Genomic DNA, 288,358 nt, shown 5'->3' on the forward strand with positions numbered 1-288,358 from the left:
ACTATACCCTAATGGAACAATTGTTAAGTGATGATCAACATTGATGGTTACGGGGTGCACTATTCACAGAATGAAGCATTTAGCATATAAAGATATATTTAATAGATCAATTAAAATGCTTCCATGCTTTAAGGGCAAACTTTATTTACCCAGACAGCCTCATTACCCAACAGGATTATGCAAATAAGGTATTTACAAATAATGTCATGAACTTGGCATTAAATGAAGTTTATCATTTTTTTTCATACTTTACTGTGCAGAGAAAACATACTGCATGGCAATAAGAATGTGTTAATGGGCATGTTTAAAGTTATTGTTGGCCATAATAGTGTGTGTGTTTTGTTTTACTTGTCAGCTTTCCAAGCCTAGAACTTGGACTTAAGAACAAATGTTACTAGAGCAGATTTTCAATCAGTTTAGTAATGTCATTTGCCATCATTATAATGAATTTGTTCGAAGGAGGAAAATGATCATACAGACAGTTCTAAAAGGCAATAATCAGAAAACATTTTATATTTGTTTTAAGAATATGTGTCTGTGTGCATATCTGTATCTGATATTCTTGGTATTCCCAGCATTTCAAACAAATAATAATAAAGGAATGTTGTGAAGGTCTGACTTTGAAAGGTTATAAAGCTTCTAGCTTCCCCTTCTGGACCTCGGTAAAACTAAGAATTAAGAAAATTTAATTCCATTCCATCCAACAGGATATTTTATACGTTGTATTGATTAGTGATTGTAAGTAACAGAAAGCATCTTCAGCCATATTCAACCCCAAATAGGGAATCTGCCATATAGATAAGAGAGCAAGAAGGCATCTGGGTATCAGGGAGAAGGAATAACCAAGAACTAGAAAGCTACCAGAACTTTCTCTGACTTTCTGTGCATGACTGCTGCATTCACTTGCATCTGTTTATTCTGAAGGACTTTCTCTACTTCTCTAAACTATGGACAGAAGTTTACATGTTATACATCTGCATGGATAGATTTGTCATCTTCGAATCGCAATTCCAAATTTCCAGGTTAGGGAAACATATTAGCCCAGTCTGTCTCAGGTTTCTACTCCTAATTCCATCAGCTGTGATGTGGTAAGATCATATATATAGAAGTGACTGAAGGGAAATACCCCTAAAGATGGAGAGATAGTTGCCAGAGAAAGGAGATTATTTAGAAGAGAGCAGGTAATCTCTAAATTTTCCTTATTCTTTATGTATTTAGCCCAAAAGAAGAATTTGTTGAGAACAAAAGAGATGCTTATATTTCCTGTCTTTATGAAGGTCATGAACTCATAAATGTGCATATACACACTAAGGGGTAAAATTCAGTAATAAAATCAAGCCCTGAAGCAATGGCTTTGATCAAAAGGGAGCTAGATATAGTGAAAGTGTGATGGGACTTACAGTGAAAGATGGTTCAGATCTTGGCTCTGGCACTCACTCCTTATATATCCTGAAACGGATCACAGATTCTTCATTTGTGGGTCTTTATCTTATCTATAAAATGTGGATGATTATAGCTAACTTAAAGGCCTTTTGTGATCATTAAATGCAGCACCTACCAAAAACACCCTCTACACAGCGGAATCCGGATCACTACAGTTCTGTTCAACGAGCGTGTGTCGAACACACAGCCTTGGTGGAGCACCTGCCTAGCTGGCAGTGGGGTTCATCCTCAGGTGTTGGTCGTCCTGGGGGAAAGTGCAGTCTGTTGGGGTGGGGGTGGGGGTGGTAAGGAGACAGATGAACAGATTATTTCTATAAACATAGTACATTGGTTGGCTATGATTTTGGTGCATGGATCTGAGAAGGTGTCAAGGAGGTGTTGGCACACAGCTAAGCCTTAGGTGGGTAGGTAGAATTTGAACAGCAACATGCCATACCAAACTGGAGTAGAACCTTGAGCTGAGCTGACTTGGCTCTGCCAGGTTTGTAGCTCACATTTTCTGCAGCAAGGAAGCTAGATTAGTAATTAAAAAGACGTTTTCCAAACACTGCTGTGCTTAAATAAAGGGTTCTAAGGGAGATACCCATACAGTTTTGAAGTAGGTTTTTACATGGTAAAGGGAACTAAAGAGTTCACTGTAGATCATCTACATTTAGGTGAGTGAGAACATATTTTCTGTGCTCAGTGCACATGAAAATACTCAAGAAAAGAAATGTACATTTGACTTAATAGTGCAGGTTCAGAAAATTTATGCCACAAACTAATACTAGATAAGTTTCAAAAGCACTCTATGCTAGATTTAACTGGAAAAAAAAACCAAGAAAGAAATGATACCAGATTTGACTACTTCTTTAAGTTGCTGCTTGGATATACTAGTGAAAGCCTGCCAGGGTGATTTACCATCTCAGAACAATTTGTCCATTTCACTTAGAAATCAGAAGTGTGTTTGGCCAATAAACCTAAATTTATTTTGTAGTAGTCATTTTTCTTAATGGAAGTGTTTTCCAGATGTTGCCTAAGTCTAGTCATCTGGGCCTTCTTCCAATAAATGAGGAAAGTTTGATTTCATAGGTTGTCACTGTTGATTTTGTCTGACCTTTGGACTAATTGCATCCCCAAATATTTGTACTCATATATAAGACTCCCAGGACATTGGAGAAATTCATCTATCCTTTCACTGGGTAAGTGTCAAAGTTAACTTGCTTCATGGAATTAAATGAGTTTTCAGTTAATAGGGATATGATTTATTAAAGGTTTTTGAAAGAGATTTATAAGGATAGTAGGGAGTTTTGAAAAGGTTCACATTATGCAATACACCTGCTGCTGGAAGCTGAGAAATTTTTATCAAGAGTTAAGGGAAAGTTGGGACAACTCTTCTGTTTGTTAAATTAAATTTTACTGAGGCTGGTTATTTTTGTTTCCCGAAGACAGGATTTAAACTTTGCACTGTGAGTACATGCTATAATTTGAATAGAATTTTAAGATAAGTCTGCTTTCTATTTTGGGGAATTCTGAAGTATTAAGATGGTCAGTAACATGGCTGAGATGGTTATTTGATGGCTGCCTCTTCATAAGATTAGATTTAATGGTCAAATATATACTATAGAATTAAGGCTGATTGCCTTTAAAAGTCTTATTTCAAAAATATGGATGGTTTATAACTAAATCTCATTTTTAAAGTAACATTGTTATGTGACACAGGTATAAATCAGTGATGAGATTAAAGAATAGTTTTCTGATGCTTTTCTTTTCTTTCCAGCAAAGGGCTCCATACCTGAAAACAATCATGGAGTGGAAAATACTTCCCATTCACTTGCTGTTTCTTTCTGTTTCCTTGATTCAGCAAGTTTCTACTCAAGGTATCTTAACCACCAAAAGTACTTTTATTTAAGAATTATTGCTAATCATTCCGTTCTAACTTTTATGACAACAAAGTAAATAGATTTCTATAAACATATATTTGAATTTAATGCATAGCAAAACCTTTAATTTATGTAAAGCAAAGGTAGCATATTTATAAGCATTTTAGGATTCACACTTTTTTCTCATGCATTATGAAATCTTTCAAGAAGTTTTGGGTGTTTCTACAGAATAAGCTTTGTACTTATTGTTCTAATGGTTTTTCCAAAAGTTTAAAAAAATACAGAGGTTTACATGATAAAACTTTGCTAGGGCAATACAATATCATGAGATGAACTAAAGAAAACCATTTTTAAACAGCATGTAATTTTTGCTAGTTTTTTACACTGCATTAATTATTGATAAATAGCTTATTTTGGCATCATATAAATATAGATATCATATTACAATGAACATGTATACTGTTTCAAATGGCATTATATTAATCTTGAAAGTGTTCTCTTACAAGAACTATTCATTCAGATACAGACTTATACAGACATGAATGTCATTTTATATTATAATATTGAACTATTCATAGTCCTTCAAAAACAGAGTCAGTCCTGGATGAACAGTTCTTGCTATAATTTTTAGAGAATTAAGGTACATTAAATGTAATCACCTTATCAAAAGTCTCTAGCATGTGATCAAAGTTGACTAGTGACAATATTACTAGGCTTTAGGTTTTCATTTCTTTCTTTTATTTTCTTTGATAAGCAAAATCTGAGAGGTGAAAAATCAAGGTGTGTGATTGTTATGGTGAAATTACACTGATAAAATAGAAATGTCCAGTCAAATAACTGAAATTCTTAGGAACCTGAGCATGAGAGGTAACTGCCTGCCCTGGACATAGTTTCAGAATCACTTAGATAAGAAAAGATGGAAAATACATGAAAGCAAATTTAAATATTTAATAAAAATAAAAAAATCTACATCCAGACCCTTCTGCTTTCTCCTCATAGTATTACAAGATTCACATTGGGTACATTTCCTAATCTACCTTCCTATGTAATAGAATCAATTGTTCACTAAAAGAGTTTTACTTTCCTTTAAATAAATCAATTTAAAATTAGTTGTTAAAATTAATAGCAATAAATGTAGGATGGTCATTTAATCTATGAAAATAAACTTTTCCTACAAAAATAATTGATTTCCTGTTTCAGAAATCTGGTAACTGTAAAAGAATGACCTTTTGATGTTGTCTGGTCTGCTTTCCTTGCCTTCTCTACTGCTTCCCATTCTCTTTTTTCTTTATATATAATATATGTATTTATATACATACACTATATATGCATTTTTGTATGTATTGTGCACATATGTATAGAAAAAATTCTGAAAGTCATCCTAATATTTACTGTTATCTTTACATATTAAGAGTTTAGCTTTCCTGGATTCACTATGTTGAGATTTTTTTTTTCAGTGTTTCAACATCCCTCTATGGATTTAGGACATTGCATCTGCCAATTTCTATTCCAGAGATGGATTTAATTGTTAATGTTTCTGTGGTTATTGCTCAGGGAGTTTCTCAAGGTGTTTTCCAAATGATTTAAAAAATATATTTCAGGGTAATTATGTTTCGTTCTTGTTTTTGTTTTGTTTTGCCCATAGTAACTCTGTTCATGACCTTTATATTGATGCACAGATGCTATTTCAAGAGTTATCTATTTTGTACTCTAGCTGTAGATGTAAGCATGTGAATTCCCCAATATTTAAAGAGCCCAGTTATCCCCACCAATAAAAGGGGGAGGAATTCTAGGAAAGTTTGTGCTGGATGAGAGGCAGTGTGATAGGGTAGGAAAAGTTTGGGCTTTGTAATCAGATATATCAGATTTCAAATTCTAGGTGGATCTTTACTTAAGATGACCATATACATTATTATCTAAATCAGGACACTTCCAAGAGTGAAAGAGGTCAATACAAATACTTAATAGGCATTCATTGACCTGTAATACATACACAATGGAATTATTAACTAGCTGGGTGCACTGGAGAGGGTTATTGGAATTTCCGTGTCTCCACTTCCTTATCTCTAAAGAGGGGTTACTAATATTCTCCTGGCAACATTTTCGTAAGCACTGGAGATAATGGATGACTCAGTGCCCAGCACAGAGATGCTCAAAAAAAGGCAACTAGTTATCATCAGAGCAGCAGCACGAGTAGACCTCACCTCCAGGAATATCACCTCTTTACGCAAAATCATTACTTTGCCCGGTTATCAAAAGTGTATTTACCTCCTTGGTCTAGTAAAGAATAAAGTGGCATCTTCAAGGTCACACAAAACATCAGGCAAACATAGCTGGATCCATTGTTAACCATCATTCCCCACCTTTTCCAATTGATAAATTTTTCCCCAGCCCAGGTGTCTTTGTCCTTTTTTGATCTTTTCATTTCTGTAAAGTAGTTTGGCCATGTTTACGCTAGTATTGTATAATTTTAGATGTATCAAGCTGTGCAGGGAGATGTGGGGAAGGGTATTCTAGAGATGCCTCCTGCAACTGTGATTATAACTGTCAACACTACATGGAGTGCTGCCCTGATTTCAAGAGAGTCTGCACTGTGGGTAAGTCCTGAGAGCTGATGTCCCAGTCAAGCCACTCCATTCTGTGACAGTCCCCTTGCACCCCTTGCAGGTTGTTTTCACACTATTTCATTTCTGTTTGCTTATGTGCCTCTTCTGTCACTCGCATAAGTGTTGCAGCGTGCCGTAAACCTGGTGTTAGAGCTGGTGACCAAAGGCAGAGGGGTGGTGAGGGGAGTCTGGAAATCTCTCCCTGGACATGTTATTGACTAGTGCCAAGTGAAACTTTTGTTCTAAATAGAGAATACTGGTGAGTCAGGAGTTATTAAGCAAACAGCAACAAGGAATTATTTACTACTATTCAGAGATGTAATTGCTTAGTCGTGGGCCCTTTGATAATTTCATAAAAAAGAATCCACGGACATAGAGAAATCTCCACTGTTTGACTTTTTGATAGTAAGACATTTCTAAATTACCTGAAAAAGATGCTTTAAAGAGGAAGCATTAATGTTTGATGATGAATTTCAGTTAAAATCCTAACGTTCTGCATTTTAAATTATGAGTGGTATTGCACTTGAACTACTTTGGACCACATTGTTGTTAAAACAAATTATATGAGGATTTATGAAAATTACCAATAAAGTTTATTTTAATGGTATGAAATTTATAAGGAGATTATGATTTTCATTCATGATATTTATGAAAATTACAATTAAAAGTGGTTCAAAGTTATCTTTGCTTTAGAGTTTGCATGTGAAATTGATAAATATATTGCTGCAAAATTTATGTGTTGTATAAGGTGATAATTTGAAATAGGCCTTGGGAAGTCATTGTACCTCTCTAACCAAGGCTTTTTTGGAAATGAACAGGCCTCTCTTACATAGTCCATGCCATGGGACTAGGCTGAAATCTTTTAACTCTATACCTTGTCCAATTTGTCATAATAAAAGTCTCTGCATTATAAGTGATTTTTGAGTCTCAACAGTGACCCATTTATATTCAGCCAGCTCTTTGGAATATGTTATTGTAGGATCTGAATATTCAATTGACAAAAATCTACTACAAAGCAGTGGTATGAGGAGATGTTAGAGGGATTTCATATGGAGGAGAGGATGGATGGGTACTTTACTGAGAAAATATAGAAAAAGTTAAAATGCAGTGCATTGGCAAAATGTAGACATTTCCCAACTTTCCATTGTCCATACATGAAATGACAGACAGCCCTGAGGTATCTCTGGAAGCTTGGACGGGAAAGAAAGGTTTCCCTAAGTCACCATAGTTCTTTCTTGACTTGGGTTGTCTCCATTTGAGAAACCATCTTTTTTCCAAGTTCCAATTAAAGACTTGGAAATACATTTTTGGAACTCTTGTCAGCTATAAGGTGGGAAATGGCTATCCATACATGCGTGTGGCTGCATAATCAACAATCTGTAATGTTCTGTCTTGCTCTGGATAGAGCTTTCCTGTAAAGGCCGCTGCTTCGAGTCCTTTGCAAGAGGGAGGGAGTGTGACTGTGACTCCGAATGTAAGAAGTACGGCAAATGCTGTTCCGATTATGAGAGTTTTTGTGAAGAAGGTAAGCCTCATGGTACCAATCCGAGCTTCCGTGCAACCAGATGTGCACACCTAGCTTAGCTTCCCTGGAATGCCTAACACGCCATCCTTCTAAGGACGTGGTTTTACTAACATATAAGCTATCTACACATTAATTTTGGTTGAACAAGATGAATTAAAGAAGGAAAGCCCCTTCCAGCGGCACTCCCAGGCTCAGCCCGGCTCCAGGAGCCCAAGAGATCGCCGTTAAGTAGCAGAAAGGATAGCAACCGAGTGTACCTTTTTTCTTCAGGCGTGGTTCGATTTCAGGTTAAACCCGCAGTAACCAACGCATCTGATGGTTTCTTGCCTCATCCTTTTGGTGCTGATCCCACAAAATCAACTGTCCTTTGAGCTACCCGTGCTTTTGGATTCAATGTTTTTAAGCGCATATTTGAAGATGGAATGACACTTTGGTTTCTCTAACTAGTAAATTTATGAGTTAGTTTAAAGCATTGAATTTACAGACCAACTTAACAAGAAGTTGTTACCTGCCCCTTTCACGTCCTTCCCACGTCCCAGTCCCCCAGTAGTCTCCATCGAAATGCCTGTGTGTGACAGTTAATAAAAAGGGATGGAGTGCCATTTAAAAGTCTTCTTTTCTGGTCCTGAAGGAGTACCCTGGGAGTAGAAAAAACACTTTCTCCAGAGTAAAGAAAAAAAAAGATTTAAAAAATATACTTAAAAAACAGACTCCTTTATTTTACCAGTGTTTGCTTTTAAAGTCTACTTTGTTAAAACCAGACTATGTGTGGAGGTAAGAGTGGAAATAAGCATTGCTTGCATAATCTTACCATTTTATTTAAACAAACCACCTCTTGCTTCTTTCGAGCAGTGGAGAAATAGGGTGGAAAACTCTTCATCAGCGAGGCTGAGGGGCACTTAACTGTTCAATATTTTCGCTGGAAAGCATTTCAAAAACAACGGAGCCAGCACCCTGGTCATCAGAGACTCAGACAGGAGGGTTTCTGCAGCTTTCAGAAGGGCTCAGGATGAATGATACATATTTACTCATTGACCTGCTAATTGTTTGGCTGTGAGACAAAAGCCTAAGAATTTATTCTGGGCAGAGGATGGGTAGGGAGGGAGGGTGGTTAGAGAGCGAGGAAGCACTGGAGAGAACCTGTTAATGAAGACGATGCTTTAATGCTACCAAGTAGAGGGTCAGATTACCTGAGGTTTAGGCAGAACTCATTGATAAAGATTGATGAATGTATACTTCATTCACAGAATTCACTGCGACAGTCAGGGTCCCACATGAAAATAAAGAAACCACTCTGAATTTCACTATTTCATTTAAAAAAATAACAACCAAAGTATCTTGCAACCGACCGAAAGCTTAGCTTTTTCCAAATTTGCTTAGATACTGCTTGTTGGCGTCTATTTATCTTGAAATCCTTAACATTTCAAGAATGGAGAACTCAAAGCAGTCAAGTGCCTCTGAATGTGGGTGAGAACAGAGTCCAGATGGAGATCACTAGCTTGTACATGGAAGCACTGTGTCTCAAATGGAGGTACTTGGTGTTGGGGGGAGGAGAGAGAGGGAGAGGTGTGGTGGGCAGTTTCTGGAGACTTCAGCAACAGAGGTCTGAGGACACGTTCGGTTAAGAACAGCAGGATCAATCACAAATCTCCTCTACCTAGAGCATCCCCACTGTTCTCTGCTTTCTCATCTTCCAGAAGTCCCTCTCCTTTCCTTCTGCTTCCTAGTGACCAAAACAGGTCCCATGTCTTCTCTTTTGGACATGAAAAAGGGTGGCAGGAGGGACGATGAAAGGTTTTAAAGACATGCATCAAACCATTATCAATTGTTTAACTTGGGGAAGGAAAACAAGTTTTGATACAAGCATAATGTGAAGGAGTGACATGTCTACACAATAGCCATGAAGAACTTTTGTATTTAAGAAAATAAAAGATACATGGCATTCTTTGATTTAAATGAATATGAAAATAGGAAAAATGTAATTATTATCTTTCTCTTCTTGAGCGTTGTAATACCTGTCATCCACATGCAGTAATTATTTTTATTGTCACAGAAGATAGGCGCCAAACAGTCAAATACTTTTTAGGCAGGGAAACACCTTCAGGAATCATCTAGAATGAACATCTCAATTTGCAGACAAGAAAAGCAAAGTTCAAGAGGGGTTAGCCCATTTGCCCAAGGTCACAGTGGCAGAGCCTTACACACCTAGGACTAGAATTCAGGTCTTCTGACTCCTGAGCCTTTGTCCACTGTCATAAATTGTAACAATATGAGAACCAATATTTTATATAGCCATGCATCCCCAAATTAATTGGTTTGTAGAAATGAGCATTGGCCTACAGTCTGCCTGCACTGGCTTTCACAAGCATGTACTCTTGAAGCCAGATGAATCAGTACCTTGCATAGTTAGTTAATGATGAATTTGAACAAGATGCTAACCGACCTGTCTTGCTTGGCCTCAGTGCATAATCCCACACCACCACCATCTTCAAAGACGGCACCTCCGCCTCCAAGAGCATCTCAAACCAGGAAAGCAACAACCAAACGTTCTCCCAAATCAAAAAAGAAGACTAAGAAAGTTATAGAATCAGAGGAAATAACAGAAGGTAGGAAGATGATAGAGGTAATAAGAGGAAGTTTCTGAGATGAAATAACTGCAGGAAGACTACTTTTATAAGCCTCCTCCAAGAAGAGGGTAATGATATGAGTCACGGAAGTGTCAATACACTTTTTGTTTATTTGCTTTAAGTCAAAGTTTAAGCTAATTATCAACCTTAGTTTTTCATTTTTCTTATTTACTGAACCTAGTGTGGGTGTAGGTTAAAATAATAGGAAAGAGATGTCTCTGTTAAAAAAAGCCCACGATTTTATTTGTAGAACTAGATTTTGTGAGATATGAAAAAGTTATATGGTTGTTTTATTAGTATCTCTGATAAATTCAGGTGCCTTGCTTTTAATTTTAACAAATTAAAAGGGTAGTTAATCATATTGCTGATATAATAAAGGCAGAACACAGACTTTCGTAGGTCAGTAAACAGCGTTTCTTGTATTTGGACTGGCAGTTTTTTTTTTTTTTTTACCTTAAATCAGTTGGTGTGATCAACCTTTTTATTTGATTTATAGAACATTCTGTTTCTGAAAATCAAGAGTCTTCCTCCTCCTCTTCCTCTTCCTCAACTATTCGGAAAGTCACGTCTTCCAAAAATTCAGCTGCTAATAAAGAATTAAAGAAGAAACCCAAAGGTTTGAGCATTGATAAAGATCACAGACTATATCAATGCCAAGTTAATAATGATTATCTACAAGTAATGTGTGTTGGTAAATGGATTTGAGGATTTCAGTATCTGGGGGGCATGTAACTTTATGAACATTATTTTAGGAGATACCACTGAAAAGTTTTCATAGGAAATTAGTGCCAAGCAGCTAAGAAACCGTTTAAAGTTGAAGGATGTGAAGATGCTATAGCGGCAACTATGGAACCATGCCAAGGGCACCAGAGGTCATTCATGGCTGCTTCTTTCAATTCCTGTACACCTGAGATCACTTTTCTTTCTTTTTCTTTCTCTATCTTCCTTGTGTTTTCATTTTTCTTCCCCAGATTTATTTTATTTAACACTTATATACTGCTTTAAGTGTTTTAAAATGTTCATCCACATACACCTCTTTGGGAAAGGCAATTAATAACCACATTTTACAGATCCTCTTTGTTCCTTCCCTAAAAATGTCTTATCTGGCTGATTTCTTTTTGTAGTAGAGAATGTACTACAGAGTAGGTTATCTCCCAAAAAGACTCCCTTTGTTCTCAGCATTTTATTATTTTCTGAAATTCTTAAATACATCTTTCTCCAGGAAATACTGAATTTTGGTCACTGAGATTTTTGAAGAACTGTGTCCTGGGTGGTTGGAATTTCCCCTTAAGCATTCTCTCCAGCTGAATAGCCAAATATTTCATGTTTGAGTTACCCAGAGAGTCTTGTACAGGATAGAAAAGCAGTATGTTTGCTATGGGGAACTCATCTCAGTGACATGTTCCTTGAACTCTGGAGCTCACCGATGGGGTGGCTGCTGTAGGAAATCCTGTTTCCATAGAGCCTTTTTGCTGCCATGGCATCCTAATCTCCTCTCTGTATGCCCTGGGACTACTGAATTTAGGTAGACAGAGGAAAGAGAGCAGATAACAGCCATGTGTATAGAAACAGGGCTCAGCAGGGAAAAGGGGGTGGTGACTGTAACAGATTCCTTGGATGGAGTTGCAGAGGACTCTGAAATAAGTAGACTTCCAGGAGGGAGGAAGGGGCACAGAAAAATGAAAGAGGAGAGGGGAAAGTGAGGGTCAAAGAGCATTAATCTAGAGAATGAATTGTTATTGATCATGTTGGTAATTTCAAAGTTGCCACTTATTCCCATGAATTCATTGTATAGAACTTTATTTTCACCCTTTATCTAATCCATTTTCTTAAAATAGCCCAATGAGGTTGAATATTTACCATTTTACAATAAAAATTCATAGACATATTAGCAATTTGCTTAGACACACACAGTTAGTCAATGATAAGGATGGGTCTTTATGTCACTATTAAAGAAAAAAAGTTACTCAAAAATAAAAGACATATTTTTTTCTCTAGTAAAAGATAAGAAGGAAAGAACTCCTAAAAAGAAACCTATCCTAGAACCACCAGTTGTAGATGAAGCCGGAAGCGGACTGGACAATGGAGATATGAAGCTCACCCCAACTCCTAACATTCCTACTCCCCAGCACGGCAAAGTTACTGCATCTCCCAAGATTACAACAGTGAAACCAAAAGATCTTAAACCCAGTCTTCCACCTAATTCTGTTACATCCAAAGAAACATCTTCCACAACCAGTAAGGAGACAACAGTTGAAACTAAAGAGACTTCTGTAACAAACAAACAGACTTCAACTCGTGCAAAAGAGAAGACTACTTCAGCTAAAGAGACACGAAATGCAGAAAAAACATCTGCTGAAGATTTTGCACCTACATCAGCAGTTCCTACTAAACCTACAACGAAAGCCAAAACTACAACCAAATCCCCTACTCCAACCACCCCCAAGGAGCCTGCACCCACCATTGCCGAGGGGCCTGCACCCAGCACCCCCAAGAAGCCTGCTCCCACTATTCCCAAGGAACCTGCACCCAGGACCCCAAAGGATCCTGTACCCAGGACCCCCAAGGAGCCTTCCACCAGCACCCCTAAGAAGCCTGCTCCCAAAACTCCCAAGGAACCTGCACCCAGGACCCCCAAGGATCCTTCTGCCAGCACTACCAAGGAGCCTGCTTCTAGCACCCCCAAGGGGTCTGCACTCAATACCCCCAAGGAGCCTGCTCCCAGCACCCCCAAGGAGCCTGCACCCAGCACCCCCAAGGAGCCTGCTCCTAGCACCCCAAAGGAGCCTGCTCCCAGTACCCCCAAGGAGCCTGCTCTTAGCACCCCAAAGGAGCCTGCTCCCACCACCCCCAAGGAGCCTGCTCCCACCACCCCCAAGGAGCCTGCTCCCAGCACCCCCAAGGAGCCTGCTCCTAGCACCCCAAAGGAGCCTGCTCCCACCACCCCCAAGGAGCCTGCACCCCGCACCCCCAAGGAGCCTGCACTCAGCACCCCCAAGGAGCCTGCTCCTAGCACCCCAAAGGAGCCTGCTCCCAGTACCCCCAAGGAGCCTGCTCTTAGCACCCCCAAAGAGCCTGCTCCCAGGGACCCCAAGGACCCTGCTCCCACCACCCCCAAGGAGCCTGCACCCAGCACCCCCAAGGAGCCTGCTCTTAGCACCCCTAAGGAGCCTGCTCCCAGGGACCCCAAGGACCCTGCTCCCACCACCCCCAAGGAGCCTGCACCCAGCACCCCCAAGGAGCCTCCCCCCAGTACCCCCAAGGAGCCTGCTCCCAGGGACCCCAAGGAGCCTACCCCTAGCACCCCCAAAGAGCCTGTACCCAGCACCCCCAAGGAGCCTGCTCCCAGCACCCCCAAGGAGCCTGCTCTCAGCACCCCTAAGGAGCCTGCCCCCAGTACCCCCAAGGAGCCTGTACCCAGCACCCCCAAGGAGCCTGCTTCCAGGGACCCCAAGGAGCCTGGTCCCAGGGACCCCAAGGAGCCTGCTCCCAGGGACCCCAAGGAGCCTGCTCCCACCACCACCAAGGAGCCTGCTCTCAGCACCCTCAAGGAGCCTGCTCCCACCACCCCTAAGGAACAGGATCCCACCACCCTCAAGGAGCCCTTACCCACTACCACCACCACCAAGGGGCCTGCACCAACCCCCTCTAAGGAACAGAATCCCAGCACCCCCAAGGAGCCTGCTCCCAGCACCCCTAAGGAACAGGATCTCACCACCCTGAAGGAGCTTGTACCCACCACCACTAAGGGGCCCACTCCCACCACTCCCAAGGAGCCCACCTCCACCGCCAAGAGGCCTACTCCCAGTTCTCCTGAGACAGCGGCTTCAACCATGTCAGAGGCCTTTACTCCAACCACCACGGTGGAGCCTCCCACTACTTCCAGGAACCCTGCTGAATCAACTGAGTTTCCTGCAGCATCTACACCAAAGGCCCATGAAAACAGTCCCAAGGAGCCTGCTGTACCTACAACAAAGGCTCCTAAAGTGACCAAACCTGAAATGACCACAGCAGTTAAAGACAAAACAACAGAAAAAGACACACATACTACACCTGGAGTAACAGCCGCTGTACCTAAGACTACAACAGAACACACAGCGAGGCCTACAGAAGGAAAGACTGCTGAATCTCAAACAAGTCCAACCACGCAGGTAACCTCCACCACCAGTGAGGACACTACGTCACTCAGAATCACTCTTAGAGCAACAACTCCTCCACCCGATGTCGCAATGTCTGCAACAAAGATGGCTCCTGCGACAGAAGAGACGGTGAGTGACCCTGAAGGAACAGCTACTCCCAAACGAACAGCTGTTAAATCTCAAGCGACAACTCCTAAGTCCCCAAAGCCAACCAAAGCCCCCAGAAAGCCCACTTCTACCAAAAAGCCCAAAGTAAGAAAACCAAAGACCACATCAGCCCCTCCACAGACAACGGGATCGCCTGGGCCTCAGTCAAACCCTACCCCTTCAGCAGGAGCCAGGATTCAGGCCACCACCAGCCCTAACCTAATGCCTAAGTCAGAAATAGCTGGAGGAAATCCGAAGAATGGAGATGCGGTTGCTGCTGGAGAAACATCTCGCGTGGTTCCCAGGCCTCCCGAGTTAACCCCTATAGTTATTCCAGGCACGGATTTCTTGGTGAGCAGACACAGACAAGGCATTAGCATCGACCCCATGCTTTCAGGTAATAAGAATCAGTCGCTTTCATTTTTAAAATTGGTAGTGTTAACCAAAGTCTATCTGAACCAGAATGCCCTGATTTAGTCTTACTCTATTGATAAAAAGTTACCTAGAACTCTCAAGTTGTTAACTAGCTTTTAGTTTCTCTGTAGGGAAGCAGAGAGTAATCACGAGTTTATTTGATTTTTGGAAAAATAAGAACCTAGTGTAGGAATTCAGTGCATCTGTGTCTGAAAGCAGAGATGCATATAAAATGCCAAAAATATTTAGTTTTGGGGTTAAATATTTAAGGGAAGTCTATCCTTAAAGTATAATGCAAAGCAAAACTGCAATATATTCTTTTCCAAACCAATTGCAAAGAGAATGAAAAATGAAGTTTCATGTTGAAATCAAACATTCAATAACTATCCAATTTATGTGAAGATCAGGTAACATGGCCATTCCAGTGACTCATTTTTATATACTTTCTGAATGTCACTTTTAAAACAACAATTACGAAATATATCACTTCTTTTTTGCCTCCAAAATACATGCAACTGGCTTAAGGTTGGAACAGAGGAAGCAGAATCTTGAGGGAGGATTTGAAAAGAACATAAACACTTTTTTCATTTCATGTTGGCTTACTTTTTTGTTTTAGATGAGACTAATTTATGCAATGGTGTGCCAGTAGATGGACTGACTACTTTGCACAATGGGACATTAGTTGCATTTCGAGGTGAGTTAAACACACATTTCTTTTTCTGCCCGTCATTTTGGCATTTACAAGAATCAAAGCAATGTAAGTAAAAGTTTAGGTTGAGCTTTCTGGAGAATATGATTGATGAACTTACCTCACATAGTAACTTGAGTAGTTACCAATATATTGGATTAACAAAACCAGACAAAGTAACAAAATAGAGTTTGAACTGATGATACTACTAAGGCTTTTCCTACCATTAGGAATTAAAATAAAATGAAATGACATCACAATTTGTACTCCTGCTCTATTTATTTGAAAATAACATCTTGATTGCAATGTGTTCAAGAGTGTTAACACTCTGTGGGAGAGTAACAGGTTTTAGAACAGCAGTTACTTCCTGTTAATTCTCTGCTGTACCATCTGCTAGTCCACCCAGTCTTCTTATATTTAGATTCAATCTGAGAGGAAACAATCATAGAACCCCACAGTAGAGGCTAAAGAGATTTTAATAGCCAATTAATTGTAACTCATTAATTCTAAAAGATAAAGAAATAGAGAGATTAAGTAACTTTGTGTGTCACAAAGCCAGAACTCCTTCTAGAGAAACTGGAAAACTGAATTTTTCAAAGTTTATGCTTAATTTCAGACTTGAGAAACATCTACTCAGAAATGTTCAAATACTACCTTCTGTACTAGTACTCTCAGTAGCAGTTTCGTACTGACTAAATTTCTAGTTATACAATGCTTGTTAACATACTCTGTCTTTTTTTTAGGGAAAACTAGAAATTTTCAGTTTGGTTTCTTTGGGATAGGTTTTTAGTATCATTCTGTTTATAGGCTGACCTATCACTTTCAATTTCAGGTCATTATTTCTGGATGCTAAGTCCACTCAGTCCACCATCTCCACCTCGTAGAATTACTGAAGTTTGGGGTATTCCCTCCCCCATTGATACTGTTTTTACTAGATGCAACTGTGAAGGAAAAACTTTCTTCTTTAAGGTAAGAAAAACATCTATGTGAGGGAATCAGTGAATAGTTATTCCTCTTTCTTATGACAGCATACATCAGCTTAACCCCATTCAGAAGAGTCACCATATTTAAATGAACTATTGTATCATCAAAATTTAATAAAAAAATCAACACTTAATTTGGTAATATTAATGGTCAACTTATTCAAACTTAAGTTACAACTTTCTTCTTATGCTTAAATCTAAGAATGAGTTCCTATACTATTTTTCCCCAAAGCTACTAACATCATTTCCTTTTTTAAATGATCAGGGTTCTCAGTACTGGCGTTTCACCAATGACATAAGAGATGCAGGGTATCCCAAACAAATTGTAAAAGGATTTAGAGGACTAAACGGAAAAATAGTGGCAGCTCTCTCAATAGCTAAATACAAGACGAGACCTGAATCTGTATATTTTTTCAAGACAGGTATGTGCTATATAATTTACAAAATTATGAACTTTTAAGAACTGACATTCCAGGGAAATTTATTCAGTATTTTCATTTATTATTTGGTTTACTGTCAAAAGTTGTCTTCAGTGACTGGAGTCAAATGTTTTCATGGAAAAATTAAAATTGGGCAGTAAGAAATATTCAGATCTTGACATGCCAATCAGTTTCATTAGAGTTTTCAGGTCAATGAAATAAATGTCATCATTTACTTTCAAAGTTAAACATATAACTATGCAATTTGTTGGCTTTATTTATTCAACAAGTGTTTTAGGATTTAATAATTACTTTGATGACAACTTGGACTAATACCCATTATTAACATCTAGACGTGTTATGAAAAAGGTTCCTCCATGTTGTAAAATTTCTTTTCCATTTTTCAGTGAGATTAAAATTAATTTTCACATATGATTTTTCTAATGCATAACAGGTGGCAGTGTTCAGCAGTACATTTATAAACAGGAACCCATCAAAAAGTGCACTGGAAGAAGGCCTGCTATAAATTATCCAGTGTATGGAGAAATGACACAGGTTAGGAGACGTCGCTTTGAACGTGCGATAGGACCTTCTCAAACACACACCATCAGAATTCACTATTCACCCATCAGAGTCACTTATCAAGACAAAGGTAACATTTGTTACTGTGTTAAAAATTCTTACAAATGAAATAGATGTAATACAATTTCTTACAGAGTAAGTTTTATTAAATCCTGACCAAAGAGCCTTGATACTTTAAGTTTACTGATGCAAAACATCAATTTGCCTCAGTGAATGACTGAAGTGCAGTATTTTCTTTTTCTTTGTGGGTAAGGAATGCAGTTTATTCAGGTTAATTACACTAAATACCATTTATCATGTATGTCTTACCAAGGACATTATATACAACTCTGTAACCTTCAAAATAGTTCTAAAAGTAGGTATTTGCATTATGTCAAAGAGGGTAAAAACTGAGGCACCGATGTTAAATAACTCATGTTAAATGACTCACCCAAGTTGGCAGAGCTACGAAAGTGACCAAATTGGGACTGAAACCCAGGGCTGCTGACTCTAATAGCTGTTCTTTCCTATAATATATTGCCTTTCAATCTGACACCTTTAAAGTATCATCAACAGATTTCCTTCATGATGAAGTTAGAGTGAGTTCACTGTGGAGAGGATTTCCAAATGTGGTTACTTCAGCAATAGCACTGCCCAATGTCAGAAAACCTGATGGCTTTGATTACTATGCATTTTCTAAGGGTAAGTTACTAAGTAAAATCTTAATAGCTTTCTCAAAAATGAGAACTAATCTCTGAAATATGAGTATAATCAAAGTACTTCAATTTTCACAAAGTGTTCAATGGTGACTGGGTAGGAAGTTAAAATTATCATACTTAATTCTAGTTGTTCTGAAAAGAGTTCAGATTTTTGCTTCATTTTTGATTAAATTAAATGGGTTGCAATTCATTTCTGCCCCATCCTTCATGAGAGTAAAGCCTACTATGATATAACATCCAATTATATGAGTAAAAACTGACACTGAAAATAGTACCTTACTTTTATCAACTGTGGCATTTAACAGAGGCCTTGTTTGCCACAGTTATCCTGATTTGCATCGTATCACAGTCCATAAGATCAGAAAGAAGTTTCTGAGAAATGTTATTAAATTATATTACCTAGAACACTTTTCTTTGAAAAATAATGAAACCTAAGTTATTCTAACTATATAAATGATATCAGATTTTTCCAAGTGAATTATTATCTTGACCTAATTCCTTTTCCTCAAACTCTTACCTTGAAAAGGGAGTTGAACCCAATTTTACTGACAGATGGTGAATGGTCAATCCATCAAGGCAACTATTTTTCTTTTGTTAGAAAGTTCAAATTAATTAATATAACATTTCTCATATTAAATAATGATCACTGTCTCTGAGTATAATAATTAACGTAAACTAAGTTCAAGAGTTTTGTTTTCTTTTTAATTAAAAAATATGACTTCTCTTCTATTTAGATCAATACTATAACATTGATGTACCTACGAGAACAGCAAGAGCCATCACTACTCGTCCTGGGCAGACCTTATCTAATGTCTGGTACAAGTGTCCTTAGACTGATGGGCAAAGGAAGGGCCAATTAATTAAAATGAAGAAAAGAACGTCAAATTGTGACACTGAAATACATTTTATTAATAAAGGATATTGAGATAAGCATACCATTTTAAATACAAAAATGTTTTTAAACACAATAGTCATTACACTAAAACAGATTTGACAACCTTATTCACAGTTACGACAGCATAAGAACACTTAATTAATATTTCCTCTATTTATTCCTCCTCTGCCTCCCATTGCATGGCTCACACCTGTAAGAGAAAAAAATAATCAAACTAAATCCATCTTTAAAATTAGTTCAAAGCTATTCACTTATCCTAGTTCATTATAAAAAATGTTTTCAATATCAAATATTTAGGCATATAGATATAAAACTGTTAGATGATTCACATCTTCAATGGAAATCATTACAACACTTTGATCAACATTTTTATGACATGAATGCAATCTCATAGAAAAAATGGAGATATTAAAATCTTACTTTAAACAGTCAGAAAGCTTTATTTATTGTTTTATTAAAAGGACAGTAACAATAGGCAGAGATGTAACAGACTATACAGACTGTCTAACTATGACTATATAGAGCTGTCTACACTAACTTTTCTAAATTTTAATTTGAATTCAAAGAAAAAATGAATAAATATAAAATATAGGCATATATTCATTATGTATCTATGGTATCAAATCTGTCTGCAAGATGTTTAGAGATTAGAAAACATCACATGTTCGATACATTATTGTTTAATCAATCCTTGGAACATTAAAAAAAACCATTTGGAAGCTTAAGGATTAGAAAACTTGTTCCATTATTTGCCATTCTACATCCTATTTTGTATTCAGTATGTTAGAAATTTACCTCTCTGCCTGTTGAATTGACGACCACGGACACCTTGTCTCAATGTTGTCTGAAGTCTTACTCGTCTGAAAGGCTTTGGTTGACTACTGCTAGTATCTGAAGAAAAACATTAAAATGCAAGAAAGCAAGCTAAAAAAAGGGAAAACAATTAAAATGGCAAAAGCTAATTACTAAATGAACGCACAGAGGAAGGGAAAAAGTATGGTGGACTAGGAAGGCAAGGTGGAAACCTCCTTTCTGCCCTGCACACCGCCCCCCCCCCCCACCACGCAGGGAGGCTACTTCAGCAAATACAACCCTGAAAACAACCTAAGACTGCAGAACAGCCTATCTAAACCTGGTGAAAGACCACACAGAGAAGGGTAAAGGGGCAGAGTGGCCATCAAGTGGGACCCAAGCCCTCCCTACACCTCACCCACAAGCAGGAGGGAGAGGAATGAAGCAGAAGGGATAAGGGTGCAGCAACTCAGCACAGCTGGCCCCAGAGATGCGTTCTAGGAACACGAGTCCACATGGCACTGGGCTTTGGTGGTTAATGGGGCTGGACACCAGGGAGAGCTGGAGCACTCTGGGAGGCTGAGACTCCAGCTGCTTGTGGAGGACAGGCACACTTCTTCAGTCCCACTGAGACCCAGCGGCAATTTCAAAGATTTATCAGTAATTGGAAGGGCACTGGAAGGATGAGTGTTGGGCGGAGCTGCCTCTGCAGGAGAAAGAGCAGGTGGATGACACTTCCCAAGCCCTCCCTCAATCCAACTAGTTGGGTGCTCGCAGAACCCTCACACTCTCCACTGCCTTTGTTGGTGGCTCAGCCCCAAGGCGCTTCCCTATACACCTGCCCACCGGCTGCTTAGCCCAGAAGAGATCAGACTTTGCTCTCTGGCAGGCTGACAGAGACTTTGCTGCAAGGCAGGCAGAGGGAGGCTTTCCCAGTTTTCTCAGCCCTCTCTTAGGCCAACTGCAGACTTGTCTGTGGGAGCCGGCTCTGAGCGCTCCTTCCTCCTCACTGGTGATCCAGTCCTGCCCACCCTGTCTTCCCAGTAGCGACGACACTGCTACAGGACAGGCAGAGGGTGGCCCCATCCAACAGGATCCCAGCAGAACCCCAACAAACAGCTCACAAAGGGCAGGCTGAGGTGAGCTGCCCGATGCAGTAGAATGAGATAGATCTCTGACTATAGGCAGAAGGTGGCCCTGCCCATAGCCCACCAACAGCAAGTGGGGCTCTACCGCAAAGGAGAATGAGGCATGGGTGAGTGAAGTCTTGAGCTTCTGGGAACCACAGCATGCCTTCCTCATAAAGCCATTACTCTTGATACCAGAACATATGAGATCTATCTAATCCAAAGGAAGAAACACAGAAACTCAGACAAAATGAGGAGGCAGAGGCATATGTTACAAACAAAAGTACAGGATACAACACCAGAAGGAGGACTAAGTGCAATGGAGATCAGCAATCTTCTTGATAAAGATTCCAAATAACAGTCATAAACATGCTCCTGATCTGTGGAAAAGTACTGAGGATCTCAGGAAAGACACCAACAGAGAGATTTGAAAAAGAGCCACTCAGAACTCAAGAATATAGTAGCTGAAATGAAAAACACAATGGAGAGAATGAATAATAGACTGCTACAAGTAGAGAGGACAATCAATGAAATGTAAATCAGAGAACAGGAAAACAGCGAAACTGAGCAACAGAGAGAAAAACAATCTCTAGAAATGAGAGGATGCTAAGAGAACTGTTTGACAACTACAAACAAAATGATATTTGCATAATAGGGGTACCAGAAGGAGAAGAGATACAAAGAAGTAGAATATCTCTGAAGAAATGCTGAAAACGTCTCCAGTCTGGGGAAGGAGACACCCAGGTCCTGGAGTACAGAAAGCCCCTAACAGAAGGAACTCCAAAGACAGCACCAAGACATAAAAAAGTTAAAATGACAGAGGATAAAGACGAGGTCCTGAAAGCAGCTAGAGAAAGGCAAAAAATTACTTCTAAGGGCAACCCCATCAGGCTATCAGCAGACTTCTCAGCAGAAACTTTACAGGCCAGAAGGGAGGGGCATGAAATATTTCATGTTGAAACAGAAGGACCTTCAACCAAGAATCTTCTACCCAGCAAGGTTATTATTCAAAAATGAAGGAGAGATTAAAAGCTTCCCAAATAAATGAAAGTTAAAGGATTATACTGCCATTAAACTGGCCTTATGGGATATATTACCTTTAACATATCCTTCTGTATATGGAACATAACTTCTATAGATGGGAATGTTATGCCTAAATATTTTTCATGAGTGCAAATAAACCTGCAATAAAGGCTGTAGACCAAATACTCAGCAAGTATGAAGTTTAAAAACACAAAAGTGGTATAATCAACAATATACAAACTCAGTCAAGGGATACACAAAAAATGACATCTAATACACAAGTGTGAAGGAGGGAGAACAAATAACAAGTACTTTCAGACTGTGTTATAAACAGAGCAATCAAATAAGTCTGTGATACTTTAGGAATCTATATATGAACCTTATGGTAACCAAAAGCCTAAAGCCTCCTATAGTCACACAAAAAATTTAAAAAAAGAAATTCAATCACAACACTAAAGAAAACCATCATATAACAAGAGTATAAGAGAAGAAGAAAGGATCCGAGAGGAGCTATAAAAACAACCAGGATACAATTGATAAAACAGCAGTAAGTACACACCTATCAATAACTACCTTAAATGTAAGGGTACTGAATGCAGCAATCAAAAGACATACAGGGTGGCAGAATGGATAAAGAAACGAGACCCATATATATGCTGCCTACAAGAGATTCATTTCAGACCTAAAGACATACACAGACTCCAAGTGAAGGGATGGAAAAGGTGTTTTATGCAAGTAACAGGGAGAAAAAAGCATGAGTTAGCAGTATTTGTATCAGACAGAAAAGACTTTAAAACAAAGAAAGTAGCAAAAGACAAAGGACATTACATAATGATACAGGGGTCAGTCCAACAAGAGGATAGAAGCACTACAAATATCTATGCATCCACCATAGGAGCACCTAAATAGTAAAACAAATACTAACAGAACTAGGGTGACAGACAGGCTGCAACTCAATCATATTAGGGAACTTTACACCACACTTAGATCAATGGACAGATCATTCCGACAGAAAATAAATAAGAAAACAGAGGCACTGAACAAAACATTGGGTCAGATGGACTTAACAGATATATATAGGACAATCCACCCAAAAGCAGCAGGATACACATTTTTCTCCTCATGCATGTATAGAATGGTCTCCAGAATAGATCACATATTAGGACACAGAAGGAGCCTCAATAAATTCAAAAAGACCGCAACTGTATCAAGCAACTTCTCAGACCACAATGGTGTGAAACTAGAAATAAATTACACAAACAAAAAACCCCACCAACACAGAAACTAAACATGCTACTAAATAATCAACGGATCAGGAAGGAATCAAAGTAGAAATCAAGCAATATACATGAAGACTGATGAAAACAAAAATACAACAGTTCAAAATTTGTGAGATGATGCAAAAGCAGTTCTAAGAGGGGAGTACATAGCAGTACAGGCCTACCTCATGAAACAAGAACAGTCCCAAATAAACACTCTGAGCTCACAATTAAAGAAATAAGAAAAAAGAACAAATTAAACCCAAGGGACATAATAAAGCTCAGAGCAGCAAGAAATAAAATAGAAGAATATAACAATAGAAAATATCAATGAAACCAAGAGCTGGTTGAGATTAAAGAAAATAGACAAACTTACCCAGATTTATCCAAACTTAGCCAGATTTATCAAGAAAAAAAGTGGATACAAATAAACAAAATCAGAAATAAAAAAGGAATAGTTACAACAGACACTACAGAAAAACAAAAATTATTAGAGAATTCTATGCAAAATTATATGCCAATAAATGGGACAACCTAGAAGAAAGGGACAAAATCCGAAAAAAGTACAACCTTCCAACACTGACCTAGGAAGAAGCAGAAAATATAAATAGACAAATTGTCAATAATGAAAAGTGAACTGATAATCCAAAAACTCCTAACGAAAGTCCAGGACCTGATGGCTTTACAGCTGAATTCCTTCAAACATTTAAGAAGAGCCACTACCAATCCTTAAAGTATTCCAAAGGCAGAAGAGGGGGGAATACTTCCACATTCATCTAAGAGGCCAGCATCCCTGTAACACCAAAACCAGACAAAGATAGATACAAAAATAAAAAATTATAGATCAATATGCCTGATAAACATAAATGAAAAAATCCTCAACAATACAATAGCAAACTAAATTCAAAACTACATCAAAAAGATCATCCATCACGACCAAGTGGGATTTAAGGCAGGGATACAAGGATGGTACAATATTTGTAAATGAATCAGTGTAAAACACCACATTAACAAAAAGAAGTTTAAAAACCTAAACAGATCACATAAACAGATGCCAAAAAAGCATTTGACAAAATTCAACATCCTTTCTTGATAAAAACTCTCAATAAAATGAGTATAGAGGGAACATACCTCATAATAATAATAATAAAGGCTATATATGACAAACCCACAGCTAACAATACTCAATGGCAAAAAAGCTGAAAGCTTTTCCTCTAAGATCAGGAACAAGACAAGGATGCCTAGTCTTACCATTTTTATTCAACATAGTACTGGAGGCACTAGCCACAGCAATCAGACAAGATACAGAGATAAAAGGCATCCAAATTAGTAAGGAAGAAGTTAAACTGTTATTATTTGCAGATGACATGACACTTACATGGAAAACCCTAAAGACTACACCAAAAAACTAATGGAACTAGTAACTAGATTTGGCATGATTGCAGGATAGAAAATTAATACACATAAATCTGCTGTATTCCTATATACTAATAATGAACTAGCAGAAAGAGAAATCAGGAAAACAACTCCATTTACAATTGCATCAAAAAGAGTAAAATATCTAAGAATAAACCTAACCAAGAAGGTGAAAGACCTGTTCTGAAAACTAACAGACACTTATGAGAGAGAGATTAAAGAAGACACAAAGTAATGGAAACCTACTCTATGCTCATGGATAGGAAGAATTATTATTGTCAAAATGGCCATCCTTGCTAAAGCAATTTACAGATTCAATGCAAACCCTATCAAAATACCAGGAGAATATGTCAGTGAACTAGAACAAATAGCTCTAAAATTCATATGGAACCATGAAAGACCTTGAATAGTCAAAGCAATCTTGAGAAGGAAGAACAAAGCTGGGGGGATTATTTTGATTTCAAGCTATAGTACAAAGCCACAGTAATTAAAACAGTATGGTCTGGCACAAGAAGAGATCCACAGATCAATGGAATGGAATAGACAGCCCAGATATAAACCCATGCATATATGGTCAATTATATATGATAAAGGAGCCATTAATACACAATAGGGAAAAGACAGCCTTTTGAATAACTGGTGAAGGGAAAACTGGACAGCTACACGTAAGAGAAAGAAACTGATTATCTAATTCTGTATCCAAAAGTCAACTTGAAATGGATTAAATAACTAAATGTAGAACATGAAAGCATAAAACTATTAGAAGAAAACATAGGCAAAATCTCTTGAATATAAGCATGAGTAATTTTTCTGGACACATTTCCTTGGTCAAGGGAAACAAAATAAAAATGAACAAGTAGGACTACATTAAACTAAAAAGCTTCAGTGCAGCAAAGGACACCAACAGAACAAAAAGTAAACTTACAATGTGGAAGAATTTATTAGTAAATGATTTATCTGATGAGGGGTTAACATCCAAAACATATAAAGAATGGGCAGAGGACCTGAACAGACATTTTTCCAAAGAAGAAATACAGATGGCCAACAGGCACATGAAACGATGCTCCACATCACTAATCATCAGGGAAATGCAAATCAAAACCACCATGAGCTATCACTTCACACCAGTCATAATGGACACTATCCAAAAGACAAGAAATAGCAAGTGTTGACAAGGACATGGAGAAATGAGAACCCTCCTACACTGTGGGAAAGTAAATCGGTGCAGCTACTATGGAAACCAGTGTGGAGGTTCCTCCAAAAACACAAATAGAAATACTATGTGACCCAGTAATTCCACTTCTAGGAATTTACCTGATGAAAACAAAATCCCTGATTCAAAAAAATATATGCACTCCTATGTTTATTGCTGCATTATTTATAATAACCAAGATATGGGAGCAACCAAAGTGTTTATCAACCAATGCATGGATAAAGATGTAGTACATACACACACAGAATATTATTCAGCCATAAAAAAGAAAGAAATCCTGCCATTGTGACATGCATGTACCTAGAGGGTATTATGCTAAGTAAAATAAACCAGGTGGAGAAAAGCTAATATCGTATGATTTGACTTATTTGTGGAATCTAAAAACAAAACAAAACAAAATGAACAAAATAGCAGTGGATTCACAGATACTGAGAAGTGACTGGTGGTTACCATGGGGGAGGGGTTGGGATAGGTGGGTGAGGGGGATAAAGGGGAACAAATAGTCTCAATCACAATATAAGCTGGTCTTGGGGAAGGTAGTACAGCATGAAGAATATAGCCAATGGTCCTGTAACATCTTTCTATGTTGACAGATTGCAACCACACTAGTGGGGCTGAGGATATAATAATGTGGGTAAATGATGAAATCCTGTTTTATGCTTGAAACCAACATAAGATTGTCTATCAACTACCCTTTTATAATGTATAAATAAATAAATAAATGGATAAAATGCAGAGGTGTTCATTTGTTTTCAGTATTAAAAGTTTTGCTTTTTTACATGGGATATTACATTTACACAAAAAAAGGATACAAGTAAAAAATAATGTCTTCATTTGAAAAAATAAAGTGCTTACGTTTTTCATTCATTTACTCACTCAACTATTTCAATATTTACTTGGTGACAATCCATGTATCAGACCTGTGCGAGGGGTTGGGGATTACCAAGGGAAACAAATTATCACATCCCTCAGGAAACAACAGACCATTACAATGCGACAAGAGTCACATCTAACTCTCCTCTTTTCTGGACACCCCAAATCCAATCATTAGCAAATCTGGCCAGCTCCAATTTAAATATATATCCCAAATTTGACCTGTTTTCACCATCTTTACCATCCTATCTGAAACATCACCTTTACCTTTAATTACTGCAATATCTTTCAAACTTTCTCCTTATTTCTGCTCATTACTCATTTTTAGTTTCTCCTCTTTACACAGCCAAACTGATACCATTAAGTCTTTAAGATAATGTCGCTACTCTGTTTGAAGCCTTCCAAAAGCTTTCCGTGTCCCTGAAGCCAAAACAACTACAATGATCTATTATATCTATCCTCCATCACCCCTCCCCTCTCTCCTGCTAGTCTCTGTCTTACTGTACTCTAGCCATACTGACCTCCTTGCTCAGGGTGAACACATCATACTGCTGCCCTATGAACTTTGTGTCTGCTATTTCTCTTGTCCAGGAACACTCTTCCCTAAATAACTGCACAGCTTTGCTCCCTTACCTCTTTCAAGTCTTCAGTTAAGTATCACTTTCCTAGGAATACTTTCTGTGAAATTGCCTGGCACATAACATGATAGGTACTCAAATATTTTTGACCAAATGAGCGACTCCTCAAATGGGGAGGTTTAGTGTTTCATATTATCAAATACATTTAAAGATATCCTTATTTCACATTATACTGTAAAAGGGAACAAGAGCCATATATTCTTATGCAAGCTCTGATAAGACTGTAACTAGTGTCCATTCTCTTGCTGAGGTAAGACAATTCTCATGGGACATAGTAATATAATTGGTAGCACAGAACTTCAGTAATTATATTATTTATAAGGACGATAGCTAGAATTTTTGAGCCTTCCTGTGAAAGCACCGAGTTATATAACTTAGATACATTATTTCTAATCTTAACTGTAAGATTAGTTATTAGTGTCCATTATTTCACAGTGAAATGACAGAGATTCAAATGTACTAGCTATTAAAGGGTGGCTATGAGATCTGAACCCCGGGATACTGGCTAATAGGTTGATGTGTCACCGAAAAGCAGTTCAGAGGGAGGAGATTCTGAGATTAACAAAGTTCCAGGATTGAAAAAAAGTAAATAACTGAGTATGTCTGTCATAAAATATGAAAGTTCTATGGCAGAATTTGAGAATTACTGTCATAAAGAATTCAAAATGAAAATAATCTGTGGATGACTGAGTACTGTATTTCTTCAATAATAAAAATAACTCCCTACCTAAAAATGTTGAGATTGATAAGCCAGAACAGTGTATTATTTAAGAGTAGAGTCTCTGGAGCCAAATTTCTTGAGTTTACATCTGGTAGCCCATTATTCACTGGCTCTTTGACTTTGGGGAAGTTAGTCAACCTTTCTGTGCTTCAGTTTCCGTATCTATACACACAGGTAAGTGATCACCATGTTTAGGCAGTGTGTAATTTAAATGAATGAATATACATAAAGGATTTAGAATACTGCCTGATACACAGTAAGTGCTAAATCAATGCTGATTACTTTTTTTACTACAGAAGTAAATTTATTGTAAGAAAGATAACCTTATTAAATTTAACTTCAAAAAGCTGAACAGCCAAACTCTGAAACTGTTCACACATCAGTAAATTTCAAACACTTTTTCAAAACAATAGACGTCCCACCCCTTGACTTTCCAGGTAAAATCTCATGTAAAACCTTAATACGTAGGACAAAAAATAAAAATGGAGCTGCTCTGGTTTAAACAGAGGCAGAAAGCATGGAAGACTACTCCTTGGCTCTCCTTCTAGCAGCCCATTTACCACAGCCCCTAAGCACCTCTAACATAATCAGTCCCTTTAATATAAACCAAGTTCTTAAAAAAATAAAAATTACCCTTCTAAATAAAGTATTTAAAATTTCAGGGGGAAAAAAGGATTATCAAATTGTTACTAATAGTGTCTTTTGCAAACAAGTTTGATATAAAACTTAAGCTGTAGTCAAGAGCAGGGACTTACCTATGGAAGAGCTGGAAGGAGGATCCTGGCTGGTGGAAGGGAGATCTGACTCATCGGATGCCTGAGCAGGCTCCTCCTCCTGTTGGCTATCAATTTCTAGGCCTGCTTCTGAACTAATACTGGAAAAGGGAAACAAAAACTGGTGAGAAAATACAAAGCTGATCCTATAATGTATCTAAGTCATTCCCAAACTCTCGATACAGTTCATCACTTAGATGACCTAGAGGCCTCGCCAACTCCACTTGGTAGCCGCGCGGCCTTTACAGGGGCAGGGGCGAGGGAGCTCAACTTGCTTTTTCCTCATTCCTCTTCTCACTAGGGCATGTTCCAATTGGAGTTTTTGTATCTCCTTTTTTTCCTTTTTGACAAAGGATGTTCACATTGTTCTCGACAATCACAGGAGATAATATTATCCAGACTCTGGTAAATCTCAAAATAACTTTCTAGGAAAGCTAAGTCTAAAATAATTTATAATAGTCACAACTATTAATATTATACCACTAACTCACTATGGGCTATAGACTATGAGATAGGCTGTGGGTACCTGAATTCCTGGCTCAGTAGCTATAACTTTCTCTCTCTCTCTCTCTCTTATTCAAAAAAGCACATCAAAAAGCAAGCAAGGGAGATAAGAGTAAAACTGGAATCTGCTCCAATTTTTATCATCTGCAAACTTCAGTCCAGTTATTGGTAACAAGGTACCTGGGAAGATATCTTTCTCTAAACTATGTGCTACAGCTGAGAAGTGCTGGTGGAGTGTAAAGTGTGTGGGATTGTAGTGGTCAAATCCAGTCTGGGTCAGTGGTCAGTGGTTTGACCTAAGCCAAGTGATTTTAATATGCTCTGTGTCTGAGCTTTCTCACTTATAAAATGGGAGATAATACATTGCAGAGATATTGTGTGAGCCTGAAATGATATATATAAAGTGACTTGCATGCATGGTATAAAATTGACGGCAGCTAGTATTCTCAGCAGGTCTGTAACCTCCCCAAAATTACATAGCACTTTGTTAAAACAATAATAAACCTACTTTCCCCCTCATATACTAGAGTTGGTTTATAATTATGTTAAGAAAATATTGCTAAATAAAACAAAATCCTTGAAATCTAACTAGGACATCTGGGTTCTATTTCTAGCTATGCTTCTGACTATGAATAGTCTAACTTTTAAATTTTATATGGAATTAGGTTCCACCTTGAAGGCTAAACTTGTCCAAGACCATTGTACAATGGTTCTTGTCATTAAATTATTCCACTTCCTTTGACTTAAAAAAAATCCAAAGATTTGTCATGAAATAATTCTTTTGTTAAACCTTGTTTATAACTGATGTGCCAAAATGTAGTCTGGTCTTGAAAACTACCAGAAAGTTTCTAATTTTTAAGAAGCCAGTTATTTTAGATATTAACTTCTAAATGCACGTAAATAAAGAGTGAGGTCCACTTGAGCCCACTATTAAACGGGAAGTGAGTCATTTTCTAACTTTCACAGAAAGATTTCTTTCTTGGGGAAAAGTTCAAGCAGCTACATTAACAGAAGGGTACTAGTGATTTTAAAATAATACTTTGTTCTAGAATATATATGTAATTTTCAGAGGTACATATTAAAAATAGTCTTTTGTAATAATCTCCAAGTCCTAAAATATATTACTAAGCAAAAATTAGTCTTACAAAATATGTGGCTTGGTTTATTTTTGTAACAGGATGTTAGTGAAAATACTGGTCATCAGACTGTTTCCTGGCTAAAGAAAACAAATGTAAAAGTCTGGCAAGTCTAAGGCAAGCAAAAACTACAAAGTATTTACCCTTCAGATTCTGCCTCCACAAATACTTCATCCCCATCATCACCTGCTGCCGTGTCATTTGTTGTACATAACGTGCCAGTGGATGTTGTCACCATTGGAACAGACTGAGAGGCATGCTCCGAAGCATCTGAGGTGGTACTCTCAGTAAATACGGTCACTTCAAAATAAAAAAGACCAGAAGAGCAACGACAACTTTCACTTTGTGATTTACCTAATATTAAGCCAGAAGATGTCTCACAGGTTTCTATTTTACCAATAAAACATATAATCTACTCATCTGCCTTTGACACCTACCTGGGGCTGCTACCTGTAGAGGAGTAGTGGGAACGCTTCGGCCACCTGACTCTTCTTCATGAGCTAGGAAGAGAGGTGTTTCATACATTCCTAAACCTAAAAGACAATTCTGAGTATTAATGAATGATTGGAAGAACATAAAATTGTCAATATGGTAGGTATTCGAAAGAAAAAAAAAAACTAATCACCACAGACATACAATTTTGAAGCCCATTAAGCAAAAATCAAACTCTCAAAAATGTAAATACAATTAAAATGCATCCTTTAAGTTCTCTAACACCAATTTAAGTAAGCACCCTTTAAAAAAATACCTGAAATACCTCTCTTAGAATTTTATACAAGCTAACCTTTTTGTGTGCCCAACTGTGAATGAGCTATTATGTTACAATTTACTCACCACCAGAACTGCAAATATTTATTATTCCCTGTTTTGTTTAAGAAACTGAATTTCAAGGAAATTAACTTTTCCAATGATACCAGGCTAGTAAGTAGTGGCATTCTAATTTAAGCCTACGTCTGACTCCCATGTCTAGAAATTGTCCTACAATACAAAGCCATATAAAATTTTTGAATTTGTATTAACTTACAATTTCATATCAGTGAGGCATGTGGTAAGAACTAACATCTTAAACCACTAGGGACTAAGATACATTATACAGTTATTTGAGGGCTGCAGATTAATCTTTTGTTTTGGGCTTATTATTAAAGTAGTATGCATTCCTTTTTCACTTATAAAATGCCATACAGCTTTCCAGAAATAGTTTATTTGTATTATATGGATGCCAAATGAGGATTAAAAGGTAATTAATTACACAAACAGTAAAACTCATGTCCAGTAACTACCCACTATTACTTAACTAAGGGTTCATTTTATTCCACATAGTTTTAACATTTCATTTTTCCTATTTTTAACATTAATGGAAAATACCTAACTAGCTTCATACATTTAAACTAGGAATATTAAATTTCAAACTAAATAAAATATGCTGCATTGCTTCCAAAACTTTAAATGGTTGATAGTACTTATGTATATTTGTTGGTTCAACAAATATTCCTGAACACTTAGTCCATGTATGATACTATACTAGAATCCAGAAGAGATACAAATGTAAAAGCTAGTTCTTATTCTAAAAGAACTCAGAACTTTGTTGGAAAAATAAGATCTATTGTTAAAGCAATAGTTAATAAAATGGTAAATATACTATAGTTTTTCCCATAAATTAGCATAGGGATTATTTATCAACTTTCCATATTTATATTTGCTAACTTAAAAAAAAAAATCACATCAGAGTAACTTATTACCGAATACATCCAAATCCAGGAAGTCTAAGCATTTATTTAGTTATTTACCTCCTTGAGAAGCAAGCTGGCCAAGATCAGAGTGACTAGAACTTGTTTGTGGCATATCTTCGGGTGGCCCAAACCGGAATCTAGGAACACCAGCAACCTGTGGGGAACTAAAGAGACAAAAATGAATTTACAGTGAAATTTGAAGTTATTCTGTTTATACCACAATGATGGAAAGAATATAGGAAGATGGAAGAATGATCATAAACAAAGCGGGAAAGAAACAGATTGAAAATAATTAGTTGATAAAGGAATTCTTATTTATAAAAATGTTTTTGAAATATCAGTTTTCAGTATTCCATTGTAATACAAATCATTGTTTCATATTACATGAAGTTTATATATATATGTGATTTATGTACAAATAACTCTGAGCTCTCCTGAACTGTGTACTGTGTATCTTATATTTGAGTCTCCCTGTTGATGTACTGAAAACAACACAAACTCAGTATGAGACAAAAATTAAAAAAATTAAAAAAAAACGTTCCACCGATGTCATGAGAGAAAGTTTGTCCTAGTTTCCACTGCTCATAGACAAATCAGGCCACCTCTCTAATCTATTTCTTATCTGAAAGTTCAGTAGATGGTTCCCAAGATCTAGAAAATCAGATGGCTAGAAACTTATTTTCCCCCTTGTTCTAATAACACTATTCTCTGCTTCCTGCCCCTCTTTGCCCACGTCTTACCCTCTCCTTCCTTGGCTAGCTGGTTACTAATGTTTATGGATTATACCCATGTAGTAACTCTTGAATCTATTTTCTTTTAGAATCTGTTTTCTTTTCCATTTCAACACTACTGCTTTAGTAAACACATTCTCTTTCAGGCTGATTTTACGACCTGTCTCTATAAAGTTACTCTTCTATGGAAGAACACTGAGTTTTTCTGAGCTATGTGAGAATGCTGAAGACTGGCTGGTACTCAGAAGCTGTTCCCTGGAGTGAGTGTTTCTGACTGGCTGACTTTTGGAAGGGAGGGATGACACTGACTGGTTGGCTTATAAGATTTTGTTACCTGAGGTGAGTTGTAGTTAACTGAGCAAGTCTGAAACAGGTTCTGATGGCCATAATGTGATCATGTGCTACAGACCAATCAATCCGTTTCCAAGCTTGTGGAAAGTTTTAAATTCTGATCTTCAAGCTCATCCTGATAATTTAACAAATACTTCAGCTACAATTAAACAAGTATACTTTCACAAGGATAAAAAGCCTTTTTATCTTGTGAGAAAAGTGGTATAGCACAACAGTTAAAATAGGTTCTAGAGATAGACTAACTGCTTTGAAACTGAAAACTGTTACTTCCTGACAGTGTAACCTCTGGCAAATTCACTAACATCTCTGTTCTTCCCTTATATGTAAAAGGGCAACAATAATAGTGTCTACCCTTATAGTTATGAAGATTAATAAAATTCGTTCATGGAAATGCTCAATAAATGTTAAGTACTCTTCCAGGGCTCAATTCGATCTCATCCCCATTAAATCCTCTCAGGTTCTTTTCCCCTAATTTCTGGAATAAAGCAGTTCTTCATTTATAATAACAAAGCCTATAGCTTAAGTCTCTATTCTCCTCCTAGATCGTGTAGGCTAGTTATCTATTCGTATGTTTGGCTTTTATGATAACACTATTCACCTTCATTCTCCATGATCTACAAGGCATTTACTATGTGCCAGGTAATATGTTACCATGAGCATATTAAACACATTAAACATAAATTAATTCACTTGGTTCTCACAACTTACAAGGTAGGAATTACTGTATTTTTATTCCCATTAGCAAAATGAGGATACTCAAGAACAGAGAGCCTAAGTAACTTATCACAGCTAGGACAACAGTGGAGAGAGATTTCAAATCCAGGTATTCTGACTTTAGTCTATGCTCTTAATTTCTGTTATACTGACATTAAATTTCTAGTACCTGATGGAAGCAACTGTGTTTCGTTTACTTTTATGTAATTTTCCCCAACACTACATCCTCAACCCTCCTACCCCAAGTGCTCAGTATACAATAGAGAAGGACTTAATAAATAATCAGTCAGATGTAAACAGATTAACAGGGAAGCAGTAAGAATCCATCAGCCACAAAGTATGTTTCTTTTTCATTAACTTACTGAATTGCTTCAGCAAACCCATCAGTACGATGTGGCACCACAAGAGTTGGAGTACTTGGAACTGTTCTGTCTTCATCATCAAAAAAATGCTGCTGCTAAAATTAAGAGAGAAAATAGGAACTAAGCAGGCAAGATAGGAACACACATATGGGTTATACAAGTATTTGCTGAACAAATGAATCACTTTTACATGATGGGTAGATAGTTACCATGCCACCTATTCCTGGAGTCAGTTGAAGCCCACGTCCTACAGACTGCCGCCGAGTCATCTGAATTCTCTGTGTCAAGAAAAGAAATACATTTGTTTTAAGGAATTACCCAATGACACAAAAACCACATACATATCAGTAGTCATAGCTTATTCTGCTGATAATAAAAGAACTGAAATATTAGCAAATAATGTAATCATCATGATATTTTTCTCAGGAAAAACTGCTACTAATCTTATAGTCAAATCATTTTTTTTAAAGTGACAAATTTTTAATGATAATGACTATCAAATATTAACCAAAGGACAAAATCCTTTATTAACCCAGCAAAATATTAACCAATATGTAAAACCAATCTTTGATCCTATCTTATTGGTATGGAACTGAGTTCCTATCTCCTTAGTTTAAAATGTTAGTAAGTATGCCTTTGGATCTTAAGGCTTAATTACCTTTTAGAGTTCAAATAGCAGTATGACTTCACATAAATTGTTTCCCAATTTAGACAATTCTAAATAGACAGATTTGGTATATTTTGCAGGATCTACACATGATCCTTTAAGGCTTTATACAGTATATTTCCACCTACAAAGGTCAACATCACCTGTGGTTATTTCAGTAGAATCTATACTGACAGTGTTCAGTCTTTACAGAATAAGACTTAAGTTAGATACAGAACCTTTGTATTTTTCCTACTATTTCTACAAGAGCTTCTTATCAAGAGATGTCCAGCCCTACTACATACAAAGAGTGCCATGTGTTAAGGGTCATGCACACTATAATTTTAAAAGTAAAAATATGTATGTTTGATGGGAAAAAAATGAGAGAAAAGTGTTCTGTTAAACAGAACACATGCATCTTAGAGAAAGGAAACTTCAAAACAGGTTGTGGGTAGCTGCTAAAATACAGCTAGCTAAAATTAAATTTACTTTAATTAAAATCCAAGATAACATTTTCCTTTTTTAACTTGCAGAAACAGTGACTAGACTTTTGCTGTAACTATAATCATTTCAACTTATACAACTATTAGTAAGCCTTGTCTTTCCAAATTTTACTTTCACTTCCATTTATGAAGTAAATTACTACCATATTTCAAAGGAAAAGAAATGACATTAGTTTCAATTCAAAAAATTTTATACATGTCAATGTATTACAAAGTTAATTTAATTTCTTGGGAAGGTTGAGGTGGGAGGGGGAAAGAAGTGGAATGGAAAGTAAAGGAGATAATGCTAAAATTCCTTAAAGTTCATTTTTCAGAATAACCAGCACTTTCAATACCTGAACCGGTGGTCCCAACTCCTGAGGTGAAGCGTGAATGGTCAGTCGTGGGGGAAGTGGGTGTGGGGGGCGCCGTGGTGACTGAGGTGCTCGAGGGGTTTGTCTTTCAGAGGCTGATGATGGCTGCTGTTCTCTAGAAATATCTTGGGAAAAAGACGACTCTGCAGTACCTGTATTTCCTTCACCTACAGGAAAAGAAAGCTTATTCTAACTACTGAACTTCCCACAAAATAACTTGGACACTTTATAGAAATATAAATCTCAGCACTAGGAGAGTTCACCTCACTAACATGTTCAGAAGAAAAGCAGTGAGGTGTGGTGGACCCAGAGAGAATGGGTACCCACTACGGCAGCTGTGTGGCCTCGGCAAGTCCCTTACCCTCTTTGAGTCTATCTCTGTTTGCTTAATTGAACAAAGGTAATCTACAAGAAAGGTTTTTCTAAAGATTTCAAATAATGAAATTTGCTTACTATATGATAAAATAACCATTTAATGAATTTTGGCTCATATTACTAAAATGGGCAAATTACCTAAAGGAAAGTCAGATCACTCTATTATAACACTCAGAGTGAAGGAAATTGGGAAGAAGGTTTAAAGTGACACTTTCATGTTTTGGTTTTCCTAGATTATTAGAATATTTAAAGAATATCAGCAGTTTTTTAGATGTCTGGGTTTTCCATATACACGGCAGAAACAACAGAAGCTGTCTCTCATTCTGAAACGTTGAATAGGCTTTCACGGAATTTAGTAGTTTGAAAGTGTGAGGTCTAAAGTCAGATTCTAACTCTAGTACTTAATAGCTCTAAAACCTTCATTAAATCACTTTGCTTGTTTCTCAGATTCTTTACTGGTACCTAAACTTGATCAACTATAAAACTTAAATAACTCAATACAAGTATAGCTGCTCAGAAAAAGCATTTTATGTGAAGTACTGGCAATGTGCCAAATCCATGTACTGCCTTAATTTTAGCCAGACCACTAGGTATTCAATGAGCGTCTATTATATGATTTGCATCTTGAACACTAGCCCTCACAAGACAACTTCTAGTGAAAATACCCAGAGGCAAAAAAAAAAAGTCCCTCTACATCTCAACTATGTAATACATAAAATTCCTTAAGTCTACAAAATGTTTTATAAAATGTAAATCATTATACAAAGTATCATTAATCTCTCTCCTTTCCTCTATCTTCCTTCAAAAACAATCCTATTTTTCAGTGTATGGTTTATTATTCATTTATTTATTTTTCTCTTAAAAAATTTAAAAGTTGCAAGTTGCCTGCCCTTGCTTTACACCTTAACTCAAATGAGCATATACTTGCACTTTTAAATACACAGGCCTATATGGAAACCGATATACCATTTTCCTATACGTCAAAATACTTAAGGTTTTAGTATATTACTATTAATGATTTTGGCTCACTATAATCTGTAAAGCCAGGATCTTAGGCCAAATCATCAATAATTCTTTAAGATACATTTTAAAACAATTCCAAATTAATTTTCTGATTTCTGCATCCCTCTCTGCCTATAACATTTCAGTGGACCTCCAAAACTCATCTTCAAAGATTTAAGTAAAGCCATGCTATATTGATCAAAAAATCTTTTATTCACTGGAAAACAAGATAATATTGCAAAGCTCCAGTACCCAATAAATCTTTAAACACATTGCTTGATTAGACTGACCTCTTCTGGTTGTGAACTGCTGTTATTGCTGTTGGAAGTCCCTGATTTAATTTTTTCACTTAATAAGAACAGCAGCAACTATGGCATTTATATTATATCACAGATTTCAAAATGTCTACATCTTACAGCAGTCTCAAAAGGAAGAAAAGAGAATAACAGCTGCACTTTACAGTCATAAATATAGTAGATTTTATGAGACTGATAATGACAAAGTTAGAACAAGAGCTAATTTACTAATAGCCATGTTGTATTACCTACATGAATTCTTGTTTAGAAAATATTACCAGAAATAGTCAATGAAAAAGAGAAAAAAAAAAAAAATCTCACCACTGTTTTGAGAGTCAGCAGCTCTCTGATTGCTATCACCTCCACCCATACTTTCCTCTGTTTCTGTACCTGGATCAGTCCCATCACCACCCTAAAAGCAAATAAACCAAATAATTACCTCAAAAAATAATGAACCAAACTAACCACAGTAAAAAGAAAGAAACAAATAAACCTCACATCCTGAGCATACAGTCCTTTGTATATTCTTAGAAAACAAAAGTTTTCTAAGCAAGTGCTTAAAGAAAACAGATGGTAAAAATTCTAGCTAGTCACCTCAGCATCGTCAGCTTCATATCCATCATTGCCGTCTGCACTACCAGTGCCCTCATTGCTATCATCACCCTCGTCTCCCATCCCTGTGTCATCTTCATCATCATCATCATCATCTTCGTCTTCTTCATAATCCTAATGGAAAAATTCCCAAGTACAAAGATCTAAGATATTGCACAAACATTCTGCACATCTTGATACCATACGCTTAGAAATTTAAGCAAACACATCATTAATCAAGATACAGTAGTTATCCTTAAAGTTCTACAAGATCAGCAGTGGCAGGAAATATCACAATTGTGAAGCTTACTGGACTTAGTACAATAATAATTGATTCTGAATTCTGTTTGTATGAGATCAGCTGAAAAAATCTAACATAAATACTCACAAAAGTGGTTCGCTTTTAAATTTAAAAGTGATGCTGAAGAAGAAAATGGTGAAATTATGCTGTACTATGAGCTATTAAGAAACATTAATGAAAAATTCTAAAATGAGAAGCTATCAATATAGGATTAACTCTCAAAATAAAATACAAACTTTCACTTAAAATATGCTGCAATTAGCATGATACCTCAATTATGTTTGAAAAATATTATGGGGCTCCATGAGAAAAAACTATCCTACTTGTTTTTATCTTTAGAAACCAGAGGCTACAATAAAATCCACAGGCGCTTATCAATACAATTAGAGATTAAATTTAATTAATCTAACAAATTTAACAAATCCCAATGGGCTTACAAGCATTAAAAGAAACACACAAAAATCCCTGAGATTTTCTATCATTTGTTCAGTTCTCAATGTCATTATAAAACATTAATCTCAGAACTCATCATAACAGGATAAAAGAAAAGCAAAATAACCTATTTAAACTAAAAGAATTAAAATTTGATGCATTAGTAATCCCAAGGATTTGAGCATTCCATCCAGCATTTTACAAACCCCGGATGATTGGCCAGCCTTGAGATTGAGAAAAAGATGACAGAGTAGGAAGGCAAAGCAGAAATCTCCCACAACACACCACAGAAACAACTACAGCAACTACAAATAACCATGCAAATGACCTGAAGACTGCAGGACAGACCACCTACACCTAGTAGAGAAGACCACATAGAGAAGGGTAAAGTGGCAGAGCTGCCATCAAGCGGGACCCAAGCCCTTCCCTCAGCCCATCTACAAGCAGAAGATTGGGGAACTGAGCACAGAGGAGAGAAGTATGCAAGAACTCTGCACAAGTGGCCCCGGAGATCTGCTCTGGGAACACTAGCCCACACTGCACTGGGCTTTGGTGATTAAAGAGGCTGGACACCAGAGAGAGCTACAGCACTCTGGAAGGCTGACACTCCAGCTGCTTGTGGAGGACAGGCACACTCCTTCAGTCCCGCTGAGACCCAACACAGAGTTAGCAGTTTGAAAGGTTCATCAGAAGCAGTAAGGGTCCCAGAGGTGCAGGGGTTGGACAGAGATATCTCTGGAGGAGAAAGGGCAGGTGGACATTTCCTCAGCTCAGCTGTTTGGGTGCTTGCAAGAGCCATTCCACAACAGTCCAATCCAGAAGGAATGGCATGAAATATTTTATATATTAAAATAGAAGGACCTTCAATCAAGAATCTTCTACCCAGCAGAGTTATCATACAAAATTGAAGGAGAGATTAAGTTTCTCAGATAAATGGAAGTTAACTCATTACACTGCCACTAAACCAGCCTTATGGGATATGTTAAAGGGACTTCTGTAGATGGAAATATTAAGCCTAAATATCATAAGTGCAAATAAGCCCACAATAAAGGCTGTAGACCAAATACTTAATTAGCAAGCATGAAGTTAAAAAACAGAAAAGTAGTATAATCAACAATACACAAAAGCAGTCATGGGATACACAAAAAATGCAATTTTAACACTTAATATAAAAACGTGAAGGAAGAATAAATAACAAGTACCTTTAGACTGTGTTCAAAACAGAGTGACCCAATAGACTGTGATACTTTAAGAATCTATGAACCATGTGGTAATCAAAAGCCTAAGGCCTATAATAGATACACAAAAAATTAAAAAAAAAAATCCAGTCACACTAAAGAAAACCATCAATAACAAGAGTCTAAGAGATGAAAAAAGTATCAGAGAGGAACTACAAAACAACCAGGATACAAGAAATAAAACAGCAATCAGTACACACCTATCAATAACTACCTTAAATATAAATGGACTGAGAGCAATCAAAAGACATACAGGGTGGCAGAATGGATAAAGAAATGAGGCCCATTTATATGTTGACTATAAGAGACTCATTTCAGACCTAAAGACACACAGATTCCAAGTGGAGGGATGGAAAAGGTATTTCATGCAAGTAATAGGGAGAAAAAAGTATGAGTAGCAGTACTTGTATCAGACAAAATAGACTTTAAAACAAAGAAAGTAGCTTGAGACAAAGAGGGTCATTACATAATGGTAAAGGGGTCAGTCCAACAAGAGGATAGAAGCACTACAAATATCTATGCATCCAACATAGGAGCAACTAAACAGTGTAACAAAAACTAACAGAACTAAGGGGACAGACAGGTTGCAACTCAAATCATATTAGGGGACTTTTACACCCCACTTACATCAATGGCAAATCATCCAGACAGAAAATAAATAAGGAAACAAAGGTACTGAACACATTAGGTCAGATGGACTTAACAGATATATACAGGACAATCCACCCAAAAGCAGCAGGACACACATTTTTCTCAAGTCTGTATGAAACGTTCCCTAGATTAGTCACATATTAGGACACAAAAAGAGCCTCAATAAATTAAAAAAGATTGTATCAAGCAACTTCTCAGACCACAATGGTATGAAAGTAGAAATAAATTATGCAAACAAAAAAACCCACCAACACATAGAAACATGCTTCTAAATAATCAGTGGATCAATGAACTATTCAAAGTAGAAATCAAGCAATGCATGGAGATTAATGAAAATAAAAATAGAACAGTTCAAAAACTTGTGGGATGCTCAAAAGCAGTTCTAGAGGGAAGTGCATAGCAATACAGGCTACTTTAGAAACAAGAACAATCTCAAATAAACACTCTAAACTCACAATTAAAGAAACCTGAAAAAGAACAAATTAACCCAAAGTTAGTAGGAAGGACATAATAAAGATCATAGAAGAAATTAAATAGAAAAGAATAAAACATCAATGAAACCAAGAGCCGGTTCTTTGATAAGATAAACAGAGTAGGCAAACCCCTAGCCAGACTTACCAAGAAAAAAAAGAGGACACAAATAAAAATGAGAAATGAAAAAGGATTAGTTAAACTAATGCCACAGAAATACAAAGACTTATTAGATAATTCTATGAAAAATGTATGTGAATAAATGGGACAGTCTAGAAGAAATGGTCAACTTCCTAGAAAAATACAACCTTCCAAGACTGGCGCAGAAGCAGCAGAAAATCTCAAAACAGACCAACTACCAGTAAGGGAACTGACTTGGTAATCCAAAAACTCCGAACAAACAAATATCTGGGACCAGATGGCTTCCCAGCTGAATTCTACTCATCTTTTCAAGAACAGCTAACACCCATCGTTCTTAAAGTATTCCAAGAGGCAGAAGAGGAGGGAGTATTTCCACACTCATTGACGAGGCCAAAATCCCTCTAATACCAAAACTGGAAAAAGACACTACAAAAAAAAAAATTATAGACCTGTACCTGTGACAAACATAAACACAAAAATCCAATCAAACATTAGCAAACTAAATTCAAAATTACATCAAAAGGATCATCCATCATGACCAAGTGGGATTTATTGCAGGGATGCAAGGATGGTACAATATTTGTAAAACAATCAATGTGACATACCATATTAACAAATTAAAGGATAAAAGCCATATGATCACCTAAATAGATGCTGAGAAAGCACTTGAAATTCAACATACATCCATGATAAAAATTCTTAACAAAACAGGCATAGAGTGAATATACCTCAACATAATAAAGGCCATATATAACAAACCCACAGCTATCATCATACTCAATGGAGAAAAGCTGAAACCTTGTCCTCTAAGAGCAGCAACAAGAGAGGCAGCGGTTCCCTCTCCCCACTTTGATATGACACAGCGCTGGAGGATCCAGTCACAGCATTCAGACAACACAAAGAGATAAAAGGCATCCAAACTGGTAAAGAAGAAGTTAAACTGTCACCACTTGCAGATGACATGACACTATATATATAAAAAACCCTAGAGTCCACAAAAGCTATTAGAACTAATAACTGGATTGAGAAAAGTTGCAGGACACATGATTAATATAGAGAAATCTGTTGCACTACTATATACTAACAATAAACTACCAGAAGAAGCAATCAGGAAAACAATGCCACTTATAATTGCATGAAAGAGAACAAAATACCTAGGAATAAACCTAAGTAACGAGGTGAATGACCTATACTCTGAAAACTGTAATATAACTCATGAGAGAAATTAAAGATGACACAAATAAATGGAAATCTATCCTGTGCTTATGGATAGGAAGAATTAATATTGTCAAAATGGCCATCCTGCTCAAAGCAACTTACAGATTCAATGCAATTGCTATAATACCAATGTCATTTTCAGTGAATTGGAACAAATAATCCTAAAATTCATATTGAAACATGAAAGACACTGAATAGTCAAAGCAATCTTGAGAAGAAAAACCATGCTCCCTGACTTCAAGCTATACTACAAAGCTACAGTAATCAAAACTGTACGATTCTGGCACAAGAACAGACCCATAGATCAATGGAATCGAATAGCAAGCCCAGATATAAACCCAACCATATATGTGTCAATTAATATACAATAAAGGAGCCATGAATATATACAATGTGGAAAAGACAGCCTTTTTAATAACTGGTGTTGGGGAAACTGGACGGCTACATGTAAGAGAATGAAACTGGATTACTGTCTAACTCCATACACAAAAGGCAACTCAAAATGGATCAAAGATCTAAATATAAGCCATGAAACCACAAAACTCTTAGAAGAAAACATAGGCAGAAATCTTTTGAACATAAGTATGAGCAACTTTTTCTCCTAGACACATCTCCTCAAGCAAGGGAAATAAAAAATGAAGAAGTGGGACCACATCAAACTAAAAAGCTCTGTACAGCAAAGGACACCATCAACACAACAAAAAGGCAACCTACACTATGGGAGAGTATATTCATAAATGATTTAACCAATAAAGGGTTAAAATCCAAAATACATAAAGAACTCATATGTCTCAACACCAAAAAAACCAAATAACCAGATTAAGAAAATGGGTGGAGGACCTCACATTTTTTCCAAAGAAGAAATACAGATGGCCAAGAGGAACATGGAACATTACGAATCATCAGGGAACTGCAAATCAAAACCACAATGAGATATCACCTCACACCAGTCAGAGTGGCCATCATCCAAAAGACAAAAAATTACAAGTGTCTAAGAGGATGTGAGGAAAAGGGAACCCTCCTACACTGTTGGTAAAAAGTAAATTGGTGCACCAAATGTGGAAAGAAGTATGGAAGTTCCTCAAAAAACTAAAAGTAGAAATACAATATCACCCAATAATTCTACTTCTAGGAATTTACTCAAGGACAAGAAAATCTCTGATTCAAAAAGATACATGCATCCCTATGTTTCTGGCCACACTATTTGTAATAGTTAAGATATGGAAGCAACCAAAGTATCCATAAATAGATGAATGGATAAAGAGTGGTATATATATACAATGGAATACTGTTCAGTCATTAAAAAAGAAAGAAATCCTGACATTTGGGACAACATGGGTGACCCTCAAAGGTATTAAGCTAAGTGAAATAAGCCAGGCGGAAAAAGACAAAAATCATATGATTTCACTTATTTATGGAATGTAAAAACAAAACAAAATGAACAAAATAGTAGACTCATAGACACTGAGAAGTGATTTGTGGTTACCATGGGGGAGGGGTTGGGGTAGGTGGGTGAGGGGATAAAGGGGAACAAGTTCTCAATCATAATGTAGGTTGGTTATGAGGAAAGTACTACAGCATGGAGAATATTGCCAATGATCCTGCAGTGTCTTCCTGTGTTGACAGATAGTAACCGCACTAGTGGGGCTGAGGATTTAATAACATGGGTTAACTATTGAACCACTGTGTTGTATACTTGAAATTAATATTGGTAAGATTGTCAACTGTACATCAATTGAATAAAAATGACAAAAGCCAAAAACCACTGGATGATTTCAAGCCAAATTTTACCTCCTGTTCTCCATCATTTTCATCATCATCATCTTCTTCATCATCACTGTCAATTACAATGACATCATCTCCTTTGCCTTGGCCGTCTTGGGATGAAGTTGTTTGCTGATCTGACTGAAGGGGTCCAAGATCTATTTGTAGAGATTGAGATGTTTCTTCACTGTCTTCCATTGGAGTATAATCTCCCTGGGTGACTCCCTTTAAAATTTTTTTTAAAAAGATAAAAAATTAAAACGTTTTTCAGTCAAGTATACCCAAAATTATCAGTGAACTATTGCAGATCTAAGTAAAAACCAAAAAATACCTATGGACTAGTAACATTTTATGTTAAAAATATGGTTTTCATAACCAGCTACACGCTAAAGAAGATAAATCTGTCTAATTCAAAGATCTAAATATAAGACATGAAACCACAAAACTCTTAGAAGAAAACATAGGCAAAAATCTCTTGAATATAAGCATGAGCAACTTTTTAAAAATTTCTTTTTAAATTAAAAAAATTTCTTTTTAAAACTTTATATTTCTTTACTGTCTCCCTATACACAAACTGTTTCAAATGTCACTGGGTAATTCTCCAATAAAAAAGGGAAAAAGTATATACAGATATATGTGTTCAAAACTACCAGTGTGGTATACTGTAGACTAGTGTTGGTCTGACAGAAACATAATGTAATACACAATGTGATTCACATATGCCATTTAAATTTTCTAGTACTCACTTAAAATCAAAAAAGAAAAGGAAACAGGTGAAATCAATGAATCATAATACATTCAAAATATCATGTCAATATATAACCAATGTAAAATTATTAACCAGATATTCTACATTGTAGAATTTGTAATAACCTTTCAAAATCCAATGTATGTGTTACACTCAGAGCATATTTCAATTTGGACTAGCCATACTTCAAGTGCTTAACAGCCAATGTGGTTAGCTGATAGCACAAGTATAGACCAAAGACAGAAAAAGAATATCCATGGAATATCCTGCAAAATATTATTAAATTTTTTTCTCCAAACCAGAAATAGTCTAGAAAACACACTAAATAAACTATTTATCATTGCACCTCCAAAAAAAACACTCTATCCTAAGCCTTCAAACCACATTAAGGATAACAAATATAAAAATAATTCTTTGCTCAATCTAACCTCGCAATGCCATTTTGGTAGCCACTGAAATGAACTGTAATTTTAACTTTATTTTGATTTTTTGTTGTAAAAAAATTAAGTGTCTACTTTTTGGTTAAGCATTCACAAAATCTATTCTTTATACAAGCAAGAAACAATCTCTTGTGAATTAAGTCATTCATAAGGATTATGTTCACTGTAGCAGAAAAAAATGAGTCATGGAATAATTAAAAATGTGACTCAAAGTGATATGCTTATTTCAAGAAAATCAAACTTAAAAGGAACATCTGCTTCACTGCCAAAAAACTAGAAAAATGAAGTGTTACATATCCAGTAGATAGTGCTGGAAGTGGAATGGAAAGCTAAAGGGCATTTGAGTCACAGACAACTTTGCCATTTTCAAGAAAAAGATTTACAGAGAATATTTAGTGTACTTTATCCAAGTCTGGCAATAATATAGAAATCCACAAATTATTTCAAAATTATGATGTTCCTCAAATATGACACTTTCTTAAAGATACATGAACTATGTCATTTAAAATACTCTGAATTCATTTTGAAGGTTTAGTTTTGTTTTTAGCCAAGCAAAACAGGAAAAATAACAAAGTTAATGCATTTTAAGAACCTAAAATTTACTTGCAATCTATGGTTATTTATGATTAGTTTGAGACATTCCTTAACTCTACAGAAATGATTTTAGAATAAAATGATCTTGACATTTTATACAGACAGAAGGCACTGTTTCAAGCTTAAGAGAACAACTGGAAACCAGACAACCTGAGTTCAAATCCCAGCTCTAATGCTATAAGAACCTGGTTATATTACTTATCAGAGCATCAGTTCCTTCACATAAAAAATAGGGCTGATGTGATTAGTTGATAAATGCAAATTTCTTAGAATAACATTTGACATATAGTAATAAGTTCTGTATTAACCATTAATAGCTAAACTATTAATATTACTATGAGTTCTCAATCTGTGGAGCAGAGAGATGGAAAATAAATAATATATTGAGTGCCGACCATGTGGCAGGTACTAATTTAGGAACAGTATTAAAAAGTATTATTCCAACAGATGGGAAGATTGAGGTTTAGAGAGAACTGATTAATGGCTTGCTTGTAAATCACACAGCTTCTAAGTGGTAGAGTCAGGAATGGAACCTAAAGTTTCGTAGCTTCAGCATTTATGCATTTCCATTAGCGAGGCTGCCGCTGGAGAAACCTCAATGAGGGTTCAAAAAGAAAGATGGGTACAAATTCCATTCCTTTCACAGCTTACTTTAATTCAGTAAGGGAAGGAGGGATTGAACAGAACAAGAGGATCACTGAATGGGGCAGTAGTGGATTAACTCAAGACTCAACCAGCACTTGTCCTTCTTAATAATTAAGAGTGGATGATCTTTACTTGTGATAACTCTTAGCTTGGAGAAATCTGTCCCAAGTATGAGCAAAAACATGTCTTTAATCAAGTTTATGAGGCAGATACTAATTAGGAGTAAAACAAAGCAGAAATTGCACTGGTAATTCTAGTATTTCATTAAATAGAAAAGCATCATGTTAAAAAAAAAGTCCAAATAATATTTCACTTCATCGAAGTTAATTCTATTCATTAAAAGCCACAATTAGTTACTTTAAGTATGTTTTACTTACTTCTCCAATGGAATCTTGAGAATCTTGGTTGTATGCCTGAGTCTCTGCCTCTCCATCTGTACTTTCTTCTGCCATAACTTCTTCCTGAATCATAATAAAATTGTTTTAACCATATCAGTTCACTAGATGATGGGTCACCTGCTCAGCTAGTTCTCCCTATGAAACTGTATATCAGATTTGCTAATTTATATTTAACTTAGTATAATCAATCATACTCTTCTTTAGTATATACAAAATAAGGTTTATGAACATTAATTAAATATATACTAATAAAATTAATGTTTGATAGTAAAGCTTAGTTCATTACTACTTAGCCTTGACAAAAGAAGATAAAGGATGATAGTTTTGGTTCATCTGAGAAAAAGATGACAGATAAAAGTTTAAAATGTCCATGAAAAATAAACTTCCTTATTATTCAAATTAAAAAAAAATTGGAATGGAATTCAACTTCTGTTTTTATAGCTCTGCTTTTTAAGTTGAAATGGGAACTAATTCAATTAAAGATATGTGAAGAATATGAACATTGTTGGCAACAGCAACAATAACTGGCTGTCAGCACAGAAACTCTGTAGTAAGTACAACCACCGAGTTTTCTAGATAATGGATTTTAGCCCTAAAAGGTCCATTCACCTAATAATGCTGTAACTGAAAGAATATCTTAGCTCTACCGGAAGAAGTAAAAATAAACAGAAAGACCTCAGTTCCTACTGGTGTAACACTTTTCAACTTTTTTGGAAGAGGCATTTCCACTGTATCATCGGAGACTTGGTCTGATGCTTCTACGGTGCTATCCTCCTCCTCTTCTCGTGTACGCTTTGGCAAAGAAGAACTTGGGGTAGCTGAAACTTTGAAATTACATAGTTTAAACCTTGAATTACAGCCAAGATAATTAGACCAAGTTACATTTTAAAACATTTTGATCATTTAACTAAAGAAAGACAGTAAACACTTACCTGGACAGATCAACATAATTTGTTTCTGCTAATCTATGTGTGAGCAAAGAGCAATTTAAACTCTGAATCGATGGTCTTATACTATCAACCTAATCTTCAGTTAAAACAGCTGATCAACTTTTATAGGAATAGACCTGATTCACTCTAACTATACTGATAATTGCTAATGATGAAGTTTACACAGGGTCTTCTATAGTTTGTAAAACACAAGATTCCTTGGATAAAAAAATTTATACTCTATGTTTAGATTTGAAAATCCTTATATGGTCTTCTCTTAGATGTCTTTTAGTTCTCAGGACCTGTTTTAAGTTACATGTAGCATGTTGTTATTAAAATAAGTCAAAAGTACCTGCAGGGGAAGGAAGAGCTTAATGACAAAAACAAATGAACCTAAAATAGAATTCACTCAGTAAACATGAAGTGTCAGGAATATATTCATCCATTCTAATGCTATAAAACAAGTATGTTCAAAAAACAGTCAAGATACATACTATATCCAAGGCTATAAATGGACACGTCTACCCTAACTTCAACTTCATTTTAAAATTAACCTTACCAGTGCCAAACACTGCTGTGGAAGTAGAAGGCCGCTCAACCGGTGAGCTCTGAACAACCTCTACTATGTTTGGGGATAGCTCCTGATTTGCAGGCTCAATTTGAGGATGGCTCTGTTGGGTGGGTTGCACAAAAGCCGTAGCCTGTGTTTGTTGCTGAACAGTTAAAATGGGTTGAGGGATAGAAGGCTGGACATTAGGACTAGTGGAACGAACAGAACCACTTGTGCTTCCAAAAACTGGAACATGTTCCACAGGTCCTTCTGACTGCATAGCTGAAAAATAATTATGACAATATTAAATACATTAAGTCCTCTATTCTTACTAAAGCTGTAATTATCTTTCCCTACTCAGTGTCATAGGTGACATTTTGCATAGTTATTTGTGTACTTATCTGAACATTCCTTATGCAAAAACACTGTGGGTAAATACAAGGTAATTATGTGTTTTTCTATTGCCTATGTGACTGATATGGTTGTGTGCAGTAAATTGTTGGGTGAATTAAATAAATATATATCTGAAACTGTTTTTGGGTTTTTCAGTTTAAATTATAACTAAGTAAATGAAACTGAGAAGCTCAAAGATAAATTATAAATTTTTATTAAGCATCATGTTTTTACTTGATATAAAATGAACATTAAGTTTAATTGGTAATATATCTGATCATTTTATTGAACATAACTGAAATGAAATATTCTGTACTTTCATAGCATATACGCATACTACATATTTCTGAACACTTGAATAATATACTGAATGCCAGTATTTAAGAAAACAATCTAAAGAAACTGCATTTAATAAAGTTTTACTGGACACCTACCTTAGGACTGAGTAAAGGGATTAAACAATGAAAAGCACTATTCTTACTCCTTAAGGAGCTCAATGTAGTGGAATAAAAAGCCATGCATTCAACTGAATAAAATGTAGTTTGTAATTGCTGTTAATGGGTAAGAAAGTACCATGAGAACAAAGTGGAGAAAGTAAATAAATTGTCAGGTTCAGTGAAAAAGTGATTATTAGGTTGAACTAGTGATTTACTATAGTTTACCCAGAATGGGTTTCATATCTTTCTTAGCCATTAGAAATGAAAACTTGGGCCTCGGAAAACATACCACATATTTATAAGGGTGTATTCCCCCTTGGTTAGCTTAAAAAAAAAAGCAGAAAGGAAGGGAGGGAGGGAGTAGATCTGATGCATTAACAAGTACCTTGGGAGATATACTCTTGAAAATATGATGTACCCACTTGCACTATTTGACTTCAGCTTTAGTAGAAGCCTCAATTATACTTCTCAATAAATCTAAATAAGTAGTCAATCCAATTAGATCTGCATTATTTAACTTACCTTCTTGTGATTCCACTTGTGTAGTGGGCATCACTGTAGCTGTTGGAGTAGTAGTAGGATTTGTAACAGTTGCAGGTGTAACCATTGGGCGGATACTAGCCCTAGGTGTTGACTTATTTCCAGCCATAGCAGCAGCTGTGACTTTACTTGGAGTAGATACAACAGGAGTTGGCTTGATATTGGCTGTTGGTGGGTCTGATGTGCTAGCACTTACAGAAGGGAAAACGCAAGAAAAATGATTCATGAAAAATTACTATAAATATTCCTTATCAAGTACATACACTTCACCAAAAGTAAAGCACATATACTTCCTGAAAGGAGTGTTCAGAAAGTATGACTTTAATATGAGTTCAGACCTTGTTAATTCTGTTTTCCTAACACTGCTTTCGGTAGACTTTTTGACAAATAAACGGAAGAAAAATTAGACAGTATGTTTAGATTTGAAAATCCTTTGTTTATTCACTACATATTTACCACTGTTTTATTCACTACATATTTCAAGACTCTTTTTGAAGAGGTTTTGAATATAACCACTAAAAATTGTTCAGGAAAATGCTCTGCAGTGGTGTATCCTGATGATGTAGGATGTATTCAAGTATAAATCACTGAACCCAAGTCTCAGCCTGGCCTCTTATTATATTTGCTATCATATAACATCACAGGAAAAACGAGTAGCCTATCTCAGAAGTCAAACACAAACTAAAAGAGAAAAGATGTTTTCTTTGCCACAAAGTTCTGCCTGATAGGAACAAAATTATGCTGAAAACAAGAATTATCGAAAAAAAAGAAAATTGGCAATTACATGATGCCATTTTGCATGGAAAAACTATGTATTTTTATAATAGGTACAGATGTGTTTTCTCCCCAAAGATTACTCTCTTGTTAGAAATTTAGAAGAAAACAGGTAACAGACGGTAGAAGAATTAAAACTTACATTCCTCTTTCACCAGAAGCTGGAGTTGTCTTCAATGTGATCTGTCTCTGCTGTTCTGGGACCTATATATAAAAAGAAAAGTAGGTATTATTTTGCTTACCCAAGATTCCGCTAAATAATGCCATCAAAACATTTTACTTTTGTTAACTCTCTGTATATTCTGTTTAGTTGAAATTCATTCTGACAGAAACCCAGAGATCTCAGACACCTTCAAAGATAAAATGATTTTTCATTTGAACAGAATTAGTTAATTACCTTATTAGTAGGTTCTTGAGGTTCATCTCTCTGCTCAAGGTGTCTCTCTTGATGCTCCCTGAGTTCTCTCTCCAAGCGACTAATTCGACCTTCATACTGGGACTTAAGGGCAGTCATACGAACATCCAATTCATCTTTCTGCTGATCTAAAGCTCCATTCCTTTGTTTAAGCTCCTCATTTTCTTTAGTTAGCTGATCTTTCACACCTAAGTAAGCATGTGATTCTCTTAAAATTATATAATCCAAACATTGGAAACAAAGAATTTTTATGTGCCTGATAGGTACCCAAAAGTCATTATCAGATTACATTCCTGAGTTTTAACATCTACAGTTTTGATACACTATGTATCTCAATAAGCAAGGTCCTAGAATATTCATATTGATTAGTCCAATATAAAACATACTCCAACATAAAATATAAATGTATTATTAAATATAAGGATATCCTGAATTGTAAAATTTTCACTTCAAATAATCTATAGCATATACTCAAAACAATTTAGTAACGATTATTTTACAAATCAATTTGCTGGGACACTATCTCACCGATTAAAAAAATGCTCATAATAAAAACCAACTGATTTAGAATTTTACCTATTAAGCAGATGAGCAAAAAAGGTGCAGTAAGGCCCAGAGTGCAGCAACACAGGGTTCCGCATAAATCTGACATGATATTCCACAGAAGGGCTAGAGGACCCCTCAGTGGAGTGAGGCATAAAAAAAGTCACTGGGTTGATAAGATCCATTGCTGTTTAGGAATTTACAGAAGACCTCTGTATAATACACTGTGTACCCAAAAGATCTCCATCAGAAGACAGTAACAATTCCACCATAAAGCAGAAGCATCTATTAACAATTAACAATTAAGAAAGATTTCACAAATCAATCAAGGCCATCCTAATCACATGAAAATTAAGACTGCTCTAATTTTATGTCTAATTAAATGAACCTAATATTTAAAGCACACAAATAGAAATCGGTTTTTAATGAACTTTTTCCCTTTCTCGTTTAAGCCCATTTTATTAAATAAGCAACTTTCATTATGAAGTTCAAACCTTAACACATAACAAAATTTACCAGCTAAATGTGCAATTTTTGATTTTGCTGCTACAATGGCCTTTCTTGTTTTCTCCTCCTTTTCAGTTATCTGCTGTCGGAGCTGTTCCTCCTGAGCGGTTCTGTCTTGAAGGTCCTGACGAAGCCGTGTAAGTTCAGATTGAAGCTGAACAGTCTGTTCCTGAAGATTTCTTGCTTCTGTCTCTTTGTCAGATAATGTCTTTTAAAGGAAAGCAAAGTATTCACCATTGCAATTCAATTAAATCAGTATAAACTGAATGCCCTACAGAGTTACAAGGTAAAAGTCATTAATTTCCTTATTTAGATTAAATGGAATTATAAACATAATATGGTGGTCAAGACATTTTAATAGACACTTGAAGATAATTAGATACTATTTACATACATGATTCATTCAAAATAAAAATAAAAGATATACATTTCCATATGTAAGGGAAAGTAGTTAAGTGTTTGGCACATATTTCTTTAGGTATTCAACAAAGAAAGAATTAGGGACATACACTTTCACTGCTCATACCTTCTGCAGATTCTCTACTTGACTCTCCAGTGACTTTGCCTTTGTCTCAGCTTGGCTGAGGGTTTCTTTGAGCTCCTGCATTTCCTGGACCGAGACATGCTGCTCCTGATGCTCTCCAGAGGACTGAGCTGAAGCCTCCATGACCTAAGGTGACAAACAGCAACACACTTCCACATTTGTATCCAATAATTTCACTTCTCAAAGTTCACCTAAGGAAATAATCATGACTATGCAAACATACATATCTTTAAGGAGATTCATAAATAATTTTCTATAGGACAACTTTAATGTCTGAAAGTAAGGTATTCATTAAGTTAGGGCTTTCCATACAACTGGGTATTAAATAGCTAATCAAAAAATCAAAATGATGCTGCATTATAGACGAATGTTTGACACAGAAATATATTTTCACAATAATGAATAAAGTGAAAAGCAAGCTATACATGGTCTTATTTCTTGGAAAAACACATTACACATATGTAAAGAAAAGCATACTAAAGTGCTAACAGTGGTTAACACTGAGGAGGTAAGAATTTCCCATTTTTTTGTTTATATATTTTGTCACCTAATGTGCTAAATATGCAATTAAGTCAATATACAAGGTCTTAATCTTTGAAAATTAACTCAAGATTCAAAATATAATAAGGATTTTACAATTCTCTTTGCTAGATGGTTAACATTAAGTTACTTATTTAAAACTATAACAAAACCTACTTAATTATAAAGAGCTACCATTTTTTGAGTATGCAATTTTATCAGCATGAGTTACAAGAACATAGTTTTGAAAAGGCACAATATTTGAAATTGGAAAACTGAACTAAAATACCTAGTATTTACTAAAATTTCTTTATGAATTGACAATGTTCTTCAGGACACCGTAAAAAGCTAATTTTAAGCCAAATAGATATCATACATAAGTTTACATTCATGTTTAGAGTCTAAAAACCACTAATCAAAATGATTAAGACTTCTGTGAGTCATTTTAATATATACTACATACATACTATTATACGTATATTTTTATATATGTAAGTTTATGTATATTTCTACATACATAAAACCATAAACTGTGTATAAAAATATATAATATACATATATTAAAAAATCATTTCAAAATACCTTATCTTGTTGTGCTTTAAGTTCTTCATACTGAGTTTTGTACCTACGTCCAATTTTCTTGACTTGAGTAATAGTTTTGACTTTTTCTTGGATATCAATTACTTTGGCATCTAAGTCCTTCTGGATGGTCTCCTTTTCAGCTCTTACTTTATTTAAATCTTCCTTTAGACTCTGGATTAAATTCTGGTTGTTAGTCAAAGATGCATTTGATCTAACAAGAAAAAGGGAGAAGAAGAAACAAATACAAGAGAATTTTTTCAAATTCTAAAATCCTTTAGTTTACATTTTTATTGTATTCACTTTTGTTATATTTTTTATTTTAAAATCCTAAAACACACACTACTGAGCAACAACTGATTATACAGCATACAGTTTCAGAGTAATCAAGTTAGAGTACACAGATTTTAATCCACATCTGCTTGGTAGCAAAATCTGTAATCTTTTCCCTATATTGGTGTTGAGATTTGTAATATGTTAAGATTTGTAAGCCACATACAATCTTTGTTATATGTTCTTCTGTTTTAACAATGTTTTAAAAATGTAAAAACAAAAATCATTCTTGGCTTATATGCTGCACAAAAACAGGCCTGAGGGTAGTTTGTTAACCCCTTTACTTTTTTTTTGGTATTAATCTACAATTACATGAAGAACATTCTGTTTACTAGGCTCCCCCCTTCACCAAGTCCCCCCCACAAACCACACTAGTCACTGTCCATCAGCGTAGTAAGATGCTGCTGAATCCCTACTTATCTTCTCTGTGCTGCACAGCCCTCCACATGCCCCCCTCATTACACATGCTAATCGTAATGCCCTCTTTCTTTTTGCTGCCCTTATCCTTCCCTTCCCACCCATCCTCCTCAGTCCCTTTCCCTTTGGTAACTGTTAGTCCATTCTTGGGTTCTGTGTTGTGCTGCTGTTTTGTTCCTTCAGTTTTTCTTTGTTCTTATACTCCACATATGAGTGAAATCATTTGGTACTTGTCTCTCTGCCTGGCTTATTTCACTGAGCATTACACCCTCTAGCTCCACCCATCTTACTGCAAATGGTAGGATTTGTTTTCTTCTTATGGCTGAATAATATTCCATTGTGTATATGTACCACATCTTTATCCATTCATCTACTGATGGACACTTAGGTTGTTTCCATTTCTTGGCTATTGTAAATAGTGCTGGATAAACATAGGGGTGCATCTGTCTTTTTCAAACTGGACTGCTGCATTCTTAGGGTAAATTCCTAGAAGTGGAATTCCTGGGTCAAAAGGTATTTCTATTTTGAGCATTTTGAGGAATCTCCATACTGCTTTCCACAATAGTTGAACTAATTTACATTCCCACCAGCAGTGTAGGAGGGTCCCTGTTTCTCCACAACCTCGCCAACATTTGTTGTTGTTTGTCTTTTGGACGGTGGTGATCCTTACTGGTGTGAGGTAATATCTCTTTGTGGTTTTAATTTGCATTTTTCTGATGATTAGCGATGTGGAGCATCTTTTCATGTGTCTGTTGGCCATCTGAATTTCTTCTTTAGAGAACTGTCTATTCAGCTCCTCTGCCCATTTTTTAATTGGATTATTTGCTTTTTGTATGTTGAGGTGCATGAGCTCTTGATATATTTTGGATGTCAGCCCTTTATTGGATCTGTTATTTATGAATATATTCTCCCATACTGTAGGGTACCTTTTTGTTCTGTTGATGGTGTCCTTTGCTGTACAGAAGCTTTTCAGCTTGATAAAACCCACTTATTCATTTTTGCTTTTGTTTCCCTTGCCTGGGGAGATATGCTCATGAAGAAGTCGCTCATGTTTATGTCCAACAGATTTTTGCCAATGTTTTTTTCTAAGAGTTTTATGGTTTCATGACTTACATTCAGGTCTTTGATCCATTTTGAATTTACTTTTGGTATGGGGTTAGACAGTGATCCAGTTTCATTCTCTTACACGTAACTGTCCAGCTCTGCCAGCACCATCTGTTGAAGAGACTGTCATTTCCCCACTGCATGTCCATGGCTCCTTTATCGAATATTAATTGACCATATATGTTTGGGTTAATGTTTGGAGTCTTTATTCTGTTTCACTGGTCTGTGGTTCTCTTCTTGTGCCAGTACCAAATTGTCTTGATTACTGTGGCTTTGTAGTAGAGCTTGAAATTGGGGAGTGAGATCCCCCCCCACCCACTTTATTCTTCCTTCTCAGTTTTGCTTTGGCTATTCGGGGTCTTTGGTGGTTCCATATGAATTTTAGAACTATTTGTTCCAGTTAGTTGAAGAATGCTGTTGGTAATTTGATAGGGATTGCATTGAATCAGTATATTGCTTTGGGCAGGATAGCCATTTTGACGATATTAATTCTTCCTAGCCAAGTGCATGGGATGTGTTTCCATTTGTTAGTGAGCTCTTTAATTTCTCTTAAGAGTGTCTTGTAGTTTTCAGGGTATAGGTCTTTCATTTCCTTGGTTAGGTTTATTCCTAGGTATTTTATTCTTTTTGATGCTATTGTGAATGGAATTGTTTTCCTGTTCATTGTTATTGTATAGGAAAGGCACAGATTTCTGTGTGTTAATTTTGTATCCTGCAACTTTGCTGAATTTTGGTATTAGTTCTAGTAGTTTTGGATTGGAGTCTTTAGGGTTTTTTATGTACAATATCATGTCATCTGCAAATAGTGACAGTTTAACTTCTTCTTTACCAATCTGGATTCCTTGTATTTCTTTGTTTTGTTTAATTGCCATGGCTAGGACCTCCAGTACTATGTTGAATAACAGTGGCCCTTTACTTTTTATCATGAACTGAACTTGAAATCAGATGAACTGAATTGAGTACGGGTTTAACAACTACTAACTCTGTAACCTTGGGTATCTTTCTGTATCTTAGTTTCTTTATCTTTACAATTAAGTATTATTATTTCTCTTACTTAAAATGCCAGACTATTGTTTGAAAAAAGTAAGAGGTAAGAGACTATATATGACAATAATTTGTAAGCTGTTAAGCTTTCTATAAATAGGGGCTATGGCATGGATAAGTAATACTAAAGCTTAAATATAGTAAACCAGAAATATTAATTTTACTACTAAATTTCTTATCTTTAAAAGGGTAACACTTCACTCTAAGTTCACTAAAAAGATTTTTAATTTAAAGACTTTCTTTATTAAGATATTCTAGGTTCATGAATACCTGCTAACCAAAAGAAAAAGAAAAACCTACTTAACAAAAATTATTTTGACTGCTTAGAAAATACATTTAGCTTTAGACTCACACCAACTGTGTAGTTTAAAAAAATAGTAATATAGATAAGTAATTCATATATGAGGGCATAAAATTACATGCTTTTCTCTGCAAGGTGATAAAGGGAGACACATGTTAAGTACTCTAGCACTTCCCAATCTTTCTAAAATCAGGGAGCATAGAGCAGACCTAATATTTTATGTATTATATACAATTTAAGACTTATTTCCATATACCTTGCGATTTCAGCTTTAAGTCTTCCAATTTCTTCAGTCAACTGCTGAATTCGCTTAATATGAACTTCCTTTTCAGAAAGGAGCTTCCGATATTCTTCTGTATCTGGATCTTTCTGTTGACTTACTAGATGCTAGAACAGCAAAAATGCATAATACGGTTTTGTAGGTTTTATGAAACTAATGTGCTGTAATAAAGTAAGCAGAGTATCTGTGTTAAGATACGAGGTATCTTGCATTCATAGTGATCAAGCACCGAACTACATGATAAAAACTTTGTTTAGCTAAGAAGTCAAACCAAAATGTAAGGGGAAAATAAACATCATTAACTTTTCATTATTTTTTTCATAGTTGCTAACATTTCACAACAGTTACAGTGGAACCAAATAAAGGGATCTGAAGAACCCACAAGCTTTTAACATTAAATACCTAAATACAGTGACATTTACAAGGAAAGAATGGATGCAATGTATTACAATCTAAAATACAAAAATATCTTAAATGAAATTGATTCCATTAACCAGGAAAGAAGGCAGGACAATTCAACATAAATATATCTAGACTTGGGCACATTATTCTCCTTTCTTGATTTTTCAGATTGCTTGTTGAATAAAAACAGGAATAAATGAGCTCTAAAATTCTATAATCCTATTCAGTTAATAATGGTTACCATTCTAGAGCATTTTCTAGATGCTAGGTACTGGTAAATTGATGTATATTTATTATTTTTGTAACATGAAGAGTGGTATTATGTCTTCCTTTGTGAAAATAAGAAAAACTGGCTTAGAAACACCAAGAAACTAAAAAACTGCATAACTAGTCTGATGCAGGGCAGATTTCTGACTTTTTTTGTTTGAGTGTAGAGCTGATGTTTCTACCCATACTATATGCTATGGTTTTGTCTCCCCTGAAAGGTTCCCATGAACAAGTCTTTTTAAAGTGCCTTAATAAACTATATAAATCCATTTTTCAAGTATCTTAAAAACAAGGTGAAATATTTTCAAGTGTTTTAAAGACAAAGTGAAAGCCAAAATTTGGAATTAAAAGAAGTAAAATAGCCATTTAAAAAAAATATAGAAACAGAAAAGTAAAAATTTAAAAATTGAGTTGTAAGTTTTAACATGTCATATATGTACATTTAACATATTAGACTTTCACTGATAAACACAGCGATTTTCACTAGTACTTCACATAATTTTACCCCTTGAATCTTACCCTATTATTAAAATCAACATGTTTCATGTTTTGGAATGGGTTTAATTGCATTTACCTGGTTACGTGCTTTCCAACGTTTGACATCTTCTTCTAATAACTTCTTCTCTGCTTGCAACATACCACTTTTCTCACTCAGCTCAGCATTTGCTTCTTGTAAGGGTAAAATATCTAACTCCAGTTTCCTCACCTGAAAATAGTGCCAGTAAGTATTTTTTTAACAACTGATGTCAAAACTCATATATAATAACATTAAAAATGACATGATTTGTAAGTGACAAACCTTTGCTTGCATCTGCTGTAGGTCCTGTTCTAGCCGCTCCTTTTCTTCTCTTAGCATCTTATTAGTCTCCATAACTACATTCATTGTTTCAGTTTTCTTCATCAGTTCCTCATGCTGGGCCATTGTTTTTGCAGTTACCTAAAGATTTTGAACACGTACATACATCAATATCTGACAATAGGTGAAGACGTATTTTCTTCCTAGCAATTCTTATCTTCCCTACAAAAAGTAAATGGATTTAAATGTTAACTTTTAAAACAAATTTTTGGGAAAGTTTATGTTTATTTTTGTGATACATGCTAATTACACAGTTAACAAATCCAAGACATTACAAAGATTAAAGTAAAAAAATACTACAAATCCTACTAACAAATAATCAGTATTAACATTAGGTAAAAACATTAATCCAGACATCTATTTATCTTTCTTCTTTTTCTTGCTGTACTGAATTTATTAATAGTTCCAAAATGACACTATTTTGGTTTTCAGTTTTTGCCCCCTTGCTTAGAAATTTTTTCATTTCATTCAGTTGTTTCATCACTTTGGTTTTGAGCAATTTTGCTGAATATATGTTCAACTGTGTAACTTGAATAACTTTTCCTGTTCTCAAACTGGGTACAGTATCCATCTTTTGCATACATTACTTTATTCTCTCATTAGTTTAAAATCTGTATCTCACGGGAGCCATGCTACACTGTTCATGTTTGGGTAGTCATTTATTATTTTTGATAAACTGTGTGTTCCTTCTTCAACCTCCTCTGACTATATTTAAGAATTAGCTCTCTCCCCTCCGAGCCTGTTTGTGAGCTGGCATTTTCTAGTATTACATGTCTTTCTATAGCCCAAAGGAATAGCAAAGGAAGCAGAAGAGACAAGAGAGAATATGTAACCTTCATTAGAAACCCTGGTTTTGCCCTTTTTCTTCCAAAGGCAGAATTGAATTGGAGGGTCTGTTATTTCCATGATGAGATAAATTTAAATTTGGATTGTTTCCTCAATAGGATGTAATTCTGGAACTTAAATTTCTGTTGAAAACATAAATCCCATAAATGTAATTATTCACTTTTCCCTGGTTCAACAGTTTCTCTCTAGCAGTCATTCCAACTACATATCAGTTCACAGAAAATAAATGATTCGAAGTCTTAATTTCTTTCCTTTCTGATGTGGGAGTATATTACGGCATCTCTTCAGAATAAAGTCATGCAATAATAAGCTTCTGGATGGTAGTGAGGGATTAGGGAATTGACCCCACTCTGTGCTGCGACCATTCACTCCCTGCACTGCCTTCTTTTCCTTCCTTTGACTGATAGTTTTGACTCCTTTTTGCTCCTTTGCTGAGAGGAAATATTCTGCAGCAGTTTCAATCTACCACTTTATCCTAGAATGACTACCCAGATGTACATATAATGGCAACTACAATAGCAAATTAAGATAACTGAAATTTATGACGCACTTACTATGTGGCAGACATGATTCTCAATGTTTTATGTGCATTAACTAAGTCCTCATTATTGCCATCATCCAACTTTTAAAGATAAGGAAATAGAAGAACAGGGAAGTTAAATAATGTAGGCGATGCTGGTTACAACTTGTGCTTAATAATGGTTAATGCACTTACCAGTTTGGGAAGAGTGCTTACTTCAAATTAAATTTTTATGTTAGCAACTGAAACAAGCTCTTCTCTTGATTTAACAACTGCTTTCTTAAATAAAGCTTAGGATTAGGATACATACCTGGACTTTCTCCCTTTCCGCATTTAGACTGTCTTGCAGTTCCTGTAGGTCTCTTTCTAAAAGTTCAACCCTTTGTCGATAACGCAGACTCTCAACTTGAGCCACCTCAAACCTAGTTTCAGCAATTTCTTTTTCTCGTCGTATAAATCTACAAAAATATGGAAGATTTTACTTGAAAAAAAAAAAGCCAACATTTCAAAGGTAATTTGGATAATTTTCAAGATGACAAAAATCATTCATTTAGTAACTATTTTTAAGGAATATTTTCATTCATAAATAATGGGAGGTATTCTTATTCTGGACAATGGCTTTAGAAATGTGTATCTTTAAAAAAGTTCTGAAAGGCATTTCGCTTTTCAAGGAATCCACTCAAGTTCTTACTACTGGAGTCAATAAAGTTATTTATTCAAACTTGTGTATGTCTAAATGTCAAAACTGACCACTAACTTCGGTGGTAGTGAGTTTGTTGACCAATGAGAAATGGAGTTGAGCTTCATATCTAAATAGTATATAACACTAACTTCTCTAATTTATACATTTCTGGTTTTGTTTGATAGTTGTTTTACCACAGAAATAAAGCATTAAGAATATATTGGATTTACCTGAGGATTTCTAAAATTTGTTCTTGAGATTTTCCTTCTTCACTGAGAGATACATTCAATGGACCTTGTACACCTTCCTTGACAGAAGCAACGACCTTGTCGCTTAATTTTTCAATCTGATCATGAAGTAATCTGTTTTGTTTCTCTAGATCTTCACAGCGAGACACACACTTGGAAGCTTCATCCTGTAAGCCAAAAGTCTAATAAGAACAGATTTTCCAATGTATATAAACCCCTCCCCCAAACCTTTCAATTCTCCAGACAGACCATTCCATCATGATGTACAGCAATACCTTTAACACTCTCTCTCTTTCCTCCCAAGATGCTTTACATTCCAACAACTGTGATTCCGCCTTCTGGGCTGTTTCTTCCAAATGCTGACGGATGGATGCCATTTTGGTAACCTGTTCCTTAGCAGCTTGTAGAGCTTCCACATCAGCAGCATGAAGCATCAATTCTCTCTCATACTTATTCTGAGCTTCTACAGCTATTTTAGCCTGCAAGAAATTATTCCCCCATTGACACAACAGATTAAAAACCCATAAAATCAGTACTTTCTGAAAAGAAAAGATGCACTTTGCACTATTTAAAGAACAAAAGTGAAAACAATCTTAATGTACCAAAATAGAATAATTAAACATTGTGCTTTATTTAATGAAATATTAAACAACTACTCAAAATGAAACTTATGTAGACTATGTAGCAATTTGGAATTGACTTTATGAAATAAAGGCTAAATATAATAAAATCAATTATGTAAAAATACATGGATGCATACACACATACAAATTAAAGCAAACAAAGGGACATGAAAATAACTTATTTGAATTTTGAATTGTAGATACATTCTTTGATTTTGATTTCCAAAAGTATACTGCTTGGCAATATGCAAGGATAATTCATTTTTGTATAATTTATCATTGAAGCATTTTGCCCTGTATATTCCATTTTCAAAGTCATTTTCAGTGTTATGTATATGTAAGCAATAAAGAATAATAATCAAATTAATGGCTATTAATATACTACCCAACCTAAAAAAAAAAAACATTATAAATATCCTTGCATCTAATTCTTTTCCATTCTATCATTTCAATAATCTTTATGCTCTTGTTTTGTTCATAAAAAACTATAAAAAGCTTTATTGTGTGTGTGTGCGTGCGCGCGCATGTGCATGTGTGTGTTTATATACATGTAAACACGTTTTTGTATTCTTAAAGCTTATGGAAGTGGTGTATACAGATCTGGGTCAGATCGTTAATTCATTAAAAATGTTTTCAAGAGGACCCTGCTTTGCTGAGGATATCTCTGAATTTGTAATAGTTTTAACAAGCAGAACTAGTAGTACTGTTGTACTTTCTACAATAATGTTCACAAATGACAGCAAGTACACATTTAATCTCCTACCCCTATTTTTATGGTTTTCCCCAGTTGTCAAGATTGGTTTGTTAATGGATATTGCACTGTTTACTTTTAGCCTTCATCTATACTTTTCAACTTATCTTAGTCCAAGTTCTACAAGAGTAGAAATGACTGCATTTTTTAAGGTTCACCAGTTCCTAAAATGAATTAATATACTCCCAGAACTGTTCCCTATGATCAAAGCTCATTTCTCAGTAACTATGAGAGCAACACTTACTTGTTCCTGACAGTCACGTCTGGCTTGCTGTTCATTACTCAAAGCTGTACTTGCTCTCTGAAGAGCTTCTTGTACTTCATTCTGAACACTATTAAGTGTTTTCTTTAACTCAGATAACTAGATCAGAAGAACAAGATTAAAACCAGTTAATTATATACTTCAAAAATATTGAAGATTGAAAAAATCTATTTAGCTCAAAGGGACTTCTTACTAAATTTAAAACTTATAACCTGATATAATCTACTGCACATATTTTGTAGGTCTACATTCATTCTTTACTATTATTTGCAAGTCAGTTCTCAGACAGAGGCTTCTGAAAAGCAACACTAATACCTACAACTATGAAGCAGTCTAAGATGTGAAAAAGGAAACATACAGATGCACAGAGCAAAGCAAAAGATAAAACTAAAATTGCTGGATATGTGTTCAGTATCTGTTGAGATGAATTAAACGGTAACGAGTTAGTTAAAAGAATTCAGATTCTTTTCACAAGAAAAAAAAGATGGATATGGTTAACAATCCAGTTCACCTGTTGCTCCATGCTCTCTATGGCTTTTCTCTTGTCATCCTGAAGTTCCTGTTTTTCCTTCTCTACTTCCATTAACTTTTTCTCCAATTGTGTCTGAAACTCAGCTGACTCTTTCAAACGAACTTCAATATTCTTATGTACTTCTTCAGTCACCTTCACCATCATCCAAATAGTAAGATAAAAATATAGTACATCTTTAAGATCATACAACTGCTGAATTAAATCTAAATTATTTGCAAAGTACTAAAATTAATGTTTGCCTTGTATTAAAAAAATTTATAAATGCTGATTAAAGAGCTCAAAAATACCATTTAAAACTACAAGCATAATTTACCTCTCAACTTGGCTACTGGTTATTTTTCTCCTGAAGTGAAATTTCCAATTCTCATTTCTCCCTTAATCCTCAAACCCTTTTGCCAAATCTGTCCATTTTATCACTGAAAGGTATTTTTCCCCACATATTTTGATTTCCATGGTTCCAAACACAACAGGATCTTTTGAAACTGTGGCCCTAGGCTACTGCTATAGCCTCCAAAATGAATTTTGTATCCTCCACTCTATTAATCGTTCTAATTAAAACAAATTCTAATTATTACATGTTGGATAAAAAAATCAATGGCTCTTAATAATCTTACAGAATATAATTTAGGAAGACATACAAAACCTTTCACATTTGGTTCTCAACCACATTTTTAATTATCTCCCTCACTTTCTTACTTCACAAACTTAATAGCCAAACTCTTATCATTTAAGCCTTTCTATCTTGACTGAGGGTTCTTACTACACGGAATAATTGTATCTTTAACTCTCCAGATGATACTGGCTTTCAAGGATGTGAACAAATGCTATTTCTTGTGTGAAGGCATGCATACACAGGGGAAAAATATCCTTTTCACCTCACACTGACATCAACATTTGATCTGTACTTTCCCTATGTCAATTACACCCTCCCTTGTTTGATGTATTTTTTGTGTTTTTGTTTTGTTTATCCAGCTTATTAGACCTAAACATTTTCACGAGGTTAAGTACTGTGATGTCAGTCCAACTTATACCTAACCACAGTGCCTTACAAGTAAAAGGCTCTGAACTTTTTAAAAAAGTTAGTACATTCAAACTGAATTCAAACTTGCATATACCTGTTTTTCCTTGTTGAGGGAGTCTTCTAAACTAGTAACCATTGCTCGATACTGTTCCACATTACTTGAACTTGTTTTTAGTCTTTCCTTCAAATCATTCACCTGTTCTTCTGCCTGCCTTAGCTGACTCAGAAGATCATCCACATCTTCTTTGCTGCTAGGCTGACCTAAGATTTAACAGCTTTCTTAAGATTAATACTTTAAGTGATATTAGAGAAACTGCTGTCAATTTGTGAAATTGTGATTATGGCTCAAACACAGAAGTAATTAATTATCTAGAAAGAATATTTCAACCCACACTAAATACTAAAATAAAAACAGGTATTTTTTTAGTGTGTTATGTCTTTAAAAAAAAAGAAACATTTGAATCTGCTATTATGAACATTAAGGAAAGAATATTTAAAAGAGAAGACTACAAATGTTTCTACTAAACTGAGGTAGCTACTTAGAAATGACCAGATTTTAAATTTATTTAAACATCATTTAAAACACTAAATCTTATTAGCCCAATTTTTGTTCTAAAATCCATGTAAAAGAAACAAACTGCAAACTGCAAAGTATGTTTTCTTATGTGTGGTATCAACAAGAAAGGACTGTTAGATAACTATATATCCTATATATATATATTTTTACATAAAAGACACACATGCATATATTTATTTATACACACATACATATACTCGTATTATGTTTTTATTTCTCTTAAGAAGTAAAATCATGTAAAGAGATTATTTGGACACAAAGGCTTTGCATTTGAAATGGTGTACTCACCGAGAGGCAAAATCTAAAGAAACATATCTTTTACTTGAAGCTATTAATGAGCAAAGATTAGGAATACTGTTCTAAGAGATCAAACAAATTATTTCTGTGACCCTTATCAGTATAGATTTAACAGGTAACCTCAGCTCAAAGGAGAGAGTTAAAAATTCAAACATTTACCCTCTTCCAAAGGAACATTTTTAAAGCATTTAATGATTTTTTAAACATTTTTAAAGCAATAAATGATTTTAACAATCAGAAAACCAACAGTCAGGTGCCATGCAGAACTACTCTGAATTGTCCAAGTCTGCAAATTTACTAATTTAAGCCTAATACTATGTATTACTATAAGAAGAGTAAGTTTTTTCCTTTTGCTAGTATTCACAAAAAATAAACTATTTATTTACAGATCATGTTACAAACCTAAGGAAGTATTTCATCATCAGTCTATCTATTTATTTACTCACCTTTACCAGCTCTCTGTGAGGACTGAGAAGCAAGTTGGGCTTCCATATTACTGAGGTGCTGTTTTAACGTAGCAATTTCCTTCTGAGCATTTTTCAAAAGTTCTTTTGTATTTAAATGAAGATTTGTCTCAGTATCCAGCTGTCTCTTTGTATCTAAAAGTTGAACCTATAACAAAAAAATCCATTAACTCTATAAACACTATCTTTAGGTTCTTAAGTAACTAGAGGTTCAAGTTACCTTTTTACAGAACTTTAAACTCTGGTCAAGACAGAGTAATAGAGACTTACCTTCCCATCTGAAACAACTAAAAAAAATAGACAAGGTACATGAAACAACCATGATACCTGCAACAAGAAACAGAAGTGGTGATTCCCCACAATTCTCCTAGCTTATTACAAGTGTTGAGGCTCTGGGACAGGGAAGGAAAATGAGGCAGATTCCCTGAATTGAGAACACAAGAAGACTAAATCAGCTCCAATTCATAAGAAACTACCAGAGAGAAGAGAGCTGCACAGGAAGAGTACCCTCGATATTTGCAGAGGATCCTTCTTGAATATTCAGCAAAACAGTGAGCAGCACATATGCATGTGAAATTATCCCAGACAGGGTAAAGGATCATCCAGAGGCTGGGATAAGGAATGTCTGGTGCTCAAAAATAGTGGGGAATAATGCCTGTTACCAGCAGCCAGACTGAAAAAAACTCCTAATTCATTGGACACTGGGAAGCAGGAAGGTATTGATTCAATAGAGGGTGATAATTAGTTCTAGACTAAGCAATGCTCTGGGCCTAATAAATCATAACAAGCAAAACTCAAGAGAATCAAACTATTTTCAATTAACTTTACTGTATCCCAGAACAAAGCTCAAGATTGATAGGAACACAAAACCATCCAGCACGGAACAGATTAAAACTCAATGTATGGCACCCTCTCAAAAATTACTATCGAAACCATGCTTCAACATGAGATGGCAGCATGCCCATACACCAGTTTAATACTTGAACATAAACAATTTACAGAAATTCAGAACATTGTAAACTTACATCTAGATTTCTAGTAAGTGTATGTCTTTGTTCCACCTCGTTTTCCAACTTCTTCTTTAGATGAGAAATTTCATTTTCCAGTTTTTCTATCTGGCTACTAAGCCTTTGTCTGGTTTCTGTTTCAGATCGCTCTAGTATTCCCTAAGGTAAAAAAAAAGATTTTTAGTTATGCTTAAGTAAAAAATAAAAAACAAAGTAAAACAAACAAAACGAAAGGCTCTACAGGATTACAGGATTATAGCCCATTTCCACATCATAATGAATGACAAAAGTGACCGATACACTATCTAAGAAAAATGAGGATACAATGTTAAATCTACTTTAATTTAAAAATTGTTTTCTACCTTTGTTTATGTGCCTTTTTATTTGGTTACCTGAATTGTTTGCAGATTAGTTAGCAGCAAGTTTTGCCCTCTTTGTTCAGCTAACAAAGACTCTCTTTGCTGAGAAAGACGGACTTCTGACAACTTAAGCATTTCCTTTTCCTTTTTCAAATTTTCTGCTCTTACCTTGAGGCAAATAGAAGTAAAAGAAAGTGTTGAAAAACAATGTATCAAATGTATTATAAAACTAAAATGATCCTTCATTACTACATATTTCTTAATGCTAATTAGAGACTCACTTCATTATGTAAGGAAATATAATTAGTTTCATGCTTTGAAATATGTAGCAAAACTGTGGGAATACAAACACATCAAAGGGAATAATTTACAATTAACACGCTTATGAATCTTTGCTCTAAAAAAACAGACACCAAGAAAGGCAACAAAATAGTCTAAAATGTCAAAAAAACAAAATTGCAAAGTATGTTATAGTCATACTTGCATTCTACTATATTATACAAGTTTTAGAATCCAAGGTTGGTTTCTATTATCTGTTTGAGAATGTTGACTGATCTACTGAAACTTTTTCTCCCCATAAAGAGCTCACTCTGAGGCTCAGGGGATCTGGGAAGGTGTTTTGAAAATCATTATTTTCAAAATATTCATATTTACACAATGAGTCATAAACTTTCAGTGATAAAACTTACTCTACCAGTTTGGAAAAGTGCTGCAGTCTGTTCTCCACAAAGGAGTTGGGAACAAGATAAAAGTGAAACAACACAGTCAACAAAAAAACCTAGGATTAAGTCTTAACCAATCCATCTCTCGGGACTGCCCTCAAGTAGGCAAATTACTCAGTTTCTGAGTTTTGTTTTTCAACAGGCAAAATGGAGGACACTACCACCTACCTCACAAGTAAAGATCAAAAAGTTGAGATAATTCTATATAAAACACTAAAAAAAACTTATCATTAAATAATTCAGTATTAAGCTGAAAGTAGTTAATTTCTGAGACATTTATCTTCATGTTGAAATTCAGAAGTATAATTCAATGCTAATGAAATTTTTATAGTCTTAATTAGAAATGAACAAGAATGGATAAAATATTCATGTCTTGTAACTGAAGAGTAACTTACAAATTTATTTCTAAATGAAAGATTTATAAAACAATCTTAATCCAGAAAAATTTCTTTCCTCTTCAGTTTCAATAGCAACAGTTACCTAACTGATGTACAACTGGATATTTGGAAACTATGTAATAAAGACATGTAATCCACAAACCTCTGAAATACCAATGTCCTATCAACCAGTGAAGTCAAAATAGTAACTAAAAAAACAAATGTAATGTGCAATTTATAATTCAAGTCGAATGAGGGAAATTGGTCTCACTTCTGCAACAGCTAGCTTTTCATTTGCTCCTCTCAAATCTTGTGTCATTGTATTTATGATCTGTTCCTGCTTTTGAGTTGTTGCAGTGAGTTTCTGATTTCTCTCATGTAGGGACGTTATTTCTCGACGATATCCTTCAACGTTATCTTGTAGCATTTCATAACTTGTATTAAAGAAAAATAATTCTATAAGCAACTGAAATACTATATCCTTAGTTCCTTAAACAATTTCACAATAGCTTAATTCTACATGATTAACAATAAGAAAAATGTGGCTTATGTAATGTAAAATATTCATTCTTTTTTCTAATTTGCAAATGTAGCATTTAAATTCATTCTTATAAAGCACAGTATTTCATGCTGAATTAACTATTCAATCTTATTCACTTATAAGATTTTTAACCATATTCAAAATAATGCCAATATAATGTTGGTACACCAGACACACACCACAATGCAGCATGCAAATGAAGATTTTTATACATAGTTAGTGATGGATTTTTTTCCCAAACCTTTCTTCCTCTATAATTCTTCATCCTATGTGCTTGAGCACTTTGAAAATGGCTGGCTAGATCTATCAATGTAGGTTTAAAAAGTTGATTTTATTCAGGATATTAAACTGTTAGAATTATAGAGGTAACTGCCCGCCATATCCTTGCAAAAATAGTTTTATCCTATAGCATACATATAAATATATTTTGTCTTAACTTGCTAAACTAATGTGTTCAATGGATCTAATTACAACAATGGAGTGGAATTTACTATTATTCCTTTTAAGTGACCAAGAAAGTGCCTTTTCTGAAAATTAACTATCTTATGCTTGCTTTTCTGCTACTGAGATAGTAAAGAGTGAATTAAACTGTTCATTTCACATTCCTCTTATCTTCTGGTGCATTTATAAAATGAGTAAGTCCTACAGAAATAGTAGGTCCTTCAATCTCAGGAAGGAAAACTACCAACATTCTTTACGTGAACTTCAACTTATTATACTGTCTGGATTCCTCAACAATGCCCAAGAGAATAATTAACCAATATTAAAAAGTGAATACCCAGTTACTCATTCGGGGTTATGCTCCTCAAAAAATAAAATTATTGCAAATTAATTCTAAAATTTGATGAATAATGCAGTATACCATCATTTAGACTTTAGTAATTTTTAAACAAAAGGAAAATGTACCGTTTAGAAGCAAAATCTAGCTGAGTAGAAATTTTGGTGTGCTGTGATCGCAAATCTGTAACTTGCTCCTGAAGTTTCTCAAGCTGCTCATTTTGTATTTTTTCATTATCTGCCTTTTCTTTTTTGTAGTTCTCAAAAATTTCCTGCAACTAAATATTGGAGAAATTGTAAGATAACACTCTGTGTTCTTGAAAAAAACCTAACACAGGATTAAAGTATAAAGGTGTAATCTTTACCTGTTTAAGGGCAGCTTTGGCTTCTATAGCTTCTGCTGATTCAATCACAGGTACTGGAGCAGGAGTGGAAACAGTCTGTGATGTACTTGAACGTTTTGGAGTTGACACAAGAGAAATATCTTCTACACTTGAAGCTTCAGAAATATAAAAAGAATGATGTAAGATTTTCTGCTAATACATCATTACCAAAATCAATAAATGAGACTTAACCTAAATGAAGCAAGATTACAGAAATTACGAAACAGAATCTACTAAACAACCTATTAAGATTACTTTTGGTTTCTGATTAGACAGTGATAATGCTTGCAGATTAATATTAATTATTAAAACAAACCATAACCAAAAGGTCATGGGGATGTAATGCTAGCATGGGGAATATGGTCAGTGATATTGTGATAACTGTATAGTAACAGAAAGTACCCAGACTATCATGGGGATTATTTCATGTCATGTGGAAATGTTGAATCACTATGATGTACACCTAAAACTAATAGGATATTGTATGTCAATTATACCTCAATAAAAAAATAACCAAAATATCACAATTCATTGATTCTAAGATGCACACTTTTCAATAATGTCTAGCATTTTTTCTTTCACAGTAATGCCCAAAATAATTCTGTTTTGGAATTGATGACTTGTTATTATCAATCTTACATAGTAATGTCAAATTTGAAGTTACCATCGTTAGAGTGGATATTGCTTACATTGCAAAATCCATTCCCTAATGTATGTTTCAGAAATATTTCCCTAAAATGCTTAGAAACTTTCAAGATAATATATAAAAGCTTACCTTGTAAAGGAATGACAACTCCTGTTGTTTGTGACAACAAAATACGATACATATCACGCTGACGAACTATGGAATCAACGAGCTGCATTTGATGTTGTCGTGACTCACGGAGCTGTTCCAGTTCAGTGAGGGCACTCTCAAGCTTAAGCTGAAGTTCAGTGATTCTGTAGGGAAAGAAATCTGTCTATTTCACAGGACTAAAACTGAGAGAAAGTTATAATTTCTTCTGTAAATTGACCAAGCATTTTGCTCTCTATCTTTAAGCATAATAATTCATCCCTCTTATCCTTTCTTCTGCTATTTTAAACTTTTCAAACACTCACTATATAGCACTCAGTCACTGTCACCTGAAAAATCTGTTCGCAAAAATTTTACTCAGTCCAAACTCCAGTCCTCTTGCATTCATAGCCACTTTCCCTCCTCTAGCACAAAAAGCTTTTGAAAAAATTCTTTACTACGCTTAAGTAACTCCTGCATATATTCTCCAATGAAGCTGGTGTTACCTGTAATCTGGACCAAGTCCTCCACCTCTATGCTCCTACAGATAGAGTTTTATCTACTATAGCACTCATCACACTAAACTAAAATTAACTATTTATTTATGTATCTTATTATCTATTGTATTATGATCTCATCCACAAACTGAGGTAGAATTTGTTTTGGTACTGCTGCTCAATTTTTTTCCTCCTAAATCACTATAATCCGAGTATCCAGCACTGTTAGGGGCATGTAAGTTTTCAATAAATGTTTGCTGAACAAAACAAGCTGGTCAATTACTTACTTGGATGAAGTTGTTTCTTGTTCTTCTTTTTCTCTGGTTTCCCCAAGTTCCCTAAGTGCCACTAAGAGACGTTGATTTTGCTGCTGAAGTTCTTCAATATTTCTGTAAGATACTAGATGCTGTGATATTACTTCTGATGAACTACTGATATCAGCAGAGCTTACTTCCTCATCACGAATTACATGGTTACCCCTCGCTTCTTCAAGTTCCATCAAAAGCACTCTAATCTAAAAACAAAAATTTAATTTTATCAAATACTACTGGCTTAGATTATGGAAGTGTTTAGAAGAAAATGGAAATCCTCAAATGAAAGTTGCTTTATGAACACCCTTAACACTTATCTTTAAAAATATCAATCTTGTAAAAAAAACCAAAAAAATATAAAAAGAAAAAAACAATCTTTTGATTGATACAAAAAAAAAGTATCAATCTTTTCATTTTAGTACTAAAACCTAAATAAAGTTTTAATGGAAAAAATTATTTTTCATTCATATAAAAGTATGTAATGAAGACTATAATTGTTTAAAAAGCAACCAAAGTACAATTCCAGAAGACTCCATTTTTATAAAAATGACCAAATAAAACACAGAAATGTGTATCTATTGTGTGCATGTGTGTGCTTGTACTTTCTTATGTATGTATTGTACAGTGGGTAAGAGACCATGGAAAATAGATTTTAATTCCACTCATGGAATTTTTATGTATATGTAATGTGTATGTGTATATACCCATACACAAAAATTAGGGTAAAATATCTGAACAAAATCATCTACATTTTCTGACCTGTCTAGTTAAAAATAAAAAAGGTGGGGCACAGTAATATGCATAGCATGATTTCATTTTAGTAAAAACAAAAAAAAAATATGCTCACACCTTAAGAAGATGTGAAAGATCATGCACCCGTCTTTCAACACTGATTACACACTGGGACTAGGGCACAGGGAGAAAACTTATTTATCTTTGAATTACTTCATTTGGTATAATCAGTACCTACAATTTGAAAATTTACCAAATACTTCAAAGTAAAAAATGGAGGGGCTACGATAAATCAATGAGTAGGTAACAATTATGCCAGAAGAGTTGTCTTAGTTGATGAGAATTTCATATGTGGTCCTTCTATCTTACATACCTGCAAAAAGATCTAACCATTACTGGGCAGTCAGTTTAGGAAAAAAATAGGAAAAGAAACAAAAAATCCTAACCTGTTGTGAAAGATCTTTTATTTGTATTTCCATTCTTTGATTGTCTCTTTCAAGTACAGATGAGTGCTTATTGGCTTTATCAGTGTCCTCCTGCAATCGCTGAATCTCCTATAAAATGTAAAGTCAAGTGAAAATCATTTAAGAAAATCTTCCTTTTAAGATCTATACAAATGAAGTGGTTCTATGAATAACAAAAAAATAGTGTTCAAATACAGTAATCAACTGAAAAGCTAAAAGCATTCTACTTAAAACAGGGGCCTCTAAAGAGAAATTCTTTATACATATGAACCCATATATTCTTTCGTATCTCAAATATTGCTTATCATTATAATGTTTATCACTGAATGCATGAGATGGGGAATTTGCCACTTCATCCGAAATAACTGTCAATTACAATCTTACAGCCACACCAAATTCATAATGTATTATACCAAATGATGTCATAGTAATACTCTCAAAAGCTTTGTTATTAAGACAAAAACAGAAGACTATATTACAATGATAATCCTTATACCAGTTATCTGGAAATAAATATCAGACAGGAATTAATTCTAAAGAAGCAGTAGCCAATGTCACAAAGCTATTAAAAAAAAGAAATAGTGCATGCAGTGCTTTGCAAAGTTTTGCATTATATCACTGGGGACTTAAGGGCACAGTTAGGGACACAATTTTAAGGAGCCTGATAGCACAAAATTTATTTGAAATCTTTTATCTCAAAGTCATACAAATTTTCCTTCTCAATGTGTTCTTTTCACAAAATAATGTTTTAAATACTCTATAAAATGTGAAAGAGGTTCTATTTATTCTGATGTTCAAGTACCTCTGAGCACACTGCCCTACAGGAATGTATAAACTAACTTCAGTAGGAACAGGTATACGACAAAATGAAGCAGGCAAATATTCATGGAAGATGGGAACGATACATACTGAGTTCAAAATGGGATTAAGATGCCAAGGACAGAAGTAATTTGGTTATAAAACTCTTTAATAATCTAATATATGAGCATCAAAGATAAAGCCTAGGGAATATATAGGTTCTAGGTATAAGATTTAGATTCACCTATTAAAGAAGATGACAAATTATCTTTAAATTCTTCATAAATTATGAAAAATGTAAGGGATTTTTATTACTATACCTGAATATTGAGGAGAAGGAACAAACAGGTTTCTTCCACAAAGAACTGGTGCTATTCGCTGATTCTTAAATCCCGCTACCTCACTATCCCCCCCTTTAGACAATAAGCTCCAGGCAAAACAGTCACTCCCAACAATGAGGAACTCTAGAGGTTCTTAATAGATCCAAGAGACCTCTTTTCAATACGCAGGGCTTGTGCCGGGAGGGTGTGTAAAAGCTAACATTTTGTCAAGGCAAGACTGCTAGATGTTCTGACTCAGAAGAAAGAGGCCATTAGATGTAACACACCCTGACTTAAGCCATCTAGACTGTAACAGCAACAAAACCTTAGGTTTGAATCAAGGACCTACCTTCCTTACACTATTCTCCAAAAAGAAAGAAAAAGAAATTTTTCGGTTTAGAACAGCAGATACAACTTAACTGAATTTCCTCAACAAAACTTACTTAAGAAATTCCAAAGATCTCTTGGTAATATTAATAGCTGTGCACTAAAAACAAAACTATCAGAGTATACTTTTTTTATCATCAGCTATTAAAAAGGAATCTTAAGAGGTAAAAGATATTAATGAATTTCCTTGATATTTCTAAATATAGAATAAAACAGTAACAAAATAATATACACAAAGAGGTGCCAAACTGTGAAATGGAATAAAAAACGAGTTCTTCCCTATGGCCAAACAATACATTTCTAAACAAAATATCAACTGTCTGACAAATAATGACTATGCTAAATTTAGGAAGAACTCTATTACAGAGAGAGATTTTTATTTTAATTTCAAGAGTGGCACAGTGAGATTTGGCTTTTTATCATCCATTAGAGAATCCTACAGAAAACATCGCAAATGTCTTTAAAAAAATGTAAAAGGCTCTTGCAATTTTAGCCAAAGATAGAATGATAATTACAGTTATTTAATGTAATAACAAGCTTTAAAATGTTTATCCTATCACGAAAAAGCATATTAGGCCTTTTCTGAGGTATTTTACTCCTAAGAAAGAACTGTGTAGCAAGTAATTCTCATGTGTATTTTTACCACGGCTAGAACATAGGAATGAAACCAACCTTCATAGCTTGTTCAAGCTTAACAGATAAACTTGCCACAGCTTTCTGTGCACGTTCATACTCCTCACGCTGGCGCTTCAAAATTGGTGCTTTGGCTTCAACTTCTTTCACTATTTCATCAAGATACTTATTAATTTTTTTGTTCTCTAGTTTCTCCAAAAGCAACTGATCCTGTGTTTCCACATAAGCATTATATAGCTGAAAGTAGAAGAGGGCTGGTTTTAAATCTAGGCATAACAACCCAAGTATCTCAGCTATCTAGCTTCATAATCAACACTTGTTAGCACTTACACAGGGTAGAAATGTTTACTGACAGACTAGGAACCAAGACAGCCTTGCCTAGAATGATAATTTTAAAAATAATCTTTTTGGATAATGGGGGGAATCTAGCAACCATAATGTTGCTCATGTGATTGTATTTTAATGATACCAAAAAAAAAAAAATCTTTCTGGAGGTTAACTTTCAGACAGATCTGATTACTTGCTGAAGGAAATAAAGATTTAATATCATTCTTACCTCAGTCAATTTCATGCCAGGTTTCACTATCTTAGCTACGGCTGCTGCAGTAGGAGACATGGCTGCAAGCTCTTCTTCAGATAATATAGCTCCTGTGCCAATACATAAAAGTCTAGTATATTTTTGTAAAGTTTCACACTAAAGCCACTAATACTTTTTCAGGGGTAAAATATGAGTTACAACTACAGTACATTATTTATCAATTTCTATGAAGATTTTAAAGCATTGTATCAAATAATCACTTAACACAACCCAAATCTAAATATCATGCAGTAATAAAACTATTCTGGAAACTGACACACAATTATGTGTGATAAAATGGTACTATATCTGACAATACAGTAAAGATACAGATAGAATGTTATTTTCAAACAAAAAATAAATCCTAATGCTGTAACTTGATGGAGTTTCCTACATAATATGACAGAGAAATACCATTAGTGAAATTAAGTGAGAACTATGTAGGGAAGGCCTAGTATTTCAAACCATTAATAAGCATCTATTAATCCATACCTTTGCGTTTTGTGGCAGAAAGCAGGTCATTCGCATTCTCTAATTCCTTCTCTAATTTTCCTATTTTCTCAAGCATTTCTTTCTCTACTTGATCTTTGGACTCCTCCATTTCTAGAAGATGATCTTGTATTGCCTTATTGGCTAAAAATACCCAAACATGTAATTAAAAATCACAGTTCATAAAATGTAACAGAATAGTCACTATTTTTCCATCATCAGACATTAAATTCTAGAGAGGCTGTGATTGACAATTACCCACTGAAAGCTCTTGCTCTACTTTAAATTCCTGAAATGCTCTGGCAAAGTACATCTATTTCTCCTTTTGGTATTTCTTCCCATGGGGAAAATAAGAGAATTCAAATTGTAAAAATGTGTAAGTACTTCTTTGGTTTTAATCTGATCTTTAGTCTAAATATAGGAAATCACTAAAAAAGATCACATATAAATAACCTACACTAAAAGAAAGCAAAAATATAAGAAAATCTAAAACCTTAAAATATATTAACCTTAAAAAGTGAGACTTATTTATGGTTTAAGAGATTGTCTAAACTATAAACTCTTATGTACTCATCAAAGTAAATGTTCCAAAAATGGAAGAAAAATTTCCTACTAGAAATCAGTATATATAAGGTTATTAGGTAAAAGAAACAGAAAAATAATAGCTATCCATGTTTTCAAGTACACTATTCACTGAAAATGTAATTTTAATTTTCTTAATCCACAGATGTCTCTTCTACACCAAATTTTGTCCCTAATGAAGTTCATTTGACTTCTAAACCCAACAATTTACACAAAGGAAAAGAAAAATATATCTTCTACCTAAAAATAAAATAATCCTCTCATAACTGAAAACCCTTACCTTCTCCAGCTTCTTTCAAAAGTTTGTGTAGTTCATCCACTGCTCGGGTCAACTCATTGCTCTTTGCCTCCGAGTCATCAGCAGCACTCTAAAATATAATTTTATAGAGTTACCTAATATCAAAGAATGTACCAATAAGACACTAAAATATGTGGTAGGATATTTACCTTGTATAGGTTAGAGAGTTTTATGTGAGCATTTAATTCATTGTGGAATTTCTCTTCCATACTGGCCTGCTGTTCCTTGGCCTAAAACAAACAAAACAACCAACCCAATTACAGCAGTCTTGTGTGAACTGAATGATAGGGAATGCTTATCAAATGCAAGGTAAAAAAAATCCAGTGAAGAGACAGAGATTAAAACACTAAAATTAAAATGTTTTCATGATAAAGATGAATTACCTTAAGGATAAAATATTAATTATATTTTTAATTGTAAGTGAAAATACTTAAATGATATTAAAATTAACCACATTCATTTTTAGGTGTACTCTGCATACAGCACCATAACTACCATTTCTGACTGTAGCTATTGTAGCCCAGCTACATCACATGGACTCATCCTGGCCATTTTGTAATGACAGGAGCAGTTCAGAACATTAAATCATTCTATAAAACAAACAGCTTAAGTGCTTTAACGTTTTTGTAAAAGAATATTTTTAAGTGGTCATCTACACCTCTTTTAGTTTGGTCAGCAGTTCCTCCACATGCTTTTGAAGATTCTCATTTGATGTTTTTAAGCCATTCATCTGTTCCTCCATTCTAGAAACCTAAAAACAAAAAGTAGAGTTTGGGTAGGGGTTCAATGTTATATGAACTGAAATTGATTTGATATGAAATTCACTTGCCAAGTAAAAGCAAAATAATCCCTCCACGCATATAAAAGCCTTTTACATAAATCTGTATATTTAAGAAAGTGAAAAAAAATAATAGCTCATAGAATAACATGTTTGTATTTAGGTAAAACTTACCACCACTTCCTAAACATGTGTCTTAGGAAAGATATTACCATACGGAAGTACACAGTATCAAAATTCATCAAAGAATTTTTTAAATTCCTTATTTAAATGCAACTGGTTAATTCTTCAGCCAAATGTTTTGAGTTACATTCTCCACATTTAACCCCTAACATTACAAAACATTTAATTTGGTACACCACTGAATAAATTTTTAATAAAGCGGCACACAGAGTAAATTGTAACTGAAGTCAATATACAATTTTACTAACTTACCTCCTCTTTTTTGTTTTCAAGATTACATTTAAGCTCTAGAATCTCATTGCCTTTTTCTCTGCCAAGAGCCAGAAGCTCATCAGTTTTGGTTTTCAACTCTGTATTCAGCCATGTATTCTGATTATGTAACAATTCCTTTTCTTGCTCCAAGCGTTTTTCTTTATACTGAAGAAATCCAAGATAGTAACATTTATGGTTAAAGATAACACATGGTTATTAGAAAGATTGTGTCTGCATCTAAAGGACACAAGTTCAATTTTATAACAGAAATCATTACCTGCATAGGTTCTTAACAGAAAATATAATTGGATTATAAATTATAAGAAACTTACATACATAAATACCAAAGTTCAATTAAAATTGTCTTAATGCTTAATTCCAACACGAAAATAATCACAACAGGATTACTTTATTATAGATAACATGCCTATATTTAAAAATTATTTTAATTAGCTTTAGGCAAAAACTGCATTTTGTGCATTAGGAATTTTTTGTTACTTGCCTTAACAGAAACATCAGAAGCTTGAAGTTCATCCAGTTTTAACTGAAGATCACCCTTTGTTGCATTGCTTTCTTTAAGTTTTTCACTTAGACGTTTAACATCCTCTAGAAAGGACAGGAAAGAATTTTCAAATGACTCACCAAAGCTCAGAGGAACCAAACACCAAAACCCATCTCTAGGAATATAAACATTTAAAATAAAACAAGTGTAAATTACATGCTTGGTTGAGTGCATGAATTTGGCTTCTTTATCATCTATCTGTTAAAATTAAATTTGTAATTAAGTATAGCAGAAACAGAAGAGATGAGAACCACTTAACTTGGTATTAAGCTAAATATACAAAATTACCATTAATTTTCCTGGCATATACCCAAAAGTCTATTAAAATTTCACAAGCTGACAGTTGTTAATTTCAAAAGCAGTAATATATATTAAAACCTTCTACTCAAAACAGCCAGAATATACATGCTTTATTTTTTTTGTATTCTTTCTATCAAGGTGTTTATGAAAAGAATTCTTTAAATTTTACCTACCCACTAGCTGATCAACATCATCAACAAATACTCTGAAGTAATTTTTTTGTGAGACTGGAAAAGTATAGTTACCTAATCGAATATTAATGTATAGAAACATAAGTATTTGAAAATTTTTCTTCTAAAGAAACAAAAATTTTCAAGAAAATCTTATGAAAAGAGACCAAAGGGAATGTGATATATTGAGCTGTTATATTTGACCTGAATATATGAACTGTATTATACACTATGTTCTATGTTCACATACCTTATTTTCCTGCCTCCTACCTCCTTTAGCATATGTTTTTAAATCTGCGCTCTCCTTTCAAGGTTTTTACATTATATGCTTATGGACAGCTTATAGCAATAAAGGTATCTGTAAAGGAATTCTGCTTTTATAACTAATCACTTAAACTGCTTCCAATCTGATATTATACGTAACATTGTAGGAAGTACTTCTGCATGTAAACCTTGTCCAAATTACTACTTCTTAGGTGTTTTTTCATTGTGCACTTGTCTAGACACTTTTTAAAATTCCTGATAACCATCTAAAGATAAATGAGTGGGAGAAACAATAGGACATTACTCTGTTCTGGGCTATGATGATAAAACACCAGCAATGGAAATGGACTGGGGATTAATTCCTTAAACTGTCAGAAAAGAAAGGAAAGGGCAGAGTTAGAGGCTAAAAGAACTTCTTCATACCTGTTAAATATTCAAGTTCTTGAGATAGTCTTTCATTGGTTCTAATTAAGTCTCTCTTTTCAGCTTCTAATTCCTCCTTTGTCCTTGTAAACTGGCTCTGTCATATAGAGAAGTACAATACAGTTAAATGAGAAAAATCAAGTTGATCAATCAATCACTTTAGTTAACAGCTGAGGCTTAAAAATAGTTTTCTTTTTCTTATAACTTACATATCAAAAATTTTAAAACTTACCCATAATCTAGTTGCTTCTATACATATTTTGGATTTTTAAAAATTATTTTTCCCGATCTCATGAAAAAATTTCCCATGTCACTTTTTATCCCTTGGAAAGGTCCTAATTACTTAAACAGACTTCCAATTTTTTGCTGTCATTAAGTAAAATTTCAGTGAATATTTATACCTTGGTTCAAATTATTTCTCAAGAAAGATTCCTAGAAATGAAATTTCTTAAAACCCTTAATATAGTTTGTCAAACTGCATTGCAGCAAGACAATGGCAAATGGCAATGCTTTTCTTCTGAGTCATACTGCCAACCTCAAGCCAGCCAGAACTGAAGATTATGTAAAAAAAAAGAAAGAGAAAGAAATCAACGTTAACACTGAAAGGTGACAAATGATTACTGTTGTTTCATATGCAGTTTTCTGGTTACAAGTGAAGTAGAGCAACATTTCATATTGCCATTGGTCATTTGTACAGTTTCCTGTTTTATTTGGTTTTAAAATTCTTTTGCCCATTTACCCTTTGAATGATTTTCCTTATAATTTGAATGTAGTCATATATTAAGGATATAGTCACTTTTTTCGGAAAAATACTTTCAATGGTTTATTTGCATTTAGTTCTTTTCATGTAGAGAATTTAAAATTTCTATTGGGTTAAGTCTATCACTCTTTCCCATTAAAAGTAGCTTTTATATATCAATTATCTTTTAATCTCAAATCAAATGGAAATTTTAAAAAGGCAATGGCAAGAGTCTATCAAGTTTACCTGGTTGAAGAATCACTGGGTATGACCACTTCATTAAACAAACTGGTCAGCAATCCTCGTGTTTATATTCAATTTGCTTTTCTTTTCACTACTCTAAGGAAATCATTTCTAATGTGGATTTACCCGTATCTCCAACTGTCTCACAATACTTGACATAATAGCTAGGCAATAGTTAAGCATTACATAGGTAATTTTTAAAAGGAAGGAAGGTAGATAGATGAGTGAGTGAGTGGGTAGATGGATAAATGGATCTATGAATGTCTATCCTACTTAGAGTTCTGTGGCACTTTACTTATAATGGGAATTTTTAAAGAAATCACAACTTAAGAACTACAGAGTTAAAAGCAAGTTTTAAAAAAAATCAACTGCCAATATATTCTAATGAGTAAAAGGAATCCCCAATCAGTAAAACATAAAAAGGTCCAATTAAGGAATTTATGTGTGTTTTTCTTAGTAGCTTCTAATATAACATGTTTCATCTTCCTGTTGACTAAATAACTAATAAGCACAATCAGAATAGAAAACTTCCTCAAGTGTCATGTTTACAATTATTTTTATTCATAGGAATAACCTTTACCTGAAGGGCAGCACTGTGATCGCGAGAAACTTCAAGCTCTTTGTTTTTTTCAGTTAGTCCCTTCAGTTGACTGTCTGGATGAAAGGAATTGTATGAACATAGACACATAAGCCTAAGACTTGCAAGGACAATCTTTACCCAACTGCTACCCATACACGTTTTAAAATTGAGAAACTGAGTCTCAGAAAGGCTGAGTTGTACAACACTGCATTCCAAATTCATGAATAATCCAAATGAACTATATTTCTATACCAGATTTTTAAATATACCATCCTGTCTCCAAAATCACATTTGTGATCTTTCTAGCCAACGTTTATATGAAAAAAAAAAAAACACAATGATCATTTTCCTTATTTTCCAATGACATCTTCTAAGTCAACCATTAAAAACAGTGAACAATAATTATAAATAAAAAAAATGAACAGAAAGAGAAAAGATCAAGAGAGTAAATAACAAACTGCATAAAATGTAAACAGAGCAAATAACAATAAAGATTCTTTTGATTTAGGATATCTGTCGCTCTAAAGAGAGCTTTTAACATACAGAAAAAAGTTATGCTTGATATTGAATTATCAATCTCATAATCTCCACTCACAATGGACTATCCCCTTATGCAGCTTCTCTTCTGAACACATGCAGATTAATTAGCAAGAGCATATGCTTTTTGAAACTTTCTTCCACTAAAACACATCTATATTATATCCTAGCAATTTAATGTGCAAATATAGTATACTTCCAATCTTAAATTCATTTAAAACTGGCTCATTAAAAGAAAAAAAACTCTGCTATATTAGTCGAAATTTTCTGTTTTGCTTTAATGTTATGTATTGCATCCCAAACTTACAGATCTGAATGATAAACTAAAAAATACAAGCATAGCTGTATATCCTAGGAAGGCATACCACATGTCTGTCTTAAGTTTATTCCCACCTTCCCCTTCTCTCCCTCCCTTTTTCACATTTTGAAAAAGAAGCTGTAAACAGTCATTTTCCTGAAATTTTTTAGCACCACAGCTCCACAGGCATTTTTACTATGCCAGGCAGAAACCGGACCTAGTTAGTCAGTAAGTATGTGTCCTCGTTACACAGGGATACACACCGTTCCACATAACTGTTTTAATTGTTATGTTATAAAAATAAGGTGTGCCAAAATTTGCTGAAAAAGTTATGACCCAAACAAATAGCTGACGGGCACGGGCCCTGCTAAGAAAGGCTGACGTTTTAACCATTCTCTTAGCTTCCTGTGTTCCCTAACTAAAATCCAGCTATATCTAATAACAAATATCTTGCCCTTGCTCTACAAAGCTCTTTCCTGACATCTGTTTTCTTCTATTACAAACAAAGCATGTAATGTACATCACTCCCCCAAGAAATGTCAGGATGTTTAAAAAAGATCTTGTGTACTTACTTGGACTTGATATAAGAAAATTAACCAAGAAGGAAGTTACTAATCTTTCACAAAAACTAGATAGAAATAAAAATAAAATACAAAGAGGATGTATCATCCTGAGATTCATAAATATTTATAATGAGGCTTAGAACATATATAATGGAAATAATTTTAATTTTTCAACAATACAAAATAGGTCACTCTCTTTAATTTTTCAGTCTCATAAAGATTCAGCCTTTTCAAAATGCTTTCAAACACCTCTTTTGACCCACACAGCTGTATAAGTAGATGGGTATGCAGTTCTAGACTATAAACAACAATCAGATACTGTTATGATTTACATATGGCAAAAGAGCTTTTAAGCAGGCAGAATTACAACCCAGGCTTCCTGATCAATAAACCCCAGGTTCTTATAAGTCTTTACCACTAAGGTAAAAATAAAAATATTACCACAGGAGAAAAATGTTATGTAATCAGTATTTTCATAAGAGTGTCTGAAGATCTTAATACTCCAAGAATATCATAAAGATGTAACTGAACACTTACTGAGCTTCTCTAGCTCAAGCCGTAAGCTTTGGCACTCTCGGGTTTCATTCACAAGTCTCTCCTGACTGTGGGACAGCCTCTTCTCTATCTCGAAGTACTGTTGTTCTAAAGAAGAGCATTGAGGAAAAAAATAAAATCAAACACATATGTACACATATTGTTAACATTGCTACTTCCTAAAAAATTACCTTGATTTAAATACTTAAAACATAGTATTGGAATTGTACTCTAAATATAAGAGAATCTGAGTAAAGATAACTAGAGCAAGCCCTGAAAAAGAGTTTAAAATTTTCAACTGACTTACACGTATCTGACAAAAGAACATAACACCTCAAGGGGTTTTTACAAATTGTCTGTCTATCCCACAAGGTTATCAACTTTTTCAAAGCAGGTGGCATGTCTTATCTTAGTAATTTCTCCACACATCAGGGGCTTCTTACCATAAAGCAGACTAAAAAAAAACCCCTCATGAAATGGAGAAAAAATTTAGATAAAGGACTACTTTGCTTTAAAATGTTTGAGTTAAAATAGCCACAATAGTACCGAAAAGTATAAAGTTCATAAATTTATGTAAGTCAGTGTTAACTTCTCACAGGGACTGTTTGTACTGTTTAGCACAGTATCAGGTACACACAAGACATTCAATATTTATCATGCACACTAATGAACAGAATGAAGTGTGCTGGCTAGGATTAAAGATGGCGGCATGAGAGGCGAGACAGACAACTCCTCCCAAAACCGCATACAACATGAAAATATCGTCAATACAACTAATCCTAAAAGAGCAACAGGAAAGAAGGCTGTGCCAGACTGCATACACCTGGAGCAAAGAGCAGACCTCATGTAACAGGGTAATGTACCAAAGCCTTGATCCGATGGGACCCAAGCCCTTCCCACAGCCCAGCACACCCGCAGGAGAAAGAGAAACAGAGCAGGGAGGGGTGGAAGCCTGCGACTGCTGAACACCCAGGCCGGAGATCTGCTTTGGGAGCACGAACCTACATTGCATGGTGCTCTGGAGATTAGTGGGGTTGGAAAGCTAAGACAGAATACTTGGAGAGAATGAGATTCCAGCCATTTGTAGAAAACAGGGATCCACATGGAGCTGCTCTGGGACAAAGTAAGTCTGAGAGACTTCCTAACAGCAAGAGGGCTACTAAAGGAGCAAGGATTGCACAGAGCTTGCTGCTCAGAAGAAAGGATAGGTGGACAAAATTGTCCGGGCACACTCTGCCCAGCAGGTTGGGAACTTTCAGGAGCTTCTGGCGCTCCATCGCCCTGGCTGGCTATTCAGCTCCAAAGCCTCCCACTGTGGTACACAGCCTGCTGCACCTTCCTCCTGGCCTGCTGGCACTGGCTCACAAAATGGCAGGCCCCGCACTGGTGTCAGGCCAGCCAGAGGGAGGCCCTGCCTATGGCAGCTACAAATGCGAAGCACAGAGGCTTACATCTTTGTGCTAAGCCCACTGGTTCTGACACTGGAGACAGGCACAGCAGCCGAGAAGCAGGAAACAGCTCTTTCCTCTCCTGAGGCACCAGCGCTGCTCCCCTGCGACCCCTGACATCGCTCCAGGGGCTGAGCAGCTCTGGAGAGTAGAGCTTCTGGGCACTAGAGGGCACCACATACAAATACGAAACATCAAAGGAACCTGGTTCAAAACAAAATCTCAACACCAGAGAAAGGACCGAGTGAGACTGAATTAATAAATCTTCCTCAAAGAGATTTCAAGATAAAAATCATAAACATGCTCATGGAGGTACAGAAAAATATTCAAGAACTCAGGAGTGAATTTAGGGTCGAGATCCAATTGTTGAAGAGCACAATAGAGGGCATTAAAAGCAGATTAGATACTATGGAGGAGACAATAAATGAAATAGAGACTAGGGAAGCAGAATACAAAGAAGCTGAGGCACAGAGAAAAAAAAGGATCTCTAGGAATGAAAGAATACTGAGAGAACTGTGTGACCAATCCAAATGGAACAGTATCTTATTATAGGGGTACCAGAAGAAGACAGAGAAAAAGAGAGAGAAAAAGGGAGAGATCTCCCAACACAAGGGACTCAAGGAGGACAACACCAAGACATATAATAATTAAAATGGCAAAGATCAAAGATAAGGACAGACTATTAAAAGCAGCCAGAGAGAGAAATAAGATCACATACAAAGGAAAACCCATCAGGCTATCATCAGACTTCTCAGCAGAAACCTTACAGGACAGAAGGGAGTGGCATGTATATTTAATGCAATGAAGCAGAAGGGCCTCGAACCAAGAATACTCTACGCGGCAAGATTATCATTTAAATTTGAAGGAGGGATTAAACAATTTCCAGATAAGCAAAAGCTGAGAGAATTTACCTCCCACAAACCACCTCTACAGTATTTTGGAGGGACTGCTATAGATGGAACTGTTCCTAAGGTTAAATAGCTGTCACCAGAGGAAATAAAACCACAGTAAAGAAAGTAGATAATTACTAAGCAGACGCTAAATCAAATCAACTAACCCCAAAGTCAGTCAAGGGATAGACAAAGAGTACAGAATATGATACTCAATATATAAAGAATGGAGGAGGAAAAAAAACCCTTTAGGTTGTGTTTGTAATAGCATACTATGTGAGTTAAATTAGACTTACATAGTAAGGGAATTACCCTTGAACCTTTGTAACCACGAATCTAAGCCTGCAATGGCAATAAGTACATACCTATCGATAATCACCCTAAATGTGAATGGTCTGAACGCACCAAACAAAAGACATAGTCACTGAATGAATAAAAAAGCAAGACCCATCTATACGTGGCATACAAGAGACTCACTTGAAACCCAAAGACATAAACTGACCAAAAGTATAGGGATGGAAAAAGATATTTCATGCAACTAATAGGGAAAAAAAGCAGGTGTTGCAGTACTTGTATCAGACGAAATAGACTTCAAAACAAAGAAAGTAACAAGACAAAGAAGAACATTACATAATGATAAAGGGGTCAGTCCAACAAGAGGATATAACCATTATAAATATCTATGCACCCAACACAGGATCACCTACATATTGTGAAACAAATACTAACAGAATTAAAGGGGGAAAAAGAATACAATGCATTCATTTTAGCGGACTTCAACACACCACTCAAAGGACAGTTCAACCATACAGAAAATAAGTAAGGAGACAGAGGCACTGAACAACACATTAGAACAGATGGACCTAACGGACATCTACAGAATATTCCATCCAAAAGCAACAGGATATATATTCTTCTCAAGTGCACATGGAACATTTTCAAGAATAGATTGTATACTAGGCCAAAAATAAGACTCTGTAAATTAAAAAAGATTAAGATTGTTCCAACCAGCTTCTCAGACCCCAAAGGGATGCAATTAGAAATAAATTATGCAAAGATAATGAAAAAGCCCACAAACACATGGAGCCATAACAACATGCTCCTAATAATCAGTGGATCAATGACCTGTCTGTCATTAATAACAGAGATCAAGCAATATATGGGGACAAATGACAACCAATAATTAAACACTGTAAAAATCTGTGGGACACAGCAAAGGCCATGCTAAGAGGGAAGTATATTGCAATCCAGGTCTACCTTAGGAAAGAAGAACAATCCCAAAAGAACAGTCTAAACTCATAATTAACAAAACTAGAAAAAGAACAAATGAGGCCCAATGTCAGTAGAAGGAGGGACATAATAAAGATTAGACCAGAATTATATAAAATCGAGAAGAATAAAACAATAGAAAGAATCAATTAAAGCAGGAGCTGGTCCTTTGAGAAAATAAAATAGATAAATACCTAGTCAGACTGATCAAGAAGACAGTCTACACACATAAACAGAATCAGAAATGAGAAAGGAAAAATCACTACAGATACCACAGAAATACAAAGAATTATGAAAGAATACTATGAAAAATTATATGCTAACAAACTGGATAACCTAGAAGAAATGGACAACTTTCTAGAAAAATACAACCTTCCAAGGCTGACCCAGGAAGAAACAGAAAACCTGAATAGACAAAATTGAACTGGTAATGAAAAGGGTACCTAAGAACAAAATCTCTGGACTAGATGGTTTCACTGCTGAATTTTATCAAACATTTAGTGAAGACCTAATACCCATCTTCAGTAAAGTTTTCCAAAAAGTAGAAGAGGAGGACTCCCAAACTCATTCTACGTGGCCAGCATCACTCTAATACCAGAAACAGGCAGACACCACAAAAAAAGAAAATTACAGACCAATATCCCTCATGAACATAGAACACAGATGCAAAAATACTGAACTAAATATTAGCAAACCAAATTAAAAAATACATCAAAAAGATCATCCATCATGATCAAGAAGGATTTATTCCAGGTATGCAAGGTTGATACAACATACGAAAATCCATCACCATTGTCCACATCAACAAAAAGGACAAAAACCACATGATCATCTCCATAGATGCTGAAAAAGCATTTGATAAAATTCAGCATCCATTCATGATAAAAAATCTCAACAAAACTGGTATAGAGGGCAAGTACCTCAACATAATAAAGGCCATATATGACAAACCCACAGCCAATATCATACTTAACAGCGAGAGGCTGAAAGCTTTTCCTTTAAGATCGGGGACAAGACAAGGTTGCCCACTCTCCCCACTTTTATTCAGCATATTTCTGGAGGTCCTAGCCATGGCAATCAGACAACACAAAGAAATAAAAGGCATCCAGATTGGTGAGGAAGAAGTTAAACTGTCCCTGTTTGCAAATGACATGTCACTGTACATAAAAAACCCTAAAGAATCCACTCCAAAACTACTAGATCTAATATTTGAATTCAGCAAAGTCACAGGATACAAAATTAAAACACAAAAATGTGTTGCATTCCTATACACTAACGACGAGCTAGCAGAAAAGAGAAACCAGGAAAACAATTCCATTCACAATTGCATCAAAAAGAATAAAATACCTAGAAATAAATCTAACAAAGGAAGTGAAAGACCTATACCCTGAAAACTACAAGGCACTCATGAGGGAAATTAAAGAAGATATCAATAAATGGAAACACATCCTGTGCTCATGGACAGGAAGAATTAATATTGTCAAAATGCCGTCGTGCCTAAAGCAATCTACAGATTCAATGCAATCCCTATCAAAATACCAACAGCATTATTCAATGAACTAGAGCAAATAGTTCTAAAATTCATATGCAACAACAAAAGACCCCAAATAGCCAAAGCAATCCTGAGAAGGAAGAATAAAGCTGGGGGGATTATGCTTCCCAACCTCAAGCTCTACTACAAAGCCACAGTAATCGAAACAATTTGGTACTGGCACAAGAACAGACCCATCGACCAGTGGAACAGACAAGAGAGCCCTGATATAAACCCAAGCATAAATGGTCAATTAATATACAATAAAGAAGCCATGTATATACAATGGGGAAATGACAGCCTCTTCAACAACTGGTGTTGGCAAAACCGGACAGCTACATGCAGGAGAATGAAAGTGGATTATTGTCTGACCCCATACACAACAGTAAACTCAAAATGCATCAAAGACCTGAATGTAAGTCACGCAACCATAAAACTCTAAGAAGACAACATAGGCAAACATTTCTTGAATATCAACAAGAGCAACTTTTTCCTGAACACATATCCTCGGGCAAGAGAAACAAAATAAAAAATGAACAAATGGGACTACATCATGCTAAAAAGCTTCTGTACAGCAAAGGACACCATCAGCAGAACAAAAAGGCATCCTACAGTATGGGAGAATATATTTGTAAATGACATATCTGACAAGGGGTTAACATCTAAAATATATAAAGAATTCACATGCCTCAACACCCAATAGGCAAATAACCCAATTAAAAAATGGGCAGAGGATATGAACAGACAATTCTCCAAAGAAGAAATTCAGATGGCCAACAGGCACATGAAAAGATGCTCCACGTTGCTAATTATCAGGGAAATGCAAATTAAAACCACAAGGAGATATCACCTCACACCAGTTAGGATGGCCAGCATGAAAGAGAATAGCAACAACAAACGCTGGCGAGGATATGGAGAAAGCGGAACCGTCTATACTGCTGGTAGGAATGTAAAGTTTAATCATTGTGGAAAGCAATATGGGGTTCCTCAAAAAACTAAAATATCATTTGACCCAGTAATTCCACTCCTAGGAATCTACCCAAAGAAAACAAGTTCTCAGATTCAGAAGGACACATGCACCCCTATGTTTACTGCAGCACTATTTACAGTAGCCAAGATAGGGGAAGCAACCTGAGTGTCCATCAGTAGATGAATGGATAAGGAAGTGGTACATACACACAATGGAATACTATCCAGCCATTAAGAAACAAATTCTACCATTTGCAACAACATGGATGGAGCTAGAGGGTATTATGCTCAGTGAAATAAGTCAGGTGAAGAAAGACAAATACCAAGTGACTTCCCTCATTTGTGGAGTATAACAAGGAAGCAAACCTGAAGGAACCAATCAGCAGGGGACTCACAGACTCCAAGAAGGGACTAGTGGTTATGAAAGGGGATGGGGAGGGGAGGGTAGGTGGGGAGAGGAGAAGGGAATTGTGCATGATTAGTGCACATGGTGTGTGTGGCATCTCAGGGAAGACAGTGTAGCACAGAGAAGACACGTAGGGACTCTGTGGCATCTTAGTACATTGATGGACAGTGACTGCAATGGGGTATGTGTGGGGACTCGACAGTAAAGGTGAATGTAGTAACCACATTGTTTTCCTTGTGAAACCTTCATAAGAGGGTGTATCAATGGTACCTTAATAAAAAATGAAAATAAATTAAAAAAAGAATGAAGTGTACTATTGTTATGGAAAATACTGGAAAACGTGGACTGGATCACTAACGGAAGAACCAAGTGGCACTCGGAGTTCTTGGAGTTTTGAGGTTTATTTTACACTGGCGGGCCCAGAGGGGGGGTAATCTGCCAAGGTCTGAGCCCTGAGTACAAGCAAGGGAAGCAATTTATATTATTTTGATATGTGGCATTTCGGCATGTGCAGGGCAAAAGAGGAACCTGGAGAGGGGAGGGAGCTGGGGGTGCTTTGCCAACTGCAGGAAAAAAGAGGTTTGCTTACCTTGACGGCTGTGTTGAATATTTCCCTTATCACTCCCCCCTCTGATGCCCCTTTAAACACTTCATTTTAGGGGGCATCATCTTTTTGGCTTATGAAAAGGTTATAATGGCTTGCATTTATACTTTTAATTCCTTTGAGCTAGTAGTTTTTTCCTTGTGACTTTTCATTGAAGTCCTGAGTACTTTGTGAAGAATATAAATGATTACGTTTTTATGCATTTGTCTGTATGGGCCTTGTGTGTACAAGTTGAAATGAGTCCTTCAGACTCCTGATAAACCTGTGCTTAACAAAAAATACCCAGTTTTTCTCAATCTTACTTCATTCTTATGCAGCTGAGCATTACACTCAGGCTGGCTTATTTGAGTGTGAGAGGACAGGTGTTAAAGGTGTAGGGCCACTGAGGGCAGCTCCCTTGGGTGATGATCATGCACTTTATAGCTTTGTACAGTTAATTTGATAGAAGTAACATTATAGAGAGGTACTTTGGAAATGCAGGCTGAGACTTGAGTTCAGCTAGGAAAGACAGGTAAGCACAACAACTTAACGATTACCCAATAGACAACAGAAAGGGCAACTTTTTGAGGAACAGTTTAGACAGAGGGGGCAGTAGCAGAGTTTAATGCCCAGGATGAGAGATTCTATTCCGGTGAGGGCCAGGATCCACGGCATGCAGGTGTTCATTAGTCAGAGAGGGTAATCATCAGATGCGGAGGTGGAGAGGATCTGGAGGCCTGGCTAGGCCTTCTACTGATGTATTTCTTTGTCCAGATTATGGGCTCTTTTTACTGTGGAATGATGGACTCATGGAGTGATGCCTGTAACCTTAAGGGCAGTAGGAGTGGTAAGAACAACAATGTGGGGGCCAGTTCACTGAGTTTTGAGGGGGTCCCTTTTTCAATTTTTGACCCAGACTGAGTCCCCAGCCTGGAAGGAATGTACTGGGGTCCCTAAGGAGATCAGGGCTTTCTATGGTATATTCCTGCAGCTTATTTAGGGTGGCTCTTGAGGCTTGGCACAAAGCCTTATTTTCTACCTGGTGTAGGTTCCCTGGGAGGCTTCCTAGACACGGGGGAGGGTGTCTGTACACTAATTCAGAAGGGAAAAAGCCTTGAGTCCCAGGTGTGCAGCGAGCATGCAGGAGAGCCAGGGGCAGTAGGTCTGGCCACAGGAGGCCCGTTTCTTGGCAAAATTTAGCTAGGGTTGTTCTGAGGGTGTGATTCATTCACTCTACTTCCCCTGAACTTTGTGGCCTGTATGCAGTGTGGAGTTTCCAGGTAAGGTTGAGAGATTTAGTTAATCTGCACTGCATTTGCGACAAAGGCAGGTCAGTATTGGTTTTTGAGGAAGGCTTCTAATGCAGTTTTTCTTAGGTGGGTGAGCTGATGGTATTTGCCAACTAGATGCCTTCCGGTTGCAGGTGGGACAAAGATGTATCTATCAGGCAGCATCCATCATTTTTTTTTTTTTTTTGTTAGGGTGGCTCCTTCAGCCATGGTCCAGTCCTACCCTTTTTCAGTGTACTTGGATAAAGGGGCCTCCACTGGGTGCGTCAGGGCCATGGTGAGGTATGGAGGTTTATTTGTTTGTATTGGCTGCTGTTGTAGCTGTCTTATCTGCCAGCTGGTTCCCTTGTGTTATAGGGTTGTCTTCCTTTTGGTGTTCTTTGCAATGCAAAATTGCTACTTCTTTTGGGAGCCAGACAGCCTTGAGTTTTTGTATTGTGCCAGTTGAAGAGTTGGAGAGCAATCGGTGTCTCTGTGTGTTTCAGAGGGACACAACAGTATGGGGGCCCTTGACATTTACTTTTTTGTCCCAGAGTAAGTTTATCTGCTTTTTTAATGAATAGAGCTGTGGTTGACAGTGTCCTGAGGCAGGGTGGCCACCCTGCCTCAATCGGGTTTAGTTTTTTGGTTTTTTTATTCTAACAAGGTATGCAACCGGCCGCTGCCAGGGCCTAACAGTTTATGTGAGAACTTTGGGGGCTACTTTTTTTTCATGTATGAGGAGACTGAAGGGCTTTTCTGTATCTGGCAGGCCTAGGGCTGGTGCCTGTTCTGAAGCAGCCTTTATTTCCAGGAAGATGGCTTTTGCCTCTTTTGTTTAGACGGGGTTCTCGGTATGGCCCCCACTCCCAGGAGGCTGTAGAGGGGTTCTGCCATTGCCGAGAATCTGGGAATCCAGATTTTGCAGAACCTGGCAGCCCTCAGGAACTTTCATATGCTTTTTTTCATCTAGGGCTGGGCTAAGGAGTTAATGACCTTTTTCTTCTCCGGCCCTAGAGCCCTTTCTCCCTGGGTGAGGAGGAAGCTCAAGTACTGGACTTGCTGCTGGAAGATTTGTGTCCTTTTTTTATGAGGCTTGATATCCTGAGTCTGACAGGAGTTGCAGAAGGGCCTTTGTGCCTTTTGCACAATTTTCCTGGGTGTCACTGGCAAGGAGGTCATCTACATATTGCAGGAGGGCACAGTGCGTGGCTTCCCTCAGAAAGCTGGCAAGGTCTGCAGCCAATGCCTCTAGAGTGGGTGAGTTCTCAAACCCTTGTGGAAGCTGCGTACACGTTGATTCCATCTGCCGCCCTGTATGCAGTTCAATCCATTCAAAGGCAAACAAGAGCTGGCTTTGTGGGGCCAGCCAGAGGCAGAAAAAGGCATCTTTAAGTCTAGGCAAGTGAACCATTTGGCAGACTCCGGAATTTGGCTGAGGAGGCTGTACAGGGTTGGGACCACCGGGTGTAAGGAAACAGTCACTTTGTTAATGGCTCGCAGGTCTTGAACAGGCTGGTACCCTCCTCCTGGCTTTTTGACTGGTAGAAGCAGGGTGTTCCAGGGCGACTGACACTCTGTTAGAATGCCTGCCTCTTTGAGACTGATCAGGTGTTCCTGGTTGCCTGCCCTTGCCTCTTGTGAGAGGGGTTACTGCTGCTGTCTTTGTGGTTGGGCCCCCAGAGTCAATTTTATAATGACAGGAGCTCGATTATGAACAAGTCCAGGTGGGTTGTCTTCAGCCCATACCGAGGGGAAGGTGGCTCTGAATTCAGGTGGGCTACTTGAGCAGGTCTGGGCACAGAGTAGCCTCCACTCCTCTTCCCTGGGTGTGGTTATTGCCAGTACACAGGACCCTGGCTCTTCTTGGTCTGGGTTAGTTTGAGGCTGGTGTATCCAGTTGATTCAAAAGTTACTGAGGCTCTGAGCTTTGAGAGCATATCTTGGCTGAGAAGGGGAATGGGACACTCAGGCAGGTAGAGAAACTTACGTTGGGCTTTGTGACTTCCAAGTTCACATTGGCGGGCTTGGCAAAAGTGTTGCTGGACTGCTTATGTTCCAGTGGCTCTGAGAATAGTTGCAGTCTTTTTACTGAAGGGAGTTGCAGGGAGGGTGACCACAGTATTCTGCCCCTGTGTCAGCCATAAAGGTTGTCTGTTGTCCACCCACTTTCATTTGGCTGTGGGCTCATGGGGGCCAAGCGTGAGAGAGCCTGGTCTTTGTTGATCTGAGTCTGTTCCTGCCAGGCCAGTGAGCCTTTGCCTGGGAGGCTCCTCCCAGCAGCGACCAGGCTTCGGGGCTTTTGTTCGTCCAGTGCCCCTTCTCTTCACATTAAGCACACTGGTCCCTAGCTAGGGGCGTCTGAGGCTTCCCCGCTCTTGGTGGCCAACCTTTTTCTGCCTTTTGGTCATCTCTCTTTTCTTTTAGGGCAGCTGGCAGGAAGCTGGCCTTTTTCTTTATTTTTCTTTCAGCCTCTCTGTTGGCTTTTTTCTTCTGTTTAGATATACTTTGTTGGCAATTTTAATCAGTTGAGTGATATTTATCCCGGCAAAGCCTTTAAGTTTTTGGAGCTTTTGTCTGATGTCTGGGGCGGCTTGACCTATGAATGAGGTGTTGACCATTTGTTGACTCCCTGGTAACTCAGGATTGAAGCGGGTGCAGATGTGGTAAGCTTCACAGTCTTTCTTAATAGTGCCCAGGAGCCTCTCCTGGTTGTTGAGTGATCAGGACCTGGCTTTGATCCCCAGGAGGAGGGCATCCTGATATCAGCAGATCTGGTGCTGTTCCTAAGGGGTGATGAAGTCACACTCGGGGTGCTCCTCGGGGACAGCGATTTCAACCCATACACCCCAATCAAGGACCCCAGCTGCCTTCTCTCTTCCATTGTGAACAGGGTGTAGAGAAGCTGTTGGCAGTCTTTCCAGGTCAGCTGATGGGTTTGGAAGAGGGATTTCATAAGATCAACCAGGGCTTGTGGCTTTTCTGACGGGGTATTGTGTTTTTAATTGGGGAGGTTAGTCGGGGAGAAGGGTTGATAGTAAAACTTGGACTGGCCGGGCTGGATGGTCCCATCTTTATTATGCCTTTCAGGCTCCCGTGTCTCTTGCACCAGCATCTAGAGGGTGCCTGCTCCTGGCCGAGGGCACAGTCTGGCTGCTGGTCCAGGGGAGAGTGGGTCCACTGGTTCTGGAGTTGGCAGGGAAGCTGATGGTGGCAGGGTGTCTGGGACCAGGGGGCTGGGTGCTGACGAACTTGGAGGCACATAAGGTGGCTTTTCCTCTGAGTTACCAGCAAGAATTTGTGGAGGCTTAGGCTCCTGCTGATTCTTTGCAGGCTTCTTTGTTGAGGCAACTAACTTATCCTGTCCCCGCCTGTTGCAAGTGAATCGCACCCAAGTGGGGGGAAGAGTCTGGGCAACTCCTAACCAGGAGTCAATGCATGGGAACTGGTTAGGATGACCTGGATCTCTAGGGATGACCCGCCAGGCTCAGCGGATTGTTGGGACATCTAGGGTTCCTTCTGGAAGCCACCCTACACTAAAGGTGGGCAATACAGATTAACACAGCATTTTCAACCTGCCAGGAGTTAAATTTACTCTGTAGTTTTCTGAAAATCCCTTTCTGAAATTCTTGATCATAGGGTCAAGGACTGTGGGTTAACTGTGCCCTGACCCTATGACATGTCCATGGATGGTGCCCTGACAACAGACAAGGGAGGGGTGCCTCTTCTAGAGAGGAGACCAGTCAGATGCCCATCCGTGCTCCTCTTGGAGACTTTGGCCAGCCTTAGCTAAGGTGCACCCATATAAATCCCAGGCCAGGTCACCCGAAGTTGAATCACTGTTATGTCATGACGGCTGACTGTGAATGCAGCAAACAGCCCACTCAGATTCTATAGTGCAGGCTATGGAATCACAGATTCAGTGCAGACTGGATGACTTCAGCCACCTTGCACACTCAGACCAGAGTTCAAACATTCCCCCCGCCCCCGGCCCCAGAATGTCTACCTGTGAGACTTCTAAGAAGTCTCCGGGAGGTGATCAGGCTCCCCTTCCACCCCAACAGGTGGGACTGGCTGAGTCAGGGGCCCCAGGGCCTTACTGGATTTGATGTCCGGAACCAGGTCCTCACCTGCCAAGCCTCCCTGAGTCTGGCGGGAACAGCAGAATGGGGCTGGCCCAGGGCGACTGGGCAGGAGATTGCTGAGAGGTCAGGCAGGGCGCGCCTTCTCAGCTGCAATCTCCTGTTCCATCACCGCCCTGCCGTTGCCCCAAACTGGTGGCAACAACGAGCCAATGCAGTTGGGTTTCCCAGTCAGGGGACCAAATGTTATGGAAAGTACTGAAAAAACCTGGACTGGATCACTGACGGAAGAACCAAGCAGCACTCGGAGGTCTTGGAGGGTTGGAGTTTTATTTTACACCAGCAGGCCCAGAGGGGAGTAATCTGCCAAGGTCTGAGCCCTGAGCACAAGCAAGGGGAGCAATTTATATTATTTTGATATGTGGCATTTCGGCATGTGCAGGAAAAAAGAGGTTTGCTGACCTTGATGGCTGTGTTGAGTATTTTCCTTATCACTACATTCAGTGTTGGAATTCAGAGAATTATTTTCAACATTAATTCTGCTTGGCAATAACGTTTTTTTGCAGTGAACAGTTATTCACAATTTTCAATCAACTTAGCAAAAGCCAGTACCAACCCTTCCTCACCACCCCCCCCCCCCCCACCAAACAACTGGTAAACCAACACATACACTACACAGTTTTGAACTTTACTAATGGTAATTACTACGATCTTCAACTTCACGATGTTCAAGTTACTACCGGCAGTTTAGGTATTTATAAACAGGTCTTAATATTACTTTTTATCAATCTCCAACTATTTTAAAGAGAAATTCGGTATCTTATACTTATTTACTACACGTTCACTTTGTCCAGCGCTGTCTTATGCACCTACTCAATTTTGTGGCCACCTACCTAGTTCAGTTACCGGACCAGACGGACACATACTCAGAACAAGTGCACGCAGTAGTCAATTAGACAAAGGCCTCTGAATGCAGGTGAGTAGAAAATAAGAGCGGAAATTACTAACATTTTACCTGCAACATAAAGACAAGGTATTCTAGGTTTAGGGAGATTAGGGGGTCGCAGACTTTTGCGAGTCCGGTGTAAAATAGACCCAAATCCTCACCATTTGTTTGCTGGACAACGTTGCGTCCCTACATGAGACCATCCTAATTACAAAGAAAATAGAACTAAATGGGTATTCAGATTTCAAAGACAAAGAGAAAGGGTCCTTCGGATCAAACTGGGACAGGGGGAGGTGGGGAAGGCCTGGGGTGCCAGGGAGCCGGGGACGCGAAGCCGTGGTGGAGTGCACGGAGGGCGAGCGTGCAGGGGACCAACCCCGCTCCCGAGTGGGGCCCGGAAGCAACGGCGGGAAAAGCACCGCACTTACCACTCTCCACCTTAAATTTCTCGTGTCGCCCCTTCAGGCCGTCGATCTCGGATTGCTGGTCAGCAAGGAACTTTTCGAGTTTGTTCTGGACGGACTTAGGCAGCTTGTTCAGCTCCGTGCGCTCCAGGACTTGCTGCAACACGGCCGCCATGTCGGTCGGGCCGGGAGCTGCGGCGACAACGGCCAACGGAGCAGAAATGGAGGAGAGAGGCGAAGACCAGCGGGACCCAGAAGCCTGGGCGGCCGCTTCTGCCAGCTCGCTCGGCGGCTCGCGCGTGCTCGCCCGCCGAAGACTCACGCGGCGGGACCCTGGGAAATCGAGTCCCCCGTTGGCGGCTGCCCAGGGCGCGCCAGAGCGCCCGCGCCCAAGGTGCGCGCGCAGCCGCCGGAAGCGGTGCACCCTGGGAAACCGAGTTCCGAGGGGGGCCTCTGACCCTGTTTGCTCACTCCGGCTTCCGGCTCCCCTTCCAAGCCTCCAACGCCTCTGGGAAACGTAGTGTTTTCCTGAATCCCTCCCGAGAGCCCAGTTCCGCACCGCCCATTCGGCTTCCTCCTCTCTCTCCGCCCAGGTGCTCTGTTGCCCGGCCGTGTGACCGCTGTCCGCGAGGTGGCGCCACGGAGCACTCAACCCACGTCCCTCCCTGAAGAGCAGGGCGACCTTACCGTCAAAGTTCCGGGATGCCATGGGTCGTCCTCGGCGGCTTCTAGACACTGAGCCACTAGAGGGCATCGGTCCCGGCAGGGTCAGACGGAGGCGCCGGGCTACCGCCACGCTCTCAATGGCGCCCGGAAGGGGGCGGGGTGGCGACGGCAGTCTCTTTGGCTGAGGCGACGCGGTGAAGGATGGGGGGGGCGAATTGCGTCATCACGCTGCGCCAACGGATCGGAGACCCTGGATTCGGAGTTGGAAGTGAGGTGCGGGAAGTCCGTCGCCTCCTGATGAATTCATTGGCTGTGGAACTGGGCGCGGAGGGGAACGTGGAGGCTGCTTCTTGCATCTAAATACCTGTCTTAGGCGGACTGCCCGTTCCGCAGATTTGCCTGCCACGCGTGCACATCCTGAGTACAGGTGAGGCAGCCTAAGGGTGGCATACTTGTATGCGAGGGTTCTGTGTGCACTTGGGCACAGAGGGCTTCCTTTTCAAGGAAGAAAAGGTCAGAGTGCAGGGGACATACGGACAGACACCTCGGTACTACACGCCCAAGTCCAGGAGTATATAGCCTTTGTTTTTGTGTTTTAAGGGAACAATGAAAAAAATGTTACTTTATATTTATATTTTTAGAATTAATTAACTTGTAACAGAAGTCTTTAAACACCTACTTAAGAACCACATCTCACCTCGACACCATAACAAGTAGTTGTTTCCAGATCGTAATTCCATGACTTAGAAGCTTAATCTGTAGGCAGTTGTTTGGTCCCTCTTCCAAAGAATGTATTAAATTATTTATTCCAAGTAAAGTGTTCCTAATACTGTCCTCCCTGCAGTTCCCACCATAACAGGTCATTTGTGATTATCAGTAAGGAGCTTCAGGTTGACTTTTTATAAAATACGTATTTATACATTTATGAACTATTTCCCCCAAGATGTTTTATATATATACACTTTAATTAAGGTTGCTGGTATACGCAGTACTGTACTAGGTCCTAGGTGCATAGTTTATCATATTGATCTACTATTTGGAAAATGCAGATATTCTGTACTCACAGAATCCTAAAATTAGATAGGTTTTTGGACTTGCCGTCATCCAAATTATTCATTTTGTAACTAGCAAAGCAACATCCAAGGGGGCTGAGTTGTCTTAGTCACAGTGCTTGGACAATTTGCAAAGCCTCTGCTGACACAGCATTTCAGGAGAAACTGAATTATATATGTCAAGGTCTATATTTGTAGTAGTGTCCTTTGTAAAGTAAGATGAGTGACAATTGAAAGTTTGGAAGGATCACTAAAGAAGAATCTGACATTCAACCAGATTTCATAACACTATAGATTTTTCTCTATTACATTCAGTTTTTTACACATTAAAATGGCCAGTGGGTGATACCTTGGACAAAATAAGACTAGAAAGTTATGTTTCAAAGCTTTCATCACGGTCACTGCTATTTCTTGCAAGAATTGAGACTTTGAGGGCAGAAGGAAAAGGCGTAGAATAGCATGATGAAGTAGAGGAAAATTTAGTACACAGAAATGCATACCTTAATGCACCATTCAAGATGGAAAGCCCTTAACTTTATAGAGGCATTAATGATTTAGACAGTTCTAGACTTAGTCTAAAAAAAAAAGAAAAGAAAGGGTGTGCAAACCTGATTTACTTGTATGGTTGTTGGAAAAGAGCTTGGAAGAAATTTAATGTGTTTTGTGACAAAACTGAGCAGGCTCCTTAAAAAAAAACAACCAATAGGCCATTTCAAACTGAAACCAATCCTCCGAACTTTTAACTTTAGATTAATGCAAAATAATTATGTCTGGCAGTTTACTGGTGTCAGATATACCACCCCAGCACATCTATAGTTGGTTTGACTTTTTGTACTGAATAAAATGGAAATTTTTTACAGAACTCAAATGACTATGATCTCCATTTAAAATTCTGCAGCCGTGTTCCCACAGTCACTTTATATCTGTTTCATAGCTTTTTTGAATATCACCTCTCTATATTTGTTTCCCACACTGGGCATGAACTGGAGATTGTTATTCATTATCGCCTAGCTCTTTCATTCATCATCTTTGGTTTTAAGCTACAGAAACTCAAATCAGAGGAGCATAGAACAGTAAAAGGAATATACAGGTTCTCATCCACAAACTGGAGAGAGAGAGAGCAGAGCTAGAGTTAACCACTGGTAAAGGTTCAGTTGCAAGACCCGGTGTGATTCCTCAGTATGAGCCACATCACTTAAGGGCATAAATTCTAAAGCCTGAGTTTAAACCCCACCTTTGCTTCAGCTTTGTCTCTAGGGCAAGTTACGTAACTTTGTTTGAGTTTCTTCATTATAAAACCTGAGGGTTATACTAATGGTACCTACTTCATAGTTTTTTGTGAATATTAAATGTTAAATGTTACTATATATAAAGTACTTAGAATAATGCCTTCTACAAAGTAGAATCTGTAGGACCACTTGTTATTATTGCATTGCTGCTTATCTACTTATATAACTTACTGTACTATGAGATACTGAAGAGCAGAGGTCACATGTTATTCATGCTTGTGCCATCCGCCTGATACAAATTCCCGAACGTGGTAGTTCTTAATAGTATGCTTATTGAGTAAATGAATTAGATTCTCTTTACCTCTCAATGAGCAACTCAGAAATGATCATCTTTCCTGTTTTAGAAATAAGCACACTGAGACTCAGCAATAGATCATCAAAGATGATACAAATGTAGACTAAATCATCAGGTGTGTTGACCACTAGTTCAGTATCTTCTCCCTCCCTGTTCCTGGTAAGGAAATCGTTTTTCTCTTTCATGTCAGCTCTGGTTGATTGGCAGTCATATCCTGTAGCACTGTGCTGGGAATTCTGAAGCTATATTTTAACTTTGCAAGAAAGAATACACTGTAATGACCTCAGAGCATGGGTATACCTGGGTAGTACTTCTCTCTGTGTACTACTCCCGTGAGATAAACATTGCAAATTGTATTTTTACCTAAAAATTCTATTTTTTTCTTATAATTTAGGACATTTAATTAATTCTCAATAATGGGAAGAACCTACATTGTAGAAGAGACTGTTTGCCAGTATTTTTCAAACATTAATCTCCAAGGAAAGGCTTTTGTCTCTGGTCTTTTAGTAGGACAGGTATGTATCTTTTACTGTGTATTTATTGATAAAGCCAATTGCCTGTTTATTTAATGTTAAAATATGCTATTTAACAATAAGCTCAAGGTTAGGGGATGGAGGGATGGAATTTAGAAGAAGTAAATTCAAAATGTATCTTTGAGAAGAAACATGGTAAAGTAGGAGAAACCTAGCCCAGGTTTGCTCAACTCAGTACACATTCCCTTTTGACAATCTAAAAGTGATTTATAATGTAGAAACCCTAAGTTAGAAATTTACTGACCAGATTATTCATATTTTACTGGCTTACCAAGTGTTTTGTACTCCCTTTTAATTTTTATAATTCTTGGTTGTCCAATTCCTTATAAAAGTAGCTTTTGACAGTTTTATTCCCTTTCGACTTTCTCCTACATCAGACTTGTAGCAACAGTGATCATATATTTTATTACATCTTACAGTGCCCATCTTACTGAGTTTTTGTTTTTAATGTTGATTCAATGGAGAGGAAGGGAAAGAGATGAGGGGAAATTTGGAAGGTAGACAAATTCTATTTCTCTCTTAGAGGTAAGCCTTCAAAATGAACAAAAAATGAAACAAATTTGACCAGTTACTTTAAAAAGCAGAAGCCCTCACTGATTTATTGTAATTGAAGGAAGAATGTGATAACTAGCAGGAAGGACTGGTCAGAGTTCTACAAAGAAACAAAAAGAGGCACAGAGATAAGCTGCCTTTACCTGTCCGTTTAGGGTAGACGCACTATGGCCCACGCACTTCGTTTTGAGGCCTAGTAGCAAATAAAGCTCTACTTTGATGGTTTTCTTTCTGGATGTTTTATCATGATGCCTCAGAACCTTCAAATTGCATAATTAACTTTCCTTGTTCCAATTCTACTCACATTCCCTAGCTACTGTCATGATTTGATGCCTCATGTTGTTTCCTTAATGAAGAATGCACTGACCAGATGACTCCTGTTTTCACAGCCCTTCATGGTAGTCTTAGTTTTTAACATCTTTCCAAATGAGCTCAGTTAACATCAGTCTAGCTCAGGGAGACGGGTTCACACTCCGAGTTTTCACAGATCTGATTTCTTAAACTTGTAAGATAGAGGGCAGACCCAGCATTGTTCCCCCAGAGAGTAGCACTGTCAGGCCTCTCTTTAGACTGCCAGGCTGCCTCTCTTGGCAATAGTCTGAACTGATCTTAGCATCTAATATAGGACTCTTTTTGCTAGGAACTTTTTATGTGAGGATTTTTTTTCTTCTTTAAAAATTTAAGGGTAGAGTCAGATGGAGATATGATCAGTAAAAGTCAAAGGTTGGAGAAATACCACCTTCCAAACTTGTCTTACTACGCGTAGGCTGTTTCTAGAGGCTCAACAAAATCACCATCTTAACAAATAAGTCTCCCACAATTGAGGACCTTCCTTCCAGTTTTCCTGTAGCTTTTTCATTCCTTCCAGTGTTCTACATCTTTCTTTTTTCTCTGTAGTCCAGGGTTCTTCACTTTTCTCTCCTTCCCCACAACTGGCCTGTTTTATACTCTCAGGATCAGTTTCTTTTTCTTTTCAAAGTCATAGATTTTATGAAAAGGAAGAGCTTTCTTAACCAGCACCTAGTTTGCCTTGTGCTCATTTGAATGTAACCTGGTGGAAATAACTTGTGTAGGAATAATTTCTCTTCCTTTCTATTCCAGGATGACTCTAATGGTGGGAATTTGAGATCATGTATGAGGATGACACCATGCTAACTTATATTTTTAGCTTTATTTTTACTCTTTAAGAAACTTTCACTGTAATGAGACTAAGCTGTTAAAAGTTCCCTAAATTTATTTTTAGACTTCCCACCTTTGGTTGCAATTTAACTGTTATTAAAACTGAGGAACATAAATCTGACAGCACTTGCATTATGTGTCTCACAGCCCCTTTGTTTTTCTGTGGATCCACATGGGCAAGTTCCCCACCATCATCGTTTCAATGACAGGAAGATGCACACGATCATTTGCTGCTTTATTTTACTGAGTTTTTACATTTACTGAACCCTCCAATCTGTTCAGTTTATTTACAAAATAAATATGACTAGAAAAAATTGACCAAGCATATTATCTTTTAGTTTAAATGCTGTTCATTCAGTCATCCAGTAGGCCATTTTTAAGGACGACTATGTGATTCACATCCAGGATGTCCAAATAATAAGGAGCTGATATTAAGAATATTAAAAGGTAAATAACACGTGAAGGAAGCATTGTAAGGCTGTCTATGAAAATTAGTTTCCCTATAGATCCATTAAAATATAAGTATTAACAATTTAAGCTGCTTTATGTATAACTCAGTTTTTGTACATTATAAGAGCTTTACATTCCTCAATCAGATACCAGTCTAACAAGCTTTTGTAATTTGTTTTTAAGTGTTCTTCACAAAAGGATTATGTGATTCTTGCCACTAGAACGCCACCCAAAGAGGAACAAGATGAGAACCTCAAACACCCCAAAGCTAACTTGAATGACTTGGATGAAGAATGGGCCACAGAACATGCCAACCAGGTCTTCATATTTGTTTCTTTATATAGTGAAGTTTGTGTTCATTGACTAACAAAGTAAAAGCACTTTATCCTCAGATTATTAGACTAGAATTTCAGAGAACTCATTCTTAAATTTTCAAAACTTGTATAGTGTATCAAAAATAGAAGAATTTTCTACTCTTTTTCATCCACACCTATATTTTTTATTTGATGACTTGTGTGTCATTTTAAAAAAGCATTTTCGAACTTGAAGTTAAGTAACCCTCCCAAGATTTAAATAGTAAGAGGCGGAACTGTGTTTGAACCCGAGCAGTCTGAGTTGAGCGCCTCTGACCTTATATGCTGGGTTCTTCCATTTTAACCTTTATCCATTGTATTTTTTAACCTACCTCCCATTTTTGGTCATTTGACTTTCTTCCAATTTTTCTCCTACTTTAAAATAATACTAGTTACTGGTAATGTAGTTGCTGGTGAGATTATTTTAAAGACTTAATTTAGGTATTGAGGGAATTGAATGATGGGTGAAAAATTTTTAATGTATTCAGTTTGTATTTCAATGTCCTTTGGTTTATATTTACACCACGGTGAAAGACATTATTACCAAAACTAATTACAAGAGAAATGAGACAAAAGTAGAAAAAGCGCTCTAGAAATATGGAACAAGGAGGGATTAAATAGCCAATGGCTGGATTCAACAGCTTCACAGAAAGCTCTGAACTTGAAAGATGAATAGGACTTTGCCAGTAGAAGTCAGGGAACACCTTAAATGCACAAAGGACAATATGGATAAACGACTGAAGGGCGTGGAAATTAAGAGTATGTTAGGATAGCGAGCAATTGAGTATAATGGAAACACAGGATATGTAAAAGAAAAGAATTCTTTTCTTTCTCTTACATAAGACTGTAAGGGGCCAGTTTATGGATGGTTTTGGAGTGCCATCTTAAGAAGTGAGTTTGTTTGGTAGACCGAAGCTCTGTGGTAGACTTTCAGAGCTCTCTCTTTTGAGGAGTTAATATGATTGACCTGACAATAATTTAGAAAAAAATCTCAATGCCTTAGGTATGGTGTAATTGGAGAGAAGAAAGACTAGAGACAGGACAGCGAACATACTGTTACAGCGATGGTTCAAAAACATGATGTGAGCCTAAACTAGACTATGCTTTGTGAGAACAGGGTGCATGTCTGTTTTGTTTAGGTTACATCCTCAGTGCCAAGCATAGTTTTTCCATGGCTTATAAGAAGAACTCCAAAATACTTCATAAATGAGTGCGTGAATAGAATAAACTAATATGCAGTGAGCTAAAACTTGATTGGTAGAACATTTCAGAGAAAGAGCTAATATCAAGATGCTTTAGTGACCAGGTAGATTGCAACTGAAGAGATATTGTGAGAGAGTAACTAAAGATTTCTGAGATTTTAACCTGGCTATCTAGGAAGATGGTATTGCCATTACAGGAGAAAAGAGTTTTGGGGATGGGTGAGAGGAAATGATAAGTAAATTTACTTAAAAGAAGTTGTTGAAAGGATTAAGTCATCTAATAAAGAGTGTTAAAGTAGAAGTGGAGTTATTTCCATCTTTAATCAACTTTAAATCTTTTAAACACACACACGTTTATCTTTCTGCATGTACATGTGTTTGTAATGAGGGGGTGGTATGCAGTTTATTAAAACGAAATATTTAATACCATTGTCTAACAAAATATTAAATATTTTAAACTTAAATTCCCAATGGTTTTAAAATATCTACTATAATTTTGCTTTTGGTCTTTTATAAAATTGTATGATATATACATGTATAGATATACAATATAAAGATGTATTTTTTACATATATATAAATGTGTGTGTGTGTGTGTATATATATATATATATATATAAATTTATATAGAAAAACAGATTAACCTTTCTAACTCAAGAAACAAATGGTTAATTTTAGTGCTGTGATTCTGAAAAGATATACAGGTTCCCCATGCTAAATAAACTTTGTTATTTATGTGCCAAATTTGTGTTACTGTAGTAAATAGAATAGAATTTATGAAGTCAGAGGGAGCCACCAGCAGACACATGAAAGTATGTCAGGGGTTAGGTTATTTAATTTTCTGAAGACTTAACTTTGTGATCAGTTTTCTTTTACATAAGAACACAAAAGGTAACTGGAGCACTCTGATCTCTGAGTATAGATGGAAAGAAATCCATGTGACCTAAGAACTAGGCACAGCCATGTGAAGGAAAGTAGCATGTTATGGAGGACAAAGTCATAGTATGTATCAAAAACCTTAAAAGTATGTATAACTTCTTAATCTAGTAACTACCTCAAGGGATTTATTCTAAGCAAATAATCCCACGAACACAGAAAGACTTGCTAAGATTTTTGATCAGTATTATTTGAGAGTAAAGAAAATTTGGAAGTGACATAAATGCCCAGTGTCTATCAGTAGGTTAAAAAATCTCAACCTAAAAACAGGAAATAGGGATTTTTAAGTCAGGCTCCCTGTGTTTAAACCCCAGGCTTTAGTATTCTGCTGAGTATTACAGGTGCAGAAGTGGTTGAGAATCACTTCTTGCCTTGAGGAGCTCCCAGACCAAATTATAAGCGCACAAATAATTGTAATACAGATTCTTGTGATTAGCTCCATGGGAAAACTACACCAAAGTCCTTTAGGAGTTTGGAGGTCAAAGCATCAGGGAAGACAGCTTCTTCCAGCTGACTTAAGTATTCAGGGGAGGTTCCGACAAGTACAGGGGTAAGAGCGAGTCAGCTCAGGCTGAGGAGCCGCCCGAGCGACGGCACACAGGGAGCAAGCGTAGGCGTCTGTATGCGGAACAGGGGAGGAGGTGTTTGACTGATCCTTGAGTATTTCAGAAGTCATATCAAATGAGGCTCTGAATATCAGATTAGCCAGATTTTAGAGAGTCTGAAGTCTTAATCTAAGAAAAAATTTGTATTTTTATTTAGCTGATAATGGAAGCCATTGAAAGAATTTTAGATTTTCAGTCTTTGATCCCTGAGGATGGGGTTTGTTCATTGATGTAGCTAAAGGGTGTCATTATTAAATGGTCTTAGTCATAGAGTGGTTTTAAGGTGAAAAGTTAAGGTCATTCCAGGAAGAGTGTATACATGAAAACACCACACTCATCTTGATTATCATTCATTTCTTAATATTTTAACCAGTTTTTCAAAGCTGGTTTGTAGATTCTCGATGCTGTGCATGTTGGTACTCAATAGCTGATTTAATGTTTGGTTTCTCAAACACAAAGGATTGCATGAAATGCCAAATGCTTGTTAGCTAATACTATATTTCTGTTTTTAGGTATCCAGAATGCTACCAGGAGGACTTTTAGTTCTTGGAGTATTTATTATTACAACTTTAGAAATGGGAAATGATTTTCAAAGTACCCTGCGTAGAGTAAGTCTGAATATCACAAATTCTTAATATGATCAAAGTTACATCTTATTTTAATTGATTGTATATATGTATATATGTACAATGATGCTAGGCACATTTAGATGAGCATTCTATAATTCTTTATGCTTTTTTGAAATGAATCAAAAAAATATTGAAACAGCTTTTCTGTCCAATTACTTGGTATCTTGAGTATAATAAATGTCAATATTCATAATTTCAATCAAAGCTACATATTTTAAAGATAATTTTTACTATTGTGAAATGAGTTATAATGGTTTAACAGTTTTCTTGTTCAATAGTAGTATTCTGCTAGACATCCATTTAGTTCCAAGTGATTGCTGTAATGTGAAATTAATAGGTTTTGCAATTTTTCATCTGTTCAGTTGGCTCAAGATCTGGAGTAAAACATAAAGTAACAAAAATCAAATACTTCTCTATTCCTAAGACAGAGTATCTATCATGAATCCCCTGCTTTTTGTTTTATTCCTGTATCAGTGAATAGGGTAACAGTCTAGAAGTAAATATAAGAGTCCACAAGCTGTTTCCCCTTAAACCCAAACGGTGACATGCTCCATTTTGGTAGGTTCAAAATCACTTTTTGTTTTTCATTCTAATTAAGATAAAGTTTTTATTCTATACTTTACTGAAGTGTTAGTTGCCCAAAATTATATTTTCAAGTCCAGTTGATCATTCATGATGGTGAATTATATTTTTCTGTTTAAAACCCAAATGTTATATATGCCTAAAAATGGTGTCCAAATGGTTAATGATCAATTTCACTCTTTCTTTTGAAAAAAAAATTCAATAATAGAATCATGGAATTTTAAAGGTATATGGGAGCTTAGGAACATTAGAATTGTCTTTTTCTGTACTCACTTTTATTCTTTCGTTTGCTGTGTTTCCTCTTAGTTAGTGTTTGCTATGGAAAAATCTATTAATAGAAAGAGACTGTGGAATTTTACAGAGGATGATGTCTCAGAACGAGTGGCACTTCACATTTGTTCTTCTACAAAAAAGTATCCTTTATTTAGGTGTTTATGTTTTAATACCGAAATAATGTTCATGCAAGTTTTTTCCCAAACATTTATTTAAATCATCATTTAAAAGATAGGCATAATTTGTAACTATTTTTGTAAATAACAAATAACTGGGACAGGTAATAATACTAGTAATAATGGTTGTTAATCACATCTCAGAGTTGTATAGAGTTTGAAAAAGGTGGCAAGGACTGGAGATTCTAAACTCTTTACCAACTACCTACCTCTGTACATTGGAGCACAGTAGGTCCCCTACAGCTGTAGATGCCCAACTGGCAGCTTAGGCAAAAGAAGGCTTTTATTATGTTGCATTTTCAGCTCTAATTAAAAATGTTCAATTCAAAATACAGGTGCATTGAGCTGGACTGTATAGGACATCCAAGAAATTTTTATGCTTCGGCCAAGATCAAGTGACACTAAAAGCTGATTATAGTACCTTCTTAGCTTCTTTCCTCTACATCTTGCCAGGACTGCAGAAGCTGGGCTTTTAACTCCTTTGGTATTTAACTAGAAATTTCATGTACAGGCTCTTTGACCTAATAAACATTCTCGGGTTTAACTCCATCCAAAACACTCCTAACAGCACTCCTACTTTTTACAGAGGGTGTGCATTTAAGGAAAATTTTGCAAGTGCTTCCATTCTAGTCATTGTGATTAGCAGGACTTTAAGCAATAGGAAATAGTTGAAAGCATTACAAGTACTATAGTCAGAGCAATTTATGTAAATATATATATATAAACACATAAACGTGTGTGTCTGTAATTGTATGAAGTGGTATGATTTTGTAAAACCTCTCTGATGCATACCCTTTATTTCTGTTTTTTGATGGTTTATTTTCTTTTCATTGTCAAGAATTGTTTCTTTCTGGTCATTCCTATCCTTAATTAGTAAAGAATATTTTGTCGAACATATGATGTCCGTGATCCAAAGGTAAGGAAATTGCTCTTTAAAGATTTTTATTTGTTGCAAACTGTTTTCTAAATAAAATTTAACTTTTTATTTAGTTTTAGTAAGTTTAAATGCTATCACTTCTATGCATGTCCCCAACTACCTATAGTATTTTATTTTTAATATTATGAATTTCATTACAGACAAGGAAAATTTGGTTTTTGAATTGTTAAAATATTTTTTGTTAAGTTCCCCCTACCTCGTCTATGTATTTAGTGTATTTGAAAGGCTGGTAGTAAAAGTGTCTTGGTAGCTCCAGTGCCGAGTAAGCAGGCTCTCTGTACTCAGCAGAATCCATACTAACATTTTGCTAAGGTTATCAGAAAGCAATGTGAAAAAGTAACTGCAGCATTCTGCTAGCAAGGATGGGACAGTAAGAGGAACGTCTGGTACCTAGTAGTTGCTCAATGATAATTTGCTCTATGTCAGAAGCTTCAGAATCTATACTGTTGAAGCTACAAATGAGAACTAGAAGACCAGAGGATTTGTCAGAGTTCTAAATAGGGAAATGTCTGATCCTTTTTCTTGTTTGCTGCTAGGGAAGGGAGTTGCCCGAGTGGCTGGGGATGTGCTGAAGAATACTGAACTTAATACATGCCTATTTTATTTAGGTCTAGCTTTTTGCTCCTTGATATAAGAATTTGGCCAAATATGTCAGATATCAGCTTGTATGAGTTATTAGGTTGTACATTTTATGATGTTTTATTGACATGTGTATTTTACCGAAATCACATATTTTGTTCTTTCTCCTTCCTTACTGCTTAGAGTTCAGCAAAACCAGCAGATTGGAAGTATCAAAATGGACTGTCAGCTTCATGGCTTTCTTTAGAGTGTACAGTTCATATTAATATTCACATCCCGCTGTCTACTACTTCTGTCAGCTATACTCTGGAGAAAAATACAAAGGTATCAGGGTAAAATGAACTTTTTTTTAGTAATTGCTGTATACATAATCTGCTTTTATTTCAGTGATCTATGACATTCATTTTATAATCCTCAAAAGTTACATTCTAATGATAATGATATTGTTATGGATAACTAATTCATTATCCCAGCCAGATTAGAAATTTAGAGGTGGGACAATGTCCTAATACTAATGTATTTAGCATAACAGGTGCTCTCTAAATATTTGTTAGTTAACATGTAGTTACATATATTGTAAAATATAGTTATGTAAATATAATTATCAAAGAAGGTATTCTGTTTGGTCTTTCTACTTTCTCTTGGTCTTTAGTTTTATTTTCTCTTTTCTCCTTTGTTCTCTCTTCTTTCCTTCTTTGTATTTCGATACCATTCTTTTCTTCATATCTATTTCTCTTCTCTTTTCCTGTTAAAGGAAGCAAGTGGAACTAGCTTATTTTTTCTCTTTAATACTGCTTTATGCATTTGCTTGAGGCTCTTTCTCTTTTCTCACATTAAAAAAAAAATAGTGGAAATCATTGGATGTTATTTGATTATGGTCATGTAGTTATTAAGCCTACTACATATGATCTGAATGTTAATTTAGGATAAAGATTAGAAAAGCTATTACTAGATATAGTTAAGCTGCCAAAAATAGGGGATACATTTTGTTTGTTGTTTATGAGACTGAATTACATTACTGATATTTAGAGATCTTTAACCTTTTTACTTTATTTAGGTGGAAAAAAATTAGACTCTAGGGAGTTTAATTGAGATGGAATTATATCTGAAAGATACCAATGTTGTATTTCTTTTAAGAATGGACTTATACGCTGGGCCAAGCAAATAGAAAATGGTATTTATTTGATAAATGGACAAGTTAAAGATGAAGATTGTGACCTACTAGAAGGACAAGTGAGTTAAGAAGAAATCATTTTAGAAAATTACTTACGTTTAAGCAAATAAAAGATGACTTTAGTTGTTTTGTTCTTGTCTTCATGAAAACTTTTCATTTACTTCTTATTTCTAAGGTCTTTTAATGTAAACCAGTGTTTTCCTCAGAAAATGATGGTAGATTATTTCTGAAATAATTCAAATTCTGAAACCTGAAGAAGGGAGTGACCTAAATTCCACCTAATTTCCAAACTGTAAACTGCTTATTTAAAATTAAGGCACATGTTCTGCCCTGACAGCAGTTTAAAAGACTGTTTATCCATTTTAAAGGAAGGATCTCTCTCAGCTTCTAAAATAGCTTTGATCTAAAGAGGAACTTTGGTGACCTCTTCCTTTAGAGCAAAGGTCAACAAACTTTATTTAAAAACAACAAACAGTAAATATTTCAGACATTGCAGGGCCATGTGGTCTCTGTTGTAACTATTCTGCTCTGCTGCTGCAGCATGAAAGCAGCCATAGACAACATGTAAATGAGTGACCTTTGTTGGGTTCCACTAACACTTTATTTACAAAGACAGGTGGTGATCTGGTTTTGACCCACAGGCCATAGATTGCCTGTCCTTGCTTTAGAAGAATAAAAGTAGGAAATAAATGCTTTTTAAGAGTCCACTTTGAGAATGCACAAAGTAATGCATCTATGGAAAAAGCTAAAATAAAACAAACAACTTTTTTCACCTCTAAGTTACTTAGTATATGTAAAATAGTTCCTAGGTTGTCTTTTATGTTCATTCCAATCTCAACAATCTAGTTTTTTAACTTTTGTGTTTTTTTCAGAAGAAATCTTCTAGAGGAAATGCTCAAGTGACTAGTCATTCTTTTGATGTCAAAGTGCTCACACAGTTGGTAAATATTTTAAAGTACTACTTAGGTAAAATACATTATTTCATCGCATAACCATAATGAAATCGTTTCTCTTTTTATGTTTGTAGTTAGAAAGTCAAAAGACTTTTAGAGATGTAAGGGCCTAAAATGTGTTCAGTTTTAGGAAGATTTTTCCCTAGAAATTTTATTTATAAAATCTTTATGGGTCTTTGCCTCCTGGCTATTAAAAATTTTAACATCAAGTAGATGGCAATTTAAAAAGTACGCATATGCACACACACACACATATATATGTATGTTAAGGGTGTGTGATATTTTGGGTTGAAGGTTTATGAGTTAAGTTGCAATTTAAAGGATATGTACACAGATATGACAAGAGTTGTCATAAACTTATTTTGAAGTAGATGTTTACCTCCTCTGATTTGGTAAAAATCATACAGTATTAGCAGGCTTTACATTCTTATATGGTTATTTTAAATTACATGTCTCCTCTTAGGAATGAAGAGTTGAATATCTTAAAGAATAAAATGTTAAAGCCACTAATAATTCCTAAATATATACACATTTTTTGCTTTAATCCTGCTTGACATTATCCTAGAAAACAGGTTATAAGTACATCTAGGTTTTTGGAAAACTTTCATTTCAATATTATATTGGAAACATTGAAATGGGGAAATACTACCATGACTTGCATATTTTTTTAACTAAATAAATTAGATTTAAATGCAATTTGCCATAGAAGATGTTTTCTTTTCCTTCTTTGTTTAGCAATAGAGCATTACTGAATTGTCACTGGGTTTAGGCCGCTTGAGTTCTGTTTCTCTTGTCAATACCTTAAAAGTAATTCAGTCTTTTGTATTCCTTCTTCCTTTTGATTGTAGAAGTGTCCTTTGTGTCTCATGGAATAGGGGGGCCTAAGGGGAGAGAGAGACAGGAACAAACTGGTGGTGCAGTCAGAACAGACAACATTTGTCAGTTCAGTTCCCCGTCTTATATGGCACAGTTTGTGGCATCCCAAAACAGTTACAACAATAACATCAGAGATCACTTATTGCAGATCACCATAACAAATATAATAATGAAAAGTTTGAAATATGTGAGAATTACCAAAATGTGACACAGACATGAAGTGAGCAAATGCTGTTGGAAAAATGGTGCTGATAGACTTGCTTGATGTAGGGTTAACTTGCCAAAAATTTGGCAAAAAAAATTTGTAAAAAATACAATATCTTCAAAGTACAGTAAAGTGAAACATAATAAAATGAGATGTGCCTGTAGCCCCACTACCATTAGTCTATAGCAGTATTTTTCCTGTAGTATAACTAGTAATTCTTAACTAGTCTCTAATCGATTCATTCTTGTCCAAAGTGTTTTTCTCTCTGAAAATTCTGACACCTTTGTATATATCTGTTGGAATATCTTCGTATTTTTAATCTATCCTGCATATACTTTAGAGGGTTATGTTAATAAGAAAAAATTTACGTGTGGTTGTTTTTAATTTCAGAGTACATTCAAAATATTCAGAAATAATATATAACTTAAAAGGGGAACTGTAAAGCCCTCTTAATAATGTATGGAAAATATTTTTAAATACTTGGTTCAATCAAAAATTCCTTCTTCGTGAAATGGTTTATATAATGTTTAAATTTTTCATATAGTTAATAATTGTCAGCTCTTATAACTTAACCAGTTTTTGTCTTTCAGCTTCTGAATTCAGACCACAGATCCACAGCCACAGTCCAGATCTGCAGTGGCTCTGTAAACCTTAAGGGTGCTGTGAAATGCAGGGCTTATATTCATAGCAATAAACCCAAGGTTAAAGATGCTGTACAGGTACAAAAAGATTAAGTGGTATATGAAAAACAGAAACATGTTGACATAACGATTCAAATATCCTAAAATGTTTTTTTTTCAGTCTGAGATTTCATAATTATTAATTTGATTTTAACTGATGAAGGCCCAAACCTGTTGGGCAGTCCATTTATACCATGTAATTGCTCCCAAGATTTCATATGTAGAATATCTATACTTCATGCCTTTTTTAAAGTGATGAGGATACGAATTTATTGAATGTCCCACAGTTGTGGCACAGTAGTACATTTGAGATAATTTCTCTTAAGGGAAATTGAATTTTTAAAAACAGGAAAAGTATTCATAGTAAGAATTATTAGGTACTGTTCTATAATCTGTATAATTCAGAGATTTTAAAAGTGATGACTAGCACTTTTATCATGATTACACATTTCCTAATTAGGAACACTAGCATTATTTCTTTAGATGCAGAATATAATTCATTTATTTTATTTTAATTTACTATTTAGATGAATTCTAGGCAGATGTGCTGATAAACTACTAATGTACTAATAAGCATGTTAAATAACTGGAAATGAAATGATGTGCCTAGTTATTTTAATGAACATGATTATGCAGGGAAGCCAGTTAAATGCAGGGGAGGATTTGGTAATAAAACAATATAAATCTAAAGAAATGGATTTTATTTCTTATTGTGATTCATTTTGTTTTGTTTTACCATAGGCAGTAAAGAGAGATATATTGAATACAGTTGCTGATCGTTGTGAAATACTATTTGAGGATCTGCTTTTGAATGAAATTCCAGAAAAAAAAGTTATGAGTATAACATTAAGTACTTTTTTTTTTTCATATATTGAATTGATACAATATGGTGGACCCTTGAACAACATGGGGCTTGGGGCATTGACCCCCAGTGCAATAGAAAATCCACATACAACTTTCGACTTCCCCAAAACTTAAATACTAATAGCCTACTGTTGACCCAGAATCCTTACTGATAACAAAAGCAGTTGATTAACACATATTTTGTATATGTGTTATACACTGTATTAGAAAAAAAGTAAGCTAGAGAAAAGAAAATGTTTTTTCAGATTGTCATACATCTCCAGAAATTTTTCCAATGTATTCATGGGAAAAATTTATGTATAAGTGAAAGACTCATGCTGTAATAAGATGTCAAGGTAAAGATACATCATCTTTTTTCTTTTATTTTAATTCATTTTTTCTTTTTAAAAGTTTTTATTATAAAATAGTAAAGTACATATGTGATCACTATTGAAAATACTGAAAAAATAGACATAAAAAAAAACCAGTTAGAATCCACCATCAAATTACATCTACTTTTAACCTTCTAGCACATTTCTTTCTATTCTATTTTTCTGTGTGTAAGGTTTGTAGTTGCTGTTTTTGTTAATAGATTTATCAAGATATAATTCACATAACATACAACTCTCCCATTTAGAATGTGCCATTCAAAATTCTTCAGGAGATTCACAGATAAGCACAACCCTCACCACAATCAATAAAGAACATTTCCATCACTTCCGAAAGAAAACCTACACCCCTCAGCCATCATCCCTCAGTCCTACACAACCAATGATCTACATTCTTTCTCTTTAGATTTGCTCATTGTTGGATTGTTTCTAATTAAACTATTAGACTTTTCATCTATTATAACTACCTATATTTATTTTATACCAATATGTCATCTTTTATGTTTCTTATTGATTTAAAATTTTTCAATTGCCATCCCAAAAACCATATTTGAATACTTAACAATAGCAAATTTGTTAACATTTAAACAATTTCAGAGAAGATTAAAAAAAAATTCTGTGTGAAAGTCTGCCAGAATGGATAAACTGTTAACTTATAAACACAGTTTAAACAGTAATATTTTTTATTAATATCTATGAAGTTTTTTCACAAATTTATTCATAATCAAAACATTAATTTGCTTATTAGTGTTGCTATAGAATAGATTCTTTAATAGCTATTAATTTGTGGTGTATATGCAATTGATGTCTCTTATTCATACCAGGGTTTTTTTTGGATACTGTTTTATATACTTTTCATCTATTACTCTAATGGACTTTGTTAGATTTTAAACAGACTGGTTTTAATCTTTTATCATTATTCTGTATTTTGAGAAGCATAAACAATTTATACCATGTTAGTAATTTGTATTAAAAATAATTATTTTATTACAAAAGAAGATTATAATATTGAATATACTTTTGAAGCTACACATTCATCTCTGCCTTCCTGCCATTCAGATGTGAATGGATTTGTAATTCACAATTGAATATGTACATAATTGAAGTAGATGTAGTAGCCTTATAAGGAAATATTTTTATGTTTATAAGAAAATAGTATAGTTCCTCTATATAACTAAGTTCATTTAGTACTACTGATAGCCAGTATATTAGGTTTAGTGGACTAATCATAGTCCCTTTTATATTCCTAGTATGATATATTCCTGGAATTTCCAGATTTAACATCTGTCCTTACCATACTGCACAGAGAAACCCTCAAGTTCCATCCATTAATAATGTAGAGTTCTGCTGAGACATGAATTTGAATCTTACGTGCACCAGTTAGATTGAGATTGTTGTTTTGTGAAGTATGTGAAACCTGGTCACTTAGCCACCTATTCAGCCCTGCAACCTCATCTCACTGGGACTTCGTTATTGCTGGTTGGCTTTGTGTATGTGATGCCTCTCATGGTGTTAAACATTACTTCAGTTTCTGAGCAATTTGACTTGTAACTGACTGGCATTTTGCTGGCAATTGAGTGGCCTTTGAGGCCTGTATGAAGAGAATAGGCAGTGAAGCTTGGTAGAGCAAAGGCTGAAGTTCTCTGTTCTGTGTCTTCCGCCACTAGCCAAGTGACTTAGGGCAAATGATTTAGCCTCCCTAAGCATCGTGTCTTAGGTGGAATACAGGAATTACAGGAGCTGCTTTTTGAGGCTGCGTGATTAAATAAGGTGATGTTTTTAAAGACCCTGATACATTGGTAAGCTAAGCCCTCAGTAAGTGGTAGTTGCTATTATGTTGGAGGTGATAGAGGAACAGAATTACATACTGATAGTTGTCTTTAAAATTTCTAAACTTTAATTTTTGGGTGTATATATATATACATTAAATGTATATATATACATTTAAACTGTAGTAATGGGATAATTATTTCAGCAACAAGTTGGTTAATCATAAGATACCAAGATTAAAGAATAAATACAAGTATAATAATATAAACAAATGTGAATTTTGAAGTTGAATGTACATATAAACAAATTGTTAGGTCTCAGACTTGGACTTCATTTTACTTATCTTTCTTTTATACTGGCAAGATCTTGTAGATTTGTAATATGGTAAAATACAGAATGTATGCCATGAAATTAACCTTATTTTTGTATGCATAGGGAAGTCTGCCACGGGCATGTTAACTTTTCTTTCCTAATCTTAAAATAAACATAGTCTTTCAATTCTGGGTATAGATGAAGGAACTTAGTACTTCAGTGACAGTAGAAATATATAAGAACTCCAGCCATTCCTTATATTTACTGCGATCTTCTTGTCTGATACCCTTTAAGAAGTATTTCAGGCCTTCATTATTAGCCTCCCTTCAATCCTGCCCACCTTACTCTCAGTAGATGACCTGTTCATTGTGAAAATTGAGGTCATTAGTTGTGAAATCCCTTACCTTTTTCTATCCCTACATCCACATCCATTGTTCTCTCAGAACATTTGCTGTTCTCTTTGTCTGTGCTCATGGTTCCACTCTCTGGATAGAATTTCCCATTCCTTCGTGCAAATGTCTATTATTTAAGTCTATCCATTTAAGACACGTTAAGAGTCAGCTCAGATAGCATCACCTGTTGTACACAGGTGTTAAGATTTTATTCTTAACCAAAAGAAACCCAGTTCTTACCATATTGGCTTCAATTTAAATATTTTCTGTTTTGAACTTACTCAAATAATATTGAACTGGATACTCTGATGTGGGAATATTCCTAAGGGATTATTTTTTAGAATACTTTTTGAAATGTGTTTTGAAAAAAGATCTCCCCTTCTATTTTTAACCTCAGATCAACTAGACAAGTTGGTCTTTTTTAGATACTAAATGGCTAATTTAAGTTTTTAATTTTAAAATTATAAATGCTTTTTCTTTTTTAATGAGTAATTTAAACTCATTTACCTAATTCTTTAGCATTTGATTTTATAGTAAGCATATTTGTCTCTTTTCCAAGTAAATCTGGAATTAATACAACTTGAAATAGTTATAAAATTTTGCATGCCAGGTACACATAAACTATAGCTATCTTTGGAACTTTTGAACTGAACCTGTTTCAAGAAACGGTGGCCCTAAATAAAATAGTATATTCCTAATTTTAATGTGTGTATAATTTGCATGCTGCAGTACAAATTGCAGTAATGTAACTTTAAAGCTAGGAGGCAGTCTGGTCAAAGAGTAAAATTGTTCTCCCATTTCTTATATGGAAATCAGATAATAAGCAGATCTAGCAGGAGTACATAACTTAAGTCATGATATTTCCTGTGACACAAAGCATTCTTTATCATCTGCTCATAGTTATATAAAGCTACCATTAGTTTCTTAACAAGGAAATGCAGGTTACTTTTAAAATGAGCCTAATTTTCTATTTGATTTGTAGATTGATAGCTTTTTAAATCATATCTATTGCTGAAAGATAACATTCTTTACACAAAATCTCTATCTTTATTGGTAGTTCATTAGAATCATGGTGTTGAACATGACAGTAATTATGTGTTTATGTGGACCAGTGACTATTAGAAATTGGTGGAAATATTTTATTTTGTACTTGAAGAATGAAACATAGTTTATTCATTACTTATTTAGATCCAGATTATTTTTTCTAAACATACTTTAGTGTTATTTATAAAAAGGCATTGCAAGTTAAGATAAAATCAATATTAGTAATAATAAAGAGGCAAACGGAACGTGAGAGAGCAAGATGATAGATTAGTAAACAAAATATGTGTCTTGATTTTCTACATGTGCTTGATAAAGGGGGCCGTATCAGGTACAATGAAGTCAGTGGTGAGATTAGTGCAAAATAGGGTGCTATTTATGTCTTATGCACTTGATGTAGGTGAGCCCCTAATTTGGCTCCAAACTTGCATGAAGGGAAAAATTGTTTATAAAATTCAGTACTTGTAAGGTTAAGACAAACAAGAAAAATAATTTCTGGGACCAGGGACAAAATTCTCTCCTGGGTATTCCTTTGTAGGACAGTGGATAATACAAGAATATATAATCAACATCATTACATTGAAAGCTGTGATAAGTTTGTCTCATAGGAGTATCATTTAGGTCCCTTGCAGAGGCCAGGAGTTGAGGAAAAGCAGAATTTAGTAAGATCAATTTTGTGCTAGATCAATGAGAAAACAAAAAGACTTCTCAGTTTTTATTTCTAGTAGTACATGCTTTCATATACTTACAAAATATACATCACAATACCAGTGACACACCTGTCTAAGTATTGACAGTATTCCTTCTCCTTTCAGGTTCTGAAAAAGAGTTCCACATCCTTCCTCACCGAGTTTTTGTCCCCATTCCGGGATCCACTGTAATGTTATGTGATTATAAATTTGGTGATGAGTCAGCTGAAGAAATCAGAGACCATTTTAAAGAGATGTTAGATCATATGATTCAGGTAGAAGATTTAAAAGTTGCAGAAGAAATAAACACAGGTAATTATATAATGTTATTTAAAAACCTGATCAGACTACTCCTAAAATACCTATGAGACACGTAGCTTAAATATCATGTTTTTAGATTTCCTTAAAGCTATTTCACATTTTCAAGGTATTTAAAAACTTGTTTAATTTGTACATGTATAAACATGCAGTCAGTGTTTTCCTGGAAAATTGTACCAAAACTTAAAATATTTTAGGTTTTTCCAAACATAGCATGTAGATCATAGAATAAGTTTGGCTTTAAGTTGGTTGAGGTATTTCTTTTATTGTAAGAGAAATTTTCTTAAAATGCATTATTTTAATTACTTGGTTAAGCATCATGACACAAAGTTTTTTAAACACTTTATTAAATGTCTTCTCCATATTATTTGCCTTTACTTTTATATCCCCTTCATGTAATTGGGATACTAAGATAAAATAGGCAGTTCTAAAACTTATATTGAGATTATTTTTATAGAATATAGATTTACCATACTTTCTGATTATAAACACATTTTCTTCCCTTAGCTGTCATGTTTGCATTTGACCTTACATCTTGAAAGGCTGTTTTTTTTGTCTTGTGTCGCTTTGCTTTGTTTTTCCTTTTGTTTCTTGTGAGAGCAGGATATGAAAACATGCCTATAAAAAATGTGAAAGTATATGACAGTCTTCGTGAAACATTAAAAAATGTGTGACAAAAGTAATTATTTATAAATATCAATAAATATGGCATACATAGCCATTTATCAGTTGTGAAATTTCTGATGTCATAGTAGGAAGTCTTTAGGTTACTTTTGAATGTGGATGTTTATGCAATTTATGTATAGCAGTTTTTTAAGTCCTTTTCTAATCTGATTTCTTAGTTATTCCTCTACTGCTTAACTAATTCCCACCCCCCAACAAGACTAGAATTTTTTATTCAAAGTGCTCTTGTTAGTGTTGTGAGTCAGGTAAGTATTTTGTTGCAGAATCTCCAATCTGTCAGTGAAGCCTCAGGTTAGTTGGAGACATCAGGTTTGTTTTTTTCAACAATCCCAGATTAGTATTCATTTAATCATGATGTAAGTTTGTTTTAAAGTGAACCAAAAAACATTCTGAATTGCCTGGTACCTGATGTTAATCAGCAGCTGTGTTTCAGTCCCTTAAAAACTAATATTTTTAAAGGTATAGCTATAGTATAGTCCCTAACTGGTACAGATTTTGAAAGTAGACTGGTGAAAATGATTGCTACTAGTTTCCAAAATACGTTTCCCCAGATAAGTGACAACACTGTCTAACTGAATTTAGATTCATGAAAGCAGGGCTTCTGTTTGTTTTGTTCACTTCTGTCACTAGGGCCAACAGTGGTTCTTGACCCATTCTGTTGCTGATAACCTGAATTAATTTTGGTGGGATCATTACAGTTGACCTAGTTCATGCTCTTGTTTTATAATACTGAAATCTATATCCATAGCAGGTGAGTATTTAGATTCTGTTCTTCTTTATTCTGAATACCAGTCTGTCTTTCTGTAACCTGTACTTTTGTTCAATAATCTGGAACAACAAAACATGATTCCTGCTGCTTTATTGAGCTTTACTGCTGCTTTTTTTGACCTTGAAATATTTGGAACATGACCGTTGCCCTCAAATTTAAAATATTTAAGTTTCCATGTTCCAAATATTTAAAGGTCAAACGTTTCTGCATACCTTTAACTGTTCTCTTTATTATAGTTTCCAGACCTCATTTTTTTTTTTTAGTACCTTACTTGCTTTCCTCTAGATTAGAAATTTTTAACATGTAGTGTCCAAACCCCTTAGGAGCATAGCTGACTCCCAGGAGATCCACAAACCACTTGGAAGTCATTGTCTTAATATTTTCTGGGAAACAGATCTACAGCTTTCAAAAGATTTGTGACCTAAGAAAGTTGAAAAACTACTTCTTTAAAAGAAAGGCTTACCTTTCTTGAAATATGTTATCCTGAATTGAACCTAATACTCTAATAATAATAATATCTTATTTATATAGAACCTACTGTGTGCCAGCAGTATTTTAAGAGCCTTTAAATAACTAAGTCATTGAATCCTTATAACAACCGTATCATGTAGATACTATTACTAAGCCCTGTTTTTCGATGAGAGAATTCAGGCTTAGAAAGGTCAGATAACTTTTCCAGGACTACATAGCTGGTATATGGTGATGCTGCAATTTAAACTTAGGCAGTTTGGTTCTACAGTCTATACTTCTTTTTCTTTCTTTCTTTTCTTTTTATTAAGGCATCATTGATATATAATGTTATAAAAGTTCACATGAGCCATATTGTGGTTATTACATTCATCCATATTATGAAGTCCCCCCTCATACATACCACGTTACAGTCACTGTGCATCAGCATAGTAAGATGCTATAGTCATTACTTGTCTTCTCTGTGCTACACTGCCTTCCCCATGACCACCCTACATTATGTGTCCTAATCGTAATGCCCCTTAATCCCCTTCTACCCTCCTACCCATACCCTCCCCTTTGGTAACCGCTAGTCCTTTCTTAGAGTCTGTGAATCTGCTGCTATTTTGTTCCTTCAAAATGAAGTTTTGCTTTATTGTTAATACTCCACAAATGAGTGAAATCATTTGGTTACTTGTCTTTCTCTGCCTGGCTTATTTCACTGAGCATAATACCCTCTAGCTCCATCCATGTTGTTGTGAATGGTAGGATTTGTTTTCTTATGGTTGAATAATATTCTATATGTACCACATCTTCTTTATCCATTCATCTACTGATGGACACTTAGGTTGCTTCCTTATCTTGGCTATTGTAAATAGTGTTGCAATAAACATAGGAGTGCATATGTCTTTTTAAATCTGGGATCTTGTTTTTGGGTAAATTCCTAGGTGTGGAATTCCTGGGTCAAATGCTATTTCCTATTGCTTTTCACAATGGTTGAACTAGTTTACATTCCCACCAGCAGTGTGGGAGGGTTCCCCTTTCCCTGCATCCTCGCCACCATTTGTTGTTCTTATTCTTTTTGATGCTGGCCATCCTAACTGGTGTGAGGTGATATCTCATTATGGTTTTAATTTGCATTTTCCTAATAATTAGCGATGTGGAGCATCTTTTCATGTGCCTGTTGGCCATCTGACTTTCTTTTTTGGAGAAATGTCTGTTTAATCCTCCACCCATTTTTTAATTGGGTTATTTGCTTTTTGGGTATTGAGGCGTGTGAGTTCTTTATGTATTTTGGGTGTCAACCACTTGTCAGATGGATTGTTATGAATATATTCTCCCAAACTGTAGGATACCTTTTTGTCCTACTGATGGTGTCCTTTGCTATACAGAAGCTTTTTAGCTTGATGTAGTTAGTCCCATTTGTTCATTTTTGCTTTTGTTTCCCTTGCTGAAAGAGATATGTTCAGGAAAAAATTCCTCATGTTTATATTCAAGAGATTTTTGCCTATGTGTTTTTCTAAGAGTTTTGTGGTTTCGTGACTTACATTCAAGTCTTTGATCCATTTTGAGTTTACTTTTGTGTATGGAGTTAGACAGTGATCCAGTTTCATTCTCTTACATGTAACTGTCCAGTTTTGCCAACACCAGTTGTTGAAGAGGCTGTCATTTCCCCAGTATATATGCATGGCTCCTTTATCATATATTAATTGGCTGTATATGTTTGGTTTTATATCAGGGCTTTCTGTTCTGTTCCATTGATCTATGGGTCTGTTCTTGTGCCCATAACAAATTTTTATGATTACTGTAGCTTTGTAGTAGAGCTTGAAGTTGGGGAGTGTAATCCCCCCAGCTTTATTCTTCCTTCTCAGATTTGTTTTGGCTGTTTGGGGTCTTTTGTGGTTCCATATGAATTTTAGAACTATTTGTTTGAGTTCATTGAAAAATGTTGTTCAAATTTTGGTAGGGATTGCATTGAATCTGTAGATTGCTTTAGGCAAATTGGCCATTTTGACAATATTAATTCTTCCTGTGCATGAGCATGGGATGTATTTTCATTTATTGGTGTCTTCTTTAAATTCTCTCATGAGTATCTTGTAGTTTGCAGGGTATAGGTCTTTCACTTCCTTGGTTAGGTTTATTCCTAGGTATTTTATTCTTTTTGATGTGATTGTGAATGGAATTGTTTTCCTGATTTCTCTTTCTTCTAATTCATCATTAGTATATAGGAATGCAACAGATTTCTGTGTATTAATTTTGTATCCTGCAACTTTGCTGAATTCACTTATTAGTTCTAGTAGTTTTTTGAGTGAATTCTTTAGGGATTTTTATGTACAATATCATGTCATCTCCAAACAGTGACAGTTTAACTTCTTCCTCACCAATCTGGGTGCCTTTTATTTCTTTGTGTTGTCTGATTACTGTGGCTAGGACCTCCAGTACTATGTTTAATAAGAGTGGGGAGAGTGGGCATCCTGGTCTTGTTCCTGATCTTAGAGGAAAAGCTTTTAGCTTTTCACTGTTAAGTATGATGTTGGTTGTGGGTTTGTCATATATGGCTTTTATTATGTTGAAGTACTTGCCCTCTATACCCATTTTGTTGAGAGTTTTCATCATGAATGGATGTTGACTTTTGTCAAATGCTTTTTCAGCATCTGTGGAAATGATCATGTGGTTTTTGTCCTTCTTTTGTTGATGTGGTGGATGATGGTGATGGATTTTTGAATGTTGTACCATCCTTGCTTCCCTGAAGAAAATCCTTCTTGATCGTGATGAATTATCTTTTTGATGTATATTTGAGTTTGATTTGCTAATATTTTGTTGAGTATTTTTGTTTAACAAGGATATTGGTCTGTAGTTTTCTTTTATTGTGGTGTCTTTGTCTGGTTTTGGTATTAGAGTAATGCTCATCACATAGAATGAGTTTGGAAGTATTCCCTCCTCTTCTACTTTTGGAAAATTTTAAGGAAGATGGGTATTAGGTCCTCTCTAAATGTTTGATAAAATTCAGCGGTGAAGCCATCTGGTTCAGTGTTTTTTCTTAGGTAGTTTTTTTGATCACCAGTTCAATTTCATTGCTGTTAATCATCTGTTTAGATTTTCTGTTTCTTCCTGGGCCAGTCTTGGAAGGTTGTTTTTTTCTAGGTTTTCCAGTTTGTTAGCATATAATTTTTTCATAGTATTCTCTCATAATTCTTTGTATTTCTGTGATTTCAGTAGTGATTTTTCCTTTCTCATTTCTAATTCTGTTATTGTGTGTAGACTCTTTTTTTCTTAGCAAGTCTGGCTAGGGGTTTATTTTGTTTATTTTCTCAAAGGAGCAGGTCCTGATTTCATTGTTTATTTCTTCTCAATTTTCTTTATTTCTTCTCTGATATTTATTATGGTCCTCCTTTTACTGACTTTCACCATCATTTGTTCTTCTTTTTCTAGTTTCATTAATTGTGAGTTTAGACTGTTCATTTGGGATTGTTCTTCCTTCTTTAAATAAGCCTGGATTGGCATATACTTTCCTCTTAGAACTGCCTTCATCCCACATACTTTGGGGTATTGAGTTGTCTTTTTTCATTTGTCTCCATATATTGCTTGATTTCTGTTCTTATTTGGTCATTGACTCATTGATTATTTAGGAGCACATTGTTAAGACACCAGGTGTTTTAGGCTTTTTGTTTCCTTTGCATAATTTATTTCTCGTTTCATACCTTCTTGGTCTCAGAAGCTGGTTGGTACAATTTCAGTCCTTCTGAATTTACTGAGGCTCTTTTTTGTGTTCTAGTATGTGCTCTATTCTTGAAAATGTTCCATGTGTACCTGAGAAGAATATGTATCCTGTTGCTTTTGGGTGGAGTGTTCTGTAGATGTCTGTTAGGTCCATCTGTTGTAATATGTTTTTCAGTACTTCTGTCTCCTTACTTATTTTCTGTCTGGTTGATCTGTCCTTTGGAGTGAGTGGTGTGTTGAAGTCTCCTAAAATCAATGCATTGCATTCTGTTTCCCCCATTAAGTCTGGCAGTGCTTGTTTCACATATGTAGGTGCTCCTGTTTTGGGTGCATACATATTTATAATGGTTATATCCTCTTGTTGGACTGAACCCTTTATCATTATGTAATGTTCTTCTTTGTCTCTTGTTACTGTATTTGTTTTGAAGTCTATTTTGTCTGATACAAGTACTGCAACCCCTTCTTTTTTTCTCATTATCTGCATGAAGTATCTTTTCCATGCCTTCACTTTTAGTCTGTGTATGTTTTTAGGTTTACAGAAAGTCTCTTGTAGGCAGCATATAGATGGATCTTGCTTTTTATCCATTCTGTAACTCTGTGTCTTTTGATTGGTGCATTCAGTCCATTTACATTTGGAGTGATTATTGATATGTATGTACCTGTTGCCATTGCAGGCTATAGATTTATGACTACCAAAGGTTCAAGGGCAGCTTCTTTACTATCTAACAGTCCAACTTAACTCGCTTATTATGTTATTTCAAACACAATCTAAAGGTTCTTGTTTTTTCCTCCCTTGTTTTTCTTCCTCCTCCACTCTTTATATATTAGGCGTCACATTTTGTACTCTTTGATTTACAGAAGTACAGATTTTGACTGACTTTGTGGGTAACTGGTTTCATTTTGCATTTGCTTAGTAATTAATTGGTCTTCTTCCTTTACTGTGGTTTTATTTTCACTGGTGACAGCTATTTAGCCTTAGGAGCCCTTCCATCTAGAGCAGTCCCTCCAAAATACACTGTAGAGATGGTTTGTGAGAGGTAAATTCTCTCAACTCTTGCTTTTCTGGGAATTGTTGAATCACTGCTTCAAATTTAAATGATAATCTTGCCAGGTAGAGTATTCTTGATTTGGAGCCCTTCTGTTTCATTGCATTAAATATATCATGCCATTCCCTTCTTGCTGTAAGGTTTCTGTTGAGAAGTGTGATAATAGCCTGATGAGTTTTCATTTTTATGTGATCTTTTTTCTCTCTCTGGCTGCTTTTACTACTCTGTCCTTGTCCTTGATCTTTGCTATTTTAGTTATTATGTATCAGTGTTGTCTTCCTTGGGTTCCTTGTGTTGGGAGATCTGTTCACTTCTATGACCTAAGAGACTATTTACTTCCCCAAATTGGGGAAGTTTTCAGCAATTATTTCCTCAAAGACACTTTCTATCCCTGTTTCTCTGTCTTCTTCTGGTACCCCTATAATGTGAATATTGTTCCTTTTGGATTGGTCGCACATTCTCTTAATATTCTTTCATTCCTAGAGATGACTTTTTTCTCTCTGTGCCTCAGCTTATTTGTATTCCTGTTCTCTAATTTCAGTTCCATTTACTGTCTCCTCTACCTCATGTAATCTCCTTTTAAATCCCTCCATTTTATGTTTCATTTCAGATACTGTATTTTTCAAAGTTCTATCTCTTTAAGTCCTCCCTGAGGTTTTGAATATTTTTCTGTAGCTTCTTGAGCATGTTTAGGATTTTTATTTTGAACTCTTCATCAGGAAGATTGATGATTTCTGTTTCACGTAGCTCTTTCTGGTGTTTGAGGGATTTTGGTTTGTACCAGGTTCCTTAGCCGTTTCATATTCCTAATGATTCCTGTGGAATAACAACTTTGTGTCAGCAGTGTCCTCTAATCTCTAAGCAGTGTCCTCTAAGCTCTACTCTCTGGAGCTGCCCAGCCCATGGTACAATAGCGGGGGTCACAGGCGAGTGGCATAAGTGCCTGCTGGGAGGAAAGAGTTCTTTTCTGCTCTTGGCCGCAGTGCCTGCCTCCACTGCCAGGGCCGGTGGACTAAGCACGCAGGGAAGAGCCTCTATGCTTCGCCCTTGTAGCTTGCATAGGTGGGGTCGCCCTCCTGCTGGCCTGGTGCAATGGCAGGGGCAGCAGGTTTGTGAACCTGTGTATTGCAGTGGTAGGCCTCAGCGCTGTGTTGTTAGCTAGTGGATGGAGCATGTGGAGCTCCTGAAAGTTCCCCACCTACTGGGCTGAGTGTGCTGGGACAATTTTGTCCACCTGTCCTTTCTCCTGAGCAGCAAGCTTTGTATAATCCTTGCCTCTTTAGCAGCCCTCTTGCTGTAGGGAAGTCTTTCAAAGTGCCTGCCTTGCTTTTGTTCCAGAGCGTCTGGTTGTGGTACCTGTTCTCTGCAAGTGGCTGGAATCTCAATCTTTCCGAGTGTTCTGCCTGCCTTGCGTTCCAACCCCTCTAATCTCCAGAGAACTGTGTAGTGTGGGTTTGTGCTCCTGAAGCAGAGCTCCAGGGGTGGGTATTTAGTAGTCCTGGGCTGCTCCTCCCTACCTGCTCCATTTCTCTTCCTCCCACCTGTGAGCTGGGGCAGGGCTTAGGTCCCACCAGACCATGGCTTTGCTACTTTACCCTTTTCTGTGAAGGCTTCTCTCTTCTCCAGATGTAGGCAGTTTGTTGCAGTTTTCTTTCTAGTTTGCTCCTTCAGGATTAGTTGTATTTGCTGTATTTTCATGTTATATGTGGTTTTAGGAAGAGGTTTCCGCCTCATTTCTCTCACCATCTTGTTTAATTTTGTAGCTCTTTTTCTAACGATTTTTTTTTTATGCCTCTCTGTGGGACCTAACCAATACAGACTATAGGAGTATTACTTGCCATGATATAGATCCTTATTTTAGCCTGGCGTCTTCATTCTTTCATTAAAAAGATTTTTTTTAACTTAAAATGAATGATACTACATTATCATTGTAATTTTATCTTGCTTATATCAATATAATTTCTCATTTGTTGGCTAGATTTTTGGATCAGTTACCATGCATGGTTTTGATATTCTTTTGAATTACTTGTCACACTTTTAGTGCATATCACATTGCTGAATTAAGAATGACTAAGGGTTGTGCCATGTGCAGAATTTGCTCCCTTCACAATTCACCTTAAAAATCAGACGTAAAAGAGTTGTAAAAGAGATTTCATTTAGAATTTTTTAAGACTACCATCTCTTAAAGAATAATTTTGTGTTATATTTTAAGCATAAGAGTTTATAGACTAGTTTTTATTTTATTCAGTGCTTCTTAAATTATACTTTAAAAAAGAGTTAAGTGCAGTTATTAACCTCAGCTAATAACAGAGGTTAATATCCATTCTTTATACAGCTAAGACAGATGTAAAAATTTTTCAGATAAAAAAAATAAGATTCCCAAGGGACAGGACTTTGCCAGTCTTGTTCACTGTTCTGTTTCTGGCACTTGACTAAGAAGTTACCCTTAACATATAGCTCCTCAGTAAATATTTGTTGACTGAACAAATTAATTGACTTTGTCAGGCCTAGAGTTTGGGATCTGAATATCAATAAGATACTAAATACTGGCTTCAAGGAGCTAAGTAGAATTATTTTTTAACCTATGAAAACACTAACTTTTAAGTGCTTATTAGACTGAGTGACTTTTCCATTATACTTAATTGTAGTTCTGTGCTACTCTTTTGCATTATTTTGTATACGTCTTCTTTCATACTTACTTTATGTTTGAAAATTGTAAGCTTATGCTTAGCCAGACATGAGGCTTATAAGATCTGTGTAGTGTACTCCACTGAATATGATGAAGCTTTTAAAAGAATATAATAGTCATGGCTCTGTGGCTCAATTATTCAGATCATTTTAAAACATGTGACAATATGTAGCATCAGTTGTTGCCCGAGAAATATTCTACTTTATAGCATTCAGTATGTCTTGTTTATTAGATATTTATCAAGCATTTGCTCTGTTCAATGCAAATATGATAGATATAAATCAGTGACCAGATCCCTTACCTCAAGAAGCCTATAATCTGATTTGAAAGATAGAATGTGTTTGCATTATTAATTATGTAGATAGAGCATGTCATAAGGCCTTAAGATTAATGATTAGAATTTTAAGGTCTCCATTGATTTAGCTAATAATTCAGTCAGAAAGAAATGTATTAACCTTAGGTTAGCAATAACCTATAATCTGTGTAACAAAGCTTTGACATTAGTATTTTCAAGTTTAATAAATTCTTTCCAATTTCTCATTCTTTACTATTACTACTTTTATATTAAGCTTTAACTGAAGGCACACACCTGTTGTATAAATTGATGTTCTATAGTATATAGTGGATGGTCCCAAATATATTAAAAGTTCCATAGTTTTGAATGATTCTTTGAATTCTTTGAAATAGTCTTGTAAGTAATTGAGTCTTTTTAGCCTCAAGATAAATATTCTTATCTATTATCAGATTTAAATGCTGTTCCCTTATGAATTGTTTTTACCATTTATATGTATACTAAATATATTTTAACCCTGTTATTCAGCTTTCCTTCAGTGAGCTTTATCATCAGTTAGCATTGTTTTTACCACACTAAATATTAGCATGAACTAATAACGATGAAATGTTTAAAATAAATTTTAAATCTCACATGGTGTATAAATATTAATCCATTTGTCTTTTGTGAGTTTTGATTTTGATAAGCTTTTAACATTGGTTCTTAATTGTATGTTTTGCACTGTATTTTAAATCATTTTCTGTTGTATTTTTTTATGCTGGCAGTCTAGTGTAGTGATAGATTAACTGAGTTGAGTAGGAAGAGTTTAATATAAGGACAAAGGAAACAAAACAGCAATTTGGGAAGTTTAGGTGTGTATACTTACATGTATGCTGTGTCAAACTTATGGTTTCTTGATGGTATTACATATTTTTTCTAATACAGTGTATTGAGGGTACTAGTTCAGTATGGTGGGTATCATTCTTTTAGGACTCTGCCTTGTTTTGAAACAATATATCTCAGCTAAGTGATTGATTAATATTTGTTGATTGCCTATTATGTATCAATCACTAGGATTCTAGAGAACAAATCTATAGTCCTGACTTTCAAGGAGTCAGTGGTATAGTGGGAAATACAAAGAAATGGGTTATTCTAAAACAAAGCAGTTAGTTCTAGAGAGGAATAAACAGAGAATTATCAGAACATTTAGCACACGCACGGTCCCTGTGAGGGATTCAAGAAGAGCTTTTCATAGCTGGTGACATTTGAATTCATTTTGAAGAATAAAATACAGTAAAAATAACTTTATATTTTTTATCAATTGAACACTTTGCATCACCTGTTTTCTGACCAAGAATGTGACTTGTCTGCAATGCTGTATGTTTTTACATAGTATAAAACATGCAGCATGAAAATACAAACATTTTAATAGAAAAACTATATGCTTTTACATAAATATTCAGTTGGTTTAGAATTATATTCACTTATTTACTCATTTACTCATTTGTTCGTTCATTTATTAGTTTACTAAAAAATATTAGATACATAATTTTACCAAGACAGCTGAGTCCAGGTCTGGCACTTAGTGCTGTGTAACCTTGAACAAGTCCTCTGTGAATCTCAGATTCTCTCGGGGTTGATATGAGAATTTAGTAAAAATGTCAGAGAAAATGCTTTCTAAACAGAGAGATTCATAAATGTAGTGTTATTAACTAGCATTATTACAAGACTTAAATAATGAACATTCTGAATTATAATGAAAAACATTAATATTGAAGTATGAAAGTAATGTTTTATAGTGTGCATAGATTTTGAAAATACTTGAAATTAGGGTTTCCATATAAAGTAAACCATTAAAAACTATTATTTCAAAAGTTCAAATCCAGAAACTGAAATCAATTACTATACATTTAGGGCCACCAAACTTACTATATGTATCTGGCTTTATTTCCTGAGTACATGTTATTATTTGCTTGATTATTACTGAATTATTTCTGTTCTGTAATATAGTTGCTGAGTAGTTGCTATTTTTAAAAACACATATTTTGCCAAGTAAGTACCTTAAAATAAACTTTTGAATGATTTAAGTGACAAAGAATGATTTATTTGTCAAAATGACTCACTTAAGGTGAGGGAAAACTATGGCTTTAAATGTCATGGATGCATTAGTCATCTTCTAGTAGATATTAACTAAATAATTCAGATGTACTTTATATCCACAGTATCAGCTAAAAATTTGGAGAAATACCTTTAAAATCTGGTGAAATTTATCTTTAATTCTTTCATGATGTCAGAGCTAGAATTTTTGTTGTTTGGTTAAGCACTGGTAAGTGTAAAGAAAGAAGTAATGCTGAAGATGTATTTTTATGGCTAAATTATTGGTTATATTGAAACCTTATTAATTTAGGATCAGGGATGGGGAAGGAGACAACTAACTAGGGAGTACTAGTCTTAGCATTTCATTTCAAGTTTCTAAATAATCCTGTTTACCTATTAGCAGTGTTCAATTGAACACATCTACAAATTAATATGCATTCTTCATGGCCCTTGTTTTCTTTTTTTTGACATTTGCTTTCTTACTTGATAATTTGGGATTTGTTTGAAATTAAAATTACTTGGATTTAAAATGGTTAAAACTTAACTTTCCTATTTAATTGTATATTATTTGCATATATGTTTCAGATTAAAGTACTGGTGAAATGACATTGTGCATGAGATTTGAAGTAAAGTCCTATAGGCCCCCACCCAAAACAGACAACAAATAGTTATGAAAAGGCCTTATTCATCTTTGAAAGTGCTCTACATTCAGTAAAATTATCTCAAATTTGTATCAAATCAACAGGATTTTGTATGTCATTAAAAGTAGAGATAGCATAGCAATGGAATGTCCCTTTTTGCAGAAGTAAATTGTGCAGAGGACTTACTAGAACATGATCTTCACATATAACATTCAATATGAAACATATAAGTAATATATCAGGACAAATTAAACTATTTTTGTGCTTTTTATACACAAGTATTTAAGTAAAAACAATCATGTAGCAAGTAGATATAATTCATGCATCATCCATTTTTTAAATGATCTGTTGTAAGGATTTTACTGGCTCTAAGGAAGCTATTTAGCGATGACATTTGCTCATAGAAAAGCCAGAGTTTTGTGCGTGTATGTGTTTTTAACTTGAATAAAATTGTACATCCATTCAACGTTAGACCTGAAGATCAAACTGTGAGAAATTTGAAGTTGGTAAGCTAATGTCGTCTAGACTTAAGGTGTTGTGTATGGCCTTTGAGAAAACCAGAAGCTGTAGAGATACAGAAGACTGAATAGTTCTAGAGACAGTTTATAATAAGAATTTGTTAGCTTTTGTGACTAATTTGATGTGGGAGTAGAAAAAAAGAGAGGAGTGTTCTGTGTTTGTGTGTTTTTCAAGTACTTTAGTCATATGCTTGAAGAAGAAGAAAAAGAATGGCAATGTTGATTCTAATGAGGTAGTTCCTAAGCGTTATTTCTGAAAATGGTAGTAAACTCTTTTTCATGGGAAATTGAGAAATAGGCATATTTCTTTTTTTCTTTCATCCATTTTGGTACCACACATATCTATTTTAGTAAGTTCATATATCATTCTTGTGAGTGCATGCTAGTATATTGGGATGCAAAGATGTCCATTAGGACAAAATCCAAGCAATCGTCTATTTTATTTTGAATTTAAGCAGTAGTATTTACTGTCTCTCACTCTGTGGCTCTCTTTTTTTGTAAATAAATGGATTAATGTGAAGTAGTTGTTTTCAAACATAGTTCCCTAGAGTTCAGTAGAACAGCACTCTTGACTACCCACTTCTTCAGGGAGGGGTGTCTGGCCCCAGGAGCCCTCCGTTCTTACTTCAGTGAGAATAATTCTACTTTCATCTAATTCACATACTGAACTTTTCTGTCAGATTCACTAGCACTAGGGAGAAAAATGAAAACCATTGTGCTGTGTGACCTCTAAGGATATATTCAGCTCAAATATTTTTAATAAGTGTTAAATAAATTCAGCTAGGCTAACTTAACTAATTATTGTTTGCATAATGAAATAGAAAGAAAACTTGTATTTGAATCCTTCATATGCTGCCCATGACCCTCAAATATGCACTTAACTTTTTCCATCTTTTTTTATTTTCTGTCTTTAAAATGAGATAATGTTCTTGCCTTGCTTAAAATTGAGTTTTTTTAAGGTTAAATTTATGATATTTTGCTTATATATTTCAAATTTCAGGTTAAATCAAGAGTCTGCCATCTTTTTCTTAATAGGGCCAAATAGTTAGTAATTTGGCTTTGTCGGATACATAGGACATGGCCCATGGGCTACAGATTGCTGATCCTTGCTTTTATTACTAATATATGATTATTTGAAATTATTAATTGCCAATATACCAATAAGGATGGTATAAATCAATCTTATTTAAGAGTGAAGGTTTCCCTGCTCCTATCTGGTTTTTTCATATCAGTTTATCTCTTTGACCATACAGTAAGCAAATTAAAATTTGTGGGAGTCATTCAAAACTGGCTGTCTGGCTCTCTGGTTTCATTCTGTTATAAAAGTATATAAAGTATTTTTTAAATTATGTCAGTTTGACATATATTCCATGAAATTTAATTTACCTGTATTTGATAATGAGCAAATTCATTATATTATACAAAAATCAAGTTGAAGGAAAATGGAGCTCATCATATATTTTCTTTATAATGTTCTACTTTAAAACTTGTTCTTAAATGGTAAATGTTCTCATTTTATGTGGGATTTATTACTGTTATCCTCTTACAGCTTGTATAAGTTCCTCTATAAATAGTGAAGCTTCTTTGGACCACATAGATGATGAACACCCACAACAACCAGTTGAAACTACCGTAGTACTGAAAATTCAGCAAAACATAGGTATTTTATTTCTTTTATTAACTTGGAAAACATAGTATTTTGGATTTGAGTTTTCTTATTTACTTCAAAATTGTTTTCATTTCATTTTGCTATCTTTAAAGTGCTAGATTAAGCCAGTATTAAGTACTATGGAAAGTGCTAAGCCTTGAAGATAGAAATATTTATAAATAATACATTATCCCAAATACCTTCAAAGGTAGCACTCCCTATTAATTGTTTTGGTGTTTTTAGAAGAAAAGCATGCTGAGTTTTGGTAACTAATGAGTATATTAGGGGCAGTATTTCCCAAACTGGTATTCCCAGGATTGCTGTTGCAGAAGATTTTGATATGTGTTCTATGAAAAAGTCAAATTCAAGTCTGGAAATTTGTAGTGCACTATAGTATTTTAAAAACTCCAAGAAGTGTGACAGTCACGTCATTATTTTTTAGACCTATTGATCAAAGAACACAGAGACTGTTGTTTAGAGGAAAGCCAATTTGAGAAATTCTTTATAAACATTAAGATTTTTGACTGAAAAGTTGGAAGAGTTATTTGTTAGATAAACTTAATTACCTAAATTCTTTGTACCCAAGTGTAGTGCATGTGTGTGTGTGTGTCTGGACCACTCTTGTTAGTTTAGTTTAGTTTTTAACTTACGATAATGAAGAAACAAATAAATAAAAATAAAAGTTACCAACTTAGACTTACTAATTCTTATGTTTCATAATGGTGGAATCTCAATTTCTGTAGTTACACAAATGTCTTTATATTATAATGATGGAGAACAATCAGAGCTGACACTTTTGGTTTATGTTAAGGAGCATGAGATGGTTGGAATGTCACTGTAAGTATTTATAGAAGTCTTTTAAGTATGTATTAGGTTTTTGCAAAGAGGTGTGTGAGTGCGTATATGTGTGTAAGAGAGACACTTTTTTTAAGGTTTTGCTAAGGTGGTGATGATTACCAGTCCAACCTTTGCAATCTAGTTTTTCAACTTACTGCTGTATTTTTCTCTAAGACTTTTCTTCCTTTTAGTATATGTATCTGTGTCTGTAAGTATATGTGTTTGTGTGTGTGTGTGTTGTTTAGGCGCATCACTTACCCACATTTCAGAGTCTAGGAGCAGTTAAGCCTTTCTTTTGCTCATTCCATTTCCATTTGTTTTGTGTTTGTTTTACTTTTAGGTGTGATTGCAGCATTTGCAGTTGCAGTCTTTGCTGCTGGTCTCTCCTTTCATTACTTCAGTGATTAGGGTGAGGCACAGAGAACTTCCTGATCATCCAGAGAACACTGACCAACAGTTATGAATAGTAAAGATGCAAACAGTCCATCTGCATTTAAGACACTTGCAGCCAGATCTGCTGCCATAATGCCTTTTAGGTGTGTTTCTGACTAAAATGAAATCACCAGCTGCCTTGTTTAGTCCTGCTTGTCTTATAGGTGGCCTAGGCTTCCAAAAATAAAGTTATGCATCTAAGTGGAAGTTGCATGGAACAAATCATTATTATCTATTTTTTTAAATGTTCAAAATGATGTTTTATTTTCATAGATTTTAGTCCTGTTGATCTGGATCACAGATTGATTAGAACATTGAACATTTGAATAATTGGGGTTGACTGAATATTTTAGTAATAATAGGAGAAATTTCTGCAAAGTGGGGAACAACCTACTAGGTAATTCATACTATAGGACCTTCAAATTTTCATCCACTTCCAAAATACTGATCAAATTCTGATTAAGGAGTGGGAGGCCTTTTCAGAGGGATTTTAATCAGTAAGGATTGCCATAAATCATGTGCTTTCTCAGGTTACTGTATCATAACAGTTTAAATATACTACATAAGACTTTTGCTTCCAACAATACATTAGACTAAGTACTGTAAAACAACTAGATCCTGACTAAAATCTACTTTTGAATTAGTAGGCTCGAAAAAAGTAGGGGACATCGCCAAGAATCATACCTCTACTTTTTCTCCCCTACAAAAATGAACACATTTTGAGTTAAAATTTGTGTATACTGTATTAGGCATGCAGGTGGACATTGGTTGCCCAGATAGCAAACACCAATTACAGCACTGCCATATGCAGTTTACCTTGGACCAGAAAGAAAGAGACATATCCGAATCTGAGATGCTAGGACATTTTAAATGGCCCTTGGTTTGCAGTACTCTTTAGCCTCTGGCAAAAGCAAGATTTATAAAGCCCAGGATTCTCATAGAGTAAGATAAAGCAATATTATTTCATGACTAGAGATCAGCAGATGCCAGTTGAAACTTGATGGTGTGAGAAAGAACCTATAGAAATAACAAACTTTGGATTCAGTTCTCCAAGATATCATCACCAACATACAAGAAGAATGGAACCAAAAGCAGATCTAAAAAAGAAACAAACTGAACTGCTAGAAATGAGAAGCATGTTACTTGAAAAAAACCTCAGACATGTTGCATATCATATTAGACTCAGTTGAAAAGACAATAAATAAACTGGGAGGTAGATCCAAAGAAAATGCACAGTGTGTAGCAAGGAGAAATGAATCAGAAAATAAAAATATTAAAGAGAAGTTAAGACTGGAAGTACTAGGAGGAGAGAATAGAGAGAATGGGAGAGTGGCGGTATTTGAAGATATAACAGGATTTTCCATGTTTGTTGGACAAACATGAGTGCATATATTCAAGAAGCACAATTATCTCCAGTATATACAGATAACCTCCATGCCTAAACTCCATGTAGTGTAACTGCAAGATTCTAAAAGCAGTTAAAGGGGCAAAGATCAAAAGTGATGGCAAGGCAGTCAAATATTTAGTAGGCTTCTCAGTAGCAACAGTGTACCCAAAAGATGGTGGAATAAAGCCTTCAAAATTCTGAGAATTATTAGAATTTGTACCAAGCAAAACAGAAATAAAGACATTTTCAGATGAAAAAACAGATTTTACCATCAACAGACCTTCATTAAAGAAACTACAAAAGGATTATCTTCAAGAAGGAAAGTGATTCCAAAAGGATGATCTGAAATTGAAGAACTAGTGTGCAAGTAAAATGTTAAAATATGTAAATCATGTTGATATAAAACAATGGTAATGAAAGAAGTGTTTATAAGAAGTAAAATTGTAAACAAATGTAAAATAAACATTTTATGCAACATGAATGTGGACTCTTAAAATAAGATGTAATTGAAAACGACAATAGCTATGAGATGGGAAGAGGTGACTGGAATTGAAGTGTTTTCAGGTACTCTTATTATTCAGATAATGGCTCAAGTTACTGTTTAATATGTTAAATATGTGAAATCTCAAGTGTAACTTCTAAAATAATAGATATAGAATGAAGCATTCCAAAGGAAAATAAGTCTAAAATGTGAACTAGGAAGACAGTAACTACAAAAAAAGCTAAGAAATTCAGAGTGGGGAGGGACAGACTTCGTAAAATAATAGTAACAAGTCCAATAGTAATTCTTAAATACAAATAGCCTAAACCCAGTTAAAGAACAGATTGGTTAGATTTTTTTTTTTTTAATGCAGCTAAGCCTGGATTTTTAAAAAGGTGAAAAAAATGCATTAGGCAAATAGCAAAAGAACATTTCTATTGTTTTAGTGATACTAAATCAAAATTAGGTTTTATGGTAGCATTACTAAAGATGGAGAAGGCCACTAAATAATGGTAAAAGGATCAACTCATTAGGAATGTATAACAATTTTATATTTTTATATACATTACAAAATGGCCTCAAAATGTATAAACTGCAGTGCTAAACCAACAAATAATATAGTGGGAAGTTTCAACAGCTCTTAATGAAAAATCAAGTGGACCAAAAAATGACTGAATACACAGATTTGATGAATAATGCAATTAACATGGATTTATGGATAAATTTAGAATCATCAACAATTAGGGAATATTCTTAAGCACTGTATTTTAACAAAAATTGATCATGTACTAGGCATGAAATAGTCACAAATTTCAAAAAAATTGAGATTAAGTGGATAATCAGAAATAGGTCAGTGATAAAGCTAACTTTATAAACTCATGCATTTACAAGTTCTAAAAAAACTTCATGGATGAAAGAAGAAAACAAATACTTGGAACCTAATTATAAGTATATACTTTTGGAACTGGGTGATACAGTAATAACAGCACTTTGAGGAAAATTAAATGTTTATGGGAAAGGGCCAGGTATGTAACTTAAGTTAGGAAAAGAATGTTGAAGCGTGAGATACAGGAAAGAACGGTGAATTAGAAAAGAGATGTCAACATTTTTTCATGATAAAACAAACAAATTGGCATAATCAAACAGATAACAGCCAAGTGAATAATATAAAGATTGATAAAGGGATCCTAACCCATAGATACAGAAGAGGTGAAAATGTTGAGAGACTATCAGTGCATCTTAATGTATTTGGAAATTTAGGTAAAATAGACCAATGTCTAGAAAAATGCAGTTCCTTAAATTGGCTCAAGAAGAAATAGACTGTAGAGAGTGTAGATAAAACTGGATAGACTTACTCAATAGTATTGGATAATAAACAATTTTAGGGTGGTTTCTGTTTTTTTATATAGTAAATTTCATTAGTTTTTTTTTTTTTTGGTTTCAGTTTTTGACAAAGATAAATCGAATCCATGTTTACAGATGTTTTATTCCTCTTTCAAGTACTGTAATAGTTCAATGTTATACAAGTTCTTCTAAAAGGAGATAAGGGAATAACTTTTAACTCCTTTTATGAGGCCAGTATAACTTATTGATACTAGAATCAGACTCAGTAGGAGAAAAGACTAATTGCACGCTTTAAAACATGTAAAAGTCAAAAATAAACTGAATTCAGCATTACATGAAAAAAGAATGCATCATGACTAAGTTGAATACACTGAAAATCAGGAACACAAGGATGCCTATTGCTCTATTCATTGTCCTGTAGAAAAATGAGCAAAAGACAGAAACCAGCTATTTTAAGATTATGTGACTGAGCATTTGGAAAGATGTTTAACCTCATTAAGTTATCAGCGAATTAAGTCCACAACAAATACTGCTTTACATCCACTAGATTGAAAAATTATGAAAATAACAATGAAACCATGTATCAAAAAGATCTACACATGGGGTTGTAAACTGGTAACACTGGAAAGAAATTCGGTTTGTAAAGCTAAATGCAGTCTCTAATGCCTAACCACTCTACTACATACGTACATTCGAGAAGTTCTTAGGTGCACAAGAGTACACGTGAAAAGATTCAAGGCAGCTCTGTAGTTACTCAAATATCTATTGAGAGAATAAATGGTGAGTTTTGTAACTTTGTTAGCAGGGAGAATGACCTGAGAGATAAAGTGATAGATAAAGCAAGTCTCAGAAGCATACAGTATGATACAGGCTTTTTATAAAGCTTAAAAACAAGCAAATGTAAACTATATAATATATAGGAATACATATATTTTTTATAAAACTTTTTAATTGTTATGTAAAAGTTACCTGATAGCAAAAATTCAGGACTGTGATTACTGTTTCAGGGTGGGAGTGATGGCAGGACAGGAATGAAAGAAGGAACAAACGAATTGATGAAACAATATTGGTGACATTTTAGTTCCTGAGCTAAAGTGGGTTTCGTGACGTTCATTTTATTACTTAGTGGCATAATGTATTATTTTGGTTGTCTATTACTGACAGACACCCCCAAATTTAATTGTCTTGAAGCAATCACCATTTCATTTTTCTCACAAAAACCTGAGTTGACAGGTATCAGATGGGTGGTTCTCCTCCACGTGAGGTTGGCTAGAGCTACAATTTTCTAGGAACTTGATTGGTCTTGAACCATCCAAGACAGCTCCTGAAGAATATGTTTGGCAGTTGCTGCTGGCTGTTAGCTGGGAACTCAGACGTCACACCTCAGTTCTCTATGTGACCTCTCCACCTGGCTTCAGGTTCTTCCATCATAATGGCTGGGCTTCATCTTATCATGGTGGTTGGGATCCAAGAGGTGGCATCCCAAGTGTAAACATTCCAAGAAGAATAAAATACAAGCTGTGAGTCCTCTTGAGGTCCTGGTTTGGAAGTCTCAGAACATCATTTCCATTATACCATACTGGTCAAACAATCTATAGGACTAGCCCAGACTAAAGAAGAAGGGTGAAAAGAAACTTTACCCCTCATGGGCATGCATATATGAGAAGGAAAGGGGTTGGTGGAGCCATCTTTGGAGAGTAGTTACTGTAACATACTCTCAGGTCTTATCAATCCATGTTCTTGACAGGTGAGAAATACATTCATCACCTCCCAAAATACGTTAGTCTCATCTCAATACATTTTCAAATTCAGGATCAAGGCCCGTAAACTCTCTGCTAAATCAGTTTCAAGTACTCCTTTACTGCAGTTCCTCCCAACCTGAAGATGCATGAACTAAAAGGAAAGTTTTCTTTCCCATATTCATCCAGCATATAATGGCAATTCAGGCAAAATACCCTTGTTTGAAAAGAGGAAAAATGAGAGAGGTACAAAGCAGTTAACAGTCTGAACTTCAGTTGGGCACATATCTCTTTGAACTGATTCAATAGCAGGGAATGTATATCAGTTAGGGCCTAGTTCTCTCAGAGAATGGTCCTCAGTGCCTAGCTCTTCTCTACAAGATTTTTACTCTATCTACTCAGTCATTCTTTTCCCTAAGAAATGGCTTAAGTTTAAAACTGAGTAGCTTTCTCAAATTGCTTCCTGATTTTTGAAGCTTGAAGGCCCAGAAGCCTCTTTATTTGGAATCATCTCTCCCTTGTAGACTAAGCTGATGTGATTCCTTTAAAAATATTGTGTATATCCTATCAATCAAATTATAATCCACTAAAGGCACATGCACATATCCATTCAAGACAAGCCTCTCTCTACTTTGAATTGAGAGTCAGGGGGCTGGAAGACAATATCCGTAAGAATCTTAGATACCCATTGTCTGTGAGTGAGTTACAGTGTGTGCTCACAAGATTCTTAGAAGTCTTTTTGTCTAGCTAAGTTACCCATGAGACACAGGCTTAAATGTTTATGAAGCCTTAAAAGTTATTACAGCTGGACCCTTGACCCTAACTTGCCCTGATATTATGTTTTACTAGCAATTCCTTGGATTTGATGTTTGTCCAGAGGTCATTTCCTCCTTGAGAACCTCTAGCTGGCTGGAAAAGGTGATCTGGGCCCTTTATATTTCCGATAAATTTTTCTCCAAAACTGAGCAGGTTCTTAGTTCTTCTCCCATCTCATATTTGATCATAGCCAGCTGGAAGTAGTCACTTGGAATTTTCAATATTCTTCCTGGAAATCTCCTTGGCCAGATCCACAAGTTTATTCATTTACTTCCCCTTAATGATTTACACAAGTTCATTAGTTCTACATTTCCCATTACTGCAGGTGTTGTGTTTCATAACAAGGGCTTCCTTTCAATAACGATTTATTGTTATTCTAGCCACCACTTCTCAGTTCCCATGTTAAGGCTACATGATTTGGTTTTGGCCCAGTAGCACCCTTTCTCTAGGTACGAGTTTCTATTTTGGTTATCTCTGGCTTCATAACAACTTCAAAACTTTTTGGCATTAAGCAACCATTTTATTAACTCTCATGATTCTGTGGGTAGACTGGGCTCAGCTGACTCAACTGAAAGGTTCTTCTGCTCCACATGATGTTGGCTGCAGTTATCAGAACTGTGACATCCAAGATAGCTCATCCACATGGTTGGTAGTTAGTTTCTCCTCCATGTAACCTCTCCATAGGGCTCACGCTTCCCACAGCATAGTGGTTGAATTCCAAAAGGAAGAGCCCCAAATATCTGTTCAAAGAAGGAAGTGGAAATTGTTAACCTCTTAAGGCCTGGGCTTAGAAGTGCCAGAATGTCATTGCCTGCATGCTTTTGTCAAAGGAAACGGAAAATAATCCCATCTGAAGAGAGGAGTAGCACATGCATACCTAGGAGGAAAGAGTTAATGGCATTCATCACTGGAGACTTATAAATAATTAATATATGTCAAATTTTATATTTTCTAAACATTTTATATACTTAGCATCATCAAATGAAGCTCTACTGACATACTGTGCTTTGCAGACTTTATACTGTACTGTGGAACTTCTGAAATTCTGGTTCCAAAAGTGTCCTGTGCAAGAATTCTTAATTAAAAAGACTTGACCTCTTAGGAAAATAATATTTTTCACTCAATTTGTTGAGTTTATTAAGGAGATCTTTCATTTACAGAATTGTGAAGGGGAGCTTACTGATAAGGGTGAAGGTAGTTTAATCAGCTCTTAGATCCTATTTTAGTCAAATCCAGTTCAGTCGAAGATATACCAGATGCCTGTCCCCATGATTAAAATTCTGAGTATCAATAAGCTAAGATACTAGTCTGTAATATCTATATCTAGACACACATACAAGGTTTGAAAAAAAAGGTTTATGCTTTCAAGTTAACATTATTGAAAATATTTTCCAGATTTTAATTATAAATAAAATAATAGGTAATTATTATGAAGAGTTGAGTTTTATTCCTAGACCTTCAATAAAGAAACAATAAAACCTTGGGAAGTTACTTAGTTCCTTCGATGTTTTGGTTGAAACAAATCCTAACAACATCAAAGTAATTCTCACTATATAGTTACTTACAATTTACAAAGTATTTTCATTTGCATCATGCCTTGTTTAACAATTCAGAAACGTGACTTGCTAAACCTATATCTTAAAGGGAAAGATACTGATGAAAGGCAGTGATTGAGTGTACAAAAGCAACAGGAATAACTGTACAGAAGTAAGAAAACCTTAATATAAGATTCCTAGAAAGATGGGAAGCATATTTCTATTCTAAAGCATAGGCAGCTGTTGGCCTTGAGAGAAAGAACATCTAATATGATAACTCAGAGGGAGAAGAAAGTTGGTTCAGTTGTTGGGCTTGTAGGTTTGGTAGTAGAAAGCTAAAGATGTTCTCATCTAATGTCTTCAGATTTCAATGAAGTTGGCAAGGTCATCTGCTGAGAGTGGAGAAAGAGAATAAAGAAGATGTCAAAGAATTGTTGCAAATAATGGGAGATTAACTTGACCAAAGAACCCTAGAAAGGTAAAGCCCCATTAGAAGTTAGTAATAATAAGTGAAAGAAATTGTGTGATTTTTTCCCCCAGTAGTCTTTGCCTTCTAAGATTTAGGAATGGCAAAAATGAGTAGCGGTATTTGAGGGTCTTGTCTAATAGCTAAGTTGAAAACAAAGAAGAGCTAGAAATTTAGGATATTGGCAAGATTATTATATAAATGATGAATGATGAAATCTAAGCTGAATAAAAATAAGTGAAGAGGGGATTGGTTTCAAGGGGGAGATACTTTGATGAATTGTAAATGTAAAGACTCCAGCAATGGAGATCTAGAAGAAATCAAAAACCCAAAATTCTTGTAGTAGTTGACAAGTAAATAAGGTAGCATGGTTGTGATCATAAGTAAGGATGCTTGGAATAGTGATTTGAGAAGAAAGAACACATAGATGATAGCAAATGAAGTCAGTGGCTGAGGTGAAGTAAGTCATTGGAAGTCAGGAGATAAGGTTAAGGAACCAGGATGTCCAGATTGGGGAAGAGTGATCTGCAAGAATAATGACAACACCCAACATGGTGATAGAACTTGGAGCATACGGGAAGCCTATGTGAATCAAGTACCTAATTTTTGATAAATGAGGGAGAGTGATTAGAAAGGCAGTAGTTGACAAGGATGGAGGAAAAAGTGATATAAACAGCATGAGCTTTTTAAAAAGTACATAAGATTTTTTAAATAAACAAGTAGGAATAATGATCTGAAGGAAAGGATAATATCGGTGTTACTTGCTCTATTAAAGATTGAAGGAATTGTACTGAAATCTCTGATGGTGGATTAATCACATGCCCCTGTATTCTACCAATTTGTACTATGTATTATTTATGACATTTTATTAGGTATATATAAATTTAAAATTGGTAGATCTTCCTGGTGAAATGTACCATTTTATCATTATGTAATGACCCTTTTAAAGCTAATAATGCTTTTTCTCTTTAAACTTATTTGTCTGATATTAATTTAGTGGTACTTGCTTTTTAAAAAAAATCATTTGCTTATTATGGCTTTTCATCATTTTACTTCTAACTCTTCTATATCCTTAAGTTTTAAATGTATCTCTTTTGAATAGTAAGTACCTGGTTTTTAAAAAGTCTAATTTGGCAATATATTCCTTTCAAATAGTGTGTTTAAGTCATTTACATTTTTTATTGCTATTATGTTTGGAGCTATTTCTACTTTGAATTTTCAGTTTGGAACTGAGAAGAGTAGTAAAATAACTCTAATTTCAAATGAACAGTAATTCACTGCTGCTCCACCAGAGGAAAATTCAAATGGAGGTTTTTTTAAAACCTTTTAGTTTTCCCCGTTCCCCATCAAAACAAAAGCAACAGCAAAATAAAAAAGCCCTTTCCTCATTAAATGCTCAAAGTAGAAAAAATGATACTCAAAAATGGCATCTGTATTTATTTTTAATAAAATGTACATGTAATATACAGCCTTCTAAACTTCTATGCTTCTAAACTTATGTGGGACTCACACAGATTTATTAAGTAGTCTCTGTAATTCAGGTAAGTTACTTAGTATATTCAATTACTAATTACCTAGTAAGTTCAATTTCATTTGTGATTATCATTGCCCGTTGACAGTGCATTAATTTGTTAGAACAGGAACACTGTGGGATATAATTATATGTTGCTAGCAATGAATAAAATAAATTTAAAAAAATGAATTATTGTTTTTGAGATAACATGATTAAATCAAGCTAGTATGTGTTCAGAGATTGGGAGTGGGGAGTGGACACTCTGAGAAATAAAATAGCATAGGATGAAACACCTGGCTTTATACAAATGAAGTTTTAGAACTATTGTCTTGTATGCTATGGGAAAAAAATAACCTTGAAAGATAAAAAGACTTTGAAACTCATTAAAGCTGAGAGGTTCAGGTAAAGATAAAATTTGATGTTTTCCCTGAATTCTATTACCCAAATAAGTAAAATCCATGATGAAAATTAAGATTACTGTATACTTAGTCTTGTTCTGTCTGCCAGGTCCATCGTCACTGCATTACTTGTTGGGATAATGAAACTTACTAAAGCTGTATCAGGATTCCAGGTAACTTTAAAATTTTTTTCTGCAGAATTGGTATATGTACCTGAAATATATTAAGACATATCTTCTAATGCTAGAGAATCACTAATTTGGTTGTTAACTTATTCTTTGTGTTGGTGACTGCTAGATAAGGAGTATGATGTAATGGGAAGAGCGTAAGTGCTTGGGATCAGGAGGACCAAGGTCAAGTCCACACTCCACATCTTGCTAGCTGTATAAAGCTGGATAAGTCAACTAACCACAAACACTTCAGTTTCTGTGTTTTCTGTGTTAATTAACTGGGGGATGTCCTTTCACAGTTATATCAGTATCAAATGTCTTACATTTGTAATGTCTTACAATTTTATTTGTTAATTGATAAATTAACCTTGATAAAGCTGAAAAAAAGTGTTCTCCATCTTGCAATAGGACATATTACAATCATTCTTTTACCTACCTCGTGGGGCATTTATGAGAATCAAATGAGATAATGTATGTTATATATTATTATATTACATATAATATATATTATATGTATGTGATAATATATATACATTATAACATACTATGAAAATGTTAGCTATGTTTTTTGGGGTCCCCAAAGCTACCATTCCATTGCATGGATGGTATTGCCCTCACATGCCTTTAACTATTAATGCCTTCCATTTTGCTTATATATGTGCCTTCATATATGTGTCAGGAATTTAATGTTTAACTTGTTTGTATAAAGTAGTTTATTTTCATAACAGGATATATAAACAACTGCCCATGGCTAATGTATCTGTTCTCAAACAACCTTTCAAAATTTTCTTACTAAAGGCACTAGGGTTGCTGAAAGAGAACACACACACACAGTACATTTTTTCAAATCTAATTGCTGTAAAACATCATCACTTTTGTCATAAAACCTGCCTATCTTTATCTAACTTCATGTCAATACTGTAGTAGTCTTTATAATCTTTTCAGGTTTCAAACTTCCAATTAGAGATCGGTCTCTTAAAAATTGACTAGAGATATAGGCAGAGCCAAGATGGCAGCGTGAGTAGAGCAAGCAGCAGAAATCTCCTCCCAAAACCACGTATATTTTTGAAAATACAACAAATACAACTCTTCCTAAAAGAGAGACCAGAAGACACAGGACAACAGCCAGACTACATCCACACCTACGAGAACCCAGCGCCTTACAAAGGGTGTAAGATACAAGCTGCGGCCCGGTGAGACCCCAGTGACCCTCACCCCAGCTCCCAGCAGGAGGAGCGGAGTCAGAGTGGGGAGGGAGGGGGAGCCCAGGACTGCTGAACACCCAGCCCTAGCCATCCGCTCAGGAGAGCAGACACACAGTGCGTGGGGTGCTGGAAACTAGGGAAATAGAACAGTAAGACCTGTGAGTGGGTCTCCGCAGCTGGCACCCCCAGGACAAAGAAAAGCAAGTGATTTTTTAAAGTCTTAAAGAGACCGGGAGCCCACAGCTGGATGGAAGCGTCCAGCAATGCTTAGCCAAGCAGCTGGGAACCCCCTGGGCAGCAGGGCAACTTGGAGGCCCCTCACAGAGATAAACAGCCTCCCACCTGTTCCCCCTCGATCGTGGCTCCGCCATATTGGAGCAGCAGCCTGAGGCAGGGCACGCCCACAGCAACTGCAGAGCTAAACTCCACTGTGGCCGGGCAAGAATCAGAAGGCCCATTTGCGCACAGCTGCCCAGCACCAGCTGCTAGAGGTCACTGTTCTCCCAGGAGAGGAAGGCCACAAACCAACAAGAAGGGACGTTCTCCCAGCCATCACTTGTGCCAGCTTCGCAAACTATCTCTATCGCCATGAAAAGGCAGAAAAATTTGATACAGACCAAAATCACAACCCCTGAGAAGGGGATAGACCTAACCAGTCTTCCTGAAAAAGAATTCAAAATAAAAATCATAAATATGCTGACAGAGCTGCAGAGAAATATACAAGAGCTAAGGGATGACATCCGGAGGGAGATTTCAGAAGTGAAACAATCTCTTGAAGGATTTATAAGCAGAATGGATAAGATGCAAGAGGCCATTGATGGAATAGAAACCGGAGAACAGGAACCCATAGAAGCTGACTCAGAGAGAGATAAAAGGATCTCCAGGAATGAAACAATATTAAGAGAACTGTGTGACCAATCCAAAAGGAACAATTCCGCATTATAGGGGTACCAGAAGAAGAAGAGAGAGAAAAAAGGATAGAAAGTGTCTTTGAAGAAATAATAGCTGAGAACTTCCCCAAACTGGGGGAGGAAATAGTTGCTCAGACTACAGAGGCACAAAGAACTCCCAACAGAAGGGACCCAAAGAGGACAACACCAAGACACATAATAAATAAAATGGCAAAGATCAAGGACAAGGACAGAGTATTAAAGGCAGCCAGAGAGAGAAAAAAGGTCACCTACAAAGGAAAACCCATCAGGCTATCATCAGACTTCTCAACAGAAACCTTACAGGCCAGAAGAGAATGGCATGATATATTCAATGCAATGAAACAGAAGGGCCTTGAACCAAGGATACTGTATCCAGCATGATTATCATTTAAATATGAAGGAGGGATTAAACAATTCCCAGACAAGCAAAAGTTGAGGGAATTTGCCTCCCACAAACCACCTCTACAGGGTATAGTAGAGGGACTGCTCTAGGTGGGAGCACTCCTAAAAAGAACACAGAACAAAACACCCAACATATGAAGAATGGAGGAGGAGGAATAAGAAGGAAGAGAAATAATCATCAGACTGTGTTTATAATAGCTCAATAAGTGAGTTAAGTTAGACAGTAAGGCAGTAAAGAAGCTAACCTTGAACCTTTGGTAACAATGAATCTAAAGCCTGCAATGGCAATAAGTACATATCTTTCAATAGTCACCCTAAATGTAAATGGACTGAATGCACCAATCAAAAGACACAGAGTAATAGAATGGATAAAAAAAACAAGACCCATCTATATGCTGCTTACAAGAGCCTCACCTCAAACTCAAAGACATGCACAGATTAAAAGTCAAGGGTTGGAAAAAGATATTCATACAAACAACAGAGAGAAAAAAGCAGGTGTTGCACTACTAGTATCAGACAAAATAGACTTCAAAACAAAGAAAGTAACAAGAGATAAAGAAGGGCACTACATAATGATAAAGGGCTCAGTCCACATTCATTTTGGGAGACTTTAACACCCGCTCACTCCAAAGGACAGATCCACCAGACAGAAAATAAATAAAGACACAGAGGCACTGAACAACATACTAGAACAGATGGACCTAATGGACATCTATAGAACTCTACATCCAAAAGCAACAGGATACACATTCTTCTCAAGTGCACATGGAACATTCTCCAGAATGGACCACATACTAGGCCACAAAAAGAGCCTCAGTAAATTCCAAAAGATTGAAATCCTACCAACCAACTTTTCAGACCACAAAGGTATAAAACTAGAAATAAATTAAACAAAGAAAGCAAAAAGGCTCACACACACATGGAGGCTTAACAACATGCTCCTAAATAATCAATGGATCAATGACCAAATTAAAATGGAGATCCAGCCATATATGGAAACAAAAGACAACAACAACACAAAGCCACAACTTCTGTGCGACACAGCGAAAGCAGTCTTAAGAGGAAAGTATATAGCAATCCAGGCATATTTAAAGAAGGAAGAACAATCCCAAATGAATAGTCTAATGTCACAATTATCGAAATTGGAAAAGAAGAACAAATGAGGCCTAAGGTCAGCAGACAGAGGGACATAATAAAGATCAGAGAAGAAATAAATAAAAAAGAGAAGAATAAACAGTAGAACAAATCAATGAAACCAAGAGCTGGTTCTTCGAAAAAATAAACAAAATAGATAAGCCTCTAGCCAGACTTATTAAGAGAAAAAGAGAGTCAACACACATCAACAGAATCAGAACCAAGAAAGGAAAAATCATGACGGACCCCACAGAAATACAAAGAATTATTAGAGACTACTATGAAAACCTATATGCTAACAAGCTGGAAAACCTAGGAGAAATGGACAACTTCCTAGAAAAATACAACCTTCCAAGACTGACCCAGAAAGGAAGAGAATATCTAAGCAGCCCAATTACCAGCAACGAAATTGAAGCAGTAATCAAAAAACTACCCAAGAACAAAACCCCCAGGCCAGATGGATTTACCTCGGAATTTTATCAGACACACAGAGAAGACATAATATCCATTCTCCTTAAAATTTTCCAAAAAATAGAAGAGGAGGGAATACTCTCAAACTCATTCTATGAAGCCAATATCACCCTAATACCAAAACCAGGCAAAACCCCACCAAAAAAGAAAACTACAGACCAATATCCCTGATGAACGTAGATGCAAAAATACTCAACAAAAAATTAGCAAACCGAATTCAAAAATACATCAAAAGGATCATACACCAAGACCAAGTCGGATTCATCCCAAGGATGCAAGGATGGTACAACATTTGAAAATCCATCAACATCATCCACCACATCAACAAAAAGAAGGACAAAAACCACATGATCATCTCCATAGATGCTGAAAAAGCATTCGACAAAATTAAACATCCATTCATGATAAAAACTCTCAACAAAATGGACATAGAGGTCAAGTACCTCAACGTAATAAAGCCCACATATGATAAACCCACAGCTAACATCATACTGAACAGCGAGAGGCTGAAAGCTTTTCCTCTGAGATCGGGAACAAGACAGGGATGCCCACTCTCCCCACTGTTATTCAACATAGTACTGGAGGTCCTAGCCATGGCAATTAGACAAAACAAAGAAATGCAATGAATCCAGATTGGTAAAGAAGAAGTCAAACTGTCACTATTTGCAGGTGACATCATACTGTACATAGAAAACCCAAAGACTCCACTCCAAAACTACTAGAACTAATATCGGAATTCAGCAAAGTTGCAGGATACAAAATTAACACACAGAAATCTGTGGCTTTCCTAACAATGAACTAATAGAAAGAGAAATCAGGAAAACAATTCCATTCACAATAACATCAAAAAGAATAAAATACTTAGGTATAAACCTAACCAAGGAAGTGAAAGAGCTATACCCTGAAAACTGTAAGACACTCGTAAGAGAAATTAAAGAGGTCACTAACAAATGGAAACTCATCCCATGCTCATGGCTAGGAAGAATTAATATCGTCAAAATGGCCATCCTGCCCAAAGCAATATACTGATTCAATGCAATCGCTATCAAATGACCAACAGCATTCTTCAACGAACTGGAACAAATAATTCTAAAATTCATATGGAACCAACAAAGACCCTGAACAGCCAAAGCAATCCTGAGAAGGAAGAATAAAGTAGGGGGGATCTCACTGCCCAACTTCAAGCTCTACTACAAAGCTGCAGTAATCAAGACAATTTGGTACTGGCACAAGAACAGAGCCACAGACCAGTGGAACAGAATAGAGACTCCAAACATTAACCCAAACATATATGGCCAATTAATATACAATAAAGGAGGCATTGACATACAGTGGGGAAATGACAGTCTCTTCAACAGATGGTGCTGGCAAAACTGGACAGCTACATGTAAGAGAATGAAACTGGATCACTGTCTAACCCCATATACAAAAGTAAATTCGAAATGGATCAAAGACCTGAATATAAGTCATGTAACCATAAAACTCTTAGAAAAAAACATAGGCAAAAATCTCATGTACATAAACATGAGTGACTTCTTCATGAACATATCTCCCCGGGCAAGGAAAACAAAAGCAAAAATGAACAAGTGGGACTATATCAAGCTGAAAAGTTTCTGTACAGCAAAGGACACCCTCAACAGAACAAAAAAGTGTCCTATAGTATTGGAGAATATATTCATTAATGACAGATCCGATAAAGGGTTGACATCCAAAATATATAAAGAGCTCACACACCTCAACAAACAAAAAGCAAATAATCCAATTGAAAAATGGGTAGAGGAGCTGAATAGACAGTTGTCTAAAGAAGAAACACAGATTGCCAACACATCACTTGTCATCAGAGAAATGCAAATTAAAACCACAATGAGATATCATCTCACACCAGTAAGGATCGCCACCATCCAAAAGACAACAACAAATGTTGGCAAGGTTGTGGAGAAAGGGGAATCCTCCTACACTGCTGGTGGGAATGTAAATTAGTTCAACCATTGTGGAAAGCAGTATGGAGGTTCCTCAAAATGCTCAAAATAGAAATACCATTCGACCCAGAAATTACACTTCTAGGAATTTACCCTAAGAATGCAACACTCCAGTTTGAAAAAGACAGATGCACCCCTATGTTTATCGCTGCACTATTTACAATAGCCAAGATATGGAAGCAACCTAAATGTCCATCAGTAGATGAATAGATAAAGAAGATGTGGTACATATACACAATGAAATATTACTTAGCATAAGAAAAAAACAGATCCTACCATTTGCAACAACATGGATGGACCTAGAGGGTATTATGCTCAGTGAAATAAGCCAGGTGGAGAAAGACAAGTACCAAATGATATCACTCATATGTGGGGTATAAGAGCAAAGGAAAACTGAAGGAACAAAACAGCAGCAGAATCACAGAACCCAAGATTGGACTAATAGTTACCAAAGGGAAAGGGACTGGGGAGGATGGGTGGGAAGGGAGAGACAAGGGCAGGGAAAAAGAAAGGGGGCATTATGATTAGCATGTATAGTGTGTGTGGGGCACGGTGAGGGCTGTGCAACACAGAGAAGATAAGTAGTGATTTTACAGCATCTTACTACGCTGATGGACAATGACTGTGAAGGGGTATGTGGGGGGGACTTGGTGAAGGGGGGAGCCTAGTAAACATAATGTTCTTCAAGTAATTGTAGATTAATGATACCAAAATAAAAAATAATAAAATAAAAATTTTAAAAATTGACCAGAAAAAGATTGCTGTTAAGTTTATGTTCTTTTGAAAGCATATATTTTTCTAGTAATGGGAGGCATAATATTGCACTTCACATAGATATTTCACTCGTGCAAGTCACAGATCATCAAGAAGAATGCCTATACCCACAAATATTTCAGAGTGTGTATTAAGAATCTTTACAAATTTACCTCTTTTTATTTGTCTCACAGATGTGCCGAGAAGACTTTCAGTTGCATGGACTGATGGCCTTGGGATTCCTTCACCCATCTGCAATCCTTCGTGAATCATTATGGTGTCATTGTGAAGACAGGGAGTCATGGAGCCCAGGTAGGAAATTATTGCAATGGTCCAGGTGAGGGGTGATGGGTAGTTAAATTTGCATCACCATGGAACTCAGGACACTAACACTGTGTATTTTGTATGTAGAGGTATGTGGTTCTTGACTGGGTATGATTTTGCTTTCAGAGGACACTTGGCAATGTCTGGAGATAGTTTCAGTTGTCACAGCCAGAGTAGGGGTGTTACAGGCATTGAGAGAGTAGAGCCCAGGGACACTGCTATTCATCATACAATGATTAGGACAGCCCCCATAAGAAGGAATTATCTGGCTAAAATATCAACAGTGGCAAGGTTTAGAAGCTTTGGTATAACTGGTACCTGAAGCGATCAGACTGACTAACAGAGTCCGAAGATGGAGTGGGGAAGCCAATCCAAGAAAATACCAATATAAAAGGACCCTACAAGGAAGAAAGGCCAAAAGACAAGTCTGAGAATGGTTGCAGAAGCATGGAAGAATCTGGAGAGTGGTATCATGGAACCAGGCAAATAAAGGATTTCGGTTTGAGAGTGGTTAGCAGCATTCAGTAGACCCAAAAATCAAGTAAGATGAGGACAGAGTCTAATGGGTTTGGTGGTTAGGTGGCTGTGTTGCATATCTTCCATTCACCTCTAAAGATCTGCTTTCTAACTGTCTTCATCCTGCATTGGGCCCTGAGGAGGTTGATTTAACAGGCTTTATCAGTAAGGTTCCCTCACCCTCTGGTTTCCAACTGGGCTTGGATGATGGCAAACGCCGAAGAGAGAGAGAACAGGAGGAGAGTTTCAGTTCCTGATTTCCCCATCACTCTCCCTGCAGGGCCACAGATTGACAGGGCGGTGCTCTCTCCCAAAAGCTAAGGCTGCTATCGGGCAGATCTTTCCTATAGCTACACGTCTCACTGGTTTCTAATCCTCTCAGGCCAGTGGGTAGTAGTCACTTTCACCTGTTGCGGGCCTTGTGTTGCTTCGCTGTCCCATTAGTTTCCTGCCTGCAGCCCTGTAAATAGTCTCTTCATTAAACTTCCTTCAGTCACACCTTTTCTGTTTGTGCTGTTTCTTGCCAGGAACTTGCCTGACAATATTGTTGACCTTTATCAAAATCCCTTGCAGTGGAGTGGTAGGGGAAGACAGGTGAATAAGTAAATGGAGAAAAAGGAAGAAAAGATTAAGGACGTGGATTTTAAGACTACAGCAACAAATGGAAAGAGAATGCTGGAGAGCATCATAGCTCGTGAGAACTGTGAAGAACCAGAGAAAATTTTTAATGAGAGATGTAGTCTCATTTATAAGTGGTGAAAAAGAAGCTGATGTAGAAGGAGAGGATAAAATTGTGTAATATAAACAAAAAAGTTGTGAGATTAGAATGTGATATAATTTGAATAAAAGCACAGATGGCAGAATTAGCCTTGTACACAGACACGTTGTTGAGAGGAACACAATGGAGAATCGATGGGCTAATAAATGGGGGCTAAGTGATTAGAAAAGTTCATGCTCCATTTTTTCTGCAATGTTGAAGGCAAGGTGATTTGTTCAGAGGGGGAAGGATTTGGGAGAAGAAAAACTGCAGAGAATAATAAAGGTTTGTAATAGTGGCTGTGGGAAATGGAACAGAGAACTGTTTGCTGAACAAACTATGACTATTTGAAATACTCAGAAATTTGGGGGCTTAAAAGAAAAGTGCTTTGGAAAAATAAGCTGAAAATATGGAGGCTATCAGGAAAGTGATGCAATCTCCCAAGTGTCTAGGCTGCATTAGAAGGACAGAAATCATGAAAACGGAGACAGTGTTAAAGAGGAAAGGTTGAGAACTTAGAGGTCTTCAAGAACATGTGTATAGGGAGTGAAGGATTGAGAGAACTGGATGGTGGATGGGCCATCTGAGAATAGTGTAACGGAACTGAAGATTTGAAAAAGAGAGCTGGCAGTGAAAGAGGAAGAATTGAACAGACATGACAGTTAGGTTAGCTAATCAGAGGGGCATGAATGTGTGACAGTTTCTTTACCGAAATCTAGTATCAACTGGATTCCAGACAGAAGACCTCAAGCAGCAATAAATAAACAAAATAAAAATAAGTAACCATCTTTTTTAATTTCAGGAAAATGTGCTCTCCTAGGTTGTAAATCCCTTGAGAAGAAGGAATAACCATGTCTTACCCATTTTTATCACCCCTCCCTATTATCTAGCGTAATGACTTGTGTGTTAGACACTCAAACATTTTTAGACTACTTGAAAATGGGAACAAAGAAAAATCAAATTTTCATTGAGGTAATATCTTTCTAGATATGTTCAAATAACTAAGTATATAATCATAATTATATTATGCAATAAATTCTGTATAAAACTCCTCAAAATTCTATAGATTTCCTTCTTATTTGTTAATGTTTATTTTGCACTCTATTTTCAGAACTAATATGATCTATATTTATTGTGGTATATACAGTCAATTTGGAATGGCACATTTTTAGGATGTTTCTCTTTCCATTCAGTTATATAGAATTTTTAATAAAGTCCTTATATAGAAGAATGTGAGTGATATGTTTGGGAAAGATGAATTGCATCCCAACTTCTTCATAAATTAGATTATATTTACATAAGCATATCTTTAGAATGTTATATCTATGTACTATGTGCACCATTTTACTTCATATGTATCTGTTGGTAATAACATTTAAGTAATGCTTCTTACGTGACAGGCACTGTTGTAAGCAGTTTATACAATTTACCCATTGTTTCCTCACAGTTATTCAGTAAGGATGTGCTATTATTAGCCTTATTTTATAGACGAGGAAACAGGTACAGAGAGGTTAACTAACTTGCCCAATATCACAAAATTAGTGAGTGGATTCAAACCTGGGAAGTCTGGCATCACTACTCAGGATATTAACCACAACTACCAATGTAGAAATAAAGACAGAAATGTAGAGCATTTATCATCTCTCTCTTGTTTAAATGTGTTTTACCTTGAGTTCCCTACAGTCAAGGATACTGCGTAACACATTGCGATTTATCGATAAATGTCTTGAGAGCAAATGAGGGAATGGCTCACTTCCCAAGACAGTTTTGCTATCCCCCGCAGATTTTCCCATTATTTTACAGCCAACAGTCTTAGCTTTTCTTTCAAGTCTAGTCTAGTTATTATTAGAGTGTTTTTTTATGAGACGTGTTATGACATTTAAATCTTTACATTTAAAGCTTGATTCTTTTGCTGAGACAAAAATGATCCTTTCCTCCTGCCAAACATAATCGCAGATTAAGTGTTTACATGAGGGGAGTTTGCCATCCAGGATTGCTGCAGCAGCGGGTTTCCAATATTCTAGTCAAATCCTGCCTTTTGTGCGATTCTTCCCGGTGAGTGCTAGCATCAAAGCGTCACTCTGGCGTGCATTAGTCACCAAGTGCTTATTTTGAAGGTGGTTGCTATCATCACTTACTCCCTTCACAGGTACCACCTAGTTACTTTTGTTTTGGCAATTACGGGTTAAATACATTCCTGGGTAAAGTCCTGCTTAAGCTTGCTAGCTCTCCCGTTTAAAGTAATTCTTGGTGGGTTATTTCTTTCAAGAGTAAAGCTTTCCTTGAACAGGAATCTTCTAAAGCATTCTTTTTCCATAGATGAGAATCTCGTCTCATTGTTTAGCTATGCTTTTCTACCCCTACTCTACAAAACTCCACAACATTTCAGTTTATAATGACTATCGATTGAAAAGAGCTTCTATTTTATTATGTAAAAATGTTCTCTTTTGAAATACACGTTTGACTGTCCTTCTTCATTGCCTTGTCATCATCTTCTTAAGTATCTACTTTCAGTCCATGGAGTTAATGTCAATTTGCAGAATTGTTCCTCTAAGGAGTTTCTTAATTATAAGCATATAAGGATTCTGTTTTTGCTGTGTTTTTTTTAAGTGCAGCCATTCTCTAACAGAGAGCTCTGTCAGGGATTAATAAATGTGTTAGCAATTACTTGATAGGAGGAAACATGTTGAACCATGTTTTGAAAGCTCTGTATTTTGTACATAATTACCTTGCATGTCTCCCTCCTAGCACTGCATGACACACTGCAGTTTGTGATATCCTTGTGATATGTCCAGTATTTATCAGCTTAGAAATAGACCATAAGGTATTTAAAATGCCTTTCCCAATTTACAAAAAGGAATCAAAAATGGAATTTTAGATTCATGAACACAAACAGTACCTATTGCAGTGACTGTGTATTTGGACTGGTGAGTGTAAGGTGGTCGTAGTTAGGAATTCTGTCTCTCCCATCTTTATATCACCAAAGTCTGGTACAGCTGCAGACCATCTTTTTCTTCCCCATTCTTTCCTCATTTCTTCCCTTTCTCTAGTTGAGACACAGGATTTTGGAGTCTAAGAAAAAGGTAAAGCTGGAAGTGCGAATTTGAAAGGGGTTAGAATATAAATGGTGTTTAAGACTAGTACAGGAGGGAGCTACCTAGGGTGAGTATTAAGAGGAGAAGTCAGCAAAGGAGACTTAGAAAGAATAGTCAGTAGGATAGAAGGCAAACAAGCAGAGTGGGTTTTCAAAGAAGTCAAAAGAAGTGACTCAAAAAGATGGAAGACAGCTGTGACGTGTTTATAGGAGATACAATAAAATTAGGAACGATTAGTCACTAAGCTTGACAAGATGACTACACCCGTAATGAAAGGGCTTGGGACAAAGGCCTCACTAGACTGCAATAAAAAAAATGGGAAATGAGGTGTAGATAGTTACGTTAGATGATTTTTTCCCCAAGATACATGATTGGAAAGCAGAGAAGCGAGGAATAGCCAGACATTTAAAATTATAGGTGCGTATATTTTAACTAGCGGGAAATTTTAAAACTCATTTATGTGCCAATAGGAATAATATGAATAGAGAAAGGGAGAAATAGATGATGCAGAGAGAGGGGAGGTAATTGCAGGAGAAAAATATGTGGGTGAGAAGGATAGGAGCCACAGTACAGTTTGACCAATTGGCCTTAGACGGCTGCAGGGTCACTGTAAAAAAAGATGCATGTTTTGCATTGGTGATGGAAAGAGGAAAGGTATGGCTCATCTGGATAACTTTTATTTTCTTAATGAAATACAAGGAGAGTGAAGTGTCTGGGCTGGAGGGAAAGGTATAAAAGGCTTAAGGAAAGAAGAGAAGCTATAAAATGGCCATTTAAGAAAGTGGAGACTAGAATCAGTGACAAATGTTAGATGTGAACACTAGTCTACCAGGGGAAAATGTATAAGCCTGTTTAAGCCCTCTTCCCAAAAGGAACCCATTTTTGGTTATTGAGCATTGTGTATTCAATTACAGGCCACTTACTTCAGTTCTCATTCACCGTTATTTTCCCCTCTGATTCAGACACCTAGAAATTGCTTGTATCTTGCCTTCAGCTCATTCATGCATTTAAAAACAGTTTTCAAATTATATTTTATTTTGCATTTCTGTGTGTTTAGATAGGAGGATTTTTTCCAAGTGTTTTCAAGGAAAGTAGAATAGCCACTTCACTTTTCTGAATTTCAGTTTCTGAAATTATATTTTTAACAAATACTCTTTAAAAAAAAACTTTAATGTGGCACATACTTCTAAGTCTTTTCTGAATTGGTTTGGTTGGAATATGAGATATCTTACAGAATGATTTTTTTTGTATTTTGGGTTATATAATGGTTTTAGGACCTTGATATTGTAATACTTGAGAAAGAATAGACTTTATATAGAAAATTTATTTCCTCATGAGACTTTATTTTTTGTATACAATCAAAATGATAATTAATAATAAAATTTGAAAATTCCAAATAATAACACTGAGGAAAGAACAAGGAATAAAAAAGCTAACACATAAATTGAAAAGGATTTTTGAAAACTGTCACAATATTATTCATATCTTTTTGTCTACTAGTATGTTGCCGAAGATTACAATGTTTTGTAGTAAAGCATTGTATTAATTTGAGTAACTAATACTAAAGAATGCTAGTCCTATAATTTTAGTGTCAATTTGTTTTTTTTCCAAATTAGAATAGAGCATTCTTGCTGTTCTCTAAAGAAATGGGGATACCACCAAAATCAACATTCAGCATGTAAAGGAGCAAAATGAGATGCTGACACAGTGAATCCTTATTCAGTGTCTTCTTCCATATTGGTCTGCTCTAGGGCATGTATCTCTCTTGCAGGTAGTAACCCATATTCATTTAGGAAAGACTCCACATCCCCAGCAAAAAATTCTTCAGCAAACTGTTCAGTAACACTCAGAAAATTGCTTATGAGCTCCCCACCTTTGTAGACGAGCAGTGTGGGGAGCACATCTGAGGAAAAGCGGTCCCCAGCCCCTGTATTAGAAGCTTTTATTTTACAAAACTTGACCATAGGGTATTCAACTGCAAGACATGTTAAGCTACTGTTTAGAGCATCACAGCCCTTAATGCCATCTTCATAAATGTGAACAAGAATTGTGGTGATTTTCTGCTCCTTTTCAATGGTTTCCAGGAATTGCTCCCCAGTTTCCAGCTCGTACACAAACCCATACCTAGGTCCAAAACTCAGCTTTTGGTGCATGTCCTGCATACACTGCTGACGGTATTTACGAAGGCAGTTTTCATCTTCTTTGTCTTGGTGGATTAGTTTATATTCTTGAACACTCATCTAGGGATAGATGAAAGGAAGGGTAGAGGTCATTCAGTCAGAAATTTATACTCCAAACTTAAGTTTACATTTGCTGTTGTCTCTCCCCAGTTTTGCCCGTTTCCTGATGTGGACTTGCTCATCATATTGAAACCTTTGTTCAAATGTCACTTTTTGATTACCTAAAAGAGTCCCCACCCCACGCTTTGTATTCCTATACTGGTATATTTTTCTTCATAGTTTAATTATTTAATATTAGTTTTTGTAACTGATATGTTCCATGGGAGCAGGAATTTTGTCCATCAATGTCTGCTATAGTGTCTGGTACATAATAGTTCAGTAATTCTTTCATGTTTAAGTGAATTCATAAGTATTGCTGAATATAGATGAGTATGAGATGGTCACGACAATTGCAGTAAAAAATGTATTACTTAACTACCCATCACTTTGGTTGAAAAAACCCCTAGCAAGGCCTACTCTGGAGGAAATTTCATTAACACACACACACACATTTAAATGTGTCCCCAGAAAATGCCTTTGGATATTAGCATTTCCTCCAAGGAAGTTGTAAAAAGAAAGTCTTTTATCCTTTTATCACACTTGATTTTTTTGGAATATGTAGGATAGAATTTAAGCAAGATGGCTTTTACTATTGTTTGGAGTTCATCAGATTATTCAAGAGGTTAATGATGGACCAGCAACATTATCATGGGAGAAGTTCTGGGAAATGCAAATTTTCGGGCACCACCCTAGAGCTATTGAATCAGAATCTGTAAGGGTGAGGCTGAGGGAGCCATGTTTAAACAAGCCCCCACTAGTTTAGGCTAAAGTGAGAGAAGACCTAACTTCCATCTTCTAAGACAGCTACTGTTTTTTTTTTTATTAAGGTATCATTGATAAACAATCTTATGAAGGCTTCACAAGAAAAACAATGTGGTTACTACATTCCCCCTTATTATCGAGTCCCCGCCATACCCCATTGCAGTCACTGTCCATCAGTGCAGTAAGATGCCACAGAGTCCCTACTTTAAGACAGCTCCTTTTTGCTACAGCTGGACTATGAAATTACCTTCAGAGCCTTTCTTAATAGCTACACCATTATTAACTTATTAAATAGAGTATTAAACACCCATTCTTACCCCCCACATCCCCCACACACAAATTGCTGATGGGAAATATCGTGATAAAGAGACAGGGAGCAGCCCGGAACCATGGGGTCGGACAGCTCCCAAGGGGGCTCACCACTGCTGCTTTGTCATGAAGGAGCCTCTCAAACAGCAACTGCGGACAATTTTTAAGAGTAGAGGAGCATGGAGAAGGCGAGAACCTAGCATTTTTGGAGAATCTACTGTCTTCGGCATTTTTATACATTATTTTACTTCTCACAACAAACCTCAGAGGTCACTATTATTACTCATTTTCAAGAAGGTACTGAGATTCAGATTACGTAGAAGTAGCTGGTGCTTTCCATACTTCCTTCTCTTGTTTCTGTCTCTTGTATTTGTTTTTCTAATGTCCTCATTCCTTCTTTTATTCATGTTTCTTTCTGCTTTAAGACTATTGTCTCAACTTAATTTTATTTTAACCCTTAAAATTGTTACATGTTTGGTATAATTTTTAAGTTGCTACCATAGTTCTGTTAATTTAACTGATGGATCCACACAAAGACTGATTTACATTTGCATTCTTCAGAGAACTTGTTCCATTCACATAGTCAGGCGTGTGGATATGTAGGCACGCAGATACATTTCTGAAGCTTAACCTTAGTATAACATCTTTAATAATTGTGATGTGACACATTTGTATAGCATTTTCCATGTATCAAAACACTTTCATGTTTATTTTCTCTCCACATTGTTTTAAAACAAGGGAGGGAGGTGTTGTCTGAGTTCCAGTTCCTCCAGGTCCTGTTACCATTCCTCTGTTGGGAAAATTGAATTATTTCATCCCACCACACAGTGACCCAGTGAAGGAACCAAAACCAGAAAACAAGATCTCAGACTTACACGATTTTTACCATGGCCAGAAGTCTAGAGCAAAGTATATTTCTGATGCACAGTCTCTTTTGAATCAATATACAGTAACTTGTATACACTGGTTTGGAGATAAATAATCCACTGAAGTGATTTTTTTCCCCACAATGGAAACCACTTTATGGTTTATTTATTAATATTATTGTTGTTGTTATTGAAATAATACATGCCAACTACAACAGTTAAAAATGACCTAAAAGCTAAAGGAAGTAATAAATATGAAATTTCACCTCTCTCATACTTTGAGATAATCACCATGAACATTTTAGAGATCATCTTTTAATGTATCTCATTATGCACCTAGACATACACATTATATAACAAGTAAATAAATGAGTTTTTTTTAATGCTGCTTAAAAAAAGTAATGGGTACTTGAAAAAAAATGTGTGGCTTATTCACTTAGCTTCTCCTCCTCCTCAGAAAGGGGAAGTTGAGAACTCTTAAACAATCCCACCCTTCCAAATAACCAACACTGTCAACTTGGTGAGTGTCTTTCCATACTTTTCTACATACACTCTCATATAATCACATAAGAATAAAAACATGAACAGTGTTATTTTTTTCCCATTAGAGAGTGGGATCATATAACTTAAAATTGTCTATATCTTGCTTTCTCATATTGTGGAACTGCCTCTCGGTCAAATCATGTATTTGTGAATCATTCTTTTAATAGCTGCCATGTATTATCTGTATGGAATGCTTGCATAGTCATTCACTTCTTTCCTCTTTTTTTCCCCAATACAATCAATATTGTAATAATTACTTTGGAAATATATCTGTATTCTATAATATTTTTAACGTGATCCTTTAGAGTCACTTAGACTAAAAACACATAGTAGGTTATTTATTATCGATTGGTCCTTATCTTACCTTTCTGCTGAATCCCTCCTTTGAGTCCTTGTTATCTCTACTCTGAGGAGAAGACATTTGTCTGAGAATTTCCTTCTTGCTGGGCGGGACTGAGTCATTATCTTCACTTTCTAGTTTAAACTTTCTCCAATCATTTATTACTCCTTTGGGTCCTGAAAAAAATTAAAAACAAATAGTTTCCCTTTATATTTTCAGAAGTATTGTTCACACAATTTAAATTTGTGTAAGTATCACCATGGGAATATATTTGTCATCTTCTGCATTAGAAACAAACATCTTGCTTGGGCTAGAAACTTCTGACTCGCTGCTCGTAAAATGATCTCCCACATTAATCTTATTAAATGGGTTTTGGCTGAGAATCTTTCTGAAACATCTGCATCAATTCAAACACAAATTATACACTTTGAACTACTGACAAAAATTGGGCATAAAGTATTTTTAAAATTGGGGTATTTTAGATAGGGAAACTAGAATTTTAGAAAAATAACACTTTTATTAAGTAAGAAAGAAGTTTTAGTATTAAACTAAAATTGGCACCACACTACTAACAAAAAAAAATTAGATTCTTGGGGAAACAAACTGAAGTGTTACCAAGATCCAGAAAACAACAACAATAACATAAAAGACAGCTAGTGAGGGAGAGGCCTGACTTCAATTAACAGAACTAAAATAACTTTAAGAAAATAATTGCATAACTACCCAATTCCTTCTAAGATTCTAAGAATCTTTTACAAATATAGAAAAATGGGTTTCACAGATTTAAGAAATTAAGTAAAAAACAATGTAAGTGAAATTCTGATACTCAGCTTCCCTGATGAATAATGAGTACTTGGAAGAAAGTCTAAATTCTGGAATATACACAGTTTTACATATCCTTCCCTAAAGCTTAGCTGTATCTATACTTCGAGTATTTTTTTATATATGTGGTTATATTCTCTATCTCCCACGTTTCCTAATTATTTACTTATGTAATTTTAAAATTAACTTATTCCTGTACATTTCTAATTTTGATATTGCTATGCCCTTAAATAGCATGTAGCAGTTTACACTCCTACCAATAATATATGAGTATACCTCTTTCTAAAGTGTGTTATTAAACTTTTTTCGCTTTTAAAAACTGTGTTAAAAAGAATGTACTTTGCAATAGTACTGCTTTCATAAGTGCGCTTCTTCTCCTCCTGGATAATCTCTCCCATCTTTGGCCCATTTCTCCCTTTCATTGTTGTTTTTTTTTCTTACTAATCTGTAGGCACTTCCAGTACACATTAGGAAATTAACACTTTGCCGATTGAGTTTTAAATGTTTTCCCCCAATTTGTTAAGTATCTTTTTGGATTTTGCTTCTGGTGACTTCTGCCAGACAATACGCATTCCCTCCCTCCCTCCCTCCCTCCCTCCGTCCTTTTCCCTCCCTCCCCCCTCCCCTCTTCTCCCCCATCTCCACTCCCCTTCCTTCCTTCCTGCTTGCTTGCCTTCCTTCCTCCCTTTCTTCCTTCTTTTCCCTCATTTCTGTAGCAAACTTTGTCAATCTTCCTTTCTGGTTTCTTGGTTTTGTATCATACTTAGAAACGTATTCTTCAGATTGCCTTTATAAAATGAATTCCCCATGCCTTTTTGTGTAGGACCCACGTGAATTAATTGTAACTTCTGTCTAAATTTAAAGGCTCCAATTCATATTCTTAAAAAAGAGAGCAAAATATTAGTCAAATAAGATTCAATAGAGAAAAAAAACCCCTGAATTTTAAAATTTGAGCCAGGCTCTTTGACTTTTAAACTCAAAGGTGCATATAGACAACCACACTGTATTTATCAGATTAAGACAACAGGCTTTGGATCAAGTGAATTGAAATCTTAGGTTTTCTGGAGGAATATTGAAATTCACTTGACTTAAGAATGTTTTATCATTCTCTATTTTTTTCATATTGAAAAAATTAAAATTAAAAAATCCATTTATTGACCTTTTGGTCTACTACTGTTTATAATTTCAAGGAAAGTCCATAGTGGGGGAAATTAGGAGAGAATAAAGTAGCATAATTACAGTGTAGCTAGAGAGGTCTTATAAAAAATGGTATTTGGGCAGAAAGGAATTCACAATAATTTGTGTTTTTCTCATTCTTAAAACTGTTTACAGAGTATTGGACTTCACATTTATTTACTCACTCAAACACTTTTCAGATGATTCCAGCAAACCATTCAGAGGTGTTACTTAAATTTCATACTTAACGGCAATAAGAACATTACAGATCTCCAGATTCAATTTTAATTCATTGCTTTTTTTCCTTTTGACTTTTCTTACCTGTATGTGTGGCCTGTCCTTCAAAGTCTTCCTCCAAACTCTGGCTTTTGGCTTCTTCCATTGTAGGGATTAGATTTGATATAATCTAGAGAATGAGCAAATAAGTAATGATTACAGAAGAATTCTAGAATAGACACACACTCCTACGGCAGGTTACATGGTAGGTTAAGGGTAGGACATTTTAGTCTTCTTTGTACAAAGCATCAACTTAATACTTATGCTGCTAAAGATATTTGGATATAAAATCCGTATGTCCAAACATCCTTATGTCCAAATAAAAAAACAGTTTTTACTACTGCTTATCAAATTTCATAAAATTATATCCCAATATTTTATATAATAAAAATGTTTTAATAAATAATTATATTCTTATATACTATGAACACTTACTATATGCCAGACATTGTTCCAATTATTTCATGTATAAAAATCATAATTCTCACACAGGCTCATGTGACAGGGACAATTGTTAATGCCATTTTACAACTGAGGAAGCTGAAAGGGAGTTTCAGTTCTGTGCCCAGGTTCACAAGGATTTGAACCTAGATCTGATTGTGAGTTAAATCTTAAACCATCACGCTATTACAGAAGTTAACATATTAATATACTGTAGTGGAGTTGTTCCCCATATGGCTTGACAAATCCAACTTACGAATTGGCATTAAAGAATGATGACATCAAGAACAGTGCTGTTGAAAACCCAACACCGTAACATCTCTCCTTACCGTAAAGCCAGTTTGGTGATGTTACCCACCAAGGGAATGAAAATAACCAATGACTATGCCTACAGAATTTAAGAAACTAAAATATGCTGAAAACTCCACTATATCACGTGGAGTTTTATTCATAGGAAACTCCGTGATGCCCTCATGTAGAACCTATTTATTCTTAGTTCCAACTCAAATCCAACCTATTTGCTTATTTATCTTTTCATTATCTGGAAAATACTATTATTATATATATATATACTAATACATTCCCTAAGCGGTCCATATAGCTGTGATTTTTCTTGAAATTTTCAGGTTAGGGAGGATATACAGTGGATATACTTTTTATTCTTTCTTTTTCCTCTATCTTCTCCATTTTGCGTCTTTCATTCAAAGTCAGTTTTAAGCAATGTTATCATGCTTATGCTTTGGTCCCATCTTAGTTTTTTACTGATTATATGTCAGCATCAGACTTGTTCTGGTTGACGCTTTCCCAAGGCACAAAATGGTAATCCTGAACTCTTTGTCTTGATTCCTTTTGCTTTGGCTTCTGCTTCCAACATATGGACTGGCCTCATAATTGTATTGTTTCCTCAGTACTATCCCTACCCAGAATCACTGGAGGTCAAAGGTTTTTGCCAATTTGATTTCACCTACTTGAGTGAGAAAAGGCTTTTAAGAGAAAGCTGTCAAGGGAATACCAATTCATTCTGTAATACATACATAACTATAAATGTAAGAAAGAATATTAAATTTGAGTGGATTAAATAATGAAAAGGAATAAAGGAAAATGGGAATAAGGGAAAATGAAAATAAGTAAATGTTGGCAAAAAGAAGCTAATTACTGCAATTATTTAAAAATAATTTTTGCATCTAAGAAAAATGAATTTTATTAGTTTACTTCAAAAGAACACTTACAGAGAAAAGTAATGAGAGCTTATTTGATAACTTTAGTAGCTTTTCAATCTCCAGAAAAGCAGATACTCAATTCAAACTCTTTTATTTTGAGAGAGTAGATGGTTAATTTGGAGTAGCAATTCCAATAAATACACACAACATTTAAGAAAATAAAAAAATAATTTTATTTCAAACGTTGAAGAGACAGAAGCATAGCTTGCTTCTTAACTTGCTTCTGGCAAATTGGCAATCCAGTGAAAGAGAAAAGAAATTTCATTTTCAAAAGGTGCTTGACCAATTTCAAAGAATCTTTTTATTGAAAAGAAAACCCCATCACCTGGGAAAAGCCTGATTCATTGGTTGAATTAGTATATGTTAAGAATAGACTATATGCCAGGCATCTCCTTGGGCTCTGAATTATTTGAAGAACAAAACTCTTCCCGTATGGCACTAACAAATACTAAGACTTAAGTACTCTGGAATGCTTATTTAGTAAAGGACAGAGTCCATTCTTACCTAGTGTCTCCATTTGAGTTACAGTACAAAAGGCTGGTGAAATTTACTACTGCTCGCTAGTAGGGGAACCAGTGAACAGAGATGGAAACTGGAAGAAAAATATTGAGACATGAAGTATATTTGCTTGTACTGCTTGAAGGCTCTTTAGAGGAGGACACAGATTGAGTATAATTAGCTATTCATGTATTTGATCTACACTCCTATGAATATCCCCTGCTATCACTTCACTCTGGGGTTTTCTGATTATCTCAAATAACTTACCTTTTACAAAATTTGCATTATTATCTTAACATTAATTGATTTAGCCTAAAATTAATTGGAAGGTGCTTAGATCCTGACACATAGTAAGTGCTGTTTGAGTCTATAAAATAAAACAAAAATCTATCATTTATGTTTGTATGTACAATGTAACAGTCATTAAAAAATACGATCAACATTTGGTTTGCAATGGTATTATCAGTGGTTAAAAAATTCCAAGTCTGCTTTAGGCTAAAGGATTTAAAATAGCAGTAGGATTATTTATAAGACTTTGGGAAAAACATCTGTGTGTGAATGGAAATTGGTGATGATGTAGGGCTAGAAAGACAAAAATTTGCTACCTTCACCAAGTTTTACCGTGGTTCAAGAGTTACTATATTTTCCAACTTATCTGTATGAAAATCTGTGATGTTGTTCCTTTTTTATTTTAGACAGTTATAATTTATGTTTCAAATAAAGTCTGTGTTAAGTAAAAGTTATATTTGGATGACCTTTGACAGAAGATCATTCATTTAAAAGGGTTCTACAAAACTCTCCAAAAGTGAAAAGTTAATATTGGTGAGAAATATAGTTTAAAATGTAATTCTACCAAGTTAGGGTTTTATTTTCCTTTTAGTTTAGGGGTTTAATGATACTTTAAAGTAATGGCTTATGTAGGATAACATTTCTCAAACTTTGTCCTCAAAACTCCCAACCATGGCTTAGTAATTACTGAGAAATAAAGTGAGACAATTTAAAACGTAAAGCATCTAAGCACCTTCCGAGTACCAGTTCAACTGTCTTGTAGTTCCTGTTTCGCACATAATAATGATGAACTAGAATAGGAAGGAAGTATGATACTTAAACATTAGTTTTAAAAGTCTCCTTTAAAAAACTCAAATCTACCCCCAAATATTTCATTTGCATCATTATCCTGTTCACATGATACCATGATGACGTTTAAGTGATTGTTAATCACTTAAAATATGTTGATCTAATCTAATCAGAATATCTAGTTTAGTGGTTGGGTGGGTAGAGGAAAAAGAGACTATCAATTTAGAATTGACTTGTAGATTCTGAGTGTTCCAGAAGAGCTTTGCTTTTAATACTAGCTACTGTAGTTTACTAAAAGATTTTCAAGTAGTGGGATCTAAAGCTTTGGAGCCTCTGAATTTCCCAGGGTTCCCCATCTATCCTATAAGAATTGCAGTTAGGGAAATGAAACACACCTACAATTAACTTGTCCATTTTTTAGATTCTTCACTAGTTCTTTCCCTGCTTCTGGTTCCATATTCCTGGGATGCCACAGAAGTTCCTACAAAAATATAGGCCAGGATGCCCCTGTATGTCAGATAATACAATGTCAATTATTTCCTTGCCCAGTCTCTGGGTTGTTCTGATTCCCTAAAGAAAATATTGGTGTTCCATATTAGCTGCAATAGAATCTGGAGTATTGCTTTAAGAGAGTAAATCAGAAGAGTGATATATAGATACGTTGTATGGGCTCACCTTAGTCTTGTTCAGATCAAGTTAACTACTAATGCATCTAAGAATACATTGTATAGCAGCAATTTCCACATAGAGGAAAAAAATTGCTTGAGCATTTCAATAACTATTAGTTTCTAGTTGAGAAATGAAAGGCATAAATGCCAGGGAAAAAGTATCTCAGTAGAAACATTCCATTTTAGTTAGTAGGGCTGAATAAATGAGCCTTCATTCCTTTATTTATTTCATTGAAATTTAAGATTTTAGTTGCTATTTGCTGATACTGATTTCCTTAAGTACAGAGTAAAGAGGTTAAACAACCAAACATTAAAATTACCTCTCTACCTAAGACATACATGGCATCTTTCCATGAGCATAGAAATGCAGAAAATATAGAGTACTGAAGTAGCTCTAATGTAAAATTTCCAATATAAGATAATTTTTTTGTTGTTGTGCAATTTAAAATAAATAACCATCCTTCTGTCTTACACATGAATGCATATGTTCCCTTTTGGATACACATGGAATAAGAAGCTGTTTCAGAAAAGGTGTTGTATTAAAAATGGCATAATTATATCTGAACATGATTAACCATAAGATATAAATAAATGACTGGGAATCAAGTACTAAAGTGCCTGATCAAAATAATTCTTTAACTCAACTAAAGTAGAATTTAACAAATTATCTATCTTAAGATAGATACACTTTAGATAGACAGGCACACTACTGTGTTAGTAGATGGGTGAAACCAAGCAAAACTGCCAGGTGGGACATATATAGAAATTCTGTTTCACCTTTACTTTTGATAGAAACCTAGAGTCTGTGTCTTGATATGTGTTTATTAGAGTATCATACTGTATGTTGCTCACCCTTACATGGCTTCATGTTCTGCCCTTTTCCACCTCTGATTATACATCTCTGTAGGTCTCTGCTCTCCTGTGTTTTCCAAGGTGACTGTGAGTTAATCTGATCAACTAAGCCAGGCTAATATTCTCACTAATGCCAGTATATTAATGTCGGATCTTTTAACGCCTGTCATGACTGTCTTCCCCAATGTCATATTGTACTCCTATAGAAAACAGTTCTGCTTTTTCTTATTATTAAAAAAAATGTGATTGGTGGTGGAATTTCACATCAAATAGGTCTGACAGCATCATGTCAGATCATGGGAGTTATTACTGGACTTGTTGAGACCTGTTATCTCTGAAATCATAAAGTAGCTCTAATGATTTCACTCAAGCCATAATTCCCTCTTTCTCTACCCTAGCCCACTATTTTATGTATTGACTTTGAGAACTAGAGATTTTGAGTAGGAGTGATGTGGTGTTAAGTTTAATATCTTATAGAGGAAATGTTATGCCTCATAATATACCAACTGCTTAAATTACTCTGTAATTGATTAATTTCTACATCATGTCTTCCTCCCTGTGGAGGAACTAAGCTTCTTGTGGGCAGGAACCAGGCATTACAGTGTTTCCAAGTAACAACACAGCATAATGATTAACACATAAACACATGACACTTGGGTTCAAATATAGCTCTACTAGTTTATTGGCAATGTGACCTTGAGCAAATCACTAAAACTCTCTGTGCTTTAGTTTTCTTATCTATAAAATTGGAGTAACAATCGGGTCCACTTGAAAAGACTGAGTGAGGATTAAATGATGTGAAATGTATTTATCTCCCCTACCCAAAGAACATATACACTCTGCATAATCACACACATATTGTACATTTATCTCAAAGCTGTTTTATAGTCTCCTATGTCATTATAACTATAGTTCTTTATTATGACACTTTGATACACTTCTAGTAAGATGTTTGTCATAAGCCATTTAAGAATGTGAAACCTGAAGGGGAGATTAACTTGGTATCTTGAAATACAGGCTGATAAAATGTATTTGAAATTGCCTGGAAAATAATAGTAATAAGATTTTTCTGAAGATGTATGCATAAGTGAAAAATGGGAGATGATGATTTAAATTTGAATTTAACACACTTGTTTTCCAATGACTTGACTTCTCTACCTCTGATTTTACAAATCATAAATGATTTTCTTTTTGGTTTTCCTTTTAGTGTTTACGTCATAGTAGTTTACATATATTTTCTCAATTTCATTCTCTTTTTCTAAAAATAGTAACAACAGTTAGGATTTCTGTCGCCACCTTTAGTCATTCTAGTTGTTACTTTTGGGTAGGCTAACTTTTACATTTTTGTATCATAATGAGAATTCTCTTTAAAAATAAATCCCCAGAAGCATGAGTGGAATATAGGACACACCATCCTCAAAATGGCTGTAATGAATAAATGCTAAGGAAATGATTGGCTCTAAACAAATGTTAGTTTTCTTTCCCTTACATATAAAACACACACCTTGATGCTATGGAAACATCCCTTCCTTTATCTAGTATCTAAAGTTCATAATAACTTAAAGAGAACAACTGTGGAACTGTGATAGAAACTTTGATATAAGATAATGCAGATCAGATATCAATGCCCAGCAGGTACCTCTGTCTCTACCCTTCCAAACAGGTTTGTCTTTTCAACAAATGAAACTAGCAGATAGGGCATGTAGGGAGCCTTTTAAACAATTTATATTTCAGGATTCATCAGTAAAAAATATTCTGGGCAAGTATGAACTTTCAAATTATAACTGATTTTTGCTTCTAATAATGGAAAAACACATCAACCCATCTAGGTTTGCTCTTACTACATACCTATATTTTCTTACTTGTTCTGAAGAAAATAAAGTTGTCAGAATCTGGCAGGAAATTCAGAGCAAACATCTTTTTCTGAATATCTCTGTATCTTCTTAATATATTTATTCTAGCACATACTGTTTCAATTCCATTATAGACATTATCATGAGTGGGGTTCATATATACTTTGGCAGTAATTTTACAGTATCAAATCCAGTTTATAAACATAATATTTAGGCAAAAATTTGCCACAACAAGTTAGATGATCTTTAAAATTTTTTTCAGCTTTAATGTTACGTGATTCAAAGTGATATGTATAATGGTCAAATATATATATATTTAATTTAAAATGGGTGCTCTAGTTACAAGCTATTTTTGCAGCTAATAAAAATAATCGATGGCAAAACAATGGGTGAACCTGCATTCATTTTAATGATGCAAACCTTAAAGTTTATTAGTGATAATAATCACCTCTACAGGAGCAAAATAGAAGAAAAATAAATCCAACTGAAAGAAAAATTTCAACTAATTTAACAATATCCACAAGTTTCCTGTATTCTTTTCTTTTACAGCATGGGTCGTTACATTGTTGAAGTAGCCTCCTGAAACAAACATTTTTATCCCCACTTTAAAGATTTTTAAAAATGAAAAAAAAATAATATTAAAGAAAAAGTCCAAGAACACACAATTGGTTAGCGTCTGGCTCAGAGATGCTGCAGTACCTCAGCGTAGAACGTAAACTCCCTTTCACATCTTGGGAGTCAAATCTTCAAATACAAAGTGCAAGGATTCATCACTTTTCCTTACATTGTCCCTTCACTCAAAGGGAGTGCCAAAAAATTCAATATTTAAAAATGAATCTAGTCATAGTTTTGTTTTAACTGTCTAGAATGTCAGACTGAAAATTGTTTGTTTACTCCAAATTCACATTAAGTGCAAATTCCCTTAACAGGAAAAGATACACAGTAGTTGTCTTTACGGGAGATAAATCGTTACTTAATGTTACTTAGAAGTATAAATAGTGAAATAGTTACTCTTTCCTCTAAGGTAAATTTTTAAAAATTATAATATCAAGGTGACTGCCCGCAGACTCACAGTTTGGTTGTGTCTGGAGTCCTTGATTCTGTGCAGGGGATGAGAACCTCTGTCTACTGAACTCCTCTCAAGCTCGGACAGGACAGGGGCAAGCTCAGAATTAAGGTCCCTGGATATTGATGACCTTAGCAGAAATAGCTCTGAACCAGTAATGGGATTGACCTAAGAGAATTAATTCACAAAGCCTATTAATCAAGAGTAAGGCAAATACAAACAAATAAGCTAAAAAAAGACAAAGAGCTTGAGGTCCTGTGGCAAATACACTCTTTGTCCTTGTATTCTGTGTTATTTGAGAAAAAAGCTCTTTCCAGCATTGACGGATATCTATTCTCAGAAATTTACTTGCCATTTTCTGAAATAAAAAAATCAATTTTTCTGATCAAGAAATTTTTCTTAATCTAATTGTAAAAACTATCCTTGTCAACAACTTCACTTGGCATAATCTATTTTTACTCTTAAATGCACCAAACAACTATTTTCTCCTCCCTTTTCAGCTCCCTGCAATGCCTTGTATGTTAAAATCTCTGCTATTTCTTATCTTTTTGTTTTGGCAAAAAAAAAAAAAAAATCCTGGAAGAGTTGGAATACAGTCTTTATAATGTTAATGACATCTGCCTTATTATATCTTCCTTATACTTGATTGTATCTTTCCTAGTTTCTGTTTGTTTTATTACATTGGTCATTTCATTTTTCTTGTTTTTTATTTCATTAAAAACAATGAGTTTTTATACAACAATTTACTGACAGTTTACCCTTTGTTAGAGTATGCTTACCAAAAGTGTATTGCAGTCTTCAAAATTAGGCTTTTCAAATAAGATCATTTGTTCAAGGGTATCCCGCTGAGCATATATTCTATGATCTAAGAGTAGTCAGTGTCCAGTTCACAGGGTGCATTGAATGAGCAAGAGAAAGCAATTATAATAAAATTAATATGATTTCATTAGTCCCATAAACATGTTTTGAGCACCTAATTTGTATCTAGCAAGTGGTGATTAAGCACTGAATGTTATACAAAAAAATTAAACCCTATTCCCTATGTCATGATCCCAGTACAGGAGATAGGTAAGTAAAAAAAAAGTAATCACAATAAAGAGTTACAATTACAACAAAATTGGGAATATCTAAGAGATACTCTGTTGTATAAACAGAGGTGGTTTTCATCTTATGACAGGCTTTTAATAAAAATTTTTTAGGTTAGTGAAGTCATTTATGGATCTAGTTGCTTTCTGAATTTAGGGTTTTATTGGTGTTTCTCCTTTCTGTTTTCCCCCAGTGTCATGGGTTTTTACCGTTAACAATTCCTTTTCTGCTGTTTATAATAGACTGTAAAGATGTAGAGAAAGTAGATGATGTGTTGAATTTGCCATCTTTTCTTAACATCTTTCATCCTCATGACCAAATTTCTCATCTAACTTTACCAAAGTAGGACATTTAATTTACTCTAAGCTTAAAACTGGAAATTTTTAATTAGCAAGAACAATATATAATATTAATAGCAACTAAAATGAAAACATCTAAATGTATAAATTGTAAGGTTTAATCATATGTGCTTTCATCTAAAAATTTTCAACAGAGCTCTGTGTGATTTTAGCAGTGATAGTGTCTAAACACATTTGAATACTTATGTTTTATTATGCAAAATTAATTTGTCTTTACTCTGTTAGCAGGAAGGAAGCAACACATTTCAGAGGCTTATGGTAAAAAGAAAAAAATATTGTAGTGGTTCCTACTCCCACCTGCCCAGCACATGTATAGCCATAATTTACTCTATACTTTGTGCTAACTCTGGCACGAGTTTGGTTTACTGGAGGGATTTCGGAAGCCTTATGAGCATCACAACCTGCCTCCCATGTTTTACGGCACATTTGGTTTCACTGATCCTCATGGATTGAGCAATTTTGTAAGTCATGAAAACTTATTAGAAAGAGTCAAATTCCCCAAAGTCCATTTTTTCACACTTATGATTCCTGGTTGATGTATAAATGTTTTTTAAAGCAGTAAAATTATATGTTGAAATTTTATATCCAATTTTAAGGATATTGGAATACTGTCACTTTACAAAACAAAAGCATTATAAGCTAGCTGAAATGTCTTGCAAAAACATGAATCATTAGCATACTTTTTAAGTACTCCCCATTTTAAAACTTAACGGTTTTAAAAATGAATCTTTACACATGTCTACATGAGATATTTGCATTTTTTTCACAGCGTCAAACAAGTATGTTCCCAGAACCATCAAGATGATATTTAGTTCAGGTAAAATTATCAAAACTATTGTGTGACAATTTGGTGAAGAGCAAGATATCTACATAGTTTCAAAGTAACTCCCCACAAATTATATATTACTTATAAAGAGGAAAATGAGTAGATTACAGTGGAGAAACCTGATAGAAACCACCTAAGAAGTGATCAGTAATGAGACATGCTGGAATAATCTGATGCTAAAATAGACACAGCGTCACTCTTGTGGGATTTTAACCAAAAATGCGTAGTCTAAATCTAATCATGAGGAAATATCATACAGAAATAAAACTGGGGGACTTTCTACAGAGTAATGGCTTGTCATGAGATGGTTGTGAAAGACAAAGAAAATAGAGAACTGTTGCAGATTAAAGGAGATTAAAGAGATAGGGCAGCTAAATATAATATGTGATCCTGGATTATATTATTTCTTGGCTCTATTCTTGGACATTATCAAGACAGTGGGTGAATTTTGAATCATATCTGTAGGTTTGATAATAGTATTACATCAATATTAGTTCTCTGATTTTGGCAACTATACTTGGTTATGGAAGAGAATGTTCTTGTTCTGAGGAAATACACATTGAAGTATCTTGACGTAATGGGACATCATGTCTGCAAACTTACTCTCTGATGATTCTGATTAAAGAAAAAAATATATGTATGAAGGTACATACTTTTAATTTTTTGTGACTTTTAAATTGGAAATAATTTCAAACCTATCTAAAGTTGCAGGAATAGTAAAAGGAACTTCAGTATCTCCTCCTCCCAGGTTCCCCAATTGGTAACATATTATCACTTTTGTTTAGTTATTCTCTTTCTTTTCCTGTTCTTGCAATTCCTGAGTATTCTTCCAATTATTTCAAAATATGAAACCACCAAAAGTTAAAAGAGTGAATACTTTCTACTTTTTGCTTGTAAATAGGTAGTGTAATAAGGTAGTGGTTAAGAACATTGTCTATAGAGTAAGAGATGCTCAAGTTCAAGTCCTAGCTCTTTAGTTTTCTGTCCTGACATTTTCCTCTGAACTTCAGTTTTCTAATATGTAAAATGCTGAGCATACTGACCTTAGGCCATCAGTATGAGAATCTAATGGATGTTGATTACTTAGCATCATTAACTGGCACACAGTGAGCAAGCAATAATCGATTATTAATTTTCCTCCTATTTCTGTCATGTCTATGTATCCTTTCTCTTCTCCTGACGAATTCAAATAATTTTAGTGTTTACTTTAAAAAATTTTATCCTCTCCTTTTACTCCAGGATGTTCAAGCCTCGTTTCTTTAGTGAAATTAATGAAGCACTCTCAGACATTTGAGGACTAGAAATACATACCTTACCAATGAAAGAATTCATGTTCTTTCTCTTTGGGGGTGGTTTTATCTGATTTTTCACTTCATGTTTTGAGTCTCTGCTTTGGAAGCTGTTTGTAAAACTTATATGATTTGTTGAACCTGCACATTGCTTTAAAGTCAAATGTTGAAAAATAAGTAGGATATATCCTATTTGTTTTATTGGGTTAGACTGCATTTCTTTTAGCTGTTTGTTTATTCTTATTCTGGCTTCGATATGTGACTGATATAAAAATTAAATTGAAGAGTTATTTTATTGAGTTAAGTGAATATTTACTTTATATTACCATTGTAATGCATTGTTGGCTTACCAAAACTTAACAAGTTATTGAACCTCAACTTGCTATTGAGAAAACTTGTGGGAAAAGGGCTTGCCAGCTTTATTACAGATATTATGTCACGTGAAACACTCCACCTGGTAAAGGTGAATCCATGTATTAGTAAAAATATTACTCATAAAATAAGAAGTAGTTTGCCGTTCAACTCTCTGAATCTGAGCAGGCATTAAAATATATTTGGGAGTCTATAATTCAGCTACTTTTACCACAGTACTTTAATCATTGAACTAATAATAGTAAAACCGTTAATAACCCTTAGATAAAATTCCTCAGTGGTTTTTCTCCTTCATGATACCTTTCTCCTCTTCCTTCTTTTAACCTAAATTATGTAATAGTTGTTTAATTGAAACAACCATTGGTAGAGGGCAACTGATTAAAGAAAATGTTAGATAAAAAAAAAGATTTATTTTTGACCCCAGTCAAGAATGATAAAACTTAGGAAAACAAATACATTTGATGTTGTTTATAATACTAAACCCAATGAACAGAGAAAGCAAAACGATTTTCTGATATTCCCTTTGTTAAGTATATTCATGGTGTTTCTTGACTCGATTATTAGCTCTTTCAAGCTACTCTCTGCTTCAGTGGTGCCTTGTACATAGCAAGATCTTCATGTGTATTTGGTAAATCAATACATTTTAGAGAAACTAATCTTAATTATATTTCATTATAATAAGGAACTTGGAATTGATGATTATTTCTTAAATCATTGGCCAATAACTTGCTTATAATCTGCATATTCAATAAATTATTGAATAGCATCCATAAAGGTTTTAGAAATAAAATCAAGCACATCATTTTTCTCCTGTTTAAAGCCATCGTATATACTGGAAGAATTGGGTTTGCTTCAAAAAGAAGAAAATAAAGCTGGAAAACTTCCAGAGAAATCATAATTGATAGTGAAGTGATTGGAAGCCCTCATATAAAAATTATTTTGAATAGAATCTTGAGAACTCAGAAAATATTGCCTTAAAATAGATATACTTGTAATTTATAAAATCTTGAAGGCAGTAGGCCTTATGAATATGGATTTATGCAACATTAAGAAACATCCTCTTACGTTGCTGCATTATATACAATAGCCAAGATTTGGAAGCACTAAAGTGTCCATCAATAGATGATTGTATAAAGAAGATATGGTACACACAATGGAATATATTATTCAGCTATTAAAAAGAAAGAAATCCTGCCATTGGCAACAACATGGGTAGATATAGAGGGTATTATGCTAAGTGAAATAAACCGGGCAGAGAAAGACGAATACCATATGATTTCACTTACATGTGGAATCCAAAACAAAACAAAATGAACAAAACATCAGTAGACTCATTGACACTGAGAAGTGACTGTTGGTTACCATGAGGGAGGGGTTGGGGGGGTGTCCAGGGTGGGTGAGGGGAATAAAGAGGCACAAAATTGCAATCATAATATAAGTTGGTCACAGGGATGGAAGTGCAGAATGGAGAATATAGTCAATTGTTCTGTAACGTCTTTGTATGTTGACAGATAGTAACCACACTAGTGGGGGTAAGGATTTAATAGTGTGTTAACTGTTGTATCACTATGTTGTATACTTAAAACCAATATAATACTGAATATTAACAACAGATCAATAAAAAATCAATCAAAAAAGAAACACCCTCTTAAGTTTGAAAGATAAAGCAAATTAATGCAAGGAACTTTCTTTATACAGAATTTAGAAATTTTATGGGATTGAACCTAAGGAGATGATGCAAGTTGAAAATTATTTAGTTTAAAAGGTTTCAAGTAAAATCATTTTTATTTGGAAAAATCATAACAAACTTGGATTAGAAGTGCTTTAAAGGTGTAGTTTTATCTTTCATAGTTACTTAAATTGGTACCCCAAACTGATACCCCTCAAAACAGCCAATTTATATGCCCTAGGAAGGAAAACAGTGCAGTTCCCTTTTAAAATTCAGTGAGGACAGCCTCTTACTTAGGATGTAGACCATGGAACCAGGCTACCTGGCTTTACCACTTCTGTGTGCTTGAGCAATTTGCTTAATATTTCTGTGTTTCTAAAATGGGAATAGTTGTGCTAATCCACTTAAATGAATCAATTTATGGAAATTGGGCAATAAGCCTTATGTACTGCTATTTCCTCTCTCACATTTATTCATTCATTGTGTTACTGAGAGGAACCACTTTTTCTGTGTAGGCATAGATTCTTTTCCACAAGCAGCATCTCTTTTTAGTGACCTTATGAGTTATAGCTGAAGATGCCATCTAAGCATCTTTAATATTCTGTAGCTTCTAATTCAAGAAACATCCTTAAAGATTGAAGTATAAATGGCTCATGAATTTTAGATATTATCTGATATTGTTTGTATTTGATTCCATTCATACAGTTTTGCTTGAAGAATGTACCTACCTTTACGTCTGATATAAAGTAAGTGTTGTTTTAATTTTCCTGAATGTCTCACTTCACTTATTCTCTCAAGACTTTAAATATTTCACTCTACTCTCTTCGTGCTTGAATGGCTTCTGAGGAGAAGTCAGGTGTAAATCTTATTTTTGCTCCTCTTCTCTCTTGCTTCTTTGAGGATTTTTCCTTAATCTTTCATTTTCTACAGTTTGAATGTGATATGACTAGGTGAAGTAGTTTTTGGCATCTAATCTGCATTTGTCCTTTTGTTCTTGGATATGCTTTTGCTTTTTTTTTTTTTACTCCCTGTCTTTTTTCTCTCTGCTTTTCAGTTTTGGGTTTCTGTTGATATATCCTCAATATCCCGAGGATTGAATATCCTCATAGTCTTTTCTCAGCCATGTCCAGTCTACTAATAAGCCCATCAGAAGCATTCTTCATTTCTGTTACAGTATTTTTGATATCTAGCATTTCTTTTTTTTTTTTATAGTAAGGAATTTTCTTTTTTTGTTGTTAAAGTATTGTTAATATACAATCTTATGCTGGTTTCAAATGTACATCACAGTGTTCAACAGTCCCAGTGGTCAACTTATATTGTGGTTGTGAATTATTGGGCCCCCTGTATCCCCTTCTCCTCCCTCCCCCTTGGTGACTACTAGTCACTTCTCAGTGTCTATGAGTCTACTGTCTAGCATTTCTTTTTTATTTTTTTCTTATAAATCTGTCTTTCTATTTAGATTATCCATCTATTTTATGTATTTTGTACTGTTTCCTAGAGCCCTTAGCATATTAATCATAGTTGTTTTAAATTCACAGTCTGATAATTCCAACATCCCTGCCATCTTTGGGTCTGGGTCTGATGCTAACTCTGACTCTTCAAACCAAGTTTTTTGCTGTTAAAATGCCTTATAATTTTTTTTTTAATGCCAGACTTGATGCCCTGGGTGAAAAGACATACATAAGCCTTCAGTGATTTGGTGATAAGGTGTGGGAGAGGGGAAGTGTTCTATAGTCGTACGATTAGGATTCAGTCTTTCAGTCTAAGTCTCTGGACTGTGAACTTCAAAAGTGCCTGCACTCACCTCCTCCCACTCCTTGGGTGAGATGATGGCTGGAGGGGGCTGGCACTGAATATTTCCCTCCTTCCACATGAACGGCTAGAGGGGGTCAGTTAGGTTCCGATAAAACCCTAATGAATTAGGCTCTGGTAAAATAGTTTCTCTTGAGCACAGGCCTTGTTAAGAAGAACAGAATGCTCTGGCAGATTCAAAAATGTTACTTTCCCCTCTTGCCAAAGCCCAAGGGGATTTTTTGTCTGATATTCCCTATGAGAACCCAGAAGAGCTCCAGGAGGTAAAACTTCCAAGTAAGGAGGCCACCCTGGGGTCTTTAACTCAGAAGTGTCTACACTGAGCCTTTGGCGATTTGTCTTTGCAGTTTTGCCCTGGTACCAGTTGCTGGAGGTTGGTGCTGGTGGGTTTTTACTGCAGTAAGTTGTGATTCTGTCTGTCCACCTGTTTGTCCATACAATTCGGGGTCCAGCAGTTTGCCCCATGACCTTGCTTCTCTGACAGATTTAAGAAGGATTGTTGATTTTTCTGTTTGTTCAGTTTTTTACATGTTGTTAGGGCAAAATGGTAACTTCCAAGCTCCTTACAAAGTGAACCAGATACTGGAAGTTCCCTTGTTTTATGTCTTACGTTTGGGAATCCTGGTTTTGAAAGGTCAGTAAATTAACTTCAACGTATTTGACAACAATTCTTCTGTTTATAAAGTACAGCCACGTATGTACAATGTTGTCTTAGTTTCCTATGCTGATGTAACAAATTGCCACAAACTTCCTGACTTAAAAGAAAATTAGTCTAACTTACAGATAGGGAGACAGGACGTCCAGCCTGTGGGGCTAAAATCGAGGTGTCAGCAGGCTGACTCCTTCGGGAGGCACCGTGGAGGGGGTATTCCTTGCCTCTCAGTCTCTAGAGGCTGCTGACTCTCCTCGGTTTCTGCCTCTTCACTCCGACCTCTGCCTCCGTGATCACATGGCCTTCTTCCAGTCTGTATTCAGGTCTTCCTCTCCCTTCCTCTTAAGAAGACACTTGTGACTTCATTTAGGGCCCACCTGGGTTATTCAGGAAAATCTCCCCATTTCAAAACTCTTAGCTTAATCACATCTGCAGAATTTCTTTTGCCATGTAAAGGAACTCTCACAGGAATGAGAACCTGGTTATCTTTGGGTGCCATTATTCAGTCTACCACCAATGTGCTTAGAAAAGTACTGTCTCTTCTTCTGATGATTAAATATATGTTGAACAATGTTTATGAATTGATGGCACTGGATTTCATATTGCAGGACAATAAATTATATTGGAGTTTTTTGCAAGAATAACTTTACAAGTGCTACATAGGGGGCAGGAGGAAATACTTTATTTCTTGACTGAACAAAATGGTGGTATAAATTAAACTAAAGGCTTAGCAACAAAAATTAACTTATATGCACAGATTTTGTAGATGTCTTATTAGGAGAAATTTTTATTTCTTTAGTTGATTAAAAACAAAAGAAAACACATTGGTGGTGAGCTCATATATAGATAAACCAGAATACAACATGTCCTATTTTCAACAAGAGGATCTCTTCTCTTCTCTTCTCTTCTCTTCTCTTCTCTTCTCTTCTCTTCTCTTCTCTTCTCTTCTCTTCTCTTCTCTTCTCTTCTCTTCTCTTCTCTTCTCTTCTCTTCTCTATACCCCTTCCTAGATTGTTTGCCATTTTGGAATTTTCCAATTTAAATTTTAATTTAAATAATTCATCCAAATAAAGTATTTTAGGACAGAATATGGGAAAAGAGCACATAGAGCGATTTGCCCAGGTTCTGAGCTCCCTTTGGGATGGCTGTAGACCTTAGTAACCAGGTTTGGCCAGGGAACCAGAAATGCAAAGCTGGAAATGATGAAAGGGTAGTGGCACAAACATAACACCTCAAAGTGTTTAAGGAGAAAAGTCTCTTTTAGTGGGTATCTCCAGAGTTTTAGGATAATCACGAAGGAAGAGCATTGAGATGTCTGGTGAAACAATGAAAATAACTTCAAATAGTTGAAAGTTAGGTTTAAATGAAAGCTTTTTTTCAACTTCAAAATAGTGCATTTGGCAAGAGAAGTGTGTCATTACCATCGTCAGATGCTGGGGCCCCTCAACCACCATCATGTTGAATTAAACCCTCTGAATTCCGTGTTCATTGTTCTGCTTCTTTATGTGGTGGAAAAAAGGAGAGTTTAGAGATATTTATGGTAAAGCCTAAATGCTCTGCCTCAGTGTGCACATTTTTATTTCAGTGAGCAAGTCCAACATAAATATTTAAAATTGAATTCTCCTATAGGGGATGGACTTTCTGAGTGAACCACTATTTTCAGGGGCATCTTTTAAAGTGGGAGCCCAGACCCTAAAAAAGGAAGTTGTAGGCATCAAGTTAGAAAAAGATAATCACCATGAAAACACAATGTAACTATATAGAGGTAGAGCTTGGACAATGTTGATACCTTGTTTGGGAAAAGCTGAAATTTTAAAAATACTTGATTTTATGTATTCCATATGACTTTTTTTGAAAGCAAGACAAAAACATATACCCAGAACAAATTACCGTATAGTCATAGCGTACGAAGTTAGTCTACCCCTTAATGATGTCATGGCTGGTTTCAGGCCATTCTAGGAAAAGACTGTGTGGATAGATAAACCTACACTGTGCCTTCTGGCTTTATGGTATTGGAATTCAGACTACATAAATTGTAATTTGTTTATGTCTGCTTTTTGGGTTAAATTAAAAAAAGTTGGATTGTTTAGACAATGAGTGTTTTGCTTGAATGAGTTTTTAAAAGAAGCTAGTATTTACAATGCAGTGAATCACACAAAATATCCCTTTATAAAAGAAAAAATCCAAAGCAACAGTAGATTACAGATTGAGTGAAAACAGACTGACTGAGTAAGAGGTCAGGCTCCAGAGCTGGACAGACATGTATACTTAAATTCTGACTATGTCCCTTACAGCAGTGTAATTTTGGGCAAATCACCTAAACTCTTCACACCCTGGTTTCCTCATTTGTATAATAATAATAAAAACAACATCAGCAACAATAATCGTAGCAGCACCCACCTCATAAGTGTTGTGTGAAAAGTAAAAGTTGGTACTATCGCTGTTGCTGGGTGGTCTTCATGCTCCAGGGTCCACGGACTCCAGAGCTCTGTTCCCAGCAGAGGGGGAGAGGAGTGCACTGTGGGAAATGCCGTCAGCCCCCGAAGCTAAGTCTCTGTGATGTCATCTATGTGACCATCGTTCATAATGTTTTCCAAAGAATTGTTAATATATTTATATTTTCTTTCTATAGTAGATAAACTGGGAAGTGTTTTATAAATTATGCTTAAATTGAAAGCAACATTTCCTTTTATTTGACATCCATGGCCACTATGAGTTTAAAGCATGTCTCCTTGCCCTAGGGTTTTATGATTTAGGAAATAAGTTTGAGTGTACTTTCTATGATGTTCACAACTGAAAAAAGTAAACTTGTTTGAACTCTCACTGTGTTTCAGATGTTGTGCTAGGCACATTGTATACTTTGTGTCATGTTATCTTCCAAATAGCTGTATGAGGTAGGAAATACTATTCTTTAAACAGAGTTTAAATTTGTGAATTTTAATCGTATTACCTTTCAAGCACAGATAATCTGTGTATTCTTAGTTGGCATTCATATGGTAGCCTTATCTATTATAGCTTTTAGTGGTTTATTATCCAGGGCTATACATTAAAGGCCATGGAGTGAATTAGTGGAGGGTACAAGGTGTGAATTATTAAAGACTATGGTTCCAATTCTGGCTCCAGACTAGTGTTGACCTTGGGTAAGCTGCTTAATATTTTTGGGCATTTGTTACTTCATTTATAAAATGAAGCTGACTGACGTTACCTACTTTGTAGTTCTATTTTGGGGATTTAATGGCTCAATTAATATAGTAATAAATGCTGGAGATAGAGGCTGACACACAATAAGTGCTTATTTAATGGTAGTCATTATTTTTGATAAACATGCAATGAGCTCCTGATAGATAAAACACATCCACCCCCACTCACATACATATTGCTAGAGACTATAGGAAATATCAAGCTGAAAATGGCATGCTTACAGTATTTGGATTTACAATTTAATAAGAAAACAGCCTGCACCTGTGAAAGAAGAGCTTTTTTAGAACTACAAACAGGGCTTTATAAAGATATAGGAAATAATAATAAATTCTTAGTGTTAGGGAATAGCTCATATGAGAGGAGGTGGAGAAAATAGTACATGAACTGGGTTTTGAAAATTAAATAAAAACTATTTGGAGAAGAGAGAAAGAGCTTTCTAGATGCAGATAACAGCCTGACTAAAAGCCCTGGTCTATGGAGTATTCAGGGGATAGTAATAACTATGGTGTGGTGTGACTGGAGAATAGAGTTTGTGGTGACATCAATTTGGGGGTAAGTCTGCAAGACAGGTAAGATTGCTAAATACCTTGCTAAGGACTTTTAATCTTGCTTCCTTATTGTTTCGAAGACTTCTCCATTAGGAATGTGGAAAGTACATTTGGAAAGGTGAGGCAGTGAGAATGGTTATGATATTGAACAGATTTAGTTGAAATACGATGATTCCCTGGACAAGGGCAGTGGGAATAGGAATAGAACAGATGAATGAATGAATAAAAAAGGCATTTTGGGGATAAAAGCCACAGGCATTCATTAATTAATGACTGTGGTGGGAGGGGATGAGGAATGGGTCCAAGATGATGCAAGTTTTAACTAAGTGACTAGAGTGACAGTAATGCTATTCACTGAGACCGAATCCTCATGAAGGAGGTTTGGGGACACTGATGTTTCTGAGCATATTGAGTATGAAGTACCCTGGGCAATTCAGGTAGATTTCCCCAAATGCACATAGAAATCTGGGCCTGGACTTCAATAGAGAGTCCAAGTTTGGATGTAGAAAAGTGTTATAATTGAGAAAGAAATATAATTTACTTTGAGATACCTTTGAAAACATCAGGAAGTATTTGAATTCTTAGTACAATTTCCAAAATCTAGTTATACAAAACACACAAATTTTCTGTATAACCTACAATGCATTTTAGGTTGAATACATCTATTTAATATTGAGCTTTTATAGTTGTTCTTAGCTGGAGATACAATTTTTTGGATTAAAAAGAATAGTGTGGTGGGAGGGTCAGTGATTCTGGAATTCACTTCTACAAGTGCTTTGACAGAGCCCGTTTTATCAGCTCCCATAGCCCTACCTGCTGGGGCTTTTGCTTAATTGGCACTCTTGTAATCCTCTTGTAAGAATTAACTGGGCAGCTTTATCTATAAATGGCATTCATTTTCAAGTGTGAGATACAAAGGTGTAGTCATGGTGATAAGAGAATGTTTAGCCTACTGCCTTTTTAATCCAGGGTTAGTCCCGGAAGCATATGTCAAGCTTTTACATTCTTGTCACATTTCTAGTATCTTCAGGCATAGTTCAAGAAGAAAACAACTTTTCTTGGGGAAAAAAGAACCTGTTTTAGGATTTACCTTATTATTAATATTATTATTATTTGCATATTATTATTTGAATCACTTTTAATACTTTATAAAACACTTTCACTGACATGGTTTCATTTTGGTCATTCCAATAAACCAAATTGGAGAGTTATAATTACCACTTAATAGATAATGAAACAGACTAGGAGAGGGTGAGTAACTTGGTTATGATTGGAGAGGTTGAGTAACTTGCTTACAGTTGGAGAGCCAATAAGAGTTGGAACCAGGACTTGGACATTGCTTGGCTTCAGATGGGTTTTTTAAATTCCTATTACACATACATCTCTACTTTTTCTAGAACATTTATTCATCTGATATTTAGAATTCCTCCTTGTATAGTTTCAAGTGAATTGACTATATTCTTGTATTATACCTTAATTCTTAATATATCTTTCAGTATGACAGATGTGCTACTAAAATATGACAATACTTTAGGAATAAATCTGTACACTAACTCACCATGTTGATAGTGTCAAGGTTGTAGATTCTTGTTTGATTTTCTTTTTTAATGTTCATGTAGCTGTATGCTTATGTTAAGCTTAGCTAAATTACACATAGTTTTTGGTCGTAATTATGAAAAGCACATTTAGTTTGGGTTTATTTTCAAAATGGATATGTTATTTTAAATGATGGTATTTAATTTTATTAAAATTGTAAACTATGAAGAATGAAATTGAACAAGAGGTGAAGGAAACTGAAATGTACACGAAATAACTTGTTTACATCAGAGTCTGTCCTGATTGGCCAGTGTGCTGCCAGGCTTTTTTAAAGAAAATACCATCCTTAGGGATTGCAGAAAAAATCAATCCTTTACCTAAAGTATGTTGTCTTTTAAATGGAAAGAAGGGCAGAGACTCAGAGGGACCTCAGCTTAGGACCCTGCATTGCCGTTATTGGACGGAGCCACGCTGCTGGCTGTGGTTGCTTTCTTTGCTCTGATTTAGATGCTAGAACCATCCAAGGAATCTGATATTTTCCATATTTGCATTCTTGGGGTCTTTCTTGGGCACAGAACAGAGGAATTTAAGCAGAAGTTGTGTAGAATGAGATCCCAGAATATTTTCTTTACATGTTAAAGAGCTATGGTAATCACTGGGAGAAATGCAAGGTTCACCAGGATATGAGTACAGATATATCCTGTGGAAAGAAGAGCTATTACGATCAAATAATATATACATAAAACTTAGAAAAGAAGATCTCCAGAAAAGGACCAGCTAACAGATGCTTTCTCAGATATAAAGTAAAAAAAAATAAGCCCCCTTATTTATATTGCTACTGACTAGGCTAATTGTCTACTGCTGCTCATTTTTACAGTTTGGGAGGATAAACTTAGATTTTAGAAGAGTTGTGACAACTCCTGTTCCTTATTTGGCAGTACATTATTTTGGCTGCATGTTTTTTTCTTTCTTCCTTTTTTAGAAAAACATTTATTTAGTTCATTCTAAATATTTCAATATAAAGTAAACAGACTTTTGAGAAACACAGTGGCCCTTTCCTATTTCCTAATCTTGCTTGAGAAGAAATGGAACCATCTGCTAGATATTTAACAGAGATTTTAGCATTTCAATATCATTCGGTATTTCTGTAGGCAAGATTTTTTTATCTTGAAAAAGTGAGAATTTCTTTGTAGTAAAGTCACCAATATTAAAGTCCTTTAAAACAAATTTGGCCATTCTAGCCTTTGTTTGCTTTATTTAATCTGTAGACTGATGAACATTTTCCCTCCTTATGGGAGAATTTCCATATTCTGGTTTTGGTCAACAAGGACAGTCCTGTGTAAAATTCTCAAGCAGTCTGAGTTTTGTGTTCAGCCTCTTCCCCCTTTCCCTGGCGAGGTCTGGCTTCTCTTACGTAAGTGCTCCTCCCTCGAAACTACTTCTACAGTCCGCAGCGGTGCTGTGTGCTTTGGACCATTCCTCTGTCCTGTCCATTAAACGCTACCTGGAGCTCCACCTCTTTCCTCAAGGTTGTCTTTATTGCTTTCTTTTTGACAGTAAATGTTCTGATAAATTAATCTATGCTAAAGAATTTGTGAATGATAGTGTCTTATCACTCCAGAAAATGATTTTAATATTTCAGAATCAAATTACCAGAGAAACTACCAGAAACATCGTGTCATAAGTAAGAAAAAAATGTATTAATCCTAGAGTCTGGGGAAGGTCGGTTTGAGAGAGAATGTGGAGGCCTCAAATTCACATTTTCTAGGCAACAGCCTACATCATCTAGGGTGGAATTTTGATGCTCTGTCCTGGTGTTTTAACTCCACATTCAATGAGACTATCATGGGAAATTATGACTAAGGGTGAATTTTAGCCACTGCTTTTGCAAGTCAATAGTCTGCTTACTAAGGAGACAAAGAGGTCTGCCTTAAGTTTTGTTGTAGGGCTCAGTCTCTGCCGTTTTATCTAATCCACACAGGCTGTTTCTCTACTAACAATTATGAATTATGAATTATGAAAACTTTAATGTTTCAAATTCCATGTTTCCAAGACTAATATTTAAAAGATTTAAAAATGGCAGGCCTCTTAGGTTGTATAATCAAATAAGTAAATTATATACACCACTGGAAAAATTTCAAGGATTTTCCAGTTTTTAAAAATACAACTTTCAGTTTAGTATGCTAATTTTCTCTGTTATCATGTTGAATTCACAGGGAAAGCATTTCTGATGTTTCCTACTCAAACTGTAAATGCTTGTAATGTCTATAAATATATAACATTGTAAATACCTGCCCTAATTGAATAGCCTCCCACTTTGCATATTTCTTCTGTGAAGTACATTAAAAACATATGAAAAATGCATTGCCTTTTTGAGGTCACAGGTTAAAGTGGCCTTAAAAGTGGTCAGTGAACACTTCGTGAGTAACAACTCTCAGCTCTTCTGAGTTGGCTTCAATTCAGGCTCTGCTTCGAGTCCATTGTACTTGCAGTTCACAATGTCTGTCACGTGAGGGCAGCATAATCACATTTAGGCCAGTCGTAAGGTTTGACCTTAAATCAAAAAATTACAAAGGAAACCATGTAGCCCAAGAACATGTAAATGAATGGAGTCAATTAATTTTAATACACACTGCTCAAAACTGATTGAAACACAAGGTGAAAATATTAGAACAAATATATTTAAAAATGTTTCTCTATGAGTGAAAATCTTTATTAAGAAAACATGTTTTACATTGGAAAAATAATTTTTAATTATGAATTTAAAATTTAGGATTTAAAAAAGAACACTAGAGAGAAAGAAAGAAAGGGATACAGAGACACAGAGAGACAATGATCTCTTTTCTGTTTGGGAATGGAACCTTAGGAGTACTTGTCTAATCTACTGTGATATTTGGGTAAGTTACTTAACGTTTCTGTGTCTTAGTTTCCTCAAATGCAAAAATGGGAGCAATCGTAGTATGCATTCTAGAGTTGTTAAGGATTAAATGAGGTAACACAGGTACACTAATTTGAACATACTCTACTCAAAAGTGCGCTATGAATACTAACTTGCATTATACTCAGGAGGTAAATACTGATTTTTTTCAAGTTAAAGACTTAACTAAGCATCAGAGCCCAATATACAAAAAGAATTTGAGTGAGATGCTTAGGCTGTATTTTATGATATTTGGGCACAAGAATCCAGGGAAATATGTTTCAAGGAGGTATTTAAGATGAGGGAGAAAATATTAAAGATGGAAATTTTAAGATTTAATGTGATTAAGGGAAGGAATCTCACTTGGGCTTACATGGAAAGGAAATTTTTCTTTTCAAAGACTGAAACCATTACTTTTTTAGTTGGTAACAGAGTAGTGATGCTTTCCTGTGTAAGAACTTACCCGTTACCTATGAAACCAATATCATAGTAAATAAGACTTTAAAAAGGTTGTTAAAAGGCTTTGAAAAAATTCGGATTGAGGAAACTCGTTCTTGCTAAGCTTCAAATCCATACTCAGTAAGCACTTAAAATATCTCAAATTTTGTGGAGATAAAAAATCTGCACTCACAAAGGTGAAACTCTACAGGTGCCAAAGTGAATGAGATCAGAGCCTAGAGAAGAAGAGAGAAAGCTGGGCTAGAATGATTATTAGGTGGCATGTTTGAACGTACGATTTGAATGTAGCCTTAAGCACTGGTTGGGATTTGGAGAGGAAAAGGAAGAAGAAAACTTAGGTGGATGTTGTGGACTGAACTGTGTCCTCCCAAATTAATATGTTAAAGTATTAACCCCCAGTATCCCAGAAAGTGACAATGTTTGGAGATAGGGACTATTTTTTATTAAAGAGATAAAGCTAAAAATGAGGTCATTAAAATGGTCCTTAATTTAATATGACTGTGGTCCTTATAAGAAGAGGAGATTCTAGCCTCCAAAATGTGAGAAAATATATTTCTGTTGTTTAAGCCATTCATTTTGTGGTACTTTGCTGTGGTAGTCCCAGTAAACTAACACAAGGGGAGAAAGTCTGAGCAAAGGTGTGGAAGCAGAAATACATTTCCTTGGAAGAGTATTTGTAAGAAAATAGTGGTTTAGTACTAAGAAATGTTTATTTAGTTGGCTTCTTAGAGAAACAAGCTGATGTAATATTGTCCTGAAGAAGGCAGGGTGCTTAAGCCAGCAGGGGCTCACCAGAGGTTTGGAGCAGAAGTGGAATCATGGATGCCCTGTCTTTGGAAGCTGAATCTGGCATCAGATGAGTCCGAGGGGGATAATATGTTCCCAGCCTGGGGCAAATAGCCTTTGAAGCCAAAATCAGTCACAGGCAGAAATAAAGAAAAAACCTGTTTATTGCTTGTAATCAGTTGTCTCCTTCTGCTCACCCTTGTCTCTTATGACCCGGTGGCAAAAGGACCCCACCAAACCTCTCCTGTCCAGATATGCCCTCGCCGCCTGGCCATTATAATCACCTAGTGATACGGAGATGGACTGCTTCTCTCCACCCCTTGGAAACACCTGTTGATACAGAGATGCACTAAGGCCAGGTGAGAGATTCTGGAAATATTGCAGTTTTACCCCCACAAAGATTAAAATCAGAAGCCACCTATGTGGTGAAAGGGATCTGACCTTTGCAAATGAAGAGGTGGGGTTACATGTGAGTTATAATTTAAAGTAAGAGTGGACAGTACTTGATGGCAAAGATAGGAACAACTGAAAGCACTAAAGTGATTTTGAGCCAGGTTGACCCGGTGTAGTAGTGGTACTACTGATAATGCAAATGTGCTGAAACCAGACCCTGAACCATAGGAGGTAATGAGACAGGCTGGAGTTCAAGGCTAAGAATGTCATGTGTTGATGCTGGAGCTAAAGGAATGGGTGAAATCTATGAGAGAGTGTTTAAAAGGTCAGAGGAGTACACTGGCCTTTTACAAAGATGCCTGCTCTATAATTTTTAAGTCACTTGCATTTCTACACTGTTAGTATCCTCTGTTGTCCCCCTAAACTACAGTAGAGTTTGATACAAATACAAATGTCTTGTTTGATTGGTTTTGGGAAAATGTAAGACAATGTCTGTTTCATTTTGAGTTGGTGTTGATGACAGAAGAGAAAGAGAACATCTGTAAAGGTGATAGTCAAGTAAGATTGAATTTTCACTGAAAACAGGAAAAAAATGAGTATTCTACTCTCCTCATTTAAGAATCCTTGAAGATAGCTAGAGGAGGCACACTTGAACAAATAAAGTTTGAAGTTCAAGTCAAATAGTACTTAAATCTGAAAAGACAGACTGCTCATGTTTATACATGACAAACATATTAAAGAACCCTCAAGAATCAGAGAAGAATGACCAAGATGGCAGTGACTTATTAAAATACCTTTCTTTTTCAAGAAAATCACTTGTTTCACAAGAGGATTGCTATTCAACTGTTGACTTTAATTTAGAGCTTTTTTTTTTTTATCTCTCCCATTCTACCACTACTGGCTCCTGGAACTGAATTCCTGGCATTAGAAATAACAAGCAAATCTTCAAACTTTAAATAGGAGACTTACGTGACTAATCACAGGCCAAAAATCATAGCTTTTTTGTTTGTTTTTATTCTTAGTAGAATGATCAAACAATGGACATTGGCATTATGAGTTACTAGAAATATTACCCAAACATTTTAGCTGGAAAAACAATGGGATAAGTAATTACCCTTTCCTACTTTAAAACCTGTTATCTGTTAAACCAAAATTACAGTAAAGATGATGGAAAAGTTAAAAAAAAAAGACAATTTGGAAAGAGAAAATAATATAAGTAGTGTTTACAAAGCTATCTAATGGTTTAGTCATAGAACACAAACAATTTACAAAAAGGGAGGAAAGAAATATCAGCAGTGATATGGACATTTGATTACTTGAAAAATCTTTGAAATGGGTCACCATCAAATGAAACTTAAATTATGTCAAGTTCAACCCATGAAGAAGTCATTGTGGGTTGATGTGAGAAAGCCACATGACAGGGTTGATAGTTTAGTTGGGCCTCAAAAGATGGATATAGTTCTCTGAAAGTCACACACATTGTGACATTTTAGCAAAGGGCATTTCAGCCTTAGCACTATTGACATTTGGACTATGTAGTTCTTTGTTAGAGGGGTTGTCCTGGGCACTGTGGGGTACTTAGCAATATCCCTGGCCCTTAATAACTAGATGCTAGTGGCGACCCTCCCCCCACCTTGAGTTGTGACAACCTAAAATGTCTGCAGGCATTGCCAGTGTTCCCTGGGGGGCAAAGTGCCCCCGGCTGAGTACCACTAATTTAGCATATAGAAGAGAGTAATGCATAATTAGAGAGATTGCCTCCTGTCAGTATTTTCACGAGCAAACAAAGGACTGTGAGTGCAGTTCTGGCATATTTAAAGGAAACTGCCAAATTTTTTGAAGGAGCTAGATTGGTTTACTCTCTAGGTGGTGTCGGTCAGCCATAGAACACTAACACTAGATATTGCTGATGATGAGGGTATTTTAGGTCTCTCCGAAGAGGTGTCATAAAATCTTATACCTGTTTTCCTGAGGGATCAGTGATGACTGTACTTTTTCCTGAGATTCCCTGAATAGTACACACAGACACAATAATTTCTGATGATTCATTAAAATTACAGTTTAGGAACTATGAAGCATATTAAAAACACACTTTATAGCCTACTCATGTTTGGCTTTCCAAATCCAAATACCAAGTGAATTTATACTTTTTCCTTTTTCATCAATTTCAATGAACTTGTTAGACATAGCTTTAGTCATATACCCAGCTGAACAGTAAAGGGTATGACTGTCTTAGATTGACAAGGCAACTTTGGATAGCTTTTGAAATTTATACTCAAAGAACGATGAGGCGGTACACGCAAAACTGCTCTGGCAGATGTCACCCAAAGAACCTTACTTCTGAATCCATTGAATTAGTTTCATGTCTCGCCTCACTGGACTTCTGGGACTGTCCACCCCTCTCTATCTTTAAATACTCCATACAGGGCTTCCTCATCAGCTCCATTTTGGTTTTAATTTTACACCTCTAACCATTTCTTCTCATCCTTGATTTGTACGCCCCTCTTGCTTTGTACATTCCTTAACTCTTGTTTTTAGAAGACATATTTTGAAACACTATTCATAAAACATACCCAGGGAACACTGGCAATGCCTGCAGACCTTTTAGGTTGTCACAACTCAAGGTGGGGGGAGGGTCGCCACTAGCATCTAGTTATTAAGGGCCAGGGATATTGCTAAGTACCCCACAGTGCCCAGGACAACCCCTCTAACAAGAGTACTATCTTTTTTGTTTCTGGATCATAATCCTGCTGTCTTCTTCATGCTCACTTTTATCAGCTTCATGCATTCTTGTGGCTTTAACTATCACCTGTGTTGATGATCTCGAATTCTCATCTCCATCCCAGAACTCTTTCTTGATTTCTACTCTCATGTATCGCATGGGACACTGGACAATTCCATAAGGATGTCTCACAGGCATCACACTAACAGGTGTGAAATCAAAGCCATTCTTACTCGTATGGCAAAATTTAGCCGCTGTGTCCCACGTTTAAGAAAAATACTGACTGCTGGCATCTGTGCCTCTATAGTACCTTGTATATATATGTACATATATGTATTGTTTTTAGTACCTTGTATATTTTTATCAGAGTATTCATCATACTTTTTTCTTTGTTTACCTTTTCTCTGTGCTTTACTAAACTGTAAGTTCCTTGAGGAAGAATCTCTATCTTGTTTTGTGCCCCCAGTGTTTGGCCCAGAGAAAGTGCTCAATAAATGCTCCTTATCTATATGCATCTTTGATTGTCTAAAGAGTATTCATATCAGAATAAATGATCATCCTATTGCATTAAAACACATATGGAGCATGTTTTTCAACTGAATAAACATATGTCCAATCAGCGGCTCCAAAAACAATTTTAAAAAGGGTATGAATGAACTGGAGTGTATCAGGAGAGTGACCACAGTTATAAAAATCAGGCAGGCCATGTGTAATGTCATTGGCAATGCCCCCAAACAGAGTGTATCTCTGTACATTTTGAGGAATTTCCTGCTAGTATTCCTTTCCATACATACATTTTTTTCATATAATCTATTGTTTAATGTCCTGCTTTTTTACTTAACATTGTATCATTACCATTTTCCCATGTTATTTCTTATTCTTTGAAAATATGGTTTTTAATGACTACATATTGTCCATAATGTTCTGTTACACAGATTTATTTAGAATCCATATTTTATCTCTCAGAATGTAGTCAAAATTTATATACTTTTATATTTTTTCCTGTGGCTTACATGCATAGGAACATGTGTACATATATGTATGTATATAGTGGTTAATTGATATTGAAGGCTCTCATATATGGCAGTTATAGTGCTAAAGCACATTACAACTATTATTTCAGTTAGTCTCCATAAAAACCCTAGAAAAGTATATATTATTCATCCCCGTTTACAAAGGAGGAAACTGAGGCTTAGATTGTGTAACTTGTGCAAAGTAATACAACTGTCAAATGACAAAGTAGGTTGAAAACAAGGGCTTTTATAATTCAGGGTGTGTATTTGTTTCAGGATCATATATGTCTATTATACTGTGCTCCACCACCTTATTAACTCTTTGCTCCTGTATCAGTTCTGTGATTTTCTGAGTAGTTAGATCAAGTTACATAACTGAAAAAACATGCTTATTTACTTAAGACATATTTTGAAACACTATTCATAAAACATATCTTTTCAGAATATTTGACTTCTCCTTTCTCTCTGAAACATGAAGAATTTCCTACAAATAATTATTTTCTCTTCTGATCTTGTTTACCTGCAAACCCAAAATACTCTTCTTCTAGAAAAAAATGAAGCTGGGTTTCAGCAGTTAATTAAGATTCAGAATCTGTAACTCTTAAGATATTCCTAAATTTGGAAAAACATACTCTTGTAAGTTGTAGTGACTTTTTCAAATGTTTTTTATGGGAAGATTTTTTAAATTTTAAATGTTAATATTTTTTATGTTGAATTTGTACCTAAGGGTATTTAGGGATTACTTTAAGAAGGAAATTACATTTTCTTTCTAAAAAGTATTTTTAACTCTTATCTTAATAAAAAAATGTCCTTAGAAGTTAAGGTAGGCTTGAAAGGTAGTGAATCTTTGTGACAATTTGACCAGAAAAATCTAGAAGACAGATAAATAGTCCAAATTCAAAATCCCTTAATTTGGAATTTGTCATAATTCAGACAGAATTTTTGGATCTGGTCTATTTATAGAAAGAATTTGCAAACAGTTAATTAAGTAATATTAATTATTTTTCTTTACTTTCATGTGCCTAAAAAGGTTATATATGCTCACTATTAGCATTTCACATTTAAAATTTGATTATCATATAAATTATTGAAAATACTATTTTATAAAAGTTTAATCAATGTTTTTATCAGTTTGAACTAGCTGTTCCCCAGTTCGCCTAAGCTAGCCAGATTTTTGCTATCCTCTATTTTCAATATGTTGTCCTGAATTCTTTGGCATGTACTTGAAAAAATTACAGTGGAAAAAGAGGTAGCTAAGATTCTAGAATCCTAAATTTTACTTATGCCATTATAACCATAAGACAGATTGTAAAAGAGTAGTAGTAGAACCAGTTAGTATTTTTGCAGGATAAGTGAGATGAGTCCTTTGAATATTCTTGTGTTCTGTGGTTTAGATTGAAAATGTCATCTGAATACTGTGTTCTTTTCTAATATCAAATAGAAATGAAAAAGGCTAACATATTTATAGATTTAAATCTTGACCAGACACTGCTGAGGCTTTATTCAGTCAGTGTTCTTTGGTGAGATAAAGAATTTTGAGAAAGAATACTGTTAGTGATTATAATGTCCATGAAAATAGAAAATTGTCTCTTGTAAGGAAAAGATCAAGGAAGATTTTCCACACTGTGACTTTACTCTCCAAAGGTGGTTGGATGCTTAAGTAGTGTTTGAGATGCTTGTGAGCTCACCTCACTCCTTAAGGAACAGATGGCATAGAACTGCAGTCATAACTGTAAATAGTCTCTGCTGGCTGGCCTTTTCATTAGGAATGTCAAGGATTAGAACAGTGGTTCACAGATTACAGTGTTCTATTAGTGACTTGAAAAGCTGATTAAGTATGCAGATTTCTGGGATTCACCCTTACAGGTTCTTCAGCCATCTGAGGTGGGGCCTAGGAATCTGAAAGTTGAATCAGCATTCTGAGAATGATAGAGATGGCTCCAGAGTCAGATTTTGTGAAATGCTCAGCAATGCTGTGAGTCTCTGATATTGCAAAAGGCAGAGTTATGTAGCTTTTTGCTGGAATAAAGTGTAAACTTTAACCTCTGTTGAGGATTCTGCATGAATAAAGAAGATGGCTTATATGGAGAGCCTTCAGCTAGAGCTATGGAATCATGGAATCAAAGTTAGAAGGGAATTTAAAACTTCATCTGACTCACATTAGTTTTGCCTAATTCATTTTTGAACATTTCCAGTAATGGAAATTTATTCAATCTCTATAGCTATGTGGTCTCACTTTGGACTGTTTAAAGCTTTACAGTGTTCATTTGTATAGTGAGAGAAAATTTGTGCTCCTGACAATAACCATCTATTTTTTCTTAGTTATATTAAAATTTGTTAGTTTTTAAAGTAACAATTAAATAAAGAAGTGAGAGGAGTAAAATATTACTTGTAAGTCAAAAGACATACTCCAAGCCATCTTCCCAAAATAGTATGTGCCAATGCTGTAAGTTTAGTCACACTTATGAGTTTAGACTTAAATGTTGCCAAAATTGATCTCCTTCAAAAACTAAAACTATTACTCAGAATCAAAACTTTATATCTGTATTATTCCCATTTTACTTTTCCATCAAATCATAGGGAATTGTAAATAGATAAACATACTTTTTCAGAATTTATTTTATTCCAGAACTGCTAGTATTCCAGAATTTGCATGTTAAGAACATAAAAACTAAGATTACCCAAAGGTTAATGAGTTCTGTTACCATTCCTTCTTGCCCATCCCATGTCCTTTATCTTGAATGCACTTCCTTTCCTTTGGGAAGCCTTCTCAATATTAATTTCGCACCATTTTGATCATTTTTTTACCCCCTTTCCCACCATATTTTTTTTATTCAACACAATGTTATTGCTTTTAGTTCCTTTAATTACTCTTTAGTTTTTTCATGTAGATATATATATTTTTTCTTCTCTCTATGTAAGATCTTGAAGGGCAAAAGTCAAATCTTTGATTTCTTTTGTTCTATTTGTTCAAGGAGAACAATACAGTTTTGCTAATTGGGGGCAGCAGGCCATCTGTATTATTTTTACCTCCAGCATCACATTTCCAACAAAGTACCTCCCATTCAGCTAGCATCATGTGCTGTGATGGGAATCTGTGGAATCAGAAGGGAAAAGATCTGCTGACTAGCTTTTCATGTTCTGAAACCTGTATTGCTAGTCTAGTTTTGCCAGAGGAGGCAGTGTTGGCCGAGTGACCCGGGATCTGGATTACCACAGCAGGAGAGCCATGAGAGCAGGTTGGGTTGGAACGTCTGCATGTTGAGACAAATTAGTTCAGAGAACACTCACTTCTGTTCTCCCTGAACTCAAGGTGGTTGTTTTTTCAATATTTGAAGAACCTAAGCGGGGGTCCTCAAGGTTTCTTTGATGCTACTTCCCCTGACTTTCGTAGGTGTTTTCATGTTCCTGGCATAGGTATTTTTAAAGCAGTCTCAAAAGCCATGAGTTAAGTGTGTTGGAATGTCTAGCTTTGGTGGAACTCTGTGAACCAAGGCTTCATAGAGCTGCTACCAAAATTGGAATTTCCACTTCCCAGAGAACATTTTGAACTCCTTAAAGCTTTACTCTCTTATGCTAATTTTCTTTCTCCCATAGTGGTTGGCATATTTCAAAAGTGCTCAATTTTTGTTGAGTTAAATAGAAGTTTGCCTCTTTTGAATATGTTATACCTTGAATTAATTCAAATTCACTTTTGTAAAATATCCTCTCATACTCTGAATTGAAAATAAGGTGATTAAAGTGGGAATCAGTCTCATAATCTGGGCATTGTAGTCCAATATTAATACTATGTATTTTTCTTTGTACTGCTTCCAAAACATTGTAGAGTTATCCCTGTCAAGGATATTTTCTTGGATTTTGGCCATCCTGTACTTCCCTGAATCTGATCTTTTGGTCTGTAAATAATATTTGCAAAGCTTAAAAGATCTTTGCAAAGTAATATGCTTAGATAATAAGTGCTTTGGAGAAACATATGATGTAGTTCTTAAGAATTGCTAAGATTCAAGCTTTGTAGAATTAATTGTTTTTCTCTATTTGATTGACTTAACAATTTACATATTGAGCCTCTTTATTTAAGAGAAATATATACAACTGAGAAAAATTGAAAGCAAAATACCCACGTACAAACTGGGAAAGCATTAAACTGGTAAATCTCATCAGGTTTCAAGTGCTGTGAGAAACAGGACATCAGTTTCAAGAAAAAAGAGTAACAGGCCAAGGGAAATTTGGAAAAATCATGAGTTAATTGGAGCAGGAACAACTTCTCCCATGAGGACGGCCAACATCTCCCAATTGAATGGTTTTCCCTACTCCCACTCTTCTGGACAGGAGGGTAGGAAAAGAGGGAGTGAACAGATGCAAGGAGAGGTGAAAGAAGGAAGATGGGCATGGTTCAGACAGCTGTTGATTTCCCAGCTATACGGGAGAAACTCCGTTCTACATCTGCCTTGGATGTGCGCGGGAAACCTTAGGACAGTACCTATACCTATGGTAATGAGGTAATGAGGCATAAGCCTTCTCTTCTTTGGAGTCTCATTCATATCACAACTGAAAAAAAAAATTCCCTATCATACACCTAGTTAGGAGAGCACCTACACCTGCCAGAGTTAGACGATGAGGTCTAAGTCTCCTTCTCTTTGTAATACTGTTAATATCAAGACTGGAAAATTGACCTCACACACACCTCTACCTACACCTATCCTTACACACACATACATATGCAAATATAGCTATCCCCATACATGTGTTCATACGTGCCTAATATACCTCTACACATAAACACACACACTCCTATACCTCCACACAAAAAAATACACCCATACACCTATATGTACATACACATACATATCTTTCTCCCCCAACCCCCAGCCCTTGCTCACAAAGAAACTTGTTCTTCTTAACCAAAGCACCTTTCCTGTTTGTAGGAGAGAGAGTTCTTTCTGTTGTATGAATATGTATATGTTATACTTTGCATTGGCACAATTTTTATTAGGTCTGCTGACCTCAATGCCCTGATTTTATAATGTTGAGTTGTCACTATTAAATTCTTCAATTCTGCTTCCCTTTCAAAACTAGCAGCCATATTTCCTTGGATTTAGGATGATGATATAATAACTTACAGAACAGAGTTTGTCTTTTTGATGATGGTACATTGGCTTTACCTTGAATCTTACACATATGTAACAGAACCACAGGAAATTGACATTTTTTAGGTTAAAATTGGCCAAATAACAGCAATTTCATGAGGTTAAACCTAAATACTACATTATTTTTTACTTAGTGAAATTATTTTTGATCATTTATGTTATTAAATTACTTGGATGTTCTGTTTCTTTTCTTTAACCATTTTCCTTCAGATTAATGATTTTGGATCATCTCTTATTGATGAGGCCACTATGAATAGATAGAAGAGGATATTTACTTATTATTTCTTCCTTCTTGGGCAGCTTAGGTGATCTTTTCCTTCTTGGCCAGTAGCTGCTCCTCATAGCACCAGTAGCCTTAGTAACATGGCCATCCAAGAATCTCCTATGGATTCTGTCTGTCTACATCCTGAGATGTGTTTCATGAGATCGTGATTTTGAACATTCATTCATATCCGGGTACATACCATGTTACGTATGGCCATTAATCTTGTTCTTGCTTAGCCAGACATTTGCTTTGAAGTCTGTGCCGAAATCTTAGTTTTTCATCTGTCATCATCTTGCATTTGAATATTGGCAGCAAAAGTTTTGGTTACCTGTGTCCGCATGCCTGCTCTAGAGTGGGTCAAAGTGCTATACTGGCATTGTTGTAGGAGTGGACAGTCACAAGCTTGCAGATGATCAGCTCATTTTTGACCAGTTTCAAGAACTGCTGATAGGAGTTGGTGTTGGTGAATGTTATGATTCTCTGTGGGAGTATAATCATACCTTTCTCTTGCCACAGCAGAGAACTTCGTGCAGGTGAGCCTCTTCTAAAGCCTGGATACCCTACCTCTGGGACCTACTGTTCATGTCTCACACCTGACATCCCTATTATTCACATAGGCTTAATCTCAGGCACCCCTTCCCCAACTGGTTGTAACAGTCTTATAAACTGCCTTACTGAATGCAGAGAAAGAAGAAAGACTATTTTCTCAAATAACAGCATTTCTCAGGGTATGATGGTTAATTTTATGTGTCAGTTTGGTTGGACCATAGTGCCCATATACGTAGTCATATGTTATTCTGGATGTTTATGTGAGGATGTTTTTGGATGAGATTAACTTTTAAATTGGTGGACTTTGAGTAAAGCAGATTGTTCTCCATAATGTGGATGGGCCTCATACAATTAGTTGAAGGCCTGACTGGAACAAAAAACTAACTTCCTCCAAGCAAGAGGGAATTCTGCATCAGATGGCCTTCGCACATGAACTGAAACACACAAGCTCTTTTCTGAGTCTTTTAGCCTGATGGCCTTTGGACTTAAGCTACAGCTTTGGCTTTTCTCTGGGTCTCTAGCACATAGTAGGCCCACCCTACAGATTTTGGGCTTGCTCATCTCCATAATTGTATGATCCTTAAAATAATCACCGATTTCTTAAAGTTTGTCTCTTTCTAAATATATATACTTATCCAATTAATTCTCTTCTCTGTTGAACTGTGACTAATGCACATGGGATGATCACTAATGTTTATTTAGTGCAGGCTGTGTGTCAGGCCTTCCATACATATTAACTCGGAATCCTCAGACAACTCTAGGAGCTAAAAGAGGTTCAAAGAAATTAAGGAGCTTGCCCCAAAATATCTAGTAAATGATATACCATCATTTGAATTAATATTTGTAACATTCCAAAGTGCCTTCAGCTGCATAATCTTACAAGAAAAACAAATGCATTTGATAACTTCCTGAGTTCCTACAGTAGTCTAATAACATGCTAAAGCCATAAACCTTTATTTTATTACAGACCATATTATTTTCTCCTTTTTTCACTTCCCTAGTAGACAACTCTCTTTGGTACTGTTGTTGACTAGCGTCCACTCTTCTTCCTAGTAGAACTTGATTTCCTGAGGATTACCTCTCTCCCAGTGTGTAGAATCGTGTTGGGAGAGAATTCCAGGCCTATGCCTCTAACAATGAATCTTTGAAATGCCAGTCCTCTGCCACTGTCTGGAACTGTTAGTGGGTGAGCTTGGGAATTAAGCTCTGCTAACTGGAAACTTTCCCCCAGACTCTGAAGTCTGAGCAAGTGATGCAAGGGTAGAGAAAACAGCCGGAGGTCTTTCATGGCAGCAGCAGCTATTCAGCTTTAGGATAGTCTCTCCCCGATTCTCTATTCCTTGTTTCCCAGAGCTCCCTTGGTTTCTTTCCCATGCCAAATCTGGTCCCGTAACTTCCTGTCTTCTCTGCAAGACCCCAACATCCTTCCAATAAACTCCCTTTTTTAAGATTCAGCCAGAGTCAGCGTCTTTCAACTAAGGATTTTAAGTGATGAGGAATCTCAGGACATAATACTCAGAGAAAGATGAGACATCAAGTATGTGCCCTTTGATGAAGCAGCTAAGTAGGTTATGACCTACGGGCATCCAGAGAAACAAATCTCAGTAGAAGATGAAGTTTGGGGGCTTAAAATATTTTCTACCATGGAACAATATAAAGAGTGTGACAAATTCAAGGGCACAGGGTAGGGAGGCTCCTGATGGCACCGCATGGAAAATAGCTAAGGAATTATAGACTCAAAACATTAGAGTATCAGTTTGAAAAAATGGATGTAAACTTAGGGACTTTATATGAATAGGTTGAAAGAATCTCCTATATCTCTTGTCCATATTGTATTGAGATATCAAGAATCAAACTTAGTGTTTAACCAGCAGTTGGATTCAGAGATGTATCAGACAGGTTAGGCTAGGTGATGCTATAATAACAAAATCCCACAAACTCAGTGGCTTAAAACAGGAAGGGCTTATTTCTCGTTCATGCTACATATTGATTGTAGGCTGATTGGCAGTTCTGCTGTGTATCAGCCTCACTTCGGGACCCAGGCTGATACAGCAGCCACTGTTTGGACTATTGCTGATGACTGTGGCAGAGGGAAGGAAAGAAAATGTGGAGAATTGGGAAGTGGATCTTAAAGTCTGCAGGGAAATGAGAGACATCACTTCTGCCTATACATTTGGCCAAAGCAAGCCATATGGCCTTTTATAACTTCACAGGGCAAGAAAGCACAATTTTGTCCAGTATGGGAAATGAAAATAATTGGTGGACAGCACTAGTGACTACTACAGGAACTTTGCTGCATTTCCTACATGGAAGCTATGGCATCTATTAGGAAAAAGTGAGCTAGAGACATCAGAGCCTTCAAATGCCTCCAAACCCCCTTGAGCCTTTCTTGACATAAAAGTGATTCTTCTCTATCATGTAAAAGACTATTTCCCTTCATGCCTGTAGATGCCTTCTTTGGAGGGAGTTCACAGTGAGAAAGAAGTCAACAACCTTCTTCATGCCCCCTATCTTTTCATCCATAGACCACTAATTAGAATTATACCATGCATACCTTGGAGTCCAAAATTAATTTTGAAAAGTAAAATTTTACACAAGAATAGCAGGCAGGAGCATGCCAATGCTCCTAAAGTAGGAAATACAGGTGAGAATGAATTTCATGGACGTGTGGCTAAGGAGAAAGCAGAATGATTTTAGCTTTACTGAATTTGTCCATGTGGTTCATATACCAGAAATTCTGTATGAAATAGACTAGCTAAGTTTGTTCTAACAGTTTTTTTAAAATCTTGGTTAACACACATATTCGAATGCATTTAAAAATGCATCAATAGTCAAATAAAAATTGGATGTCAGAATGTTAGAAATATCTTACTTTAGATATTACAGAAATAGCTGAACATAGGGAGCTAAATTATAGTCTCTTCAACAAACACCTGAAATATATATTGAAGGAGGAAGTGTGAATATATTTTAAACATTTGTTTGAAACAGCTGTTTCCTGTAGGCTGGAAATATTGGTATGAAATACTGCATTGGAAATAAGCAGCACCATGGAGGTGGCAGAGACGAGGCAAGACCATAATAGGCAGTGGGGTGATCATCAGCCTAGCCTGTTTGGAAGAGCTATCTGGCTATGCCTGCTTGATTATGAAGAGTTCCCTAGGAAAATATTGGGAGTGGGCAATCACATAATATAAAACAAAACAAAAACTTCAGTGCTAGCAAACACAGGTCTTACTTAAGCCATGAAAAGAAAAAGTCATGATCAGATCCCTTAACCAATTCCCTAATTGTTTACACTATCAGATCCCCTTCAATGAAGCAAAAACCAGACAACCTTGATGTCAGATCCTGCTGTATCACTAAAAGTACATGTTGGAGACATCAAGATATTCCCATCAAATGGAAAAACTACTCAGTGTTCTTTTGGCCCTAAATCGCTAAGAAAGAGGCCTAATACTTGGCATGTCTTGGAAGGAGCATATACCACTTTTAGTATTCGGCTTTGGCCATTTATCAGGCAACCTGAAAAGATGCCAGCTTTGACTGTGGCCCACAGCAAGAGAAGATGCCCTAGGCAAAAAGCGTCAAATGCTATTGAGCTATTACTAACCCATGCTGATGGCTGGAACAGAGCTAAGAGGGAAAGGAGGGAACGAATGGGTTACAGTTTAAGGCAGTATAAGCAATTACATATGCATATAATTTTTCTGGAAACATTGGCAGAAGTCTCCCTATATAGGAAGGACATGTTCTCTAATTTGGGTGAATTAAAGCCATCTGTCTATGCTACAAAACAAATAGCCATTAAAAGCACAGGCTGAATATCCTAGTTTGAACCCTTTGGTAGTGTCACAATTAGACAGAACTTGCACACAGAAATTAAGAACACAGAATTGTTCCAGCTTGGCATCCAGTCTCTTCCCAGCTACTAAATTTTGTTTCTAAATGAAATTTTGGGAAAAGAAATTCCTTTGTCTTGGGATGCTGCAATCTCAACATCAGGCAAGGTCACTGCTATGGGCATGTAAAACTGCCTCTAGCTTAATGTTTCACTATTCATGATTGTTTTAATTACTGCTTTAGTTAAATTTGAGTTTTTATTGAGCTTATTTGTATTTTTCTGATATATCACTGTGGAGTTAGGTGTTTTTAAAAGTATTATTTATTGAGTCATAGATGACAGCTTTGGCTTATTAGACATCTACTGTCATAAGCCCTTTTGTCTTAATTTAAAAAATTGAATCATTCCTTTCATATTTCAATAAGTTATTTTGGATATCTTATTAGCTAGGGTATGCATATAAAATTTTTTGTTACTAAATGCATTATGATTACATTAAGAGAGAAACAATAATTTTTTTGTTTCAGTGTACAATCGTGCTATGATTTCCATATTTATTATGAAAGATAACATGGAGTTTTATCATGGTCTATGACAGAAATACTTCTGAAAAAATGATGGGATTTCTAAGACAAATTATATTAAGGAACATTAATCAGGGCTTTTTGTTTTGCCTTTAAGAGACAATGATTATATGGGTCTGAAGACATAATAATCTGTTGTTGATGTGCTGGTGTTTTGGGAACATGCTTCACTTGGATTCTCTGTTTCACTTCACTTCTTGGAACTCTATTCGCTTATGAGAAGAATGAATTTCTAAGAGCTATTTTGAGCAGGGCAATGAGTGAATGTGAAATGAATCAAAGGTAGTGTGACATGCCTGGCATGAAAGTTTATAAAGACAAAACTCATTCTCGACAAATTACCATGTTTGCCATGCAAAATGCAGGGAGTATATTGTTATCAGCTAAGGTTTACTTACAATATGTGAAATGCACCAGGGGAAAGCACAAAGGGGAAGTAAAAATACATCTAGATGGAATATGAAAACAATTATTAAAAGGAGGGCATAGGGCTTTGAATCCTGAGGGTGAAAAAGGGAGGGACAGAAGCCCTCAGTGTGGACGGCCTCAAATCAGAGCATGTAGGACAATTAACCTTGTTAGACAAACCTCTTTTTAACATTTCTCAGGTGCTCTCCTTAAATCTGAGTCATAGGTTCTTTCCCTTTTATTACCTTATCTTTAGTATTTGCAGGATCTGGAAATGGGGAATGAGGCCTTGGTGGATGAAGGGGTTTTGCTGACTCCCAGTTTCTCATGACCCACCCATTACTTACCATGCATTTACTTATTTACTCAATCAAATACTTATGGAGCATTCTTTCATTCCAAGTGCTGCAATCACTGCTGGCTGACAGTAGGCTACACTCACCCCTACTTTTCTGAACCTTAGAGTTTAGAAGGGAAGACAGACAAATAGTACTTTCAAAAATTTAAGCAAAGTCAAATTGATGTTCCAAAATACAGATGCTGGGCTGCCTTATAACAGTGAGATCTAACCTGCAGCCCTTTGGAGGAAGTGAAAATTAAGACCTGTAGAGGGAATTAGAATTAGGCAGGTAAAGAATAGAAGGCATCGGTTAGTTTACAGTGGTGGAGGGATAAGAGCCAATGAGAGGATTTTAAGGAGAGGAAACAGTGTCTGGGAGATAGGAGACTAGAAAGTGTGAGTGTAAAGACAGAAAAGATTAGTTATTCATCGAATTTGGGGAACAAGTGGCAGGAGCTGAATCTGGACAGGAAAGTATAGCTCATGTCAAGAAGGGCCTTGAAAGCCAAGTCAGAATGTTTGCGCCTTATTTGAAGGCTGTGGGAGACCACTGAAGGGTTTATGGAGGGTAAGGGGGCACAGAAGAGACTGGATTGAGGTGAGAAAGGCTGCTCTGGCTGTGTGCAGTGTGTAGAGCAAGACTGGAGGACAGTTAGACCAATCCTCAATTCATTTAGTCTGATTGCAGAGCTCACCTGGAAAAGATCGGAATCCCCAACAGTACCCCATAACTGTCCCCAAGCTTAGGGTGGCAGGGTTGAGAGTGAGGGTGGGTCATGAGAAGCTGGGAGGCAGCAAAACTCACTGCCTCAAAGGGCTTTGGCAGTGCTATGTGTGAGGTTCAGAGCAGCAGGAGGCTCCAGTGTTCCCTCCTCAGTTACTCCAGGCCAGTGGTTCTGAGTCTCAGATGCACACTGAAATTCCCTGAGGACCTTTATGTAAATATCCATGACTGCCATCTATCCCGGGAACCGATGAGAATCATCATCTTGCAACTTTATGAAAGCTCTCGATGAGATTCTAATACAGGGAGGACTGAGAGCTGCCATACTAGGCTAATCAAAAGAGTGAGTGAAGTAGAGGAGAGGAGATATTATCTCAATGAAAAAGAAAGAGAGTCTGAAGATATTGGGTCTGCTATGTTGAGTTGCAGAATAAAGAAACTTTTTGGCCCATTATGAAGCTCCATGCTACTCTACTTGTCTATTTCAAATAAAATTTCTAATTTTACAATCTATTTTACCTTTTATTAATAGGACTATCTCAGTTCTTGTGGTTAGCATTTGCCTAGCACATCTTTTTCTATCCTTTGACTTCCACCTTCTTTCTTATACACAGCATATAGCTGTATTTTGTTTTTATTGTGAATTTTGTTTGTTGTTAATCCAGTCTTGCCATGTCATGTCTGTCTTTTTTTTTAAATTAAAGTATTATTGATATACAATCTTTTATTGGTTTCAAACATGGTGGTTCTACAGTTACCCATATTATTAAATCCTCACCCCCTCTAGTGTGGTCACTATCTCTCAATGTAGTAAGATGTTACAGAATCATTAACTGTATTCTCCGTGCTGTACTACCCATCTTTTAACTGATGATTATGTGAATTCCTTTATTTAAGTTCATTTATGTTTATTTTGATTGTTATTTATTTGGAACTAATTCTACTATCTTACTTTTTAAGAAATTTCTGTTTGTCTTTCTTTTTCTGCTTCTTTTCTTCATCATTCTTATCTTTTTCTTTTTTACTACTTTTATTTATTTATTTTTTCTAGGACCATCTTTTTTCCCTCTCAAATGACTTGGCATTTTTGCATTTTATTTTTATTTTTTCAGTGGTTAAACTCAAACCATTACTATCCATATTTAGTAATGTCTAACGTGCACAGTATTTTCAAAAAACCGATTTTGAACGTATGAGGTATAACAAATGGAAAAGTGAAAAATTTTAGGTACAGTTAATAACTAGTTACAAAGCAAATACCTGTGTACAACTCAAATTAAACACCCTAAACAGCTCCTTAAGAAACTTCTTGTATATTTCATCCCAATCATAAATTCCTCCCTCTTAATTTAGAAGTAACCCCCATCCTTAATTAATAAAATTTCCTTATTTTATCAGTTATATATACATCCAAATCCAATAGAGTTTAGTTTTATTCTTTTTGAATTTTATATAAATGTAACCATATGGCATGTTTATCTTTTACAGCTTGCCTCTTTCCTTCAACTTTTTTTCTAAAATTCATCTACATTTGTATATTTGGCTCCAACTACATGGTTGGTTGATTCATTTTCATTCTTGTATAGTATTCGATTGGCTGATTATATGATTGTTTATCTGCTCAAGTATTTACGGTCTTAATCTTTGAAAAGACTAATAAGATTGGCTGATAGAATTGATTTTATAAAGAAGTAAAAGCACAAAAAAGTAATTATCAGTAATGAGAAGGAGGTCATCACTATAAATACTGCAGGTATCAATAGATAATAAAATTATATTATGAAGAAATTGGATCATTAGTCAAAAACTTGGTCCGAAGAAAATTGTAGGCCCAGATGAATCTTTTTGGTAAATTCTACTTTTACTAAACATTCAAGGAGGAAATACTGCCAATCTTACAAACTCTTCCAGAAAATACAAAAAATATGTTTATTCTCCAATGCATGTTAGGATATTTAGAAGAAAAATTGCACCAAACCTTTCAATCAGGCAAGGAAGACTTTTTTCAAGATTATTGTAATAGAGAAGAGAGGTTGAAATCAATTCTATTGAAAATAAATATGGGAGTATTTTTAATAACTGTGATGAACTAATTGAAAACTACTGGAAGATGTTGGTGAGGAGGTAGATCAATGTGATTAGATCTGTGTTTCTTAACCTCTCACAGAGACTGGGAGAGGCCCCATTCTTTCTTGATGATTGTATTTCAAAGGGATCTAGAACTTAGTTTCTACAGAAAGACAATCCTCAGTGTGGAAAATTTACATCTCTAAGGGGAAAAGAAAAAATTATGATTGCAAATTGTAAGTTTTCAAAGCAAATGCTCTAAGAAAAGGGAAGTTTTTTATAGTCAGAAAGATGCCTGTCTAACATTTTGTCAAGCTAAAGGGAACATTTAAACCATCCTGGTCAGAGGTTAATGTAACCTTGATTCAACAACTTGACAGAAACAGGATTAGAAAGGAAAGGAAAATTACAGGCTAACCCCACCCATATACATAGAAATAAGAATCTTAAACACAGTTTTAGCAAACGAAATTGTTAATATAGAAAGGATTAAACATCGTGGCCAAATTGGTTGTATCCTGGGAATACAATATTGGAAAATGAGTTGCTATAATTCACCACATGAACAGATTGAAGGAAAAATATCATATGATCTTCACAATACATGCAGATAAAAAGCATTTGCTAAAATTCAACATCCAGTCATGATTAAAACTCAATTGAAACTGTGAGTAGAGGGAAACTTCCTTAACTTTATAAAGGGTATTTATAAAAACATAGTAAATCTCATAGTTGACAGTGACATTAAATATTTCCTGTTTTGACTCAGAATCAGAAAAGGATGTTGATTATCACCATTTCTATAAAAGTCTCTGTTAGATATTTTAGTTACTGCAAATAGATGTTAAACAAACAAGAGACATAGGAATAGAAAGGATAAACAAAATTCTATTATTCATAGATGACATATTTTGAGACCATATTATTTGTGGATACAAAATTAGAATTTAGTTTTTCCCTATGAATTAAATAATTTTTCATTTTATTTTTCTTTTTCTTTATTAATGTTTTGACTTACAGTTAAATTCTTTTTTCATATTTATGTGGCTGGACGCTCTCTTTTAGTTGGAATTTGCATGGTATATCTCTTTTGATTCTCTAACTTTCAATTTTTGTATAAACTTATATTTTAGCTATTTTTTAACAGCATATAGTTATTTTTTTTTATGTTTGTCCAACTTCATCTTTAACTAAGGCATTTTGCATATGTACACTGAACGTAGTAATTTATATGGTTCATTTTTGTCATTGTATGTTCCTTTTATTTGCCCCAAGTGTTTGCTTTTCTTCTCCTTTTTTAAAAATTTGTCAATCTGATTTTTATACTTGTATTGTTTTTCTCTCTACTAGTTTATAAATGGTTAACTTAGAAATCAGGCTCCTTAGTTAATAGTTTAATGCCACTTAGCTGTCCTACCTTCCACTTACAATATTAGTGTGTAATATTTTAATTAAAAGAAAGACAAGATACTATTAGTGTTTTTATACAATTGATATCTATTTAAATTTGCTCATATATTTAACAATTTCTTTTCTACTCACTACTTTCTACATCTCAGACATTCCTGAGGATCTGGGATCACTTTCTTTGTGCCTGAATTTCATCCTTTAGAATTTTATTTAATGAAAACCTTCTGGTGACAACTCTCTCACCTTCATCTTTCTAAAAAAAGTCTTGGTTGATCATTTTTTCCCCCCATTACTTTGGAGATAATTGATATTATCTTTTTATTTTCATTGCTGCTGCTAAGTCAGCTTCAGAGTAACTGTGGATCCTTTGAAGTTAATCTCTTTTTTTTCTGACTTGTTTGGAAAAATTTTTGGTTTTCATTTTGGATATTTCATCATAATGCACTTAAGTGTGAATTAAAAAAATTATCTTCTGGAAATTGTTGGGTTTTTTAAATTTGTGGTTTATCTCTCTTTGAAGCAGTAAAATTCTCAGCATTTAGCATTCCAAATCTTGAATCCATTGCACTTTTGCTTTCTACTTCTAATGGTGGTCCAAACAAAAGATAGACATTTTTATTATCTCCTTGACACCTATTACCTTCACTTTTGTTTTATTTGATTTTTTTGCCTCTCCATCCTGTGTTCTGGATAATTTCCTCTAATTTCTCTTTTAGCTCACCAGTTAGTTATTTCTTCCATTGTATCCGATCATTGCCCGCTACGACCACTGCTTTTTTTAAATAAATAAAAGTTTATTTTCTTTTTCTCTCTTCTTCCTCCAAACCCACACTGAGGTAACAGATCTTTCCATACCTTTTTTTTTGGCTAGGAAAAAAATGTATAGATACATAAGGTTTAAGGTTACTTTTTTTGTAAATATACTTTTTTTAGGTTTATAATAAAATTGAGACAAAGGTGCCAAGATTTCTCATATACTGCCTGCCTATACATATGCATAAACTCCCCCTTATCAAAACCACTCATCAGAATGATACATTTTTTACCAAGGATGAACCTCTACTGACTTGTCATAATCACCTAAATTGTATACCTTAGAGTTCACTCTTGGTGTTGTTCATTCTGTTCTCCAACAATTTGAAGAAATTATCCCATTCTGACTTCCATTACTGCTGTTGCTGTCACTCCAGCTATATAATCTTTTGTATGTAATATCATGACTTCAGAATTTTTTTTTGTAAATTTTGCCTACTTGGAATATATTGTGACTCTGGTTCTGTAGAGATTTGTGCTTTTATTAGATCTCCAGAACTAGCCACTATGTCTTTAAATTTTGCCTTTCTGCCTTTTTATCTATTCTCTTTTTTGGGAACCCTCTCTCGTCTATGTTAACATTCTTTTTCTGTCCTTCATATCTCTTTCATATTTCCAATATCCTTTCCTCTTTGTGATGCATTCTGTGGAATTTCTCAAGATAAAATCATTAATTCTCTTTTGAGATGTGTTTACTGCCTAACCATTGATTTTTTAAAAATTTCAACAGTTATGTTTTCATTTTTAGATGTTTCACTTTCCCCTCAAATATATGGGTTCATAGTTTTTAATTGGTTATCTTTGTGATGGAATCCTTATTTCTTTAAACATTTCATGCATATTTACTCAAAATTCTTTATCTTATAAACCTATATAAAAAGTCTTGGGTGTCTAAATCAGTTGTTCATTGTTTTTGCTGACTTTAATAATGTTAACTGCTCTTTTCTTTGTAACCTTCAATTGTGATCTAATCATCTTATCTTACTATGTAATGTCCCAGTGGGTCTAAATTAGCTAACAGTTCCAGCAGAGAAGATTTGCTTGTGTTTCTTCTGATACTCAAGGTGTTCCAACAGCTGAGGACCATTTTAGTTACGTTTATGGGCTGTGGATCAGCTAAGTTAAGGCTCAACTTGATACTCCAGTGCTGGCCTAAGACTCAGTACCCCAGTAACACTGCTGTCGCTGGCATCGGCCTTCAGGTTCTCAGGGCAGCCCTCCCCCACGTGGCTGCCTGCTGCTTCTAGCTCCCAGCTCTGGTTACATTTAACTGTATCTCCTCACAGAAAGACACTAAGAGAACTTCCAAAATGTTTGAAAGACTCATAATGTCTCAAACACTCTGTCCTATCCACAACTTGTAATTCCATAGGGAGATGATCCCATAAAGAACTTATTCCACAAGAATCCTAGAAACAAACATTTTAAAGCCAATGCCTATCCTGCCTGAATACAGACTTGGTTCTGTAGACAGAGAAGATGTATCTGCACCGCTGACTATAAACATCCTTGTCTATTGGGGACATTGGGATAAAACTGCTCTGAAAAGTCACTTCATTCATTAAGAAAGTCAACACATATATTTGGCGTGTCTGCTTAGTGCCAGGCACTGCGATTGTGACACACTCAATAAACACCAGGTACTATGACAACATTTTTTAAATGACATTTAATTTTTGCCACTATCCAATCTTTCTAGTTCTCTTATTGCCATTTCTAACTTCTCTACCTTGGATCATGGTTTTACTCTATATTCCTTCCTGATTGAATAAAAAGTATAGGAAATTTAAAAGCAGTCAGGAGGAGGAAGGGAGGGAGGGGAGAGATGTGGTCTGTGCAAAAATACAATCCATTCCTAAAGAAACAAATGGAAAAAATGGAACGAAATCCAAAATTATTAACAAACTGTTTCAGAAGTTACTTTGAAAGTTTAACTTTCAAATAGATCCATGGGAACCTATTTGATTTGTAATGTAGAAGATTATTCATTCATGTGCTCATTCATTCAATAAATGATTACCAAATGCCTATTATTTACCAGGCACTGTAATAGGTGCCAAGGACACAATAGTAATTAAAATAAAATGGTTCCTGTTCCTACATAGCTTACAATTTAGCCAGAGATATAAATTATACAAGCAGTAGCAACAAAAATGCAACTAGCTGTGAAAAGAATGAAGAAGTATGGGGAGATACGAAAGTCTTAAATACAGTCTAATACAGTCTTAAATATTACGGAAACAAGGTGAATTGGAATACAACAGAATGTTTTCTGTGCAGAGGTTAAAACTATGGGCTCTAGAGCTATAATGTGATAGTTAATAGCAAGTATTCAGATTCCTACTTCATCACTATATCACCCAGTTTCCTTATTTGTAAAAAGGATAAAATCTATTTATTTGTAGGGTGGTTGTGAAGATTAAAGGAATTAATACATTCAAAGCACTTTGAACAGTCTCTGACACATAATCAGTAAATATTGGTTATTATTATTATTTTTATTACTTTAGCTTAGCAATTCACAGACTTGAGGCTTGAGCCTTGAGGTATCGATGGGGGTGGTAAGAAGTACGTAAGACTATACTAATGAAATAATGGTCTTGACTAAAATCTCATTTATGTAGTAGGGCATATGAATCACCAAAAAAAGGAGTGTGTATGGTGTTGTCAAACATGCCATGGTACCCACTGGAGTAGGCTCGATCTGGAAGGTGGTAACTCACCCTGGGCATCAGAGGCAGGCTTCACACAGATCCCAGGCTGTGGGCCTCACTGAAGGAAGCCAGTGAGATCAAATATAGGTCAAAGTCATCCCTGGATTATGTTCCCTTGGTATTTTAAATTAACTTTCACAGTTTGTCATATGATATTTTGTCTTAGGCATATTATGGATAAAAAAAAGTGTGACTTATTTTTGAATAGCAAATAAGGTAACTGGGGACATTCTCAACAAAGTTTTCAATTGTGTTTTTGCTGAAGTACGTGAAGTACATGCCACTTGCTCAGTAGGAAAGACTACTGGCAGACTGACAGAATGAATCATTGCTGAAATGTATTCAAATAGAATTAGAGAGCAGAAGGAGGGATAAAATCTAACAGGAAATAAGCCTCATGGGTCATTCTGAGTTATAACTTTTTCAGTGTGTCTGTATGAGTTTAAGTTTATTTGTATAATATGAGGATGTACTGTGTTGAGAAAGGGGAAGACTTTTCTGTAACATACGGGAAAGTTTTCTTTTATCACTCAGGTTTTATCATCTGTTTTTTCACTTTTTATGCAAGTTTCTCCCCCTTCACGTTAGAATAATTTTGGGCAATGTGTTTTCAGTATGTGACTAACTTTTATTTTATTGTGTTCAGAAAAAGTTAGAGTCACATAAATTCCTTCTATCAGAATAGAATCTATTCTGCACAAAATTTAAAATTCATTCTTTGTTTTCATCTGAAACTTGACAAAATAAGCTAATTTGATACTTTTTAGTCTTTAGCTTTCAAAATACTTTTTTTTTCCAAAGTACTTTTTGTAGTCCCTTTTTCATTCTGTATCCAGAGAAATACCTTTAAAACTCAAATATGAGCACACAGTTTTCCTGCTTAAGACTCTTCAGTGACATTCACTGACCTAAAACATACCAGGCCTACCCTGATCTGGTACATACATATTACTTCAGCTTTAACTCTCAGTCTGATTCCTCTTTATCTTTGTGCTCCAGCCACACAGACTTACTTCTGTTTTTCAGTGTACAATCTTCTTTCTAGATCAGATATGGAAAACCCAAATACAGACCAAGACAGATTAATGTAAAGTGAAACGAGTCCAGTGTAAGACAGTAGGGAGTGGTGGGATTTGTGGCAAACTGTAGCACACATAATCTCATGAAAGCAGATAATTGCTGCCACATGTTGGATCCTCTCAGTTTCCAAGAAGTGTGGAAATCTGATATTTTTTCCTGTAATCTCAAAGTTCTTAGATATGGGCAACTAATTTTTTTAAATACTCTGAAAGTCAACAAATCGTGTTCTGCTTACTGTTTTTATTTCCAAAGCCGCCAGACTGTTAACTTTTAATGACACTAATCTTTCCTTTCATTATCCCCCTTTCCCTAGGCCTCAGCATCTCCACAGCAGATTCTCTTCATGCTTAAATCCCCTTGCTCCACAGCTTTCACAGCAGCACTTACAGGGTTTTTTTTTGGTAATAGTCATACTTTTTTGAGTCATCAACCTCATTAGATTCTTATGAATTCCATGACGTTAGCATGCAAATACTTTTTGGTGTATCTAGATCAATGTTTGGGATATAAAAGACCACTCAATAAATATTTGTGAATGAAATTTAAATGGACAATAATATTATCTTCATTATGTTAATGTTAAGTGTATCTATCCTATGTCTCATTTTATAGATTGAGAAATTGTAACAACATGGGCTTAAAATGACTTTTTTTAGATCATTCAGCTTTAGTAATAAATCCAGCTTCTGAATCAGAAGTCACTGCTCTTGTCACCTGTCCTTTTTACCTTTTTTATTTGTAATGCTTTGATATTCATAATATTGTAAGTCTGAAAACTTTGACCACTATAAACTGTTTAAAACTAATTCTGAATATGGTTTTTTAGTATTTATTATATAGATGGAGAGAGTGAGGTCAAAGGGAATCTAGGGAAGCAAAAACAAATAGCATCACTAAAAGACATGAAGTGTTTAATTTGGGAAAATGTTACTTTCTATTTTTTTCTGAATTTAATACTTTCGCCCATGGTTAACATTTGATTAGGTTAGAGTAATGATTAATTATCTGATCTATCCATTCATTATTGTGAATCATTTTTCTCAATTACAGGAGATAAAAACATCAAAGTCTTAATCACCTAAAAAGTCTAATTTTTTGTTTTTTCCCATACTGGTTATGGTGACATCTATGCATATGCTGGAGAGATGGAAGAAGGGAAATAGAAAAATAAAAGAAAATATAGGAAGTAGAAGATACAAAACAAGTTATAGAGCTATTAATATAACTAAGTTATAAGAAATAATAAGCAACAACTGATTGTTTTCTTGCTCTATTTTAAAATTACAACCAGACGGGGCCAAAGATTTCATTAGGGCAATTTGTTGCTATAGCCCGTGACCATAAAAAAGTGTTTATATTATTTGAATCAGTAATACTACTTCTAGTAATCTCTTCTGAGGAAATAAATATATCCAAAATAGGTAAATGGCTTTATAATTATGGCATATCCCAACAGTAGGATATCACAAAGCTATTAGTGACCTTTTAAAAAATATTCAATGGCATAAGTAAATGGTCATTGCATAGGGTTAAGTAAGGAGAAGAAGACAGTTTTAAATTTAAATCTATCATTTATTATATTAAGTATAAATGGACTAAATATGCCAGTTAAAAAACAATGATTATCAGACTACATAAAAAGTCTACCTGTATGCTTTTTTTGGTAATATATTAGAATACAGAAAATTAGAAAAGATGGAAAAAGTAAATAACACATAAACATTAAACAAAGGAAAGCTGGTATAACTATAATTATATCAGATAAAAAGGCTTTCATAAAAAATATACAGCAGTTGCAGCTGAATTACACAACATGCATGAATTATATATTCATTCAGAAAATGTTGAGCCAAAGCAAGACACAAAATAATGCGTATAGTATGATTTCATCTTTATTATGCTAGAAATATCAGGCAAAACTAAACTGTATTTTTATAAGCATATATGAATTACAAAAATATAAAGAAATGCAAGGAGGAGTATCACAAATATCAAGACAATGGCTGCATTTAGCACATTTAGTACAAGGGGATATATTGAAGAAGGGATGCATGGAAAGGGGTGGGAGGTTGCTGCAAAAGGCCTGACAATGTTTTATTTTTTGACCTAGATGATGATTGCATGGGTATTAACTTTTGATTATTTCTCTATTGTGCTGTACTCATTTTATGATATTGCTTTAACAAATTACCGGATATGTAGTGACTTAAAACACCAAAATTTATATTCTTATAGTTCTGTAGGTTAGAAGTGTGTGATAGATCTCACTAAGCAGAAATCAAGGAGTCAACTTGATTGTACAGCCCAATTGAGGTCTACCTTCCTTTTTGGAGGCTTTAGTGGAAGATTTATTTCCTTCCCTTTTATTCTTTCTAGAGGCCTCTCATTCCTTGACTCCTGGTCCCCTTGCTCTACCTTCAAATCCAGAAGCATCTTCTCACACATCATTCTGACCTACTCTTCTTCCTCCTTTTTCCTCTGAAAACACCCTGTGATTATAGTGGACCAATTAGATAATCTAGGATAAGCTCTTCAGATCAAGATTCTTAATCACATCTACAAAGTCCTTTTTACCATATAAGATAACATGTTCACAGGTCTTGACTCTCTCTTTCTCTCTTTCTTTCTAGTGATTTCCAGAATAATAAAGCTAGAGACTTTTATAAAAGGGGTAGAATGAGGGTCTGTGGACTAAAGGACAACAGCTGCACTTAAAAGACATGAGTACCTTACCAAAGTCAAAGGCTTATATGGATGGCACATATTGAATGTTGTAAAACTTCTTTTTTCATATATAAAATACAGACAATAAAACTCATTCTGTAAATCTGCCTGGAGGACTGTGAATTGAAATGCTTGGTACTGTTCCTGAAACACATGTAAGTGTCCCAAAAAATGATTAAAAAAAAATCAGTATAGCCATTCATTGAGAGAGAATTCAGAGTTGGGCTGGATCCTTTCCATTTGCCAGGCCTTGACATCCATGTCTGCAGTGATTGAAGACAAACCTGCACTGAACTTGAAGAACAAATAGAATAGAAAGTATGAGAACAGCAGAATAGGCATGGTGGTGGTCTGTTCTTTTTTCCAAATAATAATAAGGGCATGTGTGAAGTGACAGTATCTACATTAGTATACATAATACAACTTTAGGTTAATGTTACTTAAAGTAAATTTTAGGTAAAAATTACCTTAAAGTAATAAACTAGTTAGTAAATTCAGGTTCCAAGTACATTTCTTGGGAGAATAGTTTACTGAGTACATATCATTGCAACCAGTATTTTAGATTATAAATTAAAAATATAATGGGACAATTTATATAGGGTTTGGGAAATAAATAGAGGGAGAAGAATTATCTCTTGACATCCATAAACTGAACATAACCATTGCTGACGTTTTGGAGTCTTTTTGTTAAGATTCCCCAATGAGCCACCTCTTGATAATGCACTTTTACATATTTGTAACCATAATAAATATAAAATTTTATATTCTGCTTTTAAAAAATTTAATTCACACAAACTTAAAAAAATTTCTGCAGTCTTTTAAACTGTAATATTAGATTCAGTCTATTATTTATAATGTTTCCTTTTAGAAATTGGCATCATATTCAACTTTATAGTATACATCATGATGTAATGAACACCTTTGCATATATATTTTTTAATGGTTTGAATTTGTTTCCTTAGGTTAGAATGCAGACTTTATTTTTAGACACTAGACAATGTAATTATATAATCAGTTCAAATTACCAATGACTTTAATTAGAAGTGTTAGGTGACAAGGAAACTAAGTTAATTTTCAGCCAATGATAAACAATTAAAAGCTCTAAATTACTGGAAAATAACATTTCTCATAAATTTATATCAAGGAAACTGAAAAGCCCAAAACCCACTTGGAAGGCATATTAAAGTATTTCCAGTGATTTTTAGAAAGATTAAATCTGTGAACTTTAGGTAAAGCTGATTAGAGAATAGAATTTACCTTGTTTCACATTATTAAAAAATCACAGATGAATGAAAAGCATACACAGAGTGCTGGGACCAGATTGTTAAAACTGGTATGAACTATGGTAACATTTGGGCACTCTAAAGTGTTGATGGTTTTTTGGCTGTTTTCTCTGCTTTGTTATTGATTATCATATAATTAAGACATCAATATAACTGCTGGGACTTCCACTATAATTTAAATGAGAGGTATTTCAATTTGTTGTGTCAACTCCGTGACACTCATCCACTTCATGTATTTGTGAAAAAATTCCCCAAATTATTAACATATTCAAATCACATTCCAAGTAGACTGAGTAGTGACCACATAACAGATTACATTGAATTTTGGTATTTTTGTACAGAAATGATAAAAACTTTAATTCAGGAAACTAATTTTGAGGTAAAGGTAGTTTTTAAAAATTACTATTTAATTGAGTATGAATATTTTGTATGCTTCACCTCTAGGAACTTCCAGTCTTCCTGCTGGGCAGACTAGGCTTGAACACATTAAGTAATTGGAGAAAAATATAAATTCATGAGATCCAGTGTTAAAACACTGACAAAAATTAACAATTAACTTTTTTTCTCTAAGGAGAGTATTTATTTAAGAAAAGCATATTGAGCACTCACCATGTGTCACTGATAAAAGCCCACCTGAATGGATAATGAATACAACCAACTTGCTGTCTTCAGTGAGCTCAATTTACAGGACTCAGAAGATTAAGAGCTAATTTTTTCTTTCTCCTCACCACTCTGTCTGATTTATCTATTTCTACCATGGCATATTCTTGCCATATTGAAATGAATATTTGTTGAAATTAATGTTATACAAGTGCTATCCATAGAGTGCTGTGAGTTAAAGGGAGAACATGATTCATTCTTACTGAGGAAGAAAATCAAATCATATAGGAAGAGAGATTTAGAACACACTTGAAGAATCAGAAGGTACAGAGAGAAGGAGAACAAATTTTTGGGCTGAAGAAATGAATAATCAAAGGTACCTGGTTGTGAAAGAGCATGGCATATTCATGGGAAGCTGCATTTATGGTTCCTGAGAATGCTATCTGCTTTTTATCCAGGGGTAGGAGCATAGGGCTGAGGTGATAGGTGGCTCAAGGTGTGAATGGGGGCCAGTAATGAAATCCAATGCCAATGAATGCCAGTTTGGGTTTGAAGGCAACAGGGATCCAATGGAGGATTAAATCAGGAAGTCATCAGATATGGCAGTGTGCATGCTGGGCAAGCGTGGGACATTCTGTTTGGCAGCAGGCCAACTAAAGGCTATTCTTATTATCATGGTGAGAGAGTGTGAGAGGGCTAAAGCAAACCAATGGGCAGGAGGAAGGCATAAGACATCTTTCCAAGACAGAACTAACAGGATTTTCTTCCTCATTTCTTGCTTGTTGGAAGAATGGACAAAGGAAGAGATTGTTTTAAAGACCTAAATCTTGGGTGGGCAAAGATGACTAGAAATGGAATTTAGAATGTTATTAAAATAAGAGTTGATGTAGGGTGATGCTTGAGCATGTAAGATGTGGCTGGGGGCAAGGAAGAACCTGATAAATTAGTGATACATAGAAAAGCAGAAGCAGCACTGTATTTGCCCAAACAGTGCCTTCACATAACATTTCAGAATTTAATAAACATTGACTGTACTTCTAAATGGCCAACTATGCTGGCATGCTCATATGCCAAATGCTAGCCATTCTTAGATGACATGTTAAAATCAATGTTCCCTCTAAAACAGATGTTCTAAAATAATCTTGTGACAAAGATAGGAAAATTCTTCCTTACAAGTACAAACAAAAACAAATACATTTTAAGGGAAAGTTTGTGCTAGCTAACTAATCACACATTTTCTCAGTGAATGGCTTAACTTTCCTGACTATTAGCACAGTTTTCTTTAGTTTCTTGGCTCTGTGCCTGGGTTATTAGATGTGAAACATGTTTTGAATAAGCACACTATCAGATACTATATGTCATTATTATTAAAGTGAAAGTAGCTTATGAAAATTCTTGACTTGTTCTTTTGAAAAGTAATGTCTTAAATGGAAGTGATAAGAGAAACTCTGCATTTAATTACAGCAAATAACTATTTGAGAAATACATGAATAATATGAGAGTTGGGAAACTAATATGTCTATCATATCTTGAATTTCATAATCAATGGAGGATCACAAAATAACGATAAACAAAAATTTATTCTCCTTTCTCTATTTCTTGCCTCCCTCCTTACCCATTCTCCCTGTCTTCCTATGTGTCTTTCTCTCTCTTTCTTTCTAGTGATTTCCATAATAATAACAATTAGGCAGAAATTGAGTCCTACTATTTAGGGATGGTGAACTAAAGTTAACAGATCACAGAAAGAATGCAGAATTCATTCATGACCATGACTATTTTGCTTTGTCTTCTAAGAGAATGATATCTAAACTGACATGCTGACCTATATTAATTGGTGACTGTAAAGAGAAAATTGAAACTTGAGACAGGTAACTAAAAGGAACAATGCCAGTGTATAATAATGGAAAAATATAGGATCTGGTGTTAAACCAGGGCTTGAATGTATGCTTTACTAGATATGTGACTGTGCAAGGTATTTCATCTATTCAAGCTGATTATCTGAAGTTTCGTTTTATTCATCTTTAAGGTATAAGTAATACCTACTAGAGGATTAACAAGGTAGGATCCAATGAAGTAATACATTGGACATATTAGTTGGACATGCAATTATTGGATGGTGCTTAAGTTTTCTCCTTTCTTTCCCAACCATAACAACTAATAACTTTAGACTGTGTTCAAACTCCAGTTACAGTTGAATTACACCTGCTTTCTGAAAGTATTTTGAGATGTTATAATAAAACTATTTGTTGGTAGTCTTTGAAAAATTGTATAAGAATAGCAGAAGTCTAGAGAAGAAGAGTTGTTCTTTATTTTGAAAAAGAAGAAAATGAGAGAGCCTGGAGATTTCTAACTAGTAAACTTCACATTAGTCCTTGGGAAAATTTTCTATACTACGTTATTAAGTGGACATCTTAGGAAAATTTATGTAATCTAGTCGCCAGTGATAATCCAGTGTGAGTTCCAAAAGAACAAGTCATGCTAGATAAATCAGTTTTTTTTCTGATAGGGCTATAGTTGATAGATGAGGTAAATGCTGTAGATACCATGTGACTCCAATGGCCTAAGGCATTTGACAAATAACAGTAGCAAACTGCCCATAACCAATGATTATTGAAAGTGGAGGCTTCACCCCAAAGTGATCACCCCATTGTTCACTTATTTATAGATGAGTTTTAGAGGTAAGTCTTAACCACTCCATCCGTCCTTATAATAATTTTATCTTGATGATTTGGAATCTGTCCTTCTAGTTTGCTAGTTCATTTAAAGTTTTATTAGCTTTCACTTCCAGCTTTGTGTCACCTACGTGTTCAATAAGTTAAGACTCCCCTTTTAGTGGAACATAAAGATCCAGATGATCCTTTCTGACTTATGAATCTATTCGTTGGACAAGGTACTGATTGCCTTTCTTCATAGAAAAAACATGGTTTATTTTTTGCAAGCTTTATGACTTTGCGCAAGGTATTGACTTCACCAAACTCAGTTTCCTCATCTGTAAAGCAGGAATAAAAGTATTACATCAGAGTTCTTTTAGGGAGTGGTAGTTGGTCAGCATAATATATGCATGCTTAGTATATTATAGGAGCTTAAAAGATGAGATGGTTATTTTTAGACAGGATATATAAAGGCAGGGAACAGTGGCTCCACATGCATTAAGATATGGAATCAGAATAGTGAGAAATTATTATATCAGTTAATATTTTGGCTTTGTTAACTATTCAAAATATTTATAGAAATCTAGAAAAATAAAAAATCTTAGACTTGTTATCTGTCCCCAAGCTAACTGTAAAGCCTATTACCCTGTGCAAAGAAAATGGGCATAAAAATGCCCGTTACAGTCTTCTATTCCAGGTTCCAGGGAAATTCTTTTATGGTCATGATTTTTTAATGTATATATATATTTTCTATTTAGAAAATATAGGAATTCCACCCATGGCTGGATCAACTGCCAAAATTATATAGTTTCCTGGAGTATCTGGAGATATATACCATACCATATATGTCATGATCATTCTTAATCATATCAGTGACCTTAATTATTAACATTATATATAATGGCTAGAGTGTTCATTAATTTCCTTGTGCTTGGAATCAAGACTTTTAATTGAGGTCTTGTGAACTTTTACATGGACATATATATGAAAATTAATATTTAACACTATATCCAGATTTAAAGACAAACCTGGTGTTTGTTTCAACCTAGGAGGCAGAGAAAAAGAAAAGTCAAAGTGTGTTTTTGCAATTATACATTCCACCTTCAGGAATTAATCTTCACATTAGTAAAATGATGTATGCAAGTAGTGATTGGTATAAATACAAATATGTTTGGATATAAAAATCTGGAATATGGTTTATTAGATCATAGTGATGTGCCTTCATTTTACACCATTTTTCTGAATTCTTTATATATTACAGAACATTCTTAATCATTCAAATAAGGTTTTTGGCTTGGTTTATTCAGTTGTACAGCTTCTGTTTTCATCATCCTGTCTGTTTGAGAAGGCATTCATTTAGGGCAGAAGTGGTTGCCCTGAGGCCAAGTATGCTGTGTGGGTGCAAGTACCTACATGTTCACTCTCAGTGAAAACACCTCACTCCTGAAGGGGTTTATAATTAGTAACAGTTTGAAAGACCTCTCTCTAAATGGGAAGAAACCCATTAGGGATTGGGTTGGGTATGTGTAAGAAACAAGGAGATGAAGAAAGAAGTTCAGTGCCAAGCTCTGTTGTAGGTATCTAATATGGTATTTCTTACATATAAGACATTTTCTCCTCTTTTTTGGTCCTTCCTTTTCCAATGATGAAAGTGACCCAGCCTTTTGGAACGGGAAGTTTCTGGAGAAGGACTGGCTTATGAGAAAAGCAGGTTTGGTGTATGAGATCACATCCTGCACCTGGAAAGGTGGAGTTGATCCTAGCACTCCTTTATTACATACCAAACTAATAGTTTCACATGAAACCAAATATACTTTGCCCATTGTGGAATCCTCAGCCTTTTCTATCTATATTGAACAATGGATATAATATGACCCTGTAAGAATTAATTTCTATAAACTGCCACTAGCTTAAAAAGCCCAAGAGGATATTTGTAATAAAATCTAAATCTTGGCCATTATGTTCAGTTAGTAGTTCTCAAATGGAGACAGTTTTACCTCCCAGGGGATATTTGCCAATTCCTAGGGACATTTTTTATTATCACAAATTGGGGTGTGTGTGATGTTACTAGTATCTAGTGAGTTGAGGCCCAGGATGCTACACACGTTATTACGCATTGCACAGGATATCCGTCCACAGCAAAGGTTTATCTGGCCCAAAATATCCGAAGTGCTGAGGTTGAAAAACACTGCATTAAAAATGAGTGTTTTTGGGTGGGATGACGGGCTGTTTCTGAGAACATTCAATCTTACAAGAAGCTCATAGAGCCGCATACAACATGAACTCTTTCCTAAAGGTGTTTAGTCTCAGGAAGCAAATTAATAATTAAAGCAATGTGGCATGGGCTTTGTAGAGGTATACAGAAGGAACTTTCACTTAAGGAGGTATAAGGAAGGCCTATTCTTAGTCGACATTATTTGTATGAGAAAATGTGGTGTAACATTTAGTTGCTTTTAATTGCAAGAAGCAGTAACAGCTGTTAATAAAAGCAATTCACATGACTGGAAAGTCCAGAGGTCAAGTGAGTGCTGGTGTGTTTCAGCCGCTCAGTGATGACATTGAGGAAGGACCTGATTTCCTCTACCTTCCAGAGCGTCAAGCTTCAGTTTCAGCCTCATTCTTCTTCATGTCAGTAATGTGATTTACCAACCACACATCAATTGCAAGAGAGGAAGAGAGAATGCCGATTTCACAATCCCCTCAGAAGAGTCGGTCAGTATTTTTCACATGATCCTCACCTTATGTCTTACTGTCTCTAACTGGGTCATCTGAACCAATAACTGTAACCGGGGGTAAAATCATGCTGATTAGCTCAAGCTCAAACCGTAGCACCAGAGAAGTGTGGATATTTGAACAAAACAGGGATAGCTATTGAAAGAAACAAAACAAATAGTAGCAAGGCAGTACAACATCTTCTGTATGCGGGAGGAACAAGCAAGGCAGAAGAAACAGTTTGGCTAAAGACACAGAGGGGAGAGAAGCACAGCCTGTTCGAACTGCATCTCTAAAGCAGTGATGTGGCTGAATTCAGGTGGTGTGGTGGGAAGTAGGAGCAAACGGAGTTGGAAAGGAAGGCAGGGCCAGGCCATAAAACACATCTCCGTGCCATGATAAGGATGTTATGTGGCAGCGAATTCTGAACTACTAAAGGCTTTTCAGCAGAGGGATGAAATGATGGCAAGTAGGCTTTTGACAAATGTCTATGATCACATCATGTTGAAAAGAATGGAAATGAGGAAGTTGAAACTGGGAGCAAAGAGAATTCTAATTTTGGACAATGGACCTAATAACCTCTGTGTTTTATTTGTAATGTGATAACAATTATACTTTCTTAGAAGGATTAAATTAGGTGAAGTATGGAAAGTGCATAACACACAGCCTGTAATCAAAATGTTAGTAGAGGTAGGGGGTGTGGACATATACCTTACAGAAAGAATCAAGGGGATTTGCTGATAAATTGGAGACAGAGTTTGGGGAATGGAGAAATTATGACTCCTAGAGTGTTTGGTGTGGCCACCAGGGTAGACTGTGATTTCATCTATTAAGATAAGGCAGTTTTGGGATTCAGCTGAGAACCAAGTTGCATTTTGTATTTTGAACATTTAAATACTGGTAAGATATGCAAGTTGAGATGTCAGGAAAGAAATTGGATGTGCAAGTCTGGAACTTAGTGGAAGTCTGCACTGGAAATACAGCTATGGGAATTAGCAACACATCTGTAGTAGTTACTCAAGGGAACTATGGAATGAGCTAGGGAGAGTACAGAAAGGGAAAAACATCAGGGAGAGTGGAAAATCTAAAGTCTACCATTTAGGAGTTTAGTGAGAATGGAGGACTGAGCAAAAGAGACTGAGAAGAAGCCAATGAGTGAAGGGGGAAAAATCAAGAGCACATAGATATCCAAGGACAGAGTGACAGCTGCATCAAATTGTGATGATACCTGAGTAATGTGATCACCAAATCCATTGAATTTGGCAGTATCCAGGCTCTGGTAGCCTTAACAAAAGCAATGCCAGTGTACTTCTGGGGGTGAAATTCAGACAGAAGTGGGCTGATAAGTGAAGGGGAAGCAAGGAACTGGAGGTAATACAAGTAAACAATTCTTCTTTTAAAAAAAATACACACCAGTGAAGACGAGATTATGCCTTATTTTACATCAAAGGAAAGCACTCAAAGAGAGCTGAGAAATTAGGTAGGATCTAAGACAGGGGCTGTAAGTAATAACAGGATTCTATTGCTTTAGGTTAAGAATTCTGAAACATAATTGCCTATTGATGGAAATGATACTGCCAGAGGGAAATGAGCTAACTGAAGAAGCAAAGATCTTGAGTAGATGTGGCTTCTCAGACTCAGGGTACACGTGAGAAATTAACTTTTAAGAGGGGGATGCGTGCATCCTCCTTTGTAACAGGAGGGACAATGGAAAAGGTGGTATAGAGACAGGAGGGTTTATAGGTTCAGAGGGGAGGACCAGGGAGTGCTTGTCTGATCAGTTAGGTATGGGTTTTTCTTCATTCACTATGGCAGGCGCTTTGGGCCTTTCCAAAGTAAAAACTTGTTTTTTAAGCAATTTTTTTTTTTAAGAACAGTTTTAGATTTACAGCAAAGTAAAGAAGAAAGTACAGAGATTTCCCATATATCCTCTGCCTGAACAAAATGCATAGCCTCTCCCATGATCATCATTCATCAGAATGTTACATTTTTTTTTAACCAAGGATGAACCTACATTGACACACCATTATTACTCTCAATGTCTATAGTTTGTTAGGATTCATTCTTGGTATATGTATTCTATGGTTTTGGACAAATGTGTAATGATATATATCCATCATTATACTATCATAGAGCATTTTCACTACCTTAAAAATCCTCTGTGTGGAGGTAGCCACGGCAATCAGACAACGCAAAGAAATAAAAGGCATCCAGATCAGTAAGGAAGAAGTTAAACTGTCATTGTTTGCAGATGACATGATATCATACATAAAAAACCCTAAAGAATCCACCCCAAAACTACTAGAACTAACAACTCAATTCAGCAAAGTTGCAGGATTCAAAATTAATACACAGAAATCTGTTGCATTACTATATACTCATGATGAACTAGAAGAAAGAGAAGTCGGGAAAACAATTGCATTCACAATAGCATCAACAAGAATAAAATACCTAGGAATATAAACCTAACCAAGGAGGTGGAAGACCTATATCCTGGAAACTACAAGACACTCATGAGAGAAATTAAAGAAGACACCAAAAATGCATCCTGCGCTCATGGATAGAAAGAATTAATATTGTAAAATGGCCATCTTGCCTAAAGCAATCTACAGATTTAGTGCAATCCCTATCAAAAATACAATAGTATTCTTCAATGAACTAGAGCAAATAGTTCTAAAATTCATATGGAACCACAAAAGACCCTGAATAACCAAAGCAATCCAGAGAAGGAAGAATAAAGCTGGGGGATTACTCTCCCTGACTTCAAGCTCAGCTACAAAGCCATAGTAATCAAGACAATTTGGTACTGGCACAAGAACAGATCCATAGATCAATGAAACAGAACAGAGAGCACTGATATAAACCCAAGCATATATGGTCAATTAATATACAATAAAGGAGCCATGGATATACAACAGGGAAATGACAGCCTCTTCAACAACTGGTATTGGCAAAACTGGGCAGCTGTATGTAACAAAATGAAACTGGATTATTGTCTAACTCCATACACAAAAGTAAACTTGAAATGGACCAAAGACTTGAGTGTAAGTCATGAAACCATAAAACTCTTAGAAGACAACATAGGCAAGAATCTCTTGAATATAAACATGAGTAACTTATTCCTGAACACATCTCTTTGGGCAAGGGAAACAAAAGCAAAAATGAACAAATGGGACTACATCAAGCTAAAAAGCTTCTGTACAGCAAAGGACACCATCAGCAGAGCAAAAAGGCATCCTACAGTATGGGAGAATATATTTGTAAATGACATATCCGACAAGAGGTTAACATCCAAAACATATAAAGAACTCACATGCCTCAACACCCAAAAAGCAAATAACCCTATTAAAAAATGAGTGGAGGATCTGAACAGACACTTCTCCAAAAAAGAAATTCACATGGCCAACAGGCATGTGAAAAGATGCTCCACATCACTAATTATCAGGGAAATGCAAATTAAAACCACAATGAGATATCACCTCACACCAGTAAGGATTGCCACCATCCAAAAGACAAACAACAACAAATGTTGGCAAGGATGCAGAGAAAGGGGAACCCTCCTACACTGCTGGGGGGAATGTAAATTAGTACAACCATTGTGGAAAGCATCATGGAGGTTCCTCAAAAAACTAAAAATAGAAATACCATTTGATCCACAAGTTCCACTCCTAGGAATTTACCCAAAGGAAACAAGATCTCAGATTCAAAGAGATATATGCACCCCTATGTTTATTTCATCGCTATTTGCAATAGCCAAGATATGGAAGCAATCTAAATGTCCATCAGTAGTTGAACGGATAAAGAAGAGGTGGTACATATAAATATACACAATGGAATATTATTCAGCCATAAGAAGAAAACAAATGCTACCATGTGCAACAACATGGATGGAGCTAGAGGGTATTATGCTCAGTAAAATAAGCCAGGCAGAGAAAGACAAGTACCAAATGATTTCACTCATTTGTATATATTTCATTCATTCATGTATTTGTATTACAACAAAGCAAACTTGAAGGAACATACAGTGGCAGACTCACAGACTCCAAGAAGAGACTAGTGGTTGCCAAAGGGAAGAGATGTGAGAGGGCGGGTGGGAGGGAGGGAGAAGGGGTTCAGGGGTATTATGATTGGCATACATGGTAACTGGGGGGACATGGAGAAGACAGTGTAGCACAGAGAAGACAAGTAATGATTATGTGGCATCTTACTACACTGATGGATAGTGACTTCAATAGGGTATGGGGAGGACTTGATAGTATGGGTGAATGTAGTAAAAAGGTAGATTTTGTACCTATTTTGATAGATTTATATCTAAGTATTTCATTTTTGAGGGGTGCTAATATGAATGGTATTGTGTGTTTAATTTCAAATTCCACTTGTTCATTGTTGGTATATAGGAAATTATATATTGGCTTGTATCCTGCTACCTTGCTGTCATTACTTATTAGTTCCAGGAGTTTTTTTGTCAATTCTTGTGATTTTCTACATAGATGATCATATCATTTGCAAACAAAGTCAGTTTTATGTCTTTCTTCCCAATCTGTGTACCTTTTATTTCCTTTTCTTTTATTTCCTTTCTTATTGTATTAGCAAGGACTCCTAGTACAACACTGAAAAGGTGTAGTGAGAGGGGTCACTCTTGTCCTATAGCTGATCTTATATTGATCTTGGTGGGAAAGCTTCAAGTTTCTCACCAATAAGTATGATGTTGGCTTTAGGGTTTTTTGGTAGATACTCTTTATCAAGTTGAGACAGTTCCCCTATATTCCTAGTTTACTGAGATATTTTGTATTTTTTTAAAACCATGGGAAACTATGGTAACTATTACTTTTTATTTCCTTGCTTTATTTGTCTTTTCTCTTCTACTAGAATGTCTCCACTCCAAGATGAATTGGGCCTCTTAGGTTTATCCTATTTTTAAACTGTCCCACTTTTATTAATTATTTGCTCTACATTCTGAAATACTTCCTTATCTCCAGATTAATAATTTGATTTTCAAGCATATTAATTATCTAAACTTGCCTTTCTGTTTAATTTGTTTAATCAGTATTTCAGTATCTACGAGCTATCTCTTTTTCTTTGATTGCTCTTTTACTATAACATTGTTTATGTTTCATGAGTGCAATATTATCTGTAATTTCTCTAAGTGCAATAATTAAACATTCAACATTTTTTTTTCTTTTATTCCATACATTATCCTTTTCCTTTTGGATCACTTGTTCTATTTGTTCTTGGTCTTTCTTTTTACTTTCTTTGTTTTCTTCAAATGCCTGATAATCCTAACGGCTGACCAGATTTATGACTAAAGGTTCTGTGTTTATTAATAAAGGTAGTCATGTGAGGGTAAGTTTCCTTTGCAAATGTGTAGCACTGTTTAGATAAAAAGCCTCTTTTTAAACATAAGTCAGTCTGTGGACCCTGGGTAAACAGTCAGGTCCTAGAGACAGGAGAGTTTCTCTTATGTCATGTAAATTATCTTAGTAGTCTAATTCTGACAAGTTCTTACCGGTATCTACCCAATTTACATAGTCTTTCTCTCTACTCCTTACACACACACACACACACACACACACACACACACAGAATTCAGATGAATATGCATGTCTGTACTTCAGACATAAGGTGCTTATACAAATTTCTCCTCTATTCTGTTTAACTTGTTCCACCTGTGCTTCCAAGAGCAGAGCAGCTTTTACTTCTTAAAATTTGGGCTTGCAGATGTTATTTCCCCTCTTCTGTGTAGTCTGTGGAGTTCTCTTTTTTTTTTAATTCCCATACTGCCACTTGAATCTTTCAGATTTATAAATCTTCTCCTCCTACAGACTAACCTTATCAAACTAGCTTTCAGATTTGTGAGATTACCAATCATTCCATTTTTTCTTTTTTTCTTTAAGTGGAACAATTCAGGCTTTTGATCTATAAGGTCTCTCTCTCTTTCTCTCATTATTATAGACAGAATTGACAGGATAGTTTTCCGATTATGAGGGAGAGGGGAGCTATCAAGTCAAACTCAAGTTTTGGCATGAGCGATGATTTTATTTTTATACTGTTTGTTGCAGAACTGAAAAAAGGTAGGAGACAGTTTATTCCTTCACTGGTGTTTTTCTAGAGATGAAGGTAAAACTTCCTAATATAATTATTAGGATTATAACTGTCTTCTCCTAATCTTTTTTGTTTATATTCCATTTTGCCTGGAGGCGAACAGAATTGTATTAATGTTTGGTTTTTTCCAACTCTTCTTAAGTATAGTTATAATTTCACCTATTTTTCTTATCTGAACTAAACCATCATACATTGTTAAATTTGTTTGTGTGTGAGAGATTTGGTTCATTTATTTCCAATAAAATGACGTATCACTTAGATTAAAATTTACTAAAGTCATGGATAGGAGCAGCTAGCCCAGAATAGACATATGGATTTAATTTTTGGCTTTACCACTACCCATCTGAAAAGATATTACATCATATTTTTCTATAGAGCATGTCTATTATTTTGAATTAGATATGATCCTTATGTTGTATTATATTTATATTGTTACATAATAAATCCATGTGTTACATTATTATAAGTTTCTGCTGCATTCCGTTTCTAATTCTCTCTCCTTTCTGGCTTAATGACTTATCCCATTGAAAATAGGATCTAATATCTCTTTTAACTGTTGCTTCTATTTAGAAAATATTCCCCATTATCTTCATTATCCAGGGGCTATTGGAACCAGGTAAGATTTGAGAAATTAAAGAAATAATGATCAAAGGCATTGCTGGACTAGTGCTTCTTGTAAATATTATTGGTTATTTTGTATAATACTCCTTTCTTAGATTATTTTGTCTTACAAGAAACATTTTCACACCTTTCCTCAGACATTCTACTAATCAAACATGTTCTTCAGCATGAGTCTATCACTGTAGAAGAAAATTTATATAATTTTTAAGGTAAATTTTTTGCTTTAATCTAACCTGAAATACATGATGTCTAAGTCGAGCATCACTATTTTAGAACTATGAAAACAATCAGAGAGTTACCCAGACAGAAACTGGTATGTCAGAACTAGAACCGGGTACATTCCCTGTGTCCACGGAACACTGATCTGAAAAAGATACAGCACTGAGTCTTCACTCCACTGTTCTGTGTGATCTTGAATGGCTCATTTGACATCTCTGCACTTAAAGTATATATTTTCTGTAAAGTGAAGATCATTATATCTGTCGGGCAGTGATTGTGAACATTAGCAATAAAGCACTATATATAAATCTGCTAAGTTCATGCTAAACTCAGAATAAATAGTAACTATTACAACGACTACCATCGATCATACTATTACTTCTTTTCATGGAAGTTTTGGATACTTGGCTTAAAATATATACCAAAGGACTTTTGAAGTTGATGATAACCAGGAGCATGTTTTAGGATGTTACATATCTATGGCAAAGACATCATTTTGTCTTCTATTTGATGTGATAAATTGTGGGCAAAAAGCTAAAATAATCCATCTTTGTAGCCGACCATCTTAAAAGCAGTGATTCTGTGTTTGCACTTCCCCACTCTCTGCATTTATAGTTGTTTACTCTGGTGATATGTAGTATGGTATAAAGCATGGGTCTTTATTTTTTTAAATACAGTTCTGGTTCAAAAGCTTCAGTAAGAGAATACTGAAAAACCACTGCTGTTTTTTATTCTCTTTTAATATTTACATGTCACTGTTTGGAGTCAGTGATGGTTCCCTAGTAAACTGTATCTCCACTTAATGTAAAGGCATAAAATATGACTAATAAGCTGACCAGGCTCTCATGAAAGCTTAAGTAGTTTAAACTGATTAAAACACTTACCTTCCCAGGATTCACAACAGTTATTAAAAAAGCAATGAGTCTTTCATTTATTGTTCCTCCTATGTGGAAAATTTTCCTATGTGCCTAGCTAACTCTTTCTCTTTCAGATCTCAGCTCAGATCCACTTCCTTTAGGGAAGACTTCCCTGACCCTCCCCAGGCTAAGACAGGTTTTTTTTAAAAAAGGCTTCCTTATAGTAGTGCATGTCTTTTCTAAGACATGTTGTAACTATTTTTTGTATGACTACTTGACTGTTATCTGTCTGTCTATTAGAACAAAGGCACCATCAGGGCTGAGATCACTTTTCTTGGCATGTAGATGACAAATCATATTTTTGAATATATAAGTTGCAATTGACCTTTAGGCTAAAGCCAGTTGTCTCTAATAAAAACTACAGCATTAATTTTTGCCTCCAAAAAAATCTTACTCATGGCAGTTCTTTATTCTAAAATGTATCACATTATATTAGGACACACAGGACCATTCTTGGCAAGCAGAAATACAGGAATTAGCTTGGTGGTTGGGAATTACACTTTGCATTCAGAATCAGTGAATGTACATGGCCCATTCTATACTAAACAAAACCTCTAAAGCCACACTAGACATGAAGTAAGAGGAAACAGCATTCCCCCAAAATATTTTCGAACACGCATATATGTATTACAGTCTAATGCTTGGGCCATTAGTATTTTTTGTTGTCACTGTTGAGGTTGTGTTACTAGTCATTGTGATGTTTAGTAACATAACTAAAGGAAATGCATTCTACTACCAAGAATTCCTATATATCTGCTTGCCAAGGATTGGGTTCTGTGTTTTCTAATGTAGTGAGACAAATTTTAAAATAAAGTGCTATGAGTAAATTTCTTATAAAGCCTTTCTAGGTTAAAGAAGAAAAAAGAAATCAGAACGGATAAATGAGTCATCATGTAATTGGGTGATTATTTAATTTTCTATAGTTCCCACTTTCATTAATGAATTTTTTAAATCAGACATAAAATAATGAATATTAGTAATCCCTTTTCAGAAAGCCTTCCTCAGTTCATCTTAAAACAGTAAAAGTGAATTAACTTCTTAAACCTTCTCACCTTACCCCACAACCACATCTTTCATACAGACTGTTCCTTATTCATGACCTATAAAATTAGTCATTTCAAAATATAAACTGTTAATTTCCCGAATGAAATTGTTTAAAGCTATACTTAACTTCATAGCTAAGATCTCATATCTTCAGCAATGAGATAAAGCATAAAAGAAAAATCTAAGGTTTTATAGTATAAAAAAAAATCTTCCACAAAATAATTCATAATCTTTATAAGTTTTAGTTGACATCTTGAAATACTTATGATTTTGTTTTATGATGTTGGCCACTGAGGCTAACCAGGAAGTTCAGTGGTTTACCACATCATTTGCATAAAATGCAAACTCCTTTAAATAACCTGGCTCTGTCTTCCTCAGACGGCTCATTTCACACCTCTCTCCTTCTTGGTTCTGATGCTGCTGTTACCCTCGAGTCTTTTCTGTTCCTAGAAGGAATCAAATTCTTTTGCTTCTTGAGGTCTTAGCATTTACTGAGACCTTGTAATCTATAATGTGGTTCCCTGTTCATGGAACCCTTTTGCCCAGACTTTTTCATGTGGGTGGAGCTGTGTCTCAATTCAGACATCCCCTCTCAGAGAGATTGCATGTATTTTATTATCTGATTTGTTTCTTTTTTAGCTCTTATCACGGTTTAGTTATCTTGCTTAAATATATTACTTGTTTACTTGCTTAACTGCTTGGCCTCCCCAGTAGAAAGCACACTCTAGGAGATAAAGAAACATGTCCCTCTGGTTCATCTACTTCTATAGTGTCAAGAATATTGACTGGTAGAGAGTAAGGTAGAGACCCAACAAATATTTGATTATTTGAATATGTAAATAAAGGTAAATTTCTTTCCCATACATTCCCTTGACTTCCCACACCCAGACTGTAAAGAACTTTAATATAAAAAGTTGCTAGAAGATAAGTTGAAGTAGTTTTGAATTTTAACCAAGAATTTACAGTTTCAAAAAAGGTACAACTGGATTAAAGTTCTCATAAAATAAATACAGAAGACAGCTAAAATCTAACCATTGCAGTATATTTCCAAATGCATTAGGAAGGAAGTCACAGGATGCCATAAGAACTCAAATATTTATTCTGAAAGATTTTTTGCAATTAATCCTATACTTTTTAATTCCAGAGCCTCATGTACAGATTACAACAAAAGTCTTTTCCTTATTGACTGCAAATATAATATATTCATATTTAGAAATACTTCCCTAGCCCCTACCCATGCATTTCTTTGTCTTACACTACCTACATGGGCATGATTTACACCTCTAATGACTTATTTGTGACTTCTATTTGGATAAAGGATAAGTAAATATCCTTTATTTATTTGTTCAGTTACATGGGATTTTTCCATCACAGTAGAAGCATTTGGGATTTTCCAATCTTTAGTCTTCAAATATTTCCCTTTAAATTTCTCATAATTGCATAATTACATTGTGGGATGCACTCATGACCCTTTTATATAAATGACACATTAGAAAACACCTGGTGAGGAGAGTTTGTAGAGTCATGAAGATCCTTCTCTATGCTTGGTGACTCACAAGTAACATTTTAGACCCAAACACTAGTAAAGAGTAAGCTACCCAACCTAACTATAAAATTGTTTTGTGGCTGTAGCTGTCTTGGCAAAATTCCATCTTCCTTTTTATGAAAAATACACTAATTCTTAGTTTCCTCTGACACTATAGGCTTTGTGTCAACATGCTTTATAATATGATGACTTAATATATGTTGAAATGTAATATGCCTACTCTTTAACAGATGTCACTTTCCATATTAACGATTTAGAAAGTTAAAAAAAAAGCTATATAGGGTGGGTGTAGAGTTGGGAATTTCCATTAGAATGGGGAGTTTAATAAGAACCTCAGAGTGTAGGGGATGATTCTATTGCCTCTGATTTGCTCCATAAAAACAACTCATGCCATGAATTTCTTCCTATTTCTTAGCAGAAATCTACATAGTGAAGATTTAACAGAGTTTCAAAGTTTTAACAATAACATCTTTGTCCAAAACAAATGAACTTTCTTACAAATAAATCTACTAAGATGCATTTTAAACTTTAAAAGAAAACTAGCTTAATATTCTGTTGTTAAATTATTTCACATTTCCCCTCAAAAATAAAGCAGGGATGAGAAAATTTCTAGAACTTTGAATAAGGTAGGATTTGTTAAGGAATCAGACAAAGGGTTGATTAAAGGTGATGACATTGACCTTGTTCTTGAGTGAACACACAAACTTCTCTGAGTGAATACACTAAACTTTCTGGCCTATTGGAAATTATCTACTGACCCCAAGTCTCTTACCGTTCCTAAGTTTGGGGACTATCCAGGGACTTAAGAGCATAAAAGGCCTTGCAACTTAACAGAAATAGTCATAAAGATAACATGAAATGGTAGCTAGGAAAACAGTAAGTCAAAAAATCATTAGAAAGGAATAACTTTAGAATGTGAACCATTTCCTGGTGTTTTTAAAGAATTATTTCTCTAAATCTTTAGAATGTAAATATGTATTATGACTCTCCAAGCTTCAATATACTGATATTTCAAAACATAATTGACTATGCAACAGTTTTGTCTTGAGACATCGATGGGACTAGTGCTTCAAAGAATATCCTTTAGTAAATTCCCCTGTACTTCCAATTTTTGCATGTTCAGGTATTAATTGGCCAACTGTTAAGATATCCTGTCCCTGATCATCGTCTATATTGCTAATCATGCAATAGTTATATATAGTAATAAATATTCTCCTTGTATAAAAATGATTGGGACTAGAAACAGAGACATGGAAATCATTACCCTCTTCTGAGGAACAAAGCAAAAAGAAAACCAGAAATGACATTGGAAAAGACAAGGGCAAACAAAGTTTCAGTGGGATGGTCCCAAATATACAACACGGAGTCAAGCAGGATGAAAACTGAAAAGGCTCAACGGATCAGGCAATGTGGGTTCCTTACTATGGTTTGTAAGAGTAAAATCTGATGCGGGGTGGAGGAGGACACACTAAACAGAAAGCCCCCTACATTTGTGGCTGAGAGACAGAGGTGGAGAATTGTTATTTCATTACCATTTCTATGGTCATTTCTCTTTGTTAAATCTGCAGAAATGCTCCACTTGCTCTCTTTTTACAATCTATGTGTATGATTATCATCATAGGATCAACTTAAAAAAAAAATTCCATACACTTCTCCTTCACTCAAATCAGGAACTCCTAATAGACAGTTGATGCATTCTCTAGAAATTGTAGAGAAATTACACTCCTGTGGAAAAAAAAAGGGGCTCTCATTGATGCACTTTATTTCAGTGTGGCATTGATGGATATTTCATTTTCTCATTTAGTAGGTCATTCAGAGTCTTTAGTATTAAACCACATTGTCAGATGGGGGTCTCCATGGATAGTTTTCTACAAACAAGTACTCAGTTGATATATTAAGAATTTCTTATGTGTCAGTAACTTAAAGACCTTTATCCATATTGTCTATTAATTCCTTAACTCTAGAAAGAAAACATGATTTCCTCCCATATTATAGATTGGAGATTAAAAAGTGAAACCTTACTCAAACTGCAGGGCCATGAAGTTAATAAACAGTAGAGCCGGAATTTAACCTGACTTTGTCTAGCCCTTCATTGTTTTGCTATTCTGTAGTCAGAGAAGTCATTGAAAGTGTCTCAGGTACATAAAAAATTTCCATGTTGCTACATTTTACTTTTCTACTGTTTAAGATAAGATTCTTGTTCATTCTGATTTACTGAAAATATCAAATTCTGCATATTATTCAAGGACACTACTTGGGAGACACTTCCACTATTAAATTAACTATTTCCCTTTCACTCTGCCATTTCTTTATAGGCCAAAATTCATCCTGTATTATTGGCTTCTAAGAATTCTGCATTAGGAGATTTTTCTGGAAAAATTCCTGAACTATGAATACCATTATGAATTTTCTTGTTTCCTCTCATGTTGCTTTGCAACAAGTTAGAGATAACATTACAATAATCAATACTTGCTGGGTTTTGCATAAATCTCATGGCTCTCATACTAAAACCACACAAATAAAATATTAAAATAATATAATGCATTTTTACTTCTGTAAAAAGAGAATTTTACTCTGCATAGTATTCTATCACTTCTCATTTTATGTGGACTTAACAAAGGACAAGTTTCAAAATAGCACATTGTTAAACTATAATTGTAAATGCTACCTTTATTTACATGACTCAGTGGGGGAAATGTTTAGTATTACACCATACCCTGAAGGTTAGTAAACTGGGGTTGGCTTAGACAGGGGGAGGAGATGAATTCCAGAATGAAGCAAGGAAATCAAGAAAGAATAACATGAGAAATATTATCCTCAGATTAGAAAATAATATCTTTCCCTGCTTTTTAAAGAGGAAGGAGAAGAATAGAGAATGAAGGGAGTGTACGAACAGCTGTGACTACTAATGAAAAGTAAGGTTGGGTATCAGAAGACACGTTTACTTTACACAAAACAGGGAAAAATAAGGAAATAAGGAAATGGAGAAATTGAGAAAATCGTGGTGTAATATACCAATTATATTGTTAAAGAAAACTTGGTATCAGCAGTTCCCCCCCTGCCCCACCAACTTTTTTAATGCCACTAGGTTTCCTAGTATTGCTTACAGGATCGATTTCCTGAGTACTCTGACTGTAATGAAGAGTATTGTATTCTTAGCATTTTTTATAAACATCAAGTATTTATTGCTTTTGACTGCCCAATATATTGTTCTACTTCTAACAGGAGATTTGCTTTTAGGGAATTAACTTTTTCCCCTTTGGATATAATAAGACTGGACAATAGTCAGTTTACCACCCAAAACCAAAGGTTGAGCACCATTTGGACACTGGACAAGTACTTGGAGAGACTCTATTGTGTCTGTCATGTTTTCTAGGAGCTCAGATTTTTAGATTTTTAATTGTAATTAGACATTTCACATAAAGTGTGCCAATTAGATTGTAATTTGCTCTTGAACAAGATGACAAAGAATTGGACTTTATTCATTCCTTTGCTGATACCTTAATATTCTAATCCAGACAGTCCTTACAGTTCCTACATTTAGCCCTCAAAGATTTGCCACGGTTTCTGAGTTTTCCTTAGCCTTCCTATAGATTTAGTGATATCCCGCTGGCCTTCCTATACATTCCTATTGCTTAGTTTAAAAACCTGCTTATATGCTGTAGAACTTTTACCCTCCTTCCTTAATAACCCCAGTCTTGATCCCTCATTGTCTCCTCAGAGGTGGTTTCTGTGCTTCCCAACAAAGAGCTCCAGCTGATGCGTACAGTATAGTTTTCCTGACATCATGGTGGCTGTAGTGATGAGGTAACATTCTGGGAAAAATTAGAAACCAAGAACATGAACAAAGAATAAATGGAGAGTGACAGAGAGGAATCAAGATTCTGAGAGTTATCATAAAAGATAAAGGTTGGATGGCTAATCAACAGATTTTTAAAAAAATAAAAGAAACTATATAGAAATTCTGAAAAAAGTAATTATGTATTTATGTCTAATTATTTCCCAGATATGATCCAACTTTCTTTTGTGATATCATTTCCTTGATTCAGGTTCTCATTACTAAATGCCTTATTTATTAGTTAACTTCCTCTAGTCCAATGATACAATTAATCTATAACCATCATTTTCTCCACTGCTCCTTGCTCAGTTTTCATAGCACACTGCTTCCAAGATTGTTTTTCTACTATAGTGTCCATAATAAGTCCCCTGGCCCAAGATTTTTCAGTAGCTCTCCATTCTCTTTCTAATATATGTCTGAAATACAAAGAACTTGAATATGACGTCTACCTGCTTATTCCAGGTTCATACCTTGACACTTTCCCCACACACTTGCATTCTGTCCCTTCAAACTAATTGAAGTTACTTATTTTATCTAGTTTCTCTGGCCTTCTTGTCCACCATACCCTCAACCCCACCCCCAACTCTCTATTTCTGGATTGAAAGTGAGATTCAGTTAAGTTTCTGTTAACTATATTGTAGTATAAATACCGAAGACTGGAATGGATAAAGAAAAAAAGAAGAAAAAAATACAGGGATCTAAATTCTATTACATGCAGGAGATAAAATTCCAAGACAGCATATGTAAATGTTGAACTTGTCTTAGTCCAGGTTCAACAGATAATTCTAAAAATGACCATTGCTGTATTTATTAGAGTTAGAAATTTATAAACTAGGAACTGTGTGAAACAGGCCTCACTTAGTGTAATCATATGTATCATGGCTTCAAATTCTATAATAAATCTCATCATCATCTATAAAGTGCCATAGAAAATTTGGCTGTGAAATCGCCATCTGTTAAGTATCATAGAATTTATTTTCAGATTACCAAGTCTCAAATAACACTTAATAAGTATCTTAACTCTTCTTCAATAGAGTATCAAAATCGGTCAAATTTATTTGATTATTTCACAATGTACTACCAAACTAATCAGACAACTGAAAAGTCAATTAGTAAAAATTTCAAGAGATACTATACTATGGACAATTAAAATTCTTCATGGTAATCATGCTTATTTGGTCAAAATAAATTTTCTAGAATTCCTTCACAGTACAGCATAGTGGTTTATATGGGTTTTAGAGATAGACTACTTAGACTTAAATTACTTCCTAATCCTAAGAAATTACTTAAAATTTGTAACTTGATTTCTTCATCTTTGAAGTGGAATAGTAGTAGTACGTACCTACATCATATAGTTCTTGTGAAGTTTAAGTGAGGTAATACATGTAAAGTACTTGGAAAAGAGACTAGCACACAGTAAGCAACCAATATGTTGTTTGTGTTTACTTAAATGAACTCAATCAAGACCATTTGGAGTTTCTGGGTATTATCATTAACAGGACACTAAAAACAACAAATAAAACATCCAGTTAAACACAAAGAAATGGAAAAAGTTAATAGTTATCACAGAATGAATGGATAAAAGTAGATTTAAAGAGCTAATTCTTTTAGTTTCAAGACTGAATGTAAGAAGGCAACCTCATTGGCTATATAAATATTAGAACTTACCTTAAAACTTAATTTGAATATAAGGTGAAACAGCTGCTAAATCAAAACAGTGAATAAAACTCAGTGTGGGATGACCATATAGTTCAGTTTGTGAGCAGAAATGAATTACTTATTGTTGATCTGTGGCACCTTTGCCTGGCCTCCTAATCCAATCCAGGTCCTTGAATTAGATGACTCCTTAGGTCCTATAGAGTTCTCTGACTTCCATTCCATTGTATCTTCTCTTATATTTTTCAAAAATTCTCTTTGTCTCTGAATTGTAGAATAATTTCTTGAGAGCAATTTCTCTTTCACTTAAATTTTTCACACTTAGGAATCAGTTTTTCACTGCCTCTGGTATCATCTTAAGTTGCACATTTAAAAAATGTCTTCTTGTAATCCTTCTCATATTCAGCTCATTCCCACCTCTATACTGCATCTAGAAATACTGTCTTGTTGAATCTTGTCGAGATTGTAAACCAGAAATATTCTAAAATGCTTTTTGATTTTCTTGCAATAGGTCCATTTTATAAGGTAACTCTTCTCTGGTTTTCCTGAGTGGTCTCTTTCTGAACTGTGACTTTCATTGGCTCTGTAATAGCAGTTAAGGCTTGAGAAGAAAGTAGTCCTGTGACATGCCACAGTTTTACCTTTCCTAACAAAGCTTAACCTCCGTAAGTTCAGGATTTAACAAATGATATGTTGAGAAGATGATCAAGATTCTTCACTGTGTTTTGAGAATATTTCTACTGTAAGTGCCATTTATTTTTTACTTAAAACTTATTTGACATAAAAAGGAAAATAAATGATTTTGCCAAACTTCAAAAGAACTTGAACAAATTTCACACTTTTCAAATTAATTATAATAAAAGCGGAGGGATCATACTTGTGTAAAACCCCATATCATAAGTAAATATGATTTTCATTAAGAAATTAAACAAGTATTTATGGTCTCACAAAGTGATATAATGAGTAAAGTTGTCAGAAGAATTTTGTATTAAAAAACTTCAATTTTATGATCACAGAGATAAGTATAATCATAAGTAAGGACTTACACCTCTAAACTGGCTAATGATTATGTTCTTAGGTTCTCAAAATATCAGTAATATGGTATTTTCTAACTTTTATCCTTATTTATATAAGATATCACAGCTTGTTCCTTTTTAAGAATAATTTCTTTCACTTTAATTTTTCACACTTAGCAATGAGTTATTCACTGATTCTGATGTCATCATTTAAAAAAGCATATCTTCTTATAACCCTCATATTGAGTTAATTCATATTCATCTAGTTCTTCTATCCTTATTTATATGAGATATCACAGTTAACTTTTAGGTTTCATAGTCCAGGTTCTCAATTTGATGCAGGTCATAGTAAAATTTGTGTTCTCTGAATAACTTAATTAAGACTAACCAAAAAATTGTGACTTATGATAATTCTACCCATTTCAGGAATTTATGTGAGAAATCAATAATATGAGTCTTGGCACAAAAGCTGATATATAATAAGTGCTCAATAAATATAGTTAATATAGTTTTTATAATTGTTATTTTCATTTATTTATTACATTGAAGTATAGGTGATATAGAATATTATATTGGTTTCAAGTATACAACACAGTGGTTCAACAGTTACACCCACTATTAAATGCTCACCCCAAATGGTGCAGTTACTGTCAACCTAGAAAGATATTACAGAACCATAACCAAATTATGTCATGATTAAGATTTTTGTGACCCTTTATCCTCCTTACCCCTTCCTCAACCCCTTCCTCATGGTAACCACCAGTCACTTCTCAGTGTCTATGAGTCTACTGTTATTTTGTTCATTTTGTTTTGTGTTGCTTTTATATTCCACAAATAAGTGAAATTATATGGTATTTGTCTTTCTCCACCTGGCTTATTTCATTTAGCATGATACCATCTAGGCCCATCCAGGTTGTACCAAATGGCAGAATTTCTTTATTTTATATGGCTGAATAATATTCCATTGTATTTATGTACCACATAGTCTTTATTTCTTCATCTCTTGATGGACATTTTGGTTGCTTCCATATCTTGGCTATTGCAAGTAATGCGGCAATAAACATAGGGGTGCATGTATCTTTTCAAATTAGAAGTTTTGTTTTCTTCAGGTAAATTCCTAGAAATAGAGTTACTGGGTTGTATGATATTTCTATTTTCAGTTTTTTAAGGCACCTCTGTACTGCTTTCCACAGTGACTGCACCAATTGACATTCCCACCAACAGTGCAGGAATGTTCCCTTTTCTCCAAATCCTAGACAATACTTGTTATTTCCTGTCTTTCCGATAGTGGCCATTCTACCTGGTGTAAGGTGATACTTCATTGTAGTTTTGATTTGAAGTTCCCTGATCATTAGTAATATGGAGCATCTTTTCATGTGCCTGCTGTTTATCAGCATTTCTTCTTTGAAAAAATGTTCATGTCCTCTGCCCATTTTTTAATCAGGTTATTTGTATTTTTGGTGTTGAGGCATAGAGTTCTTTATATATTTTGGATGCTAATCCCTTACCAGATAAATCACTTACAAATATATTCTTCCACACTGTAGGTTGCTTTTTTGTTCTGTTGATGGTGTCCTTTGCTGTATTAATGTAGTCCCACTTGTTAATTTTTGCTTTTGCTTTTGTTTCCCTTGCCCAGGGAGATATTTCTAGGACAAAGTGTTCAGCTTATGTTCAAGAGATATTTGCCTATGTTTTCTTCTAAGAGTTTTATGGTTTTGGGTCTTACATTTAGGTCTTTGATCCATTTTGAGTTTACTTTTGTGTGTGAAGTTAGACAGGAATCCAGTTTCATTCTCTTACATACAGATGTTCAATTTTCCCAACACCATTCAAGAGACTGTCTTTCCCCTATTGTATATTTATGGCTTCTTTATTGTATATTAATTGGCCATATGTGCTTGGGTTTATATCTGGGGTCTCTATTCTGTTCCATTGATCTATGGGTCTGTTCTTGTACCAGTACCGTACTTTTTAAATTACTGTAGCTTTGTAGTATAGCTTGAAGTCAGGGAGTGTAATACCTCCAGCTTTGTTCTTTTTTCTCAAGATTGCTTTGCTACTATTGTTATTTTCTTAATATTGTGGGGTACTGCCTAAATAATAAGGTGCATAGTTTCTCCCTGCTGCTCCCATGTAAATATTTATCTCATCTAGACTAAAAGAAGTGAAAATATTACATCCACAATAAATAGACATAATTTTAGATACCAAGCTTTCTAATTTTGTTAACCATTTGCATTAGGAATAAGCCTTGGGGTCAGCACTTAAACAAGTTAATTATAGCTTCTCAGATTGCATACATCTATTTACTCCTTACATTTCTATAGGACCAGTCCCTTTATTTCTCTTTCTTTTACCTTTGGCATGAAATAGTAGGTTAACCCCCAAGTTACAGGCTCACATCCTTAATTCTTTCAAAGTGATTATTAAAATTATAACTCATGCATTTCTTCAGTAAATATTCACTGAATGTCTATGATGTGTCAAGCACTAGTCTTGGTGGAGTCAGCAGGAAATAAAATTTCCTCACATCTAGTGAGGAAGCCAGATGATGAAGTAGATGAACAGGCCAAGTGTATTACATGTTGCTCAATGAGAAGAGTTAAGGAGAAAAGATAAGAAATAGGGTTAGTTAGAATTAATTATTTGCATATTTATTTGATGGATGCCTATCCTGCCCATGGTACTTGAGGAGGCTGTGTTGGATGCATTCAGAGCTGACCCTCCAGGACCTGGCAGGACCGGGCATGCAGTGCTCAGTTCATATGCACCAGGTAAAGGGATGCTGCTACAAACTCCTGCCTTTAAAAACACATAGACTAAAACATTTTTTAAAAGCTTAGATTCATTAAGAGTGTGATTATTGTTTATTGTTTTCTTCCAGTCAATCAAGAAGAGTGTATTCCAAGGATTATCCTTATAGAGGTAGTTCAGAAAGGAGGAAAGGAAAGGAACTAACATTAGTCAAGTCCTGGTAGGTGCCGAAACTGCCCTGGATGCTTCATATCCACTATCTATCTCATTTAGTCTTTTAACACCTGGAGCTGAAACGTATTGCTTCTCCCATTTATTTTTTTTCAAAGGTTTATTAAAGATTATCCTTTAATTACTCTAGCAATTTCAGTCATCCTTTCCATCTTTAGTATAATTTCTTGTCAGATAAATTTTCATCTATGAACTTTCCAATTAAAGTTATGAAATTGTTTCCTTATATATAGATTCCTCTCTTTAACTTGACAAACGTTCATGTAGCATCAGAAGTAGAAAATATAGTAGTGGCAAATATAAACAAAAAGAAAACTCCTGCTTTCCAGAATCAGGCAGTTTCTCTTCTGAATAGTAATATTTGACCCCTTTTTTATGACTACATTCTAAAGAATACAGCTGGAGACCAACTTTTCTGTTTTTCTGATATTCTGATTAAGCTATCAATCTTCATATACAGAATAGGAAGTTATACTATAGTTGAACATTATAATTATATCATGGTGTTGACTAAGGTAAAAAAAAATTGGCAGGATTAAGGAAATCATCAGCCACAGAAAGTATATGGGATTTCCCCTAATACCACATCATTCTGGCTTCATTAATGTGTACAGAGTTCAAAGAGTTGATGTGTGAGGTCACTTCACACAGTAATAGTTTATTATGAATTTGTGCCTAGAAGAATAAAGAAGGTAGGAGGTGATACAGGGGATTTTAGAATTTTTTAAAAGAAAGGTCATCTAACTTTAGCATGTGAAGAGGTTAGAGTTAGTAATCTGTATGGGTGGTTAATCATGTTTTATCATGGTTGAGTGTGATGCAGCAATACAGGAAGTACGTGTATAAACATGTTTTATTGTCTTACATTTACTTGCATACTTGAGAAAGTACCATTGTCTTTTTCTTTGCAGAGCTAAGTACTCCCTAGCATGGTCTGGGATTGAAACTTTTTGGCCTACAAAATATTTTTGTTTGGGAGAAGAACTGTCTGCTAAGTGGTACCTTCATAGGGCCAAGAACTCTTAGTGGTAATATGCTCAAAACTATACTCTCCGAAAAGGGAAGAGTCATGTTCAATTATTTCCTTGTATCTCTAGCTCATAGAATAGTGGCTGTCATATGGTAACAGCTCAATACATACTTGCTAAATTAGTGAATAATCTTCTGCGACCCAGTTGTTCCAAAGTGTGGTCTGGGGATTCCTGAGTATACATGAGATCAAAATCCTGTGTCGATGAAAGACTTATTCTAAGTGTAAGGTAAACCAGTGGATTTTAGTATAGTGTGAAAAGTTCATTGATATTGTGTCAGAGTCCACATTGTAGCTCACCTTGAAGAAGCTACCGTTTCTCAAGTTTCAGTGCAATGTCAAAAGGGAATATCCATAATTATCTGAAAAGGTATTAAAACAACCCTCCCCTTTTTAAGTACATATCTTTGTAAGATATAGTTTTCCTTGTGTTCTGAAACTGAAAAATACATTACAGTGGATTGAATGAAGAAGGAGATTTAAGAATACAATTGTCTCTTATTAAGCCAGACATTAATTAGATTTGAAAAATATTAAGCAATGCCTCTCTCTCACTCAACAATTTTTGTCTTGGAGAATATTTTTCATAAAGATGTGGTATTTTCATAAAGTATGTTAGTGTATCATGGACTTTTTAATTTAAATGAATCACAAATAAACATTTTAAATATTCATTTTATTTTAATATAGTAAAAATAAAAAAGATAAACTATTTTAATGTGCAAATATGTGTGTGTGTGTATATACACACACACACACACACACACACACACACACACACACACACACACACACACACACCCCAAGTAAAAAAGCCCTTTTTAAATTACTCAATAATTTTTAAAAGTGAAAAATGGTCAGACCACAATCTGGGAATTGTCTCTGCTTCTCACTTCTTCTCGTTCTTCACGTAAAGCCATCAGCAACATTTTGAGGCTATATCTTACATTTGTTCCTCCATTTTTCACAGCATCCATTGCTACCATTTTTGTCCAACTCAACATTATCTTTCTGTGGATGATGGTAACAGCTTAACTTATTATATGCCTATCTGTATTCTTGACTCTAGAGAGTTTATTTTTTATACAGCAGCCAAAGTGGCCTCATTGAAAACATGAGGTAGACAGTTTTATTCCACTGTTTAAGACATTCCCATGGCTTCACATCACCCTTAGAATAACATTCAGACTTCCCATTACCTACATGGCCCTGCTTATTCTGTTGACCTCTGACCACATATCCTTTTACATCATTGTCCAGCCACAATGGACATTTGCTGTCCTTTAAACTGTCAACTTACCATCATTCAGATCTTGTCTCAAATGCCACCTCCTCAGAGAAGGTCTTGATCTTGCTTACTCCAATAGTTCCCTATCCCCAGATTAATTTTTACTATCTAGTCTCTTAATCAGTCATATTTTCTTTATAACATTTATCAGTGTGTTGAGTTTTATGTTTGTTTATTATCTGTATCTCTGCTCTAGACTGTAAATTTCATGAAGGAGATTTTGTCTTGTTCACAATATTCCTAGTGTTTAGACTAATGTGTGACTCACAGTAGGTTCTCAATAAGTATTTACTAAATAATAAATAGAAAAACAAGGCACACAAAGAAAATCATAAATATTGAGAGAATGGGGACATGACTAAATTAAATTATCCATCTGCATCAGTCAGAATCTAGTCAGAAGAAAAAAATCACAACACTAATTTGAACAGAGAAATTTCGATTTGAAGAATTTTTAAGTAGTAAAAGGTGGTTAGCTACTAAATGAGGGGGAAAAAACCTCTAAAAAGTAATAAGTGCAAATATAGAAAACATTTACTATTCTTTTGGCTGAATGGAGAGTAAAGAAGGAAGGAAGGAAGAATCTATAGGGGCTCTTCTCTCTGTGCCACGACAGATTCAGACCTCTGGAGAGGGTGTGGCTGCCACAGGAGCAAGCAGCCTGCCCGTGGCAAGAAACTTGCTGGAGGCGCAGAGCTACAGCTGCTCCACAAGACTGACCTGAGGTTGGCAGAAAAATTTGTCAGGGTCCCTGAGATGAGCCACTGATGTGAGCACTACCAGGCCTCTCCCAGGCCTATCAACTGACAGCCATTGTCCAAAACAGCACTCTGGAAACAGAAAGGGAAGCCCCTTCCTCCTACTTCCTGGAGGCGCTCCAGCACCCTCTGTTGACAAAACGTAAAATTGAGACACCTGTCAAAGGAGAAACGGTTTTAGACACGAACTCCAGGATTACAAAACACAGCAAAGATTGGATTTAGACCTGATGGCAGTAAATTGGTAACTGGCACACTATGGTATGGAAAGAAAGTGCACCTATCAGGAAGAAAATGTTATAGACTAGATAGCATGTTTCAATTTGGGGGAGCCAACTCACCAACATGCTCCTTTTTTTGAATGAGCAAATGAAGATAAGCATACCCATCCCCCAAACTGTTAGCCAGGAGATAAAGTTAGGGGCCAAAATGGGAGAATAGTAGTTTTACTGTAGACATTATTGATGTATTGAATCGTAACGATAAGCACCTATTATTTTGGAAATGCCTACAAACAGTAGCAACCTTCATTTTTTGCCAGCATTAGAGCTATACCCTCTCACCCCTTCCATATTGTCAGGGTCCCAGCAGTGTCAGAAAGCATACCCTCTTCCTCTGAAAAGATCTTGCTTGGTCTGTGAGGATCTAAGTGGTCTCACTCTGACCCAGTTCTGACAGTGATATGTGGTAGTAGTGGCTGAGCAAAGAGGATTCTGAGAAAACTCTTTCTTCCTAAAAAGAGATCCATGAAAAGAGGTATCCCTTTCTGCCTTTGGGACACTGGCATGTGAGGATGTGCTACTAGGAGCTTCATCAGTCTCTTGTGACTATGAAGAGAACAAGCCCACCCTCTGAACAAGACAAAACAGAAAGATGGAAATACTCCAGATCCTTTTAGACACATGTTTAATGATCTCCTTATAGACGTGTAGCTTCTAGACTCCTTGTTATATGATATAATAAATTCTCTTAAGTTTAATCCACTTTTAGGTGGATTTCTTTTTACTTGAAGGTGAAACAAGATTTTTTTTTTCAAGAAAAAAGGAGAAAACAGAGCTTTCTGGCCTCACCCTCAGTCTTTGGGTGGGGGAGGATTTGAGTTTCATGGTCTCAATCCTTTTGTAAAAAGCATTTCCTCCATACTGTACAAATAAAGCCTATTTCATACTACCCTTTTCACTTTGTGTATGAAACAATAATACCAATCATGATAGCTAATATTTATTGTTCATATCTCTGACTCTGTGATAAATGCTTTATTTTTTCAAATTAAGTCATAATTGACATATAACATAGATTAGTTTCAAGTGTATAACATAATGATTCAATATTTGTATATATTATAAAATGATCACCACCATGAGTCAGTTAACATTTGTCACCATACATAGTTATAAAAAATATTTTTTCTTAGGATGAGGACTTTTAAAATTTACTCTGTTAGAGGTGAGGCTCAGAACCTCACCCCCCCTGCTTTGAGAGAAATCTTCTGCATCCGTGGATGTCTTGCTGCCCTTGTCTAGCCTGGATTAATACTTAGTCCATAGGCACACACCTGATCATCTGATCATCTACATTTGCCTTCTTACAGCACTAAACTATGTTTTCTACCTTTATCTTGCATCTATCTACCACTTCAGCATTTTATTAAAAATAAAAATAATAATAACAATAGGAGAAATGTGGGATCAACATATAAATCAAGTACAAAAATCAAACGAATATTCATATTTGACCTGATTGTTTATAGGTCATATTGCATGATCAAAACCGAAAGTTTCTGTGATGAATGCCCTTGTACTGTTCACCATGTAAGAATTTATTCAATATGTAAGAATTCGTTCACCATGTAAGAACTTGTTCGTTATGCTTCAGAAGATTGGAGACTGACGAGAATTAGGCTTGAGATGGATTAATGATTGTACATTGAGCGTTGACCCCCCTATACTGAATTTTATTGTTGTTAACAACCATTTGATCAATAAATATGAGAGATGCCCTCTCAAAAAAAAAAAAAATTTACTCTGTTAGTAACTTTCAAATATACAATGCAGTATTATTAACTCTAGTCACCATGCTATGCATTACATCACTGTGACTTATTTATTTTATAACTTAAAGTTGGTACCTTTTGACCCCCTTCACTCATTTTGCCCACTGCTCTCCTCTGGCACCAGTCATTTCTCTGTCTCTGTGAACTTCATTTTTGTTTTGTTTTGTTTTGTTTTTCAGACTATACATATAAGTGAGATCATACAGTATTTGTCTATCTGTGCCTGAGTTATTCCACTTAGGATAATGTCCTTAAGGTCCATCTATGTTGCTGCAAATGGCAAGATTTCATTATTTTTTTATGGCTGAACATATTGTAAGTGCTATAAATAATCATCTCATGAAGTTCTCACAAGAACATTGATATGGATACACTAGTGCTTGGGGGACATAGATGAAAACATAATCTATACTGTGAAAGGACTCACAAGTCAGTGAGTTGGCAGACAAATGAACACACTTGTAATACAGTATGAGAAAGATTGTAGCAGACATATATACCCTTCTATGTCCAGCATCTTTTCGGCAAAATCATTTCTCCTATTTTCAGTTCATAGTTTGGAGGATCCTAACCCTACCCTTTAAGCGGTACCAGAGTGGGCATGTGACCTAGGCCTGGCCAGTTAGATTATCTCATTGTCCTAATTAATCTGATTATTCCGCAAATGTGGCCATATTTGGGACTTTTTAGTTTAGAAACTGTCCTAGGACTTTTGATGAAATTTTAGGAAACCAGTTGGTGATCTTTTTAACACCATGTAGTGACCTTACTCTCTTACTGAGAGTAAGACTAGCATAGAGAAAAACAAAGATAAAGATGGAGAAAAATACACGGACTCCTAAGGACATTGGTTAAGCCGCTATGTCCAGCTGCGCCTTAAAATTAACTTACTGGACTTTCCGTTAGCTTTAACTTAATGCATTTTCATTGGCTCCCCTTCCCTATTTTTAAATCTGTTTTGGTTTTATTTTCAGAACTTACAAATGAGAGTCCTGGTATAATAAATGTAATAAGGAAGGCAAAGATCTATGGATTCCCAAAGGAAGCTCACCTGTTTGAATAATGGGTGATGGGTTCAGGGAGGTTCAGATAAGATAAATCTTGATGGAAGTGAAACTGAGATATTTTCTAAGAAGAAATAATTAGCTATGCTGAGAAGAAAGGAGGAATGGGAAGGTGTGGAAAGAAAGAGTATGGCTTGCTTACAAAACTAGAAGTTGTTGAATGTGGCCAGATCTATGGAATTTAGAGAGAAGATAAGATTAGGCAGGATAGCAGGGGCCAGACTATGCACAGCCTTAAGTTTGAGTTTTATTTAGAAGTTGGTGGGCAGTTATTAATTTAGAAAGTCCATTGTGATGGCACTGGGGAGGTTATCATGGAAGAGATGAGACTAAGGGCAGAGGTCCAATGAGGCTCTGCCAGGAATCTAGATAAGAAGTGAAAAGGCCCTGAATTAATACTTGAAGAAACACCTAATAACTGGAAGTGGCAGGGCTTAAAGATCAATGGGAAATGAAGGAGAGAGAGAAATTCTAGGAGGACTCCATGTTTTTTAATTGAGTACCTGAGTGGTGCCATTTGTTAAAAATGGAGCGTAGAAGATAAGAAAGATTGTGGAGGCACATGATGATTTCAGACTGGCACTCAGGGGACAAAGGTCAGCTTAGGTTAAAAGGTTAGGATGCCACCAGGTGAAGTCGTAGTTGAGTCCTTAAACAAGGAAGAGTTGATGGCGTAAGGGATAGAGCAGGAGAGCAGAGGGCTCGTGGTGGAATTCTATGTTTTACATGACGAGTCTTCAAAATACACAAAAAAGGAACAGGAGGTAGAAGGAGAACAAGAAGAGTGTGGTTTACAAGAGTGAAAGTGAAAGTTTCAAGGAAGAAGTGGTGAAGAGTGGCAGAATGTGCGACGCCAGCAGATTCAGGTACGGTGCCGGGGAATATCTCTGGGGCTCGTAAAACGATGGTCATTAGCGCCCATCACTAAAAACGGTCACCGGAGTGATTGCGGCCCGGAATGCTGGGGCTTGAAAAGAATGTGAGTGACTTAAGAGAGCACTAAGACTGTTTTAGAGAAGAAGGCAAATGATTGGCCAGAAACTAGGAAACCTGGGAGTCCAAGTTTTCTGTCTCTCTGCCTGGCTTGTTGTCTCTCTTTCTCTGGCTCTTTCTCTCTCTCAGGTTTCTATAAGAGGGACTTGACTTGCTTAAATGCTGAGGGGCCAAAGCTGGGTGAAAAGAGGAGCTGATGTTAATGATGAATGGATCTAAATGATGGGGCAAGTTTCTGAGATGGGATTCAGAGGTTGACCTTGGACAGGAGAAAGTTCCTGCATTTCCTGAGTGAAAGAGGCAGTTAAGGCTCAGTGCAGGGCCAGGTACGTGTGGTAGGAGGTGCAAGAAGCTGTGTGTGCTGCTGCGCTGGACTTCAACTCCAAGGCACAGCCCTTTTAAGATCTGCTGCTCATTTGAGATGGTAATTACAGGTGAACTAAAAGAGAGCCTTTTCCTTTCAAAGAAAGAATATGTTATAAAGTATGTAAGTCAGATACCTTGCCTTCAAAAGTTGCATAGGTGAAGTAATGACAGGAATAATGTTATTAAAAGTAGGTAGAAAAAAATTCAAGGTACTAAGTAAGAATTTATCTAGTAATTTCCGGGACTGATGAAATTATTGAAAAGGTTTAGAGATTCATTCCGCTTGACAACTAACTAGAAGGCTAGAACTTGAGCAGAGAAATTCCATTAGTATACAGATTTCCTCCTACAAAGCATAATTAAACTTACTATTTTGAAATATTTTATGGGCTCCATATCCTGTAAAAGGAGAAAACTGTTTACCCTAAAACATCCTTTAAAAATCACAGTGCGTTGAATGAGAGTGAGAAGGCTGTGATAGTTCTGACTAAAATCGGCATTACCCAGTTTCATTAGCAATTTTATTCATCAGCCACGATGACATCTGACCATTGTCTGTTAAAAAAAAAAAATCAAACATCCCCAAATTAGAAATCTATGCTCTCTTTGGGGATGTTCTTAAAAATTGAATTCTGGTTTGGTTTGCAGTTCTTAAAGGTGTATATCACATGTATTTTTAATTGTGATTGAAGCAAAATAATATCTAGCAAAGTTTCTACTTTCATGAATATAACACTAATTAAATGGCCAGTTCTGGTATGCTTATTAAAATCATAATTTATTTTTATATAGTCATTTTTTTCTATTTATTTTGTTTTTAAAGTGTTCATTAAAAAATCTAAACTATACAGATGTATGGACACATGCTTTGTAAAAATTCAAACCATATGTGTGTATATATGTGTATACATACACAAAGAGGGAGAGAAGGAAAGAGAACTATATTATTTATATTGTCTAATTTATAGTTTTAATGTAAAAGATCATGTGATATATACTGTTCTGCAACTTATTTTCCACTGAATATTATATCATTGGTATATCCATATTATTTTTATTTTTATAGTACCTCATTATTTTTAATGGCTATATAATTCACTAAAAATTATTTAATCACTCCTCTCGGCATTTAAAAAAAAATAAGTTTGCTCTTAAAAGAGTGTCTGGCACATAGTAAGCACTCTATGTGCTAGGTCTTATTAAAACTATCATTTTTTAATTATGGTTATTATTAACACATTGGAGATGGGAAAACTGAGTATCAGAAAGATTGGGTGATTTGAACAGTGTAACATGGTTAGTGGAGGAGGCAGAATTGGAACCCAAGACTTTTAACTTTTACAAGAGATGATGAGGGTACCTTTGTGAAGGAACAAAAGAAAGAAGAAATAAAGGAAGAAAATGAAAGAAAAAGAAGTGTAAATCGTATTGTGGGAGCACTGAGGGAAAATTAACTAGCTGCTCAAGGTGGAGTCAGGAAAAGATTTCACTGAGTGGGTCACTATTTCCCCAAGACTAAACTAAGGATGAGAAAGTGCATATACACCCAGTGTTTTGAAACAGGATAGAGGGCAACTGTGGGGCTGGCCAGGGTTTGGCAAGAACAAGAAAGAGCTAATTTGATTTAGGGGAGATAAAAAAAAGTCTGGAACAGTTTTGGGATGAATCAATAAGGACTCAGTAAAGGATGAGAAAGGATTCCAAGCAGCAGGAGAGCCAGAGCTGGGCTGGGTTTGGTGGGACGGGCAGAGGGCGGGGAGCTGGCAGAGTACACCACAGACGGGAGATGCTCTGGGACCAGGGCGGGCAGACGACCTGAAGACAGAGCTTTTAATCAACCATTTATTGGGAAAGCATACTTCATATAAAGTTGAGTATATTGTTAGAGACTTGTAGTTTCAGGGTTTCACACAAATTAGCTTTTCAGGATTGATGTACTGTGAGTCTGTTAGGAGCAGACTCCGTGCCAAGTGTTTCTGCCGAGTTTGGCAGGTGAGGCACGTATGCAGACAAGATGCCTCTCCTAACACATAACGTGCCGTAAAGGAAATGTAGGCCATCCGGGTCAGTGGGGAAGTGGTTAGGTGATTGAAAGCAGTTCGGTGCTTGTGTAATACGAAGCCATTGTCACAGAAAACTCCAAATACGTTTTAATTTTCAGATGGTGAATTACACACAGGATTGCGCAAGAACCGTCCCTGGAGGCGTCCAACCAGACAGCCATAATCATCCTGACGTACCTTGATTCCCGCTGCTTTTGCCCCCAAGAGCACATATAATGCACATAAATAACCTGCCCCCAGAGACAAAGAGGAAGCATTTTGTTGTGAAAATCTGGCTTTTGGGAATGGACAAAAACTGCATGCATGTTTAATTCAAGAATTTGATATCATCTGGCAAAAGCATCTCTCATTTATTAGGAACTGAAGGTTTCTTAAAAAAACATTTCTCTGTCGGCTTAACTAATGATTCATTCATTTATTTTTAGTACACTTGTTCATCCTTTAATTTATTAATGATGTCCTCAGAAGTACTGGCTCCTCATATCACTTATTCTGTCAAAAACAGCCCACCTTGTTCCAATATGAGTTAAACTATTTATTACTTGAGAACCGTATCGACTTTAATTATTTTCATCATGAAAATTAAATGTGCAAAAATATATGATATATAAATTCCTTACACTTCCTTACAGCTTTTATACAACGTAAAATAAAAGTAAATCTGAATCATTTATTTACTCACACAGCAATGTTGTGCTGCTCACAAGGGAAAATTGGTGCCGACTGCTGTGACCCAGGTCCCTTGGCTCTTGACAGACTTAGGCTACCTTATGCCATCTGTTGACTCAATTCTGCTAGAGATTTTCTCATATTGTCTCACAGGGAGGTGGCAGGGTGTAATGGGGAAGGGCAGAGGCTCTAAAGGCAGACTGCCCGGGTGGTTTAACTCTTACTTCTGCTACTACTTATTGGCTCAATAACCTTAGTCAAATTCCTTAACCATTCTGTGATTCAGTTTCCACATCTGAAAAATGGGAACAGTAACAGTCCCTACAGCATGGGGTTGTGATAACTCAATGAGGTAATGCCTGAAGAATAGAACACAGGAAATATTCAATACATTGTAGCTATTATTGTTTATACACCAGGCTATGACATCATTTTGGTATACACACATCATTTGTAATTTAATTTCATAAGCCAGTGTGGTGGCTTTGCAATGTGTCAACTTGGCTGGACTGAACTACATTTCCCAGAATGACCTTTCTTGTATATTTGTGGTCAGGGTACGCCACCAGAGATATTCTTGTGCAATATTTGGAGAGCAGAAGTGAAGCAGCAATTATGCTGTAGCTCACATACACTGTCACCAGCTTACCCAATTTTATAAGTCAGTGGCTAGACTTACAACTCCACCACTTTCCCCTGTGTTCTCCTACGAGTTCTCTGACCTTGTTTAGTTGCATGGTAAAGACTCCCAACTACTCCAGGACACCCGTACCACTACGGGCAGAGGCAGCAAGAACTGGCACCATTTTCAGTTTATTCTTGCAAGTTCCATCTTGCGCTTGTGGATTCTAGCATATTCTTGGGCTCTCTGACTTTACATCCATTTTCTCTTCCTGAATGCCTACCTCTTGGATTTTAAGTTTCAGTATCAGACAGAAAGATAACGGCCTTATAGGGGCTGCTTCTTAACCAGCACCCACAATTGTGTAATATCAAATCAGAGAGATGGATAGATAGATAGACAAATAAATTGACCCCTCATGGTCCTAATTCCCTGACTGAACCTCTTGTTTGATAAGGTCAGGGGCAATCAAAATAGTTCTACTTTGCAACAATTTGATTATAAACACAAATGAAAATACAAGCAATAAAATAATGTAGGCTATTTGGTTATATAAAAGATCATTTATAAAATTCAGAATGCTACTACTTTTTAGATTATAATGATAATGAAACTTCTCAATTAAAAAATTCTTATGAGGTGACCTAGGTTATGTTAAAAAATATTGCTGTAGTCCATTCATATTTGGTCCTCTCCATAGTAAGTTTTTGAGGTATTGAACAATTAATGTCTTTACACACCCCACTCTCCTCTTATTACCTTCCTCTGTAGCAGACACTGTAGCCTTGAACTTTTCTGAAAAAATATCAGACATGATTCCTCAATTCTTTTTCAGTATACAAGTTTATCTCTTGCTTCAAAGGAATCCTGCCTGTCTCTCATTAACTTACTCATTCTTTATCCATTTGGTCATTTTAAAACATTTGAGCACCTCGTGTGTGCTAGAAACAGAGTTATTGCTGTATATACAAGGACAAATCACTGTCCCTTCACTACAGAATCTGAGTTTCTGAAGGGACGAGAAGCAAGCAAACTGTCAATGACAAAGTGCATGTGTGTCATGATCGAGCCATGTGTAAGACTGTCATTGAAGAAGTTGTCTACCCACAAAGGGGAGCTGGAGTCACTTGAGTTGGATATAAAAATATAAACAAGGGTTAGGCTGGAAGGGGCTATTTTCGGAAGGAGCAGGATTTTGTAGTTTTGGAGGTCCAAGAAGGCATGGTCCATTTGGGAAAATGCCTAGTAGGGGCTCATGAATTTGAAGGTCAGCACAGGATCGGGATTAGAGCCTCAGCTGTGGAATTATCTCAACCCTGGAGATAGTTTCAGTTACGGATTTAAGAACACAGACTGAGACATACAGATGGAAGACAACTGTGGCCAAGAGTGACTTTCAGGAGAACCGTATCACTTTACAAGATAGAAGGAAGGGGAGCTTGGGAAGCAAACAGGAGGGGCCGGAGATGAGCTGACCTGGAATCTAGTGAGGAGAGAGGTTTAAAGAGGATGTGGTAAGTGATGTCAAATGCTGAAGAATGGGCAGGTAAAACACAGGTTATAAAGGGAAATCGTGGGTTCCTGGTGATTTTTCCAAGTACACTTTTGGTAGAATGGGAGGGCATGAAGAAATGAGGCTGATTGTTCACTAAGAAAACCCAGGACTGCCTAAGTAGACAGGGGCTCTAAAGGTGCTTATCTCTTCACGGGGGCATTCTGTTCCTCTCAAAATTTGCTAAGGTGATCGATCTGAGACACAAATCTGAATCTGTGGCTCCCCTTCTGGAAAAGCCATTCAGTAACTCCCTAAAGCTTACAGTATAAAATCTGTGTGTTATCAGTTCCAGGTCCGCACTCTTTTCTCTTGTAAAAAGATAATATAACCTACCTCTGCCATGTGACTGAAAGTGCCTTCTTGTGGATGAGTTTATATCCCATGTGCATTATGTTGGGCTTGTCCAATTTGCTTTGCCAATTACCTATGAGCAGATATGTCATTTACCGCATCCAAGCAGAAGCGTGAGGACCATTGCCTGGACCCGCCAACTTCCTGCCCCAAGAACGAAGGCCCCTTAGTCCTGAGTCCTGTGAGAGGAAGTTCTGTGCAACAGAGCCACAGCAGATGCTCCACAATCACTGAGGAAAAGTTAATTTGTTGTTGTGAGCCACTGAGGCTTTGAGTTGCTCTTGTAGCTTGGCTTTGTGGTTCAGCAAAGCTTTGCTCTTAGTGTGTCTATTTCTTAGTGACAGAGAGGTACTAAAATCTAAACACACATTCTAAACGTAGTCTAGGCCAATGAACACTATTCATGCCTACTGCCCTCCCAGTGCTGGGACTCCAGGTCTCTGAACCTGGCTGCAGTTATTTTCAATTAGTTTTTGGGTTGTGAACTCACATTTTGCTACTCTTCCACTACTGCTTATAAAATCATTTTGGAATCACTTTAAAGATAACCTTGTTTGAGTAATACCTTTTAGATGAGAAGTGCTTCTTTTTATTTTTTTTTTAAGGTATTATTGATATACACTCTTATGAAGGTTTCACATGAAAAACAATGTGGTTACTACATTCACCCATATTATCAAGTCCCCACCCAAACCTCATTGCAGTCACTGTCCATCAGTGTATTAAGATGCCACAGAGTCACTGTTTGCCTTCTCTGTGCTACACTGTCTTTCCCGTGACCCCCCAACACCATGTGTACTAAACATAATACCCCTCAATCCCCGTCTTCCTCCCTCCCCTTCTTTTTCTAATTATAACATTTTATTTTAAGCTCTCTCTAATTAGGGGAATTGAATGTTGTCTATCTTTGTGGGGATATTCAGTGAAACTAGTATGCTATTGCTATTTTAGGACAACCCCACTTTCAATTGCTCAGCATGTTTATATGACCTACTTTATTTGTGCTATTAGCAGAAGCCAGAACTTCTTATATGCTCCCAACAGGAGATGCTCTGGTCCTAAATTTACAATCAAACAAACCTGGTTTTTTCAGGGTAGACAATAATGACCCATTGAAATTTTAAATCCTTTTCTGAAATTCCTTATCTACATTATACCAAAATAAATATCGACAGAGAAAATCAGGTAATTAGTTTAATCAGGAAAGTTATTTGATGGCAGTTTTTACTTTAAAAAAAATGGGAAAACCTTCAATAAATTAATGGACTCATTATGTGTTTTGAACAGTTTCGGTTCAAGTGTACTGAAAATGTCCTGCCTAATTTGCATTTTATTAACTCTCACTATAGTTGTTCAAGGGACAGAAATTTTTCACTTTTATGCAATATGGCTCTTAATGTATCAGTGTTACTGGGTCATAGCCCTGTTCTGAATCCAAGTTCGGGTGCCAGCTGCTCCAAAGTCAAAACCTCAAAAGAGATGAGTGTTGGTGAAAAGGAAAATGTTGCTTTTTCAGGAAGCCAGCAACCCAGGAAGATAGTGAACTAGTGTCCCCAGATTGTACCTGAAGTTGTGTTCAGAGTGAGAACTTGTAAAAGATGAATTTCATGGAGCCAGGTGGGGGCTATTTGCAGAATCAAGTTAATCAATAGCTGAAGGGCAGGCTTGCTGGCCTCAAGGTGGCAGTGGGCTTTGAAACTGCCTCAGGAGTGGGACGTCCTTATCTGTGATTTCTGGGAGCTCTAGATGAAATTCCTGAAACTCAGAAAGGTCTTGTTAGAGGGCAACATGGAGGGAGAAGTTTAACCTCTTAGATTGTTTCAAAATGGAGTGAATTAGGCTTTCTTAAAGCTTATAACATTAACATTTCTTTAAAATCATTTACAGGTGACCCTTGAATAAATGGGGTTCGGATTGCACGGGTTCACTTATATGCAGATTTTTTTTTCCCAGTAAATATATTGGAAAAATTTTTTGGAGATTTGAGACAATTTGAAAACTAGTTCTTTTCTTTAGCTTACCTTATTATAAGAATACAGTATGTAATACATATAGCATACAAAATATGTATTGACTACTTATGTTATTGCTAAGGCTTTCAGTCAACAGTAAACCGTCAGTAGTTCAGTTTTGGGGAAGTCAAAAGTTATACGCAGATCTGTGAATGACAGGAGGGTGGCGCCCTAACATCCACACTGCTGGGGGGCAACTGAATTCGCTTTTACCTCCTGAGAAAGAATTGATTTTTTTTTCTTGATGGTAATTTTACTAATCAAACAAAATATTTTTTCTAATACAAAAACAGATAATTTGTTTAAACAAAATTTTTATAGAGACGAATAGAAAGATATTGGCTTCTTATTATTTTTTAAATAGTGATGAAGCAGCATACATTCCGTGTACAACATAACTGAGAATAAAGCTGAGCATGAAAACAAACTTTTTTCCCCAACAGTTTAATGGGAAGAAGTTAAAGAGGTTTTCATAATGCAATTTAATTTTCATAATGCAATTTAATAGCGTAACAGGTCTCTATTTCTCCCTTCAGATTTTTATTATCACATTGTCTCTAAAGCAATATGTTAAAAAAATAAACAAAGAGTATGAAACAAAAAACAAGTGGTAAACAGTTTTCCTAATTTTCTCCCCTCACTTCTTAAAAATTTTGTCAAAGTGTGATATTTCTTAGACTTATTTGCATTTTGCTGACCTCACAGAAACTTTGTAACAGGTGTCAGAGAACACCAATTTTTATTAGGTAAGGAAAACTAATGATTTTGTAAACATCAACAATTTACACAAAACTAGTATGTGATAGTATTGAGAAACACACACAAGGTCTTCTGCTGGCCCTCAGACTTTTTCCTCAACATCACATTCTTATCTTTGCTTTCATTCTTTTGTTTGTTTATCATGGCCTGTAAACAAAACCAAGGTTTATCTACAGACTTCAATAAACATACCCTACATAACCTCTAATGTTATACTGTAATCCTTCAGGTCAGTGCAGTAGAAACATGTTATAAATGAAAGCATCTAAGGAAAGTCATTGAAGAAGTTTGGATCAGGTCCAAAAATGGATTAACATCTATTTATTCAGTGCTTATTATATCCCAGGAGGTAAACACTAGGAAACAATGATGAACAAGAGATAGCTCTTACTGCCTCAAGGTGCTATACTCTAGTGAGGAAGATAGATAAGAAAGAAAAAAAATTGTGATATGGTGAATTAAATATTATCATACGGAATTGCGTAAGCGGAGTAGCTAGAAAAATTCTTACGTGATGGGCAGTGGGGGAAATCTAAACGAGGACGGAAGGAGAGGAGTTTTAAGGATAGTATTAGCAGGGTACCTACCTGCATAGGGTGGGACAGGGTGTTGTGGGGAGAGAGGTTCCTAGGAGAAAGCACTGTGTAATATAAGACTGTTGCTGCTGTAATAGGCTAACGTCACAGTGGGACAGGCAGGTTTACCTTCATTTCTCTCTCGCCTGAAGTTCTGAGGTACATGGTCCATGGCAAATACGGCAGCTTGTACCCTAATCCCACCCAAGGATCCAGATTCCTCAGGCCTGGCTTCCGTGCTGTGTTCAATGTGACTGTTTCACACTTGACCAGCAGGAAATGAAAAAAGAAGTTTCAGCCTATTCTTTTTTAAAAAAAACAGAAACAAACAAAAATTCCACACATTAGTTCTGCTTACATCCCTTAGCCAGATCTAGTTACATGGTCACACCTAGCTACAAAGGAAACTAAGAGATAGAACCTTTAGCTCTATGGCCATGCTCCTACCTGAAACTCCTATTACTCTAGAAGAAGCAGAGAACAGATATTGAGGTATAATAGCAGCCTCTGCTAAAGTCTGGCACTTTGGTGACCCAAAAGTCTGAGGGTACTACAGTTTTTCACGTATAGCACATTCACCTCTATGCAAGGAAGACAGCATTTGAGTATTGTCCGCTTGCTGCATTTCCTCAAAGTCTAGGATTTCTGGGTAGTGCAAAATACAGTATCTCTGGGTGACATGTGTCCTTTCAATTATGACTGATGGAGTCTTACAATCCAGTGACCTCTAAACTAAAAGAAAACCTCTGTCCTCAGCCAGTATACAAAGATATGATAGGAACCAAATAAGAGCAATACAAATTCCCATTCAGAAAATGAAAGAACTGGAAATACATAAAAATCACTGATCTCTAACAATTTCCAAATCCCACTGGCAGAAATTAGAAAAACTCCTTACCCTGACAGTAAGTTTGGTTACTCCCTTTCAAATCCTGATTCTGGTCTCTGGGAGAGATTCCCCTCTCTGCTGTTTTCTGTGGTTATATCTGAAGTGGGTAGTAAGGCTATGCCCATCGTAGGGATGCTAAACATCTTTCGCATCTACTTCCTAATGGCGTGGATTTGAGGATCCAGAGGCTGCTTTAGAAATTTAAAAAAATCACAGGCTTCTGTGAATCAGTATTGCAACTTATTTTTAGTAATACATTTCCCTCAGAAACTTGGTATGCTCTCATGTTTCTAGGTACAACAGCTAACACGTATCATCCAGGCATAGGGTGTTTGAAATCTCCAGTCTTTTTTCCTGCCCTTGGTGTTCTGTCCACACCTGCAAGTCACCCCCAAATTGAAGCTGTTTGAAAGAAAAGCCAAGTAGGTTTGAAAGAAAAGACTTGAGTAGGAAGGTGGTGGTCTCTGACTTTTGCCCATGAGTTTCACCACAAGCAAATCCCTATTATCTGCCTGGGAAGTCTTAATGGGGATGCTTGAGAAAGGCTAGACTACAGCTTATTTTTCTCTATGCCACCTCCCTAGAGCCAGAACCACCTCTTAAAACTAGCATGCATTCGTGACTCTCCTACGACTTTGCTAAGAGGCAAGAAGCAGCTGACTCACACTGATATCATGAGTTTTGCCAATTATTTCCACTTGAATGATAGACTCTATTAGCATATGGTTTGTGTGCAAAGTGTTGCAAATGAGTTTTACCAAAACTATTTTTATTATAAAGCACATATCCCTCAGTTTTCACTCAGCAATATCTCTGCTTTTATCACCGATTACCCAACCACCAAGCAAATACTACATATTTTTGTTTTTGTTACAATAATGCCCAGATTCTAGGAATCAAATTCTCTTGTCAATAAAAGTCCAATGCAAGAAGCAGAAACCATTAAAGCAGTTTTAGACAGAAAGCAATTGAATCCAGGCAATTCAATGAGAATCAAGGGAATTAACAAATTGTTGGATGGACTGTAGAAATAGTTAGGCAGAACTGACCTTCCAGAGAAGTTCTTAGCTCAGACAAAATCAGGAAGAAATTATAAAGCTGTCATTGGAGATGCTGAGTCCAAGAACATATCCTCGGACCTGCGATCCAGAAATCAGGAAGCCCGAACCAGGAAGTTACCCCTGTTCTGCCACATTGCTTCTCATCATCCACGGAGCTGGAATGAAGATGCAGGAAAACCATGCTTCCACAGCATTGCTTGCCAAAAGAAACTGTCAAAGCAGCAGGAAGATGGTCTTCACCCACTTCTGCTTTCCAAATCTCTTGCTAATGAATTTATTTGTAGAATTTCATTTGCATCTAGAACTCCAAAAGCAAGACACCTGGGAAATATATATGTTTTTTTAACCTCTGTAGTACATGGAAACACACTGGAAGAATGTGGGGATCGATGCTGACTGCAAATTAGCCACATCAAGCAAATGATGAAAAAGTTTAGATATGAGGATCATCAGCAAAAGGATGGCAAGTGACGCCAATGGAAAGGATGAAATCAAGGGAAAGAGGGCACTTGAAGAAAAGTATCGAGGACAGAAGCAATCCGAATGTAAAGAATGAACAGAGGAAGAGAAACTCCCACGGGTAACTGGAATAGAGAAGCCAAGGAGGTGGAAAGAAAACCAGGAGGAAAAAAGAAATCTGTCCTGGGATCTAAGATAAGAGAGCATTAAAAGAGAAAGGTAATAAGAGGGCCAGGGCTGCTGAAAGATCCAGTGACAAGGGATTGAAATAGTGACTGGATTAAGTAACAAAGACACCAACTGGGTGACGGTGTTTCACACTGCATGACAGGAGTCGGACAGATTCAGTGAGCTGACAGAGGACCTGAGAATCAGGGTGGAGGCCATACGGACGACTTGAGCAAGAGCTTTGCCGCAAAACTGGGTGGATGTAGGGAAAGAAGATAAATATTGTTCTTCTTGCCCTTTTCCAAGTAAGAGAGCATTGGGAATATTTAAATATTAAGTGTAAAGAGTAGAAGAAATTGAGAAGTTGCCATGTAGAAGATAAGGGAAAAACTAATGGAAGATGGTTCTTGAGGGCAGGAAAGGATGGAACCTAGAGCAGGTGTGAAAGGAATGACTGTGGGTGAGAAATGGCACCCCTTTTCCATTGTTGCAAGAGATAGTAAGGGATGGGTTTTATGCAGGTAAGATTGTGGATGATGGGACCTGAGTTGGAGAAAAGCCCACTGATATTTCAATTTCCCAATACATACAAGTAGAAAATGTACTTTGTTAAATTGAGGAGACATGTAGTGAGTTTCAGGATCCATGTGGAGTTGAGATTATTTGATTCTATACTTATATCATGGATCGATAACCTTCTGATGAAATTGGTCAAAGTCTTTCAGTTGCTAGTGGAGCAGAAGGGAAGAGATGCTGAGAGTGTGTGTTAGTTTACTAGGGCTGCCATAGTAGTTCCACAACCGAGGTGGCTTAGAACAACAGAAATTTACCGTCTTATAGTTCAGGAGGCCGAAAGTCCAAAATTAAGATGTCAGCAGGACCATGCTCTTTCTGAAGGAACTAGGAACAGATCTGTTCTAGGCCTCTCTCCTAGTTTCTGGTAGGTTCTGGACCTAAAGCAACATAACTCCAACCTTCACACGTGTGTATCTCTGTTCAGATTTTTCTCTTTTATAAGAATACCATCAGATTAGGTGCCTAATTATACCTGTAATGATTTTATTTCCAAGTTAAAGTCACATTCTGAGGTATTGGGGGTTAGAATTTCAACATATGAATTTGAGGGATGGGGTACAATTCAACCCATAGCATAAAGGCACTCCTAGATGTAAAAGGACAGAGATTTGCTAATAGCAAACCCTCTAACTCAGGTGGGGAGTGAAGACCAGTTAGATAAAGTTGAACATAGAGCTGCAGAGATGGAGAGTGAGATTATCTCTTAAAGATAATAATGCCTATGCCCAAGGGTTATATTGAGGATTAAAAGAGATAATACATGTAAAAAACATTTGGCACAAACTCCAGAATATATGAAAAGTTATCAGTAAATTAGTTAAGGAGCCTAATTTCCTTTAATAAATAGAGTTACTACTATTAAAAGTAACACTAATAATAATAACAACATTCTTCAATTAATTCATTAGTTCATTTATAATATATGAACTCCCATCTGTGCTAGGACCTATGTTAAGAGTGGGAATATAAAGTAGGTTAAAATCAAATATTTTTTAAATGAATGAATGAGTGAGCTTACAGTCTAATGTGGCAGAAATGCATGTGAACAATCATGGGCCAGGGAAGCAAGAGCAGAAAGACATGCAGAGTCCTGTGGGATTGGAGGGCCAGGGATGGCTTCAGTTAGAGAGGATAGTCAAGTACTTACCTATTTCTGCACAGTACGGGCATAGGTAAAATGCTTGACTATCGTAATTTTTACATCATTGACTCAGTTACTTCATAGAAATTGAGAATGAGGGTGCCATCTCTCCCTAAACTGTGGTAACAGATTTTTATATTGCCAGTTTCATAAAGCTAAGGGATTAGTTTCCAATTTTGGAAGGTTTGAGTCAGAATATAGCTTAAAAGAAGAATTTAAAGGTTTAACAATTGAACCTGTGCATAAGTATAAAAAATAGGTTTAAAAGTTTGAGATCTTTGACTACAAAGAAATAGGACAGATAATCACATTTATAGAAGCTCAGAAATAGCAAATAACACCTACAGCTAACTCTTGAAGGAAAGACTAGTGGTCATTACTTTTCACTTTCCTCCTTCTCTTCCCCATCTCTTAAAGTCAGAGCAGCAGTATCCCTTAATTTGGATGAAGAACTTAAAGTAGAAAGAATACTTGTCACTTCCATACAGAAACTCTGAAAGTCGGAGGGTGATTATCCGCACTGGCTTTTCCTGTCTCAGTGACTGGAATCCGTTGCCTGGATGTGGTGCCTCATCAGCTGTGTTTCTGAGAGACAGAGATGACCAAAGACATGTACCAACTTCTAATGCACAAGCGAGTGAGAAATATTAGGCTATACCACTGATATTTGGGGATTGTTAATGCAGTATAACCTGGGACACTCTACTGACACAGAAGTAAAAGTGAATTTTAAAGAGTACTTGATGCACCAGTATCTTCAAGGATACAATTACATGCTGTTTCCTTGCCTTTCTCTCTTACTATGAAATCTTGCTTAGTTAATAGACAGACTTTTCTTATTACAGAAAGGACCACTTAACTAATATCTTATAAAGGATTTCATGTTTGTCACCCCCTTAGAGTTTTTGAAGCCCTCCAAAATTTTTTCTGGAAAGAGCTGTTCATAGTTTTTAATTAGTTCCCCAAGAAGCCCATAACCCATACAGGATTAAAAACAACCACCATCTAAGTCTATATTTGTAAATTCCTGCAGCCATGAACAGTTGCATGACAACTTAACATTATCCAATAAACACTAACTATAGTCAGTATGTGAGCTGGAGAGAATGCTGTCTTTGGAGAGTTTAATGAATAGTAACTATGTACAGATTTCTAAATTAATTAACATTCCAGGTTCTGACCTTTAAATTGGTTAACATTTTCCATCATGAAAGCTTCCAACTTATTATAACATTGTTCTAAGGTGCCATTAGAGGGCGTATTGTTTTATCAATAGATTCTGTTTACCAGTTTCTGAATTGGGTCACGTGAACACATACATGCACATATCTACCTGCATCTATATATGCACATGGACACATGCACATGCATATACATACACATTCACCTGGCAGAAATTCAATCCAAAGGATAAGCTAAAAGATCCTCAGAAATTACTATGAAGTTCATGATGTATTCTGTAGAGCCCTGTGTGCATCAAGGGCAAGAAAAAGGTGGATCTGGGGGCTTTCTGTGCTCCCAGTCCTACTCCTGCTTCAACTACAGCAGCTCCTTTTATGTGCTGCATATAATGATATTTCTCTCCGTCTCTCTCCTTCCTTCCTTCCCTCTCTCTCTCTCTCTCTCTCTCTTTCAATAGACCCCTACTATAAAAATTTTCAAAAACCACTGATGTAATTGTACATGAGAGCATAGTGAATCATCTCCAAGGACTTTGAAATGAGGTTAACCTCAGAGCTAAACTATGAAATCCAAGTTAAGGAACGAGATAAAAAATAGGCAAAATCATTTTGAAGAAAGAGGATAGTTCTCAGGTCTGAATAATATTTGACATAGTCAAGTCAGCAATACTTTTGTTTCTAAAGAAATAATGTGCCTCTCAGAAAAGACTGAGGAAAGGATGATCAGTAATAGACCACAGAGAAATGAAAGAGAAAATCTCTCCATCTCTGGTCCTGAACAGGAAGACAAATGGAACCATCAGATCATGTTTGTAGGGCCCCAGATTCTCTCCCCATCTTCTGGCCTTTTGTGCCTCAACCCAAAGAGAAGGCATTTTTCTAACACAGGAAGAAGGAATTGATATGATGCTGCTTAAAGCCATCATTCACTGTCTCCCAAATGTAGCAAACTGGCACGGGAAGGCACCTTTGGGACAGTTAGGGCTCACTGGTTCTGTGAACATATGAAATGATGGAAATGAAGTTCTGAGATTAACATGACTTGCTAGTAAGCCCTGGCTCACAAAATTATTAGGTTGAACTATATGAAACTGGTAATATTCAACCATATTTAGCCTACAAAAAAATGGAGGTCGCATATGGTTCTACGTATTATTGTCTTATGAACTGAAGTTTGACTTCCTATTGACCTAGCTTCAAAGCTTGACACTTCTCAGTGTGTAGCACTGCCCTTTCTGTGAAATGTCTGAAATTTACCAATTGGCCATTTTTGAGGGGTGTATTTGGGAAGGGGGAGAAAGATGATTAAAAGTGGTGACGTGGTGTTTATAAAGATGATCTGGAAACAATATGTAGGATGGATTAGAGAGGAGGCTTATATAAAGATGCTAGTATGAGAGGGGCCAGTAGAGCAGGTAGAAGCATTGAAATCAAAAGGGATAAAAAGATTGTGAATAAACCAAAAAAAAAAAAAAAAGACCAGGAACTTAATTTCTTTACCCTTGCCAGTGGGCCACTAAAGAAGTTACTCCTTTTTAGAATGCTCAATCCCTGCCCAGGTCTTTTTAAAGTACAATCAATAGACAGGCCATCTGATGACTCAGCTATTATGCAATGAGACTGATTCACTTCTCTTCTGTCTAGTGTTCCTCTGGGCTGTCTTTTCCAATCCCATAGCCTAGACTGCCAACTGAAATATCAATGACTCGCAAATCTATCTCTTGCCCAAACCTCTGTCTGGTCACAGATTCTTTTACCTAATCAACAATGCAATTGCTTCACCTGGTTGTCCTGGAAGCATCTCCAACTAAGTATTTGTAAAGTTGAACTCATTGCTTTCCCTACTAATTTGATCTTCCCTGTATTTCCAAAATTCATTACTTAATATCATAGTTAACAGTAGGGGTTCGTCTTTGATTCCTTCTTCTCCATCCTCAACATCTAACCTGTTCTCCCACTCTTTTCTTTTATCTCTTAAGTATCTCCTTCCCTGTCTTTCCATTGTCAAATCTCAGTTGCATGCAATTTTTACAATGGCCTCTTTACTAGTCCTCCTTCTCTATTTTAAAACACACTCTTCAAATAAGCAGCCACTCATTTTACCTTCAGAAATCATCAAAGGATTAGTTTCAGACTCTATATTGTGGCTTATTTTCATCACCTACTTACTATTTAATTTTCCAGCTTCATTTCCCATTATTCTCTCACTTGCATTTTTTTTCATTTCTTTTGTGATTTCTAGGCAAAAAGGGCTGTCAACTCCCCAGACATGCCCTACTTTGCCCTGCCTCCCATGCATGTATATAGACTTCCTTCCACCTAGAATGCCCATTCCTCCACCTCTGCCACACCTCATTCCCTGCCTTGTCCACCTGGTTTTCTTAGTCATACTTAAAAACAGCCTTTCTGTCTTCTTGAATCCTTCCCACACCTCCTCCTCCTTCCCCCAGGCAGTGATTTGCTCCCTCTTCTCTAGTCCTGTAATATTTTCTACACCTATTTTGTACTAATTACCTCATTATATAACAACTCTCTGCCCCACAGATTATGTCTTTTTGAGAGTCATATCTTGAATGGGTGAGAGGGAGTCTGAGCCAGTTTTAATTTGCCTTTTATGATATTAAAGTAGGTTAAAACTGAACTCTTGAAATGTAACTGGTATTTCCAGAAATCTGTGAAATACAGACATGATTCAACTCTAACAAGGACCAACTTAAAAATGAGCAGAAAAGGTCTCTTCTTATTTTCTGTGATTAAATAAGGGAAATCTTGGGTTACTCCTTTTGGTACTTTGCCTTGCAATCTATAGGACTTCTGAAAATGTATTTAGTGTTCAAAACAAAAAAGATTAGGATAAAACTGCCAATTATAGGTATGTTTAAGAATCATTTATATGATTTTATATGATAGTGAGACAATGGGCCAGAAGATGGCAAGACACCAAAGGCCTTGGAGGATATTTTTGCACTTGGTTATTTATTATCTTCATGGTCTTTTAGTTACTGTCAGGTTTCACACACACAAAAATTGACTTTTGCCTATTCTTTTGAATTTCACACTACCACTGGGGACATCTTCCATGTTTGTGTATATAGAAATATTCATTGATGATCAATAACTATAGTTCATTGATTAGTTGAGTGCTAAACCAATAAACAAGATCTTTTTAAAAAGTCTATTCATTTCCGTTATTGTTCATGGAAAAATCTTAGTTCCAGAAATGTTGGGCCTTTCTAGCTAGTTCTTAAAAACATTTTCTGGAGTGCTTAAAATTCAAGAAATCAAAATTTCATGATTGTTTTTCAAACATTTTTGAGCAATTTTCATTTCTTTATGTGTTGCACAGCTACATTCCATTTCTTTTTATTTATAGACTCAAAGGGTTATTGAGCCACTGTTTGGGAAACAGGGCAGAGGAGGACCTCTTGCTCCTTCTTCCAAAGGAATATTAACCTTCCAAGGTAATGTTAATCTGATCAGAGAAAATCTTACATTGTTGGACCACATGTACCTGTGGATGGGGTTGTGGTATATTAATAGATCCTACACTGAGTTGGTTGTGAGTCTCCCCTCTTACCCTTGCCCCAGGAAAAAACAGTCATATGTTAATTAGTATAATGATTTGCCATTAATAAAGAGGATTTTGTTTACATGTTTGTTTGGCTTTCACCGTTTCTAGGGATGGTCACATTCTGTGCGGCAGGTTACAGCATCAACCAGTTCTCTAAAGGAATTTCTTAGAGTTTAAGAAATGTAGGGCTTCCCTCCCTGTCTTTTAATGGAAGACGTATCATTTCCCTTGAGGGCCGTGAGCGCTCTTCAGCCATGGCAATGATGTACGAGTATGTGTTCTGCCACTGCCCTGCCCTTCCAAACCCTGTGAATGGTTCAGAAGGGCAGGGCACTGCAACTTGATGCCTGCAGGAAAAGGGAGGCAAATTTTCATGTAAATGTAGACTTTCGCATAATGAAGTGATATGCGTGCGTCCAAGTTGTGCAAGTTGTAACGGGCAGTATTTTGGAAACAAACTTGCAGGTATAATCAGCTACTAAGATACATAAGCAGAATATGTGAAAAATGTTTTTCTCCTAGAGGGCCTTATGAGAGGTGTGGAGAGGAGCTTTTAAAATGAGGGAGACACCAAATCCTGTTGCCATGCAGGACTGTCAAAAGTAAACAGTATATACATTCCCAGGGGCTTTTCTTCAAGGATCTGGATTTGAAAGAGAGCAGCAGATACCACATCCAGCTGTTGGCATGAAGAACAGAGGCACTAACCCAAGCCCAGAAGATTCATGCCAATGGTTAGCTTTGCTGAAAGTTAAGGGGACACCATTTTAAGTGCTAATATTTATTAGGTACATTATATTTCCTCCTAGACAATATTAATAGTGTGGTTTGAAATAATCTTATTTCTTTAAAAACAAGTTTTCTGCTGCATTAGAAAACTGTCTTCATCCAAGAGCATGGAATATCCACTCCTTTTATGAGTCATCCCAACTTGATTATACTGCATGGTGTAAAATTACTACATTGTGTAGAATAGATTTTCAGGGTGTTATGGCCTGAATTGTGCCCCCACAGCATTCATATGTTGAAGTCCTAACCATCCATACCTCAGAATGTGACTGTATTTATGGGTAGAGTCTTTAAAGAGGTAATTAAAGTAAAATAAGGTCATTAGGGTAGGCTCTAATCCAATATGACTGGTGTCAATACAAGGAGATAAGGACACAGACATGTACATGTACAAAGGGAAGATCAGTTGAGAACGCAGGCAGCAGGCAGCCATCTGCAAGCCAAGAGGAGAGGCCACAAGAGCAACCAAACCTGCCAACAGGAGTTTGGAATTCTAGCCTCCAGAACTGCAAGGAAATAAATTTTTGTGGTTTAAGCTACCTTGCGTGTGGCATCTATTAGAGCAGCCCTAACAAACCACTATACTTGCCGTGAAATAAAACATGACCTGTATTTTCTGACTTTAGAAGAATAGTTTCCAACATGTCTGCCGTAGGGAATACAATTCATGACTTTCTTCCCAAATTGGCTGAAGATCCAGAGCTCCTCTGTTTAAATAAAGGTCTCCCTGGCTGGCCTGCAGATTGCTTCAGAAAAGGAACTCAGACATGTTCTTGTTTTCTGTGCATTCTCTGGGTGATAACATCTATAAGGTACTTTTTAACTTAATTCTTTGATTTTTCATATAGGACATGGAAGTGAATTCTGCAAACTATAAGCCAAGAATCTTGCCCTCAGTTTGAATTAGAAATCTAGAATTTACTGAAAGGTTTTTTATGCAGTGTGGGGCACTTATACAATGGATCATTAACATTTAGCACAGACCACTGTAACAAATAATGTTAATCTAATATATCACTCTTTGGGTAGTCCATTTGGTGACATTGGACATTATTGCCATCTTTGGAACCTCTCTTCACCTTTGACACTGTTTTGATCTCTCCTCCCCCCCAACAAGAGCTTCTCTGACTCCTTCCCTGCCTTTTCCTTTACTAGTTTCCTCTTCAAAGCTCTTGGAGAAACTGTTTAATTGAGTAAGCACACTTCTTGACGTAATGAAACTATAACTTCTATTATTGAAAGAACATCTAAACTCTATAAGGCAATCTTTCCCTACCCCTACTTGGAAATTGATGGAGAGCTCATTCCTTTCCTGCTACATCTTAGAACTTCAGGAACTTAGAAGCTGAGCAGTGACAATGCTGGGACTCACCTATTCCTGTTTGATTCCTTATTCTGTTATCTCTGGTCAGTCTTTTCCACATGTCTCCTGCACTCTCAGATCAGTCCTCAGGGCCCTAGGAGTTGAGAGGAAAAAGAGGTTCCTGTTGGTGTGGAGTTCCAAGCCAAGTCAATTCATGACCTAAGCTGGCTTGGATGAAAAGTAGGAAGTAAGTTGGTTAAGTTTTACCAACTTTAGACTTTGATGTTTTGCTTTGTGATGCTGAGGCTGGGACCCTGCTAACTACATTTCTCAGACTCCTCTGTCAGCTAGTTTCTTATTAGGTTCTATCAGAGGGAGGCAGAAGAGGAAATTAGAAGGCAATAGGAAGGAAGAAAGGTATTTCTTCAACCTTTTCAGTTCCTATTTCATCACTCTAGCAGCAGGAAAGCATGGCTCCAGCTTCCAGCTTCTTTCTGAATTCCCCAAACCTCCTTACCATGTTCCTTAGAGGAACCAGCAATGACAAGGACGTATCCACTTGGGCAGTTGGAGTAACAGTTGTTATGCTGCCTGTCACCTATGAGGCTGTACCTCCCAGGCTATCCAAGAATCTAGCCCACCAAACCTCTTTCCCAAAATCTGCACCCTAGTTGTGGAGATCTTCCCCCTGCAGCTTTGAACACCATGTTTACAAAACTCCCTCCCACAAAGTACTGTGTCCTTACCCCTCACACCTTTTTTTGGTTCTACAGACTTAGCAGTTATTAATCTCATTTTTGTTCTTTCAACCTTTCCATGCTTATTAATTGAGTCCCCTGGATTAATTCCCCCCTCTTTGAAATGCCCAGTGTGGTTTCTGTTTACTTCATTGTGCCCTAATTTACACAGGTCACAGGGCCAATCAACAACTGCTGAAGACAGAGAATAACCATAGCTGGTCAAGCCTGGGACATATGTCCACTTCTGTAGCCCAGAGCATGGTGTTTTGCTAGAAAATGGATAGGTGGGAGGATGGCATTAGTGGGTGGCTATGGGGCAAAAACTACAAACACAGGAAAAAAAAAACTTGGATTTTTTTTCATGGTAAACTAGAGAAAGGAGGAAGGAGAATGGTAACTGAAGAGTGCAGCAGCCAGGCCGAGGTGAGGTCTTGAGTAGGTGGTGGGACACATGTGCTGAAATAGTGAACGAGGCTCCAGTGGATCCAGGTGTACAGGGACATTTTCTAGGCAAAATTGGAGGAACTTGTTGGAGTTCAACTCTGCTGGCCTCTATTTTCTCTACTAATGGGAAGGTAGGTCATTTTCAGGAAGCAAGGGTAAGAATAGGTGTAGGGCAGAAGTTTTAGGACAGAGAAGGTATGAGAAAAGCCCCCTTGGAAAGGAGAGAGAAAGTTGGTCAGAAAAACACAGTGGGATTACCAGGAGTACTGTAGGCCCATTTGAATGTAGTAACCATGAATGAATTTGTAAGGGTACCAGTGTTCTCTCTTGTGTGGCCTTTCCATTTTAAATTCTCGTGCATGAATATGGAGTAAGTGTCAAGAATGAAGAAAGTGTGGAGAATGGAGAAAATGTGAAGAAAGTGTGAAGAGAGTATGGAGAAAGTAGATATTTAGTTTCTTCCAGGGATTTTACCACACAAAGGGGATGGAAAGAGGACTTAATAGTTCGGTGAGAGAGTTTCTGAGGTGATGGACCGTTGTGTTTATTCTGGAAAAGGAGAGGACAAAAGACAGAAGGGAGCTAAAGAAAAGAGATGCATAGAGATACTGCAGGACTTGAGAACCTAAGGAGGTCCAGGAGTGACCCTGTCGTGGTTACTCAAACAACAGTCTGGAAGGATAGAATGTTTGATTTAATAGTCTGATGATCATGCAAGTGGGCCACTCAGGTGGAGCGGAGGGAAATTCATCGAAGAGAATGTCACGGGACCAAGAAAAATTTATTTTTAATTGCCTTAGAAGGCAGTAGGAAGGCCTTGCATATATGCTCCATGCTTTATACATGCAACCTTTCTTTTTTCCAGTTAAATTGTGAGCCCACTGAGAGCAGGGACTGTGTCTAAACTGCATTTTTGTTCATCTAGAGCCTCACAAAACCTCTTGCCCATAGCATATTTTAATAGAACACAAATGGAACAATGAAAATTGTGATTCAAGAAATTTTCTTGACCAGTTTCACTGCCTTCAAGAAGATAAGATTATTCTCTTTTGTAGGTGTAGCAATTAAAGGTTTGGATACAGTTAAATTATTTACTCAAGATGAGCTAAAGGTAGCTTTAAATGTGTAGAAACCTGGCTGACTTAAAAGAGAATACATTCTTCTGAATTTTTTGTAACACAGACCATTGGCATTTTTTTATGTTTTGATTTGTTTCCATACATGACTTTGTAAAATTGGTACTGAAATGGCTATGGCCAAGCTGGTTATGGGCAGCACAAATGGGCATGCTGCTCGGTGGCAGTGGCAAGTTTAGTAACTTGAGGGAAATGGGAAGTGTATATGACTCTCATGTTGTCATCTTTCCTGTTTCTGAGCCACAGGAAAGGTGATGCTCTGCCCATTTGCACACCATTTCCCCTGTCCCCCCTCCCCCATACTTACATGTAACATTTCATTTGGACCAGCCTTCTTTGCCGCATGCCCACCACCTCTTAGGAGTAAGCTATCAACCAATTAGCGCTTAGAGAATTTTAAAAGTCACCCTCGTAAAGCCATATTTATTCAGTGACTCACTTGTGATGCTTATTACAAATGATAGCAACTTTCCTGACCCACCTTCTTTCATCTTGCTCAGAAACTTTTATTCAGTGAATCACTGAGGTGGATAGAAAAGTTATTTAAAAGCATGAAAGAAGATTTGCAAATGACTTACTATTTTAGGAACCAATTTTAGAAGAAACAATTGAATGACTTTCAGTGGGTGAATAGTTAAGCAGCGATGGTATATCCATGCAATGGAATACTACTCAGAATAAAAGGAATGAACTGTCGATGCAGGCAACAACTTGAATGGATTGCAAGGTCATCATGCTTAGTGAAAAAAGCCAGTCTCAATAGGTTACATATGATATGATTCCATTTATATAACATTCTCAAAATAACAAAACTGTAAGTTGGAGACTATATTACAGAATAGGCACAGGGGTGGGAAGGACTATAAAAGAGAAACATGAGGATTCCTGTATGCTGGTGTGTAGTACTATGGTACAGCAGAGCCTTACAAAGTAACGTAGGTGTCTATTTACTTATTGTTTTTGTAAAGCAAACAGTTCTATATTTTTTTATTTTCCATTACTATAATTTTTTTCTTATGAGGAGAACTTTTAAGATCTACTTTCTTAGTAACTTTCAAATATACAATATAGTATTATTAACTGTAGTTATAAGACTGCACATTACATCCCCAGGACATATTTTGTAACTGGAAGTTGTACCTTTTCACCACATTCATCCATTTTGTCCACCTTCTGCCCCCTGCCTTTGGCAACCACCAATCTGTTTTTTGTATCTGTGAGGTTAATTTTTTTTTTAGATTCTGAATATAAGTGAAGTCATAAGGTATTTGTCTTTCTCTGACTTATTTCACTTAGAATAATGCTCTTAAGATCCATCTACTTTGTCAAAAATGGCAGAATTTCTTTTTTTTGTTGGCTGAATAATATTCCTCTGTGGGTGTGTGACATTTTCTGTACCAATTCATCCATTGATAGGCACTTGGGTTGCTTTCATATCTTTGCTATTGTAAGTAATGCTTAAATGAACACTGGGGTGAAGATTTTTTTTTTGAGTTAGTGTCTTCATTTCCTTTGGATAAATACCCAGAAAAGGAATCACTGGGTAATATGGTAGTTCTGTTTTTAATTTTTTGAGGAACCTGTATACTGTTTTCCATAGTGGCTGCACCAATTCACATTCCCCGCAACAATGTACACAGTTTCCCTTTTCTGTATACTATCACCAGCATTTGTTCTCTTGTCTTTTTGATAATTGCCATTCTAACAGGTGTGAGGTGATATTTCATTGCAGTTTTGATTTACATTTCTCTTCTGATTAGTGGTGGTGAGCACCTTTCCATATACCTGACCTATGTGTACATTGGCCATCTGTTTATCTTTGGAAAAAATGCCTGTTCAGATCCTCTGCCCATTTTTAGTCAGATTGTTTGTTTTTTTGCTATTGATTTATATGACTAGTTCTGTATGTTGATTTTGATGGTGGCTATATGAATCTGAATATGGCATCAAAATTGCATAGAAGTATACACACACACTTAGGCAAATGAGCATATATAAAAACTAATGAAAACTGAATAAGGCATATAGTCTAATTAGCAGTTATATAGGATTCTCCAGAGAAACAGAACCATACACCCTCCCCCCCACCCTCCCCCCCCACACATGACTTATTATAAGATACTGGCTTATGCAGTCACTGAGGCAGAGAAGTCCCCTGGCCTGCCATCTGGAAGTTGGAGACCCAGGGAATCCCGTAGCATAGTTTGAGGGCCTGAGACCAAGAGCACTGAGAGCAGGAGACATGTTTCACCTCAAGCAGTCAGGAAGAGGGGGGGTGGATTCGACCGACTTTCACTTTTTTATTCTATTCAGGCCCTCAAGGGATTGAATAATGTCCACTCACACTGGGGAAGGCCTTCTGTTTTACTTGGCCTACTGATTCGAAAGCCAATCTCTTCCAGGCACACCAGCACTGACACCCAGAAATAATTTTAAATCAGTTATCTGGGCATCCTGTGGGCCAAGCAGGTAGGTTGACACATAAAATTAACCATCGCAGCAGTATTGTGCCAATGTGAATTTCCTGGTTTTGATATTATATATAAGATGTTAACATTAGGGGGAGCTAGGCAAAATTTAGAGGGTGCTCTCTGTACTATTTATGCAACTTCCTGTGTCTGCAATTGTTAATAATAAAAAAAATTGAAGTCAGTTTGAGAAGATCTAAGATTACTTCTAAAATAATGTCATCCTTATTTGCATTTTGATCAAAAGGTAAAGAAAGCTCAACCTCCCCACACAAAACTCACCATTCTATTAACAATTCTCCCTAAAATGGAGTGATTATAAGAAGGTTCCGTGAAAACCATCTGTAGAGCCCAGCATCAGTCTTGCTCTTGGTTACAGTCTGATCCGTTTAGGCTACTTCGCTTTTTAGATTCTCTCATATATTGAATTTCCTGCTCCTAAAGCCCCATCTGCCAGTGACTAGGTGTGACCGAACATGCCAGACCCTGACCACTTGTCTGCCTGGCCCTCAGGTGATTCCTCATTACTGTTCCATCTCTACTAGGCTGGATAATGGTTTTGGACGAGGATTTGTCTTCTGGATCCTGGGGAAGGAAGGAAGTAATTAGAAAATACCATCAATCATCTTTCATCATCACATGGGGGAACTAGTCCACAATGCTAAAAATGTAATTTGGGCATAGCACTCTTTGTCAGTCAACTCAGGAATGCTTTGCCTTGTAACCCAGAGCAGGGGTGGAAACAGGAAATGCACGTTCTTATTACATTACTACATCAGGCTCTCCCTCAATATGAAGTTCAAGATTTGTAAGTGAGTAGAATCTCTCTATCAGCAATATGTTTCCTAAAGAAAATCAAGCTTCCCCTTGCTGGGCTCTTTGTTCATTGAAAGAAAGTGGACCTCCATCTGGACTGAAGATTGAAGGCCTGTACTGACAACCTCCATCTACTATCACCCTCCTCTCAAACTCACCCAGTAAAATCAACAAACATTAAGATCCTTCTCTTTCTAAAGTCAGGAGATACAGGACAGAAGAGATGTGTGAGGCTGTAATTTATAAGAAGCCAAAGAATAGATAGATACACAAGGTATAGACAGTGCTTCTTACCTCTGTTCAAAACCCCGAAAGAATCTTTATCGTCTTTAGGACAAATCCAGCCCCAGATGACCCAACATATGGCTTCCTTCTACCAGTTTACATTTTATTCACTCCCCTCCAACCAACTGGGCTATTTTCTGTTCCTCAGTCGCACCGAACACTCCTACCTCAGAATGTTTGCACATTGTTTCCTCTTTCTGAAACGACTTTCCCTTCAGATACCCACATGACTGTTTTCTTTCAGGTCTCTATACTGATGTCACCAAATCATTGAGGCCTTCTCTACCCTCCCTACATAAAATAACCTACCCCAAATTATGTGCTGTTTTCTATATATAGTACTTACCTCTGCTTATCTGTCTATTTGTTAATAGCCAGTCTCTCCCCACTGGAATGTAAGCTTGAAGAAAGCAAGTAGTCTATTGCTCTGGCCCCTGCAAAGTCCCCCACACCCTCTGGCACATAGTGGTGATTACAAAATAATTATTCTTCAATTGGATGAATGAATATAATTGTGATTTTATTGTGACATTGTGCTAATACCTGATTTGTAATTACTGCTGAATTATTCAGTTCCTTTAGTCTTTTTATTCTTACATTAACATCACTAAACATTTTCCTTTTCTAAAATTTCAGGCACACACACATACACAAGTGAAAGAGCCACTGATGTAGCAGTGTAAACATTATTAAGATCACTTTGGTGATCAAATGAAGGATAGAATTAAGGGAGAGAAAACTGTAAACAGACAATTGTAGTTCAGGTTCTGAATGATAAAAAATAGTATTAGGCAAGTGGAAATGGATAAAAGTGTGTATTAAAACTTTAGGTGGTAATATCAGCAGAGCTTAGAAATGTCTTGTCAGGAATGAGTTAAAAGGGATTATCAAGGATGACTCCATATTTCTAGGTAGGAATGAATGGTTGATGGTAATGCTACCAATTAAGAGAGAGACTACAAGAAGGAATAATTTAGAGGAGGGGATTCTCACAAAGTTTTTTTATGACGGACTTGAGGAAATGGTGAAGAAGACACCCAAGGTAATATGACCAACAGACCACTGGACGTTTGAGAATAAAGGTCAACGGTGTGGTCTGCAGATTTAGACTTTGGTGTCGTGTCCAACAATTCCACCTAGCCAGCATACACCCAAATGAAATCGTCACCATCCCTCCAAAATTGTTTCTGCTTTTCCTTCTGTGTTACCTCTAGAGTGATATGTTCAGGTACATATCTGAAGTTTCACCATCCTATGAATCAAAAGATATGTGAAGTAACTTATTTTTAAATCAGGTATGCTTTTACTGACATTATAAATGTATAAAGTTTGATTGTCAAATAAGAAATCTTATAGTGAGAAAAGTTGTCTTGCTATCTGAACCATTATGACTTTCCTGAAACAATCCCTATAGCTCTTAGTTTTTTTCCTTTTAGGATTAATCTTCATATTTCTAGGTATTATGCCTATGTCTTGATTTATCAACTTTGCACATTTTCTATTAATCTACTGTAATGTAAATGAATTTTTTCTGCCTTTCATTTTGCTCAACTTTTCACTCACCATTCTAGTCTAACTTTGTCACAATTTTTGGTCAAATCAACAGTGGCATATAAAAAGCCTGAGAATTAAGCAGTGTACTTAGAGCTTAATTAGCTCTCTGTTTGGCCCAAATTTGATTTTTCTTTTAATCAAGTTTACTTAAGTCTTTTAATTTGCTTAGTCATCTAAATCATCTGTGTTTCACTTTTGCAAATATTTTATCATGTCTATTAAATTGCTATCAATACTATTTTCCAAACTCTCAAACATATCAGACAATCTCTTAATTCCATATTTTTTTCTGGAGATTCAACCCCCAAACTTTTTGTCTTCTTATTCCAAACAATTGAACCAATTGCTTCTAGTCTTGCTGAGTGTCTCATCCTGGTTTTTAAAGCTTTGCAGTCAATGTGGAACTGAATTTTATCACTTTATGTTGGTTACCTTGTTTAACAAGACCCAAAAGTTTCCTCTTTCTTGTTTTATGGCTTTATTTTACTGTGGCTACCCCAATAACTTCCTATAAACGAGTACTTGTCCATTTTGTCACTTTCTTTTTGGCAGCCCTTGCATGTCTGAAAATGTCTTAATCTAGCCTAACATTTGACTGGGAGTTTGCCTAGCTATAGAACTCCTTGAACATAGTCTTCCGTCCGAGTTTGAACGGTATGCTTCCACTGATTCCAAGTGTCTAGTACTGCTCCTGACAAGTCCAATGCTGTCTAATTTTCTTTCTTTTAATTGTAACTGACTTTTTCATCTTTCTCTGGAAGCCTACATGTTCTCTTTTTCATCACTAGTATTCCAAAATTTCATAACATACGGTTTGGGTCTATTTTCATTTTCCAGGCTGTTACTCATTAACCTCTTTTTACTACAGGACATTTCATTTATACATTAAACAAAATTCCCCTATATTTTCGTTTTCTCTTTTTCTAAATTTCCTATTTATTAAAAATTGGACCTCTATATAAAAATTGGATTTCTCTAATTCTCCTATCTTTTCTTTCCCATTCCCCTCACATGTCTTCTTTTCTACCTTCCAGAAGATTGTATTGAGGTTAGCCTTCTGTATGTACTGAATTCTTTACTGTTAGCATCGTATGTTCAATTTCCATAAACTACCTTTTATTTGATGATTGGTTCATTTTCATAGCACTATCTTTTGTTTTAACGATTCAAAGCTTTTCATCTAAACATATTAATTAAGGTAGGGGTTTTGCTAAGTGAGGGATGAGTGGCAGTTACATGGCTGTAGAGGGTGGAGGGGCAAACTAGCAGTTGTCTTAGCTGATCTGCCTAACCCATGCCCCTGCCTTCTCTGCTGCCTCTCAGATATTAACCCCCACAGAGTCTTCACCCCCACTCTGCTTCTACAAAGGTGAACTCCTGCTATATTGAAGACCTAGCTGTGAAACAGAAAGCTATACAATTAGTGACATAGAATGTAGATCTTAGAGTGAGGGACATTTTAGCAAGATTTAAAAATCACAAACAATAAAGAGTTCTTAGTTTTGACTTCATAAAAAACAAAATTTCTAAGTTAATATTGTAATTTTCTTATATGCCAAAATATTAGGAATAACTATCTCTGGGTAGTAAGAACAAATAATAAGGGAGAAAGAAAACTCAAAAGATGATTGAGTGACTGAAATAAAATTGAGGAATAAGGGATTAGGCCTGCAAGAGGTAGGAGTGTAATGAGGCGTGAGTTCAGGTGGGAGAGAACTGTTGTTACAATGGAAGATAATGGAATAAATTTTATAGGCTAGTACAGTAGTAAAGGTTGGTAAATGTTGTCTTGGAAAGGGGTGAATGGTGGCTGAAATGGAGTAGAACTAAAAATCAAAGACCATCAAATGGGCTATCTACGTAGTTCCTGTAATCTTCTAAAGGGTGGACAACAGTTGTGGGGGGGGTGCAAGGTTGAGCCATGTATCAAAATCCTCAATGTTTAATTGAGGATGTCCAAGGATAATATGGACTAAGGAGCTGGAGATCACAGCTCTAGGATTTGCTGTTTTATTCAAAGAAATATCCCATCGTACCCACCTATAACTAAAACTGGCTATTCATAAATGGCAGCTCTTAGAATCAATCCAGGAAGAATATCCTTTTTAACAAAGGATCATTACATTGTAATTATTTCAACCATATTTCTCCTCTGTTTAGCTTTATCTATGTAGTAAACATCTTAAGTAGTATTGAAAATCTCCACTTTTTTACTAACTGACCATTCTTTAATGTTTCAAACTCTTAATTTGTGGGTATACCTAATTGTATCAATGAATTCAGAGTAAAAGAAGATGAAAAGCTGGGGAGAGTTTCTGAAATACGACAAGCAACTTTTTAAGTCTAAGAAGTTTTACAGGTGGCCACTGATTTACAGAAGTCTCTCAGTTGTTTGCATAACGACTTACTGCCTTGTCTGCCTCAGGTCTGGCTGACCCATATTTCCTGGTTTGATAAAGATTGCTTGGAAGCCAAGAAAACACTGGCAAGATTAGTCAGAGGAAGTTACTTAAGAGTTCATTTTACTTAGTTGCTTATAAACATTTCCACACCCACCGTTTACATGCATGCCACCCCACAACTCACCCCCTGAAAACACCACCAAAGGTGCAATGAAAACAAGTTTGTATTCCGCTTCTCCATAGGTGGTCCTTGTGTTTGTGATCAGTGCCCACAATTAGTGCACATTTTAGGACTGTTTTTTTCTGCTTGTAATGTAGAGTAAAAGTAATCCTGCTAGTATACACCTCCCTTGAGCCCTGAAGTATGTTTCTTCTTCTAACTCTACAGGCCTTTAATATTCATGCAATATTTTGTAGACACTAGGAATCTCCCTAATGGGGTCCAGGAACATAGATGTCAGTTGAATTAATTGCTTCAAGCTAAAGAAACATTCAGAGGAAACCATTTGTTACTAGAATTCTTACAGTTCTACTGGCTTCTGGTCCCCTAATTTAGTGAAAATGCAGACTGATATTCATATGTAATACACACACATACTTTTTAAAAGAGCTACTTTCAGCTTCTGCAAATTACAAACATTTGCAGGTATCTGCTGCTATTCCCTCGATATTGTAACTATATTTTTCTCCCTGATAAATATGAGCTTGAGTTTCTGAATAGATTCATAGATTCAGGGAAATTACTTATATTAATCCAGTGCTCTGGGAATATAATCCCCTAGTGGATCAGAGCTGTTTTATCCTACAGTGGTGGTATCAACGATGTTGCAGACACAATTTGTTTGTTTAGTCACCTCTTTCAAACTACAAACAGAGCATATCCCTTTGGCTAACAAAGTCTTTTTAGGAATTTAGAAGCATCAAGTAGGTCACAGGTTTCTTCCACTTTCAGGCATATTTTATGAGATTTTTAGGCTCTTGCTTTCTTGTTACTGAAGTGATTTCTGCAGGCAGTGAATTTCAAACAATAAGTATGAATTTCATAACAGTATTTCCTAGATTCCTAGGTGCATTTTATATTTGCATGTACACAACAGAAACTAGTATGTATTTTATGGTTGATAGCATTTTCCATTTAACTTCATTTTCTTAGTTGTACATAAAATAATGGTGCATCTTTCACTCAAATAGGATGTTAGGCTCTACAAAATATCGTAGGCATTAGAAGATAACCTTTATTACTGGTACTTGAATCTCTTTTTCGGTACCCTTGGTTTTTCCAAATTTTCGGGTGTTACAGAGTGTGATCATTAATTTTATATGTTGACTTCACTGGCCATGGGGTGCCTAAACTAAATATTATTGCTGGGTGTGTCTGGAGGATGTTTCCCAATGAGATAACGTTCGAATCAGTGGACTCACTAAGTAGATGGCCCTTCCCGGTGTGGGTGGGCATCATCTAATCTGTTGAGGGCCTGACTGGAATAAAGGGTAGAGGAAGGAGGAATTTGCGTGTTTTGCTTGCTGCGTGCCTGCTTGATTTGGGACATCTCATCTTATCTTCTCTAGTCCTAAGACTGTAATTTATACCATTCACACAAATGTCAAGGAATCACAGTGATTCACATTACCATATTCAGAACACTGTGTCATAGCAATACTTTGAAAGACATTTTAAATGATGCTTCCTTCTCTCTTAATGATCATCTTTAATCAACTGAGTACACAATTTTTTTCTCATTGGTAACAGTACATTAAGAGTTAGTAAAGTCTACCAAATATACACAACCTAATATGTGACATCCCAAAGAATCATTTTACAAAATATTCAAAGGATGTCCATCTATAGTTGTTTCTTATAAAGGGTCCCATAATTGGACTTATTAGAGATTCATGACATTATCAAAAGAGAAATGATACTAGAACTTTAGGGATTATCCAACTATATTAGTCAGTTTGGGCTGCCATAACAAAATATCACTGACTGGGTAAAATTTATTTTTAAAAAATTAATTTATTTCTCATAGTTCTGGAGGCTGAGGAGTCCAAGATCAAGTGCCAGCCAACTGGGTTTCTGAGGAAGTCTCTTTTTTGGCTTATAGAAGGCCACCGTCTCACTTAGTGATGTGCATTTAAGTTTCCTCCGTGTCTTTTCATGGTTTAATAGCTCATTTCTTTTTAACGCTGAGTAATATTCTGTTGTCTGGATATACCACCTAGCGTCTCTTCTTATAAGGAAAGTTAATCCTATCAGATTAGGGCTCCAACTTTTTTACCTCGTTTAACCTTAATGATTTCCTTGGGGACTCCATCTCCAAATACAGCCAGTCTGGTAGTTAAAATGTCAATATATGGATTTTAAGGATGATGCAACCATTCAGTCCACAACACCAACACTCTCACTTCATAAAATCAGAAGAAGATCTGGAAAAAGTGTTAGAAACTAAAGATTAAATGAGACCTAAAATTAAGATGAACCATTCTGATGCTCTCCACCATAACCTTTTAAATAACTTGAAAAGGTAAATTCATGGCAAAACTAGATCTCTTTGTTACTTGATTCTTGGTTGAAAGCTTTGTCTATGACATTACTACCTTCTCTCCTTGCACACTTCTAATCCTTTCCAAGTTGTTACTGATTCCCTTTTACTCAAGAATCCACTGACCTCGTTTCTTGACTTGAATCATCTTTAAGGGCTTGAAGAACTGTCATAAGTTTATGACAATTTTTGTATTGTTGTTATTATTTGGTTTAGGTGTACAGCCTTTATCAGATTCTCAAAATAGTCTCTGTAGTCTGTGATAGTCTATATCCTACCAGTGTGATTTAGTCTTCTCACTCACAAGTCTCTTTGATGCAAGTTGTGGCATATCCACTCAGTTCAAAACCAGTAAGGAGTATTTTGGGTGTTACCAATACCTAGCTTCATGCTAAGAATAGAAAATGGATATCACAGTTCTGTAGTAAAGATTTAGTTACAGAGAGAATGATAAGGAGGAGTTGGAGAGAAGTAAATTTGTTGAGCATACACGTTTTTCTGATTCTAAAAACTATTATTTTTAAAATTTCATCATGCCTTGATGATCCCCAGTTTGACCTCCTCCTTCCTGGGCATGAAGTCTATAACCAGTTTTTTTCCCTCACTTTGTGCTGGCATTATGTTGGGGAAAGGAGAAAGTTTAGAGGTGTCGCACACTTATTTTGCAAGTAGACATGTGGTGGAGTGTTTCATTTTCAATTTTACTTCCAGGGAGAAAAAAATCATTCTTCAAGAGCTCCCCTGGGTCCACACACACTAGACTGGAGTTGATCCCAATAGAAATACAGTGGAGAGTGAGCATAAAGGTAAGAAAGACAGTCAATCAACTCCACAGTATTTGCAGAGAAAATTTTTTAAAAAGGAAGTTCTCTGAAGAAATTCAGTGATGACTATATGAACTTAAAGGCTGCACTTAAAGCATATGAGTAAGACAAGACCTAAAACAAATAAGTAATGAGGGCCTTGAAATAAGAAGCACACACCTTGCAAGTCTATATGGGATGCTAGCAGCAGATCTGAAAGGGTCCATGATATTAACCTGTACTAGAAGGAGACTGAGCCCAAAATGCACCATACAATTTGTTGAACAGATTTTCCTTGGTTTAGAGTAGGGCAACCTCCAGATAAACCCATTTTAAATTGAAAACATTGTGAGTAGAATATACATTTAATACATCTAAGCTATGAATATCATGGCTTAGCCTAGCTTACCTTAAATGGGCTCAGAACACTTACGCTAGCCTACAGTTAGGCAAAATCATTTAATACAAAGCCTCTTTTATAATGAAACATTGACTATCTCTTGTAATTTATTGACTACTGTACTGAAAGTGAAAAACAGAATAGCTTTAATTATGCAGAATGGTTGAAAGCATACTGGTTGTTTATCCTTGTGACCATATGTGTGACTGGGAGCTGTAGTGCCGCTGCTCAGCGCCGTGAGAGAGGATGGTACCACATATGTGCCCAGGAAAACATCGAAATTCAAATAATTGTTTCTACTGAGTGCATAAAATTTCTTACACCATTGTGAAATTGAAAAATCATAAACCAAATTAGTGTAAGTCAGGGACCATCTTTATATATCAGTATTGAATGATTTATAAAAATTTCCAGTATAGGATCTGGGTACCATCACTGCCAGTCTCCATTCTTGGTTCTCCTAAAACTGCTGTGTTCACTTCCTGTTGCTGCTACAACAGATTATCTCAAATTCAGTGTTTTTAAAATACTAATTTATTATCTGACAGTTCCATAGTTCAGAAGTCTTAAATGCATCATGTTGGGCTGAACTCAAGGTGTACATTCTTTTTTGGAGGCTCTAGGGGAGAATAAGTTTTCTTGCCTGTTTTAACTCACAGATGCTTTCCACATTCCTGCATCCTTGCATTCCAGGCCCCTTTCCATCTTCAAAGCCAGTAGCAGCTGGTCAAGTCTTTCTCACATTGCATCCCTCTGACATTAACTCTTCTGCCTCCCTCTTTCACATTTAAGGAATTTTATGATTAGATTGGGTAATCCAGGATAATCTCTATTTTAAGGTCAGATGATTAGCAACCTTAATTCCATGTGTAGCCTTTATTCCTTCAGGGGTTGGGACTAGAAAAACTCTGAGAGGGGTCACATAATTCTGTTTCCCACAACTATCAATTTAAAAAACACTCTAAGTAATGTTTCCTATAATATATGACAGGGTAGACCTTTCCTGAGCTATAAAGGATCTTATCTCTAGTCTCTTAAACCCTTTAAACTGTTTGAGAAACAAAGATCGATATTGTTACTGCAGAATATGCAAATATTAAGTTAATTTAGGAGTCAGATATGAGAAGAGAAATTACGTAGCCTTTCCTAAAATGTCTCATAGTATAACTGAAGAAAATGAAAGTGAGATTCCTAGTTCTTGATGTCACAGAAAGCCAATATTAGAGACTAAAATTACTTCCACTTTCTCTGATTTATTTTCTCAGTGCAGTGTTCTTATCAACACTATTTCTTATATGACTGCAGAAATGAAAAAAATAGAAACATCATTTGCCTTATCATTTGAGTTATAGTTTGAAATAGAAAAAGAAAAAGAAAAATAGCTCCTGTAAACTGTATGTCAATCCTAAATTGGAAATACAATAGCCATTATTGTCATTTCCATTTTAGCATTAAAATGAGGAATATGGGACTCTTATCAACCACATTGGGAAGTGGTAAAGTCCAGATTTGCCCAACTCTAAAGCCCATGCCCTGATTGCAAGCATCTGGCCAGTCTACTGCCATGCTGTTATCATAAGGAGTGGAAAGTCATGTTCTTGACTTGTAAGATCTGAATTAAGTAATTTAGCCTAGAAATTCACAGTTGTTTTATAATTCCCAAGGATATCTCTAGCTCTTTCAGGTGATACTGTAAATTTCTTAACATAAAATAAAAATCATGTTCTAAATCAACCTATTTATGTGAGTTCAATTTATTAAGAATATTTATGCTATCTATCACCTTTTAAATGAGTGAAGAGAATTAATACGGGAAAAGGGAGAGCTGCCATTTGGTGTTAAAATCCCCAAAGTTGGAGCTCTTAATACAATTACAGTACAGTACAATTATGCTGCTATTTTAATTATGCTGTATATACTACTGAATTATGCTGTTATTATAGTACAATTATAAGTAGAATTTTACTGTTTCTAACATTTGAAGTCTCTCTATTTTCTCTGAAGCAGGCATCTTCCAACTTAAACAGCATTCCAGATAACCCAATATTTAAAACATTATTTAATAGTGATAAATCAAATTAAATAAAATATACTTTGATAACATTTTTAAGTATTATTTTATTAAAACTAATATTTTAAATAATAGGTTTCAGGGTGTGGGTGAAAGGAACATTCTTGTCCTTTGCATCATCTCCAACTATTTTTTGCTTAAGGAGAGATTGTTTGCCCATTGGCCTTTCTACCTCTCTTCTTTCAGAGACTGCGCAGTTGAAGAGCACACTCCTTCAAGAGCATATAAAATATACCCCACCTTGCATTTTGTGAATGTTGACATCGTGAACAGATATTGAGTAATAGCCAGGGAAAGCCATGCTATGATGCTCCCACTTCCATAGCTTGTTCCACCTGTTAGGACCAGTGAGGAACATGAAAGGAGACAAGGGACTGTTACCTGACCCAAGGGCACTTGCAGGAAGACACCAGAGGAGGTCAGAGAAGCTGTAGCACTGGAGGCGGAGGCGCCAGGCCAGTCCAGGTCTTAAGCTGCCTCTGTTTTGTTTCAGTGAAAGAAATTGATTGGAAAGTAAACTGATGATACCTGTTCTATCCCTTCCCTGAAGTTCTTTCCATGACTCATAGGCAATTTGGTCATTTATTTTTCTGAGTGAATTTTCATAGAATGGTGAAATAAATTCTACTTAATTTAAGGCATTTAAATTAATTATTATAGTGAGCACAATCTGATTGCTTTTGAATGCTGATTGTGTTTAATGAGGTTCCTCGAAAGTAGTGTTTTTTGTCTGGATGAAAAAGCAGAATGACTTACCAAACTGCTTCCCCACTTCATAGCCAGACTGTGGCTAAGCTCTGCGCGAGACCGAGTCCTTAACAGTACATTGGAATTAGAGGTAGACTTGGGGGATAATTGTGATTTTAAGTCTTTTTTTTAAACCTCAGCTTTGTTGAAAACGTAAGGAGAAAAACCGCTTTCACATTCCTAAGTCTGTAAAATTAAGTTGTTAAAATGTAACTATTCAGTAAGTATTAACACAAGTCAAAGATGTCTAAATATATCTATATATCTATGAAATGAAGGAGAGTCAGGGAACATCAGAGGTACAATTTTGAAAATGATAGGTAAATTGGTTTCTTGATTGCTGAAGTGACCATCCAGTATTGAAATATGTAATAGTCACATATCACTCTAGATGTTTATATTAGGGTATGTATTTATTTACTTTCCTAATTTTTCATCTTCCTAACTACCAGGCTATCAACAGGTGTCCAAATTAAAAAGAAATTGCCTTTCATTGAAGTCCTGAAATGCTTTCTTGTTTAAAGTACATGAGCTTTAAACATGAATTTAAGCACATGAACTTTATAACAATTATTTTAACTATGCAATGATTTGTTTTGAAGTTTTCTTATTCACTGAGTTCTTACTTGTGATTATTAAATAGGTGACTTTCACGTATATTTAAATCTATATACAGTAATTGGTTATGATATGCTAGGAACATTCTCATTTATAAGGAATAGGATGGTCCATGTCCATTCCACCTAATCTTTACTACAGTTCTAGCTTGGTAAACCCTCTATCCAGATACAGTGACTGGAAGTTCTCTTTTACATAAAAAATAGTCTGTATAACCTGGAAATCAACAAACCCAATCAAATAGATACTGAGTGTGCAGTGCATCCAAGACATATAAAGTACAGATGGTAGTCCACATGTTTTGAGAGGAGGGATAAAGAAATTAGGTAGCACCCACTTTGAGTTACGGAGGCTTTTGGAAGAAGGCAGATTCTGAGAACATAATCTTGTCTCTCTCTCTGTGTGTGTGTGTGTAAATTCATTTATTTGGTAAGTTGCATTAGAGAAATTAAGTGGATACAAAGCAGTCACATTTAAATAATGGAATCACAAAAACAAAAGGATTATCATTATATCTCCTTATAAGTCGAGAAATGAAAGATGTGAGAATAGCTACATTCAAGTATATGAGACTTATTTTTCATTGGCATTTTTTAGCCATTTCTTCACCTTTCCAAAGGCGAACTGGAAGGAAGTGTTTTGAGTGTTGGTGAGTCTCTTGTCAGACAAAGTTTTAAAGTAATGTATCCAGTAGCTAAAGGAAGTCATATCATCTCTTTATTCTTTATCTTTAGTAAAGTTATATGGTTATATAACTGATTATTAATAGTATTCTTCCAAGAAGTGAAGAATGCAAGATGAAAACTTGATTTTTTTCCAGCCAGAGAAATATCTGTGTAACCATAAAAATATTCATGGAAGATTAGTTTTGTCCATGCTGCGCATTGTGGTTGAAAGAGCTTTGAAATTAGACAGATTTAAGCTATGTGGGTCCTTGAGTAGGTTACATTAGTAAAAAAATAATAGCATTTCTCCATGGAACTGTCATATAGACTAAATGAGATGGCATTTACAGTAAGATGAATAATATAATAATAGATAGCAAATATATGGAGAAAATAAATGTCAGCCAAAGAAGCATTTGGGAGAACTATTTAGTCCCAGCATATTTTCACATTTTCATTTTTCTATTGGGGTATAATTTACAGACAGCAAAATGTGCATGATTATGTGTACAATTGAGTAAGTTTTCAAAGTAGATATACTTATGTCACTCATGCCACGATCACAATATAAATTGGTTCCACTACTACAGAAAGCTTTTCTTATTTATGCACCTTCCCAGGTAATCCGTGACACTCTCCCAACCATGATTCTTAACTACTTTCTTTATAGATTAG

The 288,358-nt window shown here is 35.9% G+C and overlaps 4 protein-coding genes and 1 long non-coding RNA gene across 14 annotated transcripts; 3 read left to right on the forward strand and 2 right to left on the reverse strand.

Annotated features, from left to right (window-relative positions):
* Positions 1 to 2,556: 2,556 nt before the first annotated feature.
* PRG4 (proteoglycan 4) lies at positions 2,557 to 19,066 on the forward strand. 9 transcript variants are annotated; one of them, XM_073216913.1, is made up of 13 exons: positions 2,557 to 2,624; positions 3,203 to 3,302; positions 5,780 to 5,902; positions 7,317 to 7,436; positions 9,899 to 10,042; positions 10,560 to 10,679; positions 12,062 to 14,746; positions 15,380 to 15,457; positions 16,284 to 16,420; positions 16,700 to 16,856; positions 17,308 to 17,505; positions 17,979 to 18,116; positions 18,868 to 19,066. In XM_073216913.1, exons 2-13 carry the CDS (start codon positions 3,230 to 3,232, stop codon positions 18,963 to 18,965), a joined length of 4,071 nt encoding a protein of 1,356 aa, XP_073073014.1. In that variant the 5' UTR covers positions 2,557 to 2,624; positions 3,203 to 3,229; the 3' UTR covers positions 18,966 to 19,066. The 9 variants fall into 9 exon arrangements, with proteins under 9 accessions (XP_073073014.1, XP_073073017.1, XP_073073013.1 ...); XM_073216912.1 differs by lacking the exon at positions 2,557 to 2,624 and adding an exon at positions 2,754 to 2,891; XM_073216914.1 differs by lacking the exon at positions 2,557 to 2,624 and adding an exon at positions 2,754 to 2,891 and having other exon boundaries at positions 17,991 to 18,116.
* On the reverse strand, positions 19,019 to 97,411 carry TPR (translocated promoter region, nuclear basket protein). Its single transcript, XM_073216911.1, has 51 exons — positions 97,028 to 97,411; positions 83,211 to 83,315; positions 81,276 to 81,349; positions 79,714 to 79,810; positions 78,497 to 78,600; positions 77,995 to 78,159; positions 77,440 to 77,532; positions 76,931 to 77,011; positions 76,764 to 76,851; positions 75,905 to 76,045; positions 75,392 to 75,483; positions 74,875 to 75,072; positions 72,680 to 72,787; positions 71,478 to 71,704; positions 70,697 to 70,860; positions 69,904 to 70,037; positions 69,668 to 69,816; positions 68,492 to 68,654; positions 67,155 to 67,289; positions 66,781 to 66,921; positions 65,738 to 65,903; positions 64,512 to 64,678; positions 63,376 to 63,528; positions 62,847 to 62,963; positions 61,504 to 61,707; positions 61,211 to 61,395; positions 60,609 to 60,756; positions 58,876 to 59,013; positions 58,651 to 58,782; positions 57,384 to 57,514; positions 53,932 to 54,142; positions 52,813 to 52,956; positions 52,296 to 52,494; positions 51,219 to 51,424; positions 50,964 to 51,025; positions 50,030 to 50,238; positions 48,687 to 48,959; positions 47,874 to 48,022; positions 47,178 to 47,261; positions 44,401 to 44,598; positions 38,161 to 38,292; positions 37,888 to 37,978; positions 35,876 to 36,060; positions 34,601 to 34,669; positions 34,392 to 34,486; positions 32,291 to 32,397; positions 30,941 to 31,036; positions 30,647 to 30,803; positions 28,846 to 28,964; positions 19,824 to 19,919; positions 19,019 to 19,218 (listed from the first exon to the last, which is right to left on the reverse strand). Exons 1-51 carry the CDS (start codon positions 97,176 to 97,178, stop codon positions 19,163 to 19,165), a joined length of 7,089 nt encoding a protein of 2,362 aa, XP_073073012.1. The 5' UTR covers positions 97,179 to 97,411; the 3' UTR covers positions 19,019 to 19,162.
* A 465-nt stretch (positions 97,412 to 97,876) lies between these two features.
* ODR4 (odr-4 GPCR localization factor homolog) lies at positions 97,877 to 136,199 on the forward strand. Its single transcript, XM_073216921.1, has 14 exons — positions 97,877 to 98,096; positions 100,700 to 100,820; positions 103,203 to 103,337; positions 106,627 to 106,722; positions 107,632 to 107,738; positions 108,654 to 108,690; positions 109,474 to 109,614; positions 110,428 to 110,523; positions 111,337 to 111,405; positions 113,089 to 113,217; positions 113,920 to 114,008; positions 118,739 to 118,926; positions 133,364 to 133,474; positions 134,640 to 136,199. Exons 2-14 carry the CDS (start codon positions 100,722 to 100,724, stop codon positions 134,705 to 134,707), a joined length of 1,365 nt encoding a protein of 454 aa, XP_073073022.1. The 5' UTR covers positions 97,877 to 98,096; positions 100,700 to 100,721; the 3' UTR covers positions 134,708 to 136,199.
* Positions 136,200 to 142,404: 6,205 nt separating this feature from the next.
* On the forward strand, positions 142,405 to 178,437 carry LOC140844297 (uncharacterized). Its single transcript, XR_012122453.1, has 4 exons — positions 142,405 to 142,511; positions 144,520 to 144,583; positions 151,651 to 151,768; positions 177,503 to 178,437. It is a non-coding gene; the product is annotated as an uncharacterized lncRNA (long non-coding RNA).
* Positions 157,484 to 171,308, reverse strand: PDC (phosducin). 2 transcript variants are annotated; one of them, XM_037009527.2, is made up of 5 exons: positions 171,203 to 171,287; positions 165,687 to 165,774; positions 163,567 to 163,651; positions 161,272 to 161,423; positions 157,484 to 158,388 (listed from the first exon to the last, which is right to left on the reverse strand). In XM_037009527.2, exons 3-5 carry the CDS (start codon positions 163,625 to 163,627, stop codon positions 157,864 to 157,866), a joined length of 738 nt encoding a protein of 245 aa, XP_036865422.1. In that variant the 5' UTR covers positions 163,628 to 163,651; positions 165,687 to 165,774; positions 171,203 to 171,287; the 3' UTR covers positions 157,484 to 157,863. The 2 variants fall into 2 exon arrangements, with proteins under 2 accessions (XP_036865422.1, XP_017517651.1); XM_017662162.3 differs by lacking the exon at positions 165,687 to 165,774 and having other exon boundaries at positions 171,203 to 171,308.
* Positions 178,438 to 288,358: the final 109,921 nt, after the last annotated feature.

The sequence above is a fragment of the Manis javanica genome, chromosome 11 (genome assembly GCF_040802235.1).
Source record: "Manis javanica isolate MJ-LG chromosome 11, MJ_LKY, whole genome shotgun sequence".
Lineage (NCBI taxonomy): Eukaryota > Metazoa > Chordata > Mammalia > Pholidota > Manidae > Manis > Manis javanica.

What these genes read in the sequence shown, in the direction of transcription:
- PDC (XM_017662162.3), bottom strand. Translation starts at nt 163,627, where the DNA reads ATGGAAGAAGCCAAAAGCCAGAGTTTGGAGGAAGACTTTGAAGGACAG. An exon ending in AGGACAGGCCACACATACAG is followed by an intron (nt 161,424 to 163,566) that starts GTAAGAAAAGTC and finishes AATTTTTTTCAG; the next exon opens with GACCCAAAGGAGTAATAAAT. An exon ending in AGGAGGGATTCAGCAGAAAG is followed by an intron (nt 158,389 to 161,271) that starts GTAAGATAAGGA and finishes ATCTATCCCTAG; the next exon opens with ATGAGTGTTCAAGAATATAA.
- ODR4 (XM_073216921.1), top strand. Translation starts at nt 100,722, where the DNA reads ATGGGAAGAACCTACATTGTAGAAGAGACTGTTTGCCAGTATTTTTCA. An exon ending in TTCAAAGTACCCTGCGTAGA is followed by an intron (nt 106,723 to 107,631) that starts GTAAGTCTGAAT and finishes GTTTCCTCTTAG; the next exon opens with TTAGTGTTTGCTATGGAAAA. An exon ending in GAAAATTCAGCAAAACATAG is followed by an intron (nt 133,475 to 134,639) that starts GTATTTTATTTC and finishes TTTTACTTTTAG; the next exon opens with GTGTGATTGCAGCATTTGCA.
- TPR (XM_073216911.1), bottom strand. Translation starts at nt 97,178, where the DNA reads ATGGCGGCCGTGTTGCAGCAAGTCCTGGAGCGCACGGAGCTGAACAAG. An exon ending in TAAAAGATCTTTCACAACAG is followed by an intron (nt 71,705 to 72,679) that starts GTTAGGATTTTT and finishes TTTTGTTTTTAG; the next exon opens with ATTAGAGTGCTTTTGATGGA. An exon ending in AAAAATTGCACATTTAGCTG is followed by an intron (nt 51,425 to 52,295) that starts GTAAATTTTGTT and finishes ATGCTTACTTAG; the next exon opens with GTGTGAAAGATCAGCTAACT.
- PRG4 (XM_073216913.1), top strand. Translation starts at nt 3,230, where the DNA reads ATGGAGTGGAAAATACTTCCCATTCACTTGCTGTTTCTTTCTGTTTCC. An exon ending in ATCAGAGGAAATAACAGAAG is followed by an intron (nt 10,043 to 10,559) that starts GTAGGAAGATGA and finishes TTTGATTTATAG; the next exon opens with AACATTCTGTTTCTGAAAAT. An exon ending in TTACTATGCATTTTCTAAGG is followed by an intron (nt 18,117 to 18,867) that starts GTAAGTTACTAA and finishes TCTTCTATTTAG; the next exon opens with ATCAATACTATAACATTGAT.